Below are 288,358 nucleotides of genomic sequence, written 5' to 3'. Positions count from 1 at the left end.
TACAGGTTAGATTGGTACATGACTCAAACTTCTGCGAAGGAAGTGCTACCATACGAACTCGAGATAAAAAAATAATTGCGACAGGTGAAGAAGGAAAGAACTCTCACAGAGACAACAAAAATGTTTGGGCAATCATCAACCAAAGAACTCATGTCTAGGAACAGTGATAATAATGTGGATTTGGCTCCGAGAGAAGCAGCCCAACGACGAGAACAAGTTGCATGGGATGCTGAGGAAGCAACTTTTAGAGATGCATAAATTATCTACGAAGAAGAGAGGGGTCGTAGAATTTCTCAAAATCAACCTTTGGGTGCAGATCAGTTCGAAAAAATAGATCCCATGCCTGGTAGACCACTTGGTGATTATGCTAGACCGGTCTACAATCAAGGATTATCCAGTGTTCGACCACCTCTAATTGCAGCTAATAATTTCGAGGGTTGCTCTAAACCCTTCAAAACTGTTGTGTCTTCAAGGTGAAGATGAACGAAGATCCAAACAACCATCTAATGGACTTCGAGGAGATTATGAACATCTTTAAATACAATGGTGTGTCACAAGGTGTAGTTTACTTAAGGGCATTCCCCTTCATACTCAAAGATGATGCAAAGCAGTGGCTTCGAACCTTACCTAATGGATTGATTCGAACATGGTATGATATTACCAGAAAATTTCTTGATAAATATTTCTCATCAACTAAGACAGGCAAGTTTAGAAGAGAAATCCACAACTTCTGCTATAAAGATACTAAGACTGTATTTGAAGCATGGGAGAGGTTTAAAGAGATTGTTAGAAAGTGTCAACATAGTGAAATTGAACTATGGATGCAACTCCGGGACTTTTGGGATGCATTGACACCGGCCTCACGTAAAACATTGAGCAATGTAGTTGGAGGCCCTCTGATGAAGAAGACTCCAGAGGAGGTAATCACAAATCTTGATGAGTTGTCTGAAGATGCAATTCAATGGGCTTCTGAGAGTGCTGAAAGAAGAAGATCGACATGTGTTTACCAAGTAGATGCTAACACATATGTGCAAGTACAACTTGATGCTATGGCTAAAGAAATACGGAAGCTGACCTTAGCTACAACACAAAGTGAGCCTCATGCAGCTTGTGATATATGTGGAAGAGGGCATCCTACTCATGAGTGTCAAGCCTCAACTGAGCAAGTGAATACTGTGGGAAATTATAATGCAATGGGTAAGAGGCACCCTTATGTTTCATGGAGTTCACCTGTAGGTACTGCAAATGCGTTGCAACAGAATATTTCTAGACCTCAGGGACAAAGAGCTCCAGTCTTCCAAAATCAGTAGAGGCAGCAGTTTCAGCCTCAACAGTCCAATCAGCCTAGTCTACAAGATATAATGAAGGCCTTCATTATCAAGACATATGAGAGGTTGAGCGCTCACGGAGCAGCTATCATAGAATTTTTCCTTATGTCATTACACTATCTTAGACATTGATGTATAGGATTGTTCAAAAATGTTACTAGAGCTTGTGACTTATACTTTACCAGGTGTTGGGAGTTGTACATTTTGAGTTACAGATCCGATTTATGCAGTTGTTGAAGTTTTGAGATTTTTAGTTTTTATTTGAATTATTTTGTACGTTGTTAGGCTTATCTGGTCTTAGAGATTAGGTGCCATCACAATATCCTATGGAGGGAATTTGGGGCCGTGACAAGTTCAAGCAAAGCCCGGGGTCATAGGACCACTGCAAAGTATAAGTGCATCTCGTAAAGTGGGACAACCCAATAGGGTAATTATGTATTATCCCTTTTTTGGTTCTTTGGATACTTGAAAACAAATATCTTTACTATTTCTCTCATTTGAGAAGAAGAGGTTCAACCAATGAAGATAAGATTTGTTCTCGATCTTGAACACCAAATTCATCTCCGTTTTGCTACATCCTCCTTAACATTTGCTTCCCTCATGTAAAACAAGATAGATGAAGGCACATCACCTCTTTTCTGTTCATCCTGTTATTTACGTACTTGAAAATGTGAGAATATCACAAATTCATCAAAAGAAAAAAAATCATAAGGCAATATCTCAAACAAATAACAAGGAGAGAAATTAAATTGGAAATATAATTACTAAATATAATAATTACTTACAGCTGAAGTCCCAAGGTCATTACAGAGTCAGATTATAAGGGAGGAATAGTATATAAGTTCTTGTTCATTCTCGAGGAAACCTATAACTTGTGAGAAATCTTGAGCTAAGCCAAGAATTACATGAATAGAGAGCACATTGCCTCCTGATGATTTTCACTCGTTATCTAAATATTCCAAAAATGATGGTGTATAACCCTTTGAATCCCATTTGGCTTCCAGAAGTAGTGCTTTGCAAAACTCTGCCCAGTAATTATTTTTGGGTATGTTCTAGTCAAATTTGTGTCAAAGTGTTAGAGCCGAAATTATCAGGTGTCATGTGGAAGCTATCAAAGCAAACATTAAATGATGATAAATCAGACAACAAAAGAAAATATCAAAAGAGACACTGACATTTAACGTGATTCGGTCAATTGAACTACGTCCACAAGCGGAGATGAACAATCCACTATATAAAATAGAGTACAAAATATCGAGAGAATAACCTCACAAAGAGGCACCCACAAGTGGCAGGCTAACACTTGTTTCAAAAATTCTCCTCATAAACAAGACTCCCATACTCCTTATGGCTACATTGTGGATACTACTAAATGAAAAGGAAGAATTCTCAATTTGTAGAAGTCTAAAACGTTTTTCTCCAAAACAAATAGGACTATCCAAATATAAAAGAATTATATTTTTCTTTTCGTAAAAGGTAAAATTAATTATGGAAAATATATTATCATCCCTTCAAGGAATAAGAAAACCAAATATAATATAAAATCATGACAAACACTGATTAAACTAAACCGTAGACAATAATTGAACTACTAGTGGTTCTGGTTGTCTTTAGTTGTTTACATAGTTTTTCTCTAAGAAAATAATAGATCAAACAGGAAAACAACTTCTTCCTCACTCTATTTTTATATTTGTGCTCCTACTAGCTAGCATGTAAAGGGTTTCTTTATTATAATAAATCATGAACATTATCATATATATAGTGTTCATGCTCCACCATGACCACCACCCTCAAATGAAATATAGTAAATTCTAACAACATTATTTTTAAAAAGGCCAAATACATATTCAGCCCCTTAAACTTTTCCTATTTTTTAATTTAGACACTTGAACTAGCCCATGTTCCTATTGAATACATAATGTTTGGTGAAAATGTGCCTATTAAACACTTAATTGATAACCTCTTACAAGAACAAGGTGTGTGAATCTCAAACGCCTGATATATTTTTTTAATTCAAAAAATGGACCAATCAATATGTGACACGTGAATTTCTCTTTTAAAGAAAAAACTTCTTCTTCAATTACGTTTTTAAAATCTCTCGCCCTTCCTTTTATTGCCAGCGCCACCATCTACCCACGCCCGAGACCACCTTCCCTCACTTTAAGACAATCCGAGAATTCTACCCACTGGAAAAGCAAATCAAACTAAGGAACATCTCTATTAGTAGATACTGTCATTAACGATGAGTAATCCATTCAGGCCACGAATCATAACTTTGAAAATACTACTTTCTCAGTCAAAATCCGCAGTAAATTAAGCTTAGCGTTGCCAGAGAATTTTGTAATGGAAGTAAAAGGTTTGTGCCTTAAAACTCCAAAGGGAAAAATTCAATGTAGATAAAAATAAGTAAAAGAAGAATGTCAAACTACTGCTCCTTGTTGTATTGGCAGTAATATTGCCGGACTTACATTGGCATCAAGCAAATCTATCCGGAATTAAAAATGAGATAGGAAAAGGAAAAAATGATGCGAGATTTGTTTTTATGCTATTGAATCAGGAGAGTTGCTTAATGGTATGCTTTTCTTTTTGCATCTAGTGATGTGGTAGTGGCAGGCTGGTAGAGATTTGATGGTTATGGTAGTGGAAATGACTATCAAGGGAAGAGAGAAGATGAAGGAAAAGAGAAAAATATATTATTGTCTCAGATGCAGTGATCACAGGTATTGTCTTGGTATGCCACACGGATGCTTTTGTATTATTTGACTTTGGTTCCACTTATTCGTATGTATCGTCATATTTTGCTCGTTATCTGGACATGTCTCGTGAGTCCTTCGTCTCATTTGTTCATGTATCTATGCCAGTGGGAGATACTATTATTGTGGACCGTGTATATCGGTCATGTGTAGTGAATATTGGTGGATTAGAGACTAAAGCTGATCTCTTAATGCTTAGTATGGTTGATTTTGACATGATCTTAGGTATGGATTGGTTGTCTCCGTATCATGCTATGTTGGATTGTCATGCTAAGACCGTGATGTTGGCGATGCTGGGTTTGCCAAGGATCGAGTGGAGAGGTTTTTTAGATTATGTTCCCAATAGAGTAATTTCATATTTGAAGGCCCAACAGATGGTTGGGAAGGTTTTTTTATCCTATTTGGCCTTTGTGAGGGATGTTGCTGCTGATACTCCTACTATTGATTCAGTTCCGGTGGTGCGAGACTTTTCGGACGTGTTTCCTGCAAATCTGCTGAGCTTGCCACCCGACAGGGATATTGACTTTGGTATTGATTTGGTACCGGGCACTTAGCCCATTTCTATTACTCCGTATCATATGGCACCGTCTGAGGTTAAGGAGTTGAAAGAGCAGCTTCAGGAACTTCTTGATAAGGGGTTTATTAGGCCTAGTATGTCGCCTTAGGGTGCACCGGTTCTGTTTGTGAAGAAGAAGGATGGTACTATGCGGATGTGCATCGACTATAGGCAGTTGAACAAAGTTACAATTAAGAACAAGTTTCCTTTGCCGCATATTGATGATCTATTTGACCAGCTTTAGGGAGCGAGTGTGTTCTCTAAGATTGATTTGAGGTCTGGGTATCACCAGTTGATGATTCGGGACTAGGTTATTCTAAAGACAACATTCAGGACTTGTTATTGTAATTATGAGTTCTTTGTGATGTCTTTTGGGCTCACCAACTCCCCAGCAACATTCATGCATCAGATGAACAATGTATTTCACCCTTATATCAACTCGTTTGTCATAGTATTCATTGATGATATCCTAGTGTACTCTCGTAGCCAGAAGGAGCATGCCCAGCATTTGAGGATTGTGTTGCAGTGGTTGAGGGAGGATAAACTTTATGCCAAGTTCTTCAAGTGTGAGTTTTAGCTTATTTTGGTGGCGTTTTTGGGGTACGTGGTCTCCAGTGAAGGGATTCAGGTGGATCCAAAGATGATAGAGGGGGTTCAGAGTTGGCCCAAGTCGTCCTCAGCTACGGAGATTCGGAGCTTTCTTGTCTTGGCCGATTATTATCATCGCTTCGTGAAGCGTTTCTCGTCTATTGCATCGCCTTTGACCAAATTGACCCAGAAGGGTGCTACTTTCAGGTGGTCGGATGAGTGTGAAGAGAGCTTCCAAAAGCGCAACACTATCATGACCATAACTTCAGTTCTAGTTTTGCCTTCAGCTTTAGGCTCTTATACAGTGTATTGTGACACTTCTCGGATCGGTATTGGGTGTGTCTTGATGCATGAGGGTAGAGTGAGTGCTTATGCTTCGCGTAAGTTGAAGCCTCATGAGAAGAACTTCTCCGTCCACGATTTGGAGTTGGCTGCCATCGTTCATGCATTGAAAATTTGGAGGCATTATATCTACGGTGTATCTTGTGAGGTATTTACGGGTCATCGAAGTCTCCAGAACTTGTTCAAACAAAAGGATCTAAATTTGAGGCAGCAGAGATAGTTGGAGCTGCTAAAGGACTATGATATCACCATTATGTATTATCCCGGGAAGGCCAATGTGGTGGCCGATGCCTTGAGTAGAAAGGCGGTGAGTACGGATAGCCTTGCATTCATTCATGTTGGTGAGAGATCGCTTGCAGTAGATGTTCATGCCTTGGCCAACCAGTTCGTGAGATTAGATGTTTCGGAGCCCAGTCAGGTTCTAGCTTGTGTGGTTTCTTGGTCTTCCTTATATGATCGCATCAGAGAGTGCCAATATGATGATCCTTATTTGCTTTTCCTTAAGGACATGGTCCAGCACGGTGATGCCAAGGATGTTACTATCGAGGATGATGGGGTCTTGATGATGCAAGGTCGGATTTGTGTGCCCAATGTAGATGGGTTACGTGAGTTGATTCTTTAGTAGGCCCATAGTTTGTGGTATTCCATTCATCCGAGTGCCGCGAAGATGTACCAGGACTTAAGGCAACACTATTGGTAGAGGAGAATGAAGAAGGATATAGTGGGATTTGAAGCTCGGTGCCTTAACTATCAGCAGGTGAAGTATGAGCATCAAAGACCGGGTGGATTGCTTTAGAGGCTTGAGATTCCATAGTGGAAATGGGAGCGTATCACCATGGATTTTGTAGTTGGTCTCTCACGGACTTCGATGAAGTTTGATGCTATTTGGGTGATTGTGCTCGACTGACCATGTTTGCGCACTGCATTCCTGTTGGGACTACTAAATCTTCGGAGCGGTTGGCTGAGATTTACATCCGCGAGACTCTTTGCCTTCACTGTGTGCAAGTGTCCATCATTTCAGATCGGGACACGCAGTTTACATCGCAGCTTTGGAGAGCAGTACAACGAGAGTTGGGGACCCAGGTTGAGTTGAGCACAACATTTCATCCTCAGACGGACGGACAATCAGAGCGCACTATTCATATATTGGAGGACATGCTACGTACTTGTATCATTGATTTCAGGGGTTCTTGGGATCGGTTTCTACCGCTCACAGAGTTTGCCTACAACAATAGCTACCAGTCAAGCATTCATATGGCTTAGTATGAGGCTTTGTATGGGAGATGATGTCGATCTCCGGTGGGTTGGTTTGAGCAGGGTGAGGCTAGACTATTGGGTACTGGCTTGGTTCAGGATGCTTTCAACAAGGTTAAATTTATTTAGGATCGTCTCCGCACGACGCAATCTAGACAAAAGAGTTACGCCAATAGGAAGGTTCCTGGTGTTACTTTTATGGTTGGGGAGAAGGTACTCCTTAAGGTGTCACCCATGAAGGGTGTTAGGAGGTTTGGGAAGAAAGGCAAGTTGAGCCCTCGGTATATTGGGCTGTTTGAGGTACTTTAGAGGATTGGAGAGGTGGCTTACAAGCTTGCCTTACCACCTAGTTTGTCAAGTGTGCATCCAGTATTTCATGTTTCTATGCTCCGGAAGTATGTCGGCGATCCGTCTCATGTTTTGGATTTCAGCACGGTTCATTTGGATAGTGATTTGACTTACGATATGGAGCCGATGACCATTTTGGATTGGCAGGTTCTCAAGTTGAGGTCAAAGGACATAGCTTTAGTGAAGGTGCGGTGGAGAGGTCAGCCAGTCGAGGAGGCTACTTGGGAGACCGAACAGGAGATGCGAAGAAGATATCCATGCCTTGATGTTACCCAATTTTTCCCTCATATTCTCTTAAATAATATATATACTTTCAAAACATCATTTTTCCATCACTATTTAATTACAAATCCATACAAGCATTTTTCTATAATTTTCCATAATTTTCAGAACTTCAAAAATGATTTTTCTGCATTTAAATTACTTTAATATTTATTAATTACTCCTTCAATTATTTTTTGTGATGACTTAATTAAGTAAAATTATTATTTTGCATCTATAATATCTTACATTTTTATAATCTTCTACTATTGTTTTAAAGTATTAATTGGCATAAATAGCGTTTTTATAATTTATTTAACTATTTTCATAAAATTATTTTCCCTTAATTTCTTTTTTTAAAATCTGGCCCAAAATTAGGATTAATTTCGGACCATTAAGGTACAAATAGACCCCTGGCCCAATAACCTCAGCAACCCAAACGACCTAACCCAGTCCAAAAATCGACCCAGCTCTTCTCAAATCCCAGCCGTTGATCAAAAGTGATCAACGGCTCACAACACTCCTCACTACTCTCCTTATATCCCCTCACCCAAACCCTAATCCCTATTTCTCTTCACCAGCCGCCCTCAAACACTCCTTCCTCCCACCGAAACCCTAGTCGCCCTCTCAATCCTCTCTGAATCCGTCTCAATCATGGATTCCTTCTGTGATTTTCTTACCTTTTATGTCTTACCTCAGTATTAGTTACAAGATTGTGGTATTACTTAGTATTTGCCCCATTTTTTGGCAAATATCAATCTACAAATCAAGGGAGATTAGCTTCACCCTTCGGTATTTGGACGATTTTCCATCCATATACATTCATGGCAAGGCGATATGAAGCCGATTCACCAAAACCTTTGGTCGATTTCTTGGTTTCTGTCCAATTAGGGTTCGGAATTTAATACTTTTCCTTTTACCCGTTCCATTACTGATAGCATGGGTACTTTCTTTTCATATTTATGTTTGATTGATTGTTTTCCTTATTTATTTGTTCGATTTCTAATACTATATAAAAATCTCTCCTTTCCCCTTTGAGACAGACTTTGGTCATCGGATTCACCAAAAACAATTGAAGCTATTACTCTTGTGTTCTCTTATTCTCATGTTCTATACTTTGGTTCTTGATAGGCTGAAAGCCAAGGCCAACAAAATTCGATTTTTAACTTTTCTAGGTGCGAGCACTACCCGGGGTTCATTTGAAGCCCTTGTGAACTCTGACGCACTGAGAATCTGGGTTCTTGCTCTTTGTTGACATTCAGAGCATTGTGGAATTTGTTCTTTCTTGTTGTCTGTTTATTCAACTAGTAACTGGTAAGTCTCTTGGCTTTACGATTTCATGCTTCTATGTTTATGTCATACATATTTACGCCTCTGAATTGCATGACCTAGTGTGTTCTTAGACCCTCTCTGTGTGTAACTTTGCTAGCATTAAACTTGTCTTATGATCTGAACCTCTTTAGCATTTGATTTTTACCTAAAATTTCCTGTTTTGAGACATGTTATTTGAATATGCTCCCCTTGAATAATTTAGACCCTCTTAAGTTCATTTAGCCTAATGTACTGGTACCTGAATGTCTACATTACTGTTTGATATAAATTTGCTTTCCTACTCTACTTTGAATTCCTGTAATGTTTGCCTCACATCTGTAATGTGTTATTAACTATGACTTGCTTCCCTGCTATTGTGTCACTCAACATGTCTTTGTTTTGCTTGATTCTAATCCTTAGCAATTATATGGGACCTTTAGAATGGCTATCTTAGTATGTGTTTCCCTGTAATGTTTGAGACTGTTTGTCTTAGTGATAAATTGGCATGTCTGCTTTTTGGTGTTGTGATGGATATTCAGCATGATTTGGACCCCTAGTCTTTAAACCCCTATAAGTTAGTACTTTACTTAGACTCGTTTGGTATTATGCACCTTTGTATGTTACTCTTGTAATCTTAGAAAAATTTGATTCCCCTCTAAATCTCTCAATGTATTTTCTGCCAATATGTTACTTCTTTCTAAGTGTTAAACCTGTAATAGCAACCTGCCTCTAAGTCTGGTTGACCCTCTTAACTAGTATGTTCTGTGTTTTGGGCAACTTTTCTATGTTTGCTTTCTAAAAATACAAGTGCATCTCTCCAAAGTCTGTCCCTTAATCATTGTTCTCTCACTCTCATTTATTGCCTATACTACTCTGAATCTATTACTCTTGGTTGGCTGAAAGCCAAGGCCACTAAGATTTTCTCTATTGACCTCCCTAGTGTGAGCACTGCTAGGGGTTCCTTTGAGACCCTTGTGAACTCTGACATACTAGGACTTGGGTTCTTTCTCCACTCTCTTTACTACTGAGACTTGATCTATCGCTAACACTCAAATCTTTCCTCATTCTCCCTACTGAATATACAAACTGGATTGTTTAAGTTGTTCAATGTTTGGGTCATATGGTCAATCTATGGCTGTTTGGTTTGGTTTGAGTTTATTTATGGTTTCTGGGCTGTGATTGGATCCAACCCTACACCACTATTGAGTAGCGAGGATGGTCAATGACGTTTTACCCAACAAGGTCGGGATCGATTTCCAAAGGGAGTTAATTGATTTGGAATTAGGTTTATATATAAGTCTAGAAGCGTGGTTGAGTCAAAACCCTAGCTATGGGTCTAGCTACTCATAATAATAGCAGAAATCAAATAAAAAAAGAAGATATAATCCATAATACTAAATTAAAAGATAAAAATCTAATGTTATAAGGTAAATCTTGTACAAAATTGCCCAAAAAGGAAAACCTAGCCGTCTCACGTACTCAAAAAAAACATAACATAACCTAAAATTGACAAAAAGATCTATTTATAACATAACCAAATTTTGATCGCGGTCCGCGTTTTTACACATTTGGACCTGGGTTGAACCTTATTTCGCGGACCGCGTAATTTCTACCGCATCCGCGTGATAGACTTCCGCGGCCGCGTAACTTTGATGCGGACCGTCCTTCTCATTATTTCTTGAATTGAGCAATCTCTGAACTTTAGCAACCGCGGTCTGCGGAATTCCCATCGCGGCCGTGCTGGTACTTTCGTGGCCGCACTTATTTGTCGTGATTCGTGTTCCACACCTGTTAGCCCAGTGTTGGTTTTTGTTCAAGTTTTGACTCCTTTATGAGTTGATTATAGCTCCTTTGTCTCATTCTGAACAATCCATGCAAGCAAGCATATTAAGTTAGTTTTCGGGAATACCTTCACGCATTTTTGGCCCAAAACACTAGTAAAAGAGAGCAATTAATAGGCTAAAATCCCTACTTATTTCAAGCTTCAAGAATACTCAATGTCTCTTCTTCTGGAACACATCTCTGGATAACACCATCATTGCAAAGTTTGAAAAGATATGGCTCGTCCCAATAATAATCCAAGCAGTCCTGTTTGAGCTTCTTCCTTTGGTTTGAAGAGAGCTCATTCGGGACAATGCCGGTCACAAGAAGGATAGCCACATCGGCGAACCAAGGTATCCCAATCACAGACACGGAGATGAGTTATTCATCCGAAAATGAATCATTAATCTCGAGGCTATCATGGGGCCGTCCCTCCTCTTCCAAGCGGGATAAATAGCCCGCCACTTGATTTTCACTCCCTTTTCAGTCTATGATTTCAAGGTCAAACTCTTGTAGAAGAAGAACCCATCTCATCAACCTAGCCTTAAAATCCTTTTTACTCATCAAATAACGAAGTGCCGCGTGATCGGTGTGCACAATCACTTTGGTACCCATGAGGTATGGGCAGAACGTTTCCATGGTGAAGACAATGGATAATAGCTCTTTCTCGGTCACCGTATAGTTGACTTGGGCATCGTTCTTTGTTTTGCTTGCATAATAGACCGGATGAAATATCTTGTTGATGCTTTGCCCCTATACCGCTCCTACCACAACGTCGCTAGCATCGCATATGAGCTCAAATGGTAAGATCCATTTGGATGCGGTAATGATGGGAGTGGTAGTCAACCTTTACTTGAGTAGCTCAAAATCTTTCATACAATCATCATTGAACACAAACTTGGCATCTTTTTCCAACAACTTGCACAAGGGGTTCAGCACTTTTGAGAAATCCTTGATGAACCTATGGTAAAACCCTGCGTGACCAAGAAAGCTCCTCACTCCCTTGATGGAAGTTGGAGGAGGGAGTTTTGATATCACTTTAATTTTTTCTTTTTCCACTTCAATACCGTTCTTGGAGAACTTATGGCCGAGGACAATGTCCTCCTCGGCCATAAAGTTTCACTTTTCCCAATTAAGCACTAAGTTGGTCTCTTCACATCGGGCCAATAATTTGTCAAGATTATCCCAACATTCTTCAAAGGAATCCCCCACAACACTGAAATCATCCATGAACACCTCGAGGGAGTCCTCCACCATATCCGTAAATATTGCCATCATACATCGCTGAAAGGTAGCCGGTGCATTACACAAACCAAACGGCATCCGTGAGAATGCAAATATGCCATACGGAAAAGTGAAGGTGGTTTCTCTTGGTCTTCAGGTGCAATGAGAATCTGGTTGTACCCGGAGTACACATCCAAAAAGTAATAATAAGCACGCCCGGAAAGTCTATCCAATATTTGGTCAAGAAATGGCAATGGAAAATGGTCTTTGCGGGTCACTTTGTTCAGTTTTCTATAATCCATGCTTACCCTCCAACCGGTGACAGTTCTTGTGGGGATCAATTCATTTCTATCATTTGTGATCAGAGTCATGCCCCCCTTCTTTGGGACACATTGTACCGGCGAAGTCCATGAACTATCAGAAATGGGGCACACAACCCCTGCATCTAGCCACTTGATGATCTCTTTCTTGACTACCTCTTGCATGGCCTCGATCAACCTCCTTTGATGTTCCACAGAGGGTTTGGTATCTTCTTCCAATATGATTTTGTGCATGCAGAAGGCAGGGCTTATACCCCAAATATCCACCAATGTCTAACCTATTGCCTTCTTCCTTCTTTGAAGCACCACAAGGGTGGAATCTACCTGCACGTTAGTTAAGCACGAAGAAAGAATAACAGGTAATGTGGAAAAAGGGCCTAAGAACTCATACCTGAGGTGTGAAGGAAATGGCTTCAACTCCAATGTTGGTGGATCCTTGATTGAGGGCTTTGTTGATGGAGTCTTCTGGTTCTCAAGGTCCAAGGAAAGTTTACGGGGTCCATATGTGTAGGATCCCATTCCTTGTAAAGCATTTCCACATTCTATCAAGCCTGCCTTCTCATCATTGTCATGATTCAACAACACAGCTTCCAGAGGGTCTTCCACATTGATCATAGCACTCGTTCCATTAACAATCACCTCTGTCACAAGATCCACAAAAGAGCATACTTCATTGCTATTAGGCTGCCTCATTAACTTGCACACGTGGAATACAACATTTTCATCGCCCACCCGAAAGGTGAGATCCCCAGCTTCCACATCAACCAATGCCTTCACCGTTGGTAGGAAAGGTCTCCCCAATATTTTTGGCACCTCATAGTCAACCTCAAAGTCGAGTAGCACAAAATCTGCGGGAGTATGAACTAGTCGACCCGAACTAACACATCATCAATTATCCCCAAATGGCCTCTTCATTGTTTGGTCCGCCATTTTCAACCTCATGGAAGTAGTCCTTGGTCGACCAATCCCCAATGTTTTGAACACAGAATATGGCATCAAATTAATACTCGCTCCTAAATCGTACAAGGCTTTAGCGAAATTGGCACTACCGATAGTGCATAGAATTGTAAAGGCACCGAGATCTTCTAGATTTGGAGCCATGGATTGCACAATGTCACTCACTTGATCTGTTATTTTGATCGTCTCACAGTTCATTGACCTCTTCTTTATTACCAAGTCCTTCATGAACTTGGCATATCCCGGCATTTGTTCTAGAGCTTCAACCAAAGGTACATTTATGGACAAACATTTTATCATATCAATGAATTTCTTCAATTGATTGTCGTTGTTTTGCTTTGCGAGCCTTTGAGGATATGGTGGAGGAGGCCTTGGCAAAGGAGCCTTGGCTTTGGGAACTACCGGATCCGGTATGTCTATCACATGTTCCCTAGACGGGTTCCTATCATATTGTGTCTCCTCCACGTTTTCATCAATATCTATCCTCACTTCATCGTTCACATTCTCATAATTTCTTGGCTCATCCTCTTCTTGCACTAGCAACTCCACCTCTACCACTTCTTGTATTCACTGCCATAGCATGGCCAATATTGTTTCCACCCTTCGCGTTTACTACTGTATAACTTGGTAGTGCCCCCTTAGGGCGAGTATTCAAGGCTTGAGAAATTTGACCCATTTGGACTTCCAAGTTGCAGATAGAAGTATTATGGGAGGCTATTTGAGCGAGTCGGCGTTTCTTTCCATCATTTGCTTGAACATACTTTCTATCCATCCCATCTCATTGTTGGAAGAACTTTGCCTTGTGATGAATATGGAGGCAGGTTGTTAGGTTGTTGATACATCGGGGGACTTTGAGGGCCCGACCCCCGGTTTCCTTGATTATTGTTGTTCCAACCCCCTTGATTTCCATTGCCTCCCCAATTACTATTATTGTTGCCATCCTAATTGCCTTGGTTATTTCCTTGATTCCCCGAATTTTGATTATTGTTCGGATTGTTGTTTTTGCCACTATTCAAATTCCCTTGGCCTTGGTTGCCCCAATTTTGATTGTTTCCCTGTGATCTCCACTGTTGTTTATTTGGAGCATTGCTCCATTTACCTTGGTAATTATTCACATATTGAACCTCTTCACTTTGATCATCATAAGAGTCATCTTGGTTGTACCCACTAACACTTTGCTCAAATTGATCCTGATTGTATTGAACTTGTTAACCTCTTTGTCTCCTCTTGTTAATCATTACATTCACTCATTCCATGGAATTTACTTGCTTTGGCCCCTGAACCTGCTGAAGCTGTGCCTTGGCTAACTGATTCATGGCAGTTGTCAACTCTTCTATGGCTTGTCCGTGATCATGGAGTTCCTTGTGAAGGTGGATAACATTAGGGTCACCCTGAGGAATGTTGGCCCAACTTTGCCAAGATGAAGAGGTGTCCGCCATCTCATCTAATATTTCATATGCTTCTGAATATGGCGTGTTCATGAAGTTACCCCCTGTGAGCTGATTTACCACACACTGGTTAGTTGTTTTGATACCCCTATAAAAGGTTTGCTAGATCATTGCTTTAGTCATATCGTTATGGGGGCATTCTTTGACCATTGTCCGGTACCGTTCCCAAATCTTATGTAACGGTTCATTATGCTATTGTTTAAAAGCAAGGATTTCATCACTCAATATTGCCATATGTCCTGGAGAAAAGAACTTTGCTATCAACTTCTCGGCCAACTCATCCCAAGTGGAGATGGAATGGTTGGGTAGCCTCTCAAGCCAATCTAAAGCCTTCCCTCTAAGTGTGAAAGGGAAAAGCCTTAACCTCAAAGCGTCCTCAGATACATTCGTCTGCTTGCTCCCCCAGCATGTGCCTACAAAACCTTTGATATTCTTATATGCATTATGATGTGGAGCTCCGGTGAAGAAACACCTTTTTCCAATAGAGTAAGCATGACATTGGTTATTTAAAAATTGACCGACCAAATCTGGGGAGGGAAAATTGCACTTGCGTAGCCTTCATTGGGCAACACCCGTTTGCTTCCCTTGGAGGAGGTGGGGGAGGGTTTGGAACGTTTTCATGAGGCGGGCGACCTCTTCTTTGTACTTGAGGTTCAAGATGAACCTCATCCACTTCTTGTTCATCTACCTCCTCCCCCCTGAGGAATATGTCCGAGGACCTCGTTAAGAGGCATTTGGTACCTAAAAGAAATTGACACACAAAAATTAGAAAAATGGAAGGAAAGAAAAACAAAACACACAAATAGTTAGATATATAGCTAAGACCGTCTAACTCCCCAGCAACGACGCCAAAAATTGATCGTATCCAAACCTACACCACTATTGAGTAGCGAGGATGGTCGATGTCGTTTTACCCAACAAGGTCGGGATCGATTTCCACAGGGAGTTAATTGATTTAGACTTAGGCTTATATTTAAGTCTAGAAGCGTGGTTTGTTCCTAATTGCACTTCCAATCATGATGGTGATTATTCTACTTCTAATTCTACTCTATTGTATGCAATGATTAAAGATAAGTACAATATTTGTGATGTTGGTTTTCAAGTGTTTAAAAGGACTAGGGTAGCAACTTTCACCTAGGTGGACATCTAACGGGTAGTAAGAATCTAGGGCAAGCTTGATTAATTTGGGATCGTAATATAGCTATCACACCCAAGTACTCACTCTATATCTCTCGAAAGTTTGAGTGATTTTGCCAAAGTTGGCTTTCTCAAGCCCAACAAGGTATTCATGCAAGTCAAGTGATATTAGCTCAAGTCGGGTATTACTATCTCTAGGTTTAACCCTTTAATTAGGGCTATCAAATTCTTGAGTTCACCCCAATTCCTTGTTAGCCTAGTTTTTCCAAACTTAATATCTCTTTCTCAAGAAGAGACCAAATCATAAAGGCATGAATCAGTATTTACAACCACTAATTCTATAATTCTAGCAAGAACTAGGCTAAATATCACTAACCCATAAACATTCAAGCCCTAAGATTCAAGACCCATTAAATACCCATACTAGGGTTGAGTCAAAACCCTAGCTATGTGTCTAGCTACTCATAATAATGGCATAAATCAAAGATAAAGAGAAGATATAATTTATAATACCAAATTAAAGGATGAAAATCTAATGTTATAAGGTAAATCTTGTACAAAAGTTCCCAAAAAGGAAAACCTAGCCGTCTCACGTACTCAGCAAAAATGTAACATAACCTAAAATTGACAAAAAGATCTATTTATACTAAGCTGAAATTTTCGAACATAAATACCCTTGCGGAATTTTTGCGGCCGCGTAATTCTGACCGCGGCCGCGTATTTGCTTTTACACCGCGTAATTCTGGTCGTGGTCCGCGTTTTTCCACATTTGGACCTGGGTTAAACCTTGTTTTGCGGACCGCATAATTTCTACCGCATCCACGTGAGAGACTTCCGCGGCCGCGTAACTTTGATGCGGACCGCCTTCTCATTTTTTCTTGAATTAAGCACTCTCAGACCTTTAGCAACCACGGTTCGCGAAATTCCCATCGTGGTCGTGCTAGTACTTTCGCGCCGCATCTTCTTGTCACTGTCCGCATTCATGTTTGTGCCCAGAAAACCATCTCTCTAATTCTTCATATCGCGGACCGCGAAATAATGGCTGCATCCGCGTTGATACTTTCGCAGCCGCACTTATTTGTCGCGATCCGCGTTCCACACCTCTTGGCCCAGTTTTGGTTTTTGTTCAAGTTTTAACTCCTTTATGAGTTGATTATGGCTCCTTTGTCTCATTTTGAACAATACCTGCAAGCAAGCATATTAAGTTAGTTTCTGGGAATACCTTCACGCATTTTTGGCCCAAAACACAAGTAGTTCTTATGTAATATTTATACTTGTATCCCTCATCTCGTCTGTAATAATTTTGTAATAACAATCGGGGTGTTAGTAAAATGGGAAAAACGGGTATACTCTAATGTCTGCATGAAAGGGTAGAAAACATGCCTATAGAGTTTGTAAGATCTACTTGTTATTTTATCCAAACCTGCCATATATGCTATTCACTTTCCATGCACACTGGTAGAAATCATGCCATTAGGAGAAGCACACACTCACACAACTTGTCTACTATCAAAGCTTAAGTACTCTATTTATTCCCATGTCTACTACTATGTGTCGCTAGACAGCATGCCTATAGGAAATAAATGCCAATAACTGCCTTTCAATTTGCATAACTGTACCATGTTATTAGATATCATGCCTATAGGGTCATACTAGCTTCTGTTCTACTGGTCATCATCTAGATATCATGTCCATAGGTTCCTAATTGATTCACTAGCTACTGTTATATGCGTCGCTCGCCTAGAAAGTATGCCTATAGGGACGAAGTGTTATCAAAATCAGTTTTTAACTGCCAATTATTAGAACTTAGCTATAAAATATTGCCAGTCGCTTAAAAAGCATGCCAATAGGATCAAACACGAGTAATTCTGAGTATTTCCAATGGTTTTCACTCCCCCTTATTGCATATATCACTTTGAGATCATGTCAATAGGTTTTAATAACTTATAATTTGTAACCTCAGCAAACAACTTAGCAATATCAGATGTTTTTAAACTGTGCAGCTGTCTAGAAATCATGTCTATAGGTTTAAAGTGGCGCCTTGCATTTGAAATTGCATGTACACTTGAAATCAGATAATTTAGAAACCATATCTATAGGGCTTAATGACTTCAATTTGTCTCAATTTTGAACTGTCCGACGTAGAAATCTATTTTGTGTGCATTTGTTGCTTACCTGTGGAGGCTAACTTTAGCCATTTATTGTCTTTATGTGCAGTCCTACTTGTCTTGTATGTCACCTAGTTTTATCATTTTGAGCAGCCTAAGTAAAGTCTAGAACCATCCTAAAAAGAGGTCCAATGCCTCCTGGACCATAGGTGCGGGACGGGCAGTGCACGCATAGGGCATGACTTAGAATTGAATTGGAGTGCTTAAGTAAACAACTTTAACATAGTAATCTGGTAGCAGGAGGTGATAATATGTGCCCGCTGAATAATATGAGTAATTACCTACCTCAAGGGAGTTGCGAAGTATTATTTATGTTGCACGGGGTGATCCTTTAGGCTAAAAAACTTAGGACCCCCCTCCCTCTCTGCTTTATAATTTTAGTCGTCTAATATAGACCGTCATAGTTATATCCTTGTAATCCTTATTTCTCATTGTGTGATAATAAATTTCTTTGACCCCTACTCTTTTTGTTTATCTTGCCTAATTATAATCTACATAATCTTAAGTTCGGTTGGGACCCACAATTGTGAACCTCGAAGAGTGCCTAACACCTTCTCTTTGAGGTAATTTAAGCCCTTACCCGATCTTTGGTGGCGTCGACTAGTCAAACGGAGTTATCTGTATAATAGGTGCCCTAACGCACCTCAAAAGTCGTTAGGTGGCGACTCTTCTTCTTTTAGCACTCTATCTCCCATCCAAAAGAGTTGTCAACATGTCGAAGCCCACTTTAGTGAGAAAAACGGGGCATGACAGCATGGCGACTCTGCTGGGGAAATACTTACGCTCTTATCATAATGAACTTGGCTTATGTGGATTATTTTCTTTGTTATAAAATGCACATCCCTTCCCTGCTCCATCCTTATTTGTTTAAATTTGTTATAACATGTACATCCATTTCCCGTTCACCATTATTTGCTATGATCGCTCTTTGTTTTGTTTAAAAGACTGCTATATCATGCCTCTCCCACCCCCACTCCCTTACTTGCTTTATTACATTTTCGCATATATTCCACAAACTAACTTCTTTCTTTGTCTTTCTTTGTTAAGTTTTCATGTCTTACCTTAATACCGTATTTACTCCTTTTACATATTTATCATGCAAATACTAGGCAATATGTTATTATCTCTACATAAATCATGCTCCGCATCATACTCCACTTGTACCAATTATCAACACAGTAGTGCTTGATGAGTGTCCGCGCTCTTCCAGAATTACTCGTTTTAAATCGGAAAGGCTCATTTGTTGTAGACTAGTCGATCAGCGGTGCAGTTGACGGTCCCGTTCCTTTCCCTCTCAAGTTTTCCACTTCAGAGTACTTGTCTAGACCATTCTAGAAACCTTACTCTAACATCAAATGTACATGCATCATGTTAAACCTAGTATGGGTTATGACGTTGTTAACGTAATAGCCCGCTAAGATAAGCCTTGTCCAAAGTCCGACGGGATTTCCGACATAGAAATGACTCCTCTCTTAGAAGAAATAGGAGGCTTCGCTAAGCTGCCATGGGATAGTCCAGGGTTATTAGTGCCAGAAAATCGCACCCCTCGTTGTTTTCTAAAAATACTAGGTTTCAAGAAAAATGATGAGTTGCTTTGTTTGAAGAAGTCACACATCCCATTTGAATTCCTTTATGAGCGTTACGGGCACAGTAAGTCATATCGTCTTCATCATGAGGAACTTGCCACTACCTCCTTATGTTGGACGCACCGCCGAGTTTATGTATTCATCATTTGCTTCTTGAGTTTGCTGATATTTCCAATGAAAGGGGGAATGGATTCACACTCGTTTAGCTATGGTTGCAAGAACTTTAATGGAAGGCATCGAGGGGCAAACCTACACCATCATCCATATGATCCTAGCTGAACTGTACTGCGCTGTAGATCGGTGCAAGCAGGGGTTCAGACATTTTGAAGGTTGTAATCTGTTATTGCAAGTCTGGTTATTGGAACACTTTTAGAAGGGAGAATATCATCAAGAGATTCTATGAAGGCCATTGAATGACTACATAGCCTACCACCATCCAAATAAAATGACATTCATCCTAGATAGGTTCGCACAGCCCGGAAGTGCTGTAAGTTGAGTACGCTTCTTCAACAACCTGACATACGAGAAGGTGCATTGGATGTTTGAGTGGTTTCCTAGCAGTGAGTTCATCATCAGGTCGAGGGATACTACTCATTTGGTATTGATTGGGTTGCGAGGCATTTATCCTTATGCTCCTATAAGGGCAATGAGACAAGTAGGAAGAAAACATGTCATACCTTGGGTTTCCAACATGGTCCAGTACAAGGTAGATTTCAAAGGGGACATCATTCCTTTCAAGTTCGAGGCACAACATATGTGGAACCAGAAGGTCATTGTGGAAAGAGAGACTATCGATCCAGACAGGTACCATGTCGGTCATGTTATTTCTATTTATCATGGTTGTAAAATAGTATAATTGATGATGTTGCTGAGGCACAGGTCAAGTATAGGAGGTTACGCAAAAGGGTCTTCGAGTCTGAAGCTATGCACCTGGAACAACACAAAGCGAACATGGAGGCAATTAATGAATGAAAGGAAATCGCCACTAAGTCCGCCGAGATATTAGAATATTTGGAGCAAGGATTGATGGAGTTTGAGGGAAAGATGAGGAAGGGGCTTTCAGATTGTCAGAACAAGGATAGCAATGAAGGAGGGCATCTAGCAAAGGCTTTACGTTGGAAGCTCCGTTCGTAAATAAGGTCCAAACCACTGATGTCTATTCTGATGCCATCACTACCTCCTTAGTTGCCAAAGGCAATAATCGTGGACTGAAATCGACCATGAAGTCAGCCAAGACTTGCGACTTAATTGCAGTCCTTAGTTTATATTCTATGTCGAATTCACTCATTTTGACAGCCTATTTGGCCAATCTACCTGAGAGCTCGGGTTTATGGAGGATGTTCCGCAAAGGGAAAGTAGTTACCATGGCTATTGGGTAGCATTGGAAGTAGGGCCTTAACTTCTGAGTGGCGACTACGAGAGATAAGGCTAGTTTCTCCAAATGTGGGTAGCAATTTTCTGCTCCTGTTAAATTTTTACTTAACATAATAAATGGGATATTGCATACCTTCGTCCTCTCAGACTAAAATCGCAATTACTGCTACTACCGAGACCGCGAGATAAACCAGCAATGTTTCACCTTCTTTTGGTTTTGAAAGCAATGGAGGGCTTGACAAGTACTTCTTTAAATCCCCCAAAGCCTGCTGGCATTCCGGGATCCATTCGAAATTATTTTTATTTTTGAGCAGTGCGAAGAAATGATGACACTTTTCTGATTATCGGGAAATGAACCTGCACAAAGCTGCCAATCTCCCCGTAAGTCTTTGGACTTCCTTCACGTTTGATAGTTGGTCCGGGATATATTCTATGTCCTTGATCTTATCGGGGTTTACCTCAATTCCCCTTTGTGATAATAGAAATCCCAAAAGCTTACCAAAGATGACCCCGAACGCGCATTTCTCGTGATTAAGTTTCATATTATGCTTCCTTAGGATGAATAAAGTTTCTTGCAGATGTTTAAGATGATCACCTCCATTTAAAGACTTAAATATCATATCATCTATATAAACTTCCATAGTTTTTCCTACTTGATTTTCAAACATCTTATTCATGAGCCGTTGATAAGTAGCTCTGGTGTTTTTCAACCCGAAGGGCATTACATTGTAGCAATATATACCAAAATTCGTTATAAACGGAATTTTCTCCTGATCCTACGGGTTCATATTAATTTGGTTGTACCCAAAATAAGCATCGAGGAAACTCATTAACTTGTGTCCGGCCATGGCATCAATCATTTGATCGATGTTTGACAATGGGAAAGAGTCTTTCGGAGATGCCTTGTTAAGATTTTTATAATATACACACATGCAAAACTTATTGTTTTTCTTAGGAACTACTAATACATTGGCTAGCCAGTCTAGATATCTTACCTCTCAGATCGAACCGATATTAAGTAAGCGGGTTACCTCTTCTTTGATGAATTTATTCATGGCTTTGGCAATCAGGCGTTTCTTTTGTCTTACAGGAGGTATCTTGGAATCCTAGCTTAACTTGTGTACGACTACCTCTGTCGGGATGCCTGTCATATCTTCATGCGACCATGCAAAACAATCGGCATTAGATTTAAGGAATTTAATGAAATAGTACCTGAGTTCTAGTGCAGTCTTGTTCCCAAGTGGAATTTCCTTTCTAGGAATTCTTCAAACAATGATATTTTCTTAAGCTCTTCCGCTATGGACTTCGTTCCATCGCTCTCTTCTGGAACTTGGAAATATCGTGACACCTGATAATATTATGTCACCTTGCTAACTTCATCTAGTTTGGGAGTAGGTGCAGGTCCCTGTAACTGCTATGCCACGTGTTCCTTTCCTTTGCTACTGGAGACTGAAATTGAATTCATCTCCCTTGCCGCCAGTTGATCACACCTTATCTACTTAAATTCCTTCCGGTGTTGGAAACTTCAGCAACGGGTGATATGTTGATTGTACATCTTTCATCTAGTGCAACCATGGCCTTCCCAAAATGATGTTGTATCCCATATCAGCGTCTACTACTTCAAAAAGAGTTGTTTTCATTACTCCTTCAGGGTTCGTGAGTAATAAAATTTCTCCCCGGGTTGTCACACTTGCGAGGTTGAATTCGGCGAGGAGCTTTGTGGTCGGAATAATGCTTATAGTGAATTTAGCTTGCTCCAATATTCTCCATTCTATGATATTAGCTGAACTTCCTGGATCCTCTAGAACAAGTTTAAACTTAAAATCTAGCACATTTTAAGAAATTACTAGTGCATCGTTATGTGGTAGAAGCAATCCGTTTGCGTTTTCCTCCATAAAAGTGATATCGTCTTCCCGAAGCCTTTTGCTATGTGTTATTGATACTTTTGTCTTCTTTGCTGTTGAAACGGTGACCCGTTAATCTTGTTCCTTATGAATATCATGTTGATTGTTTGATGCGGGGGAACTTCTCCTACTTTCGAGGGTTCCGCGGTGTCCTGGTTACGATCAAAATTGTTCTTAGCTCAGTCACTCAAGAATTCTCTTAGGTGACAATTCTTCAATAATGTTGCCACATCTTCTCGGAGGTGTCGACAGTCCCCTGTCCGATGGCCATTCATCCCGTGGTATTCACACCACAAGTTGGGATCCCTCTGGCTAAGATCAGATCTCATTAGTTTTGGGAACCGTGCTTCTTTGATGTTTCTTATGGATGATACCAACTCCACTATACTAACACTGAAGTTGTATTCCGATAACTTGGGGTAAGAAGGATCCCGCGATCCTAATGTTTCTTTATCCTGTAGTGATCGATTGTTCCGACCGCGATCAGTCCTCCTGTCAATGGAGAACCTGTCCGCTGTCTGAAAACCTCTACTGAGGCCTTTAGTCCGTTCGTAGGGAAAAAATCGGCCCCTCGAAGTCCGTCTGTCCGCGACATAATCATCCTTTGATTTTTCTCTGTTCTTTTCTTATCCTTTAGTCGATGATGAAAAATAAACCTAATCATCTTCAATCCTTATTTTTTATTCGTATTGGTTGTGGACATCCACCCAGGTCATTGCTTGAAACTCGAGTAGGCTTTCCTTCTATTTTCGGGAAGCATCTAAACTCCTAGGATTCATTCCCTTGGTGATTGCTTTAGCTGCCCATTCATCTGGGACAACTGGGAGCAACATTCTTTCCTTCTAGAATTGGGTAACGAACTCCCGTAATAGCTCGGACTCTCTTTGCGCAATCCTGAATATGTCAGCCTTTCGGACCTGTACTTTTCTAGTCCCGGCATAAGCCTTAATGAAAGAATCCACGAGTATTTCAAAGGAGTCTATGCAATGCTTAGGTAACAATGATACCACGTCAAGGCTCTCCTCTTGAGGGTTTCTCCAAATTTCTTTAGCAACACAGATTCAATTTCGTGAGCCGCTAAATCATTTCCCTTTACCGTCGTTGTGTAGGTGGTAATATGCTTCTGGGGGTCTAAAGTTTCGTCATACTTTGGCACGTCATGCATTTTGAACCGCTTCGGGATTAACTTTTCACCCCTGGGAGTGTTGTTGTCAACCCTCTGCGTTGTTTGATTTGTGGAAACACCGGGAGGAATCGGATCTCGTCTGTTTGCATTATTTGAAGCTCCCGACAATGCCTGCTTCAACTCCGTCATAACCTTATCATGTCGCGCGTGACTGTTTCTCTTGCAAGACCCTTACCGCGTCAATAACATGTTCCTCGTCAGCATCATCGGGAGTGGTTTCCCGAACATATCGAGGATATTGTCTGTCATGCATCGGTGTAGCATCATTCCCTTCATTATGACTGTCATTGATTGAGTCCACGAAATGAGGCTGATCCCCTCGAATCTCGGAGTTGTGCATACCGTTAACAGTGTTATATGCCATTTCTTATAATGTTTTCTAAGACAAAATAATCAAAACGTGTTAGCAAAAAAAGGCATGGATCAATTTAATTACACAGTTGTCTAGGCCCCACGGTGGACGCCAAACTATTTACCCGTAAAATGGTACAGTAAAATTTATACGTGGTTTCTAGACAAGTGAATTGATTTGATCCTGAAATAATAAAATAATCGAAGAATTATGCAATACTTAGACTTAGGATATGGACGAAACACAGAAGCAACAATTCTGAGAACAAGGTTTTCGGGCACAACAACAACGAAATAAAAATGTAAGAAGATAAGATTGTATTGAGCTTTGTATAGAATATAGCATAAGTTTGCCAGAAAATTCATGTCCTTTACAATGACATCTGAGCTCACTATTTATAGCTATGAAGGAGGTCCTAGGATCGTGTTCTTCTTTAATGTCAATTATGAGAGACATTGATGAAAATGTAACGGTGAACATAAATGCCAAATTTTCTGTAACGGGTAATTGCTCTTAATGCCATGGAATATTTTCAATTAAATGCTACCGGACGAAGAGCATTTATCACATCTTTATGAGCATTATTCTTTCTGGTGATAAACGAAACAGGTACCTTCGGTCTATGGTCATTTCCCCGTCTTGGGTTTCACGTGTCTCTATTTTTGGATGGCCATGAGTCATAACATATTTTACCCTATACATCTATACAAAGCAAGAACTAAACGTCAGGTTGTCTACTATAAATGATTTATATATTATAAGATGTGTTCGCACCTAAAGATCTGACTTAGTGATTCATGAAATGGGTTGAGAATCATGAGGTCTCGTCTTCAAATCCTAACAAAGACACGGAATATGCGAAGAAGAAGGGGTTCTGGCCTTGAAATGGATCTCTCTGCCACTGCCTTAACTTTTAGGATTTCTAGGTAGTGTGGCTATAATGTGCCACAAGGTACACAAATATCTTAGATATAAATATGATAGTACGTAGTATATGGTATTAGTCGAATATAACTTTTAGCATTAACTTTTTTTTTTTTTTTTGAAAAAGGTTAGCTGATTAGGATTGATAAAAAAGAAACTGATTTCCATAAACATATACTTGTAACAGAAGTACTTCTTAGCTGTACGGATTAAATGGGTAATCAATTCGAGGTAGACGGATTACTGGATCAAAACCAATGGTGCACTAAGAATGGGTAATCAATTATTTGAAGCCTCTTTGTTTATCCTAAAAATCGGATAATTAAATTTATACGTGATTTTAAGGATACGCGATATAATTTAATACAGAGTGATAAATTGGATCAGCTACGAAAATAAAAAATAAAAAGGTAAATGCAAACCACGCAAGTTTGAGCAATCCTAGCCTTGTGAGATTAATCTTCCCCGAGCTAGAAATAATATAATTGATAATATTATTGATGTTGTAGTGCAATGAACTATGACAAAGATAGAAATAACAGTATATAGCCTTTTGATATGAGTTACAATGTCCCTTATGAATTATCAAGTCCATAGGGGAGATCTACCCATTGAGATATTATTTTATTGTTTTATAAAAGGCAAAAGTACTTGATTTGCTGACCGTTGGTTCCCTTTTTGAGCCGTTACGTGATTTCCGCCACAATAATTGGTTAATGGAGAGAATTACGGACCCCTGTCGGATGAGTTGACAAAGCTTTCTTCGAGACCGTTAGAAACATGACCGGTCACACCTTCGGCAAACTCAACGGCAAATTTGATGGTTTCGATGGCTAATTTTGATAGTGCTTCGGGTTCGATCATAATTACCATGTGCCGATCTTGGTTAGTGGTGTTAGTCGTCAGATCGATCTTTGAGCTTGACTTCACCCGCTCACAGATATTTCGATCTTGGCCTAATCAAGGAGTTCGGAAGCTCGATCAAATATCGAGATCGATTTTATGCGTATACAGATAATCCCCTCGTTTTTGGAGAGTAGATGACGAGAAACGATATGAGCCTCAGATTCTCACTTCGATGTATCATAACGCAAGTGAAAACAATATGAAATCAAAATTCCCTTATTTTTCGGAGAGCAAATGATGGGAAACGATTCGAGCTTTCGATTCTTACTTCGATAAAACATGTTGATGAATTCGTGACGTAAGTGATAAGAATAGTGTAAACATCTCGTCGGTCCAGTCTTCGAGGCATTAAATGTGTGTCAGCCAATGGTAGGCTATCTTGGGATATGAACCATCGTGATGTGAACCGCCGTTTGGGAATACTATAAATACCCTTCAACCCATTTATTAGAATCTTTTCCATTTCAATTTTTGCTCTTGCGTTTTAAAAGAACTTCATCATCCTCACCTTCTAGTTTCTAGTTTTAAACTTAAGAACTTCCTTCCTTGTGAGTCTTTTGAAATTTCTTCATATGTTACCTGCTAGTTACAACTCCTCCTTTACCAATATCTTCTTCTCTCCTCTATTTAGAAGAAATGGTAAAGACTACAAAATCTATTCCTAAAAAAGAAACCCCTTCTTCCTCAAAGCCATCAAAAAATGTTTCACCTCCTGCTACTGAGCAACCAACACCGGAACCCCCTCTAAAGTCGTTTGTCCCTTCGGGGTGCCCAACCGGGGCTGACTTTAAGATCAAAAACACCCCTTGGTACCGGGTCGGTGTGAGCCGGTCTCGAAGTACTTATGCACTATTACTGACAGCATCCTCGATAAAGTTAAAGAGGATGCCACTGGGAAGATAAACTCGTTGTGGTCCCTACCTCCGAGGAATCAATCACCACCTACGTGGAGGGTTTTCTAAGTGTTTACACTTATCCTTTCATGCTGGGTCCTTTAAACCCAGTCATCATAGCCTTTTGTAAAAGGTACGAGGTAACTCTCGGGTAGATTCACCCCTCGTTTTGGAGGATCGTAATTCTTATGCGTTTCTTCGTGAGCAAAATCGAGGGGTGTCCATTTACCATTGAATACCTCATGGCGCCTGTATAGTCCTCGACTTTACCGAGGGGGATTAATCAAGCTCGCACATCGAGCCACTAAGGCCATATTCTCGAGCATCCACGAGGATCGAGACCGGGGCTGGTTGGGCCGATTCGTTCGAGTGAGGACCTCGGACTTGATCCCGACTCCGGATATGCCATTTCCTGAGAACTAGAATATGAAACATAAGTATAACTTCGCTTTCAATATTCCTTTTTATTGCTTTTTGTTTCATTCCTTCTCATTGATGTTATGTGACGATGCAGTTGCTGCCCAGATGCCGGATGCCATTTCTCGACTCAAAGAGTGGGTTGAGGGCCTTCGAGTCCTGAAAAGAAGAGACCGAGGAAGCGGCTGGCACGCAAACCTAAGAATGCCAGTTAAGAGATGAGTCCGAAGAAGAAGAAGAAGATTTGAGTTGGTGGCCCACGTGAGAAGCGGTTCCAAAATGCCTCAAGCCATGGAGGTCGTAGAAGAAGCAGTGGCTGAAGCATTCAAGCCAGGGAGGGTCGAGACTGATTTGCCCTGAGCCAGCGAGATTGAAAGAGAAATTGTGGGCGGTACATCTCGGTCAGAAGATAATGTACCTAAGTAGGCGCTTGGGGTGATCTATCTCTCTCTAGGTCGCCTTCGTTTACCAATTCTATGATAAACGTGGCTCAAGCATTGAAAGGTAACCTTGGCGAAGGGGCTCAAGAAGGAACCGATTCTTTCCATAATTTATTCGACGGTCTGGATTCCGCAGTTTTGTAGGATGTCACCGAGTTGGGTGACTTATCGGTACCAAAGAAGATACCGACCCCGGGAGATGGCGGGTCTTCTTCAAGCCCAAAATTAGTGAATCAATTCCCTGCTCCGAGTGCTGATCCTACTCGGAGACGTGCAATTTTTATGTCCATTCCGAAGGACGCCCGAGTTCTCTCTACCCCGGTGAGGATTGCTAGTTACCTTCAGTTCTTGGTGACTGAAGAGGATCAAGCTAGAATTAACGAGGTGGAGGTGCCCTGCTTGTTCAAAGAAGCTCAACAGGCGTTGAATCGGGTAATTTCATACATCCTTTCGTTATGTACTTAGATTCAATCATGAATAATCCTAACATTTTCCTTCGTGCTTGCAGGCCTCGGTACTTTATCACGAGTCCTTCCTCCGATAACGGGAGGAGTTCAAACATCATGAGGTCGAGACTCGGGAGCTTGCTGAGAAGAAGGATGTTTACAAGCTTCTTAGTGAGAAGCTCCATGACGAGTTAGAAGCGGCTCGAAAGGAGCATGCCGATTTGGTCGAGTAGGTAATACGAATATTCGAACTTAGTGATGATGAATCAAACACATTGGCTAACGAACCGACCCCACAAATTCAAAAGAGACTTGACCAGATCAGCAGCTCCAGGTGGAGGTGGACATGGTGAAGGCTGAGGCCGAAGAATGGAAGAAAAATATGGAATGTCTAGCCTCGGAAAAAGAGACTGCCCGGGCGCAGTTGGCTTCAGCTGAGGTTCAGCTTCAGGCTATGAAGGAGAAATATTCGGTGCAGATCAATACGATCGATGAACTCCATTCTCAGTTAAACTCCGTTGTTTCTGGTCAAGTGGCCCTGGCCAAGGATGTTGAGGCGGCCAAGTTAGAGGTCGTTGTGGCCATGACTGAGGTTGATGAAAAAGTAGCCCAGTTCATGACCAACGTCGAGGCCATCCAGGAACAAGCGAGAAACATAGTGAAGCATGCGAGGTGGAAGCCCCGAAGGGAGACCCTCGAGGGAGTCCATGCTCAGAGTTTTGACGTATTGGCTGAAATCGAGAATGCCAAGCTATGCGAGGCCAAAGCCCGTAAGCTGGCATATCCCGAGGAGGATTCCAAGGGGTCTGATGGTGGCGAAGACCCTATAAGCGATGATGTAGCCCCCGATGAAGATTAGGCCGTTTAGGGTCTTTTTAGTTTTTGCACTATCTTTTGTTGAGGTCGTTCGGTCTTTTGTAGAGAATATGTATCGGGGTTATTTAGCCCTTGTAAAGCAATTTTTGATATATATATATATATATATAAGGCTTTTCCTTTTCATAGCTTTTGAATCTTTCCTTTGATTTATTTGTATTTGCAAATGTCGAAATGCCTTAGCATGAAATGATTAGGTTATGTTCGAAGGTTCGAACAAACCTTTCCTTTACTTTGTGTTAAGGCTTTGTAGGTATTCAGTGTTACTGAAAACTTTTTCCCAAAATAGTTTACGTTTATAGCTTGCCGAGGGTAGCCTTTAGAACCGATTATAAGAGTTTTTCGAAGGCCTTCTTTTGGTTACGAGTCTCGGACGTCTCTGAGCCGTGTTAATATGGTCGTAGCCGTTTTTAGTTTAGGCGTTTCCTTGTGGGCTTGGCATCCTGAGTTATCCGAGCACGCCGAAGATAACTGTTCCCGAGTAGGGGTGGTCGTGGCCTGTAAAATTCAGGTGTTGCCTAATAGGTCTTGCGCCCTCGTGATTTGATATCTCAAAATGTTCGAGATTTTTTAAGGTCGGCAGTCCCCGAGTGAATGTTCGAACTTGGATTAAGGTTGCTCTTAGGCTCGATGCGTAGTCCCCGAGTGAATGTTCAAACTCGGATTAAGATGGCCCTTAGGCTCGATGCCTAGTCTCCGAGTGAATGTTCGAACTCGGTTTAAGATTGTCATTAGGATCGGATTAAGTCTTCCCTTAGGCTCGAATTAATACTTCCCTTTGGCTCGATGCCTAATTCTTGAGTGAATGTTTGAACTCGATTTAAGATTGCCCTTAGGCTCGACATTTTTAGGTGTAGGAAATTCCTTGAGAAATGCAAGAAACGCTTTTGAGAACGAGATGTTTATATGCAAAGAAGAGTCTTTTTTTATTCTTATGCAAAATAGTTGTACATGTATATATGTTTTGTGCCAGGGGTCGAGTGATTTGAGCGGGCACGATTCATTTGACTATTTGGCCCTTACAATAAATCCTGTTGATCGAGTCCCTTTAATCACGAAGTCAAAATGCCTTGTTAAATCCGATATCCGAGGATATTGCCCCTAGTATACGAGGTTGACTAAAGAGAGGTCTCGACTGTTGTTGTGATCATTTTCATCGGTTCGTAGCCGGCCTTTGATTCTAAGAGCCCGTTTGGAGATAAGACATTTTTCTCCTTTTTCCAATTTTTTTTTACTTTTTCCTAAATCAACGTTTGTTCATAAAATTTCCAATTTTCACTTGAAGATGCATTATGGAAATTTTCAAAAATTTGAAATTCTCCAAAAAACTGTTTTTCAAAATTTTCATTCAAATCACTCACAAAACTTCAAAAATAATCCAAAATTATATTCATGTCCAAATGTCCACTAAGTTAGCATGATTACTTGTTGCCTCGTTAAAAACCTTGCCGGAAAACCCATTTGGGACAAAATCGGTTTAAGAAAAAATGAGTGCCATGCGTGCTTTCAGACCTAGGATCTCGTGTCATCCTTTATTGGTTGCCTTAGCAATAATATCGCTTTAAGTGAGTTATATTCCAGTTGTTCGGTAATTGCTCGCCGTTCATTGTTCCGAGCTTGTAGGACCCTTTTTCGGTGATCTCGATAATTTAGTATGGTCCTTCCCAGTTTGGGCCTAATTTTCCTTCGTTCGGGTTTCGGGTGCTCAGTGTGGCTTTTCTTAGTACCAAGTCTCCTGTATTGAAGTGTGGAAGGTTGGCCCTTCTATTGTAATACCTTTCGATCCGCTGTATTTGGGTGGCTAGTCGGACGAGGGCGGCTTCGCGCCTTTCATCTAATAGCTCCAGTCTCGTATTCATAGCTTCGTCGTTTGATTCCTTCATTGCAGATCGGAGTCTGATGCTTGGTTCTCCGACCTCAACTGGTAATAAAGCTTCGGTTCCATAAACCAAAGAGAATGGGGTGGCCCCGATACTAGATTTTGAGGTCGCACGATATGCCCGTATGACCTCAAGTAGCATTTCCTTCCATTTTCCTTTTACGTCGGTTAACCTTTTTTTAAGGATTTGGAGTATGGTTTTGTTGGTAGATTTAACTTGTCCATTCCCACTAGGGTGATAGGGAGTGGATAAGATCCTTTTGATTCTATGGTCTTCGAGAAAATTACTTACTTTGCTGCCAATAAATTATTTCCCATTGTCGCACACGATCTCGACCAGTATCCCGAATTGGCATATGATGTGGTCCCGGATGAAATCGATGACTTCTTTTTCCCTAACCTATTTGTATTTCTAGGCTTCCACCCATTTAGAAAAGTAGTCAGTCATAAATAATATAAATCGAGCCTTACCGGGTGCCAATGGAAGAGGGTCGACGATGTCCATTCCCTATTTCATGAACGGCCAAGGCGATAAACCGAATGCAGAAGCTCCCCAGGTTGATAAATCATCGGGGCGTGTCTTTGGCATTCATCACATTTCCGAACGAACTCCCTCGTATCCTTTTCCATGTTGATCCAATAGTAACCGGTTCTAATTATTTTTCGGACCATTGATTTGGTGCCCGAATGATTTCCACAGGTGCCTTCATGAATTTCCATCAGAACATACGCAGGGTCCTTGATTCCTTCGGGTCCGAGGGCATTTTTCCGGTCTTGAGATATTCCACGTACATGTTCCTCCACTCCCAAGTTAGACTCGTCAAGTTGATCTCGGTGTGGCCTTCTTTCACCACCGATCTAATAAGCTGCATGACTTCTCCTGAATTAAACTTCTTGTCTTCGACCGATGATCCCAAGTTAGCGAGGGCATCGGCTTCACTGTTTTGATCCCGAGCTACATGTTGCAAAGTCCATTATTTGAACCGATGTAATGTCACCTGTAACTTGTCCAAGTATATCTGCATTCATTCTTCTCTGACCTCGAATGTTCCATTAACTTGGTTTATCACAAAGAAGGAGTCGCACTTGGCTTCGATCATCTCTGCCCCCAAGATTTTGGCTAATTCAAGGCCTGCAATCATGGCCTCGAATTCAGCCTCGTTGTTTGTCAATTTCACAGTCTTAATAGATTGTCTAATTATAATACTTGTTGGTGGATTTAGTACGATACCAAGTCCGGACCCTTTGGCGTTCGAGGACCTGTCTGTAAAGAGGGTCCACATGCCCGAAGATGTCCCTGAGTTAACCAATAACTCTCTTTTGACTTCGGGTATTAGGGCCGGCGTGAAGTCGGCTACGAAGTCTGCCAATATTTGGGACTTAATGGCGGTCCGGGAGTTCGAATTTATGAATAACATTCCTTAATGGGTAAGTAGTTACGACACAAATGGGGTGACATTGGAAGTATGGTTTTAGCGTCCCAGAGGCACTTAGCAAAGCGAGTGCCAATTTTTCTAGGTGAAGTTACCTGGTTTCGGCCTCACCTAAGATCTTGCTAACATAATAAATTTGAAACTGCGTACCTTGATCTTCCCGAACCAAGACTCCACTTATCGCTACCTCCAAGACCGATAAGTACAAATACAGTTGTTCGTCTGTCTTTGGTATATGAAGCAGCGGTGGGCTCGATAAGTATCTTTTGAGCTCCTCCAGAGCTCGTTGGCATTCTGGAGTCCATGAGAAGTTACTCTTTTTTTAACAGTGTGAAGAATCGGTGGCTCTTATCGGACGACCTCGAAATGAACCGCCCCAGAGCAGTTATGCGCCCGATTTGCCTTTGCACAGCCTTTACATTGTCAACGATCGTGATATCCTCTATGGATTTGATCTTGTCGGGGTTAATCTCGATTCCTCGGTTGGATACCATGAACCCGAGGAATTTACCTAATCCAACTCTGAACGCACATTTTTTCGGGTTCAGCTTCATATTGTACTTCTTCAATATACTGAAGGTTTCTTGCAAATATTTTAAATGATCCTCTCCTCATGGGGATTTAACCAACATATCGTCAATGTAAACTTCCATCGATTTTCCAATTTCTTCTTCGAACATCCCATTTACTAGGCGTTGGTATGTGGCACCGACATTTTTAATCCAAATGGCATTACATTATAACAATATGTGCCATTTTTAGTGATGAAGAATGTTTTTTAATAATCACCTGGGTCTATCCGTATTTGGTTGTACCCAGAATAAGCATCGAGAAAACTGAGGGTCTCGTGGCCGACCGTGGCATCGATCATACGGTCGATGTTCGGCAAGGAAAAAGAGTCTTTGGGGCATGTTTTATTCAAATCTTTGTAATCTACACATATTCTTAGTTTATTCCCTTTCTTAGGGACTACCACTACGTTTGCTAACCAATCCGGGTATTAACCTCTTGAATGGACCCTATTTTAAGGAGTTTAGAAACCTCGTCATTGATTAAAGCATGTTTGACCTCAGACTGGGGCCTCCTCTTCTGCTTGAACGAATTGATTTTTGGGTCCATGCTTAGTTTGTGAGTGCTTATTTCTGGTGGTATCCCTGTCATATCAAGATGGGACCAAGCAAAACAATCTATGTTAACTATAAGAAATCGAATAAATTTTTCCCTAAGATTGGCAGCTAACCTCGTGCCCATGTATACCTTCCGATCGGGCAAATGCTCGATCAATATAACCTGTTCTAGCTCTTCGACCGTTGATTTGGTTACGTCGGAGTCATCGAGGATTATAAAAGATAGGGGAACCCCGTAATCATTGTCTTCATAAGTCCCATGTTTATCCGATTGGGTCGTGGCTGGTGTCGGTGACTGCTCTTTGACCTCTTGGTTTTCATCCAAATTTGGTTCCTTCGATGTTACGAGTATTGATATTGGAACTTCTTTGATCGCAAATATCTCTTTTGTGGCCGGTTGTTCCCCGTAGATTGTCTTAATCCCCTTCGGAGTTTGGAATTTTAATACTTGGTGAAGAGTGGATGGCACTGCCCTCATTACGTGGATCCATGGACTTCCGAGAAGGGAATTGTACCTCATGTCTCCTTCGATCACATAAACTTGGCCTCTCGTATGGTTCCGGTGATATTTGCCAGTAACGTTATCTCCCCCTTAGTAGTTTCACATGCCATGTTGAATTCTTTTAGAATTCGGACTGCAGGCACAATTTTGTCTCGTAGACCGAGCTGTTCATGACGCTCGACTGAATGATGTTGGCCGAGCTACCTGGATAAATTAACACACATTTAATTCGAGTTTTATTTACGAGAACAGATATTACCAGTGCATCATTGTGAGGCTGTATGATCCCTTCCGCATCCTTGTCGCTGAAACATAAAATTCCTTCTAGTACGTAGTCTTGAGTTCGTTTCTCCCTATTGATGGATAGTTTGGTGCGTTTCAACATCGGCCATTGTGGGATATCCACTCCACCGATGATCATATTTATGACGTGTTGAGGTACGGTATCTTCTTGTTCTGTCTGTTTGTTAGAATCCCTATTCCTGAAATTATTCTTGGCCCGGTCGCTCAAGAATTCTCGAAGATGCCAATTGTTGAATAATCTGGCTACTTCTTCTCTCAGTTGTCGACAATCTTCCATTCTATGACCGTGAGTCCTATGATATTTGTACATCTGGTTGGGATCCCTTTGAGATGGATCGGATTATAGAGGACTTTGCCATTTCGTCTCCTTGATGCGTCCGATAGGTTATACGATAGCGGCAACATCGATATTAAAGTTGTACTCTGTTAGCCTCGGCTCTTATTTAGGCCTGATGGACCTATCGAAGTTGTTTTTGGTCATGAGTCCCTGGTTGCTTCGACTTTGTTCATTTCTCCTTTCACTTCTTATGGGTTCCGCCCGGACCCACTACTCCTCCGATCTCCATTATATGGACGATACCGATCCCTGTTTGATCCTGGTTCACGATCGATGTCTCTCTTGACTCTGTCCAGGGTTTTGGCGGGATAAACAGACTTTGAAGGGGCCCCGAGTTGATCATCTTCGACCCTGATTTTCGATTGATACCGATTGTGTACATTGGCCTAGGTAATGGCAGGGTACTCGATCTGATTCTACTTCAATTGTTGCGAAGCCACCGAGATTCAAGTAATGAGTCCCTGAGTGAAAGCTTGAATGACCCAATCATCAGCGACCGGCAGCAGATCCATTCGTTCCATTTGAAAATGGGACACGAATTCCCTAAGTATCTCGTTGTCCATTTGTTTGACTTTGAAAAGGTTTGATTTCATGGTTTCGACCTTGATGGCACCAGCATGTGCTTTTACAACAGAGTCTGCAAGCATAGCAAACGAGTCAATAGAATTAGGAGGTAAGTTGTGATACCATATCATGGCTCCCTTTGATAGGGTCTCCCCAATTTATTTAGTAGAACAGACTCGATCTCGTCATCTTCCAAGTCATTACCCTTGATGGCATATGTATAAGAGGTTACATGCTCATTTGGATCGGTCGTCCCGTTATAGTTAGGTACTTCGCGCATACAAAATTTCTTGGGGGTTGGTTTTGGAGCTGCGCTTGGAGGAAAAGGTTTTTGCACGAACTTTTTGGAATCCAGTCCTTTCAATATCGGAGGTGCTTTTGGGATTTGATCTACCCTTGAATTGTAGGTTTCCACCTTTTTGTCGTTTGCTTCGATTTTCTTTTCCCCTGATTTTATCTGCTTTGTCAGCTCCTCGAGCATCTTTATAATCTCGGGGTTAGCTACCGATTCTTGTTCATTCGACCTTACTACAACCGGTTCAGTTCTGCGGGTGGCTTCTTGGGGCGAGATCAGGTTCAACCCTCCTTGGTGCCTGGTTTTGGCTCTGTAACTGAGCTATCGCCACCCGTTGAGCTTGTAGTATTTTGAAGATCATCCGTAGGCTAATTCCGTCTTCTTCAATATTTTGCGTGTTTCGAGTTGCAGATCGGGCTCCACTATGGACGTTATTTTCAGGGCCAGTAGGCTAGTTCGCGTTGATGGCCACATGTTAATTAATGTCAATCGGATTTGAGTCCGCATTCCAATGGGGTCAGCGGGTGGCCCTACATTACCGGGTGCCACATTGTTATTTTTACCTCGATGACCGGACCCGTTGTCAATATGTAGGGGTTCTAATTGCGATTTTGTCATTTTTTGCCTGATATCAAAGACAGTTCAAAGACCAAGTGTAAATTAGTGTGTGTTATAGAGATTTGTATCAAATAACCACTATTACCCTTCGCCCCACGGTGGGCGCCAAACTGTTCGCCCTAAAAATCGTATAACAATTGAATTGTACGTGAGTTTAAGGATACGTGATATAATTTGATACAAAGTGATAAATCAGATCAGTTACGAAAATAAAAGATAAAAAGGTAAATGCGAACACACGCAAGTTTGAGCAATCCTAGCCTTGTGAGAATAATCTTCCCCGAGCCAGAAATAATATAATTGATAATATTATTGATGTTAGAGTGCAATGAACTAGGACAAAGATAGAAATAACAGTATATAGCCTTTTGATATGAGTTGCAATGTCCTTTATGAATTATCAAGTCCCCCTTATATATTAGGGGACATCTACCCTTTGAGATATTATTTTATTATTTTATAAAAGGCTAAAGTCCTTGATTTGCTAACCGTTGGCTCCCTTTTTGAGTCGTTCAGTGATTTCCGCCACAATGATTGGTTAATGACGAGAATTACGGACCCCTGTCGGATGAGTTGGCAAAGCTTTCTTCGAGACAGTTAGAAATAGGACAGGTCACGCCTTCGACAAACTCGAGGGCAAATCTGATGGTTTCGATGGCTAATTTTGATAGTGCTTTGGGTTCGATCATAATTATCATGTGCCGATCTTGGTTAGTGGTGTTAGTCGTCAGATTGATCTTTGAGCTTGACTTCACCTACCCACAGATATTTTGGCCCTGGCCTATTCAAGGAGTTCCAAAAGCTCGATCGAATATCAAGCTCGGTTTTATCTTGTAGTTAGAGATAAGTGGTGAAGGAAACTTAGACTGATAGAAAATCTAAGCTTCAGCAGAGCCAAAGTTGTCGAAAGCCTTTTGTGGTAAGTGGGAGTTGCGTTTGAGCCTCAGCATTCAAATTTCAGGAATTGGCTCACCAAAGCCATCACTTTTGTCATGACCCAAAAATCACTAGTCGTGATGGCACCTAGAACTGATAGTACGAATCACGAGCTTCTAAGACTTGAAATTTCAAAACTGATAAAAATAATAACACGTTCTGTTTGAAAGTTACATACACAAATTAGCAAAACCTAAACTACCAATGACAAGTGGCAGCTATATCCGGAATGCACGAACATCTTTAGAGTCAGCACCCGACATCACCAACAGCTCTGCTCCAAATATTTGTACGCAATGTGCAGAAGTGTAGTATCAGTACAACCGTCCATGTACTGGTAAGTATCTTGTCTAACCTCGTCGAAGTAGTGATGAGGCTTTTTAGTTAAAAGATACTTACTGATAAAACCTGCATTGTGAATCAACAATGGAACTATACCACAATATAATCGAGAAGAATACATGAAACGGATATGGAAAACAATAACTGAGTGTTAATAGAGATCATAATTTAGTATCTTTAAATACCTCGATCAATCCTTTCATTAGAATGAAACCAATAAACCACAACAGTTAATTCTAAACTTTCATAGCATGAGGAATGTACTCAGATATCTAGTCAATTGCATGGCAATACCCTTCGTACTTTTATCTCATCCTCACCCAATATACGTATAACAAAACCAACCAGATGGCAGAAATAGCGATAACAGGAAATCACAAGGTAGGAAATACGCAAGTAGAAATAATGAACAAGGATAACTATATTGGCAACAGTAACAGACTAGGCGGAAAGCATGTGAGTGATGACAGTAATTGGAAACAAGGAATATCAACTTCAACTATATAGCATGATGAAGGCTTAAATACGGGTATAACAAATAAAAAGGAAACACATGATCTTTACAAGTTAACAAGTAGAGGCATGAATGACTAACATAGAAAAAAGGGGCTTGTACTAAGGTGTGACCGAATAGTTACGACATGGGTGTGATTATAGCAGCAGGAAGTAAACAAGGTATTTGCAAGTTAAACAAGTAGAATACATGGGCATCACAACAACAATTGAGATAGAGATCGAGGACAAGACAATAACAACAAGTCACACAAGATCTATAAGTACGACAATAACAACTCAAGGTAAAGGTACAAACGTATACACGGGAAACAGATATCACATCATAATGCATGTCCCCCGTCCTCACTGCACGGAAACACCCATCGTGCCATGATCTCACGATAATGAAAGCATAACAATATAAATGAAATAGCACGGCATCACCCTTCATGCTTTTACTCTCAACAATGTGGCACGGTATCACCCTTCGTGCTTTTGCTCTCAATAATATGGCACGACATCACCCTTCGTGCTTTTACTATCAATAATATGGCACGGCATCACCTTTCGTGCTTTTACTCTCAATAATATGGCACAGCATAACCTTTCGTGCTTTACACTGTCCCTCACATGATAATGTATATACAATAGCACGGCATCACCTTTCGTGCTTTACACTCTTCCTTACCAAACATATGTATATCGGTGACAAACAAGGCAGTAAGTATAAATAATATCAAGGAGAGTGTTTTAACGGATATTCCAAAGAAATCCCAATCACAACTTTCCAAGCCAACAATGATTCAATAAACCCTCAAGAACTGTATTATTCAAATACTTCCACAAATCTCATAAATGATCCACAACACAAGTATGGAGTCTAGTATCTCAAGAATATCGGTTGTAGTAATGTAGTAATGATTATGCATAATGATAACCGAAGTAGATATGTCAATGTATACTCAGAACTTCGTCAAATTGGATCAAGTTATAATAAGCTAAGTCTTGATTTCTAACATTTAATACTATGTTCTTAGTAGCTAAGAGTTAAGTAAGGCATGAAGCAGGAAGGTCACATAATTCTACAAATACAAATATAGCATAATCCACCCCCCGAGCATGATTAACCCTGTCACATACATATACACTCGTCACTTCATACATGTATCACCCCCACATGTAGCAAACAAATGTCAAATAGGAGGAAATATTCCCTCAACAAAGTTTGGCAAGACACTTACCTCAATTCGGCTAACTCAACACTCAATTTAGCCTTTTTCCTTTACATATTCGCCTCCGCTCGGCTCAATCTAGCCAACGACGACTTGAATTCATCACACAATGCAAGAGAAAACAATTACAATTAATAAAGCTGTGATTTTTATTAGATTTCTAAAAAATGTCAACAAAAGTCAAACCCCAGGCACGCCCGGTCAAAACCCAGGTCCAAGGGTAGGTCTTGACTACCCATAGCCTCACGAGTCCAAATATATATTTTGTTTTCAAATTTGAGTCCTATTCGGCTATCAAATCCCAAATTTTCATTTTTTTCAAAACTTTAACAAAATCCACAAATTTTTCCCTAGCTTTCTCATGAATTTGATGTTAAATCTTATATAAAATCATGAAATATAGTTGAGAATTGATTAGAGGTACTTACCCAATGATTTGGTATGAAAATCCCTTCACAAAATCGCCTCTCATTGAAGCTAGGGTTCAAAATATATCAAAACAAAGCTAAGTCTCGGAAATCTCAGCACTTAACAGGTTGCAGATATCGCATTTGCAACAGAGGTTCGCAAATGCGAACATCTTATCGCAAATGCGAACAAGAAGGTTTCCTTTCAATATCGCATTTGCGATCCAATTTTTCGCAAATGTGAAGACCAACATTTCACAAAAGAGAAAGGGTTCTTCGCAAATGCGAATTTCCCCCAGCAGCCCAGACTTCGCACATGCGATAGCTGCTTCACAATTGTGGATGTCGCATTTGCGACAAAACATCGCAAATGCGATGATACCAGCACCGGCAATCAAAGATTATAAAAAATCATTTCGAAACAAATCCCGAACTCACCCGAGCCCTCGGGGCTCCAAACCAATCATGCACCCAAGTCAAGAAACACAACATGAACTCGCTCGCGCTCTCAAATCATCAAAATAACCTCTAAAACCACGAATCGGACGCCAAAACGCATGAAGATCAAACTAAACTTCAAGAACTTCTAGAATCGCAATCGAGCATCCGAATCATATCAAATCAACTCCAAACGGCACCAAATTTTGCAGACAAATTCCATATGACGAAACTAACCTACTCGAAGCTTCAAATAACGCATAACAAACTTGAAACGATGAATCATACCTCAAGTCAAAATCAATGAACTTTGAAATTTCAATTTCTACAACAGATGTCGAAACCTATCAAATCACTTCCAATTGACCTCAAATTTTGCACACAAGTCACATTTTCCATTACAAGCCTATTCCAACTTCCGGAATCGGAATCCGACCCTGATATCAAAAAGGCCACTCCTGGTCAAACTTCCCAAAAATCCAACTTTCACCAATTCAAGACTAATTCGACTACCGACCTCCAAATTAAAATCCAGACGCGCTCTTAAGTCCAAAATCACCCAACGGAACCGATGAAACTCTATTCCGAGGTCAAATGTTAAAAAGTCAAACTTAGTCAATTTTTCCAACTTAGAGCTCAAATCTTGAAGTTCATTCTTCCAAATCGATTCTTGATAACTTAAAAAACCAATACCGACGATTTACACAAGTCATAATACATCGTGTGGAGATACTCGAGCCCTCAAAATACCGAGCGAAGTACAGATACTCAAAACGACCAGTCGGGTCGTTACATCCTCCAACACCTAAACATGCGTTCGTCCTCGAACGTGCCTGGAGTCATTTCGAAGCTATCAAATCACAGTGTAACCTTACTATGCATAAACCCGAGGGTGATCCCACGTCACCCTGATCCATATAAGCCCGTTAACATAACATAACTAGAGATCCTTATTTTGGCCTTGGTCCTTAAACCTTAGAACCTAATCTCTACCATCCAAAATTCATTACAAGACCTGAATCCCACATCTACACATTGCATAAGTCTGAACAAGCTGTATCAAGTCATACCCATAACCCAAGATGTAATCACATGATATACCCCATCACTTCGACACTCACAGTAGGAATTGCTGACCACCATTACTGCCAAAAAAAACAAATCTGGTGCCAGTAGCAAACCTCATATCGATTAGAACCTCGTTCAAAACCCTTATACCCTGTCAATGATGAAAGAAACACGCATAATCGCTTAACCACTCATCTGATCAAAAGCCAAGAAACTCATTCATCCGCCAGGGCCATAGTCCAAATCCTTAGCAAAATATAGTTTTATTCTTCCAAACCTTCCTCATCCCAATACAATAGTGCAAATCCTAGGTCTAGAAACCTCATCTCAGCCAATACAAGCAGCCCCACCGACAAGTATCAACGATAATCATATGGAGCCCCACACAACCCGGTTCCATACACTAACAAGTAATAATTCAGACATGACAGATAACAGTAAGAAAACTAAATAAGAAGACTAATAAGCAAGTTAAGAAGACAAAGAAATTTTAGTATTTTACTATGAACTATTTGCAACAAGGTGAAAGTAAAATACACAAAATAGGAATAAGGAGTCATATTTCATCACTGTACCGTTGCGGCGTGCAACCCGATCCCATCATATCAATCCACATAGGGTACCCATCGAGCCATAATACTCAGGCACACTGATCACATGTGCATCAACATCAAGCACACCAGAGTGCACAAAAATATAACTATAGGAAAATTATTAGGAACAAACAATACTGAGAAGGACAAGCACAACTATGGTGCAATAATCAAATCAACATCACGAAGGCCACCTCGCCCATAGTGCCATTGAGGCCTAAACTGAATCACAAAATGCATGTGAAGAATCATGTAACCCTCACAACCTGTCATAGTATAAGAGAGAAACATATAATATAAACCAAGGCGCGGATAACATCCATTCCGTCCGATGATATACATGTGGTAACAACTGCGCAAGAACAAACAAATCTGATCCGATACAGAATACACATTCTTATTAGGCTCAAAAGCAACCCCCAAACCAATTTTCGATCATCCCCAAACATGTAATTAATCTTCCAAAAGTCCATAGCAACCTTTACATAACACCTACCATCAATTGTCCAATCCTCAACATTTTTTTACGACTCACGGTCAAGGAAAAGTCTGCCATGAGAACATCCAGTCTCTAAACCTCGCGATTACCAGAAGATTCATATCCGATTTCAACACCGCTACTCAAATGGCTGATGCGTCACCCACACTCCATCATTCTACGGAAAAATACTCATAAGTTAACACACAATGCACCTGCCAACATGCGACCTCTCCTCCGGTGGGAACAGATAGTGCCAGCAAAACCTTACACACCCAAAACCGTCCATGTCATCAAGAACTAATATCCCTCCCTCCAAAACTAAATCACAACCTTGTACATGCAACTTTTCAACCCCACACGGCGCATCGCCCCTAACATGCTAGCTCGCGACACTACGAAAATGTCATAGTCAACTCTGAACCATAAGAAAAGTGAATACCTCATCAATCTAGAATCTTTCATTTAACTCAATCCAGGAGAACACCACCATATGCAATATAGCTTCTATAGCTGTGGTAAATACCAACTCCGGCCGTGGTCATAACCATGATAAATTCTTCGGAACTCAGTAACACATAATCGAGTAATCAGAACCAATCGCCTCTAACTCAACTGAGTCACGCAGACTGCCAACCCGAATGTAACTCAATCCGATATGACCGCCATGAGGGAACTTCCTGGGAACCCGAAGCTATTTCTTGCATCACTCCAACATTGACATGTAGACCTTTCTTGACAAGGAAATATCGCAGATTCGATTACCATTCGCTACCATTTTCAAGCCCACCCTTAGACAAATTCAAAAGTCCTTAAAGGCTACATAAGCCCTGAAACTCGCCAGAACCTTCTCAATAACCGCTCATCTTAATTTCATCTTCAATACATAGCTAATACGCGTAGAGCAACCCGTGCTTCACCAACATATGCCCATTCAAAGAAATAACCAAGCAATCTCTCGGTCCGAAAACTGATACGGCCCATGATCCTATAATCTGATCATTATTAGCAGACTCCACCACTTAGCTCGAAGCCATAGAACACCTCATCAGCAACCCAAAGTACCATATCTTAAGCCTCTTAAGCCTTATGTTGAAAACTAATGAAAATATGAATTTTTGCCTTAAAAGTTGATTTTAGTTGACTTCGGTCAATATGTTTTGGTAAACAGGCTCGGATCTGTTCTTTGATGGTCCCGGTAAGTCCGTATCAAATTATGGGACCTGGGCGTATACCCAGAATCGAATTCGGAGGTCCCTAGCTTGAGTTATGAATTTTTTGATGAAAATTAAAAGTTTGAAAATTATTTGTTTTTAAGAATTGATTGATATTTGGCATTGTTAGTATCGGGTCCGTATTTTGGTTCCGAAGCCCGGTATAGGTTCATTATGATATTTAAGACGTGTTTGTGAAATTTGGTGAGAAACAGAGTTGATTTAACGTGATTCGGACGTCCAGTTGAGAAAATAAATTTTTTAAAGTATTCTTAAGAATTTCATTTGATTTGGTGCTAAATTCGTAGTTCTAGGTGTTATTTTGGCGATTTGATCATGCGAGCAAGTTTGTATGATGTTTTTAGACTTGTGTGCATGTTTGGTTTGGAGCCCCGAGGGCTCGGGTGAGTTTCGGATAGGCCACGGGATGTTTTGGACTTGGAAATAATTTGGTTTTCTGCAGATTCTGGTGTCTGGCATATTCTTCTTCGCGTTCGCGAAGGTACTCTCGCGAACGCGAAGAGTAAACTGGGCAGCTAAAGTTTTCTTCTTCACGAACGCGAAGGCTTGGTTGCGAACGCGAAGTGATGGGGGCGTTACCCTTCGCGAACGCGCCAAGCACATCGCGAACGCGTAGTGTTAGGCACTAGGGAGGGGGGAGTCAGCCTTTTCTTCATCGCGAACGCGAGCACTGTCTCGCGAACGCGAGGACCAGGGAAGGGTAAACTACACGAACACGAGCACTGCCTCGTGAACGCGAAGGATTGGCAGCCTATACTCTTCGCGAACGCGACAGTTCTCTTGCGAACGCAATAAACACTGTCCCCCAACCCTTAACAGAACCCAAAAACGGGATTTTAGCCAAAATTCATTTTTCTCAAAAACAAAACGGTGAGAGGCAATTTTTCAAGAGCCATTTTTTCCCCAAATTATTGGTAAGTGATTATAATCCATTTTCTTTCAATTACCCAATACATTTCTTGAATTTTCAACCCAAAATCTAAAGTTTGCATGGTAGAATTAGGGGTTAGGTTGGAAACTAGGAATTTTGGGAATTTGGGAATTTAGGCCTCAATTTGAGGTTGGATTCCAACACTAATTACATATTCGGGCTCGGGGGTGAATGGGTAAAAGGATTTTGGTCCTAACCTCGGGTTTTGACCAAGCGGGTCCGGGGTCGATTTTTCGACTTTTTGGAGGAAAATTTGAAAAATTTAATTTATGCAATATAATTGATTCCTTTAGTAATATTTGATATTATTGAGTCATTTTTGAATAGATACGAGTGATTTGGAGGTGAATTCCAAAAGAAAAGCTGTGATTGAGAATTAAATGGCCTTCGGAGCGAGGTAAGTGTTGTGTCTTGACTTGAGGGAATTAGGAACCTTAGATTACTTGCTAAGTGAAATCTATGTGAGTGGCGTATATGTGAGGTGACGAGTACTTGTGCGTCGCCAATTTACCTGTTTTCCATGTTTCTCTGTTTTTTTTATATTGTCTTTTCCTATGTCAAATTGCTACGTGTTATGCTAGTGTTATTCAATTTATCGTTCTTATCATATTTACGGATTTTCTAGTGATAATTGAGTTTTTATTCAAAGTTGAGATTGATATTATGGAACTAACTATTGAAGTAAGGTTTGTACTTGTTATTCTATCTCCCTGTTGTTATTTATGCATTGCATTATGGTAAGGGAGAGTGTTAATGCACGAAGGGTAATGCCGTGCCATATTGTGAGTGTTAATACACGAATGGTGATGCCGTGCCATGATATGAGAGTAAAAGCACGAAGGGTGATGCCATGCCGTTTCTATTAATTTTATGGTGAGATTGAGAGTAAAAGCACGAAGGGTATATTGATGGTATATTGACTGCTCTAGTGATTATTCTGTTGTAGTTCTTCATCTTGTATTCCCCTCAGTATGTTCCCTCCCGATATTTCCTGTTTAGTTCTTCATTTCTGTTATTTGTATATACACTGTTAAATTGTACACGTTGATTTGTAGGTGCCTTGCCTTAGCCTCGTCACTACTTCGTCGAGGTTAGGCTCGACACTTACCAGTACATGGGGTAGATTGTACTGATACTGTACTCTGCACTTTTTGTGCAGATTTTGATACCGGCTCAGGTTGATCGAGATTTTGCTATTGGTCCGCTGTCCGAAGACTCAAGGTAGATCTGTCGGCGTTCACAGACCTTGAAGTCTCTGTCTATCTTTTATGTTCTACTGTTTCTTTTATTTAGATAGTTATATTTCTTTCAGACTATTACTTGTAGTAAATTCTAGAATGCTCGTGAATTATGACTCCAGATCTGGGTGGTAGTAATTAATACAGTTTTATAATATTTCGTACTTATTATATTTCATCTTAGTTAATTATTGTTAATTACTGAATGGAAATAAGAAATTAGTTTAACGATTTTCTAACGTTGGCTTGCCTAGCAAGTGAAATGTTAGGCGCCATCATGGTCCCGTCGGTGGGAAATTTCGGGTCGTGACATACCAGCACCAGCAATCAAAGATTATGAAAAATTATTCTGAAACCAATCTAAAACTCACCCGAGCCCTCGGGGCTCCAAACCAATCATACACCCAGGTCCAGAAACGCAACACGAACTCGTTCGCGCTCTCAAATCGTCAAAATAACCTCTAAAACCACGAATCGGACGCCAAAACGCATGAAGATCAAACTAAACTTCAAGAAGTTTTAGAATCGCAACCGAGCGTCCGAACCATATCAAATTAACTCCAAACGACGCCAAATTTTGCAGACAAGTTTCATATGACGAAACTAACCTACTCGAAGCTTCATATCATGCATAACAACCTTGAAATGATGAATCACGCCTCAAATCAAAATCAATGAACTTTGAAACTTCAACTTCTATAACCGATGCCGAAACCTATCAAATCACCTCCAATTGACCTCAAATTTTGCACACAAATCACATTTGCCATTACGGACCTATTTCAACTTTCAGAATCAAAATCCGACCCCGATATCAAAAAGTCCACTCCCGGTCAAACTTCCTAAAAATCTAATTTTCGCTAATTCAAGACTAATTCAATTACAGACCTCCAAATTAAAATCCGGACGAGCTCTTATGTCTAAAATTACCCAACAGAGCTAACGGAACCCACGAAACTCCATTCTGAGGTCAAATGCTAAAAAGTCAAACTTGGTCAATTCTTCCAACTTAGAGCTCAAATCTTGAAGTGCATTCTTCCAAATCGATTCCGAATAACTTGAAAAACCAAAACCGACGATTTACACAAGTCATAATATATCGTGCGGAGATACCCGAGCCCTCAAAATACCGAGCGAAGTGCAAATAATCAAAACGACCAGTCGGGTCGTTACAACTTTCATTATAGTAATTGACGATGTTTATGATATTTATGGCTCTTTGTATGACCTTGAAATCATGTATGAAAACCTGCTTTTGGAAACAATATTATACCACAAATGACGTAGCACTTGCAATTCAGCAACAAAAAGGTTGGAAAATACTAGTGTCAACATATCTACAAAAAGTGGTACTTACTTTTCTGAAATTAAATAGTAATTCAATTATTGTCTATGGTTTTATTTAGTCACTACTAGGGGCGTACAAACTGAATCGAAAACCACATCAAATCGAAAAGTCGAACTAAATTGATTAAAAAATTCGACTATATTTGATTTGATTTGGTTTGGTATTCAGTAAAAAATTCCGACTTTATGATAGTGTGGTTTAGAAGATGGTGATAATAACTAAATTTAGGAAGATTATGGCACGAGGATCAAAATAAAATCTCTATTCTTCTTTATGTTCAGTTAATGATATTAAGGATATTATAACTAATACATAAGACCTTGAATTGGATATGATTTTTGATAAATTGTCATTATTTTTTATTCAGCGACAAAGTTTTGCCGCTTAGTTACATATTTTATCTGTCGCGATTTTTCTTTTAATTGACATGTTTAGAATACACAGTACCTATACAATCATTTTCATATAAAGTTAAAATAAAAGAAGTGGATACGTGATTGATCATTAAACTTTTAAAATTATATGAGTTGTTTCCATGCTTAGTTAGGTCATCCGTTATTTTTTTTTAAAACTAAATAGGATCAATATTTGTTATTTTCAAGAGCTTATATTTTTTAAATTTTATTTTGTAATTCAAATATATTATTTAATATTATTTATTAAAATTTTAAAAGGATATACTCATACATATAAAGTACACGCGCATCGCGCGTATTCTAAAACTAGTAACTTTAATAATGCAAGATTGAAATAATATTTATATACAAAAAAACATGAAAAGCCCAAAAAATCCGACACAAACCGAAATAATCCAAACCGAGATTTAGTTTGATTTTGATAAAATGCGAATCAATCTGGTCCATGTACACCCTGGTCACTACATCAATGGCCTAAAGAATCTTTAAGTCTAGAAGGTGGACTGGACGTCACTTTTAAGTCTCACATTCCACACAATAGTTTTCTCATCTTGCGTCGTTTACAACGTTTTTTGTATTTTAAGTTGTGTTTTCGAATTAAGGACTCCAATTCCATTTTTGTTTCGTTCTTTTCTCTCTCTCTTTTACTTATACATCACGACATTAACAAAAGATTTTCTTGCTCAATATCAACAACAAACTCAATATTTTTCATATGTGGTGTCTAAGTTTATGACTTTCTACCGTAATCTCAAATTAATATACTAATAACTCGGTTCACAGTTAGATATTTATAAATATTAGGTGGATTTCTTAATAGAAATACAACATCTACGCAGAAGTTACTCGGTTTCCGGGAACCCGATAACAATACTCTAGATCCGCCACTGGTGTCTATGAAGAGTAGTGTGTACGCAAACCTAAGTACTCCTATGTAGTAAAGGTAGATAGGTTATTTCCAATAGATACTCGACTCAGAAAAGATGATGACTAAGAAGAATTAAGTAGAAAAAATACTCACGAAGAAGAATTAGATCTGAGAACATGATGAACAAATGGCAATAGAAAGACGTGACGTATTCAATCCAACTGTTACACGAAATGAATCAGTCATTTTACCTCTATAAGCTCTTAGAAGTTATGAAATATCTCCACAATTATTCTTGTATCTTCTCCACCTCTATTATTCCAATATGATACTTTCTGTGTCCCTTTTTTCCACTATGCAGACTAATAAACGTCAAAGTACTACTAAAAAGCAAAGTCTTCCTGAAAGGAAGATTTCTACCTATAAACCAAACATTTGGAAATATGATCATCTACTTACTCTTACAAGTGAATATTCTGTGAGTATTTAATTACTTTTATCTCTTAAGTAATGTTCATGTTCGAAATTTTTTGTAATTAATAATCGCTCCTGCAGGAAGGGAAGTATAAAGTTGAGGCTGAGAAGCTAAAAGAGAAAGTCAGTTGCACGTTTTCAAACACTATTTGTCCACTGGACCTGCTAGAGCTTATAGACAGCATTGACAAACTTGGACTCAGTTGTTACTTTGAGGTTGAAACCAAGGAAGCTTTGAAAAAGATAATAATGTCCGTGAAAACTAGTTCCAGCTCGAAGGAGGAGAATCTGTATTCTACTGCATTGTGCTTCAGGCTTCTCAGGGAACATGGCCACCATGCTTCGCAAGGTTACCAATAAGTTAATTAATAATGCTTCACAACTAGGATTTAGACTAAGTGGACAGGGGTGGCTCAATAAAATTAGAAGTCTAAACCCAATACAAATAAAAAGCCTTAAATTTATTTAGTAAAAATCACATATTGTATTAATTAGGTAAAGGATTTAATTTCTAATTAAGAAATAAATTAAACAGGCCAGATAAAAAAAATATCTGATTTAGGAAAACATAGTTGAAATTGGAAAGTAAAATTGTTGGAAAGGGAAAAATGAATCCATAATCTAAAGGAGGTAAATATGCTAATTAATGAGAGATAAATTAAAACAATAATTTAGTTATTCGATCATCTGAATAACCTCGACCAAATCGTAGAAAGTGATGTAAATTTAATCTTTAATACTGTAAATAAAAGATACAATATCAATTATAATACTCCCTCGGTTTTAATGTGAACACATTTGACTGGCCACGAAATTTAAGAAAAGAGAGAAAACTTTTGAACTTGTAGTGTAAAATGATACACATATATTTTGTGTGGCTATAAATCATTGTATAAAGATAAATTATTTTCAAATAAGGAAAAATGTCATTCTTTTTGGCACGGACTAAAAAGGAAATAAGTTCACATAAATTGAAACGAAGGTATACAAATAATTGTAAGTTTGACTTAATTTTTGAGGCCTAAAAAGCAATATAATGTCTTTCTTATTTAATTTCATGTTGTTTTTATTGTTGTACTACAGATATGTTAAAGGACTTCTTCGATGGAAAAGGAAAGCTGAAAGTCTCAGATGTGAAAACATTGTTGGAGGTTTTGGAAGGGTCGTATATGAGCATGGAAGATGAAAACTTACTAGACGACACACGATTGTTCACAACAAAAAACCTCAAGAGCCTTGTATCTAAATCAGATTACACATTTACTAATAAGGAATATAATTTGAGCAATAGCTTGAGTTTTCCATTGGCATGGAGAGTGAAATGGTATGATGTTAGAAAACATATCTGTGCTCAAGAACTTGAATGCAACAACACAAATCCAATGTTGCTCAAGTTGGCAAAACTTAACTTCAATATAGTTCAAGCCACGCACCAAAAAGATCTCAAACACGTATTAAGGTACTTAAAATTAACATGTCAAATGAGAATCACTTTCTTCTCGTTGTTTATTTGAAAATAATTTCTTGTGAATTTAACAGATGGTGGAGGAATGTTTCCATAGTTGAAGATTTGAACTTTACAAGGGATCGGATAGTAGAAAGCTTCTTTTACGCTGTAGGAGTTGCCTCTGAGCCTCAACAGGGAAGCATGAGAAAATGGCTCACCAAAGTGATTGAGTCGGTGCTAATAGTAGATGATGTTTATGATATTTATGGTTCATTAGCCCAAGTGCAGCAATTCACTCGTGCCATAGAGACGTAAGTTCTCCTAAACTCAACATTTGATACAAGTTAAAATTAATTAACCGTCCTGTTATTTAAATACTAGTACTACGTACATACGTAATAATCATGCATAAAAACGAGATTTTTCACATTTAATTAGGTGGGATCCAAATGCAGTAGAAGGGCTGCCAGAATGTATGCAGATCTGTTTCAGGTCTTTGAGTAAAATTTGTATGGTTGGACTCGTGGTTGAATGTGCGTTCATATTTTGTAACCTTCGCCGGATTCCGAGATGTAGTCCCCGCATGCGATTTTTGAGCTACATTTCAGATTTTTATGGAAAATTAGTATTTTCTCATGAAATTAATTCCAAAAATTTTTATTCACTGGACGAATTATGTGTGACTAGATTCAAGGTGTTCAGAGGCCGATTTGCGAGTCAAAGTTATAGTAAAGTAAAGAATTGCACATTTTGAGGTAAGTAACATTTATAAATCTTGTCCTGAGGGTATGAACTAGGTGACGGGCGTGTGGGCGTGCACCGAGGGGATTGTGACTTGGTCCGTCCCGTGAAACTGTAAAGTTGAATAATTTATTGTTAGCTATATTCTCTCTATGTGTTGAAGAAATTTGACTGTAAATCATGTTAGAAATCATACTTAGGCTATGTGATAGTACTGTTGGGACCCACCGAGGTCGCGTACTTGTTGAATTATTTGCTAATTGATGTATTGTACTCAGTCATAATTTTTCTTGCATATCATACCTCAGACTTTCTTGAAAATTGTTGAGACACTATGTTATCTTTGTTTGGGCTTATCTTTGTGATTCCCAAGAGCCCGAGAGACTAAAGAGGTTGAGGACTGAGTAAGGCCAAGGTCCTGTCAGTGAGGTAAGGATACTATGGCACGTGAGTTGTCCGTGGAGATTATGATGCTTGGGCTGTAGGAGCCCCTACGGAGTCTGTACACCCCCAGTAAGCACGAGTACCCCCTGAGAAGCTTTACTAACTTTTCATTTGTTGTTGTACTTAGTTGCTATCTGTCATTGTTGTGAAATTCTATGAAAGATTTTATATCCGGATTACATGAACTTGAACTGTATAAAATTGATTTGACTTAAACTGTTGGATTTGAAAACAGGTCTATTCTTTCCTGGAATTACTGAAAGTGAACTATAACTGTGTAGCTCGTCACTATCTTCAGTTCTTTATGTATTATTGTTACTTACTAAGTTGGTTGTACTCATACTACACCATGCACTTCGTGTGTAGATTCAGGTGTTCCCGGCCAAAGCGGGTATTAATTTCTTTTGCACAGTTGAGTTTTCGGAGATCCAGATGTTGCTGCCGTGTTTCGCAGACCTTGCATCTCCTTCCCTATCTCCTTATTTACTGCATTTGGTCTAAGACTATTATGGACCGTATTTTCCATACTTGTACTCATATTAGATACTCTGTTCTCAGTGACACCGGGTTTTGAGAATGTTTATATATGTATTTGTGAGTTTTTGTTCCGCTAAAATTTAGATATTATGTTTTCAAACTTAAAAGATATGGTGGTTTATTGAGATTGTCGACTTACCTAGTATTGAGATAGGCGCCATCACAACGGGTGAGATTTTGGGTCATGACAAAAAAGTTCAGAGAGACCCTGTCAAAAGGAGCTATGATATGGTATCACAACTTACCTCCTAGTTATATTGACTCAATTGCTATGCTTGTAGATTCTTTCGTGAAAACATACGCCGGGGCTATCAAGGTCGAGACCACAAAGTTAGACCTTTTCAAAGTAAAATAGAAGGATAATGAGATGGAATTGCCACCGGTAGTGTCCCGGTTTCAAATGGAACTAATGGACCTGCCACCGGTGGCTGATGATTGGACCGTTTAGGCTTTCACCCAAGGACTCAACATTCAGAGCTCGTTGTCTTCATCGTAGTTGAAGCAAAACATGGTAGAATATCCGGTTGTTACTTGGGCCGATGTACATAACTGGTATCAATCGAAAATCAGGGCCGAAGATAATCATCTTGGGGCTCTTTCCGGGTCCCTGTATCCCATCAGAACCATCGACAGAGTCAAGAGAGACATCGATCTTGAACCGAGATCAAACAAGGATCGGTATCAGCCGTACAATAGAGACCGAAGAAATAGTGGGTCCGGGCGGAACTCTATGAGAAATGAAAGGAGAAGTGATCGAGGTCAGAGCAACCGGGGACTCAGGAGAAAAAACAGATTCTACAGGCCCGTCGGGCCTAAAGAAGTACCGAGATTATCGGAGAACAACTTCAACGTCAATGTCGCCAATATTGTATCTGCCATCGGACATATCAAAGATACCAAATAGCCTAGACCTTTATAGCCCGATCCATCCCAAAGGGATCCTAACCTAATGTGAAAATATCATGGCACTCATGGCCATAGAACGAAACACTGCCGACAATTAAGAGAAGAGGTGGCCAGGTTGTTCAACAACAGGCATCTCCGAGAGTTCCTGAGTGATCGGGCCAAGAACCACTTCAGGAACAAGGATTCTAATAAGCAGACTGAGCAAGAAGAGCCCCAACACGTCATTAACATGATCATCAGTGGAGTCGATGACGGAAGGAACCTTATCTTTCAATGATGAAGACACTGAGAGGATCGTGCAGACCCACAACGACGCACTGGTAATATAGGTACTCCTAAATAAATCTTGAATTAAGCGTGTGTTAATTGATCCACATAGCTCAGCCAACATTATTAGATCAAGGGTCGTGGAACAACTTGTCTTACAAGATCAGATCATACCTGCGGTCCGAGTCTTGAACGGGTTCAACATGGTATGCGAGACCACTAAAAGGGAAATACCATTACCGGTGAACGTTGCCGAAACTGTGCAGGAAGCCAAGTTCTATGTAATAGAAGAGGATATGAGATATAACTTTTTGTTCGGGAGGCCATGGATTCACAACATGAGAGCAGTACCCTCAACACTGCACCAGATGATGAAATTCCCAACACCCGGAGGAGTCCAAACAGTTTATGGGGAACAACCGGCTGCCAAGGAGATGTTCGCGGTCGATGAGGTGATCCCGGCATCCACACTCTTGATATAGGAGGATCCAAATCGAATGGTCAAAGACGGGGCCAAATAGCAATCACTAATACTAGCATCGATGGAATCGGAGGAACGAAGAGTAGACGAGGACGACGACTACAGAATCCAAAGATCATTCATAGCCCCCAATGATTCCGATGCTACAAAATCAACAATCGAGGAACTGGAACAAGTCATACTAACCGAACATTTCCCCGATCAAAAGTTATACCTAGGCACGGGGTTAAGCCCTGAGCTCAGGAAAAAACTCATTCAATTTCTTATAGCTAACGGAGATTATTTCGCTTGGTCCTACCTTGATATGTCTGGGATCCTGCCGGAGATAACCAATCACAAGCTAAGCCTCGACCCGGAGTTCCACCCGGTCAAGCAGAAGAGGAGGCCCCACTCCGAGGTTAAACATGCTTTCATCAAGGACGAGGTATCTAAAATCCTTAAAATAGGGTCCATTCAAGAGGTTAAATACCCGGATTGGTTAGCAAACATAGTGGCAATCCCTAAAAAGGAATAAATTGAGAATGTGTGTAGACAATAAGGATGTGAATAAGGCATGTCCCAAGGACTCTTTCCTTTTGCCCAACATCGATTGCATGATCGATGCCACGGCCGGCCATGAGATCCTCTATTTTCTCAATGCCTACTCTGGGTACAACCAAATACGGATAAACAAGGGTGATCAGGAAAAAACTTCCTTCATCACTAAATACGTCACATACTGCCATGACGTGATGCCATTCGGATTAAAAAAATGCCGGTGCCACTTATCAACGCCTAGTAAACCGAATGTTCGAAGAACAAATTGGAAAATCAATAGAAGTTTACATTGACAATATGTTTGTTTAGTCCCTACGAGCAGAGGACCATTTAAAACATTTACAAGAAACCTTCAGCATAGTGAAAAAATACTATATGAAGCTGAACTCAGAGAAATATGCGTTTGGAGTTGGATCAGGTAAATTCCTCGGATTCATGGTATCCAACCGGGGAATCAATATCAACCCCGAAAAGATCAAAGCCATCGAAGATATCACGGTTTTGGACAATGTGAAGGTCGTGCAAAGATTAACCGGACACACAGCCGCCCTTGGGTGATTCATCTCAAGGTCCTCCGATAAGAGCCACCGATTCTTCTCACTATTGAAGAAGAAGAATAACTTCTCATGAACCCCGGAGTGCCAACGGGCCTTGGAGGAACTCAAACGGTATCTATCTAGCCCACCGCTGCTTCACACACCGAAGAGAGACGAATAATTATACCTGTACTTGGCAGTATCGGAGATTGCGGTAAGTGGAGTCCTGGTCCGGGAAGAGAAAGGTATGCAATTTCCAATTTACTATGTTAGCAGGACTCTAGGTGAGGTCGAAACTAGGTACCCTCACCTTGGAAAATTAGCGCTCGCTTTGCTAAGTGCCTCTAGGAAGTTGAAACCATTTTTTCAATGTCATCCTATATGTGTTGTGACTACTTACCCATTGCGAAATATAATGCATAAACCCGAGCTCTCGGGATGATTGGCCAAATGGGTCGTGGAGATCAGTGGGTACGATATTGAATATCGACCCCGGACCGCCATTAAATCTCAAATATTGGCGGACTTCGTGGCCGACTTTATGCCGACCTTAAAACCCGAGGTCAAAAAAGAGTTATTGGTGAACTTGGGGACGTCTTCGGGGAGCTGGACCCTCTTTACGGATGGTGCCTCGAATGCAAAAGTGTCCGAACTTGGCATCATATTGAAGCCACCAACATGCAATGTAGTTAGACAATCTATTAGAATTATGAAATTGACTAACAACAAGGGCGAATATGAGGCCATGATTGCAGGTCTCAAACTAGCCAAATGCTTGGGGGCGGAGGTGATCGAAGCTAAGTGTGACTCCCTCCTCATGGTGAACCAAGTTAATGGGACATTCGAGGTCAGAGAAGAAAAAATGCAAAGGTACCTGGATAAGTTACATGTAACATTACATCAGTTCAATTAGTGGACTTTGCAACATGTACCTCAGGATCAAAGCAGTGAGGATGATGCCCTTGCTAACTTAGGATCATCGGTCGAGGATGGCAAGTTCAACTCAGGGGCAGCCGTACAACTCATGAGATCGGTAGTGAAAGAAGGACAATCTGAGATTAACTCAATGAGCCTTACTTGGGATTAGAGAAAAAAATATATACAATATTTGAAGGTCAAAAAACTGCCTTCAGTTCCAAAAGAATTGAGGGCCTTGCGTACGAAGGCAGCCCAGTTTAGTTCGTCCGAAGATGGAACCTTGTTCAGAAGAACATTCGATGGCCCACTCACAATATGTCTAGGACCAAGTGATACCGAGTACGTTCTGAGAGAAATATAGGAAGACACCTGTGGAAATCATTCGGGCACCGAATCATTGGTTCGAAAAGTAATCAGAGCCGACTATTACTAGATCGATATGGAAAAGGATGCGAAGGAGTTCGTACAAAAATGTGATGAATGTCAAACACATGCTCTGATGATTCACCAACCTGAGGAGTTGCTGCATTCGGTTTTGTCACCATGACCGTTCATGAAGTGGGGAATGGACATCGTCGACCACTTCAATGGGCACCCGGTAAGGTTCAGTTTATATTATTTATGACTGACTATATTTCTAAGTGGGTAGCCCAGGCATATGAGAAGGTCAGAGAAAAAGAAGTCATCAATTTCATTTGGGATCACATTATATTTCGTTTCAGAATGCCAGCCGAGATACAACGGGAAATAGTTTATCGGTAGCAAAGTGAGAAAGTTTCTCGAAGACCATAAGATTAAAAGGATCCTATTTACACCCTACCACCCTAGTAGGAACAGACAAGTTGAATCAACTAACAAAACCATACTGCAAAACCTCAAAAAGATGTTAACTGATGCAAAAGGGAAATGGATGAAAATCCTGCCCGAAGTCCTATGGGCATACTGTACGATCTCGAAGTCCAGTACCTCCACCCCGTTCTCGCTGGTTTATGGTGTCGAAGCTTTAATACCGGTTGAAGTAGGAGAACCAAGTCTATGGTTCTGGTATGCAACCAATGAATCGAACGACGAGGAGATGAATACAAGCCTGAAGCTATTAGATGAAAGGCGCGAAGCTTCCCTTGTTCGGTTGGCCGTCCAAAAGAAGCGAATCGAGAGGTATTACAATCAATGATCTAACCTTCGACATTTCAATGTAGGGGACTTGGTGTTAAGGAATGTCATGCTAAGTACCCAGAATTCGAACGAAGGGAAGTTGGGACCGAACTGGGAGGGTCCTTATCAAATTATTGAGATCACCGGTAAGGGATCGTACAAACTCGGAATAATGAACGGTGAGCAACTACCGAACGCCTGGAATATAACTCACTTGAAGCGGTATTACTGCTAAGGTATGACCCCATTCATCTCTTTTACTTATTTGCATTTTTAACTTACACTTGGAGGCAACAGTTAAAGAACGACACAATTTGTAGGCCTGAAAGTACGCGTTGCACTCTTTTTCCCTTGAATCGGTTTTGTCCCAAATGGGTTTTCCCGCAAGGTTTTTAATGAGGCAACATTAAATCGTGCTAACTTAGAATTGAAGGACGGTTGCAAATTGGTATCGGAGATCATGAAAATAGTATACGAGGCCTCTCTATGATCGGCCCCGAAAACTGGGGGCATCACCCTCGGATAACGACTTTAGCAAGGAAAGAAACTTTTTGATTAAATGGTCTCGGCTCGGTCGATAGGATTTACTGTAAGGGCCAAACAATCGAATTAATCGTGTCCACATAGACTTTTCAAACCCTGACATGAAGCTTGTATGCATGTGTAATCATATATATTACGCACAGAAATAACAGGAAGTCTCTACCTTGCGGATAAACATCTTATCCCTTAGAATTTTTTTTTCTTTCTGAATTTTCTACATTTGATCCCCTAAAGGTATCGAGCCCAAAGGCCGCTTTTATCCGGGTTCAAATGATCAATACCACTCGGGGACAGTTGTCCGGAAACAAACTCGGACGACCCGGGCAATCAGAGCCCGGGTGCACAAGACCTATTAGGCAGTGCCTGAACCTTAAAGTCTACGGCCATCCCCATTCGGAGACTGTTATCTTAGGCAAGTCCGGATAACTCGAGGTGACAATCCCCCAAGGAAAACCTGAACTAAAAGGCTACGGCCATATTAAAATGGCTCGGAGACGTCCGAGACCCATAACAAAAAACAAGGCCTTCAAAAAATTTCTTAACCAGTTCTAAAGGCCACCCTCGGCAAATTACAATCTAGAAAATTATAAGTACTTTAGGGAAACGTTCTGGTCATACCGAACCCCCACGATGCCTTAAACAAAATAATGTCGAAGGCAAGGCCTGTTCGAACCTCCGAACATGACCTAACTATTTCATGATAAGGCATATCGATCTTTGCAAACATAAAGAATAAAGCAAAGGAAAACAAAACTCAAAAATCTTCAAAGGGAAAAGGAAGCCCTGTATTATATATATATATATAGTCTTTACAAAGGCCAAACGGCCTTGACAAAAATGGACAAAAGTACAAAAATACAAAAAACAAAGAATAATGTACAAGTCACTTAAATGGCCTGGTCTTCATGCCACGTCGCCAGGGTCTTCAGAGTCTCCTCCATCCTCGGATCAGCTCGAACCCACGAAGCCTTATTCATCCTCGGGTTAAGCCAACTTCTTGGCCTCGGCTTCAAGCCCATTAGCACTCTCGATTTCAGCCGACAATACGAAACCACGAGCATGAATCTCCTCGAGGGCCTCCCTTCGGGATTTCCTCTTTGCATGCTCAACGATATCCTTCGTTCGATCCTGGGCCGCCTGAGCATCGACCTTATATCGGGCCACCATCTCATCAGCATCGACTTTAACCACCAAGACCACCGACTTGGCTGTTTCAAGCTCTTTGGCAAGATTTTCTCGATCAGAGACAACCGCACTTAGCTGAGACTGGATCTCTTCAAACTTTTTGGCCTGCACCTCGGCATTTTCCTTTGCCGCTCGAAGCTGGGTCTCAGCCGAAGTGAGATACACCCGAGCAGTCTCTTTTTGCGAGGCCAGACGATCCATCCTGCCTCTCCATTCATGGGTCTCAGCTTTGACACCATCCATCTTAGCTTGAAGTTGGGCGATCCGGTCGATTTTCTGTTGGACCTGCGGATTCTGACCATTAGTCACCGAGTCTAGCTCGTCGTCACTAACCTCAAATATTTTTACCTGCTCAATCAAGTCGGCATGCTGCTTCAGAGCCACCTCCAACTCATCTCGGAGGTTCATAGCCTTCCCTTCACACTGCTCGCTGAGAAGTTTGTAAGTATCTCTTTTCTTAGTGAGCCCTCGGCCTCAAGCTGGTTCAGCTTGTCCCGATATAGGAGGAAAGTCTCATGATGAAGCACCGAGGCCTACAGACAAAAATAAAAATGTTAGGATTATCTATAAATTATTCTAAGTACAAATTAAAAGTCATCAAAAGGTATGTGAAGTTACCCAATTTAGCGCCCGTTGTGCTTCGTTGAACAGGAAGGTACATCGTTAATCTTGGCTTGATCTTCCTCGGTCACTAGACACCGAAGGTAACTGGCTACCCCTACAGCGGCAGAGAGGACCCGGGTATCCTCCAGAATGGAGATAACGATCGATCACTTTCGCTCAGGATCCACACTCAGAGCTGGGAACCGGTTTATTAGTTTCGGGCTTGAGGAAGGTCCGCTTGTTCCCGAAGATGGACTTTTCTTCGGCACCTCCAAGTCACCCAATCCGGTGACGTCCTCCGTGACCGGGAGTGGACTTTTTCATATCAGGGTCGGATTCCGATTCCTAAAGTTGGAGTAGGTCCGTAGTGTCAATTAGGACTTGTATGCAAAATTTGAGGCCAATCGGACTTGATTTGATAGGCTTCAACATTGGATGTAGAAGTATGAAGTTTCAAAGTTCACTAGGCTTGAATCGATGCGCGATGCATGGTTTTTGCATTATTTGATGTGATTTAAAGGCTCGACTAAGTTTGTATGATGTTTTAGGACTAGTTGGTATATTTGGTCGAGGTCCCGCGGGCCTCGGGCGGATTCCAGATGGTTAACGGATTGAATTTGGCCTTATGAAAATGCTGGTGGCAGCATATATGGTGTAACCGCACCTGCAAGGGTTTGGCTGCATGTGCGGAGCCGCAGAAGCGGCACTATGGCCGTAGAAGTGACCTTTCAACTAAGTTGGGTGGCCAGAGATATGAGTGTATTTCTGTATCTGCGAGCCAGCAGATGCGAAGAGAACTTAGCATAAGCGGAAAATGAAAGAGACAGCTGGGTCATAAAAGCGGAGGGGTATCCGCAGATGCGTGACCGCAGAAGCACGTGGTGGACCGCAGAAGCGGTCGCGCAGAAGCGTAAAATGGTCTGCAGAAGCGGATTTTTCCTGGCTTGGAGGGAACCGCACCTACGATGGATTTTTCCTGGCTTGGAGGGAACCGTACCTACGATGGATTTACCTCAGGTACGGTTGGTGTTCCGCTGTAATGACCCGCCAGTTTGAGTATTATAGCCCCGTTTCCACATCTACTACTCAATTTTTGCTATACAATATTTATGAGACTCGCCGGGGTGATTGGTTCGGGTCCGGTAAGGTTTTGGAATGAATTGGAACATTTGTTCCAATGTTTAAAGCTTAGGTTAAAATAGTGACAGGATATCGACTTATGTGTAAATGACCCCGGAATAGAGTTTTGATGATTAAAATAGCTCTGTATGGTGATTTTGGACTTAGGAGGATGTCCGGAAAATTATTTGGAAGCCCGTAGCTAAATTAGGCTTGAAATGGCTAAAATAGAAATTTAAGTTTGGAAGTTTGACCGGGGAGTTGACTTTTTGATATCGGGGTTGGAATCTAATTATGTAAATTTGAATAGGTCTGTTATGTCATTTATAACTTGTGTGTAAAATTTGAGGTCAATCGGAATTGATTTGATAGGTTTCGGCATCGAATGTAGAATTTGGAATTTGTTAGTTTTGAATAGGCTTGAATTGGGGTGCGATTCTTGTTTTAGTGTTGTTCAATATAATTTGAGGCATCGACTAAGTTCGTGTAATATTATGGGACTTGTTAGTATACTTGGTTGGGGTTCCATGGGCTCGGATGAAGTTTGGAAAAGTTTTTGGAAGAGTTTGGTGTTTTGAGCATAAGCATGTAATGATCCAAAGGTCCATTTTTAGTTCTAGAGATCGAAATTGGATTTCGAGACTTCATGGATTTTAATAATGAATTATAGGAGTGATCTAGAAAGTTTGGTCTAATTTCATCAAGTCACGATTGGGTTTCTAGCGCAAAACATGAGTTAATTATTTAACGAGTGAAATTTGTACCGCATTGAGCAAATGAGCTCCAAATGGAGTTTAGATTGACCAACTGGGTTTGTATTATTATTTGTGACTCATAGGAACAAGAATCGTCGAATTCCGAGTTCGTATGATGGAGTTAGAGCATTTTTAGTTAAAATAATAACTAATGGTGTAAGCAAGTTCTGGTATGGACTTTTAGTGACGGTAAATGGACTTTTAGTGTCGGATGGGCAGAAACTTAAGTACCAAAAAATGGTCATTTCCTTCATTTCGTTTTGGATTTTTGGAGCACGGTTCTTGGGCGATTTTGAGGATTTCTTCACGACTTCGACTTGGGTAAATGTCCTATATCCAAAAGTGATTATATTTCATAAATGCATGGTTATATTCATCATTTATTTTATATTTAAATGGAAGAAATCAAGATTTTTGCAAAAACTTTCAAGAACAAACATTTTAGATTTGGAGGTCGAGTTGTTATAGGAATTTGATAACATTGGTACGGTTGGACTCGTAATTGAATGTGTTATCGGATTTTGTGAGTTTCGTAGGATTCTGAGATATGGGCCCCACAGGTGATTTTTGAGTTAAATTTTGGATTTTGTTGGAAATTAGTATTTTCATATGAAATTAATTCCTATAATTAGTATTGCGTGAATTGAATTAACTGTGGCAAGATTTGAGGCATTCAGAGGCCGATTCGTGAGGCAAAGGCATAGCAGAATAAAGAATTACATAGTTCGAGGTAAGTAATAGTTCTAAATTTGGTCCTGAGGGTATGAATCCCCATATTATGTGTTATATGATTGGTTTTGAGGTGACGCATATGCTAGGTGACGGGAATGTGGGCGTGCACCGTAGGAATTGTGACTTAGTCAAATTCCATGGCATTGTGTAGTTGAATAATCTGTTGTTATCTGTACATTCTCCATGTAGTAGAGTAATTGAACAACAAATCATGTTTAGTTTATGTGTTGGCACTGTAGGAACCCACAAAGGTCGTGCGCATGTTGAATTATCTGCTAAATTATTGTTTTGTACTCAATCATAGTTTACTTGTTTATTTTATCTCAGTCTCTATTGTTCATTATTGATGCATCATATTATTGTTGTTTGGGCTGATTTGTATGATCATTGAGAGCCAGAGAGATGGGAGTGATTTATGACTGAGTGAGGCCGAGGGCCTCATTGTGAGATATTATATTATAGCACGTGAGTTGTCTGTGCGGATTCATATATTATACTATAGCATGTGAGTTTTTCGTGCAGCACGTGAGTTGTTCGTGCGGATCAATATATTATACTATAGCACGTGAGTTGTCCGTGCAACACACGAGTTATCCGTCCGGATACATATATTATACTATAGCACGTGAGTTGTCCGTGCAGCACGTGAGTTGTCCGTGCGGATCCAGATATTATACTATAGCACGTGAGTTGTCCGTGCAGCACGTGAGTTGTCCGTGCGGATCCAAATATTGATACTATAGCACATGAGTTGACCGTGCAACACGTGAGTTATCCGTGCGGATAATAGAGCTTGGGCTGTAGGAGCCCCTCTAGAGTCTGTACACACCCCTAGTTAGCACAGGTACCTACTGAGTGCGAGTGATGAGTGCTGAGTGAATGAAATGGCTGAGTGACTATGGTCTTGAGAGGATGCATATGATTTCATTCTTATTTCACTACGATTGTCATATATTACTGTGTTAGAAATTTCTGAAAGATATTATCTTCTTTTTCAGTCAAACTTGATATGAAATTATTGTTGAGTGTTAAATGTTGAACATGAAAGCATGCCCTAAATCTTATGTTGGAAATTATTGTAATTGGACCCAGCTTTGAAGATTGTCACTATCTTGAGTGCTTTATTTTGTATTGTTACTTGCTGAGTTAGTTGTATTCATACTACACCCTGCACCTCGTGTGCTGATCCAGGTACCTCCGGACACGGTGGTTGCTAGTTTTTCGAAGCTTTATTTGTGGAGACTATCGAGGTAGCTGCTTGGCATCTGTAGACTTTGACTCTCTTCTTTTCAGTTGTTATACTGTTTTATATTTTTCAGACAGTGTTTTTATCAATCGGACTTTGTTATCATTTAGATGTTCATGTACTCAGTGACACCGGGTTTTGGGAATGTATTTTATATCAATGATTTGTGTGGTTTTCTATGAAATTCAAATATTATGTTTTCAAACTTAAGAGAAATTGTGGCTTATTGAGGTTGTCAGCTTGCCTAGTATTGAGATAGGAGCCACCACGACAGGTTAGGATTTTGGGTCATGACAAGTTGGTATTAGAGCCCAGGCTTACATAGGTCTTACAAGTCATGAGCAGGTTTAGTAGAGTCTTGCGGATCGGTACAAAGACTTTTGTACTTATCTTCGAGAGGATGTCGAACCCTTAGGAAAATTTCACTTTCTTGTATTCTATCATGCGGAATTGATTCAGCTTGAAACATAACTCTTTGAATTCCTTCCACTCATTTGTGTGCGTATGTGAGCGCTCAGTATTAGCTGTGCATCGTTGGCTTGTGATTCCATGAACAAGGTTCGAGATGTGTATTCTGTGTTTTGGTGATGGACCAGTCTAGAGGACTTGAGTCCAGGTTTAGACCACAGCTTAGACTCAACAGTTTCGGTTGTGAGAACTTGTATATTTGGACTCATATGTCCGGTAATGTCCTTACGAGAAGAATTCGTGGCTCGATGAGCGGTTAAATGGCTATATGATAAGGATGGTATGATTGTGGGATGTGTTAAGATGGTTTGAATGTGACGAGAAGTGTTTTCCTTTTGATGAAAAAAAGGGTGCTTGGTTTCTATCTTGATTTGACGTATAATCTCGAGTATGAATGTGTTGAAGGATTTTTCATGTTGTTAAATTGCGAGACAAATTAAATTCTCATGTCGTGTTGATGATTTCAAACTCATAAATCTTAAGTGATTCCGTAATAATTGTGGTTGCGAAAGGGTATAGCAAGATGCCAATTTGAGTCTAAGCAGGTGGGTTTTCTCCTACGGAGTAATCTACATATATGTGTTCCTTATAATATTGAGTGGAGGGTTTCGTTTCTCCCAACGGGGTATATATGTTGAGATTTGAGTTTGGATTAGTTGAGAAAGTTGACTTGACCGTCACGGGGATGAAGGCGAGCTTAGTAGATGATTTGAGGTATTTTATGGTTTGTGTTACCTGAGCTTGTGAAGAAGTTTTATGGAATTGATTGCGGGATTATGACAATAGTAGAGTATGGGTATGATGAGTTATCAGATGTTTTGTTATATGGATTTGAGCCAAGTAGGGGAGTCTGATATCTACGATTTGATTGCACAATTATGTGCGATATTGGATTTGGTCCAAGGCATACTTGTTGATTAGTTATGACTTGCAGAGGTTTATATCGAGGATGACTCGAGTAAGAAAATTTCTTGAATGCGGGTCATATAGCACTTTATGAAAATATGAAAAATCATGAAATGATTAAATTGTTATTTTGAAGGATGTAGTGCGCAAGAAGTATGAATTTGATTGGTGGTATTAAGGCAGGGTTACTTCTTTGGGGTTGTTGTGCTAGTGGAGCTTGTGTCTTTCGGCCCGTTTGGGCGGTGCAATTTAGATTTGAGCATAATGGGTGACTTTCGAAAGGGTTCTAATGGATTCAAAATGTATATATATCAATTGAATTTTTTTTGAAATTTGTATATTGCCAGAATCGATTATTTACACTGGATGGTGCCGGGACTTGCGGTAATTCAGTATGACTATGGATTCTACATTTCAGTGCAAGAAAGGTAAAAAGGAACAACTTTAAGTCCACATAAGGTCTTTTCAATGTGAGGGTCTCGGTTGTGGCACATTAGTGGCTTATGGGCCTTCGGGTAGTATTTTTTTGTGTTAGGATGTCTTGTAGTGAGATGTGGGTACGGATAATAGTGTTCTGACAAGAAAAAATATCAACTTGAGGGTAATTCAGAAGAAAATCAGAGAAAATAGGACAAATGGGTAACATACTGGATCAGTATGGTAATGGTATGCTGGGTTCTGTTAGTTCTAATGATGAGGTGGTGCTTTACGGGTGTTTTTTTGGCAATGCTCTCTGATTTGGCAACCTGTGTGGCTTGGTCGAGTTAGAGGCATTTAGTTTTGATAGCTTGATTATGTGAAAATGGATTTCAAAGTGTTCTTGATGGGTTCTACCATGGTTTGAGCCGAATATTTTCTACCGGTGTGGGGAACATGTTGTGTATTGTGATTTCCTTCTCGAAAGAAGTAAGAGAAAGGTTTCTAACTAACAAGGTATGTAATTTGTTGGTGACTTAGAGTTTATAATGAGATTATCTATATTTTCACATGATAGATGTGGTGTGTTTTGCGGGATTTAGATTTACATGTACAAGGTGGCAATTCATTCTTGAAAGGAGGATCACAAATTTTGGACAGAATGGTCAGTTTCAGATATTTAGATGAATGCTATAATTGCTTGGCAATCCCTGAGAAAGGTGCACATTTCAGAAGGCGCAATGTGTTTTGACTTACGGATGTTCATTGGTATTACGGTACTCACCTGGTTGATAGAATGTTGATATTCAAATTATTGCTATGTGGAACGAAAGAATTATGAAAGTATTCCTCATGGGAAGATCGTGAATGGAAGATGTGTTAGTCATTCTAGTGCTGGAGTTGGGATAGTTACGGTGATTCATGTGTTTGATGAATTTGGAGACTGGGAGTTCTCAGAAGTATATTGTTTCGGGTTACGGCCTGTTTGAGGTGAGTATTTTATTTTAACTCAGTGGAGGCACTAGTTGCGTTAATTATTTGTGATAGCTACTCACTATAAGTGTGTATATATGTGAGGTTTGAGCCAATGTGTGGGCATCATGGCAAGTATTCATACTCGAAAGAATGCTTAGGTTATGATATGCCTAGAGTTGATTGTTAAGCGTAAAGTTTTAACGTTTCTCATATTCGTACCTTTGTTGAGAACTATCTGGGCTATACTTGAGGTTACAAAGAGGTTGATTCCTTTAATAAATTGGATAGTTACTAATTCTGCATTAACTTACCGATTTGAGTTGTGATAGCATACTTTGCACATGCCTACCGTATGACGTGTTATTTATACCATTCCAGGAGCATGTGAATCTTATTTCATTTATCATATACATGTGTACTTATTTGATTGCTCCTGTATGATATACTTGGACTAAAGGCCTGTGACCATGGCAGGTGGATGATATTATAGCACGTGAGTTGTCCGTGCGAGTGATGTTAATGTGAGATCTAGAAGAGCTGGTTACTGTTATTAAATTTGTGTGTGTTGGTTGTACTATATATAATGAGATTATAGCATTGCAGTTGTGGTGGTGCTTTTAGAACTCGCAATACGGTCCCCTACTTTGAGACATCTTCCATTTTGGGTACAAGGTTGCGCCATTGTTGCTTGAGTTACATTGGTGTGGCATGTCAGTGGGATAGTTGTGTTTAATAATATATGGTCATTGGACCTATAATGGGTACTATCAGATTTTATTACGGTATATTAGGAGGATAATATTGAAAGTCATCTTAGAAAGTGATTATGATTCTTGTTGGGGCAAGAGAGCTCCATAACTTGTTGACCTGATGAATGGTTATGAGATTCCGCATGTTTCTTTCATTATCAGCAGTGTACGAAGGTTTTGGAACAAAGTTTTGTTTGGTATGGGGCTTACTATTAGTACCGGGTTAGTTTTGAGTAGTTACTATGATCCTAAATGGTGCTGCGAGTATGCGAGTTGTGTAGTATGTTATGTGACTATACTTGGGGTTATGGTTATGGCTTGATATTTCTTGTTCAGACTTATACAGTGTGTAGATGTGAGATTCGTGTCTTGAAAAGAATTCTGGAAGTTGGAAATTTTCTAAGTTTTACGGAGTAAAGTTAAAGTAAGGATCTTCAATTATGTTGAATTGACAGGCCTATATGGAATAGGGTGGCGTGGGATCACCCCCAGGTATGTGCGTGGTAAGATAGAATAGTGATGTGATGGCTTGGAAACAAATCTTGGCAGGTTCGAGGATGAACGTAGGTTTAAGTGGGGGAGAATGTAATGACCCGATCGGTCGTTGTGAGTATTACAATTCCTTTTCAACATCTACAGATCAATTTGTGCTTTACAATTCTTATGTGACTCGCTGGGGTGATTGGTTCGGGTCCGGTGAGGTTTTTGAATGAATTGGAACACTTAGTTCCAAGGTTTAAAGCTTAGGTTAAAATAGTCTCGGGATGTCGACTTATGTGTAAATGACCCCGGCATAGAGTTTTGATGATTCCAATAGCTTTGTATGGTGATTTTAGACTTAGGTGCGTGCCCGGAAAATTATTTGGAAGCCCGTAGCTAAATTAGGCTTGAAATGGCTAAAATAGAAATTTATGTTTTAAAGTTTGATCGGGGAGTTAACTTTTTGATATCGGGGTTGGAATCCGATTCTAGAAATTTGAATAGGTCCGTTATGTCATTTATAACTTGTGTGCCAAATTTGAGGTCAATCGGAATTGATTTAATAGGTTTCAGCATCGAATGTAGAATTTGGAATTTGTTAGTTTTTAATAGGCTTGAATTGGGGTGCGATTCGTGTTTTAGTGTTGTTCAATATAATTTGAGGCATCCACTAAGTTCGTGTCATATTATGGGACTTGTTAGTATACTTGGTTGGGGTCCCATGGGCTCCGATGAGTTTTAGAAGAGTTTTTGGAAGAGTTTGGTGTTTTGAGCATAAGCATGTAATGATCCAAAGGTCCATTTTTAGTTCTAGAGATCAAAATTCAATTTCGAGACTTCCAGCATTTTGATAATGAATTATAGGAGTGATCTGGAAAGTTTGGTCTAATTTCATCAAGTTGCGATTGAATTTCTAGCGCAAAACATGAGTTAATTTTTTAACGAGCGAAATTGGTATCACATTGAGCAAATGAGCTCCAAATTGAGTTTCGATTGAACGACTAGGTTCGTATTATTATTTGTGACTCATAGGAACAAAAATTGTCAAATTTCGAGTTCGTATGATGGGGTTAGAGCCTTTTTAGTGAAAAACATTATTGCTGGTGCAAGCAAGTTCTGGTGTGGACTTTTAGTGACGGAAAATTGACTTTTAGTGACGGATGGGCTGAAACTTAAGGACCAAAAATGGTCATTTCCTTAATTTCGTTTTGGATTTTTGGAGCATGGTTCTTGGGCGAGTTTGAGGATTTCTTCACGACATCGACTTGGGTAAGTGTCTTATATCCAAAAGTGATTATATTTCATAAATTCATAGTTATATTCATCATTTATTTTGTATTTAAATGGAAGAAATCAAGATTTTTGCAAAACTTTTCAAGAAAGAAAATTTTAGATTTGGAGGTCTTGTTATTATCGGAATTTGATAAAATTGGTATGGTTGGACTCGTAATTGAATGGGTTGTCGGATTTTGTGAGTTTCGTAGGATTCCGAGACGTGGGCCCCACGAGTATTTTTGAGTTAAATTTCAGATTTTGTTGGAAAATTTATATTTTCATATGGAATTAATTCCTATAATTAGTATTGACTGAATTGAATTAAATGTGGCTAGATTTGAGGCACTCAGAGGCGGATTCGCGAGGCAAAGGCATAGCAGAATAAAGAATTACACAGTTCGATGTAAGTAACAGTTCTAAATTTGGTCGTGAGGATATGAAACCCTGGGTTATGTGTTATACGATTGGTTTTGAGGTGACGCACATGCTAAGAGACGGGCGTGTGGGCGTGCACCATAGGAATTGTGACTTTGTCAAATTCCATAAAATGGTGTAGTTGAATAATCTGTTGTTATCTGTACATTCTCCATGTATTAGTGAAATTGAACCACAAATCATGTTTAGATTATGTGTTGGCACTGTAGGGACCCACAAAGGTTGTGCACATGTTGAATTATTTCCTAAATTATTATTTTGTACTCAGTCACAGTTTACTTATTTATTTTATCTCAGTCTCTATTGTTCATTATTGATGCATCATATTATTATTATTGTGTGGGCCGATTTGCATGATCATTGAGAGCCCGAGAGACTGGAGAGAATTATGACTGAGTGAGGCCGAAGGCCTGATTGTGAGATATTAAACTATAGAACATGAGTTGTCCGTACAACACATGAGTTGTCCGTGCAACACGTGAGTTGTCCGTGCGGATCCAGATATTATACTATAGCACGTGAGGTGTCCGTGCAGCATGCGAGTTGTCCGTTTGGATCCAGATATTGATACGATAGCACGTGAGTTGTCCGTGCATCACGTGAGTTATTCGTGCGAATTATAGCGCTTGGGCTGTAGGATCCCCTCTGGAGTCTGTACACACCCCTAGTGAGCGCAAGTACCTACTGAGTGCGAGTGATGAGTGTTGAGTGAATGAAATAGCTGAGTGACTCTAGTCCTGAGAGGATGAATATGATTTCATTTTTATTGCACTACAATTTTCATATATTACTGTGTTGGAAATTACTGAAAGATATTATCTTCTTTTCAGTCAAACTTTATATGAAATTATTGTTGAGTGTTAAATGTTGAAAATTAAAGCATGCCCTAAATCGTATGTTGGAAATTACTATAATTGGACTCAGCTATAAAGCTCGTCACTATCTTGAGCTCTTTATTTAGTATTGTTACTTGCTGAGTTGGTTGTACTCATGCTAAACCCTGCACCTCGTGTGCAGATCCAAGTACCTCCGACACGGCGGTTGCTAGTTTTTCGGAGCTTTATTTGTGGAGACTATCGAGGTATCCTCTAGGTTGCTAGTTTTCTGGGTTTTGGGGGTTCTTCTAGGTTATTTAATATTGATGTTCGTGTAATTGTTTTTATTTACTCTGTAAATTTTACTTTATACTGTATAATTAAGAAAAATTATGATTTCAAAATATTAAAATGAGTAATTAAAGTGGTAAATCACCGTTGGCTTGCGTAACAGAGGCGTTAGGCGCCATCACAACCTATGGTGGATTTTGGGTCATGACAGCTTGGTATCAAAGCTTTAGGTTCATTTATATCTCACGAGTCATGAGAATGTCTAGTAGAGTCTGGGGGATTGGTACGAAGACGTCTGTACTTATCTTTGAAAGGCTATAGTGCTATTAGGAGCATTTCCCTTCTTGATTCCTCATCGTGCTTTTTGATTCCTTTAAGGCTTATGCATTTATTTCCTTCCTACTCAATATTATGCAACGTGATGCGCTTGTTATCAAATGGTCGTCGAGTAGTTGTGGTGGTACTGCAAACATTATGCAGGATGTTTTTCCCTGCGTGTTCTGGTACGCTATTGTCGTCGCCTTGCGGAAGGATGTTCTGTCGTTTCATCTCAACAGCTGTATTTCCGATGGTTTTGAGGTTATGCACAGATTGCTATGATGTTCACACATTGTTATCGCATGATGTTCACCGTGATGGCGCCCAACGTTGCCGCTAGGCAAGCCAACTTTAAACTAACTCCGTGACCTTTCTTTTTACGGTTTAAAAATAGTTGATTTTTATTTTATGCACTATTAAGAAATGAAGGTTTTATATATATATAAAAAAATGAGAGATCAAAATTTTAAAACAGGTGAGATGAGATACATAAGCCAACAACCATTAAGTGCATACCAATATAATTATTTTCCAAGACCCGGTGTCACAAGTGTATGAGATACTAGTAGAATATACAAAAGAGTACTACACATTTGTCTGAAACAAAATTGACAGAAAAATTAGGAAAAAGGAAGACTTCAGCTGCTGCAGAACGGGCTCGGAAGATAGCTCACCGCAAGTCTCGCAGTTGTAATCAAGTGTGCGAGCCGAACTGATATCCAGAAGCACCTACCTCAGATCCTACAGATCAAGTACAGAAGTGTAGCGTGAGTACATAAACAACATGTACCCAGTAAGTATCTAGTCTAACCTCGAAGAAGTAGTGACGAGGGATCGATTTTGACACTTACTATTGGCCAACAATAAAAATATATACAAATGACAATAGAACTCAAAAGGAAGAATTTAAATAGTTGATCCTTTCACCGAAAAGCAATTACGCACCCAAGGATGTACGACCCAATAGAAATTACATCAAACATATTGGAGTTTCCAGTATCATTTCGCACGAGTTATGCCGAGGATGTATGACTCGATCGAAAATACATATAAATATACTGTGTGCACTTTCGAGGGTCGAACGACGCGAACCATAGATGCATCTATTAACCTGCTGAGGCGAACGACCCGCTCCCATGAGAGTAGTAGAAATTTACCCCAATCACAGAATATAGTTGCGACGCAGTTGAACATAGATTTCTCAAGTTATTATAATATTCCTCAATTCTTTTCAAAATAGGAAAATCAAATGAAAATTTTCAAATTTCGAAATCCTCAATTTAACTCTTTTCAAGGCAGATAATAAACATACTCAAATCTCAAATCTTTTCCAGGCAAATAATAAACATAATCAAATAGCGGTATCAACAAGCCATGATGTAAACCTAAACTACCCGGTCATAAGAATGAATAGTAGCTACGTACGGACTCTCGTCATCTCGTGCGTCCGTAGCTCCACATATAGAAGCACATTTCAATTTAAGTTCACCTATGGGTTTAATTCCCTCTTACAAGGTTAGAAAAGAGACTTACCTCGTCTCAAAGCCCACTTTCCGATCCAAGATTGTGATCAAACCCCCAATTCGGTGCCAAACAATGCAAAACTAGTCAAATGGTTTAATCATAAATTAATACATGTTCAAAATTTCATATTCCAACTATTAAAGGGATTACAGAACCCCAAATATAGGATTCCTAAAATTCACCACGGGCCCACTTTCCCGGATTCCGGAAATTTTTGAAGAAAGTTGTTACCCATGACCTCATGAAGTCAAATATATGTTTTTCATCAATTCCATAACCATTTTCGTGGTCAAATCCCATTTTTACCCAAAACCTAGGTTTTCATCTAAATTCTTGATTTCACCAATTTTTACATGTTAATCTACCAATAATCTATGTATTTAACTCATGTTGTGTAGAAATTACTTACCTCAAAGTGCTAGGTGAAAACCCTCTTCCAAAGGCTCCAAAAATCGCCCAAGAGATGGAAGAAAATGAGCTAAATGTTCTAAGTCCCGCATTTAATAAGCTGTGTACAGGTCGCAGATGTCGCATTTGCGACACCTAGCTCATAAATGCGTAGGTCAAAAATGTGACAAACTCATCGCAAATGCGAACTTGATCTCCCACTGCAAAGGTCGCAAATGCGACAGAGAGGTCATAAATGCTAACACTGCCCAGCTCAGGCTTCTTCGCAATTGCGAAGCCAAAGTGTCGCAATTGCGAAGTTCGCAAATGCGAACAAATTCTAGCATTTATGAGACCTGCAACAACTACCAAGAAACAAAAGAAAAACTGAAGTGTTTTTCATCCTCCCGAACGTCCGAAACTCACCCGAGCTCTCATGTCTCTACACCAATCACCCACACAAGTCCAATAACATCATATAAACTCGCTCGAGCGATCGAAATACTGAAATAACATCAACAACCATGAATAGGATGCCAAAACACATGGATTAACTCATGAACTTTAAAACTTCTAAATAAACTTCCACACGTCCGATTCCTATCAAATCAATTTGGAATGACGCCAAATTTTGTGTGCAAGTCTTAAATCACCAAATAGAACTATTCCTGTTTTTTGAATACCATTTGAACCTCAATATCACCAAAACATACGCCAAACCAAATTTAAAGAACTTTAGGACCTTCAAAGAACCAACTTGCACTATTAGGCGTCGAAATGCTCCCGGGTCATCCAAAACCGGATCCGAACATACCTCCAAGTTTGAAATAATCATACGAACCTATTGGAACCGTCAAATCCCGATTATGAGGTCGTTTACTCAAAATGTTGATCGAAGTCTAACTTAGCCTTTTTATCCAACCTAAAAGAACCAAGTGTTCCGATTTCAATCTGAACCCTTCCAAATCCAGAACTAACCATCCCCGCAAGTCATAAAGTAGTAAAAGCACGTACGGGGAGTCTTATTTAGGGGAATGGGGTTCTAAAAAGCAAAACAACCGGTCGAGTCGTTACATTCTCCACCTCTTAACCAAATGTTCGTCCTCGAACGGGTACAGAATCATACCTGAAAAGCTGAATAAGTGTGGATATCTGCTCTGCATGTCCTCCTCGGACTCCCAAGTCGTCTCCTCGATTGGTTGGCCCCTCCACTAGACCTTTACCGCGTAAATCCTATTGGATCTCAACTGGCGCACGTGCCTATCAACAATGGCCACTGGCTCCTCCTCATAATCCAGGATCTCATCTAACTGAATAGTGCTGAAGTCTATCACATGTTACAAGTCGGCATGATACCTCTGGAGCATAGACACATGGAAAATCGGATGAACTCCCAATAGAGTGGGAGGCAAAGCAAGCTCATAAATGACCTCTCCAACTCGTCTCAACACCTCAAATGAGCCTATAAACCTTGGAATCAACTTGCCCTTCTGCCCAAACCTCACGATTCCCTTCATCGGTGAAACCTTCTAGAGAACTTTCTCACCCACCATAAATAATAGATCACGTGCCTTCTGATCCGCGTAACTCTTCTGTCTGGATTGTGTTGTGAGAAGTCACTTCTAAATCAACTTTACCTTTTCCAAGGCATACCTCACCAAATCAATACCATATAACTTAGCCTCGCCGAGATCCAACCACCCGATGGGAGAACGACATAGCCGACCATATAAGGCCTGAAATGGAGCCATCTCGATGCTGGACTGATAACTGTTGTTGTAAGCAAATGCGGCCAAGGGCAAGAATCAATCCCATTGCCGTCTAAAGTCAATCACACATGTTCTGAGAATTTCCTCCAAGATTTGAACTGTCCGCTCTGACTGCCCATCGGTCTGTGGATGAAATGCGGTGCTGAGCTCTACACGGGTCCCCAACTCACTCTGTATTGCTCTCGAAAAATGTGAAGTAAACTGGGGGCCTATGTCTGATATGATGGAAATAAGAACACCATGCATCCGAACTATCTCCTGAATATAAACCTAAGCCAACCTCTCTGAAGTATACGTAGTCACAACTAGGATGAAGTGTGCCGACTTGGTAAATCTGTCAACAATGAGCCAAACTGTATCGAACTTCCGCAAGGTCCGCGGCAACCCAACTACGAACTCCATAGTAATGCGTTCCCATTTCCACTCAGGTATAGTCATCTGCTGGAATAGGCCACCTGGACTCTGGTGCTCATACTTAACTTGCTGGCAATTTAGACATCTAGCCACATACTCAACTATGTCTTTCTTCATCCGCCTCCACCAATAATGTTGCCTCAGGTCGTGATACATCTTCATAGCACCTAGATGATTGGAATATCGAGAACTGTGCACCTCTTCTACAATCCTTTCCCTCAAGCCATCGACATTAGGAACACATAGATGACCCTGGAGTCGCAGAACACCATCCTCGCCGATAGAATCCCCCTTGGCACTACGCTGTAGTACCGTCTCTCTAAGAACCATCAAGTGCAGATAATCAAACTGTCGAGCCTTTGATCTGCTCCAATAGTGAAGACTAGGCAACGCCGCATGCAAGAACTCGTTTAGGCTCTGAAATATCTAACCTCACAAGTCTGTTAGCCTAAGACTGAATGTCCAAGGCTAGTGTTCTTTCCTCCGCTGAAATGAATGCCAAGCTACCCAAACTCTTTGCCTTTCTACTCAAGGCATCCGCGACCACATTCACCCTGTCCGAATGATAAAGGATAGTGATGTCATAATCCTTCAGTAACTCAAGCCATCTGCGCTACCTCAAATTGAGATCTCTTTGCTTGAACAAATGCTGCAAGCTGTGATGATTAGTGTAAAATTCACAGGACACCCCATAAAGATAGTGCCTCCAGATCTTAAGAGTACGAACAATCACGACCAACTTCAAATAGTGTACAGGATAGTTTTTTTCATAGGGCTTTAGCTGACGTAAAGCATATGCAATAACTCGCCCCTCCTGCAGTGATGCACTGCCCAAACCAATGCGTGAAGCATTGCAATACACCGTATACATCCCTGAGCTGGAAGGTAACACTAGAACTGGTGCTGTAGCCAAATCTGCCTTGAGCTTCTGGAAGCTCACCTTACAATCATCGGACCAATGGAACGGAGCGCCCTTTTGGGTCAATCTAGTCAAAGATGCTGCAAAAGATAAGAAACCCTCCACAAACTGGCGATAATAACCTGCTAACCCTCAAAAGCTCCTGATGTCAATCGCCATAGTAGGACGAGGCTAACTCTAAACTGCCTCAATCTTCTTGGGATCCACCTTAATACCCTTGCCTGATACAATATGCCCCAAGAATGCTACAGAATCTAGCCAAAACTCACACATGGAGAACATAGCATATTACTTCTGTTCCCGCAAGGTCTGAAGCACCACTCTCAAATGCTGCTCGTGCTCCTCCATACTACGTGAGTAGATCAAAATGTCATCAATGAATACAATGACACACGAGTTAATGTATGGCCTGAACACCCTGTTAATCAAATCCATAAATACCGCTGGGGCGTTAGTCAAGCCGAAGGACATCACTAGAAAATCATAATGGCCATATCTAGTACAGAAAGCAGCCTTCGGAACATCCGAGTCCCGAATCTTCAACTGATGGTACCCCGATCTCAAGTCAAGCTTAGAGAACACCCTAGCACCCTGTAACTGGTCAAACAAATCATCGATATGCGACAACGAGTACTTATTCTTGATGGTAACCTTGTTCAACTGGCAGTAATCAATGCACATCCGCATAGTCCCATCTTTCTTCTTCACAAATAACACTGGTGCACCCCAAGGTGATACACTTGGTCTCACAAACCCCTTTGCTAACAACTCCTCAAGCTTCTCCTTCAACACTTTCGTATCCATATGGTACGGTGCGGTACGATGGTATAGATATAAGCTGGGCGTCTGGGGCCAAATCAATGCAGAAATCCATATCACGATCTGGTGGCATGCCTAGAAGATCACAAGGAAACACATCAGAGAACTCTTAGACTGCTGGTACAGAATCAATCGCCGGAGACTCTATGGTAGTATCCAAAACATAGGCTAGATAAGCAAAATAACCCTTCTCGACCATGTGTCGAGCCTTCAAAAAAGAAATGATCCGACTAGGTGTGCTGATAGACGAACCCTTACACTCCAATCTAGGCAACTCAATCGCCAAGGTAACACTCTTGGCATGGAAATCAATGATGGCGTGATACGGAGATAACCAATCTATGCCACAACAACATATTCGCCCACATGAGTGGACACACAAACAAGAGTGCCCAAGGGCTCACGAGGAATATCCAGAAAATGAGCAAACAAGGATGACACATATGAATAGGTGGACCCTGGATCAAATAATACCAAAGCATCCCTAGCGCAGACAGAAATAGTATATATGATCACGGCATCTGAGGCCACTACATATGGTCTGGCCGAAAAAGCATAGAATATGGCTGGAGCGCCACCTGGCTGACCTCCACCTGCCTGGCCTCCACCTCTAGGACGACCCCTACCCACCTTCCCTTTACCTCTGGGAGGCTGGACAGCGGGTGCGGCTGGTGATGTTATAATCATAGGCTGCTGACCCTGTTGCACTACCTTGCCCCGAAGTCTGGGACAAAACCTCTTCATGTGGCCAGGATCTCCGCACTCGTAATAACCTCTCGGTACAATAGACTGCTCCCCTGAAGTCTGACCCCAGTGGCCTGAATACCCACTGGAAGAACCCTGAATAGCTGGTGGGCGGTAGGAAATCTCTGGCATGACACTGAAATAGGGACGCACTGGAGCACCACGAGTAGGCGGCGATGCTGGATATGTAGGCCTGCTCAGCTGGACTCTCCCAAATTGACCTCTGCCCCCAGATGGAGAACCACTGAATCCTCCCAAATAATGGAACTACTTGTCCCGCGGCATCTGCTCTCGATCCCATTGACGATAACCCTCAATCCTCCGAGCTATCTCCACAACCAGCTAGTGAGAGATCCCCATCTCGACCTCTCGGGCCATAGTGGACCGAACGCTGGAGTGTAACCCCGCAACAAACCTACGTACTTTCTTTGTCTTGGTAGGTAATATCATAAATGCATGGTGAGACAACTCATATAATCTCGCCTCATAATCAATCACCGATATCTCGTCCTGCCGGAGCCACTCAAACTGATATCGCAACTCTTACCTCTGAGAGGGTGGCATATACCTATCCAAGAAAAGGTGTGTAAACTAATCCCAAGTCATGGGAGGAGAACCTGTTGGTATGCCGAGAAGATGTGGCTGCCACCATTTATGGGCCCTGCCCTCCAACTGGAAAGTAGTGAGATCTACCCCATGGGACTCAGATATACTCATGTTGTGCAGTCTGTCTCTGCACCTATCAATGAAGTCTTGGGGGTCCTCATGTCACTCACCTCCGAAGATAGGAAGGGTGAAGCCTGGTCCATTTATCCAATAGCTTCTGCGGCTCATCGACCGCAGTTGGTCTAGGCTCAGGTACAGCTGCTGCAACTAGCTGGGCTCCGCCCACGGGTAGTGCACCCGGGGTCTGATTTACGGCCGCTGCACATCCCGGAACCTGGGCAGTAGGGGTGTGTGCTCCACCTCCTGCCTGAGATGTGGCTGGTTCTGCTGGAAATAAACCAGCCTAGGTCATAGTATCCATGAATAGCAACATACGACCCATAACCTCCTGAAAGCCCAGTGCTGACATGAAATCTACCAGGACTGGCTCCGCTGCAGGCACCTCACCCTACTCCTCAATAATGGGATCCACTACTAGATCTGCTAGTGGTATAGCTGGGGCAACTTAGGACGTCCTCGTCCCCGACCTCGGGATGGTTCTATCCCTCGTCCTCTGCCTCAGCCTCTAACAATAGGGGGCAGGTCTTCCTGGGTCTGGAACATCCACAGTGCGTGTTCGCACCATTTGTGAGAGAATAAGAGAAAAAAGCTTAGTATAATATCAACTGCACGATAGGAGATAAAGAAATAGTAGTTTGCTAACACCCTATAGCCTCTCAAAGATAAGTACAGACGTCTCCGCACCGATCCACAAGACTCTATTAGGCCTGTTCATAACTGGTGAGACCTACGTGAACCTAGTGCCCTAATACCATGTTTTCACGACCCAAATTCCCTTATAGGCTATGATGGCACCAAACGTTGCCGCTAGGCAATCCAACTTTAAACTAACTCTGTGATCCTTCTTTTAACGATTTAAAAATAGTTGATTTTTAATTTATGCACAATTAAGAAATAAAGGCTTTATATATAAAACAAATGAGAGATAAAAATTTTAAAACAGGTGAGATGAGATACATAACCCAAAAACCAGTAAGTGCATACCAACATAATTGTTTTCCAAGACCCAGTGTCACAAATTTATGAGGTACTAGTAGAATGTACAAAAGAGTAATACACAGCTGTCTAAAACAAAATAGACAAAACAATATGGCAAAAGGAAGACTTCAGCTGCTGCAGAACGGGCTCGGAAGATAGCACACCGCAAGTCTCGCAGTAGTAATCAAGTGTGCGTGCCAGACTGATATCCAGAAGCACATACCTCAGATCTTGCACATCAAGTGCAGAAGTGTAGTATGAGTACATAGACAACATGTACCCAGTAAATATCTAGTCAAACCTCGAAGAAGTAGTGACGAGGGGTCGGCTTTGACACTTATTATGGGCCAACAATAAAAATATATACAACTGCTAATTAAACATGGGATATATACAAATGACAATTGAACTCCAAAGCAAGAATTTAAATAGCCGATCCTTTCATCGAATAGAAATTACCCACCCAACTTCTCTCCTTTAATCCTTTAACCTATCAAACCAATGAAGAAATATCAAACATATTGGAGTTTCCAGTATCATTTCGCACGAGTTATGCCGAGGACGTACGGACCGATCCAAAATACATATAAATATACTGTGTGCATTGCCGAGGGTCGAACAACGCAAACCATAGATGCATCTGTTAACCTGCCTTGGTGAACGACCCGCTCCCATGAGAGTAGTGGAAATTTATCCCGCTCGCGGAATATAGGTGCGACACGGTTGAACATAGATTACGCAAGTTATTATAATATTGCTCAATTCTTTTCAAAATACAAAAATCAAATGAAAACTTTCAAATTTCGAAATCCTCAATTTCAACTCTTTTCAAGGAAGATAATAAACATACTCAAATCTCAAATCTTTTCAAGGCAAATAATAAACATAATCAAATAGCGGTATCGACAAGGCATGGTGTAAAACAATTATGTTGGTATGCTACGTACGGACTCCCGTCACCTCGTGCATCCGTAGCCCCTACAAATAGAAGCACATTTCAATTTAAGTTCACCTATGGGGTTAATTCCCTATTACAAGGTTAGAAAAGAGACTTACCCGTCTCAAAGCCCACTTTCAGATCCAAGATTGTGCTCAAACCCCCAATTTGGTGCCGAACAATCCAAAACTAGTCAAATGGTTTAATAATAAATCAATACATGTTCAAAAGTTCATATTCCAACTATTAAAGGGATTACCCAACCAATAATACAGGACTCCTAAAATTTACCCTGGGCCCACATGCCCGGATTCCCAAAATATTTGAAGAAATTTGTTACCCATAATCTCATGAAGTCAAATATATGTTTTCATCAAATTCCATAACCATTTTTGTGGTCAATTCCCATTTTTACCCAAAACCTTGGTTTTCATTTAAATCCTTAATTTCACTAATTCTTACATGTTAATATACCCATAATCTATGTATTTAACTCATGTTCTGTAGAAATTACTTACCTCAAAGTGCTAGGTGAAAACCCTCTTCCAAAAGCTCCAATAATCGCCCAAGAGATGGAAGAAAATGAACTAAATATTCTAAGTCCCGCATTTAATAAGCTGTGTACAGGTCGCAGATGTCGCATTTGCGACACCTGGCTCGTAAATCCGAAGGTTGCAAATGCGACAAACTCATCGCAAATGCGAACCTGATCTCCCACTGCCAAGGTCAAATATGCGACAGAGGGGTCGCAAATGCGGACACTGTTGAGGTCGCAAATGCGATCAAAGTGTCGCAAATTCGAACACTGCCCAGCTCAGGGTTCTTCATAATTGCGAAGCCTTCCTCACAACTGCGAACAAATTGTTGCATTTTTGATACCTCCAATATCTCCCAAGAAACACCAGAAAAACTGAAGTGTTTCTCATCCCCGCGAACGTCTGAAACTCATCCGAGCCCTCATGATTCGACACCAATCACCCACACAAGTCCAATAACATCATAAACACTCGCTCGAGCGATCGAAACACTGAAATAAAATCAACAACCACGCATCGGACGCAAAAACACATGGATTAACTCATGAACTCAAAAACTTCTAAAAAGACTACCACATGTCTGATTTCTATCAAATCAACTACGAATGACGCCAAATTTTGCGTGCAAGTATTAAATCACAATACTGAATTATTTTCGGTCTCAGAATCCCATTTGGACCTCGATAACACCAAAACCTACTCCAAACCAAATTTAAAGAATGTTAGAACCTTCAAAGAACCAACTTTCACTACTAGGCACCGAAAGGCTCCTAGGTCATCTAAAACCCGATGCGAACATACGCCCAAGTCAGAAATTATAATACAAACCTATTGGAATTGTCAAATCTCGATTTTGAGGTCGTTTACTCAAAACATTGACCAAAGTCAAACTTAGCCTTTTTAGCCAACATTAAGGAACCAAGTGCTCCAATTTCAATACGAACCCTTCCAAATCCCGAACTAACCATCCCAAAAGTCATAAAGTAGTAAAGGTACATACGGGGAGTCTTATGTAACGGAACGGGGTTCTAAAAAGCAAAACAATTGGTCGGGTTGTTACACCATGTTTGGTTGTTAAAGTAACGAGACTTGATATTTTCGAGAATCGTGAAATTTTCATTGTGAGGCGGTGTCGCCGTCCTTGTCTAAATGCATTATGGTTCGCCGGTGTTACGGTCTTCTTGGATATTAACCCTCGGGGCAAGGTGTTGTGAAATGGTGCTTGAGGGGCGGTTGCCAGGGATAGTTGTGTGCAGCGGCTCAGAATCGAATTGGTAATTCTAATGTTGATGGCTCAAGAAAGATGATCTTCTGAGAGTCTTAGAGTCGGTAACATTTTATTGGTTCAGGTTCTACAGAAATGGATTTCGATTTGATGTAACATTTGAGCAGCGAAGTATGAGGAAAGACGTGGCAGGAAGTATTCCACAGTGGTTAAATTGCTAGCAGGTCAAGTATGAAAAGTAGAGGTTGAGAAGTTGCTTAAAGGATATGGTTTAACCAAAATAGGAGTGGAGGATTAGCGTATGGATTCTGTGGTAGGATAGTCGCGTGCCTTGAGAGAGTGTAGAATGGTTTGGGAATCGCGATGGAAGGTTATTTGACCTATGAATTTTACTTGGAGTGATGTCTGTACGGAGAAGGATTTGATATGGCAGGAAGGAGTTTTCTTGAAATGAAGAGGGGTGTGAAGATTTGATTAGCATTTTGGATGCAACATGACTTTGGGTTGGAAGGTATTGTTGGATTGACGGTTGATGTCAATGGGGAAGGAACAGTCTTGTACAACTGGTGGACGAGCATGGGCTCAGGAGGGATTACTGAACTCGTGGTAATTGTACCCAGTGCAGCTTCGTTGGAAGATACCGGTAAGGAATTCCACAGGTGGGTTACCTCCTGTGATCAGGTTAGCGGTTGCGTGATGTTGATCAAGCTTCTGCGAAGAATACTACTTACTACCAGTATGAGGTCGAATATTTAATTGTAACTGGTGATTTAGAATGTTCATGAAAATCTTAACAAAAGACTTCGAGAAGTCTGGCGGGTTAACGATGAAAAATCATGGTAATTGAGAAAGAAGAATTGTTGTGGGCTCTGCATTATGTAATGGTAGCTTGAAGCTAAGTGGGCGAGCTCCACCGTTTATGATTGGATCGTGTGGTTGTTTTCTTGTGCGATTTATGGTGATCGGTGTATTGATGGGTTATTATGACTAAGGACAAAAAACATCAGGGGTAATTTTAGCAAAGAAATTGATAAATGTTCACTATATTCCGCCTTATCGATTCATGTACATGTTTTGGGAAGACTCCGAGTTATGCTTCTTGAGGATATAATGTACAAGGAAAAGAATTCAACTGGTTGCTTCTTTGATAGTGTGTTCATATGCTAGCAGAGCGTTGAAGTTTGGTGATATTCGGTATCAGGTCAGAGTGGGTGACTCTCAACAACGATCCTAGTGTGTTCAAGAATTAAGTACAATGCCTAAGGATTTCAGGTCCGTTGTGTGGTTAAGGATTAAGTTTTCACAGTGGATTACAAACGAGACTTGGAATGTTCTATGTTATCATCAGGTTTGAGGTGCCGTATCGCAGGAAAGGAAGAAATATCTTCGTATTCGCAGAAGGTCTTGGAGAAAGGGTGTACCAGTTAGAGATGCTATTGTGCGCGAAAAGAGGTATGAGATGAGCCATGGATATTGAGACGATGTGGTCTCGTGATTTGGGTCACTTGGGAAGAGTGCAGATCAGGTTCTTTATGTTGTGAACGGAGCTATCATATTTCTAAGTCAGGTTAAGGGTAAATTGAAAGAAGTTAGGTCGGTTAGTAATAGCTGAATCAACAGGATTGTGGCAAGGATCAGTTCCTTCATTGTGTGAAGTTATACATGTGATTTTTGATTGTATGTGTCCTGATTGATTTGGGAGGTTTTTGATTCAAATGGCTTTGTTGTGTAAATGGATTCCGGAAAATTTATGCCGGTTTAGATCACGGTTTGAGGTTGTGTTTTCTGCGGTTTGGGAATTCAGTTGCGTATCGCATGGGCTCATCGTAAATGAGCTAAGTGAAAGGTTTCTAGCCGTTGAAGTGTTATTTTACTGGTAGTTCAGGGGTTATGATGAATTCGTGTATTCTCGCGTACCGGTATGATAGGTGACGTGAGCGGCATGGGAATTTGTCAGTTGAGGACCAAGGTTGTAGTTCGGTATTGACAACAATGTCACGAGCTAGGATGACCAGGAAAGAATTTAGATGTTCAGAGTAAGCTGGCATTTTCTTTAGTGTCACCTGAGAATGATGTCCTGTATAAGAGGCTTTGTGTATTGATTTGTGGATTCTTGATTTACTTTACAGAATTAGTGGTGGATGGTGTGGAGGTGCAGACTTTGCTACCTGGTGCAGAAGGTCGTGGGAGCGTGTCCTACGGTGAATTTGTATAAGTGTGACATGTTAGGCACTTGATTGTTAAGGATTGAAACCGAGAATGGAGATTCTGGTACTATCGCCAATGTGAGAGTTTATTCCTGAAAGGCGCTCTATTCCTTTGGTTGTGGACTATGGGAGTTTGTTCTGGATTTGGCGGCTGCTCGTGTGTGTCATGAATATGTCCATTCTGGATCCTTGAAAGGTTGTTGGACCAGTATTTTCAAGACCCAAAAATCCTAACCTGTCGTGATGGCGCCTATCTCAATACTAGGCAAGCCGACAACATCAATAACCCACGATTTCCTTTAAGTTTGAAAACAAGATGTTTAAATATAATACCAAAAATCTTGCAAATCCCAATACAAACACTCCCAAAACCAGGTGTCACTGAGTACATGAGCATCTATACATTATAAGTCTGGGAAACACGGTCTATAATAATCTGAGACCAAATACAATAAATAAAAGGATAGGAAAGGAGAGACAAGGTCTGCGAAACATGGCAGCTACCTCTGAATCTCTAGAAAATCAACTGTGTGAAAGCATTAACACCCATTGTGTCCGGGATCACCCAAGAATAATAAATAAGGAACTGAAAGTAGTGACGAGCTTCTCAGCTACGTCCAAATACAGCACTTTCGAACATAAAAGGGTAGGCATGCTTTCATGTTCAACATTTAAAACTCCATAGTAATTTCATATCAAATTTTACTGAAACACAAAATAATGTTTTTCTGAAATTTCCAAAATAGTGATATATGACAGCTGAAGTGCAGCAATAATGAAATCAATGCATTATCTCAGAGTAACAGTCACTCAGTCCTCCCATTCACTCCAACCTCACAGTCACTCTTTCCTCACAGTCACTCATTCCTCTCAATCACTCAGCACTCGACACTCGGCACTCGCACTCAGTAGGTAGCTGCTCTCACTGGGGGTGTGTACAGACTCCGGAGGGGCTCCTTCAGCCCAAGCGCTATATCAAGCCAATCATGGCATATAACAATGAAACATGCTGCGGCGCGCATCTCGATCCCATAAATATCATCACAATTAGGCCCTCGGCCTCACTCAAGCATCAACCTCTCCAGTCTCTCGGGCTCTAGATGTCATGCAAAATCAGCCCAAAAATGATAATATGATGCATCAATAAATATCAACAGAGACTGAAATATGATATGAAATGAATGAACATGACTGAGTGTGAAATTACAATTTGAACATATAATGCAACCACAGAATTAACCCCAGTGGGTACCAATAATAAGAACATATGTCTAAGCATGATTATTTTAATACGAGTCTCAGCTCAATTTTCTCTAATGCGTAGTACTGCTATAAACAAATTATTCAACTACACAGTTCCATGGTATTTAACCAAGTCACAATTCCTACGGTACACGCCCATACGCCCGTCACATAGCATGTGCGTCACCTCAAAACCAATCACATAACACATAATCCAGGGTTTCACACCCTCGGGATAAAATTTAAAACTATTACTTACCTCAAACCATTTAATTCTTTATTCCTCTATGCCTTTGCCTCGTGAATTGGCCTCCAAATGCCTCAAATCTAGCCTCAAATAATTCGATTCAGTCAATAAAATGTATTGGAATTAATTCCATAAGAAAATTCAAAATTTTCAACAAAATCCAAAATTTAGGTAAACAATTGCTTGTGGGACCCACATCTTGGAACCCTACAAAAGTTACAAAATCCGAAAGCTCGTTCAACCACGAGTATAACCATACAAATTTTACCTAATTCCGATGTAAACCCGACCCTCAAATCTTCAAATTAAACCAAGAGGCTTTTCTAAACTTTCCCACTTAATTCAACCATTAAATGTTAAAAATAACCATGGATTCGGGTAATTTGACCAATAATCAGTTAAGAACACTTACTCTGTCCATACCTCTCTTCTTCGCGAACACGACAGGTCCCTCGCGTTCGCGAAGCACAAAATTGTGCTGCCCAACATTTCCCTTCGCGAACGTGAGACACTGCTCGCGAACGCAATGCTTTACCGGGCTCCTCTTTATGAACGCGAGCTCCCCTACGCGGAGGCAAAAACCCAACCCAACTATTTTTCCCTTCGTGAACGTGATACCCAATCGCGAACTTGATGAACAACCACGCCTGACCCCGTCTCCTCTTTGCGAATGCGAGACCCCCTCATGAACGCGAAAAGCAAATCTTGCCTACCTCAAATTCCGGATCTTGCCTACTTCAACTTTCAACGCCGAAACCTATCAAATCAAGTCGGATTGACCTCTTGCACACAAGTCTTAATTGACATAACAGACCAATTCCAATTTCTAGAATTGGATTCCGACCCCGATATCAAAAAGTCAACTCCCCGGTCAAACTTTCAAACTTAAATTTTTGTTGTAGCCATTTCAATCCTAATTTAGCTACAGGCTTCCAAATAATTTTCCAGACACGCACGTAAGTCCAAAATCACCATACGGAGCTATTGGAATCATCAAAACTCTATTCCGGGGTCGTTTACACATAAGCCGACACCCTGTCACTATTTTAAGCTAAGCTTTAAACATTGGAACTAAGTTTTCCATTTCATTCCAAAACATCACCGGAGCCGAACCAATAACCTCGACTAATCACATAACAATTGTAAAGCACAAATTGAGCAGTAAATGGGAAAACGAGGTTATCAACTCAAAACGACCAGCCGGGTCATTACATTCTCCCCCTCTTAGACAAATATTCGTCTTCGAACATGTTTAGAATTATACCTGGAGTCTCAAATAGGTGTGGATATTTTCTCCGCATCTCCTGCTCAGTCTCCCAAGTAGCTTCTCCGATTGGCTGGCCTCTCAATTGCACTTTTACTGAAGCTATATTCTTTGATCTCAGCTTTCGAACTTGCCTGTCTAAACTGGCCACCGGTTCCACATCATAAGTCAAATTACCATCTAACTGCACTGTGCTGAAATCCAAAACATATGAAGGATCCCCGACATACTTCTGGAGCATAGATACATGAAATATTAGATGAACACTCGATAGACTAGGCGGCAATGCAAGTTCATAAGCCACCTCTCCAATCTTCTTAAGCACCTCAAACGGCCCAATATACCGAGGGCTCAACTTGCCCTTCTTCCCGAACCTCAACACACCCTTCATGGGCAAAATCTTGAGCAGCACCTTCTCCCCAACCATATATGCAACATCACGGACCTTCCTGTCGGCATAACTCTTCCGTCTAGACTGCGCCGTGTGAAGTCACTCCTTAATCAATTTAACCTTATCCAAAGCATCCTGAACCAAATCAGTACCCAATAGCCTAGCCTCACCCGGCTCAAACCAAACCACCGGAGATCAACACCCTCTCCCATATAAAGCCTCATACAGAGCCATTTGAATGCTCGATTCGTAGCTGTTATTGTAAGCAAACTCTGCTAGTGGCAGTAATTGATCCCAAGAACCCCCAAAATCAATGACACAAGAGCGTAGCATATCCTCCAATATCTAAATAATGCGCTCGGACTGTCTGTCCGTCTAAGGGTGAAATGTTGTACTCAACTCAACCCGTGTGCCCAATTCTTGCTGCACTGCTCTCCAATACTATGATGTAAACTGCATGCTCCGATCCTAAATGATGGACACGAGCACCCCGTGTAGGCAAACAATCTCGCGGACATAGATCTCAACCAACCACTCCAAAGAATAAGTCGTACCAACTGGAATGAATTGCGCGGACTTGGTCAACCGATCTACAATCACCCAAACAACATCAAACTTTCTCAAAGCCCGTAGGAGCCCAACTACGAAGTCCATGGTAATACGCTCCCACTTCCACTCTCAAATTTCAAGTTTCTGAAGCAATCTGCCTGGCCTCTAATGCTCGTATTTCACCTGTTGACAATTTAAACACCAAGCTATAAACCCAACTATATATTTCTTCATTCGCCTCCACCAATAGTGCTACTTTAAATCCTGATACATCTTCGCGACACTTGGATGAATGGAGTACCACGAACTGTGAGCTTCCTGGAGAATCAACTCACGCAAACCATCTACATTAGGCACACACAGCCTGCCTTATATCTATAATACACAGTCATCTCCAATAAGCCAAAACTCGACTCGGCTCGAAAATATACAATCTGACAAACTGGTTGGCCAAGGCCTGAACATCCAAGGCTAAAGGCCTATCTACTACCGGTAAGTATGCTAAGCTGCTCAAACTCTCCGCCTTACGACTGAAGGCATCGACCACTACATTGGACTTTCCGGGATGATAAAGAATGGTGATATCATAATCCATAAGCAACTCCAACCACCTCCACTGCCGCAAATTAATATCATTCATTTTAAACAGATGATGTAGACTTCGGTGATCAGTATAAACCTCACAATGGACACTGTACAAATAATGCCGCCAAATCTTCAAGGCATGAATAATAGCTACTAACTCAAGGTCGTGGACTGGATAATTCTTCTCATGTGCCTTTAATTGCCTGGAAGCATAGGCAATCACCTTACCATCTTGCATCAGCACTGCGCCAAGACCAATACATGATGTATCACAATACACAGTATAAGACTCTAAACCTATATGCAATACCAATAATGGGGCTGTAGTCAAAGCTGTCTTGAGCTTTTGAAAGTTCTCTTCACTCTCATCCTACTACCTAAACGGAGCACCTTTCTGGGTCAATTTAGTCAAAGGCGATGCAATAGACGAGAAACCCTCCACAAAGCAACGATAATAACTGGCCAAGCAGAGAAAACTCCAAATATGAGTAGCTGAAGATAGCATGGGCCAACGTTGAACTGCCTTGTTTTTCTTCGGTTCCACCTTAATTCCTTCAATAGACACTATGTGCCCCAAAAATGCCACCAAACTAAGCGAGAACTCACACTTAGAGAATTTTGCATAAAGCCTCTCATCTCTCAGCCTTTGTAATACAATGCCCAAGTGTTGTGCATGCTCTTCCTGGCTACGTGAGTACACCAGGATATCATCAATAAATACTATGACAATAAATCAAGATATGGCTGGAATACACTATTCATGAAGTGCATAAATTCCGATGGGGTGTTGATCAGCCCAAAAGACATCACAAGAAATTCATAGTGACCATAACGAGTCCTGAATACCATCTTTAGAATATCCGAATCTCGAATTTTTAACTGGTGATATCCAGACCTCAAATCAATTTTTGAGAATACCCTCGCTCCCTGAAGTTGATCAAATAAATCGTCAATACGCGGCTACTTGTAATAGATGCACATCCGCATGGTACCAACTTTCTTTTTCACAAATAGAACTGGTGCACCCCAAGGTGACACACTAGGCCTAATAAATCACTTATCCAGGAGTTCGTGAAGTTTCTCTTTAAATTCTTTCAATTCAGCTAGTGCCATACGATACAGCGGAATAGAAATTGACCGAGTGACCAACACCAAGTCAATACCGAAATCAATATCCCTGTCGGGTGGCATACCTGGCAGGTCTGCAGGAAATACATCCGGAATATCCCGCATTACCGGTACCATATTAATAGTAGGAGTATCTGCATCAACATCTCTCACAAAGGCTAAATATGATGAACACCCCTTCCCAACCATACGTTGGGCTTTCAAATAAGAAATTACCCTGCTGGGAACCTTATCTAGAGAACCTCTCCATTTGACCTTCGGCAACCCTGGCATCGCCAACGTCATGGATTCTGCGTGACAGTCCAGAATAGTATGGCATGGAGATAACCAATCCATATCCAGGATTACATCAAAATCAACCATACGGAGCAGTAAGAGATCAACTATAGTCTCCAGTCCCCTAATATTACCACACAAGACCGATACACACGGTCCATAATAATAGTATCGCCCACCGGTGTAGATACACGTACAGGTGAAACTGGGAACTCACGTGGCATATCCAGATAATGAGTAAAGTACGATGATGCATAAAAATAAGTAGAACTAGGTTCAAATAATATAGAAGCTTCCCTGTGGCATACTGAGACAATACATGTGATCACTGCATCTGGCCTGGCAGGAAAAGCATAGAATCTTTCACGACCCAAAATCCCACCACACGCGTCGTGATGGCACTTAGTCTCTAAGACTAGGTAAGACAATTTTAATTACATTTCGAGCCATTTTTTATATTCAATACAAGTGTCAACACCAACAACGGAAATAATTATAAAAACCTCCCAAGACTGGTAGTAATGAATCATGAACTCTAACTGATTACATGCAATGATCTCAAAGATCAAGTATACAATAGTGTTTGAATAAGAGTGACAGTACAATAAATATGGAAAGACTCCAAGGGACTGCGACGACCGAGAAGCTCTACCTGGAATCCTTGCGATCACACTCTAACTCTGTCCGAGTCCGATAGCTCCAATACCTGGCTCTGCACAAAAATGTGCAGAAGTGTAGTATGAGTACACCACAGTTGGTACCCAGTAAGTATCGAGACTAACCTCGGTGGAGTAGTGACGAGGTACATTCAAGACACTCACTAGTCAAATAACCGGTGCAATACGGCATACAAAGATAATAGAAAACAGATAGCAGTGATAACAACAATAATCAATTGGTGATATAAATAACAAAGAAGCAAGAACACTATAAATATTGCTCACACGAATAATAAAGACAAGTACCACCATATAAGCAAGCCCTTCAAAATATACATCTTATCTATAAGTTTTCTAAATAAAAATCTTTAGAATGTAATCCTTTCCAATTAAATATATCTCGAATATACTTCCTCCAAATAAATACCTTATGAATACAAATCTTTCAAACAAATATCTCCCAATATAATCCTTCCAAACAAATATTTTCAAATATAATTCTTTCAAATAAAACCCTTTGAATATAATTCTTTTAAATAGAAAGCTTTCAAATGTAATTCTTTTAAATACAACATTTTGGATATAATGCTTTGAAATAAAAAACTTTCGAATATAATTATTTTAAATAAAATCATTCGAATATAATTCTTTCAAATAAAAACCTTTCCAATAAAATTCTTTTAAATCAAATCCTTCAAATGTAATTCTTTCAAATAAAGACCTTTCGAATATAGTTTCTTTCAAGTAAAACCACCGGTTAACACCTCATTTCATAATCCAAAAATTCTCGGGTCTCTGCCCACTTTCATATCTCACGGCACCTCGTGCCCATATTTCTATCACAATCGTACAATCAATTCACAATGCAGAAGACATAATAATTTAATGAAATGACTTAGAAGTGAACGACGAGAATTTACAGATAAGTAACAGCACAACAAATAGAGATAAATAATAGGGGTGCTCCCGAGGTAACGCCTCGTAAACCCAAATGCTCAACAGGAGGATCTCCCGAGGTACCACCTCGTAGTCCCAAAATAAATATGCAAGACAGGGGGATCTCATGAGGTACCTCCTCGTAGTCCCAAAGTAAATATGCAAGGTAGGGGGATCTCCCGAGGTACCGCCTTGTAGTCCCAAAGTAAATAGGCAAGACATAGAGATCTTCCGAGGTACCGCCTCGTAGCCCCAAAGTAAATATACAGTATAGAGAGATCTCCCAAGTAAACACCTCGTAGTCCCAAAGTAAATATGCAACCGCAACGATGGAAAAATAACTCAGCAAGAACAACTGCTTCTTAAATCCAAGTTTCCGATAAATATATTAATGTCTCAATTTAAAATTATTTAATAAATCAGTTGCAGATGGAAAAACCCATAATGTAATTATTTTTAGGAGATGTCAACTCAAGAAGCACACGGAATTCACATAAAAATTCAAAGTAGCGATCACACTAAATTATCATATAAAACAAATTCGACAACTAGAGACGAGGCATGAAAAATAAAGATTTAATAAGTTCCATCAATTTGTAATTTAATACTTAAAAATGCCTATGACATTAAACCAATAAAATCTGTACATATAAGCCGGAGTACGTACTCGTCACCTCGCGTTCACGGCTTTCACATTACACAAATGACACATACAACTCAATGACTAAGGGGTAATTCCCCCACTCAAGTTTAGGCAAGATCCTTACCTTTTTGAAGTTAGGCCGATATTCCAAAATTTCCTTCTTTCTTGAATTGACCTCCAGACAGCTCAAATCTAACCAAATAAATTGTATAACTTCATTAAAATTGAGCGGAAACAATTCCGGATAATAAAATGTCAACTTCAAATTTTACATTAAAAAGTCAACCAAATATCAATGGGGGCCCCGCATCTCGTAACCCTGTAGAATTTTCACGAAATCCGAACACTCATTCCCATACGAGTCCAACCATACCAATTTTATCAAATTCCGATAACAAATCATCCTCAAAATCTATATTTTTCGTTTTTGAAAGGTTTTTACAATCTTCCCCCATTTCCTACTAAATTCACTGATTAAATGATGAAAATAGCAATGGATTCGTTTAATATAGCCAAAACCGAGATAGAATCACTTACCCCGAAAAATTCTTTGAAAATCCCATAAAAACTCGCCACAAACTGAGATCCCAAAGTCCAAATGTGAAATAATACCCTAACACTCGTATATATAATACATAATCTGACCTCTCATTGTGCTGACCTCACATTTTCTTGTGCGGTCGCACATCCCAGGTTCTGCGGCCGCGATCCAAATTGTGCGGCCGCACTTCAGCAGTGACTACACTACCAGGCTTTAGTATATTGGCCATAATTTTCTCTACAAATGTCAAAATGATTATTGGTTTAGCCTTCTGGAAACTAGATTTAAAGGGCTACAACTTTAATTTTACATCATCTCTAAATTCCTTGTAGATTAAAAGATATAAGCCTCTGAAATCGGACCAGCGCAAATCACCTTTCTGCGGCCGCGAGAAGAATTATGCGGACCGTACAATTTCAACTGCGTTCCGCACATCTTCAAGTGCGGCCCACACAATTCCTACTGCTCAGCACTTTGGGAGTTTGCGGCCGCATTTCTGCACTCTAAAATGTGCCCTCCGCACTTCAACTCTCCCATAACATCGTTAGAGTGCTGAAATGCCCAGACTCGCTCAAAACTCACCCCGAAGCTCATTTGAGCCACTCGGGACCCCGTCCGAATGTACCTGTCACGCCCCGAACCTAGGAGCGAGACAAGCACCCCGTGCCTCACCTAACCTGGCGTACCAAATTGCGACTAAGGGACTCTGAACACATAATGTCATACTTTGGCCATGGGGCCACCTTGCAAGATAATTTGCGAAGAAAAATATAAAACTGAATGGAAACTAGCACTAACTAAATATCAATATAAAGCTAGGCCGACAAGGCCGTCATAGCTACTACAGCTGACAAACCACCAATTTATACAAACCCAACATACTGCACTAACCAACAGGATATGCCTACAAGCCTCTACTGATAGATGTACTGTGATCGGAACAGGGCCCCGACCTACCCATAACATATATACAGATATACATAAGATGTACACAAAACTCTAGTCCTGGCAACTCCGAAAGACGTGGAGCTTACCGATCAGGCGGAACTCGGAAAACACCTACTGAGGAGGTCTACTCGTCTGTCTGTCTGAACCTGCACGCATGAAATGCAGCGCCCCCAAAAAAGGGACGTCAGTACGAAATAATGTACCGAGTATGTAAGGCAATAAAATAACTGAAATCTGAAACTGAACTGATAATATGATAACTGAAATTAACTGGGAGTCAAAGATGATCTGGAGATATACTTACCTGCTGATACTGACTCAACTCCTTCAATATAGTAAGTAAAATAATTGTACGGCCTTATAAGGCTCGGTATATATAACTGCTCTGCCATAGTAGGCTCGCTTATAGGCGCTCGGCCATACTAGGCTATGTATCTCGACCATGCTGGGCTCGCTCATAGGCGCTCGGCCACAGTAGGCTCGGTATATAACTTTCCATCTGATCAGAGGTTGCCCAATAGGGGCCTGCCCATCGATTATATCTCGATGGTAATGAAAATACTGTAATACTGTATATATAGGCTTGCTGCTCTCTTGACTGAAAGAAGACAATACTAAAATTGAATATAGAGTCTCGATAAGGAATAATATTGTAACTTATGAGACTAGAATAGTGTGAATAAATTCATGAATATGAACTTCTCTTTTTGTCTCATTACTAACACATGTAGCTACGAGATCATGCCAAAATGAAGGAAGGCTTAGCCTTAACATACCTTATCACAATCTTTTCAATCACCAAGTTGAACTCACCTCTTCGCACCTTAATCTACAAGAATGATAATAATACTATCGTTAAGTTACGAAAGGTACAACTATCGCACAACGAACGACAAACCTATTTTGTATTAAAACGGGCAGCATCTCCCCTATAATATGCCCTTCCTCCAACTTCAAGATAACACCAACAATACAAGGACAGAACAATAACAACATATATACATCATTTTCCAGCCCTATATACACCATCAAATACTACAAAACAGCCCAACACACCCCAATCTCTTCGTACACAAAACGACCACCGTAGTAGTGTCAAACGACCCGAAAATGTTATGACGAACGACCAGCCAACCACCCTACATTTATATGGTGTTTATAAACCCCCTCCCTCCTCCAAAACTCCACAAAATAGTAATAAAACACGCAGCCCAACAGCAACACAAAACAGTCCACAAAACAGTCCGCTACAAGTGAATAACTCGAACTCACGGCTTCCGATCACCATCCCGTGAGTTCTTACAAGTATAGAACGACTTACCATGAATTTACAGAAGAAAAAATGGATGAAAGAGAGCAGTAAACTCACCTTATTTGTTGGATAACTCAGCTCCTATCTTGGTTCTTCAAACTCTAAGTTTTACCTCCAATTGGAACTTGAAAGGGAGAGAAAATCAATTAGGGTTTGTGGGAAAGTTTTGGGAGGATTCTTTGCAGAGCTTATGTCTGGTTATTATGCTCTATTTTAAGTCTAATATATGAAGAAAATAGGCCCTTAAAAGGCCTCTTTGGACGACCCGAAATGGCCCATTTTTGGGCTTTCATTTAAGCAAGTAGGTGACACACCTACTTGTCACCTAGCAGCTTGCGCAGTATCGCAAAAATGCACATATCTCTCTACTCCGATGTCGTATTGACAAATGGTTTAATGCGTTGGAAAATAGACTCATAGATCTTTAATTTGATGTGTGGAACACACCATAACTCTAATTATATTGGGAGAAAATTGCAGTTACATTTGACCCAAAGTTTCAGTAAAACTTATGAATGTAACTTGTGATGACTTTCATCGACTTTTGTTCCACAACTCGCTTGACTTAAAAACATAACACACGGATGTAATACGACTAATATAAATCATAACATAATCTCTTTATCATGTTAATCACCCTAGTCTCACCCCAAAGGTACATGTTATAACATTCCCAACTTGTCGACTTTCGATGAAACATTGTTTTATTTAATTGCTTTAGCTTCTGAACTGTCCAACCCTCTTTGTACTTGTTGTTCATGATCTTCAATATTTGTAACTTCAGAGGTAACATGATTAACTTACTTTATATACTTTTAAATATTATCTCATTTTTTTGTCCTACATTAGTTTGCTTACGACGCATTTTTACATACGAAAATATAGGGTGTAACATCACTCCCCCTTGGGAACATTCGTCCTCGAATGTTTACTCTTGGAGACTTTGGAAACTTTTTCCAGAGTATCCTTCGTACACTAGGTTAAAACCAACCTACACGTAGCCAGAAACATACTATGCATGCCACACATGGCCAATCTTTATAAATAGCAGCAATTTGCCTCACCGACCGTAAATCATAAATATTGAAAGTGAAAAATAAAAGCTTACCTGATGACCTGCTAGCCTACATAGAGCTATGTTGTAGCGTCCCATCTCGAACCATATCTTCATTTTGAAATAGGTGGGGGTATTTAGACTTTATTTCTTCCTCCGATTCCCACGTCATCTCTTCTACATTCTTGCTCCTCCATAAAACCTTTACGGAAGCTACCTCCTTATTTCGTAAATTGCGGATTTGTCGGTCTAGGATGGCAACTGGAATTTCCTCGTATGACAAGTCCTCTGTAATCTGTACATCATCCGTGGGCACCACTCGGGTAGGATCGCCAATGCACTTCCGTAGCATAGATACGTGAAAAACCGGATGGACAGACTCCAATTCTGAGGGCAACTCTAACTCATAAGCTAGTTGGTCCACTCTCCGAATGATCCTATAAGGCCCAATATACCGTGGGCTAAGCTTTCCTTTCTTGCCAAACCTCATCACGCCCTTCATAGGTGATACCTTTAAGAATACCCAGTCATTAATCCTGAACTCTAAGTCTCGTCGCCGCACGTCAAAATATGACTTCTGACAACTCTGAGCTGTCAACAGTCGCTCCCGGATAACCTTTACTTTCTCTATGGCCTGCTGAACTAGGTCTGGCCCATGTAACCCAGATTCTCCAACATCAAACCACCCTATAGGAGATCTGCACTTACGCCCATACAAAGCCTCGTACGGAGCCATCTGGATACTGGAGTGGTAACTGTTATTATATGCAAACTCGATAAGAGGTAGATGTTCATCCCAACTTCTTTTAAAATCCAACACACATACTCGTAACATATCCTCGAGCGTCTGAATTGTGCGCTCGGCTTGTCCATCAGTCTGTGGATGAAAAGCTGTGCTGAGATTCACCTGAGTCCCTAGACCTCTCTGAAATGACCTCCAAAAATGTGCTGTAAACTGAGCCCCACGGTCAGATATAATAGAAACTGGTACTCCGTGTAGCCGCACTATCTCCTTAATATATAACTTTGCATAATCTTCTGCTGTATATGTAGATCTGACCGGTAGGAAGTGAGCTGATTTCGTGAGCCTATCGACTATCACCCATATGGAATCGAACTTACGATTAGAACGAGGTAAACCCATGATAAAGTCCATGTTTATCGCCTCCCATTTCCATGTCGGGATCTCTATAGTCTGCATTAGCCCTCCGGGCTTCTGGTGTTCTACCTTCACTTGCTGGCAACTAGTACATTGGGCGACAAACTCAGCAATGTTCTTCTTCATATCATTCCACCAGTACATATCCTTAATGTCATGATACATCTTCGTCGATCCAGGGTGGATGGAATACCATGAATAATGTGCCTCTGACATAATCCTGTCTCGTAGCCCTGCTACATCTGGAACACACAAACGACCCTTGTATCTGAGAACCCCATCTCCCTTGAGCTCTAACAATGGCTTCTTCTGCTGCGGAACTCGCTCTCTCAACTCGACCAACTCTGGGTCCTCGTACTGCCTTTCCTTGACTTCAGCTATGAGGGATGATTTTGCAGTGTTTTGGATTACAACTCCACCATCCTCAGAATCTACTAACCGAACCCCCAATGAAGCCAATTGATGAATATCTCTAGCTAATTGTCTTTTCTCGGGCTCTACATGTGCTAAGCTACCCATAGATCGGCGACTTAAGGCATCTGCTACAACATTAGCTTTCCCTGGATGGTAGAGAATGTTAACATCGTAATCTTTCAATAACTCAAGCCATCGCCTCTGTCGCAAATTCAACTCTTTCTGCTTGAAAATATATTGTAGGCTTTTATGATCAGTAAATATATCAACATGAACACCATATAAATAATGCCGCCATATCTTAAGTGCATGGACAACCGCAGCTAACTCGAGGTCGTGGGTCGGATAATTCCTCTCGTGCTTCCTCAACTGCCTTGAAGCATACGCAATTACCTTCCTATGTTGCATCAGGACACATCCTAACCCGACACCTGATGCATCACAATACACGGCATAACCCTCTAGACCCTCTGGAAGTGTTAGAACTGGAGCTGAGGTCAACTTGTTCTTAAGCTCTTGGAAACTCCGCTCACAAGCCTCTGTCCATTGAAACTTAGTTTCTTTCTGTGTCAACTTCGTCAATGGTGCCGAAAGGGAAGAAAAACCCTCTACGAACCTCCGATAGTATCCTGCTAAGCCTAGAAAGCTACGAACCTCTGTCGGAGTGGTAGGTCTAGGCCAAGATTTCACGGCCTCAATCTTCTGAGTGTCCACCTTTATCCCTTCATCTGATACAATATGCCCCAAGAATGCTACAGACTTCAACCAGAACTCACATTTAGAAAACTTAGCATACAACTTACGATCACGGAGGGTTTGGAGTACCGCTCGCAGGTGGTCCGCATGCTCATCCTCTGAACGGGAATAAACCAGGATATCATCAATAAATACTATCACGAACAGATCTAAAAATGGCCGGAATAGGCTATTCATCAAGTCCATAAATACAGCGGGTGCATTAGTCAACCCGAAGGACATGACAAGGAACTCGAAGTGGCCATATCGGGTCCTGAAGGCTGTCTTTGGAATATCTTTTTCCCGAACTCTGACCTGGTGGTACCCCGACCTCAAATCAATCTTGGAAAAGCATCTAGCTCCCTGCAACTGATCAAACAAGTCATCGATCCTTGGAAGTGGATACTTATTCTTAATAGTTACCTTGTTCAACTGCCTATAATCGATACACATCCTCAGCGAGCCGTCTTTCTTCCGCACAAATAGTACCGGTGCACCCCAAGGTGAGGTACTGGGCCTAATGTAACCTTTCTCCAGCAAATCTTTTAACTGCTCCTTCAACTCCTTCAATTCGGCAGGTGCCATTCTATACGGAGGGATGGATATTGGTTGAGTTCCTGGAAGCAAATCGATGCTAAAATCAATCTCTCGCTCTGGAGGAATACCTGGAAGCTCATCTGGAAACACATCTGCATACTCTTTGACTATGGGAATAGACTGAAGTGTAGGTATCTCAGCATCTGCATCTCTAACTCGCACAATATGATAAATGCACCCTTTTGCGATCATTTTCCTCGCCTTCAGATAGGAAATAAACCTACCTCTGGGTGTTGGTGTATTACCTACCCATTCAAGGACTGGCTCACCTGGAAAATGAAATTTGGCTACCTTTGCTCGGCAATCAACTGTGGCATAGCAAGCTGCCAACCAGTCCATGCCCATGATAGCATCAAAGTCCATCATCTCTAGCTCAACTAGGTCAGCTGAGGTCTGACGACTACAAATTGTCACCGTACAACCTCGGTAAACCCGTCTAGCAATAATCGATTCTCCGACCGGTGTAGATACCGCAAAAGGATCACTTAGTATTTCAGGCACTATACCAAACTTCCTCGCGACAAATGGGGTAATATACGATAAAGTAGATCCTGGGTCTATCAAAGCATCAGCATCGTGAGAGCAAATGGTTAATATACCTGTCACAACGTCTGGTGAAGACTCCTGGTCCTGTCGACCCGCTAAAGCATAGATACGGTTCTGATTACCACTTGAACTGGAACCTCTACCTCTGCCTCGACCTCTACCAGCCGAAGACTGAGACTCACGCCTTGAAGGATGCACGGACATAGACGATCCTGTTGCTGAACTCGCTGGTTGTGCCATTCCCCCAGAATCTCTATTTGGGCAATCTCGCATCATATGCCCCGGACACCCACATGTATAAGAAGCATCAGAACCTGCTCGGCATTGACCCAAGTGTCCTCTACCACAGATGTCACACCGCGGAGGAAATGACCATGTCTGCGCAGAACCTCGTTGTCGCTGCAAACCCGACGCCCGTGAGCTCTCACCTGGTCCTGACTGAGTATAGCGGTCATACCCGTAACCCTGTAACTGAGGTGGCGGAGGCCTAGGTGGCCGTCCGAAGTACTGGGTCCTATAACTACCCTGAGATTGCTCCTGAGACCTGGGAAATCTCATCCTCTTACGTTGCCCTTGCTCAGCCCTCTCTGTACCCTACTGCCGACGCCTACCCCTTTCTATATTCTGGGCGAATGCCTGAATCCGGGAGATATCCATACTATCCTGCAATGCAGCGGTGGCACATGCCTCGGTTAACTCTGGGGCTAACCCTACTATAAACCTGTGAATCCTGTCCCGCATAGTAGAAACTATGGATGGTGCATATCTGGCCAATGAGTCAAAACGGAGACTATACTCTCGAACACTCATATTACCCTGCTTGAGGGCTAGAAACTGATCGACTCGAGCCTGTCGGATCTCCCGCGGTAAGTACTGGTCAAGGAAAGCATCTGAAAAATTCTCCCAAATAGCTGGAGGTGTATCACGTCCCCTGGACCTCTCCCATCCCTCATACCAAAGGATGGCTATATCTCGGAGTCGAAAAGCTGCTAGCTCAACTGCCTCTTTCTCCGTGGCATGCATAACACGAAAGATCCTGTGAAGCTGATCTATGAAATCCTGCGGGTCCTCCCTCTGATCTGTCCCCGTGAACTCTGGGGGACTCAAAGCAATAAACTCTCGGACCCTTGAACTCCCAGACCCCTCAGAAGTTCCTGCACTAGCTGATGCCCTAGCATGTTGCTGGGTAGCTACCAACTATGTCAACAAATGCACCGCACTCCTTAAGTCCTGATCTGATGGAAGTGGAGGGGGAACTGGATGTGCGGTTTCCCCTAGGAATCTCCGTAGTTGGTGGAGGAGCCGGTAATGGCTGAGTAGGGGTCTCCCCTTGAGCCTCAGACTGGGCCCCATCTACTGGGGGTACCCTGTTGGTCCCCTCACCTACTACTGTATCTCTCCTCTGGCTAGCCGTAGTCTTCCTAGTCACCGTCATCTGTGCATGCAAACACCAACACATAAGTTTAATTCAAATTTCCTATAACTCAGTTCTATAGCACGATTTAGATTTCAAAGAAGTGTAACCAACTCCTAAATGCCTTGTAGTTCCTTGCTTATATAATGTGGTGCACAACACATCTATAAACAAGACCCTACTAGACACGGCTTGTAGACTCCCTAGGACAGAACTGCTCTGATACCAAGTTTGTCACGCCCCGAACCTAGGAGCGAGACAAGCACCCCGTGCCTCACCTAACCTGGCGTACCAAATTGCGACTAAGGGACTCTGAACACATAATGTCATACATTGGCCATGGGGCCACCTTGCAAGACAATTTGCGAAGCAAAATATAAAACTGAATGGAAACTAGCACTAACTAAATATCAATATAAAGCTAGGCCGACAAGGCCGTCATAGCTACTACAGCTGACAAACCACCAATTTATACAAACCCAACATACTGCACTAACCAACAGGATATGCCTACAAGCCTCTACTGATAGATGTACTGTGATCGGAACAGGGCCCCGACCTACCCATAACATATATACAGATATACATAAGATGTACACAAAACTCTAGTCCTGGCAACTCCGAAAGACGTGGAGCTTACCGATCAGGCGGAACTTGGAAAACACCTACTGAGGAGGTCTACCCGTCTGTCTGTCTGAACCTGCACGCATGAAATGCAGCGCCCCCAAAAAAGGGACGTCAGTACGAAATAATGTACCGAGTATGTAAGGCAATAAAATAACTGAAATCTGAAACTGAACTGATAATATGATAACTGAAATTAACTGGGAGTCAAAGATGATCTGGAGATATACTTACCTGCTGATACTGACTCAACTCCTTCAATATAGTAAGTAAAATAATTGTACGGCCTTATAAGGCTCGGTATATATAACTGCTCTGCCATAGTAGGCTCGCTTATAGGCGCTCGGCCATACTAGGCTATGTATCTCGACCATGCTGGGCTCGCTCATAGGCGCTCGGCCACAGTAGGCTCGGTATATAACTTTCCATCTGATCAGAGGTTGCCCAATAGGGGCCTGCCCATCGATTATATCTCGATGGTAATGAAAATACTGTAATACTGTATATATAGGCTTGCTGCTCTCTTGACTGAAAGAAGACAATACTAAAATTGAATATAGAGTCTCGATAAGGAATAATATTGTAACTTATGAGACTAGAATAGTGTGAATAAATTCATGAATATGAACTTCTCTTTTTGTCTCATTACTAACACATGTAGCTACGAGATCATGCCAAAATGAAGGAAGGCTTAGCCTTAACATACCTTATCACAATCTTTTCAATCACCAAGTTGAACTCACCTCTTCGCACCTTAATCTACAAGAATGATAATAATACTATCGTTAAGTTACGAAAGGTACAACTATCGCACAACGAACGACAAACCTATTTTGTATTAAAACGGGCAGCATCTCCCCTATAATATGCCCTTCCTCCAACTTCAAGATAACACCAACAATACAAGGACAGAACAATAACAACATATATACATCATTTTCCAGCCCTATATACACCATCAAATACTACAAAACAGCCCAACACACCCCAATCTCTTCGTACACAAAACGACCACCGTAGTAGTGTCAAACGACCCGAAAATGTTATGACGAACGACCAGCCAACCACCCTACATTTATATGGTGTTTATAAACCCCCTCCCTCCTCCAAAACTCCACAAAATAGTAATAAAACACGCAGCCCAACAGCAACACAAAACAGTCCACAAAACAGTCCGCTACAAGTGAATAACTCGAACTCACGGCTTCCGATCACCATCCCGTGAGTTCTTACAAGTATAGAACGACTTACCATGAATTTACAGAAGAAAAATGGATGAAAGAGAGCAGTAAACTCACCTTATTTGTTGGATAACTCAGCTCCTATCTTGGTTCTTCAAACTCTAAGTTTTACCTCCAATTGGAACTTGAAAGGGAGAGAAAATCAATTAGGGTTTGTGGGAAAGTTTTGGGAGGATTCTTTGCAGAGCTTATGTCTGGTTATTATGCTCTATTTTAAGTCTAATATATGAAGAAAATAGGCCCTTAAAAGGCCTCTTTGGACGACCCGAAATGGCCCATTTTTGGGCTTTCATTTAAGCAAGTAGGTGACACACCTACTTGTCACCTAGCAGCTTGCGCAGTATCGCAAAAATGCACATATCTCTCTACTCCGATGTCGTATTGACAAATGGTTTAATGCGTTGGAAAATAGACTCATAGATATTTAATTTGATGTGTGGAACACACCATAACTCTAAGTATATTGGGAGAAAATTGCAGTTACATTTGACCCAAAGTTTCAGTAAAACTTATGAATGTAACTTGTGATGACTTTCATCGACTTTTGTTCCACAACTCGCTTGACTTAAAAACATAACACACGGATGTAATACGACTAATATAAATCATAACATAATCTCTTTATCATGTTAATCACCCTAGTCTCACCCCAAAGGTACATGTTATAACATTCCCAACTTGTCGACTTTCGATGAAACATTGTTTTATTTAATTGCTTTAGCTTCTGAACTGTCCAACCCTCTTTGTACTTGTTGTTCATGATCTTCAATATTTGTAACTTCAGAGGTAACATGATTAACTTACTTTATATACTTTTAAATATTATCTCATTTTTTTGTCCTACATTAGTTTGCTTACGACGCATTTTTACATACGAAAATATAGGGTGTAACAGTACCAACAAGTCCTAAAACATGATATGAACCTATTCGAGCCCTCATATCACAATAAACAACATCAGAAACACCAATCGAACTCCCATTCAAGCCTAATGAAAAACTAACAATTTTCAACTTCTACCTTCAATGCCGAAACCTATCAAATCAAGTCCGATCGACCTCAAATTTTTCACACGAGTCATAAATGACATAATGGAGGTATTCCAATATTCAAAATCATATTCCGGCCCCGATATCAAAAAGTCAACTCCCCTGTCAAAATTCCAAACTTAGATTTTTATTTTAGCCATTTCAAGCCTAATTTAACTACGGGCTTCCAAATACTTCTCCGGACACGCTCCCAAGTCCAAAATGACCATACGGAGCTATTGGAATCATCAAAACTCTATTCTGGTGTCGTTGTCTCAAAAGTTAACTCTCCGGTCAACTCTTTTCTTTTAAGCTTCTTAAATAAGAATTGTTCTTCCAATTTGATCCCGAATCATCCCAAAATCAAACTCGACCACACACACAAGTCATAATACACATCACAAAGCTTCTTGGGACCTTAAGTCACTGAACGAGATGCTAATTCACAAAAAGAGAAGTCGGGTCATTATAGAATCGGGTCTGACCGCTACCTGATCGGCTTCCCCCTCTTGGGCGACCCCTAGCTGACTGACCCCCACCCCAAGCTGGATGGGAAGGTGGTGAAGTAACTGGTGCTGAAGTCATAGTCTAATTTCTCTACTGCACTCGATCTCCCGTGCAACAAGGACACTGCCTCGACATATGCCCAAATTCCCCTATACTCAAAGGAACAACCTGGTACTGGTGGTGGTGAGGACTGAATCGGGCCCCGAGAACTAGAATAACCGCTAGAAGCACCCGGTGTGAACGAACCCTGAACTGAAGGATGATGGGATAAACTCTAGGCTGGAAGGGCACTGAGAGATGACTGACCCTGATGTGAACTATATGAACCATGACTGGATGATGCACCACGGTGAATTGGATGACCCGTCCGAGCGTGTCTGTAAGGACAACACTTGTCGTGGTAATACTGACTCCCTAAAGGAACACCGTTGAAACCACTCAATCCACGAGGCCTCTTGGCCTCCCTCTCTCTTCAATCCTAGCTACGGACCACCTCTATCTGCCGAGCAATGTCAACCACCTCGTAAAATGTAGCACCAGATACCCATTACCGATTCATAAGTAACCGCAACTGGTATATGAGGCCATCAATGAACCTCCTAATCCTCTCCCTATCCGTGGGAACCAACCAAACTGTGTGATGATCCAACTCAGAAAACCTCATCTTGTACTGGGTCACAAATATGCCATCCTGCCGAAGCTGCTCAAACCATATGCGCAGCTCCTCCCCACGAGACTGCGACACGAACTTCTCCAAAAAGAGAACAGAGAACTCCTGCCATGTACGTGGCACTGCAGTGACCATCATGCGCCTCTGATAAGCCTCCCACTATCTGAAGGCATCCCTAGAAAAATGAAAAGTAGTGAACGAGACCCCACTGGTCTCCAGAATACACGTTGTCCGCAGCATCCACTGGCACTTATCCAAAATTCCCTGAGCATACTCTGACTCAACACCGCTAAATGATGGAGGTAGAAGCCTCCCATATCTCTCAAGTCTCCTCTGCTCATCATCTTCCATAACGGGGACTACCGGGGCCTGAACAGCTACAGCCGGTTGGGCTGGTAGTGGCCCCGGTATCTAAACTCCCTGCAATACCTGCTCTAGAGTACACGCAACAGGGGTATGAGTACCTCCTTTAGCCTGAGAAGTGGCTGGTACGGCCTGAGCTGAAACCAACTGATCCAGGCCAGTGCAAATAGTCAATATCTGGGCCAAAGCCTCTTGAAGGCTTGGAATCATAATGGATACAGCTGGTGCCTGAGCTGGTCCCGCCGGCTCAACTATATCTGGAATTTGTTCCTCAACTGGAGCAACTGGTGGTGCTACAGGTGCTGCTCCTACTCCTGTACGAGCTACACCTCGAACTCTACCTCATCCCCGACCTCTACCACGGCCACGACCTCTCACGTCCCTAACTGGTGGCTGATCGTCCGATCAGGCCACCATCTGTGAGAGAATAGAATAATAGAAATTTAGTTTCCAGAATCAACAAATTCGCATGACAGAGTACAAGAAAGTCAATTTTTCCTAAGGTTCGACTGCCTCTCGAAGATAAGTACAGACGTCTCTGTACCGATCCGCAAGACTCAACTAAACCAGCTCATGACTCGTGAGACCTATGTAGCCTAGGCTCTGATACCAACTTGTCTTGACCCAAAAATCCTAACCTGTCGTGATGGATCCTATCTCAATAATTGGCAAGTCGAAAACATCAATAACCTATGATTTCCTTTAATTTTGAAAACATGATGTTTAAATATAATACCAAATTTCTCGCAAATCCCAATACAAACACTCCCAAAACCTAGTGTCATTGAGTACATGAACATCTATACACTACAAGTAGAGAATGTACTGCTATCAAAAGATTATTCAACTACACAGTTCCATGAAATTTGACTAAGTCACAATTCCTACAGTGCCCGCCCACATGCCCGTCACCTAGCATGTGCGTCACCTCAAAAAAAATCATATAACACATAATCCGGGGTTTCATACCCTGAGGACCAAATTTAGAACTGTTACTTACCTCAAACCATGTAATTCTTTATTCCTCTATGCCTTTACCTCGTGAATTGGCCTCCAATCGCCTATCTAGCCACAAATAATTCAATTCAGTCAATTAAATTTATTGGACTTAATTCCATAAGAAAATGCAAATTTTCCAATAAAATCCGAAATTTAGCTTAAAAATTGCTCATGGGGCCTACGTCTCGGAACCCAAAAAAATTTACAAAATCTGAAAGCTTGTTCAACCATGAATTTAACCATACCAAATTTACCTAATTCCGACATCAACTCAACCCTCGAATCTTCAAATTAAACCAAGAGGGTTTTCTAAACTTTCCCACTTAATTCACCCATTAAATGTTAAAAGTAACCATGGATTTGGGTAATTTGACCAATAATGAGTTAACAACACTTACCCCGTTGTTTTCCTTGAAAATCTCCCAAAATTTGCCTCTTCACGATCTTCAATCCGTAAAAAATGGAGTCCCATTTTCAGAACATAAACTTTCTGTCCACACCTCAGTTCTTCACGAACGAGACAGGTCCTTCCCATTCACGAAGCACAAAATTGTGCTGCCCAACATTGCCCTTCGCGAACGTGGGACACTGCTCGCGAACGCGATGCATTACCAGGCTCCTCTTTGTGAACGCGATCTCCTCTATGTGAATGCGAAGGCAAAAAGCCACCCTAACTATTTTTCCCTTCGCGAACGCGATGCACAACCTCGCCTGACCCCGGCTCCTCTTCGCGAACACGAGACCCCCTCAAGAACACGAAAATCAAATCTTTCCTGCCTCAAATTCCCCATCGCGAACGCGAGGACCCACTCACGAACGCGAAGAAGGAAAACAGAAAAATACACTAGTAGTCTTCAGCAATCAAGCCAAGTCCAAAAATGATCTGTCACCCATTCGAAAGACACCCGAGGCCCCCGGTACTTCAACCAGTATCATACAAACTTATTCTAACCCTCAAATCACCTAAAACAATGTTAAAACCATGAATCATACCCCAATTCAAGCCTAATGTGACTAAGAACTTTCAACTTCTACTTTTATTGTCGAAACCTATCAAATCAAGTCCGATTGACTTCAACTTTTGCACCCAACTCATAATTGACATAACGGACCTATTCTAATTTCCAGAATCAGATTCCAACCCCGATATAAAAAAGTCAACTCCCCGGTCAAACTTCCAAACTTAAATTTCTATTTTAGCCATTTCAAGCCTAATTTAGCTACGGACTTTCAAATAAATTTTCGGACACGCTCCTAAGTCCCAAATCACCATACGGAGCTATTAGAATCATTAAAACTCTATTCCGGGGTCGTTTACACATAAGTCAATATATGGTCACTATTTTAACCTAAGCTTTAAACTTTGGAACTAAGTGTTCCAATTCATTCCAAAACCACATTGGACCCGAACCAATTTACCCAACGATCACATAACAATTGTAAAGCATAAATTGAGCACTAAATGGGGAAACAGGGTTATAATACTCAAAATAACCGGTCAGGTCGTTACAAGTATGGTATGATAAGAATCGGCTTGGGGTTCGTAGGTGGGTCTAATGTGAATATGTGCTCTATGCCAGGTCGTATATGTTCATTCAACATAGCATTGCTTATGTAAGAGTCTTCAGGTGTTGGATGTTATTCCCGTCGATAGCTATTTCATGTAATACTTTATTGTGCCATGTGGGTCGTGAGATGAATTGATTATTCGCACATGTGTTGTGGTCCCGTGTATCTTATGGTATTATATGAATAGGATGGCTCTCGAGATGTAGGTCAATCATTGCACCTTAGTCGTTCTTGGGTTTTGTAGTGTATGGCGCTATCCGTCTCCCTATGGTTGTATTTTCGCACTCAGCGTGCTTGTGGTCAGTATTCGGGTATTTCGTAGGTATAAGAATTATGTCTTGATGGATATTTCCTTAATTATAATTATGTGTCGATCGAATGGTACGTCGCCATGAGTATGTTATTCGGATCCAGTTGTATGCCACAACGGTATCATGTTTAGATCGGGTTGCACGCCGCATTAGTGTTATGTTGAGTACGGTTCCCTATATCTATCTCTATGTATCTTGCTTCTCATTCTCAGAGAAGGGTTCATAGCATCTGTTCAAACGTTTTATTCGTTACGCAGGCCGAGTAATTCTTTTCCAGAGGTTGTTCTTCCTATGTATCACATTCGAGTTGTATCTTGTTAGCGCGTTGTGGGTGTCATATAAGGTTTTTGGCAGTGTTTGATATGGTTTATTTCCTGAGCAGCTTGTACTAGGTGAGGCGATATTATTCGACCTGCAATTTGTGCAATCGGATTTATATAAGGTACCTTAAAGAGTAAATATCGTTATTCAGTTCAGAATGAGGTAATGGTTCTTATCAGGAGGAGAGACTCCATGAATTATTGATTCGGTATGTGGTTACACATTTCTACATGTCTCTATCATCGTGGCAGTATTGCAAGAGTCGGAACAGGATTTATATGTGTCATGAGATGTATTGCGGGTATCGAATTCGTGAAATTTCAACTTTAGTGGTCAGAGGATGTTACTATGGGCAACCGACTTAGGTGGTGCATGGTGTGATCTCAGCATAGGTGCATGATCATGTTTTGGTACAGTGCGTGGTGATTGGTACGATGTTCGTATGTTATAATCAGGTCTTGTAAAGAGATTCAGAAGTTGGAACTTGGTTTTAAAGTTTGTTAGCTAAGGTTATAGGGAGGATTTTCAGTCTCGCTCGAGCTAGTGTGTTCAACTGGAATGTGGTGGCCCGGATAGGTGCACGAGGTGTTAAACAGTGCTTTTATAAAACTCTGAAATAGTTCTTAGCACCTTCGAGGACGAACATATGTTTAAGTGGGGGAGAATGTAACGACCCAACCGGTCGTTTTGAGCTCTAGTGTGTCATTTGGATGTTTGAGGCCTTGAGTAGCTTCACTTCAGGTATTATGACTTATACGTGAGATCATAATATAATTTTGGCAAATTCGGGATTTATTTGGACAGAAAATCCTAATTTCGGAAGCTTTAAGTTAGAAGAATTGACTAAGGTTTGACATGTGAGTAAACGACCTCGGAATCGGGATTTGAAGGTTCCAACGGGTTCATATGATGATTTTGGTTTTAGGAGCGTGTCCGAATGTTGATTTGGAGGTCCGAAGGTTATTTCGGCACCAATTGGCGGAAGTTTGAAATTGGATGATTTGTGGGAACTATGACAGGGAGTGAACGTTATGATATCGGGGTCGGATTCTAATTCCGGAAAATGGAGTACGCCCTTAGTGTCAATTAGGAATTTTGTGCAAAATTTGAGGCCAATCAAACTTGATTTGATAGGGTTTGGTGTCAGATGTATAAGTATGATGTTTTAAATTTCATAAGGCTTGAATCAATGCGTGATTCATGGTTTTAGCGTTATTTTCTGTGATTTAAAGACTCGACTAAGTTCGTATGATGTTACTAGCATTGGTCGAGGTCCCGAGGGACTCGAGAGGATTCTGGATGGTTAATGGATTTAAATTGGCCTTATGAAAATGCTGGTTGCAGCATATTTGGTGTAACCGCAGCTGCGAGATTTTGACCGCAGATGCGGCACTGTGGCTGCATAAGCGACCTTTGGCCTAAGCTGGGTGGCCACATATATGAGTGTATTTCCGCATCTGCAAACCCGCAGATGCGAAGGGAACTCCGCATAAGAGGAAAAAAAGAGGGGCAGTTGGGTAGCAGAAGCGGAGGGGTATCCACACATGCGTGAGTGAAAAAGCGTATGGCGGACCCCAGAAGCGGTCCACCACGAAGTTCGTATGACATTTTAGGACTGGCTGGTACATTTGGTTGAGGTTCTGGGGGCCTCGGGAAGATTCCGGAAGGTTAACAGATTGAAATTGGCCTTATGAAAATGCTAGTGGCAGCATATCTGGTGTAACCGCACATGTGAGGTTTTGACCGCAATTGTGGAGCCGCATATGTGGCATTGTGGACGCAGGAGCGACCTTTGGACTAAGCTGGGTAGTTGCAGATGCGAGTGTATTTCCGCATCTGCGAGCCCGCATATACGAAGGGAACTCCGCAGCAGTGGAAAATGAGAGGGGCAGCTGGGTCGCAGAAGCGGAGGGGTACCCGTACATGCATGAGCGCAGAAGCACGTGGTGCACCCCAAAAATGGTCCACCGCGAAGTTCGTATGATGTTTTAGGACTGGTTGGTACATTTAGTTGAGGTACCGGGGGCATCGGGAGGATTTTGGATGGTTAACGGATTGAAATTGGCCTTATGAAAATGCTGGTGGCAGCATATATGGTGTAACCGCACCTGCGAGGTTTTGATCGCAGGTGTGGAGCCGCAGATGCGGCACTGTGGCCTCAGAAGCGACCTTTGGACTAAGCTGGGTGGTCACAGATGCGAGTGTATTTCCGCATCTACGAGCCCGTAGATGTGAAGGGAACTCAGTAGAAGCGGAAAACGAGAGGGGCAGCTAGGTCACAGAAGCGGAGGGGTATCCGCACATGCGTGAGTCCAGAAGCATGTGGTGGACCCCAGAAGCGATCGCGCACAAGTGTAAAATGGTCTGTAGAAGCGAATTTTGCCTGGCTTGGAGGGAACCGCACCTGCGATAGATTTTCCGCATGTGCGGCTGGTGTTACGCATGTGAGGAAAGTCGGCTGGGTAGATTGTTTTAAAATCGGGGTTTTGCTCATTTCCCTCATTTTCTCACTTGGTTGGGGCGATTTTGGAGAGCTTCAAGGGGAGATTTTCACCTAGCAACATAAGGTAAGTGATTCCCACCAATAACAAGTTTTAAACATGGAATTAGTAGAATTTGTGGGGGTTTTGGTAAAAACCCTAGAATTTGTAATTTTGGATTTTGGATTTTGATCACGAAATTGGACATGGAATTAGGAATAAATTATATATTTGAGTTCGTAATATTATGGGTAAAGTTTATCTCCACAAACAAAATCAAAATTCGGGCACGTGGGCCCGATGGTTGATTTTATCCACTTTTCGAGCGGAATTGGAAATTATTTAAATTGATTAATTACGGGTATTAGAGTACATTTTGATTGGTTTGCAGGTTATTTGAATAGTTTTGGATCGACGGGCATTGGTTTGATGTGTTAGAGAGGCCTTGGTGCTGGTTAAAGAACTTCGGAACGATGTAAGTCTCTTGTCTAATCTTGTGAGGGGGAAACTATCCCTAGGTGATATTTATCGTTATGTGCAAATAGTTATGGGTATTGTACGCACGAGGTGACGAGAGTACGTACGTAGCTATATCATGATTATGTCCGGGTAGACCTAGGATCTTATCCTGTAATATTTGAATTATTTGAGCTCATGTTTCTAACATTAATTAATCGAAGTTATAAATGAAATTTATTTAAAAATAATTATATGTATACTAGGATAAGCCTTAACACTTTAAATTTGGGCGAGTTATTTGAGAATTTGGTAAAGATTATGTTCATATCATAATCATGCGCTGTATTGTAAACACGTGTCTCGTGATTCGGTAATTTCCTTCCCTTTTCTTGTGGAGCGGGCCGAACGCCTCGGCAGTATATAGATGCATCTATGGTTCGTGCCGCTCGACCCTGGGCAGTGTGCACATTATTCTGGACCGGGCCGAACAACCTCGGCGGAATCATGCGTTATATTTCTAGTAATCTGAATGTTCATGAGTTAACCTTTCTACTGATGCCCGATATATTACACGGTGTTCCTTATTTATTCGATATTGGAACTTGATAATTTCTGAGCTGGTAAGTAAGGATACGAGATCGAGAAATTTATACTTTAAAAGAAATAATTTGAAGATTAGGTAACTTACAAATTTTCCCCATCATTTTCGTATACCTCATATCTATTATGTTTTATTACATTACTTTATTGGACCTTTAGTAAGTATCTATATCGACCCCTCATCACTACTTCTCCGGGGTTAGGCTAGATACTTAGTGGGTATGCGTTGATTTACGTACTCATGCTGCACTTCTGCATTAAATGTGCAGGATCTGACAAAGTTCATTGATGACCACCTTTGCGCGTAGGTGCACCTGCTGGAGAGACTTCATGTGAGCTGCATTCCAGGCTACGCATCACAGTCCATCGAGTCTCCATTGTACTATTCATTTTATTCTATCTTATTACATTCAGGACAGATTTTGTGTTGTTATTGTACTCTTTAGAAAATGCCCATAACTTGTGACACCGAGTTTCGGGGGTTCTTCCAGGTTATTTACTATTGAGGTTCGTGTAAATATTTTCATTTACTATGTAAATTTTACTTTATACTGCATAATTAAGGAAAATTATGATTTCAAAATATTAAAATGAGTAATTAAAGTGGTAAATCACTATTGGCCTTCCTGACGGCGGCGTTAGGCACTATCATGACCTGTGATCGATTTTGGGTTGTGACAACTTGGAATCAGAGACATAGGTTCACTTAGGTCTCACGAGTCATGATCAAGTCTAGTAGAGTCTCGCGGATCGGTATGGAGACGTCTGTACTTATCTTCGAGAGGCTATAGGGTTGTTAGGAGCACTCCCCTTCTTGATTCTTCATCGTGCAGTTTGATTCCTTTGAGGCTTATGCCTTTATTTCCTTCCTACTCAATCTACAAATTGAGGATCCTTTCTTCTCATTTAGTAGTATCCACAATGTAGCCATAAGAGTTTGAGAGTCTTGTTTTTGGGGAGAAATTTTGGAATAAGTGTTAGCTTGTGTAGTTTGTGTGCCTATTTGTGAGGTTGTTCTCTCGATATTTTATACTTTATTTTATATAGTGGATTGCTCATCTCTACCCGTGGACAAAGGTCAATTGACCGAACCACGGTAAATGTCAGTATCTCTTTTCGTATTTTATTTTTTGTTGTCTGATTAATCGTCATTTAAGGTTTGCGTTGTTAGCTTCCACATGACACCTAATTATTTCGGCCACACGACTATCTCCAACCCTTGCCTCCATTTTCTCCTTCAATATGGAGTAAAGTTACTCCAACCATTACTCATTTTTTACTCCAAAAAAAAATATTCAGTGGAAGAAAATATTACATTATTATCTTTTATGTAAAAATTTTACTTCAATATTACATTATTATCTTTTATGTAAATTTTATCTTCTTATTTCTATTAAAGAAATTCTATCTTTTTTTCTTTTTTACATATGCATCACATATAAAATTTATTTTATACCATAAATTTTTAAATAATATAATTTGTAAGAAAATATTATAGATTATATATATTAATGGATAATTCAAATAAAAGTGAAATCATCGAGATCCAAGATAGTTAAATATATATTACATTATGGTAAATTTCTGATTAAACATTACATAAATATTCAACTTTCACATCTAGTATACTCCCATAAATGATCTATTAATGCATTACGAAGTGCAAAATGAGCATCTTTATCCTTAATTCTTTGTGCCGAGCTAAAAATTGTTCAAATCAGTAATTTTCATCTACTACCATTTATACCGTTGGAGGTGGACATTCCAAATCATCTTGAATTGGTTAATTAAGATCACGCTCATCCTCGACCATTAATGTATTTTCATTTATTGTATTTTCAATTTTTACTTTCCAATTTTAGCAACATCTAATATTTTATATTCGCACCTTTCTAAATTAGCAACATCTAATATTTTATATTTGCACCATTCATTTTTTGAGATGATTATATATATATTTTGTACAATTATAAATTATAATAAAATTAACTTACAATTTTACATAAAAATAATAAATGCACGAAAATTAATAAATCAAAATTATACGCCAAAGTTAAGATATAAAATTATTATTATAAATATATAACATAAATATAATTAGGTATATATAAAGAGATAAATTTAAAGAGTTAAATAATAAAAATAATAATAAAGTAAGGATGGATAGTTATTGTAACGACCTGACCGGTCGTTTTGAGCTCTAGCGCATCATTCGGCGGTTTCAGACCATGAGTAGCTTCACTTTGGGTATTATGACTTGTATGTGTGGTCGTAATTGAAATTCGGGAAGTTCAGAGTTGATTTGGAAAGAAAATTTTAATTTTAGAAGCTTTAAGTTAGAGAAGTTGGCTAAGGGTTGATTTTTGAGTAAACGATCTCTGAATCGGGATTTGAATGTTCTAACATGTTCGTATGATACTTTTGGACTTGGGCATATTCCGGATCGAGTTTTGGCTAAGTGTATTTCAATGTTATCGATGTCTGTTTGGTATTCCGACTATGGGAATAGATCCGCATGATGATTCTGGCCTTAAGAGCGCGTCCGGAAGTGGATTTGGAGGTCCATAGATCATTTTGAGGTCATTTGGCGAAAGTTGGGAATTTGAAGGTTTTTGGGAAAGTTTGGCAGGTAGTGGACTTTTTGATATTGGGGTCAGATTTCGATTCTGGAAGTTGGAGTAGGTTCGTAATGTCAAATGTGACTTTTGTGCCAAATTTGAGGACAATCGGACATGAGTTGGTAGGTTTTGGCATTGAATGTAGAAGTTTGAAGTTCTAAAGTTCATTAAGCTTGAATTGCGATGCGATTCATGGTTTGGGCATTGTTTGATGTGATTTGAGGCCTCGAGCAAGTTCGTATTATGTTTTGGGACGTGTTGGTATATTTGGTTGAGGTCCCGAGGGCCTCTGGTGGATTTCAGATGGTTAAAGGATCAACTTTTGGACTAAAGGAACGATGAGTCAGCTGTATCTGGTGTAACCCCACATGTGAGGTTTTGGCTGGAGGTGCGGAGCCCCAGAAGCGTCCAAGAGGGACAAAAAAGCAGAATTAGCTGGGGAAGGCTGGGACCACAAATGCGGTCAAGTTCTGCAGAAGAGGGACCGCACCTGCGCACGAAGAGCCGTAGAAGCGTGGGCGCAGATGGGCATGAGGGCCGCAAAAGCGGCCAACGACCTTAGCTTGGTTTCTCGCAGGTGTGATACTTGGAGCCGCAGAAGCGGAATTCGTGTTGGGCAGTGAGGTTTATTTAAAATGGGAATTTGGCCCATTTTCTTCCATTCTCTTTTGGTTGGGCGATTTTTGGAGAGCTTCAGGTGGGGGGGAGGGGTTCATCATCTATGTCAAGGTAAGTTATTCCCACCTATTGTAAGTTAAATACATGGTTTTATATGGATTCAAGCATGAAAATTTGTAGAAATTTGGGATTTTGAAGAAAAATCTAGAAATTGGTATGTTTGGATTTTCACCACGAATTTGGGAATGAAATTGAGAATAAATTATATAATTGAGTTTGTAATGTTATGGGTAGAGACTATCTCCGAATATTTTCTTAATTCGGGCACGTGGGCCTGAGGATGAGTTTTATCGACTTTTCGAACGGAGTTGGAAATTATTGTAAATTAGATTATAATGAGTATTAGAGTATATATTTATGGATTTGCACATTTATTGACTAGTTTTGGGAGCGTTGGGCATCGGTTTGAGTTGTTGGAAAGGCTCGAGAATTGGCTATGGAACTTCGGAGCGAGGTAAGTCTCCTTTCTAACCTTGTAAGAGGGAAATTTACCCTATAAGTGAATTGAATTCATGTGTGCTCTTATTTGCGGGGGCTACGTACACACAAGGTGACGAAAGTCCGTGCGTAGCTACTAATTATGCCTATGTCTGGGTAGTTTTAGGTTTACACCATGCCTTTTTGATACCGTTATTTGATTATGTTTATTATTTGCCTTGAAAAGAGTTGAGATTTCAATATGCTTATTAATTGCCTTGAAAAGAGTTGAAATTGAGGATTTCAAAATTTGAAAGTTTTCATTTGATTTTCGTACTTTGAAAAATATTGAGGAATATTACAATAACTTGAGAAATCTATGTTCAACCGCGTCGCAACTATATTCCACGAGCGGGGTAAATTTTCACTACTCTAATGGGAGCGGGTTGTTCGCCTCGGCAGGTTAATAGATGCATCTATGGTTCGAGTCGTTCGACCCTCGACAGTGCACAGTTTAAATATTTATGTTGGATCGGTCCGTACGACCTCGGCATGACTTGCGCATGATAACTCTTTGGAATTAATAATACCTGACATTGCTTCATTGGCTTGAGATATAAATTGTTAAATGATGAAAATCAAATTCGGGAATTTCTACTAGTTAAAGGATTGTTTATTATTTCCGGTTATTGAGTTTTCAGCTATATTATGAAAATCCATGCTTAATTATAACATTGATATTTTATTGTTAGCCCAAGTAACTGTCGGAGTCGACCTCTCGTCACTACTTCTTCGGGGTTAGACTGGATACTTACTGAATACGCGTTGATTTACGTAGTCATACTACACTTGTTGCACATTTTTGTGCAGGTACATATATGTCTAGTGTCCTTGTGAGCGCATAGGCGCGGTTATTGCGGGGACTTAGGTGAGCTGCATCCCATGTTATGATCCGCAACCAGTAGAGTCTCCTTCATAGTTATTTATATTTTTCCTATCTAATTTGTATTCCGGACGGATGCTGTATTTTATTTTACTTCATAGTTGATGCTCATGCACTTGTGACAACGAGTTTTGGGGGTACTTATGGGTTGTTCAGTGTTGTAGTTGTGAAAACATTTCCATTTACTCTGTAAATTTTATCTCTTATTATTTAATTGAAGGAAATTATGATTTCAACAATTAAGATAATCAATTATTGTTGGCTTGCCTAACAGCGGTGTTAGGCGCCATCGCGACCTTTAATGGATTTTGGGTCGTGACAACATGGTATCAGAGCACTAGGTTCACTTAGGTCACACAAGTCAATAGCGAGTCTAGTAGAGTCTTGCGAATCGGTACAGAGACGTATGTACTTATCTTCGGGAGGCTACAAGACTGTTAGGAGCACTTCCCTTCCTGATTCCTCATCATGCGATTTGATTCCCTTGAGGCTTATACATTCATTCCCTTCCTATTCAATCTTATGCAACGTGAAGCTCTTGTTATAAATTGGGAATCGAGGAATTTTAATGGCACTACAGATGTAGTGCTGGATGTTTCTCCCTGCATATTTGATTAGGCTAATGTCGTCGCCTTGCGGAAGGACGTACTATCATTTAAGCTCAGTAGTTGTATTTCTGATGGTTTTGGGGCTATGCACCAATTTCTATGATGTTCACGAGTTGTTATCGCACAGGATTGATGTAATAGTAGGATACTTGTCTATGTGTCGGGGCAGTGAATGATTTGAAAGGAGGTTTTTCTCAATACATGATTCAGAGGTTCAATGTTTTTTTTTCATCAGAGGAAAGGCAATCGTACTAAGAATGTTCAGGTTTGGGCTGATGGAGTAACGAGACTTGGTATTTTCAAGCGTGGTGAAATCTTCATACATGATATGGTGTCGTAGTCCTTGATTGAATGTGTTAAGTTCGCCGATGTTATGTCCTTCTTCAAATCGCCTTTTGGGCAGAGTATTGTGAATGGTGCCGGGGAAGAGGCTGTCAGAGGTCGCAGTGTGCTGTGGTTCAGAATCGAATCGGTGATCTTAATATTGATGGCTCAGAGAAGATGATCTTCGGGGAGGTTTAGAGTTGGCGGCAATCTATTGGTTCAGGTTCTACAGAGATGAATTTTGATTTAAGGCAACAATTGGGCAGTGAATGATGAGGAAGGATATGTGGGAGGTGTCTTGCGGTGGTTAAACTTCTAGAAGGCCAAGTGTAAGAAAACAGAAGTCGAGTAGTTGCTTAAAGGAGAGGGTTTGACCAAAGTGGGAGAGTGGCCGCGTAGCATATGGGTTTGGTGGTAGGATTGCTACACGCGTTGAGGAAAGTTTAGAGAGATTTGGTACTCATGGTGGACAGTGACTAAATATACGAACTTAATTTGGAATATTGGCTGCTATACGGAGAAAGGTTGGATACAACTGAAAGGATTTCCTTGATATGAAAAAGGATACAATATGACTTTGGATTGGAATGTATTGTCGCACCTTTAGTTAATGTCCATGAGAAGTGAACGATATTGTACAACTGGTGAATGAGCATGGGCTCAGGATGGTTTATTGGTTTCGTGGTAATTGTACTCGGTGTAGTGTTGTTGGAAGATATCGGTATGGAATTTTCACATGTGGGTTATGTCCAGTAAGAATTTCTAGTTATCGGCATATTGGTGGGTTATTACAACTAAGGAAAGAGAACATCAGTGGTGATCTGAGGAAAGGATCATATGAATGTGTGCTATAATTGGCCTTATCGATTCATGTTCAGGCTTTGGGAGGACTCAGGATTATGCTTCGTGTAGATATGATGTACAAGAAAGGTGATTTAGTCGGGTGCTTCTTTGAGAGGGTGTTCATGTGCTAGCAGAGCCTTGGAGTTGATTATATTCGGGACAAAGTCAGAGTGGGTGGCTCTCAACAATGGTCCTAGTGGATTCAAAAGTTAAAGTGCGGTGCCTACGGATTTTGAGTCCGTAGTATGGTTAAGTATCGAGCTGTTGTAGTGGAGTATGAAAGAAACTTGGAATGTTCTATGTTATCATTGGATATGAGGTGCAGTATTGTAGGAAGGGAAGAAGTAGCTACAAATTTGTGGAAGGTCTTGCAGAACGGGTATACCAGTTGGTGATGCTATTGTGCTCTTAAGGAGAACATGAAATGGTTCATGGGTATTGAGACGACATGGTCTCGTGAAATAAGGTCACCAAGATTAGTGTGAATTGAGTTCGTTATAAGTTGAATGGAGCTATTGTTATTTCTAAGTCAAGTCTAGAGTAAATAATAAGAAGTCGGATCGGTTATCAATGGTTGAATTGGCATGATAGTGGCAATGATAAGTTCCTGCAGCGTGTTAAGTTATACATGTGCCTTATGGTGGTACGTGCGAGGCATGACGACCACCGTAATTGTTTTTTATTTGGAGGCATTCGAGTATTATGGCCTGTTATGCGTAGATGGATCCCAGAAGAGTTATAGTGGTTTATACCACTACTTGAGGTTTGTATTTTCTGCGGGTATGGGAATTTAGTCACGTGTTGCAATGGTTCTCTTGAAACGAGTAAAGTGAAAGGTTTATATATGATGAACTGTGTATCCTACTAGTGGTTCAGGAGTTATGATGAAATTTTTGGGCTCTCGCGTGTTGGTAATATAGGTGCGGTGAGCATCATGAAATTTGAAAGTAGAGGATCAAGGTTGCAGTTCAGTGTTGATAGGGATGTCACGAGCTCGGATGAGCAGGGAAGGATTCAGATGTTTAGAGTAAGCTGGTATCGTTTTTAGCGTCATCTGAGATTAGTGCCTTGCGTGAGAGGCTTTGTGTACTAATTTTCAGATTTTTGATTTGCTCTACAACATTAGTATGATCTGTGGTATGGATGTGCAGACTTGTTACCTGGTGCGGAAGGTCGGGGTAGCGTATTCTGCGGGAGGATTGTATAAGTGTGACATGTAGTCACTTGATTGATTAAAGATTGAAATCAAGTATGGAGATTGTGGTACTATCGCTAATGTGGAAATTTGTGCCTGAAGGGTGCTCGATTCATTTGGTTATGAACTGTGGAAGGTTGTTCCGCATTTGACGACTGTTCTTATGTGTCATGGGAAAAAGGGTCATTGTGGATCCTTAAAAGTTTATTATCCCAGTACGTATGATCAGAATCAGCTTGAGGTCCATGGATGGATCTAAATATGATCGTGGGCTCTATATCAGGCCAAATGTGTTCATCTCAGCTATTTCATGTAATCTCTATTGTGTCGTGTGGGTTGTGAGGCGGTTTGATTATTCGCACTCGTATTAAGATTTTCTTGTAGTTTGTGGTGTTATATGAGCGGAATGGCTCTCGAGATACAAATCATATATCGTACCTTAGTCGTGCTTGAGTTTTGTAGCATATGGAGCTATCAGTCGCCCTAGGGATGGTATTATGCATTTGGCGTGCTTATGGTCGATATTCGGGTATTTCGTAGTTATGAGCATTTTTTCTCGGTAAGTATTTCCTTATAGATTGTTATGTGTGGATCGGGTGGCACGCGTCCACGAGTATCATAGTTAGATCGGGTTGCACGCCGCAACGACATCATGTGTGGATCGGGTTGCACACCGTAATAGTGTGATGTTGAGTACAACTCCCCATATCAATTCTTGTGTGTTTTGTTTCCTATTTCTGAAGAAGGTTCATAGCATCCTTTCGGTTATTAATTAGTTATGTGGGCTGAGTAGTTCTTTCCAGATTTCATTTTTCTTATGTATCACATTCGAGTTGGTAGCTTATGGGCACATTGTGTCATCATATGAGATTTTTGGCAGTATCAGAGGTGGCTTATTGCCTGAGCAGCTTATACTGGATGAGACGATATTATTGGACCTGGGATCAGTAGGATCAGATTTATATGAAGCATATTAAAGAGAAAATATCGTTACTTAGTTCATAGTGAGGTAATAGTTCTTCTCAAGAGGAGAATCTCAATGATTTGTTGACTCAGCAGTAGGTTATGAATTTCTACACATCTCTTCCGTCGTGTTAGCATTGCAAGAGTTGGAACAAGACTTATATGTGTCATGCGGTGTGTTGTGGGCATCGGATTCATGGAATTTCGGCTATTGTTATCGGAGGATGTTATTATGGTCATGTGAATTATGCGGTGTGTTGTGTGAATTCAGAAAAGGTATGCAATCATGTATTGGTATATCGTGTAGTGATTGATACGGTATTCGTATGTTGGAAACAAGCATGGTGGAAAATTCTAGATGTTGGAATTTGGCTCTAAGGCTTATTTGACTAAATAAAAGGGAGGATCTTCAGACTGGATCAAGCTAATGTGCTCAATTGGGTTGTGGTAGCATGAGTAGGTGCACGAGGTGTTAAACAGTGATTTCGGACAACTCCAGAGCAGTTCTTAGCAGGCTCGAGGACGAACGTATGTTTAAGTGGGAGAGAATGTAACGACCCGACTAGTCGTTTTGAGCTCTATCTTGTCATTCGGCAGTTTGAGGCCATGAGTAGCTTCACTTCGGGTATTATGACTTGTTCATGTGGTCGGAATTGAAATTTGGGAAGTTCAAAGTTGATTTGGAGAGAAAATTCTAATTTCAGAAGGTTTAAGTTGGAGGAGTTGGATAAGGGTTGATATTTTACTAAACGGCCTAGGAATCGGGATTTGAAGGTTCCAACAGGTTCGTATGATGATTTTGGAGTTCAGCGTATGTCCGGATCGGGTTTAGGTTGATTCGGGAGCGTTTCAGCGCCTATTGTGGAAAGTTGGCATTTGGAAGAATTTCATAAATTTGGGTTGAAGTGCATTTCAATATTATCGATGTCCGTTTGGGATTCCGAGTCATAACACGTTCAACCATTTCAATATTATTATGTTGGCATTTGCAAGCTTAACACGTTCAACACGGACGACGATACCACATCACAGATGAAAATTTCACCCTTCTCGAAAATACCAAGTCTCGCCACTCCACCAACCTAAACTTGAACATTCTCAGTCCGATTGTCTTTCCTCCACTGGAAATAAAATACTGAATCTTTGAATCATGCACTGAGTAAAACCTCCTTTCAAGTTATTCGTTGCCTCGATGCATAGTCAAGCGTCCCACCATTAGACAAATACTGTTCGATATCAACACACGAATTATCATTACAATTAATGCCAAATCTCAAAACCATAGAAAATACTGATGCTAAGCTGAAACGACAGGACGGCCTTCCGCAAGGCGACAGTAATAGCCCAATCAAACACGCAGGTAGAGACATCCTGCACTACCTCAGTAGTACCATGACAATTCCTCGATTCCCATTCTATAACAAGCGCTTCACGTCGCGTAAGATTGAATAGGAAAGAAATAAAGGTACAAGACTCAAAAGAATCAATTCGCACGATGAGGAATCAACAAGGGAAGTGCTCCTAATAGTCTTGTATCCTCTCGAAGATAAGTACAGACGTCTATGTACCGATCCGCAAGACTCTACTAGACTCGCTCATGACTCGTGAGATCTAAGTGAACCTAGTGCTCTGATACCATGTTGTCACGACCCAAAATTCATAAGGGTCGTGATGGCGCCGGATACCACTGTCAGGCAAGCCAACAATAATTACTTAATTGGGTTCTTATTTTATTATTTTTGATATCATATTTTTCCTTCAATTTAAATAGTAAAGAATAGGGATTTAACAAATTCAATACAGAACAACCCATAATCATCCCAAAACCCGGTGTCACAAGTGCATGAGCATCAACTAGGAATGTAAAATAAAATACAGCATCTGTCCGGAAGACAAATTTGGGCAGGAGAAATATAAATACTCTGAAGGAGACTCTGCCAGCTGCGGTCGTAATGTGGAATGTATCTCACGTAAGTCCCCATATGCATACATGCCTCTGCTCTCTCAAGTCCACTAGTCACATATGTACCTGCACAAAAATGTACAGCAAATGTAGCATGAGTACGTAAACAACGTGTACCCAGTAAGTATCTAGCCTAACCCCAGAGAAGTAGTGACGAGGGATCGACATCGACGCTTACTAGTGGTCTAATAAGGCCAATACAGTAAGAAGTAAAACAGATATGGGGCAGAATAAATACGTGAATTAAACAAATATAAATATGTGGTACAATCTTCCTCTCAACAATAAACTCAACTCTCGATTAGCAGTCACCTCCTCCCCCGATGTACATATATATATAATGGACCTACCAGATGGGTCGCCATAATATAACGGACCTCACCAGATGGGTCGCCATATTTCAAATCAGGAAAACTCCCAAATACACTGGCCCTATGTACAATTAATATGCACGATTCCGTAGAAGGAGTTTTTATAGAAATGCCGAGGCGTACATCCCGATCCCATCATAATCTGGTATATAACCATAGATACATCTATTATATATATTGTCGAGGAGAACGGCCCGCTCCTATGAGAGTGTGGTACATAATCATGCCGAGGCGACTGGCCCGATCCCTTAAAGTGTGCACACTGCCGAGGGTCGAACAACACGAACCATAGATGTATCTATCCTACCGAGGCGAACGACCCGCTCCCATTAGAATAATAAAGCTTTGATGGGGCCTTGACCCCACTCATGAAGGGACACGTGAGTTTTAGGAAAGCTTTGGGGAAAGCCCTTCGATGAGAATGCGTAATGCGGGGGAAATTCCTAAGAGGAGTACAATTATTTCGTGGCAAGTCATAAAGTTCATGCGATCTCTACAATAACGAGTCTACCGCTCTACACAAGTCTAGTCTTTTAACATGTAATAAGGAACCTAATAGACAAGAGACAACTCGAATAGTACAGTTATAGCATGGCATGAACCTGAATCTACCCGGACAATAACATGAATATAGCTACGTACGGACTCTCAGCATCTCGTGCGTACGTAGCCCCCGCAACAAGTAGAAAATATCAATTACAACAACTAGGGGTAGTTTCCCCCTCACATAGTTAGACAGGAGACTTACCTCGCTCCGAAGTTCCATAACCGGCTCCAACGCCGCTCTAACACCTCAAACCGATGATCGTCGATCCAAAACTAGTCAAATAAGATGCAACCCAATCAAAATATACTCTAGTACTCATAATTAATCAATTTATAACAAATTTCCAACTCCGCTCGAAATATGGATAAGGCAACCCTCGAATTCAAAAAATATTCGAAGATAAACACTACCCATAGAATTACGAACTCCAATATATAATTTATTCTCAATTTCATGTCCAAATTCGTGATCAAATTCCAAAACTATCAATTTCTAGGTTTCTTTCTTCAAAATCCCAAATTTCTACAATTTTCATGCGTGAATCAATGTAAAACCCATGTATTTAACTCACAATGTGAAGAAATCAGTTACCCCATTATAGTTGATGAAGTTGGCACTAGAAAAGTGCTCCAAAATCGGCTCCCATGGACAAAATGAAGTGCAAAATGAACCAAAACCTCATTTTATAAAACCTCACTGCCCAGCGATCCTCGCACCTGCGGTGTAATAGCCGCCTCTGTGGCTCCGCACCTGCAGAAATTCAACCACATGTTCGGTTCAAACTCAGTCCAACGCTCCCGCATATGCGCGTCTGCTTCTGCGGTTCATGCGCCGCACATGTGTCCATCGCCTGCTCCTGCGTTGCCCACTTCGCACCCGTGCCTTCGTAGGTGCGCCCAAATATTCCGCACCTACGGTTGCTGACCAGCCTCCTCTCCTTCGCACCTGCGACCCGTGGTTCGCACCTGTGGTTCTCGAGAGGTCTTTCTATATTGTTAATGATTCTTGATAGGTAGTCTAATTATGTGATTAACCTTGCCCTATGCATCTGTTTCCTTATTTGTGTGTCTTACTAGTTTTCAACTATGTATACTATTTTATTGTGTTCTTCTTGTATGCAATCCAAATACTCTGGGCAGAGGATAAACCATAATAATAAGAATTAAAAGAGTACAAAGTTTCTACAAGTACATCTGTTTCTGTCAAAGATTACTTCCCTTACCTAATGCACTTCTAATCAACTATTGGCTTTTAACAGTTCTTGTGTTACTGAATTGTGTTTCATCTGCCTTAATGCATCAGAGAATGAGAATGAGACAAAGGTATATTCTTTTTATACAAGTGCAAAAAATAGCCATACCCTGCCACCAATTTTATCGTGAAGCACAGTTTGAATTGTTTCCATTTTGATCATCATCTTCCCCATCTTTCTTGAATTGACCAAGCAAGCATAAACAATTTGAATTAGTCAAACTGTTTGAATTAGTCATTCAAAGATTTTGTATCCCATATTTAGAGCCTCTTAACAGATCTTGATTAAAATTCCTTTATATTTCTTTTTTGATTCTCTTCTGATACTTGAAGCTTTATGTCTATGTCTCATTTTTGAAAGTTCTCTATATGTTTGTCCTTATTGGATTTACAATAAAATTAGTTTGTGATACTTGTAGCTTTATGTCTACATCTTATTTTGAAAAGTTCTCTGTATTTTTGTCCTAATTAGACTGAATGAAATTAATTTGTAATGTTTGAAGCTTTAATTTCATAATAGGATCAATGGTGAAGTAAAATTAGTGAATTAATATTTTCTCTAGTCTGATAAATCATTTTTGTTTTATGTGATGTTGCAGGAGATGAAAGGAACTGGACGAGGAAAAAGTGACGAGTTGTGGTCGTGAAAATATTCAAAGATGTGGCAATTTTTGAGCGACATCTTAGCCACACATACAAACCGGACGAGTATCTGATGCATCTGTAGAGATAGGACAACATTTAACCCAAGTCAAGGACCTTTACAGACCGGACGAGTATCTACTAACTCTCTCCAAATACCTTCTTTAGAAACACAATCGTCACGAAATGTAGCAGAAACTGTGCATCGCTCTCCAGAGACTGAAAATGGTGCAAGTTAGTTTTTCTATTTTTTGTTGTTTTGTGAAAATTATTTTGATTGATTGAGTGGAGCTACTAATGAACAATAGTATCATTTTACATTGCAGTTTCTTCCAGCAATAGAAAAAGAGGAAGAGGAAAATACATATCTAAAAGTTTAGATGTAAAAATTAAGTATTGTGGCAAAATCAAAATAATGATTCCAGATGACATTGATAGAGCAGTAAGTTCTGGGGCAAGAGATATCATTAATTACTGTTGTTTGATCATAAGGAGCACTATCTCCAAGATGGAAATTGAAAAAAATAGTTCTGAAACACGGAGAAGCAATGTGATTAAAGGTCAAGGTAATAAATTACTTTTAATATTGTATTCACTTTAAGTTGCAAGGTTTATTTATGTGGTTAGGATATTGAATATAATGTTACATTTATTGTCAGGATAAATTTGAAGTTCGCAACGGGCTACGAGAGCATAGGTTTCGGGCCTTTGTAATTAGCACTATGCAAAGGCTTTTTAGAGCATGGAAAGCGCAACTTAGCATTATGTACTCTAAGTACAGTACTACTGAAGAAAGATTATCTCATCGACCTGAAGATGTTGAGCTTGAGGACTGAAAATATCTAATTAATTTAATACCTAAAGTGTCACGACCTTAAACTCAAACCTGTCATGATGGCGCCTATCGATGGTACTAGGCCAGCCAACTCCCACAATACTACAACAATTCATTCACAAATATGCCAAAAGGCGTCTTGTATGGTAGAATTTCATAAAAGAAAAAAGGGTTGAACTCAAAAATAGAAATGCAGAATGAAAAGCCCCAAACATCGGGGTGTCACTGAGTCATGCGCAACTACTAAAAACTGGTCCGACAATAACAAGACTAACATAGTCGGGGAAAAATCCAAAATATAACTAATGGGAAGACAAAGAAGAAGAAAACAAGGCTGCGGTCACTGGGCAGCAACCTTGCTAACTCCAATGATCAGCTACAGGAATATCAACAGCTGCTACCATGACCAAAAATATCCGGATCTGCACACAAAGTGCAGAGAGTAACGTGAGTACACCAACTCAATAAGTAACAGAAATAAATAAAGGCTAAGAAGTAGTGACGGGCTAAATGCAAGTACCGTTCATATCACAAGAATTTAGTAAAGTGTGGCATGCTTTGTAACCAAAGTTTAAGTCAAATCATCTTGTTTAAATCAAGTTCAAGTAAATCAATTGGAAATATCTTTCAACGGTTCTCAAACAAGGACTCAAAGCAACTATGCTGAAATCATATACTGCCCCTCGGGCCAACATCACTCAGTCCTCCCAATCATTCATGCCTCACCATCACTCATGCCTCATAATCGCTCAGCACTCAGCACTCGCACTCTGTAGGTACATGCGCTCACTGGGGGTGTTCAGACTCCGGAGGGGCTCTTATAGCCCATACGCTATAATCTGCACGGATAACTCACGTGCTATAATATCATATCAGAATCCACACGGACAACTCACGTTCTAAGGTACAATACCTCACAAACAGGCCCTCGGCCTCACTCAGTCAAAAATCTCTCCAGTCTCTCGGGCTCTCAGAAATCAAAGAAATCAGCCCAAATAACATTAACATGATGCAACAAATAGAATAACAGAGACTTAGCTATGATGTAAGAATGCATGAACATGGCTATGTACGGGATATCAACTAAAGCAGTAAAAGGACAGCAAGAAACGACCTCTAAGGGTCCAAACAATATTGGCATAAGGCCTAGACATAATATCTAGCATGATTTACAGTAAATCTTTCTAAAGAACATAAAGAGCATATAGATACAACACGTTATTCAACTTTACAGTTGCTACAGGACGTTCCAAGTCACAAATTGCCAATGGTGCACGCCCACCACGCCCGTCACCTAGGATGTGCGTCACCTCCAAATAGTCATATGACACAAAAATCCGGAGGTTTCATACCCTCAAGACTAGATTTACAACCGTTACTTACCTCAATCCAAGTAAATCTCTACTCCGCAATGTCCTTGTCTCTCGAATCGGCCTTTGAGCATCCTAAATCTAGCCACAAGCAGTACAATACCATTAATATATTCTAAAGGAATCAATTCCACAAGAAACCTACCAAATTAGACACAAAATCCGACCCCCAAGCCCACGTCTCGAAATACGACAAAAGTCACAAAAATCAAAAGCCCATTCACTCACGAGTCTAGCCATACAAAATTCATCAAAATTCGACATTATTTGGTCCCTCAAATCCTCAAATTATACTCTCCAAAATCCCAAGCCCTAACCCCCAATTTTCACTTCAAAACCCCACTAATTAGCTTAGAAATCAACGGGAAAGCACTATAGCTAGGAGTATTAGAGCTCAAGCAACTTACCTCTGTGAACACCCTTGAATCTCCTTCAAATATCACCCCAAAAGCTCAAAAGTCCGAGTTATAAATGGTGAAAATGAGCAAAAATCACGAAGTCCTCAATTTATACATTCTGCCCAGTGAAACCGCACCTGTGGTCCCTTTTTCCGCTTATGCGATGCCTCACCTACGGAATTTCCATCACAGTTGCGAAACTCACTTAAGATCCCAGGTTCCGCATCTGCGGCCAAATCTCGCACCTGCGAAAGCACAACTGCGCATCTCCCTCCGCTTCTGCGATGCCAGCCAAATTCCTCCTCTCCGCATCTGCGCCCTAGATATCGCACCCGTAGGCGTGCAAATGCGACAACCTTCTCGCACCTGCGGTTCAACAACGCACATGCGCCCCATAATCCGCTTCTGCGACCATCGCGGGTACAGGAACTTTATCGCACCTGCGCCTTCTGCCCAGTTCCTCCAATATCGCATCTGCGATCTCCCGCTCGCTTCTGTTGTCTCGCACCTGCGATGAGACATTCGCAGGTGCGATTTTGACAGTTGAGTTCAACTTCAGCAATCCTCCAATTTCTAAACTAGTTCTGTTAATCACCCGGAATCACCCTGAGACCCTAGGGACCTCAACCAAACATACCAACATATCCCACAACATCATACAAACTTAGACAAATCATCAAATCACTCAAAACACCAAATTACACTCGAATAAACTAAGGACTTCTAAATTTCACCAACGATGCCGAAACCTGCTAAACCACGTCCGAATGACCTTAATTTTTACACACAAGTCAAAAATAATACCGCGAACCTATTCTAACTTCCAGAATTCTATTCCTACCCCGATATCAAAATTTTTACTACCGATCAAAATTGCCAAAATGCTAACTTTCGCCAATGAAAGCCTAATTCTACCGCGGGCCTCCAAATCACATTTTGAAAGCGCTCCCAAGTATAAAATTACCTAACGGAACTAAAGGGACCATACAAATTCAAATCCGAGGTCGTTTACACATAAGTCAACGTCTGGTTGACTTTTCCAACTTAAACTTCTACTATATAGACTAAATATCTCAATTCATTCCGAAACTATTCCGGGCCTGAACCAACTAGCCCGATATATCATAATGTAGTTGAAAAGTACAAAGGAAAGCAGAAATAAGGAAAACAGTGCTATAACTCTCAGAACGATCGACCGGGTCATTACATGAAGATTCTGCCAACCAAAGGGCACCATTCAGATCTTTGAATGGTGATTTATTAATTTGTTGACTTACAGGTTGTAAGTGAGAGGAACAAAAGAAATAGAGAAGAACAAATAACTAAGCATACTTGTGGTACAAAGTCTTTTGCAGAAGTAAAGGAATCTACAGTAAAAATATACATTTGCTTATATATTTTTTCTATCACACATGCTTCTTTGTTATTTACATATTTATATATTTGCTTATATATTTTTTCTCTGGAACTATATTGCAGAGAAATCCTATTACTGGAGAAATAGATACACCGGATAAAGTTTGGGAGATCCAACATACACGCAAGGATGATAGAGGAGAATTGGTGTGGTTGAATTAACAATCACAACAAATTCATGTAATTATCTAAAAAGACTTATTATATTTCTGTTTCTGTAAGTTACATTTAAAATATTTTATTATGTTTTTATGTAAATGATTATGCATAAACGCAGGGTCAACTCCAGGAAGTTGTCGCTCGGCAACAATCTGAAGAGATCGAGCATCCCATGACTAGAGATGAGATTTTATCCTTCGTTCTTGGTGAGATAACATACTATGTTCGTGGAAAGGGATACGGAAAAAGCCTCCTAAAAAGAAAACATTCATAGAGGCCAGCGTGTCTTCTGCTATGGATATTGTGCGTCAAGAGTTACAAGCCGAGATAGATCGGAAGTTGCAAGAAGAACATGGACAAATGGCTTCTGAGTTGCGAAGAAATATGAAAATTGAGTTTGAAAGGAAGTTGGCAGAGGAGCGTGAACACGCAAATGTAGAAGTAGGCAAGAGGATCCATCTAGAAGTGGACAAGAGGATTCATGAACCGTTTTCTAGTTTCATGACCAGAATGCAACGGTACTTGCTCCGCTCCTTCTTAACAATTCTTCTTCCTTCTCGGCATTTCTTTTTCCTTCCTTCTGTACAATTCTTCTTTCTCCATAATTCTTCTGTCAATATTTGCTCTTCTTTCACGATTACTTGTCATGATTGCAATTTTCTTGGAAGATTTGAGTGTGATTGTTGTTCCTTCAGTTTATTTGATTTTTTTTAATTTATAAAATTTGTATGAGTAATTCTGCCAAGAAACTACCATCAGTATTTATTTTCACCACTCCATGAGGTGGTTTATCCTAGCAGATAAGTTTCCACCTAGGAATAGGCTTAAGACTATCTACTAAAACACACCATTCAAGCTATGAAATAGGATCTTCACATGAGGGGAAGTCTATAGCAGCCTTCATATTCCAAAATATCTAGTGCTTCATGTTGGTACTCGATTTTTTCCTCATATAAATAAATAAATAAATATATATATATATATATATATATATATATATAAATAAATATATATATATATATATATAAAAAATAGTACGTATGCATCATCATTTAGTTTATAAGCATATACAAGCATTTTTCATAATTGTTTTTTTCATAATTTTTAAAAGCTTTAAATCAATTTATTTCTGTATTTTATTATATAAATATCTAATAATTACCATATAAATTATTTTATGATGATTTAATCATCTAAACTTATCATTTATACTAATATGAGGTTTTAAATATTTTCAGTGCATTTATCATAATTACATTTGCATTATTTAGGGCCAAATTGCACATTTTACAATAATAGCCCATATGCATGTATAATTACCTTATTTATGCAGAAAATGACTTTTTATTTTTTTAAAATATTAAGAAATTATTTTTAATCATCTTAGTGCATAAATGATATTTTTTATATTTATTAATTACTTTTATAAATTATTTATTTATTAAATATTGGATATTTAAAATCTGGCCCCAAATTTACCTTAATTTCGGACCTAAACTATCCAATCCCAGCCCAATAACCTCTGATCCCAAACCAAATAACTCCCAACCCAACCAATTAACCAAACCGACCCAGAACCCCCAACCAATTAGTCGCTACAGAAAAATATTGTGTCTTTCATGGTTTAATATTTTGTGGTGACACATGTCGCTACTAAAAGCAATTTGTAGTGACGACAGAATCTTGCCACTGAATATAAATATTTTTGTGGTGATGCTAGTCGCTGCTAAAGGTGAATATACAGTGGCAACCCATCTAATATTTGTTCTTATGGAATAATTTTTTGTAGCGTGTTTTTCAACCTTTTGTGGCAACTATGTCGCCGCAAAATATGTTCATTTAGCGGCAACTTCAATTGTCGCCACAAATAACCTTCAGTTATGATTGTGCTTGTGGCAATACAAATATCGCCACTGATACCTTTTAGCAGCGACCAATGGAGATATTGTAGCAACTTTGATTGCCACAATAAGGCTGATTTCTTGTAGTGGGTGATGTGCCTTCATCTATCTTGTGTAACATGAGGGAAGCAAATTTTGAGGATGTAGCAAAACGGAGATGGATTTGGTGTTCAAGATCGAGAACAAATCTTATCTTCCTTGGTTGAACCTCTTCTTCTCAAATGAGAGAAATAGTAAAGAAATTAGTTTTCAAGCATCCAAAAAAAAAAGGTATAATACATAATTACCTCATTGGGTTGTCCCACTTTACCAGATGCACTTATACTTTGTGGAGGTCCTATGACCCCCTGACTTTGTTTGAACTTGTCATGACTCCAAATTTCATCTGTAGGATGTCGTGACGACACCTAGTCTCTAAGACTAGGTATACGTAAAAACGTGCAAAATAATAGAAATAAAAACTAAAAATTTCAAAATTTCAACAACTGCATAAATAGAATATGTAGCTCAAAATGTACAACTCACAAAACCTAGAGACGTATAAGTCACAAGCTCTACTAAAGTTTCTAAACAATCTTATACATCATTGTCTAAAATAGTGTAGTGACATAAGGGAAAAAATGATAGAGGGGGACTCTGAGGCCTGCGAACGCGGACATGTGTACCTTGAAATCTACAAGGCAACCTCAGCTCACTAATGCCGAGACTGAGAGGAAGTACCTGTATCTGCACAAAGCGACTTGCAGAAGCATAGTATTAGTATACTACAACGATACCCAATAAGTGTCAAGCCTAACCTCGGTAGAGTAGTGACGAGGTAATCTCAATGCCCTGCTGGAGATAATATGAAACAAGACAAAATATATAATAATATAATGACAATGACAATAGAAATAAAACAATAAGAAGTTTTTGGAAATTTAACAACACATAATCAAGGCAGTTAATAGAACATGGAAGGAAACAAGGATTTACAAGTTAGGGAAACAAACAACCAAGGCAAATATAGCAAATAGATAAAGATCAACAAGGGCCACTACCGAAGTACCTCCTCGTAGTCCCAAATCATAAAAGTAAATCATAATCTTTCCTTATATCACAGCGGGAGCCTTTACATTTAGTTTTGAAAATTATTTTTTTTCCGAAATAGCATCCCTTGGTTTAGCCCATCTTGTCACACCGTATGACTTTTAGTAGTTCCCCTACTAGCCATGCGTATCAATCACACCTTATCTTACTGCATTAGTTTCAACACCCAGACCTTATACCACTGCATGCGTATCAATATCACAACGTATCACAATTCACACCTCAAGTGCCCAATATCACAACTTGCCAGAAAAGCCAAACAATAACATAATTTCACAATAAGGAGTTCACGGCTCAACCACAATATACACAGAGTCTCAACAATAACAACCGTATAGTGACACATTAAAATGATATTTCACAACTTACACTCTTCCTCAATAGGACTCACGGCCTTTGCAACTCAATACCAAACTCAACGGTAAGATATTCCAAGAATAGCAATTTCAAATAAGGATTCACAGTTGAATAATGAATTCGGAATAAAAGAAAGCAAGTAATTCAACTAAAAATGTAGGTCAATTTGAAAATAAGAGATAAACAAGTAGACATGTGAAACTAGACTAAATATGATGACTACAACATGTTAAAGCAACTCAATTAAAGAATGAAAGGGAACTACATAACTAAAATCGAAACTTTTACATTTAGCCCGTGTACACACTCGTCACCTTGCGTACATGACTTTCACTTATCATAATTATCACAACAATACCAAATCCTAAGGGGAATTTTTCCCACATAAGGTTAGACAAGTCACATACCTCAAACCAAGCTAAATCAATCAACTAGAAGGCTTTTTCCTTGATTTTCCAACTCCGAATGACTCGAATCTAGCCAAAATAATTTCATACTATAAATAAAACTATAGGAAACTAATTTAAATAATTAAATTACGATCTTTGCAAAGAATTGAAAAATCACCCCAAAACGTCACCCTGGGCTCGCGCCACGCAACCTGACCAAAATTACAAAAAATGAACACCCAATCGATATTGAGTCCAACCATACAAGAATTATTCAAATCTGACCTCATTTCGCCTTTCAAAACTCAAGCATTTAGCCTAAGGAGTTTCTACCATTTTTTCCCAATTTCAAACTCCAACATACTAATTAAATAATGAAATTATCAATAGATTCATGGGAATTAATCAAAAACAAGTTAGAATTCCTTATTCCAAAGTCCTCTCTGAAGCTCCCTCAAATTTTGCCTCAAACCGAGCTTTCAAAGTCCCAAAATGAATTATGAAATCAAACCCTCGAATTTCCCCTTTCTACCCAGCGATCCCCACATCTACGACCCTTGTGATGCTTTTACGACGCCGCACCTTCAGAAAAATAATTGCATGTGCGGATTCCACATAAGTCCAGAGGTATATCTTGCGCAGTCCATGATTCGGACATGCGAGACCGCTTCTGCGGAGACGGATATCTCACGTGTGGTCCTATGCCAAGCCCCCTCCTCAACTTCTCTTTCGCGGAGAAACGTGTCGCGCCTGCAGAAGCGCATATTCCCTTAGGCGTCCACACCTGCGAACCCAGGCCTGGGCTGGCTCCTCTACTTCAGCGATGACCAAGGTGCACTTGCATGACCGCACCTGCGGCCAGCCCCTCCGCAGGTGCGATGACACCAGAAGAACAACACTTCACTAAAACACTAAGTCAAAAAATGATCTCATTTCCATTAGATTCATACTCGGGGCCCTCGGGACCCCGTCCGAATATACAAACAAGTTCCAAAACACATAACGGACCTATGCTTGGCCACAAATCATATTAAACAACACAAATTATATGAATCGCATCCCAAACTCAAGCCTATGAACTATGAATTTCTGAATTCCGAAACCAACGTCGATTCTTACCAAAACCACTCTTATTGACACAAATTTTTGCGCATAAGTCATAAATGATATTATGGACCTATTCCAACTTCTGAAATCGAGATCTAATCCCGATATCAATAATGTCAACTCCCGATCAAACTTTCTAGAAATCTTTCATTTTTCAACTTTCACCAAATCGTGCTGAAACGACCTAGGGATCTCTAAATCAATATTTGGACACGATCCCAAGACCAGAATAACCATACGAAGCTATTGGAACCGTCAAAACTCCATTTCTGAGTCATCTTCACACAAGTCAAACTACGGTCAACTCCTACGACTCAACCTTCCGACTTAGGGACTATGTGTCCCATTTCACTCTGAATCTCAATCGAAACCAAAACCAAACACCACGGTAAGTCACGTAACTACAATATAACACATATGAGACAATAATTAGAAGATCAGGGCTAGTACACTCAAAATAACTAACCAAGTCGTTACATCCTCCCCTCTTAAAACAAACGTTCATCCTCGAATGAGTATAGAGACATACCTAAAGTGGTGAAAAGAGCAAGACCCACTCCCCAACCATGAATGCAATGTCGTGAAATTTCTTATCCACATAACATTTCTGTCTAGAATGGGTTGTGCAAAGTCTATCTTGAATCAATTTATCCTTTTTCCAAAGCATCCTGAACCAAGTTTGTACCCAATAGCCTAGCCTCACCCGGATCGAACCAACCCATCGGAGACCGGCACCGCCTACCATTCAAGGCCTCATACGAGGCCATCTGATTGCTCGATTGGTAATTGTTGTTGTAGGAAAACTTTTCAAGAGGCAAGAACTGATCCCAAGAACCCCCAAACTCCATCACACAAAGCATATATTCCAATATCTGAATAGTGCGCTCGGACTATCCGTCCTTTTGAGGGTGAAAAGATGTACTCAACTCCACCTGAGTTCCTAACTCATGCTGAACAGCTCTCTAGAACCGCGATGAAAACTGCATGCCCCAGTCAGAGATGATAGATATCGGCACGCCATGAAGCCTTACAATCTCGCAAATATAAACCTGAGCCGGCTACTCTGCAGAATAAGTAGTCACAATGGAATGAAATGAGATGACTCAATCAATCTATCTACAACTACCCATACTACATCAAACTTCCTCCGAGCCTGTGGGAGCCCAACAACAAATTTCATAGGGATCCGCTCCCATTTCCACTCTAGAAACTCTAACCTCTGAAGTAATCCACCAGGTTGTTGATGGTCATACTTGACCTATTGACAGCTTAGGCACCGAGCTACATATTCCACCATGTCCTTATTCATCTGCCTCCACTAATAGTGCTGCCTCAAGTCCTGATATGTCTCGGCAGTACCCGGATGAATGGATTACCGCAAACTATGAGCCTCTTAGAGAATCAACTCATGCAAGCCATCTACGTTTGGAAAACATATCTTGCCCTACATCTGTAATACACAGTCATCCCCAATAGTGACCTCATTTGCATCACCGTGTTGAACTGTGTCCTCGAGGACAAGCAGATAGGAGGGTCGTCATACTGATGTTCTTTGATATGATCATAAAGAGAAGACCTAGAAACCACACAAGCCAAAACTCGGCACGGCTCAGAAACATCCAATCAAACAAATTTCCAAAACTCTCCGCCTTGTGACTCAAGGCATCGGCCACCACATTGGCCTTCCCGGGATGATATAGAATGGTGATATAATAGTCCTTAAGCAACTCTAACCACCATCGTTTTCGCAAGTTAAGATTATTCTGTTTGAAAAGATATTGTAGATTCCGGTAGTCAGTGTAGATCTCACAAGGGACACCATAGAAATAGTGCCGCCGGACCTTCAAGGTGTGAACAATAGCTGCTAACTCAAGGTCATGGACATGATAGTTCTTCTCATGCACCTTCATCTATCTACACGTGTAGTGATGGTAGGCTATAATTGCGTATTTAAGCCTCTTATTGCATTGTAATTTACTGTACTTAATTCATGATTGAGCTTTAATTGATAGTATTTAGCACTTATTGTGTGTGTTATGCCTTGTAGGAGTGATTCCGAGCTATGTAAATGTTACAGAATGAACTCTAGTGTTTTAGAGTTTTGAAGTCCAAGTAAAAGACCAAGGGATTGAGCCGGTATTCTGTTAGGGGGTCGAGGACCAAGTCTGGACGTCAAAAAGCACGAAAAATATGTACTCTGAGAAATCTTCACTACCGCGGCGCGTGGGCTGCCACAGATGTGAAAATCTCTGCTGTCTATCATAAATAGCTCTATGGAATTCCTCACTAATGCCATGCATGGCGCGTCCCCCCATGAAACGCGCTTGTACAAATTTTACAAAGTGAAAATACTATTTCGGCTGAGAAAAGATGATTTCGTCTCAGCCCGAAACTACTTGATATAAATGCATGGAAAAATGTTATTTTCAGGACTTTTGAAAAATATCAGACCTAAGGATAATTTGGAAAAACACGAGCACATGGATTTCATCATTCATTCCTCAGTCATGACCCGAGTTTAGATCGAATTTATGTTTTCCTATACTTTAATGATATTTATGATGAGTTGCTCCATATCTATGGAGTAATTCTCTTTAGGGTTTGATGGATTTAGTGTATTGATGATTGTTTGTGGATTAAAACTCTAGTGTTATGTATTGAAGTATTTTTGGATGATTTAACTTCATCTATATTCATTTGTTCATGTAATCGAGAGAGGCATAACTTGTGATATCTTTGCATTATATTGTTGGTTGTGTTCATTTATTTTGCTTAGTAATTGAAAGAGGCTAGTTGAATCATTTACTAAACCTAGTTTGGATAATAATTGAAAGAGGATTTCCTAAAGACCAAAGACCAATCCACTATGCATTCTTGCATACTTCACGTGCGTAAATTGGTTCATCTTGTAAGCTTAAGACTTAATCTAGAGAGGAGTTTTTACTGAATGTTTTAACTAATAATTGAGTGAATTCAAGAGACTCACTTTAAAATTAGAAGTGAATTGTCTAGAGTTAGATCCCAAATAATTTCTTGCACCTATCCTAACAATCCTTATCTTCTCCCACTGATAATCTTATTTGCTCATTCCCTGTCTCGAGAGACATTGGTCAGTAGATTAAGATTCTTAGTTAATTTTATATATTAATCATAGACATCTTAATTATTGATCATCTTGGATATAAATCAAGCTAGAAACTACGAGAATAATGTTTAACTCCAATCCATGTAAATACGATATTATACTATACTATATTTGATTAGCGAGCATAATTTAAGTGTGTGTTTTTTGCTTGTTTAATTTTGGCGTCGTTGCTGGGGATTGGTAATTAATAGTGTTTGAAATAGTTTGTAGTGATAATTCAGGAATTTTGTTTCTTTTTATTTTATTTTTCTCTTTTTACGTTTGGTGTTCTTTGGTTGTGTGTAGGTTATAGGTTAAGATTGGTGCATGACTCGAGCTTCTACAAAAGTAGTGCTACCATACAAGCCAGAGTAAGAAACAAAACTGCGACAACTAAGGAAGGAAAAAGATCTCACCGAAAGGCTAGAAAAGGTTAGGCAATCCTCAACCCAATAAACTATGCCCGGAAATAGTGATGATAATGTAGAATTAGCTGCAAGAGAAGAATCCCAACAACAAGAAAAAGCAGCAAGGGATGCTGAGGAAACAGCTATTAGAGATGCACAAAACATCTATGAAGACGAGAGGGGTCACATACTTAATCAACATCAACCCTTAGTTGTTGACCAATTAGGAATTATAGCTCCCAGGCATGGGAGAGCACTTGGTGATTATGCTAGACCGGTCTACAATCAAGGATTATCCAGTGTTAGACCACCTCCAATTGCAGCAAACAATTTTGAGTTGAAGCAAGGGTTGCTTCAAACCCTTCAGAATTATTGTGTCTTTAAAGGGAAGCCAAACGAAAATCGAAACACACATCTAATGGACTTAGAGGAGATTATGAATACCTTTCAATACAATGGGGTGTCACAAGATGCATCATAATTAAGGTATTCCCCATTTCACTTAAATATGATGCCAATGAGTGGCTTCGAAGTTGCCCAATGGATCGATCAAAACTTGGGAGGAGATGACTAGAAAACTCCTAGATAAATATTTATCCTCGGCTAAGACGGGCAAGATTAGAAGAGAAATACATAACTTCTTTTCAGAAAGAGACTGGAACTATTTTTAAAGCATGTGAGAGGTTTAAGGAGATAGTTAGAATGTGTCAACATAGCGGAATTGAACTCTGGATGCAACTCCAGGATATTTGGGAAGGATTGACATGGGCCTCCTGTAGAATATTGAGCAATGCAAATGGAGGTCCTTTGATGAAGAAGACTCTATAGGAGATAGTAACAATTCTTGATGAGTTATCTGAAGATACTAATCAGTGGCCCTCTGGGAGTGCTGAATGATGAAGATCAACTGATGTTCACCAGCTGATGCTAATACATTTGTACAGGTACAACTTGATGCTATGGCAAAGGAAATATGAATGTTGTCCTTAGCCTTGATACAAAACGAGCCTCACATCGCTTATGATATATGTGGAAGAGGACCCCCTAATCATGAGTGTCAAGCCTCAACTAAGGAAGTGAATGTTGTGGGAAAATACAATTTTAATGCAATGGGTCAGAGGCACCCCGGTTATTCATGGAGTTCACCTGGGGGTACCACGAATGCATGGTTACAAAATAACTCTATGCCCCAGGAACAAAGAGCTCCAGCATTCCAAAGTCAGCAGAGGCAGCAATTATAGCCTCAACAACCCTTTCAGTCTGGAATTCAAAAGTTAAGGTTTGATGGATATAGTGTATTGATGATTGATTGTGGATTATAAATCTAGTTTTAAGAATTGAAGCGTTTTTAGATGATTTAACTGTTGCATCTATATTCACTTGTTCATATAATCGAGAGAGGCATAACTTGTGATATCTTTGCATTATATTGTTGGTTGAGTTCATTAATATATCGTAGTAATTGAAAGAGGCTAGTTGAATCTTTGACTAAACCTAGATTGAAGAATAATAGAAAGAGGTTTTCCTAAAGACAAAATACCAATCCACTATGCATTCTTGCATATCTTCACGTGCTTAAATTTGTTCATCTCATAAGGTTAAGAATTAATCGATAGAGGAGTTTTTACTGAATGTTTTAACTAATAATTGAGTGAATTCGAGAGAATCACTTGAAAATTAGAAGTGAATTGTCTAGAGTTAGATTCAAAACAATTTCTTGCACCTATCCTATCAATTCTAATCTTCTCCCGCTGATAATCTTATTTGTTCATTCCCTATCTCGAGAGTCATTAGTCAATAGTTTTATATTCTTAATTAATTTTAGATATTAATCAAGCTAAAAACTACGGGAATAATGTTTAACTCCAATCCCTATAGATACGATATTATACTATACTATATTTGATTAGCGAGCATAATTTAAGTGTGTGTTTTGCGCTCGTCAAATTTTGGCATCGTTGCTGGGGATTATTAATCAATAGTGTTTGAAATAGTTTGTAGTTCTAATTCAGGATTTTTTTTTTATTTCTCTTTTTCTCTTTTTATGTTTGGTGTTCTTTGGTTGTGCACAGGTTATAGGTTAAGATTGGTGCATGACTCGAGCTTCTGCAAAAGTAGTGCTACCATACAAGCCATAGTTAGAAACAAAACTGCGACAACTGAGGAAGGAAAAAGATCTCACCGAGAAGCTAGAAAATGTTAGGCAATCCTCAACCCAAGAAACTATGGCCGGAAATGGTGATGATAATGTAGATTTAGCTGCAAGAGAGGCAACCCAACAACAAGAAAAAGCATTACGGGATGCTGAGGAAGCAACTATTAGAGATGCGCAGAATATCTATGAAGAAGAGAGGGGTCACAGACTTAATCAACATCAACCCTTGGTTGTTGACTAGTTCAGAAATATAGCTTCCAAGAACGGGAGACCACTTGGTGATTATGCTATACCGGTATAAAATCAAGGATTATCCAGTGTTAGACCGCCTCCAATTATAGCAAATAATTTTGAGTTGAAGCAATGGTTGCTTCAAACCCTTCAGAATTATTGTTTCTTTAGAGGGAAGCCAAACAAAAATCTAAACACACATCTAATGGACTTCGAGGAGATTATGAACACCATTCAATATAATGGGGTGTCACAAGATACATTGTACTTAAGGGCATTCCCCTTTTCACTTAAAGATGACGCTAAGGAGTGGCTTCAGAGTTTGCCTAGTGGATCGGTCAGAACTTGGGAGGAGATGACTAGAAAATTCCTTGATAAATATTTCTCCTCGATTAAGACGAGCAAGATTAGAAGAGAAATACATAACTTCTGTCAGAAAGAGATTGAAACTGTTTTTGAAGCATGGGACATATTTAAGGAGATAGATAGAACGTGTCAACATAACGGAATTGAACTCTGGATGCAATTCCATGATATTTGTGAAATTGGCATCAGCCTCGCGTAGAAGATTGAGCAATGCAAATGGAGGCCCTTTGATGAAGAAGACTCTAGAGGAGATAGTAACAATTCTTGATAAGTTATCTGAAGATGCTAATCAATGGCCCTCTGAGAGTGATGAAAGAAGAATATCAACTGGTGTTCACCAAGTTGATGCTAATACATATGTACAGGTACAACTTGATGCTATGGCTAACGAATTATGAATGCTGACCTTAGCCTTGATACAAAATGAGCCTCACACCACTTATGATATATGTGAAAGAGGACACCCTACTCATGAGTGTCAAGACTTAACTGAGGAAGTGAATGTTGTGGGAAACTACAATTTTAATGCAATGGGTCAGAGGCTCCTCGGTTATTCATGGAGTTCACATGGGTTACTGCTAATGCATGGCAACAAAATAACTCTAGGCCCTAGGGACAAGGAGCTCCAGCATTCCAAAATCAGTAGAGGCAGGAATTTCAACCTCAACAGCCCATTCGGTCTGGCATAGAAGATCTCATGAAGGCATTCATTCTGAAAACAGATGAGAGGCGTGAAACTCATAACACATCTATACAGGAACATGGAGTAGCTATCCAAGAACTAGGCACTGGTCTTCGTAACCTGGAAAGACAAGTTGGGTAACTAGCCACTCTATTATCTAAGAGGATTCCAGGAACTCTCCCTACTGATACTAAAAGAAATCCTAAAGAAATAGTGTATGTTGTAACTCTGAGAAGTGGGCAAGTGTTGAAAGGTCTCACCCCAATCCAAAATGATGCGAGACTTGAAACAGAAAGAGGGGAGCAGCTGGAAAGTGAAGTTTATAAGAACAAGAAAGACCAGATGAAAGCCGAGAAGAAAATGAAGGATGAAAACTCAATAAGGGAGGAACCTAAGGAGAGCAAGTATATGCCTGCTCTACCTTTTGCTCAAAAGCAAAGTAGAGAAAAGCAAGACAAGCAGCTTGGGAGATTTCTAGATGTGCTAAAACAGGTTCATGTAAACTTACCATTCACATAAGTGCTCTTACAGATGCCTGCTTAAGCCAAATTCTTGAAAGAGATCCTTACAAAGAAGAATAAACCTTAGTGGTCAAGCTCACAGGGCATTGCAGCGCGATATTGCAAAACAAACTCCCACAAAAGTATGGAGATCTAGGGAGTTTTACTATACCTTGCTCTATCGGAACTATTCATTTTAATAAATCATTATGTGATTCTGGTGCCTCAATTAATTTAATGCCATAATCTATTTAAAGGAAACTAGAGAAGGAGATCGGAGAGATAAGGTATGCACCAAAATCTTTGCAACTGGCAGACCAGATGACTCTAATACCCGGGAGGATAGTGGAAGATGTGTTAGTTCGGGTGGATAAGTTTGTATTTTATGTGGATTTTATAGTGGTGCATACGGAGGAAAACAAGCAGGTCCCTTTTATCCTAGGAAGTCCATTCTTAGCAACGGGCAGAGCGATACTAGATATACACGAGAGAAAACTCATGCTTAGAGTGGGTGAGGAAACTGTGTCGTTTTAGATGGATGGAGAAAACGGGGTGCAAAAAGGAAAACAAGCTGCAAGTGTTGAATGGAAAGTGAAGGGCTCGAAAGAGAAGGCTGCGGTGAGCAAGAAAGATAAGTGTGGGGTGTACCCCAAGAAGGCTGATAAGAGGTTGTCTACATGGATGTGTGTATTAGTTCGGGAGCGGAGGAGCCTGACTTCGACTCAGACCCCGACTAAATATTCAGAAAAGTTTCCTTTACCTTATTCTTTTTAATTGTGTGTCATGGGGACATGCCACAACTTAAAGTGTGGGGTGGGGGATGTTTTGCATGTATGTATATTAAATTTTTGTTTGGTAATTCTAGTAATTAGAGATAGAAAATAATTGAAAAAACCATAAAAAATTTATATTTTTTGATTTTTTGCGACGATGGATATTATCGACAGGTTTCTTGACGGATTAAAGTAGAAGAAAAAAGACAAAAACAAATTCTTTTCTTAAGTAGTGTAACAAGTCCTTTCTTATTTTTCTTTGTACCGTGATTCTTTTCCAAGGGTTTTGTTTGATCCGAGTGTAGTTAGTTTTTATTTTGTAGAGTAGTAGGAAACCTTATGCTATGGTTTGAATTGGAGGAAATATCTCTTGACTTTATGATACCTTGAGAATGGTGAGTATTTTGGTTGTGACACTTAGGCTCAAATTTTGACACTTGTATATGTACCTTAAATTGTATGATCTTAACCTTGCTGAACTATTTTGACTAGAGTGTCTTGATAGTCCAATGTTGAGTGAGTTATGTTCCATGTGTGTGAGAGAGGTTTTGTATTATTTTGTGCATTGCATTTGATGTCTAGAACTTGCCCCGTGTATTTGCAAAGAGAAATAGTAGTTTTATTCAGTCGTGGAAGGGATATAGGCATTACTTTTTTGATCCAGTTATATGCTTTTACCCACCTAATTGTTATGTATCGTAGTTAACCCCTTTGAGCCTGTAATCTTGTTTATTTAGCAACCACATTATAATCCCTACCCATTTGTTTGAATTGACTATCTATTTGAACCGTTTACTTCTCGTCAGCACTTGAATTGGTTATGAACTTTGTAAAAGTTGAAGTGTAGGGTGGTTGGTTTGGCTTTTGAGTGGAACTATTGAAATAAGGAGAAAGGTGCAATGTTTTGAAAAAGAAAGATCCACTTGAATTGAAAAAGAAAAAAATAATTAAGTGTATGATTGTGAAAAATATTCCTTGATGGTGACTCTTGATTAATTGTGCTTAAAGAACTAGTGAGTTAATGTATATTGATGTGAAGGTGGAATTATGGGTTGACATAAGTGTGGGGTTTTGAATGAAATGTATGTATTAAAGTGCTTAGGGAAGTGTAATCACTCTTATATCCAAATGTATCCTACCTATCCCGCAACCTACATTACAACCAGTTAAAGTCCTACTTGATCCTTGACTGAATGAGCTCAATTAGTAGAGTAGTACACTATAGGCAAGCCTATGGTACGCCATTTGTGGCATATGAATGTTACTTCTGAGAGTGAGTGAATTATTTCTATCTTGAGTTCCTGATTGTTCTTAAATTTCATTGTGTGTGCAACTACTCTCTATTGTTGTGTGAGGGCACTTGATTCATGAAGGAAAGGTAATGTCGTTGACCTTTGTGTTAGAGTAAGTGAGCGGGTTATAAATAATATGTGGTGCTTTTGAGTCAAATCTTGAGGCTAGGATGTTACCGTATTGTAATTAATCTGTTTTAAATATTCTCGGTGTGCTGAGTTATGAGAGTTGTTTAAAACGGTCATGTCTATATGAAGTGTAGTTTTATAGCTCGACGACGAGCGATGATTTAAGTGTGGGTATTGATGGTAGGCTATAATTGCGTGTTTTAGTCGATTTTTGAACTTTAATCCAATGCACTTTATTCATGTTTGAGCTTTAATCAATAGTGTTTTGCACTTATTGTGTGTTTTTTGCCTTGTAGGAGTGATTCCGAGCTATGCACGAGTAATGGAATGAATTCGAGTGTTTTGGAGCTTCGAATTCTGAGTAAAAGCCCAAGGGATTAAGCCAGGATCATGTTCGGGGGTCGAGGACCAAGTCTGGACATCAAAATGCCTGAAAAATCCGTACTCTGAGAAATTCTCTCTGCCGCGGCACGTGGGGCGCCGCGGCTCTGCAAATATTTGATGTCTGTCAGAACTAACTCTCTGAATGTCCCCACTAATGCCCCACATGGCGCGTCGCCCCATGCGGCGCGCTTGTGCAATATTTACAGAGTGAAAATCCTATTTTTACTGAGAAAAGGTGATTTCGTCTGGGCCCGACCGTACTTGGTATAAATACATGAAAACGTTATTTTCTAGACTTTTGACACATATTCGACCTAAGGAGAAGTTGGAAGAATACGAGCACAAGGATTTCATCATCCATTCCTTACTCAAGATCCGAGTTTAGATCGTATTTATGTTTTCCTATACTTTAATGATATTTGTGATGAATTGCTACATATCTATGTAGTAGTTCTCTTTAGGGTTTGATGGATTTGGTGTATTGATGATTGTTTGTGGATTATAACTCTAATTTTATGTATTAAAGCATTTTTGGATGATTTATTGCATCTATATTCACTTGTTCATGTAATCGAGAGAGGCATAACTTGTGATATCTTTGCATTATATTATTGGTTGAGTTCATTAATTCTTCTTAGTAATCGAAAGAGGCTAGTTGAATCATTGATTAAACCTAGTTAGGAGAATAATCGAAAGAGGTTTTTCAAAAGACCAATCCATTACGCATTCTTGCATATCGTCATGTGCTTAAATTGGTTCATCTCGTAAGGTTAAGACTTAATCGAGAGAGGAGTTTTTACTGAACGTTTGAACTAATAATTGAGTGAATTCGAGAGACTCACTTGAACATTAGAAGTGAATTGTCTAGATTTAGATCCAAAACAATTATCTTGCACCTATCCTATCAACCCATATTTTCTCCCACTGATAACCTTATTTGCTCATTCCTTGTCTCGATAGTCATTAGTCAATAGCTTTAGATTTTTAGTTAATTTTAGATATTAATCATAGACATCTCAATTGTTGATCATCTTGGATAGCAATCAAGCTAGAAACTACGACAATACTATTTAACTCTAATCCATGAGGTTACGATATTATACTATACTATATTTATTGAACAAGCATAATTTAAGTGTGTGTTTTGCGCTCGTCACGTAGGCAATCACCATACCATTCTGCCTTAACACCGCGCCGAGACCGATACGCAACACATCACAGTATACAGTATAGGACCCCGAACCCGAAGGCAACACTAACACTGGGGTTGTAGTCAAAGCTTTCTTGTGCTTTTGAAAGCTCTCCTCACACTCCTCTGTCCACCTGAACGGAGCACCCTGCTGGGTCAATCTAGTCATAGGTGTTGCAATAGATGAGAAACCCTTTACAAATCAACGGTAATACCCCGCCAAACCAAGAAAACTCTGGATCTCCGTAGCTGAAAAGGGTTTGGGCCAACTCTGCAATGCTTCAATCATATTCGGATCCACCTTGATCCATTCACTCGACACTCCATGACCCAAAAATACCACTGAATCAAGCTAGACTTCACACTTTGAAAATTTTGCATATAACTTCTTTTCTCTCAAAGTCTGAAGCATGGTCCTTGGGTGCAGCTCTTGATCCTCCCGGCTACGAGAGTCCCCCAGAATGTTGTCAATAAACATAATGACTAAAGAGTCGAGATAATGCTGGAATTCACTGTTCAACAAGTGCATGAATGTTGTTGGGGCGTTGGTCAGCCCAAAAGACATCACAAGGAACTCGTAATGACCGTGCAGAGTCCTGAAGGCAGCCTCTGGGATATCTCGCTCCCGAATCATCAACTGATGATAGCCTGAATGCATGTCAATCTTGGAGAACACGGTGGCACCCTGTAGCTAATCAAATAGGTCATTATTACGTGGTAATGGATGCATGTTCTTCACTGTAACCATGTTCAACTGGCGGTAATCAATGCACATGCACATAGAACCATCATTCTTCTTTACAAACAAGACCGGAGCACCCTAAGGTAATACATTGGGCCAAATGAAACCCTTATCTAGCAAATCCTGCAACTGCTCATTTAACTGCTTCAACTCTGGTGGGGCCATACGATATGGAGGAATAGAAATAGGCTAAGTGACCGATAACAAATTAATACCAAAGTCGATATTCCTATCGGTCAGTATGCTCGGAAGATCTGCCAGGAATACATCTGGATAATCCCTCACTACCGGCACTGACTCAACGGTATAAGTATCAACATTGATATCTCTCACATATACTAAATACGCATCACATCCCTTCTCAACCATCTGCTGAGCCTTTAGAAATGAGATAACCCTGTAGGACAATAATCTGAAGTACCTTTCACTCTAACCGTGGTAACCCTGGCAAAGCCAGTATCACGATCTTGGCGTGAAAATCAAGAATAGCATGATAGGGTGACAACCTGTCTATTACCAAAGTAATATAAAAATATACCATACTGAGCACCAATATATCGGCTCTGGTCTCAAAACCACTAATAACAACCAAACATGACCGATACACACGGTCAACAACAAAGGAATCTCCCACAAGTGTGGACACATAGAAAGGAGAACTCAAGGAATCACGAAATATACCCAAATATGGAGTAAAGTAAGATGACACATAGGAATAAGTGGATCCTGGATCAAATAAGACCGATGCATCTCTATGACAGACCGGAACAATACCTGTGATGACTCAGTCGGATCCAACTACCTCCGTCCTAGGAGGAAGAGAATAATATCTTGCCTAGCTTCCCCTTCTAGGGTGACCTCTACCTGCCCGACCTCCACTTCCCTGGTTGTGCAGATGGAGTGGAAATCGGTACGACAACCATGGACTAAGAAGCCTAAGGACCCCGTGGAATACGCGGATACTAAGTAGTCAGTGAAGGTGCACCCCTCCTGAGTCTGGGGTAATCCCTCACCTTATGACGAGTGTCACCACACTCAAAACAAGCTCTCGAAGGACGTGATTATTGTGGCTAGCTCGATCCTGATTGGCTGGATTAACCATTGAAAGCACCCCGTGTAGGGGGGTCACTAGATAATGGTGGTGCATAATAGGGACCGTGGGGCGTAGGAAAGGCCGGAATACCGCTGGAAGATGGAAATGCTGAATAAATAGGGCATCTCACATAACCCCTACCATGACGAGCTGCAACTAGGGCACGGGCACCACTATATGTGCTAGAGTCTCGAGGCCTCTTGGCCTCCCTATCCTCTCTCTCCCAGGCCCACACACCCTCTAATCTCCTAGCGATCTCTACTACCTGCTGGTATGCGATATCCATTTCCAATCTCGAGCCATGCTAAATCTGATACCAAGGTTGAGCCCCTCGATAAATTGATGGACGTTCTCTCTAACAGTAGCAACCAAGGCTAATGCATGCTTGGTCCAATCACTGAACCGGACCGCATACTCTGATACGGTCATAGAACCCTGGCGCAACTGCTCAAACTTTGCGCGCCATGCATCTTTGAGACTTTGGGGGACGAACTCCCTTAAGAACATATCTGAGAACTGAGCCCAAGTGAGTGAAGCTGCCTCAGACGGACTACCCAACTCATATGCTCGCCACAAATAATAAGTCGCTCCCTTAAGTTGGAACGTAGTGAAAGCAACCCCACTAGAGTCCACAATACCCATAATACCCTATATACTGTGTCTCTCCTCAAGAAAACCCTGCGCATCCTCTGAAGCCAAGCCATTGAATGTAGGAGGGTGAGACTTCTTATACATCTCGAGCCTGAGTTGTTCCCTTTCAAAAGCCGATGCCCTAGCCTCGGGCTGAATTGGGGCGGCCAGCTGCACTGGTATGACCTCCAGGACCTGGTAAACCTGGACCCGCTAATCTAGGTTACGGGCGGTGGGAGTCTATGCTCCTCCCCCTAACTTAGATCTGGCAGGAGTAAGTGGGATCAACCTTGTCCATGCTAAAGTGCTGAACATGCCCAAAAACTAGGTGAGTCTCCTAAAGTGTTGGGACAGTAAGAGGCAACTCAGGGGCCTGCTCTCCAATTGGAGCTACAAGTGGCTTGTCTGTAGCAGCTTGTGCAGGCATTCTGGCTGTACCATGTGGAAATCCTCGGCCCTTACTCCGTCCCCAGCCCCGGCGCCGGCCACGACCTCTCGTGGCTCTAGTAGGGGGCACGGGTGTCCGGTCATCCGATTGAGTTGTACGTGTCCTCACCAAGCTGGAAGACATTTATTTAGAATCCCGAAGTCAACAAATTCGCACGATAAGGAATCAAATAAGTGAAGCTTTTCCTAACAGTTCCATAGCCTCCTGAAGATAATTATAGATGTCTCTGTACCGATCCGCGAGACTCTACTAAAACTGCTAGTGACTCATAACACCTATGAACCTAGAGCTCTGATACCAACTTGTCACGACCCAAATTCCCTCTGTAGGATGTCGTGATGGCACCTAGTCTCTAAGTCTAGGTAAGCCTAACAATGTGCGGAGTAATTGAAATAAATAGAATCTGTAACTCAAAATGTACAACTCCTAACTTTGCAATTTACAGTGGTGGAACGGGAAGATTTTCCAAGGGAGGAAGGATTGCATCAAGCAATTGTTGTGAAGCTATCTCCTAATGCTTCAGATTTGCAAGACTTGCGTACAATTCTACCAAAACAGTTTGGTGGCAAAGGACACTGTTTGATTGGGCTTCTTGTGGGAAAAATACTTGTTTCTTTGTGATACTCTTATCTATCCGTTGTTATTGATTATGTGATTTGTGAGGAGGAGTGTAAAGCACGAAGGGTGATGCCGTGCATGCATTATTTATATTGTGAGGAAGAGTGTAAAGCACGAAGGGTGATGCCTTGTATATTATGAGAGGTTTAATGCACGAAGGGTGATGCCATGTCATTCTATTTATTTATTTGGTGAGGTTGAGAGTAAAAGCATGAAAGGTGATGCCGTGCAGCTCTATTTATTTATTTGGGTGAGGTTGAGAGTAAAAGCACGAAGGGTGATGCCGTGCAATTTTCCATGCTGTTTTAATGGCTCAACTAGTTCAAGGATATTCGGTGTACTTCAGTCTTTTCATTATTCTCACTCTTTATGTTGTATTCCCCCACTATATGTCCCCTTCCTATTATTTCTGCGTTATTTTTTTATTTACTCTTGTTGCCACTAGCATGATTATATTGTTTAGGTTATATGTGGGTGTCTTGTCCTAGACTCGTCACTACTTTGCCGAGGTTAGGCTCGACACTTACCAGTACATGGGGTCAGTTGTATTGATGCTGCACTCTGCATTTTCTGTGCATATTTTGATATCGGCTCAGGTTGATCGAGATTTGCTATTGGTCCGATGTCCGGAGACTCAAGGTAGATCTGTCGGCGTTCACAGACCTTGAAGTCTCCGTCTATCTTTTATGTCATACTATTTTCTTTCATTCAGACAATTGTATTTTTTCACACTACTACTTGTAGTAAATTCTAGAATGCTCGTGAATTGTGACTCCATATCCGGGTGATAGTAATTAATAGAGTTTTACAATATTCCGTACTTATTATATTTCATCTCAGTAAATTATTGTTATTTAATGAATGGAAATAAGGAATTGGTTTAACGATTTTCTAACATTGCCTTATTTCCCAAATTTTCTTCCAAAAAGTCAAAAAATCGACCCCGGGCCCGCTTTATTAAAACCCGAGGTTCGGACCAAAATCCTTTTACCCATTTACTCCCGAGCCCGAATATGTAATTAGTTTTGGAATAAGACCTCAAATCGAGGTCTAAATCCCCAAATTACCGAAATCCCTAGTTTCTACCCTAACCCCTAATTCTACCATGAAAACTCTAGATTTTAGGTTGTATTCTTGTAAAATGAAGTAAAAGATTGAAAGAAACGAGTTAAGGAAAACTTACCTATGATTTGGGGAAGAAAATATCCTTGAAAAATAACCCTAGGCCTCCTATCCTTTTGAAAACGAGAAGAAAAATGGCTGGAGTCCGAATTAAATATACTCATTGCCCAGCGACCTTCGCACCTGCGATTCTGCGGAAAAGGACTAGGCCAACTGGGGCCGCACCTGCGAACAAGGTTCCGCTTCTGCGGTTCCGCTCCTGCGGAGAGATGTCCGCATCTGTGGAAAAATGAAGTCCAGGCCTGGGTCGCACCTGCGTGGCTATCGCTCGCACCTGCGACCAAAGGCTCGCAGGTGCGGGCACACCAGATTTGGTGCACCAGCAGCCTTGTTGAGGTTTGAACTCAACTCGCACATTGCCCGAATGGCACCCGAACCCTCGGGGCTCCAAATTAAACATGCACGCAAGTCTAAAAATATCATACGGACTTGATTGCGCGATCAAATCGCCAAAATAACACCTAGAACTATGAATTTAGCACCAAATCAAGTGAAATTCTCAAGAACACTTTAAAATTTCTATCTTCTCAACTGGACGTCCGAATCACGTCAAATCAACTCCGTTTCTCACCAAATTTTACAGACAGGTCTTAAATATCATAATAAATATGTATCGGGCTCCGAAACCAAAATACGAACCCGATACTAACAATTCCAAATATCAATCAATTCTTAAAAACAAATAATTTTCAAACTTTTAATTTTCATCAAAAATTCATAACTCAAGCTAGGGACCTCCGAATTCGATTCCGGGCATCAGGTCCCATAATTTGATACGGACCTACCGGGACCGTCAAAGCATAGATCCGGGCCCGTTTACCAAAACTATTGACCGAAGTCAACTAAAATCAACTTTTAAGGTAAAAATTCTTATTTTCATTAGTTTTCAACATAAAAGCTTTCCGGAAACCTGCCCGGATTGCGCATGCAAATCGAGGAGGATAAAAATGAGATTTTTAAGGCTTAAGAGTGCAGATTCGAGTTCTTAAATAAAAGATGACCTTTTGGGTCATCACATCAATATGACGACTTTGTAATTTGTCTCGCTATGTCAGTTAATTATTTTACGAGCAAAGGAAAAGAACATCAGGTTAGAGTATTTCCATGGACGATTGGATACAATCCAAAAGAAAAGACATCTATGGTAGCGTGCCTTAATGTCCATTGCATTAGCTTTTGGAAGGCCTATTGCTATTCATAAGGCTACTCAACTTAGGTCTAGGCCTAGTACAACTAGGGTCAAGGTAATCCTGGATATCTTGGACAAACATCCGGAACAAGTAAGACTCAAATATTTTGACGGAGTAACTGGAAAGATTATTGATCAACTTCAACAAGTTATTTATGACAACTTACCTTTGTATTGTAATCACTGCAAGTATGAAGGACATGACGAAAGTACACGTCGCATCATTTTAGGATAAAAATGAGAAGTCTATGACGGACAGGTAGAGGATGTAGTTGATGCAACATGTGTCGTAGAGAAACTTCAAGTTGATGCAAGGGATTTTTTAAATGCAAAAAGAGCTAGCCAACAACTGACAAAAGGATCTAAACGAGATACAACTATTGGACAACTGGAGCTCTAATGGATCAGCAGATGTCTCATAATCAAACTAGAAAATTATTTGCGAAGGCAATAGGGAATAGACCAACTATGATGCGGGGTAACAAGGTTGCAACTGATCTTGAATGAGTTTTTGGCGAGAAGAAGCAAGAGCAAATGTTCCGACTAGAAAAATCCAACCATATTGAGTAGGCTATCAACTATGGGATTTCAAAGAATGTTGCTACTGTTCCTGTTGATCGTGCCTTAGTTAGAATGTCTCAAACTATGGATGTAGAAGCAGGGGATAGGGTGTTGAAAGGTAGGAGTAATGGCAGTGTTATATTGGCAGTAGCAGGAGTTGATCGAGATCCTAAAGCAACAGGTGTTGAGGCTTTGGAGTGTGTAGATGCTAAAGATTCTAAGGTTAAAGGTACTGGGCAGCTGGAGGTAGTTGCAGCACAAAAATCAGAAGCTCAAGTTATGCTATATACTAAAGTTGGAAACTGGGCAGTGGTGCATCGATCACATCTATCTCCAAACAACAAGAATGACACTGCTTTTACAAAAATGGTAAGTGAACAAAAGGATATTATTACCTCTAACTCTTTTGCTGTGTTGGTGATTGAATGTGATATGGATAGCAATTATATGGTAGCAGCAGCTACTACAGATAATGAACAGGAGGATGCTGTGGCGATTTTGCAGCATAAGCACATAACTGAAGGTCCAAGAGTTATGCAGGAGATGTCTCCAAGCAGTAAAAAAACAAGGCCATTAGTTTCAGTTATGGATGGCAAGGCAGTTGCAGCTACTGAAGCAATATCAACATTACATACAGCAGATCCAGGCTTGGCTAAAATAATTAAGGAGTTCCAGGCAGTAATGTTGATGCATACTACAGCTAAGGCAACTGTGAAGGCTGGAGAATTGCTTCAACAGGAAATGACTAGATTGAATGAATATAAGTTGGGAAATATAATAATGAGAAGCAAAATATGGAGGAAAGCTGGACCACAGTAGCTTGCAAAAAGACTGCTGCAACGCAAAACAATACTGGTAGCGACAACGAGCAGCAAGGATATCAATCTACTGGTGCAAATGTGTTGTGTACTCTAAACTCTTCTGAGATTATTTCAGACCATGACCGGGCACTTTTGGATGCATTGGACAGTCCAAAACGTCATAAAGCTGCTTTTTCTGCTGGCGCAAAAATAACTGCACAGGTGCTGAAATTTAGACATGAACCAGGTAGTGTACAATCAGGTAAGAACCTCACCAAAAAAGTTGAATTTAGAGCTTCGGCAACAAAGCATAATGCAAAGAAGAGTCATGAACCATTATGGATGGTTGCATAAGAATTAGCCAATCAACAACTAGATGCCAACTTATGTGTAGCCATTTATGTCGAAGGTGAGAAAGATGAATTACTTGCATATTGTCGGGAAAAGGCGGTTAGAAGTGGAGAGTTATCTCCTATGCATAGAGGAAAAAAGAAGGTGAATGAAGGAGTAGCATTGAGGCAACTCCCAATAAGAGTTGTAAAGCAAAAAGGGGCTGCCCCGACCACATCTACAAGGTCCAATCGATCGGAGAATAAATGAATAATTTTGAAGATTTATTGAAGATAGTTGAAGAGGAATTTAAAGAACTTCAAATTGAAGAACTTACAATTATGATGAATGAGGGGCAAGACTCTAATTTCTACATTGTTTTATTTTATCATTTTCAAATCATCATCACATGTAATATCATCACAGAGTATGTTATAAACTCTGTGATGATCATAAAGTATTTAGTTTTTTCTAGTTCCTATTTTCTTCATGCGTGCTAGTTGACGAGGTTTTTTATGCCTCAATAGGATTTGTAAGGTAAGGTTCAGCACAATGTGTGCTATATTTCTATGCCTTTGGGAAGTTCCAAGCGGCTATGAGATTATATACCCTCTTGAGACTTTTTGCCGGCAGCTACACCATGATCCTCTACATGAGGCTGCCATCTTAAGGTAATGGAGGCGCAAAGGAATGATTATATAGACAAGGCATAGAGGCAACACTATCGTAGCTAGTCCCCTTACTTGTACTTTTCCTTTATTGTTCCTTTTTTCTTTTATTATTAACAAAATAGCTACTGGGCATACCTAGTAGTATAATTTCCCAAAACAAAATTGTAAATAAGAGATAAATAAGTAGACATGTGAAAGTAGACTAAATATGATGACAACAACATGTTAACGCAACTCAATTATAGCTTGAAAAGGAACTACATAGCTAAAATAAGAAATTTTATATTTAGCCCGTGTACGCACTCGTCACCTTGCATATACGGCTTTCACATATCATAATTATCACAACAATACCAAATCCTAAAGGGAATTTCCCTCACACAAGGTTAGACAAGTCACTTACCTGAAACCACACTAAATCAAACAACTAGAAGGCATTTCCCCCGATTTTTCAACTCTAAAAGACTCGAATCTAGCCAAATAACTTCATACATACATATATATATAAAATTTAAACCATGAAATTACGATCTTTACAAAGAATTGAAAACCGCCCCTAAAAGTCACCCGGATCCGTGCCTTGAAACCCGACCAAAATTACAAAAATCAACCATTCGATATCGAGTCCAACCATAGAGGAATTAATGAATCCGACCTCATTTCGCCTTTCAAAACTCAAGAATTTAGCCTAAGGAGTTTCTACCAATTTCCCCCAATTTCAAACTCCAGAATGCTAATTAAATGATGAAATTATCAATAGATTCATGGGAATTAATCAAAAACGAGTTAGAATTCCTTACCCAAAAGTCCTCTCAAAAAATTCCTCGAAATTTTGTCTCAAATCGAGCTCTCAAAGTCCCAAAATGAATATTGAAATCAAACCCTCGAATTTCCTCTTTCTGCCCAGTGATCCCCACCTTTGCGGCCATTGTGTCACTTCTGCGATGCCGCACTTGCGGAAAAACCATCAGAGGTGCAGATTCCACATAAGTCCTGGAGCCGCTTCTGCGGAGAAGGAGACCGCACCTACGGTCCTGTCCCGGTCTCCTCCTCAAATTCCTGTTCTGCGGAAAAAAGGCTCATGCCTGAGGAAGCGCATATGCGCTCAGGCGTCTGCACCTGCGAACCCAGGCCTAGGATGGCTCCTTATCTTTTGCGGTCAGACCCTCAGCATTTACGATGACACCAGAATAGCAACACTTCAGCAAAATACTAAGTATAAAAATGATTTGATCTCCATCCGATTCACACCCGGGGCCCCCTACGAATATACCAAAAAGTTTCAAAACACATAACATACTTGTTCTAGGCCACAAATCACATCAAACAACACAAATTCTACGAATCGCAACCCCAATTCAAGCCTATGAACTATGGATTTTCGAATTCCGAAACCAATGCCGATTCATACAAAAAACATTCTGATTGACACCAAATTTTGCACACACGTCATAAATGACATTACAGACCTATTGCAACTTCCAAAATGGGGATCCGACCTCAATATCAATAAAGTCAACTCCCGATCAAACTTCCCAAAAATCTTCCATTTTCCAACTTTCGCCAAATCGTACTGATACAACCTACGGACTTCCAAATCAACATTCGGACACACTCCTAAGTCTAAAATCACCATACATAGCTATTAGAACCGTCAAAACTCCATTCCGGAGTCATCTTCACACAAGTCAAACTACAGTCAACTCCTACGACTTAACCTTCCAACGTAGGGACTATGTGTCCATTTCACTCTGAAACTCATCCAAAACCAAAACCAAACACCGCGTTAAGTCAGGTAACTATAATATAACACAGAGGAGGCAATAATAGGGGATCAGGGTTAATACACTCAAAACTACCGGTCGGGTCATAATAACACCTTTTGAGATAACCACCAGTTTCAAAGAAATCAGTGGATGACTCGCACCAACCAGTTTGTGCCACATCATTTCTTTTTTATTATTTTTATGTTCACTCATTATTTTAATTTAATTGTTTTTGTATCTTTGCTTCTTTTTTTTGGCACCTTTTTCTCCGACGAGCTAAACTTTGCCGGAGATTTTCACCGGCATAAATCCATTTTTTCTAACTCAAGATTTCTTGTAATAAAAATAGAAATCAATCAAAGCCCACAAAAGTATTCCAAAACATCACAAAAATACAGAAAAACTCAAGAATTGAAATCAAACTTGAGACCAAGTTAGAATCACATTTTTCTGGTTGAACAAGAGAGTTTTTTTCGTCGCCGAACCTCCATTGTGAATCTTTTTCCAGTTTTCTCTATTATTCTTGCTAGAATTATAGACTTTTCGAAGGACAGGCCCTAGTTTTACTAAAATCCGAGGATTAGTCAAGGATATTCCATCCATCCAACTAGGGGTGTTCATAAAAACCCGAAAAACAGAACCAAACCGAAAATCAAACCAAACCGACCAAAAACACTGATACTTTTTAGGATTGGTTTGTGTCACGTCCCAATTTTCCCTCCCTATGACGTTTTGACGGCACCTAGTCTCTACGACTAGGTAAGCCTAACATTTGCTGAATAATGAAATGAAAATATAGATTTAACAACTAACAGTAGAAATAACAACATAACTGGGTACCATGCCTCTTGGCATGTACAATAACCAACTATTCAAAAATACACAGAAATCCCAAAACCTGGAACATCGTGGATCACAAACTACAGAAGAAAAATCTAATGTCTCTATACATCAGAGTCTAACAAAAGAAAAATACATAAGATAATGGATATATGAAAGAGTAGAAGGGGACTCCGAGATCTGCGGATGAGGCAGATATACCTTGAAGTCTCCAAAGCTATCTCGGCTCACTGACAGAGCGGCTGATAAGGAGCACCTGGATCTGCACACGAAAAACATGTGTAGAGAGTAGCAAGAGTACACCACAATCGGTACCTAGTAAGTGCCAAGCCTAACCTCGGTCGAGTAGTGACGAGGTTAGGTCAGGACCCTACTGGTATATATAATAATAACGCAATGTGGGAATGAAATATCACAGTAAAATAAAGACTGAAATTTAATAAGAAAGAATTCATAGAATGTAACATCTCGGTACACAGAAATATAACAGGGGATCACCTGAGATACCGTCTCGTAGTTTCAAACGTAAATGTCCAGGGGGATCTCCCGAAATACCGTTTTGTTGTCCCAAAGTAAATATCCAAGATAAGGGAATCTCTCGGAATACCGTTCCGTAGTACCAAAATAAATATGCAGTACTTGGGGATATCCCGGAATACCATGCCGTAGTCCCAAAATAAATATGTAGTACAGGGGGATCTCCACGAATACCGTTATGTAGTCCCAAAGTAAATATGCAGCCAAACAATAGAATTCAATAGTTACGACACAAACTTCTACAGTTCAACCTAAGTACCAGTTAAGGAAAGACAAGTAAATTCACTAAACATGCTGCACGTAGTTCAAGTAAACAATTAAGGCAAGTAGGCATGCTATTCTAGTCTAGCCAGATAGTGCACATACTGATGGAACTCAAATAAGAAGGAGATCAGGTTATTACTTAGTAGAAAAATCGAGTTTTTAAAAAATTTGCCCGTGTACGTACTCGTCACCTCACATACACGACGCTCATATATCAAACAGTATAAATCCTATGGGGAGTTCCCCCACACAAGGTTAGGCAAGTCACTTACCTCAAACCAAGCACAATCAATCGGTCAAAATGCCTTTCCCACGAATATCCGGATCCGAATGGCCCAAATCTAGCCAAATGCAATTACATATCATAAATATAACCATAATAGACTCATCTAACTAATGAAATCAATACTTTAACAAAACTTTCGAAATTTGCCCTAAAACGTCGACTCGGCCCCACATCTCGGAATCGGGTAAAAGTCACAAAATATGAACACTCATTTACTCACGAGTCTAACCATATCAAATTTACTAAAATCTTACACCAAATGGTCCTTCAAATCTACAAATCAAGATTTCCAAATCCCTAGTCTCAAACTCTCAAATCCACCTTAAATACATACTTACTAGGTGGAAAAATAAATGGGGAAGCAATATTATTTATCAAAAATAAGAACAAGGGACTTACCTCAAAAAGCCCTCAAAAATGCTCTCAAGAAATCGCCAAAACCGAGCTCAAAATGTTGAAAATGAGCAAAAATCGTGAACCCTTGCATTTAAGTGTTCTGTCCAGAAATCTCGCACCTGCGGACTCTCTGTCGCATCTGCGATGCTGCACCTGTGGAAATACCATCGCAGGTGCGGATTCCACTTAGAATCCCAGGCTTTACTTTTGCGGCTATGCGACCGCATCTGCGACTATCGCAGGTGCGGAAATGCATCGCACCTGCGCCCAGCTGCCCGCATCTACGACTCTCGTAGGTGCGGGAAAATCTTCACACCTTCAATTCCTTCCCAACTCCTTCTTCGCCGCATCTGCGGCTCCTCCTTTGCTTTTGCAGGCTCACACCTACGGTTCCCACTCTGCAGGTGCGGTTACACCAGTAGCAGCAGCACTTCAGCTCCAAATTCCTAACTCCAATCAAGCCGCTAACCACCCGAAATCACCCCGAAGCCATCGGGACCCCAACCAAACATACCAACAATTCCTATAAACCGATAAGAACTTAGTCGAATCCTCAAACCACATCAAACAAAACTAAAATCACAAATCATCCTCCGATTCAAACTTAAAGAACTTGAAACTTCCAAACTAGACAACCGATGCCGAAACCAACCAAACTACGTCCGATTGACCCCAAATTTTTCACACACGTCATATTCAACATGACATACCTACTCCAACTTCCGGAATCGACATCCGACCCAGATATCAAAATTTCCACTACCGGTCCAAATTTCCAAAAATTCGACTTTCGCCATTTCAAGCCTAAATAAGCTACGGACCTCCAAAATACAATCTGAATACGCCCCAAGCCCAAAATCACCTAACGGAGCCTACGGATCCGACATAACTCAATTCCGGAGTGGTCTTCACACAATTCTAACTATGGTATCTTAAGTCTTAAACCTCCATTTAGGGACTAAGTGTCCCAAAATACTCCGAAAACCAAAACGAAACCTCCCGGCAAGTCACAATAGCAGGAATAGATATGGGAGAAGTAGTAAATAGGGGATCAGGGCTATTACACTCAAAATGACCGGCCTGGTCGTTACATCCTCCCTCTCTTAAAATAATCATTCATCATCAAACGAGCATGGAGACATACCTGAAGTGGTGAAAAGATGAGGATAACGGCTGCGCATATCCTGCTCGGTCTCCCAAGTCGCCTCCTCGACCGGATGACCCCTCCACTGAACCTTCACATAAGCAATGTCCTTTGACCTCAGCTTTCGAACCTACCTGTCAAAAATAGCCACTGGTTCCTCAACATAAGATAGACCCTTTTCCAACTAAACTGAACTGAAGTCTAACACATGAGATGGATCGCCGTGATACTTCTGAAGCATGGAAACATGGAACACTGGATGAACTACAGAAAGAATAGGTGGTAGTGCAAGTCTGTAAGCCACCTCCCCAACTCTATCGAAAGGCCCAATATACCTAGGGCTCAACTTGCCCTTCTTCTCGAACCTCATAACATCCTTCATAGACGAAACTTGGAGCAAGACCCGCTCATCAACCATGAATGCAACAACGCGAACCTTCCGGTTAGCATAACTCTTTTGTCTGGATTGGGCTGTGCGAAGTCGATCCTGAATCACCTTAACCTTCTCCAAGGCATCCTGAACCAAGTATGTACCTAGTAATCTAGCCTCGCCTAGCTCAAACCATCCCACTGGATACGGACACCGCCTACTATACAGAGCCTCATTCGGTGCCATCTGAATGCTGTACTGATAACTATTGTTGTAAGCAAACTCCGCAAGTGGAAAGAACTGGTCCCAAGCACCCCCAAAATCTATCACACACGCATAGAGCATATCCTCTAATATCTTAATTGTGCGCTCGGACTGCCCGTCCGTCTTAGGGTGAAATGATGTGCTCAACTCAACCCGATTACCCAACTCATGTTGTACAGCTCTCCAGAACCGTGATGTAAACTGCATACCCCGGTCAGAGATAATAGATACTAGTACGCCATAAAGCCTGACGATCTCACAGATGTAGATTCGAGCTAGCTTCTTGGAAGAATAGATAGTCATCACAGGAATGAAATGAGCCGACTTGGTCAGCCTATCCACAATCACCCAAACTGCATCAAACCTCCGCTGAGTCCGTGGGAGTCCAACAATGGAATCCATAGTGATTCGCTCCTATTTCCACTCTGGAATCTCCAACGTCTGAAACAACCCACCCGGCTGCTAATGCTTATACTTCACCTGCTGTCAATTTAGGCACCGAGCAACATACTTCACTATGTCTTTCTTCATTCTCCTCCACCAGTAATGCTGTCTCAAGTCCTGATACATCTTTGTGGCACCTGGATGAATGGAGTACCGCGAGTTGTGAGCCTCTTGGAGAATCAACTCACGCAAACCATCTATATTGGGTACACATATCCGGTGGTGCATCCGCAACATGCCGTCATCACCAATAGTCACATCTCTAGCATCACCTTGCCGAACCCTGTCCTGAAGGACGAGCACATGGGGGTCATCATACTGACACTCCCTGATACGATCATAAAGAGAAGACCGAGAGACCACACAAGCCAATACTCAACTCAGCTCAGAAAAATTCTATCTCACAAACTGGCTGGCTAAGGCTTGAACATCCAACGCCAATGGCCTCTCTGCTGCTGGTAGATATGCTAAACTCCCCAAACTCTCTGTCCAGCGACTCAAAGCATCAGCCACCATATTGGCCTTCCTAGGGTCGTAGAAAATGGCGATATCATAATCCTTAAGTAGCTCCAACCACCTCCGCTGATGCAAGTTAAGATCTTTTTTCTTAAATAGATGTTGCAAACTCTGATGATCGGTGTAAATCTCACAAGGAACACCATACAAATAATGCCACCAAATCTTCAAGGCATGAACAATAGCTGCTAACTCAAGGTCATGGACATAATAGTTCTTTTTATGCACCTTCGCCTGTCTGGAGGCATAGGCAATCACCCTACCATCCTGCATCAACACCGCGTCGAGGCCAATCCGCGATACATCACAATATACATTATAAGACCTCGAACTTGTAGGCAATACCAATACTGGGGTTGTAGTCAAAGCTGTCTTGAGCTTCTGAAAGCTCTCCTCACATTCCTCTATCCACCTGAACGGAGCACCCTTATAGGTCAATTTGATCATAGGTGCAGCAATAGAAGAGAAACCCTCTACGAATTGACGGTAATACCCCGCCAAACCAAGAAAATTCCGGATCTCTGTAGCTGAGGACGGTCTGGGCCAACTCTGCACTGCTTCAATCTTCTTCGGATCCACCTGGATCCCATCACTCGATACTATATGACCCAAGAATGCCACTGAGTCTAGCCAAAACTCACACTTTGAAAATGTTGTGAATAATTTCTTTTCTCTTAACATCTAATGTGCAGTCCTCAGGTGCTCCACATGATCTTCCCGAGTCCGGGAGTACACCAGAATGTTGTCAATAAACACAATGATAAATTAGTCAATATAAGGCCGGAACACACTGTGCATCAAGTGCATAAAAGTTGTTGGGGCATTGGTCAGTCCATAAAACATAACAAAAAACTCATAGTGACCATATTTGGTCCTAAAAGCAGTCTTTGGGATATCTGGCTCCCAAAGCTTCAACTGATGATATCATGAAGGTAAGTCAATCTTGGAAAACACTCTCGCACCCTATAACAGATCAAATAAGTCATCAATACAAGGCAATGGATACATGTTCTTCACTGTGACTTTGTTCAACTGGTGGTAATTAATACACATCCGCATAGAACCATCCTTCTTCTTCACAAATAAGACAAGAGCACCCCAAGGTGACACACTGGGCCGATTGAAGCCCTTATCAAGCAACTCCTATAACTTCTCCTTCAACTCCTTCAAATCCGAAAGAGCCATACGATATGGAGGAATAGATATGGGCTGAGTGCCCGGCAACAAATCAATGCCAAAATTAATATCTCTATCGGGCGGCATACCCCGAAGATCAGCTGGAAAAAAATCTGGAAAGTCTCTCACTACTGGAACTGACTCAAATATAGGGGTATCAAATTGACATCTCTCACATAAGCTAGATACACGTCATACCACTTCTCAACCATTCGTTGAGCTTTAAGAAATGAAATAACTCTACTGGGAGTATACTCTAAGGTACCTCTCCACTATAATCGCGGAAATCCTAGCATAGCTAGTGTCACGGTCTTAGCGTGACAATCAAGAATAGCATAATGGGGCGACAACCAGTCCATGCCCAAAATAATATCAAAGTCCACCATGCTTAGCAATAATAAATCATCTCTGGTCTCAAAACAAGTAAGAGCAATCAAACACGACTGATACACGCGATCAAGAATAAGAGATCCTGCCACAGGAGTATAAACATAAACATGGGAACTTAAAGAATCCTAAGATATGCCCAAATACGGGGCAAAATAAGAGGACACATAGGAATATGTAGAGCATGGGTCGAATAATACTGACGCATCTCTATGACAGACTGGAACAATAACTGTACTGAGAGAATCAGAAGCAACTGCCTCTATACGAGAAGAAAGGGCATAGTATCTGGCCTGGCCTCCCCATCTAGGGTGACCTCTACCTCACTGACCTCCACCTCGAGCTGGCTGAGAAGGTGGGGTTGCAGTTGGTGCTGTAATCATAGCCTAAGGACCCGGTGGAGCACGCTGTGGCTGAGAAGTCTGTAGAGGTGCACCCCTTCTAATCCTGGGGCAATCCTTCACCACATGGCGAGTGTCACAACACTCAAAACAAGCTTTGGGAGGGCATGACTTCTATGACTGGCTCGGGCCAGGTCTGCTAGACTGGCCACTAGGAACACCCCGTGCAGGAGGCACACTAGATATTAGCGGTGCATTATAAGTGTCGTGGGCCTATAATGAGCTGGATAACCACTGGCGGCTGGAAGAGCTGAATGAACGGGATGACTCATATAACCCCTACCATGGTGAGCTATTGGGGCACGAGCACCAGAATAATAACCATTCTCTCGAGACCTCTTGCCCTCTCTCTCCTCTCTGTCCCAGGCAAGCAGTCCTCCAATCTCTTGGAAATACTCACAACCTACTGATAAGAAATATCCATCTCCAACTCCCTGGCCATACTAATATGGTCGGGCCAAATCACTGAAATGGACTGCATACTCTGACACAGTCATAGCACCTTGGCGCAGCTTCTCAAACTCCGCGTGCCATGAATCCTTGACACTCTGAGGGACATACTCTCTCAAAAACATATCCGAGAACTGAATCCATGTAAGTGAAACTGCCTCATCTGGACTACTCAGCTCATAAGCACGCCACCACTAATAGGCTGATCCTCTAAGCTGGAAGGTGGTAAAACAAACACTGCTCGTCTTCGCTATGCCCATTGTACGGAGAATACGATGCCACTCCTCTAGAAAACCTTGAGCATCATCTTTAGCTAATCCGCTGAAGTTAGGTGGGTTGTACTTCATGTACCTCTCAAGTCTGAGTTGCTCCACCTTAGAAGCTGCTGCCCTAACCCCGGGCTAAGATGGAGCTACCGGCTGCATTGGTACAATCTCTAGAACATGGTCGACCTAAACCCGCTACTCTAGAGTATCAACGACGGGAGTTTGTGCTTCTCCCCCGGCCTAAGATGTGGCAGGATCAAGTGGAATCAATCCAGCCTAAGCTAAGGTGCTGAACATACTCAAAAATTAGGCTAGAGTCCCTTGGAGGGCTGGTGCAGAAACAGGTGCCTCAGGTGTCTACCCTCCAGCTAGAGCTACTGGGGGCTCCTCTATAGCAGCTCGTGCGGGCGCTCTGGCTGCACCACATGGACGTCTTCGGCCTCTACCCCGACCCCGGCCTCTCGCGGCTCTAGCAGGGGGCACGAATGCCTGGTCATCAGATCCGCACCATACGTGTCCTGACCATCTATGAGAGAATAGAATACAGAAGTTTAGAATTTTTAAAGTCAATAATTTTCGCACGACAAGGAATCAAAGTGGTGAAATGTTTCCTACAAATTCCATAGCCTCCCAAAGATAAGTACAGGCGTCTCTGTATCGATCCGCGAGACTCTAATAAAGTGGCTTGTGACTCAGTACACCTACGAACCTAGAGCTCTGATACCAACTTGTCACGTCCTAATTTTTCCTCCTTATGACGTCGTGACGACACTTAGTCTCTACGACTAGGTAAGCCTAATATTTGCAGAATAATGAAATAAAAACATAGATTTAACAACTAACTGTAGCAATAACAACATAAATGGGTACCATTCCACTTGGCATGTAGAATAACCAACTATTTAAAAATACACAGTAATACCAAAACTCGGAACATGGTGAATCACAAACTACAGAAGGAAAATCTAGTGTCTCTATACATCAGAGTCTAACAAAAGAAAAATACAGAAGATAATGGACATGTGAAAGAGTAGAAGGGGACTCCGAGGTCTGCGGACGAGGCAGATATACCTTGAAGTTGCCAAAGTTGTCTCGGCTCACTAACAGTGCGGTTGATAAGGAGCACCTGGATCTGCACAAAAATATTATGTACAGAGAGTAGCATGAGTACACCACAATTGGTACCCAGTAAGTACCAAGCCTAACCTCGGTCGAGTAGTGACAAGGTCAGGTTAGGACCCTACTGGTATATATAATAATAAAGCAAGTCATGACTGCAATATAACAGTAAAATAAAGAATGAAATTTACCTAGAAAGAATTCATAGAAGGTAATAACTTAATACACAGAAATACAACAGGGGATTTCCCGAGATACCGTCTCCTAGATTCAAACGTAAATGTGCAGGGGGATCTCCCGGAAAACCGTTCCGTAGTCCCAAAATAAATATGCAAGACAGGGGGATCTCTTGGAATACCGTTCCGTAGTCCCAAAATAAATATGCAGTACAGGGGGATCTCCCGGAATACCATTCCGTAGTCGCAAAATAAATATGCAGTACAGGGGGGTCTCCCGGAATACTGTTTCGTAGTTCCAAAGTAAATATGTAGCTAAGCAATAGAATTCAATAGTTACGGCACGAAATTCTATAGTTCAACCTAAGTACCAGTTAAGGAAAGACATGTAAATTCACTAAACATGATGTACGTAGTTCAAGTAAACAGTTAAGGCAAGTAGGCAAGCTATTCTAGTCTAGCCAGCTACTACATATGCTGATAGAACTCAAATAAGAAGGAGATCAGGTTATTACTTAGTAGAAAAATTGGGTTTTTACACAATTTGCTCGTGTACGTACTCGTCACCTCACGTACACGGTGCTCAAATATCAAAATAGTATAAATCCTACGGGGAGTTCCCCCACACAAGGTTAGGCAAGCTACTTACCTTGAACGAAGCTCAATCAATCGGTCAAAATTACTTTCCCACAAATATCCGGCTCCGAATGGCCCAAATCTAGCCAAAAGCAATTACAGTTTAAATCAATACTTTAAAAAAATATCCGGCTCCGAATGGCCCAAATCAATATTTTAAAAACAATAGAGAAATTTGCCCTAAAAAGTCGATACAGGCCCACATCTCGAAATCGGTAAAGGTCACAAAATATGAACACTCATTCACTCACGAGTCTAACCATATCAAGTTTACTAAAATCCGACACCAAATGTTCCTTCAAAACCACAAATCAATATTTCCAAATCCCTAGTCTCAAATTCCCAAATTCTACCTTAAATACACACTAACTAGGTGGAAAAATAAATTGGGAAGCAAGATTATTGATTTAAAAAAAAAAGCACAAGGGACTTACCTCAAGAAACCCCTCAAAAATGCTCTCAAGAAATAGCCAAACCCGAGTTGAAAATGTTGAAAATGAGCAAAAATCGCGAACCCTTGCATTTAAGTGTTCTGTCCAGAAATATCGCACTTGCGGACTCTCTGTCGCATCTGTGATGCCGCACCTGCGGAAATACCATCGCAGGAGCGTATTCCACTTAGAATCCCAGGCTCCTCTCCTGCATCTATGTGACCGCATCTGCGACTATTGCAGGTGCGGAAATGCATCGCACCTGCGGCTCACTTTCGCACTTGCGCCCAGCTGCCCGCATCTGCGACTCTCGCAGGTGCGGGAAACTCTTCGCACCTGCGGTTCTTGCCCAGTTCCTTCTTGGCCGCCTCTGTGGCTCCTCTGAACCTCCAAAACACAATCTGTATACCCCCCCAAGCCCAAAATTACCTAACGGAGCTAACAAAACCGACAGAACTCCATTCTAGAGTCGTCTTCACACAGTTTTGACTATGGTCCAAATCTTAAGGCTTAAACCTCCATTTCGGGACTAATTGTCTCAAAACACTCCAAAAACCAAAACGCAACTCCCGGCAAGTCACAATAGCAGGAATAGATATGAGATAAGCAGTAAATAAGGGATCGGTAAGATTTAGCCTTTTATACCTCAATAGGATTAGTAAGGTAAGGTTTAGCCCAGTTTGTGTTGCTTTAGTACTATGCCATTGGAAAAATATCCAAAGGACTATGAGATTATATGCCCTCGTGAGACTTTGCCAGCAACTACACCATGGACCTCTACATGAGGCTACCATTATAAGGCAATGTGAGGCGCAGAAGAGTGATTATATAGCCAAGGCATATAGGTAACACTACTGGTGCTATTGCCCCCATTATTTGTACTTTTCCTATGTGTTGTAGTTTTCCTTTTATTATTAATAAAATAACTACTAGGCAAAAAAAAAATAAGGGATCGGGGGTCGGGGCTATTACTCTCAAAACGACCGGCCAGGTTGTTACAGTTTGGTTTTGGTTTTGAATTTTAAAAAGCGATCAAATTTGGTTTGGTTTTGGTTTTAATCAAACAATAACTAAAAAAAACCAAACCAAACCGACTATAAAAGTAGCTATTTAAATTTATTATTACACCTATATATATGTATAATTTTGTATAAAGTTTCTAAAATTTTATGGTACATATTAGTCATTTGTATTTTTACTGTAGTTCTTTGCTATTATAATAATCTAATTCTTTGCCTTTATATTTTAGTTTGATTGGTAGTTTTCTTTTTCTAAGTACAAGAATTTATTTCACGTTAAAAATAATTAATTTTTAATTGAGTCCTTAAATTATTCATTACTCTTTGATTTAATTATCATCAATATATCTTGGTAAATAATAACTTTCTCAAAAAGCAACTGAGTTGATAGTGTTACGTTGAAAATGTAGTCGCCGGAATATGCGTTTGGTAGTGTATGTCTCATATTTAAGAAAACAACCGATAAATAACTGAAAAAATCGAAAAGCAGACAAAACCCGAATCGATAAAAAACCAACTTAATTGGTTTGGTTTGGTTCCAATATTTGAAAAATCAACTTACTTGGTTTGGTTTCCTTTTAGGGAAAAACTAACACAAACCGAACCACGAACACCCCTACATCCAACGATAAATTCCCGTCAATCCTACCTCCATATCAGATCTGCTCAAAGGGAAAGAAACATTTTAACCCAAAAAAGCTAACTTGAGTCATGGCAAACCTATTATATATATTGAATCATTAAGTCTGTTACGAAAAAAGAAAAAGAAAAAGAAAGAAAGTAAAGAAAGAGAAAAAAGAAGAAAAAAAGGGAGAGTGAGCTATTGTAAAAGTTTGGAGATGAATGTGGTTAAAGTGAGGTGAAATGCCTTATGGAAGAACAAGCAACAAGAAAGAGAAAAAGAAAGAAAATGGAGAAAGAGACAGAGAAAAAGAAAATAAAAATTAATAATAAAAAATGATACTTTTGGCGCACGTCAGCCAAAAAGGAGTATTTATTACAGTTCAAATGAAGCCGAGGGGGCCATAGAACCCCCACAAAATATAAGAATATATCTGGTAAATAGGATAACCTCAATGGGGTAATTATGTTTTATCCCACCACAAAGAGGTAATGTTAGAGTTAACTTTCTACTCTTGCAAGAGAGAAGGTGGCATTTGTATGCTAGTTCCTACAAGCTTTGTGGTTTGGGATGCTTGTGAACACTCAGCACCCCTTTCCTTTAAAAAAATAAAAGAGAGAACTATAGTCATACAGAGTTAATCATGAAATATTGAGAAAGTTGGGCTAATATATTATTTTCATTTTGTTGGTAGAACTATATGTAACAACCCAACTAGTCGTTTTGACTTTTAGAACCTCATTCCTCTAAATAAGACACCCTGTATGTGCTTTTACTAATTTATGTCTTGCGGGGATGCATAGCCGCATAAGCGAAAATGCTGTTGGACAGAATGTTTTTAAGGAGAACGAAGCTCAACCATTTTAGCCCATATTTCCTCCATTTTTGGGCGATTTTGGGGCTTTTTGAGTGGGGATTTTAACTAGCAACTTGAAGGTAAGTTAATTCACACTTTGAGTTAAATACATAGATTATGGGTAGATTATAACCTGTAAATCATGGAAATCAAGGGTTTAGATGAAAAATCTAGGTTTTGATAAAAATGAGATTTTAACCACGAAAATGGTTATGAAATTGGATGGAAATTGTATATTTGAGTTCTTGAGATTATGGGTAACGATTTCCTCTGAAAACTTCCGGAATCTGGACACGTGGGTCTAGATGAATTTTAGGAATTTTACCATTTTGGGTCGAGTAATTAATTTAATAGTCTAATATCAAATTATTGAGCATGTATTAATTATTTTGTATAATATTTGAATAGTTTAGGATTTTTCGGCATCGAATTGAAACTTTAACGCGACGTTGTGATCTGGAAGTGAACTTTGAGACAAGGTAAGTCTCTTGTCTAACCTTGTAAGAGGGAATTTACCCATAGGTGATTTTAATTAATAATTATTGTTAATTGTGAAGCTTGTGAATCGGATCTATCGGTCTTGCATTGTTACATTCTGTGGTTATGAAACTAGAGTAGATCTCAGCTACTTGATATGACCGACTTTGACATCATCCTGGCCATGGATTGTCTATCCCCATATCATGCCATCCTAGATTTCCATGCTAAGACAGTTACTTTGGCAATGACGGAATTACCTAGGTTGGAGTGGAAGGGTTCGTCTGTCAGTGGATCTAATCAGGTTATTTCCTTTCTGAAGGCTCGACACATGGTCGAGAAAGGTTGTTTGGCTTATCTAGACTATGTTTGGGACACTACTGCAGAGACTCTGGCGATTGATTTAGTTCCTGTAGTCCGAGAGTTCTCCGATATATTTCCTTTAGATCTTCCAGGCATGCCACCAGATCGTGATATTGATTTATGTATTGACTTGGCTCCGGATACCCATCCTATATCTATACCACCGTATCGCATGGCTCCGAAAGAATTGAAGGATTTGAAAGAACAGCTTGAAACATTACTAGCAAAAGGGTTCGTCAGACTGAGTGTATCGCCTTGGGGTGCACCGGTATTATTTGTTAAGAAAAAAGATGGAACTATGCGTATGTGTATTGACTATCACCAATTGAACAAAGTCACCATTAAGATTAAGTACTCGTTGCCACGTATTGATGATCTATTTGACCAGTTGTAGGGTGCTAGGGTGTCCTCTAAGATCGACTTGAGGTCGGGGTACTACCAATTGAAGATTCGGGATTCAGATGTTCTGAAGACTACTTTTCGGATTAGATATGATCATTATGATTTTCTTGTGATGTTTTTCTGTTTAACTAATACCCTAGCGGTGTTTATGGATTTGATGAACAGGATATTCAGGTCATATATTGATTCATGTGTCATTGTCTTCATTGATGACATTTTGATTTACTCGCACAGTAAGGAAGAGCATGAGCAACATATGAGAGTGATGCTTCAGACATTGAGGGAACAAAAGCTATATTCTAAGTTCTCCAAATGTGAGTTTTTGCTAGATTCTGTAGCATTTTTGGGGCATATTGTATCGGGCGAGGGTATTAAAGTAGATCCCAAAAAGATCGAGGCAGTTCAAGATTGGTATCGCCCCACTTTGGCGACTGAGATCATGTGTTTCCTAGGTTTAGCAGGTTATTATCGTCAGCTCGTTGAGGGTTTTTCATCTATTACAACACCTTTGACCAAATTAACCCAGAAGGGTGCTCCGTTCCGATGGTCTGATGATTCTGAGGTGAGCTTTCAGAATCTCAAGACACCATTGACTACAACACCAGTGTTTATGTTGCCTTCCGGTTCAGGGATGTATACAGTGTATTGTGATGCTCCACGCATTGGTTTAGGTTGTGTATTAATGCAGGAGGGGCGAGTTATTACATATGTCTCATGTCAATTAAAACCCACGAGAAGAATTACCCGGTACATGATTTGGAGTTAGTTGTGATTATTCACGCTCTAAAGATTTGGAGGCATTATCTTTATGTGGTGTCTTTTGAAGTTTACACTGATCATCATAATTTACAGCATTTTTTCAAGTAGAGGGACCTAAATTTGAGGCAGCGCAGATGGCTTTAGTTACTAAAAGATTATGATATTACTATCTTGTATCATCCGGGCAAAGCAAACGTAGTTGTAGACGCCTTGAGTAGAAAGGCGGAGAGTATGGGTAGTTTGGCTTTCATTTCAGCAGAGGAGAGGCCATTAGCTTTGGATATTCCGTCCTTGGCTAACAGACTTGTGAGTCTCGATATTTCAGAGCCCAGTCGAGTTTTTGCATATGTTGTGGCCCTATCTTTACTATTTGAGCAGATCAAGGCTCGCCAGTTTGATGATCCACACTTATTGGTTCTCCAAGAAATTGTACTATGGGGTAGTTCCAAGGAAGTTAATACTGGCAAGGATGGTGTTCTGCGACTCCAAGATCGTCTATGTGTTCCTAATGTGGATGGACTGAGGAAAATGATCCTAGAAGAGGCACACAATTCTCAGTATTCTATTCATCCAGGTGCTACGAAGATGTATCGTGACTTGAGGCAGCATTATTGGTGGCGGCGAATGAAAAAGGACATAGTTCATATGTAGCTAGGTGCCTAAATTGTCAGCAAGTTAAATGAGCTCAGAGGCCAGGTGGCCTACTTCAGCAGATGACTATACCGGAGTGGAAATGGGAACGCATTACTATGGACTTTGTAGTTGGGTTGCCGCGGACCTTGCAAAAGTTTGATGCAGTTTGGGTCATTGTCGACAAGTTGACCAAGTCAGCACATTTCATTCCGGTTGTGACTACGTATACTTTAGAGAGGTTGGCCCAGATTTATATTCATGAGATAGTTCGGTTGCACGGTGTGCTAATTTCTATCATATCAGATAGAGGCCCCCCGTTAACTTCACATTTCTCGAGAGTAGTACAGAGTGAGTTGGGGACATGTGTAGAGCTCAACACAACCTTTCATCCGCAGACCGACGGGCAGTCTGAGCGGACAGTTCAGATCTTGGAGGATATGCTCAGGGCATGTGTGATTGCCTTCGGAGGTCAGTGGGATCGTTTCTTACCTTTGTCCGAGTTTGCTTATAACAACAGTTACCAATCCATCATCGAGATGGCTCCATTTGAGGCTTTATATGATCGGCGATGTCGTTCACCCATCAGATGGTTTGAGCCCGGTGAGGCTAAGTTATATGGTACTGATTTGGTGAAGGATGCCTTGGAAAAGGTAAAGTTAATTTAGGAGCACTTCGTAAAGCACAGTCCGTACAGAAGAGTTACACAGATTGGAAAGCGCGTGATTTATCATTTATGGTGGGTGAAAAAGTTCTCTTGAAGGTTTCGCCGATGAAGGGGATCACGAGATTTGGGAATAAGGGCAAGTTGAGCCCAAGGTTTATAGGCCCATTTGAGGTGTTGAGACAAGTTGGGGAGGTTGCTTAAGAGCTTGCTTTGCCTCCCAGTTTATCGAGAGTTCATCCAGTTTTCCATGTATTTATGCTTCAGAAGTATCATGCCGACCTGTCACATATGTTAGACTTGAACACAGTTCAGCTAGATAAGAGCTTGGGTTATGAAGAGGAGCCAGTTGTCATTGTTGATAGATAGGTTTGCCAGTTGAGGTCCAAGAAGATTTATGCGTTAAAGGTCTAGTGGAGGGGCCAACCAGTCGAGGAAGCGACTTGGGAGGCCGAGGAGCATATGCGAAGCAAATATCGATGATGTTTGTTTAAGAGGTGGAGAAAGTAACAAATCAACCAATCATTTTGACTTTTAGAACCTCGTTCCCCTAAATAAGACTCCCCGTATATGCTTTTACTAATTTATGACTTGTGGGGATGGTTGGTTTGGGATTTGGAAATGTTCGGGTTGAAATCGGAACACTTGGTTTCTTAGTTTGGTTTTAAAAGGCCAAGTTTGACTTTGGTCAACATTTTTAGAAAATAACCCCAGCATCGGGACTTGACAGTTCCAATAGGTTCTTTAAATTTGGTTTGGAGTAGGTTTTGGAGTAATCGGGGTCAGTTTGGAATTCTGAGCCTGAGAATAGCTCCGTATGGTAATTTAAGACTTGCACACAAAATTTTGTGTCATTCCAAGTAGTGTAAGTATATTTCGGCGCGTTCAGAGTAAGTTTGAAGAAGTTGAAAATTCTAAGTTGAATCAATTTGGTTTGAGGTAGGATTCTTAGTTTTGATCTTTTTTTACACGTTTCGAGGGTTTGAGCGAGTCTGTTTTATGATTTCGAACTTGTTGTTATGTTCGAACGGGGCCTCGGGGGCCTCGGGTGTTAACCGGACGAGGCTCGGACTGAGTTTGGACTTGGGAGGAACAGCTGATGCTTCTAGCTTCTAGTGTAACTGCACATGCGCATGGGCAGTCGTGAGTGCGAGCTCGCAGAAGCGAGCCCCGAGATGCAGAAGCGGCCAAGAGAGGGCTGCCAAGAATCACAGAAGCGGGAATTGGACCGCACCTACGAAGGTGCAGGTACGAGGAAGGCAACGCAAAAGCGGACGATGTCGCAAGTGCGGCGTACGGACAGCAGAAGTTGTCTCGCAGAAGTGAGCCACTGATTGCAGAAGAGGATGAGCCGGCTAAGGGGAAAGCCGCATATTCGAGGGCATTTCCGCAAATGCGGAGCCGCAGAATCGAAAATGCTTCTGGACAGAATGTTTTTAACGAGAACGAGGCTCAACCATTTTAGCCCATATTTCCTCCATTGTTTGGCGATTTTTGGAGCTTTGTGAGTGGGGATTTCAACTAGCAACTTGAAGGTAAGTTAATTCTGCACACTTTGAGTTAAATACATAGATTATGGGTAGATTATAACCTGTAAATAGTGGAAATCAAGGGTTTAGATAAAACACCTAGGTTTTGATAAAAATGGGATTTTAACCATGAAAATGGTTATGGAATTGGATGGAAATTGTATATTTGAGATCTTGAGATTATGGGTAATGATTTCCTCCGAAACGTTTCGGAATCCGGGCACATGGGCCTGTGGTGAAATTTAGGAATTTTACCATTTTGGGTCGAGTAATTAATTTAATAGTCTAATTTCGAATTATTGAGCATGTATTAATTATTTTGAATAAAATTTGGATAGTTTCGGATTTTTCGGCATCGAATTGAGACTTTAACGCGACGTTGTGATCGAGAAATGGACTTTGAGACAAGGTAAGTCTCTTGTCTAACCTTGTAAGAGAGAATTTACCCCATAGGCGATTTTAATTAATAATTATTGTTAATTGTGGGGGCTATGTATGCACGAGGTGACGAGAGTCCATGCGTAGCTACTAATTATGCTATGTCCGGGTAGTTTATGACTCAAATCATAAATTACTTGTGATACTTGCATCCTTTATTTAATTAAAATACTAGAATTATATTGTAAATTGTTAGAGGAAATAGTGAAAGACCGAAGTTTCACATACTTGAATTTTTGTGCAAATTATTTTACTATTAATAGAAATTGTACATCGTTATGTGTTAGCCTTATAATAACATCTCATTCCAGAGGTTCATAAGAAAATGTCCTCCTTTGTTGTGGAGCGGGCCGAACATCTCGGCAATATAGATGCATCTATGGATCATGCCACACGTCCCTCGGCAGTGTACAAGACACTCTGGACCGAGCCGAACAACCTCAGCAGAAATCGTGCCTAATAATAATAATTACACGATACCTTGACATTTTATTGCAACTTGTAAAGCTAATTGATAAATTGGAAATTATGGAATTTGAAAGAATTATTTATTTCCGCTTGTTAGGAAAATTATTATTATTCACATGAATTGAAGGAGCAGTTGTAGGATTTGCTTGATAAGGTTTTCATTAGACCTAGTGTCTCGCCCTGTGGTGCGCCTCTGTGGTTCGTGAAGAACAAGGATGGATCGATGAGGATGTGCATAGATTATCGGTAGTTGAACAAGGTCACCGTCAAGAACAAGTATCCATTATCGAGGATTAATGACTTATTTGATCACATTTAGGGCGCCAAGGTGTTTTCGAAGATTAATTTGAGGTCTGGCTACCATCAGTTTAGGAATAGGGCATCTGATGTCCCTAAGACAACTTTTCGGACTCGGTATGGGCATTATGAGTTTCTAGTGATGTCATTTAGGCTGACAAATGCCCCAACAACATTTATGGATTTGATTAACCAGGTGTTCAAGCCTTATCTAGATTCTTTTATGGTTGTGTTTAATGATGATATCTTAATCTACTCCAGAAATCGAGAGGAGCATGAGCAGCATTTTCGGATTGTGCTTCAGACTTTGAAAAATAATCAATTATATGCAACATTTTCAAAATGTTAATTTTGGTTGGATTCAATCACTTTCTTGGGGCACGTTGTATAAACAGAGGGCATTCAGGTAGATCTTAAGAATATTGTGGTTGTTCAGAACTGGCCTAGACCCACTTCAGCCAAGGAGATCCGGTATTGATGTAGAATGGAAAGGCAATTGCATATGCTTCGCGGTAGTTGAAGGTTCATGAAAAGAATTACTCTGTTCATGACTTAGAGCTGGCAGCCATTGTTCATGCGCTAAAGATATGGAGGCACTATCTTTACGGCATATCATGTGAGGTATTCACGGATCATCGGAGCTTGCAATACTTGTTCAAACAGAAGGAGCTCAATTTGCGGCAAAGGAGGTGGTTGGAGCTATTGATAGACTATGATATCACCATCTTGTATCATCCCGGTAAGGCCAATGTGGTGGTCGATGCCTTGAGTAGAAAGTCGGTGAGTATAGGCAACCTTACGTACATTCCAGTCGGTGAGAGACCGCTTGCATTAGATGTCCAGGCTTTGGCCAATCAGTTCGTGAGGTTGGATGTTTTTGAGCCCAGTCGTGTTCTAGCTTTTACATTTGCTCGGTCTTCATTATTTGAGTGCATCAGGAAGCAACAGATTGATGACCCTCATTTGCTTGTCCTTAGGGACACAGTGCGGCACGGTGGTGCCAAGCAGGTTATTGTTGGAGATGATGGAGTTTTGGGGATGTAGGGTCGTGTTTGTGTGCCTAATATGGATGGACTTTGTGAGTTGATTCATGAGGAGGCTCATAGTTCTCGGTATTCAATTCATCCGGGTTCCGCCAAGATGTATCAAGACTTGCGGAAGCATTATTGGTGAAGGAGGATGAAGAAAGATATAGTTGCATATGTAGCTCGGTGTCTAAATTGTCAGCAGGTAAAGTATGAGCATCAAAGACTTGGTGGTTTGTTTCAGAAGTTAGAAACTCCTGGGTGGAAGTGGGAGTGTATCACTATGGATTTTGATGTTGGAGTCCCATGGACTCATAAGAAGTTCGATGCAGTTTGGGTCATTACGGACAGGCTGACCAAGTTAGCGCATTTCATTCCTGTGGCAGTTACTTATTCTTCAGATCGGTTGGCTGAGATTTACATCCGCGAGATTGTTTGTCTTCACGGTGTGCCCATGTCTATCATTTTTTATCGAGGTACTCAATTCACCTCGCATTTCTGGAGGGCAGTACAGTGTGAGTTGGGCACGCAGGTTGAGTTGAGCACAACATTTCATCCCAGAAAGATCAACAGTCCGAGCGCATTATTCAGATGTTGAAGGATATGCTCTGCGCTTGTGTTATAAACTTCGGAGGTTCTTGGGATTAGTTCTTGCAACTTGCGGAGTTTGCCTACAACAACAGCTACCAGTCGAGCATTCAGATGGCTCCCTATGAGGCATTATACGGTAGGCGGTGTCGTTTGCCAATTGGATGGTTCGAGCCTGGGGAGACTCGGTTTTTTGGTACATGATGTCTTGGATAAGGTCAAGATTATTCTGGAACGACTTCACATAGCTCACTCCAGGTAGAAGATTTATGAAAAACCGTAGAGTTCGTGATGTTGCATTCGTGGTCAAAGAGAGGGTATTGATCTGGGTTTCACCCATGAAGGGTGTGATGAGGTTCGGAAAGAAAGGAAAGTTGAGCCCTAGGTATATCGGGCCTTTTGAGATTCTTCTAAGAGTGGGTAAGGTGGCCTACAAGCTTTCACCGCTACCCAGTTTATCAGCAGTTCATCCGGTGTTTCATGTGTCCATGCTCCGGAAGTATCACGGCGACACATCCCGCGTGTTAAATTTCAGCTCTATCCAGTTGGACAAGGATTTGACTTACAAAGAGGAGCCGCTCCTAGCCCGACAGGTCCATCAGTCGAGGTCGAAGAGTTATCCTTCAGTCCGAGTGCAGTGGAGAGGTCAACCCGTCGAGGCAGCTACATGGGAGTCCAATTCAGACATGCGGAGTAGATATCCCACCTTTTCACCATCCCAAGTACTTTTCTATGTCCGTTCGAGGACGAACGGTTGTTAATATAGCAATTCTAAAGTTACATGAAAATTTCATTTGATTTTGGTGTCTGATTCATAGTTCTAGGTGTTATTTTGGCGATTTGATCGTACGGGCAATTTTGTATGATGTTTTTAGACTAGTGTGCATGTTTGGTTTGGAGCCCCGAGGGATCGGGTGAGTTTCGGATAGGCTATGGAGTGGTTTGGACTTAGAAAACTCATCTGGTTCAACAAATTCTGGTAACTGGTGTCTGATCTTGCAATTGCGAGATCAGTGTTCGCATTTGCAAAATCCTGACAGGCACGCATTTGCGAAGAGTACCTAGGTTAGCATGAGTTCGCATTTGCGATTAAGAGGTCGCAATTGCGGGGAGGCTAGAGGTCGCATTCGCGAACAATACTTCGCATTTTCAAAGAGTAGTTGGGGCACCTCAAGTTAGCATTTGCAAAATGGGACAGGGGGTACTGTGATCGCAATTGCGATCAAATGATCGCATTTGTGGAAGGTCAAAGTTCGCACTTGCGAACAAATCATCGCAAATGCGATGATAGCAGGAATGGAAGGGACTTCGCAATAGCGACTGTTTCTTTGCATTTGCGAACCCCAGGTCACAAATGCGACATCTGCAACTGACCAAATAGCTGAGAAAATGGAATTTTTGTTCATTCTCTCAAATTTTCAAACTTAGAAACCCTAGAGGCAATTTTTCAAAGAACTCTTCTTCCCCAAATCATTGGTAAGTGATTGTAAACTAGCTTTTTTCAATCTTTCATTTTATTTCCTAAGATTTCAACGTAAAATCTTGTGTTTTCATGGTGAAAATTGGGGGGTTGGGTAAAATTAGGGATTTTTGTAAAATGGGGATTTAGACCTCGAATTGAGGTTGGAATCCAAAATAAATTACATAACCGGGCTCGAGAGTGAATGAGTAATCAGGTTTTGGTCCGAAATTCTGGGTTTGGACAGAGCGGACCCGGGAGTTGACTTTTTTTGACTTTTTCAATAATGACCTAAATTGAATCCTTTGCAATCGTGGGTAGTTGCTAAGACTTTATTTGAATCGTTTGGTTGGTAATTTTCTAGATTCCATTGGTTTGTAGGCTTGTTTGAAAGGCAAAGATGTGATTGAGCTTTAAGTGGACCTTTGGAGCTAGGTAAGTGTCATGGTTAACCTTGACTTAAGGAATTAGGACTTGTTTGTCTATTTGCTACATGTTTAGATGTTGGGTACAACATATATGTGAGGTGACAAGTACTTATGCGTTGTTGTCGGGTTAAGTCATGCGGGTGGGGACTTGTTCCTTGTAGTTTATTGCTTACTTTGATCTTGTTATCCATGCTTAGACTAGTTACTTACTAAATTGATCGTTCTTATCGTGTTTACGGGCTTTTGTGGTAATTGAGTATTGATTCCAATGTTGAGATTGGTATTGTGGAACCATTGTTGAAGTAAGGCTTGTTCTTGTTGATTCTATCTCCCTGCTATTACTTGTTCATTGTTATATGGTAAGGGAGAGTGTTAATGTACGAATGGTGATGTCGTTCCATATTGTGAGTGTTAATGCATGAAGGGTGATGTTGTGCCATATTGTGAGTGTTAATGCATGAAGGGTGATGTCGTGCCATATTGTGAGTGTTAATGCATGAAGGGTGATGTCGTGCCATGTTATGAGAGTTAATGCATGAAGGGTGATGTCGTGCCATATCTATTGATTTATATTGTGAGGTTGAGAGTAAAAGCACGAAGGGTGATGCAGTGCAGTATTATTGTTTCATTGTGAGGTTGAGAGTAAAAGCATGAATGGTGATGCCGTGCAATTTTCTTCATTGTGTTTAGTTTTCTTCACTGGTTAAAAACAGGTTGACTGTTCTGGTTATCATTTCCGTTGTATCTCTTATATCTTATGCCCCTTTAGCATGTCCCCCTCCCAATAGTACATGTTTAGCTGTTATTGTTGTTTTCTTGTACATATACTGTTATCTGCATAGGTATATTATGTGGGTGTCTTGTCATAGCCTCGTCACTACTATGTCGAGGTTAGGCTCGACACTTACGAGTACATGGAGTCGGTTGTACTCATACTACACTCTGCACATCTTGTGCAGACTTTGGTACCGGTCCTAGCTATTTGTGAGATGTACCTGCTTGGATTTGATCATTGGATACTTGAGGTAGATCTGATGGCGTCCACAGACCTTAGAGTCCCATTCTATTTTCCCTATTTCACTGTTTCTTTTCGTTCAAAACTGTTGTATTTCTTTCAGACTCTGTTTGTAGAAAATTTTAGAAGATCGTGAGTTATGACTCCAGATCCGGATTGTAGTAGATATTATGGGCATGTATGTCATTCCGCACTCAGTTTTGTTTCATTTTGGCTTAATTGATTTTAATTGTTGAAACTGAAAAATAATTGACTTTACGGTTCTCTAACGTTGGCTTGCCTAGCAAGTGAAATGTTAGGTGCCATCACGGTCCCGAAGTGGGAATTTCGGGTCGTGACAATGGGTATTGTGGAGATGAGTAAAGTTGCTTTTACTACGTTCTAGCTTAAGGGAGCGGCATATCGGTGGTGGCAGGCGTATGAGCTAGGTAGCCCAGCCGATGCAGCTTCACTTTCATGGGCTCATTTTTCGAAGATGTTCCTCAAAGAGTTTGTTACTCAGTCCCTTCGGGGCGCATGGCACGCGGACTTTGAGCAGCTGCGCCAGGGAACTATGTCAGTGTCAGAGTATGCTGTTAGATTCTGTGATTTGGCCAGACATGCACCTGCTTTGGTCGCTACAGTTAGAGAGCGAGTCCGTAGATTCGTTGAGGGGCTATGATGTGATATCTAGTTTAGCGTGGCTCGAGAGTTGGAGTCAGATGTTCCATTTCAGCAGGTGGTGGGGATCGCCCGCCGATTAAAGGGCATGTGGGACCAAGAGAGAGATGATAGGTAGAGATAGGAGAGTGAGGATAGGCGGGGTCAAGAGAGAGAGGATAGGGAGGCTAGGAGGTCTCGTAGACCAGATATCTACTGATCCATGTTTTGGAGGCAGGGTACGGCATGGTATGGGTTTTGTGGGTCAGCCAGTTCAGTTTGCACTTTAGGCTTCGCACGGTGCCTCAGGTGCCCATGAGTCTCAGAGTACCCGTACTGCACAGTTTCCATAGCCACGCTTGCAGAGAGGTTGCTTCGAGTGTGGAGATACCAGCCACATGGTGAGAGATTGTCCCAGACTCCAGAAATATGTGTCACCGTAGGGTATTCAGGCGAGTAGAGGGAGCTAAAGAGGGGGAGGCCCGGACCGTTGATATAATTTCTATGAATTGGCTGAGGCAGCTACAACAAATGGTGTCGTTAAAGGTACGATCTTTTTCCCCCTTTTTCTTATCGGTCCAATATTTGTTCTCGAAGGTCTTCGTTTCCGCCAATTTGTTATAAAAGGATAATTCTCCTTAATTTGATTTGGTTCTGGATATCGAGGTGAATCCTTCTATTGTGCTCCACTTATGGGTGAGCTTCGTAATTTTGTGACCCACGTATATATTTATCCCTGGGGAAAGATTTGATGATGTTAGCCTGTGTCTATCATTTTTATTTTATACACCATTGAAGGCTATAAGTCCAAAGGTGACTTTCTATTACTCATTACAGTTGGTTTTGATGTGATTTCGGAATAATTGATTTCAATGTTTTTGAATTATATGCCCTATGGGAATAAGGTTCATTATGTGTTGTGAAAATGTTTACGAAATTTATTGAAAATAAGAAAGAAAGGAAATTGGAAAATTTCAGTTGGCACAATGTGCAAAATACTTGTGATTCGAAGTTTTATTTTTTAGCAAATAGACTACTAGGGTATTCACCTAGTAGCTTTTATCACGCCTCTCCTTCCTCTCTCTCCTATTTCTTATTTCCCTCTTCCCCACTCCCATACTTACTAGAGCAACAACATTGCCGGTGACTGTTGTTTTGCCGGGCAGCAACATCAACCCTTTCCCCTCTTGCTTTTCTTCTCCATTTTTAATTCTTAGTTGCGGGTAATCTCTCGCCCCTTTCTATGCTCCTTTCTTCTTCGTTACCTTTTCTTTGCACTTTTTTGTTACGGTTGGGACTTCACCCGTGGTAGCGGTGGCAGCCCATCCCCCTTTGTTTGGCTTCGTGGTGTTTTGTGTGTATTTCAGGTTAGGCTTAGTATCTTTGGCGGCGAGCGGGACGTGCGTGTGCAAACAGTAAAGAACAGTCTGGGCGACTGTCAACAAGGGGCGACGCGGAAGTTGGACGTGAACGTGCAAGGTGGCCGCAATACCGCCGTGTATACCAAGACAATTCCCATGTTCTAATTTTGGGAGTTGGTACCTCCCGTTTTGCTGTTTCCCTTCGTTGTGTTAGTTAAATTGCTGCCATCTTAGTTCGTACTACCTCCGTTCCAGTTTATGTGAACCTATTTTCTTTTTGGTCCGTTCCAAAAAGAATGACCCCTTTCTAAATTTGGAAATAATTTTGCTTAAACTTACAATTTTACCCTTAATGAAAAGCTTTTATAACCACACAAATACTCTGGGTCCCTTTTTGAATTGTTTAGGACCACAAATTCCAAAAGTCTTCATTTTTTCTTAAACTTCGTTCCCAGACAAACAGGTTCACATAAATTGGAACGGAGGAGTATTAGTTTAATCACCATATTAGCGTGCCTGTAGTTATATTATATCCTCATTTACTCGGGTCTGTCTCCTAGTGTGTGTTAGTGATTTCCTTTAGTCTGTCATATGTATAGTGGTTGTGGTCTGGGATGGCCCTGTGAGGTCATGTCCTTGTGGCAAGCGGGGGTGGGGCGGGAGGTGGAGCAGGGGTTAGGGAGTGGGAAGGCAGGCAAGGGAGGTATGGGGAACAAAGGTGCCTATAGGTTGAGAATTGGATCATGGAACATAGGTACACTGACGGGTAAGTCTATAGAGTTAGCAAAGATCCTCCGGAAGAGGAGGGTCAATGTAGCGTGTGTCCAGAAAACTAGGTGGGTAGGGTCTAGAGCGGGGGATGCGAACGGGTATAAGCTTTGGTACTCCAGAGTCCGAAAGGGTAAGTATGGAGTGGGTATCTTGGTGGATGGGGAACTTAGAGAGTCGGTGTTTGAGGTTAGACGGGTGAATGATAGATTGATAACTATTAAGTTGGTGGTTGGAGAGTGCACCCTAAACATCGTTAGCGCCTACGCCCCATATGCAGGACTAGATGAGGAGGTTAAACGACGATTATGGGAGGGGTTAGATGAGATTGTGCGTCAAGTACTGCCTACTGAGAAGCTATTTATAGGAGGGGATTTCAATGGTCATATTGGTTCGACCGCAAGCGGCTATGGCGAGGTGCATGGAGGCTGCAGTTTTGGGGAGCGGAACGGAGGAGGTACTTTGCTGTTGGACTTCGCTAAGGCTTTTGGGTTGGTGATTGCGAGCTCTAGCTTTCCGAAGAGGGATGAGCATTTGGTTACTTTTAAAAACACTGTGTCGATGACTCAGATTGACTATATCCTCCTTAGGAGGTGTGATAGAGGGTTGTGTAAGAATTGTAAGGTTATTCTGGGTGAGATACTCACGATTCAGCATAGGCTCTTGGTGATAGATGTTGGTATTATGTTAAAGAGAAGGAAGAGGTTTGACCTCAGACGACCGAGAATCAGGTGGGATGCCTTGACTAAGGATAAAGCCCAGGAGTTGGAGGGGCAGTTGTCGGCTTTGGGAGCCTAGAGGAAGAGTGGTGACACAGGAATTATGTGGTCAACGACAGCAAACTGTTTAAGGGAGGATGCAAGAGAAGTGTTAGGGACCTTGACGGGCGTCTCTGGCAGGCACAAAGGAGACTGGTGGTGAAAATAAAGTGGTCCAAGGTAAAGTGGAAGCAAAGAAGACAGCATACCTAAAATTAGTAGGGAGCACAAGTGAGGAGGAGAGGAGGGCATGGATGGAGTGGTATAAGGTAGCTAGGAAGGAAGCAAAGCTGGCGGTCACGGAGGCTAAAAATGCAGCCTATGGCCGTATATACGAGGAACTGGGGGAAAAGGTGGAGAGAAGAATTTATTCCGGCTGGCGAAGATGAGAGAGAGGAAGGCCCGAGATTTGGACCAAGTGAGATCCATTAAGGACAACGATGGTAGAGTATTGATGGAAGATGCTCAGATTAAGAGGAGATGACAGACTTACTTTCATGAACTTCTGAATGAAAAAGGGGATTGAGATATTGTGCTAAGTGAACTGGGTCATTCCGAGAGTCACCGTGACTTTGGGGACTGCAGGCGCATCGAGGTTGAGGAGGTCTTGGGAGTTATGCGTAAGATGAGTATGGGTAGAGCGATCAGGCCAGATGAAATTCCAATTGAATTTTGGAAGTGTGTGGGTAGAGCAAGCTTGGAGTGGCTGACTAGACTATTTAATGTTATTTTTAAGATGAAAAGGATGTCGGAAGAGTGTAGGTGGACTATGTTGGTATCGTTGTATAAGAACAAAGGTGATATCTAGAGTTGTAACAATTATAGGGATATCAAACTACTGAGTCATACCATGAAAGTTTGGGAGAGGGTGGTTGAAGCGAGGGTGAGGAGGACAATGTCTATATCCAACAACCGGTTCAGGTTCATGCCAGGTCGTTCTACTACAGAAGCTATACACCTTATTAGGAGGTTGGTGGAATGGTACAGGGAGAGGAAGAATGATCTGCACATGGTGTTTATTGATTTACAGAAAACGTACGACAAGGTTCCTAGAGAAGTTCTCAGGAGATGCTTAGAGGAAAAAGGCGTGTCGGCTGCCTACATTTGGGCAATTAAGGACATGTATGATGGGGCTAAGACTTGGGTTAGGACTATAGGAGGAAACTCTGAGCAGTTTCTAGTTTTTATGGGGTTACACCAAGGTTCTGTACTCAGCCCGTTCTTATTTTCCCTGGTGATGGACGTATTAACACACCATATTAAATGGGAGGTGTCGTGGTGTATGTTATTCGCTGATGACATAGTTCTGATTGATGAGTCGCGAACCAGTGTTAATGAGAGGTTGGAGGTATGGAGACAGGCCCTTGAGTCTAAGGGTTTCGAGCTGAGCAGGACGAAGACGGAATACCTGGAGTGTAAGTTCAGCACTAAGCCAAGGGAAGTGGGCGTGGAAGTGAGGCTTGAATCACAGGTCATACCAAGTAGTGAAAAATTTAATTACCTTGGGTCTGTTATCCATAGGGAAGGGGAGATTGACGAGGATGTCACACACCGTATTGGGGTAGGGTGGATGAAGTGGAGGTTAGCATCTGGAGTCTTGTGTGATAAGAGAGTGCCACCGATACTCAAAGTTAGGTTTTACAAAGTGGTAGTGAGACCGTCCATGATGTATGGAGTTGAGTGTTGGCCTGTTAAGAACTCACATATCCGGAAGATGAAAGTAGCAGAAATGAGGATGTTGAGGTGGATGTGCGGACACACTAGGATGGATAAGATTAGGAATGAAGATATTCGGGAAAAGGTGGGCGTGGCTCCCATTGATGACAAAATACGGGAAGCGTGACTCAGATGGTTCGGACACGTACAAAGGAGAAGCCCAGATGCCCCGGTAAGGAGGTGTGAGCGTTTGGATTTGGAGGGCACGAGAAGAGATAGAGGACGACCTAAGAAGTATTGGGGTGAGGTGATCAGGCAGGACATGGCGAGGCTTCAAATTTCTGAGGACATGGCTCTTGATAGGAAGTTGTGTAGGTCGGGTATTAGAGTTGTAGGTTAGGAGGTACATAGTGGAGTCTCCCTTACTTCATACCTTAGTGAGGCTAGTCTGGTAGGGTTTTTGTCGATATCAACTAGTGGCAAGGTTGTGTCTTACTACTCTTTTGTTTTCCAGAGTGTCGGGTCTATGTATTGTCTATCGCGTTTCCTTTGCATCTACTTTCTCATTTCCATGATGTTATTTTTCCTATGGTTTCTATTGGTGATACTGATATTGTCTCTTTTTGTCTTCATGAGCCGGGGGTCTTTCGGAAGTAGCCTCTTTACTCCCTCGGGGTAGGGGTAAGGTCTGCGTACACATTACCCTCCCGAGACCCCACTAGTGTGATTTCACTGGGTCGTTGTTGTTGTAATATGTCCCAAACCGGGTCAAAGTTACACAATGTTCAAGTGCAACAAAAACAAAATACAAATAGAAAGTCAATGTCTATTGCTACCAAATATAATGTAGCAGTAGCTTGTAAAAAAAATAGAAAATGTACAAAGCTAGTAATTTGAAACATCCAATTGTTGGTGATGATAATGAATTTACACACCAATTGCAACCAATGTGTTGTAGCACCTACAAAGCTCTTACCAGGCGCCATCTGTTGCAATCCAAGAGGAATAGATATGTATAATTCACAAGTTGTCGAGTAATTCAATTTGGACATTTTGATTTTTGGTCTAAAGAGTTCTAGCAGTAGAATCTTCAAAAGTTGATTTGCCAACATAGTGCATCGCGTAAACCTATTTTAAAACAAGTGTTTTGTTGGAAGATCCCAGTTGAGCATCAGAAGAATAGATCTCTGAAGTGACTTGTAGTTTTGTTTTGATCCCAGTCGAGAAGCATTAATAGAAGACATCCGCAGTTGCATCAGATAGTTACAGCAAGACAGCATTTATCGGCATCAGGAATAATAGTAGCAGTCCTAGCATCATCAACAGTAGCATTTGAATCATTCCATTTGGTGTTGAAGCAACCACAGGTTGAGCATTAATTAACGCTAATACCACTATGTGTTTTAACAACTCCAAACAGAAAGAGTACAACCAAAATCTTTTTGTTTTAGTAGCAGCTTTCAAGATTCATGACAAGTGCAGTTTAGCAGTAGCATTATGCATCAGTCAGATAGTTGCTAGTCGAGCATCTGACTTTTATCACAGCAGTAGCAGTAGAAGAACTTAGTTGAGCATAAGATAGCATCATCAGTAGCACTTGAAAAGATGTGTTGGTAGTTGGTCATCGAGCATGTAGACATTGTCACAGCAACAGCATCCTAAGAAACTCAGTTGAGAAAATAACAATTTGAAAAGCCTCACAATCAAACAATAGCTCCATTTTAGCTTGATATCTCTGTTGAAATGTGCAAACTTATCTCCATAACCTACACAGTGTAGCAAACATGTTAGGAGGAAAGAGTTTTACTTCCAGCTCATTGTGTGTTTTAGAATCATTGAAGAATATTGGGTTTGGATAGTTGTAGTTTCCAGTTGTAGTATAATGGTTCACAGCAGCATCAGCACAACCAATGGAAATGGCATGATAGTTGCAACATCAGTATTTGCAGCATAATAGAAGCAGAAGCAAAAACATAATAGCTCATTGTGTGATTCGGAGTTGAGGACATGATCCTCGCATTTTTTTTATATATGATGTGAAATATTTAAACTGGGCTACAAGCCGCGGTGGAAGTTATATAAGGATGAGGTCCTTGTGGTGAAATAAATATGAGTTTAAATTCCCCCCTTTGTGAAATTTAATTTGTATTATGGTACTTACGGAGTCATTCCTGATAGGCTTATGTGATGATTCTTTTATGTGTTTATGTGCCATAATTGTGCTGTAATTATTGAGTTTTAACCTACGAGGTGAGTGCTCAGGTGGCATTAAATGTGACTCGTTAATCCGAGTAAATAACTATGAGGTTTTCATGCCTCGCGTGTTGCCGTCAGTGTTATGAAAATTAGATATGAGATTTTGGTTATGATGAGATTAATTGAGGATGCTGAAATTAATTATAAACAACTATTATGACCAGAGATGTGGTTATGGACATACGTATGATATGTGCGTAGGCACGAATTGCTACAGCCGGTTGAGACTAATATCGTGTGTTGATGTAAGGAATTTGAAATTGATTGGAGTGTAAGGAATTGACTTTAAAGCTTATAAGTGTGAATAAAGGAAATAATATCCACTGAGATGATGGTGTCGGAACCCTGTTAAATTTACGGTGACGTAGAATCACCCGTGAGTATGTATGAAATAATGCACTCAGTAATTTAATGTCATCAGAATAATTCTTGGCACGTTCGAGGACGAACATATGTTTCAGAGGGGAAGAATGTAACACGACTTGTCATTTTAAGAATTTATGCCCCGTTCAGCAACTAAAGCTCTCGAACAGCTTCGTAATATATATTATGACCCGCGGGTGTAGTCGAGTATGGTTTTCGGAAGATTCAGAATTAAATTCAAAGAACAGTTCTTTTTTTTAAGCTTAAATGAAAAGAGTTGGCCGGAGTTTGACTTTTGAGAAACGACTCCAAAATGGAATTTTAACGATGTCAATAGCTTCGTATGGTGATTTCAGACTTAGGAGTATGTCCGTATTTGGATTTGGAAGTTCGTAGGTCAATTCAACGCATTTTGGTGAAAGTTGGAAATTGAAGATTTTTGGAAAGTTTGAGCGAAGGGTGAATTTTTTATAACGAGTTCGAATTTTAATTCCGGAAATTGGAACAGTTCCATTACATCATTTATGAGTCGCGTGAAAAATGTGAATTCATTCTGCGTTGATTTGAAACATTTAGGCACAAAATATAAAAGTTGGACTCATAATTCGATTAGATGCATGATTCGTAATTTCGGCATTGTTTGACGTGGTTTGAAGTCTCGACTAAGTTCGTATTGTATTTTGGGACATGTTTCTATATTTAGTTAAGGTCCCAAGGGCCTCGGGTAGGTTTCGGATGGTTAACGGATCAAATTTGTTAGTGCCTGTTGATGCAATCGCACCTTCAAAAATTGGCTCGCAGGTGCGAGCTTGCAGAAGCGAACTTGGCATCGCAGATGCGAGAGGCCCGCAAAAGCGGTACACGCATCGCAGAAGCAAAAATGGTGAGGAAGTCGGGCATCGCAGGTGCGGAATTTTATCCGTATATGTAGAGTCACATCTGCTCTTGGATCATTGCAAAACAGAAGGTAGTCTCATGGGCAACCACAGAGGCGGAGTTTTGGGCCGCACCTGCGAGACCGCAGATGCGGTTAAGTGAATCACAGGTGCGAAAAAGACCTGGACAGAATAAATTCGCACGATCCGAGATTCTCTCATTTTGGACATTTTCAATACGGTTTTGGGTGATTTTTCAGAGAGAATTCACGGGAAAACTTGAGGTAAGTCACTTGTTATCATTGTTGGTCAATAATATTGGATTATCATTGAGTATTTCGACTACATTACATGTTTTTGAGGTGAAATTATAGGATTTGGGCCTAGGGATTTTTAAAAAAGAATTTGATATTTGGAGGTCGAGTTGATGTTGGAATTAAGTAATTTTGGTATGGTTTGACTCGTGGTTGAATGGGCGTTCATATTTTGTAACGTTTGTCTGGTTCCAAGACATGGGCCTCATGGCTAATTTTTGAGTTAAATTTCGGATTTTGTTGGAAAATTAGTATTTTCATATGGAATTAATTCCAATAATTTGTATTGAGTAAATCGAATTAGTGGTGACTAGATACGAGGATTTCGGAGGCCAATTTGTATTGCAAAGGCACAACGGAGTAAATAATTTCCCGATTCGAGGTAAGTATCTTGCCTAACCTTGAGTGGGGGAAATACCCCTTAGGCATTGAGTCTTATGGGAAAATTGTGTAATTGAAAATCAGGTACGCGGGGTGATGAGTACGTACTTGGTTTATATGTGCAAATTACATTGGTTAAATTTCTTAGATGCTCTTATGCATTAAATTGGAAATTATTGGCACTTATTAAGTCCTCTATTTGTCATGCCTAGATCCTTGTTTGTTGAAATTATTTTTATATGATAATTTGGTGTGATTCCCACCTTGATTTTATGTGAAATATTATTTTGTTGAGTTGTTCACTCCCGGATATTTTTGTTAAAATTTTGTGCACATTATGGTCGAGGCATGAGCTCCTTATTGTGGAAAATAATATATTGTTGATTTCTATAAAAAGTTGTGATATTTGAGCACTTGATGTGCAATCTGTGATATGTTGTAATATTTAAGTAATTGAGGTGCAATTTATGAGATGTTGTGATATTGGCACGTGATATTTTGTTGGGAGGTTTGTTCGGGTGTTTGCACGAGGTTTCAGCCGTGCTATTGTTACTATTGATTTATGCACATGCGGCGTGATATATATATATATATATATATATATATATATATATATATATATATGGGGGGGGTTGTGCATGTGGCGAGACAAGGTAGAAATATTATTATGCACGTGCGGTGAGACAAGGCGAGCATTTACATTATTATTGCGCAAGTGGCGAAACAAGGTGGGCTATGTCGGGAATTGAATTGTGATGACTTGTGAGGGACTGGGGGAATTGTTGTTGTTGATATTTATGATTTGGGACTATGAGGCGGTACCTCAGGAGATCCCCTGTTGAGAATTTACTTTTGGGACTACGAGACGGTATCTCGGGAGTGCCCTTTGTTGACATCTCTCTATGGTTGCACTTGTCTTTGGTTATTTGTATTTTCGTGATAGGTAAATCCTTGTAATCTTCCATGATGTATTATTTAATTTTACTATGCGTTTGTATTCCTTGTTGTATTGTGTTGTCTTGGGTTTTTTAGTACGAGACTCTGAAGATTTATATTCCCAAATTTTTTACCGATTTTCGATGACTGAGTTGTTTTAAATAAAAGAAGTTACTATTAGTTTTTAAATTAATAAGTTTTACATCCAAATAAGTAGATTATCTGATGTTTGAGTTAAATTGAAATGTCATTTTTATTCACTCAAACTATTTCTAAAATAAACTCATTTCTTTGTTGAATTCTTCTTTGGTTTTTTTTAAGCAACTATACCACTCGGCAGCACTTGCCTAGTGGCTAATATATAAATAAAATCCCAAAATGGGTCCAAAGCTTACAAGATGTCCAAACCAAAATAGAAGTTACATGAAGCTACTATCTATTAAAAAGATAGAAAAGCTAAAATCTAATGAACTAGCTATTACAGCATGATAAGTTGAATGCTTCCTTCTCCTATTAGTGTATGTGAATGCAATTGTCATTGGAAAATACCAAGTTGCACCTATCAAGCTCTCACCAGGCGCCAGGGTATATTGTCCATAGGCTAAAATGAATTCCCAACATCTCCACCATAGAGTTGAAGCCAGTATAGTCTTCCAAGTGTAGCTACTATATGATATCCATATGTAGTGGACTGATTTTGTCCAAGTATTAATCATGTGCTCACTCATCAAAATTAATGTGTAGAAGAGGAGCCTGGCTTTAGGCAGGCTTTGTAAGGCAAAAGCCAGGCTTGAGCTGGCTTTAGGCAGGCTTTGCAGGGCAAAAGCCAGGCTTGAGCTGGCTTTAGGCAGGCTTTGCAGGGCAAAAGCCAGGATTGAGTTGGCTTTAGCCAGGCTTTGCAAGGCAAAAGCCAGGCATGAGCTGGCTTTAGGCCGGCTTTGCAAGGCAAAAGCTAGGAATGAGCTGGCTTTAAGAAGGCTTTGCAAGGCAAAGGCCAGGCTTTGAAATTGTGCCTTTTTGTGATCTTGTAAGCTCGGATCCTTCCCTACTAGAACCTTTAATGTAGACATCATTCTAAACATTGCTAAACCATCCTCAGATTTATCATGAAAGCATGGTAATACCACTGAGAAATGATTCATCAATCTCCAAAAATACTATATGATGGGTTCAGCATTTTCCTTAGCATTTGGACATATCAGAAGTAGGATAAATTGTACCATCCCACACTTGCTTATCGCATATTTTCTGTACACTATCAAAGCACCACCAGAATGAGCATGGGACCATGCTAATACCATTGGAAAGTACCTTAATAGCATACTGAATGAGACAAAGAAACATGCAGGTTTGTGCAGAGTCCAATCATGTGAAGCCATCAGTCTGGGGTTCTTCTCTTTGCTATCCTAACCCTAAGGTTAGGTGATTGAGATTTGTCTAGATTGATCAACCTCCTCCCTGCACTAGGCAGTTCAAAGAATGAATGAAACTCAGATGTACCTACAAAAGAGAACACAATGTTAGCTATAAAATCCGCCACTGAGTTGCCTTCTCTGAACACATGTTGAAAGATCACATTGAAGTTGTCCTTCATTTCTATAATTGTCTTCACATCCTTTGTAATTACCCAAGGAGGATCTTATTCCCCTTCTATCACCTTCTTCATCACCAATGAATCAGTCTCCAATATGAGAGGGTGAAGATCATACTCCACACAGTATTCCAACCCTTGAAGAATAGCCTTAGTTTCAGCTACCACATTAGTTGTCACTCCCAGGTCTACTTCCCTAGCATACTCCACATCACCTTAATCATCCCTCACACAAAAGCCTAGGGAGCTAAGTCCAGGATTGCCCTTTGAAGGTCCATCAATATTACATTTGTACCAACGATGAAAAGGAAGCTGCCATGTTACTCTTGTAGTGATCAATATAGGTTTATATCCTTCAAAGTATTGAATCATGTCTGGCCATAACAATAGAATATTAGGGATCCAAGCATACCTCACCCTTGCCAGTTGATGCAATGTCCTATTTATCTCATGAATCACCCTATTTGTGGACACTGAACCACCATGTTTACCTACATTTCTTCTCTTCCAAATCTCCCAAGTGATGATAGCTGGTACTGCTTGAAATAATGGCTTTAATTTTGGACAACACTGATCATACCACCAATGCCTTAAAATCTGCTTCAATTGAATCAATTGCACAGAAATTCCAGCAGCCCCCATGAACAAGTTCCATACCTTAGAGGCAGTAGGACTTGTGACAAATATATGCCCAATGGATTCCTCTTGGGGCTGCTGACAACACCAACACCTAGACATCACCATTTTCCCTTGCCTCCTCCACATGTCATCGGTGGCTATTTTCTGCCTTCACAATCTCCACAAGAAGAAGGATATCTTGAATGACAAACCTTTAATCCATATTAACTTGAATTCCTGATTAGGATCAGCCTTATGCCTTAATATTTTCCAAGCACTGCTAACACTGAACTTGCCTGAAGGAGTTGGCATCCAGTATGGCCTATCCCAATATCCCTCACTGCTTTCATAATGCACATTTAGCCTTGTATGTTCTGCAATTTCCTCATTGAAAGTTTGATCTAGCAGTTGATCATCCCATGCTTCCCATTGCCGCAGTTCTGCCACCTCCTGAAGATATACATTGATTAGAAAGTCTTCAGGTAATACGTGATAAAGTGCACCCAATCCAGTCCAATTTTCATGCCAAATATTAGTTGTTCCAGTCTTCAATTCCCATACGATCTCATGTTCTACTTCTTCCCTACCATTCAGCATTTGTCTCCAAATATGAGGCCCTCCCCTAAAATGCACCAATGTTGGTAGCTCCTTCTTGCAATACTTATTCCACATGAAATTAGACCACAAAGATTTTGTGGTCCTAAACCTCCACCATAGTTTAGCAAATAGTGCCCGTGAGACATCATGTAAGGACCTAAAACCTAGGGCCCCTTCCTCTTTAGGAAGGCAGAGATTTTGCCATGAAACCCAGTGTCTTCTTCTCCCTTCTTCCTTTGTTCTCCAAAAGAACCTAGCAAAAGTCTTATGTAGATGCCCCAGGATGCTGTTTGGTGGATCAAGGACTGATAACATGTGAACTGGCATACTTTGCAACACACTAGAGATGAGTGTTGTCTTTCCTCCACATGACAACAGCTTTCCTTTCCATGAATGCAATTTAGCCTTCACCTTCTTGATAAGATCCTCATAATAGTCCTTCCTCCTTCTACTGTAAAAAATAGGACACCCTAGATATGTGAAGGGGAATCTACCTCTTGCAAATCCTGTAATAGCTCCAACTGCCTGAAACAATCCATTAGCAACATTTGAATGCATTTATTATGAACTCTTATCTTTGTTGATTATCTAACCTAATATCTTCTCATAGTTCCACAACACTACCATAATCTTTCTCAAAGAGGGAGGATGAGCAGATGCAAAGATTATCATATCATCAGCATATGCCAAGTGGTTTAAAGGATCAGACCACTTAGGCATTCCAAATCCCACAAATGACTTGTCTTCAAAGAGCTTATTTAAAGTCCTGAAAAGTACCCCAGCTGACAGAATGAACAATGCTGGAGATAGGGGATCCCCTTGTTTCACACCCCTTGTCGACTTAAAGAACCCTGAGGACTGCCCATTCACCAATATTGAATACCAGTTATTTGACATCAAGTTGCACACCATGTTGATGAAGAGTTCAGAAAATTTCATCTTCCTTAGCACATGCAATAAGTACCTCCATAAAACCCTATCATTGGCCTTAGCCATATCAAGCTTGATCACCACATTAGCTGGCTTTCCTCTTAACCTTATGTCAGTGACAATTTCTTGAGTCAATAAGATGTTCTCAAATATACTCCTACCCTTTACAAATCCGGATTGATTAGGAGTTATTAGAGATGGCAAAAAATCTCCAATCTGTCATGTAACACCCTAGACAAGACCTTGTTAATGAAGTTGCTCAAACTAATTGGTCTTAAGTCAGAGAAGGTCTCAACTCTAGGTTTCTTGGGTAGCAACACTAGATTGGTGTGAGTGATGGATTTAGGCAATGCAGATCCTCCATAGAAGTGTAGCACCATGTTGTGTATATCAGCACCAATAACATCCCAGCATTTTTGATAAAACAGGCCAGCGAATCCATCAGGATCACTAGCACTCTCCCCACTAAGCTCAAAAACTACTGCCCTTACTTCTTCAATTGTTGGCAATCTGCTAAGTTCCAAATTCTGATCCATAGTGACCATTGAAGGTACATTATTGAGCAAGCAAAATTCAGAAGTATCACCTTCATTTGTGAACTGTTTTTGATAGAAGTCCACTGCAGCTGTAGCCAATTGCTCCCGATCTTCAATCCATACCCCACTGCCACTCTTGATCCTCTTCAGTTGCAATTTCTTTCTTTTGCCATTGACATGATTGTCAAAGAAACTTGTATTCCTATCTCCTTCAGTAAACCAAGCCATCCCAGCTTTTCGCTTCCAATACTCCTCAATACTCAAGTATTTCTTCAATTCAGATTGAGCCTTTTGAAGCACAATCCTATTCTCAGTTGTAGGCTCTTCTTCAAACAACATCTCCTTCACCCTAACAATGTACTCCAAAATAGCCAATTTCTTGAAGATATCACCAAATGTTTTCCTACTCCATTTTGAGAGTGCTGCCTTCACCCTCTTGATATTCTTCTTGAACATAAAAAACGGATCCCCTATGAAATCAGCTTCCCAATTCTGCCTCACCACATCCATAAATGTAGCATGCTTTGTCCAAAAGTTCAAGAATATAAAAGGCTTGACAAAATTGGTTGTCTGCACCCCACATCCCAAAGGGATCCCAACCTAATGTGAAAATATCATGGCACTCATGGCCACAGAACGAAAGACTGCCGACAATTAAGAGAAGAGTTAGCCCAGCTGTTCAACAACGGGCATCTCCGAGAGTTCCTGAGTGATTGGGCCAAGAACCACTTCAGGAACAGGGATTCTAATAAGCAGATTGAGCAGGAAGAGCCTCAGCACGTCATTAACATAATTATCGATGGAGTCGATATTCTCTAGGGTACGATGCTGAAATGCACCAAAGTATCCATCACAAGGAAAAATGGACTCGGGATTACGTACTGGAAGGAACCTTGTCTTTCAACGACGAAGACGCTGAGTGGATCGTGCAGCTACATAACGACGCACTAGTAATATTGGTACTCGTAAATAATCTCGAATTAAGCGTGTGTTAATTGATCCATGTAGCTCAGCCAACATCATCAGATCAAGTGTCGTAGAACAACTCATCCTATCAGATCATATCGTACCTCCGGTCCAAGTCCTGAACGGGTTCAATATGGTATACGAGACCACTAAAGGGGAAATAACATTACCGGTGAACGTCGCCGGAACCGTGTAGAAAGCCAAGTTTTATGTAATAGAAGGGGATATGAGATACAACGCTTTGCTCGGGAGGCCATGGATTCACAACATGAGAGCAATACCCTCGACACTGCACCAGGTGCTGAAATTCCTAACACCCGGAGGAGTCCAAACAGTTTATGGGGAACAATCGGCCGCCAAGGAGATGTTTGCAATCAATGAGGTGATCTCGAAATCCACACTCTTGACATAGGAGGATCTGAAACGAATGGTCAAAGACGGGGACAAATAGCAATCACCGATACCAGCCTCGACGGAATCGAAGGAACGAAGAATAGACGAGGACGAGGACTACAGAGTCCCCAGATCATTCTGATGCTACAAAATCAACGGTTGAAGAACTGGAACAAGTCATACTAACCAAACATTTGCTCGATCGAAAGTTATACCTGGGCACGGGGTTTAGCCCAGAGCTCAGGAAAAAACTCATTCAATTTCTTATAGCTAACGAAGATTTTTTCGCTTGGTCCCACCTTGATATGTCATGGATCCTGCCGGAGATAACCAATCACAAGCTAAGACTAGACCTGGAGTTCCACTCGGTCAAGCAGAAGAGGAGGCCCCAGTCCGAGGTCAAACATGTTTTCATCAAGGACGAGGTATCAAAAATCCTTAAAATAGGATTCATTCGGGAGGTTAAATACCCGAATTGGTTAGCAAACGTAGTGGTAGTCCCTAAAAAGGGGATAAATTAAGTATGTGTGTAGACTATAAGGATGTGAATTAGGCATGTCCCAAGGACTCCTTCCTTTTCCCCAACATCGATCGCATGATCGATGCCACAACCAAATATGTTTTCATCGATCGCATGATCACATCCTCAGGTTTCTCGATGCCTACTCCGGGTACAACCAAATACGGATGAACTAGGGTGATCAGGAAAAAACCTCATTCATCACTAAATATGGCACATACTGCTATAACGTGATGCCATTCGGATTAAAAAATGCTGGTGCCACTTACCAACACTTAGTAAATCGGATGTTCGAGAAACAAATAGGAAAATCAATTGAGGTTTACATTGACGATATGTTGGCTAAGTCCCTGCAAGCAGAGGACCATTTAAAACATATGCACGAAACCTTCAGCATATTAAAGAAATATAATATGAAGCTGAACTCAGATAAATGTGCGTTTGGAGTTGGATCAGGTAAATTTCTCGGATTTATGGTATCAAACCGGGGAATCAATATCAACCCCGACAAGATCAAAACCATCGAAGATATCACGGTTGTGCACAACGTGAATGCCGTGCAAAGATTAACCGGACGCATAGCCGCCCTGGGGAGATTCATTTCGAGCTCCTCCAATAAGAGCCACCGATTATTCTCACTATTGAAGAAGAAGAATAACTTCTCATGCACCCCAAAGTGCCAACGGGCCTTGGAGGAACTCAAGCAGTATCTATCGATCCCACCGTTGCTTCACACGCTGAAGACAGGCAAATAATTATACCTGTACTTGGCAGTATCGGAGATTGTGGTAAGTGGAGTTCTGGTTCGGGAATAGCAAGGTATGGAATTTCCAATTTACTATGTTAGCAGGACTCAAGGTGAGGCCGAAACTAGGTATCCTCACCTAGGAAAATTGGCGCTCGCTTTGCTAAGCGCCTCTAGGAAGTGAAACCATATTTTCAATGTCATCCTATATGTGTTGTGACTACTTACCCATTGCAAAATATAGTACATAAACCCGAGCACTCGGGACAATTGGCCAAATGGGCCGTGGAGATTAGCGGGTACGATATTGAATATAGACCCCGGACCACCATTAAATCTCAAATATTAGCGGACTTGGTTCATCCTATTACATAATTTCTGTAATAATCTTGGCCTATTCATATTCATGATGATCAGACATACTTATAATTTGTCAAGAGAAGAATTACAAATAAAAATCAATTAACATTTCTTTAAGAAATACGTGAACAGTTATTGACTTGAGTTGAAGAACTTTATGGGATGTCCGCGAAAGGACCTTTAGTTGAAGAAAGAGGAAAAAATTGAGAAGGGTAAAAATTAAGAAGAATTCATGTAATAGCCGCCCACGCAATCGTTCAAATTAAAAATAGTCGGGTATGTATATTACGTATATGTATAATGCATATATAATATATGCATAATTATGTATAATTAGTGTATAATATATATATATATATATATATATATATATAAAAGAAAAATAAACAATGAGTCCGATCGACTATTTATGTAAAGGTTAGCCCAACAAAACCTTTAATTTTGTATTGGCCAATATAAAAAATAATTAAGATGGTGAATGGGCTGAGGCTACAATTAAATATAGAGGCGGATTTGGCTTGGAATCTACTGTTTCAAAAGTGACCCAAAAGCCTTTTTGCGTTCAAGATCCTATATATTTATTTAAAAATTCATAAATATATTTATAGATATTTAATTATAAAACTGAGGACATGACCCTTGATAAGAAGGTGTGGAAGTCCAGCATTAGGGTTGAAAGTTAGAAGGTAGTTAACTATTTTTCTACTACATACTTGGTGTATGAGGCTAGTCTGATAGTGTCTTGTTTTAGACTGCTAGCAGTTCATACTCTGTTCATAATATTTTTCCGCTCTGTTTTCCTAGTACCTTGCCATTGTTACTGGTTAATTATTGTTATTACTTTTTTCATCTATTTTTCTGGTTCTTAAGTTGCGGGTAATATCTTTCTGGCCGATATAATATCTCTTTTCGTCCTCTTGAACCGAGAATCTATCGGAAACAGGCTCTCTACCCCTCCAGGGTAGGGGTAAGGTCTGCGTACACACAACCCTACCCTCTTCACTTGTGAAATTATATTAGGTTGTTGTTGTTAAAATTGTGTTTGAACATGCATTTTATTTTAAAAAGGTTAAAATTTTGTGAGTAGAAGAAAAAATTTCAACCGACAACTGCTCTAAACTAGATTTTGGAAACTTGAGAAAAAAATTCATTTTTTTCATATTAATCATATTCCATGAACAAACAAACAATATTTTCAAAAAAAAAATTAAAAAACAAATTGCCAAAATTTATAGACAAACGGGAGGTATGGATTTCAAACCTCAATTCATATTGACGTGACTACTTCAGGAGAAAAGTCGAGGATACTTAGAAATATATCTTGGTGTGGCTCAAATTTCTTTTGATTTAATGTCTATATAAATCGTCACTGTAATCGACATGGTCCATTACATTTCTGTTCTTCTCTTGTACAGTAGTACTATATTACAGCTATCTAGGACCCGTTGCACATTTTTTTAAAATAACAGGTGAGCAGCAAGTTGTCTTTTGTAACCAAATAAAGACTGAATCATCCTTCAACGACGAAATGCTATCTACAAACCAAATATTTGGAAGTACGACATCCTGCATGCTCTTAATAGTATGTAATGATCCGACCGGTTGTTTTGAGTATTATAACTCTAGTCCACTATTTACTGCTCAATTTATGCTTTACAGTCGTTTTATGACTTACCGAATTAGTTGGTTCGGGTCCGGAAGGATTTCGGAGTGAAATGAGACACTTAGTCTCTTAGTTAAAAACTTAAGTTGGAAAAGTGGATTGGATATTGACTTATGTGTAAACGACCTCAGAATTGAATTATGATGATTCCAATAGCTACGTATGGTGATTTTGGACTTAGAAGCGTGTTCGGAAATTATTGGGAGGTCTGTAGAGGAATTAGGTTTGAAATGGAGAAAGTCGAATTTTTGAAAAGTTTGAATGGGGGTTGACTTTATGATATCGGGGTCGAAATCCGATTCTGAAAATTTTAATAGGTCAGTTTTGTCATTTACGACTTGTGTGCAAAATTTGAGGTCAATCGGACTTGATTTGATAGGTTTCGGCGTCGTTTGTAGAAATTGAAAGTTTCAAAGTTCATTAGGCTTGAATTGGGGTATGATTCACGGTTTTAGCGTTGTTTGGGGTGATTTGAGGGTTCGACTAAGTTCGTATAATGTTTTGGGACTTGATGGTATGTCTGGTTGAGGTCCCGGGGGGAGGGTGAGTTTCGGGAGGTTAACGGATAATTTTTGGACTTGGTAAACTGCTAAAGAATGCGGGTTTTCTGTCACTGGTTTCCTTCTATGCGATCGCGTGAGAAGGTACGCGATCGCATAGGCTTGTTTAAGCCGAGGTGAGATTTGTTCAGTGTGATCGCGTGAAGGCCCCCGCGATCGCGTGAAGGCCCCGCGATCGCGTAGGCTTGTTGAGGCAGTGTTGATTTTGGTCTTCGCGATCGCATGAGGTCAACCACGATCACGTAGGTTGGCCAGTCTGTGCTACGTGAACGCGTGGGAGAGGCCGCGTTCGCATAGGGGAACTTGAGAGGAAGCTGGGCCACGCGTTTTCTCTATGCGATCGCATGAAGAGGGATGCAATTGCATAGAGATGGGATCTTGTGCATCACGATCGCGTGAAGGCAACCGCAATCGCGAGAGGTCTTTTCTAGGAAGTGGAAAAATTGTGCTTCGCAATCGATTAGAGCAAATGATTGGGCAGAGAGTTTAAGTTCTGAAAATGGGACTTCCATTTTTACCGATTTGGAGCTCGGATTAAGGCGATATTTGGGAGATTTTCAGAGAAAACAACGGGGTAAGTGTTCTTAACTCAATATTGGTTAAATTACCCGAATCCATGGTTGTTTTTATCATTTAATGGGTGAATTAAGTTAGAAAATTTAGAAAACCCTCTTGGGGTAAATTGAAGATTTGAGGGTCGAGTTGAGGTCAGATTTTGGTAAAAAAAAACAAGCCTTAAGGCTTACAACCTATTAAGAGAACACCTAGGTGAAAGTTATAGCCCTCGGCCTTTTATATCATTTGAAAAACAACCAAAAACAATTTCCTAGTTTAAATTCTTAGTTTGTAATCTTAGTTTAAAGTTAGACCTAGAACCAACCAAGATAATTCAAGCTCATACATTATAATATATATCCCTAAGACCCATTCATAATTCCCTGTGGAAAATCGACCCCGGCTCCTTGTTGGGTATTACTATGGCATCGACGGTTTTCATATCCTCAAATAGAGGAGTGAAATTGGACAAGATCAATTTTTGGCGCTATTGCCGGGGAGCTAAAAAGCGGTGTTAGCTATATATTTAGGTGTGTTTTTGAAATATATTCTTTTCCTTCCTTATTACTAACGCGTGATTATTGTAGGTGCAATGATGGCAAACAACGAGTTCGGAAACATAGCCGTGGGGGATGTGGACGTTGATGATGATGCAATGGATAAGGTCCCTCTTAAACCTCAAGCCAATAGACGAGGCCAACCGCCTCAAGACAATGTGCTCGTTCCACCCCCACCTCCACCACGAGCGGCTCAACATCGGGTGTTGCCGAATGAAGGGTATGTAAGTGCTATAGTCCCATCCCATATTAGGGCGAGCAACTTTTAAATAACCAATGTGATGCTCACTTTGCTCGAGCAACGAGGGTTCTTCACCGGTGCACCGGGTTAAAATGCATATAGACATTTGAAGGGTTTCGTTGATTTGTGTTGGGGGAGCAAACAAACAAATGTCTCTGATGACGCTTTGAGGCTAAGGCTTTTTCCCTTATCTCTACGGGGTAAAGCTTTAGATTGGTTGGAACGTTTGCCAAATCATTCCATTCGTACGTGGGATGAACTTGCGGAGAAATATATTTCAAAGTACTTCTCTCCCGGGCACATGGCTATTCTTCGGAATGAAATTCTAGCATTCAAGCAAGAGCCTTATAAACCACTACACAAGATATGGGAAAGATATTGGACAATGGTGAAAGAGTTTCCCAACAATGATATGATGGAGAATATGATTCAACAAACTTTATATCAGGGGATCAATACCACCAACCAATGTGTAGTGAATCAACTTGCCGGTGGGAACTTCACGACTACGCCTTACGCGGAGGCATGTGATAGTATGGATGAAATGGAGGATACTTTATCATAAAGAGTTACATGACCATGGGCAAGCAATAGATGAATTGACAATCACCATAAACCAATTGGCAATGTCTCAACTTCAACAAGTGCAAAACCCGAGGCAAGTCAATGCTATGGAGGGAGTCAATATGATGGTAAATAAAAGAAGACCAAGAAGTCCACAAGTGCAACAAAGAATGGATACTTTTGTGCAATATGATAGTGGGTTTGATCAAGGAGATTCTTACAATAATCAAGATGAAGAGGTCCAATATGTGAACAACTTTCAAGGGCAAAGAATATCAAGTCCCTAGTCAACAACAATGGAGACCTTCGAATAATCAAGGCAATTGGAATTCTAGCAATCAAGGCAATTAAAGTGGAAACAATAACTAAGGGAATTGACAAAACAATAATAATCAGGGAAATTGGGGAGGCATCAACCAAGGCGGGTGGAACTACAACCAAGGAAATCGGGGGTCGGGTTTTCAAAAGCCTCCGATGTACCAACAACCGAGAAACCTACCTCCTTATCCTTCTCATGTTCTTAGTTCTCCAACAATGAAATGGGCCGTATTGAGAACATGTTCAAGCAAATGATGGAGAAGAATGCCGATTATGATGCCCAACTTGCTTCACACAACACATAAATCTGTAACTTAGAAGTGCAAATGGGTCAAATCTCTTAAACTTTAAATTCTCGTCCTAAAGGGGCACTACCAATTGAAATGGTAGTGAACCCGAAGGGTGGGAACACTACGGGGAATGCCATGTCCATTACTACAAGAAGTGAAAAAGGTGGTAATGCACCTACCTCAAGCCAAAGGCAACTTGTGGATGATGAGCAAGTGGTAGGAGAAGAGGAGATCCCAAACAATAAGGTGCAAGAAAATGATGAAGTGCGAATTGATATTGATGACACGGTGGAAGAGACTCAAGAGGATGTGAACCCGTATAGGGATCATGTGATTGACATACCAAAAATGGTAGTGCAAAGAGCTAAGGCACCATTGCCTAAGCGACCTCCTCCATATCTTCAAAGGCTTCCCAAGAAAAATGGCAAGAATCAATTCAAGACGTTTATTAATATGATGAAGAGTCTCTCTATAAATGTGCCACTAGTTGAAGATTTGGAGCAAATGCCCGGATATGCTAAGTTTATGAAAGACTTTGTGACAAAGAAGAGATCGATGGATTTTGAAACTATCAAAGTCACTCACCAAGTGAGTGCAGTTGTGCATTCGATGGCTCCAACGTTGGAAGATCCCGGTGCTTTCACAATTCCTTGTACCATTGGAAGTGCCGAATTTGCAAAAGCTCTATGTGACTTTGGGGCGAGTATCAACTTGATGCTCTATTCGGTTTTCAAAACATTGGGAATTGTGCAACCAAGACCCATATCTATGAGATTACACATGGCCGACTGTACAATGAAGAGACCGTTGGGGGTGATTGAGGATGTATTGGTTCGGGTTGACAAGTTCATTCTCCCGAAGAATTTTGTGATTCTTGATTATGAAGTGGACTATGAGTTGCTGATTATTATTGTAGACCTTTTCATGCTACGTGAAAGGCTCTTGTTGATGTAGAAGCCAGTGAACTCACTTTCTAGGTAGGTGATGAAAAGGAGGTGTTCCACGTGTGCAAATCTATGAGGCAACCAAATAGCAATGAAGTATGTTCATTCGTGGACTTGGTGACCGATGTGATTATTGATGATACAAGTGAAACGATTAATGTGGGTGACATGTTGGAGGCCGGTTTGCTAAATTTAGATGATGAGGAAATAGATGACTTCATGGAATGTATAGATTCTTTGCAAGGGATGGGGTCATACTATTATGCACTTCGGAAATGTTCCTTGGATCTCTAAAATAGGAAAACTCCTCCTACAAAGCCTTCAATTGAAGAGACTCATATCTTGGAGTTGAAGTCATTGCCTCCACATCTCAGGTATGAATTCCTTGGCCCTTGTTCTGCTTTATTGGTTATTCTTTCCTCTTATTTGAATAACGTGCAGGTTGACTCTACATTGGTGGTGCTCCACAAGAGGAAGAAAGCTATTGGGTGGACTTTGGCGGATATTCGGGGAATAAGCACCATATTTTTCATGCACAAGATTAATCTGGATGAAGATGCCAAACCCTCCATTGAATATCAAAGGATACTCAATGACGCAATGCAAGAGCTGGGTCAAAAGGGAGATCATAAAGTGGTTGGATGCCGGGGTTGTCTACCCCATTTCTGATAGTTCGTGGGCTTCTCCGATGCAGTGTGTTCCAAAGAAGGGGGGCATAACTGTGGTCACCAATGATAAGAATGAGTTGATTCCAACAAGAACGGTGATCGGATGGTGAGTGTGCATGGACTATCAAAAGCTAAACAAAGTCATAAGGAAAGACCATTTCCCACTACCATTTCTTGCCCAAATGCTTGATCGATTGGCCGGCCGGGCATTATATTTCTTTCTAGATGAATATTTGGGCTACAATCAAATCCTTATTACCCGGAAGATCAAGATAAAACAACCTTCACTTGTCCCTATGGCACTTTCGCTTTCAAGCGGATGCCATTTGGCTTATGCAATACATCGACAACTTTTCAACGGTGTATGATGGTGATGCTTACAGATATGGTATAGGAATACCTTGAAGTCTTCATGGATGACTTTTCGGTAGTCGGGGATTCCTTTGATGATTTCTTGGCAAATTTAGATAAGGTTTTTGCAAGGTGTGAAGAAACGAACTTGGTGATGAATTAGGAGAAATTCCATTTCCTGGTCGAGGAGGGTCTTTTCTTTGGCCACAAAATTTCAAAGAATGGAATAGAGGTCGACACGGCGAAAATAGAGGTGCTTTCTAAACTTCCACCTCCAACATCCGTGAAGGGTGTGAGAAGTTTCTTAGGTCACGCAGGGTTCTACCAGCATTTGATAAAGGATATTTCCAAGGCGGTGAACCCCTTGTGCAAGATTTTAGAGAAAGATGCTAAATTTCACTTCAACGATGATTGCATAAGAGAATTTGAATTGCTCAAGTTCAAGTTGACAACTACACCGCCCCGAATTGGAGCATTCCTTTTGAGCTCATGTATGATGCTAGTGATGTGGTGGTTAAAGCGGTTTTGGGGCAACATATTAACAAGATCTTTCATTCAGTCTACTATGCTAGTAAGACAATGAATGATGCCCAAGTCAATTACATTGTGACCGAAAAATAGCTCCATGCCATTGTGTTTGCTATTAAGAAGTTCCGCCCATACTTGATGGGTGCAAAAGTGATTGCCTTACCTTATGATCAAGAAAGATTCCAAAGCCCGGTTGATGAGATGGGTGCTTTTGTTGCAAGAGTTTGACATAGACATCCAAGACCGAAAAGGAAGTGAAAACCAAGTGGCGGATCACTTGTCTCATTTGGAGGACGAGGGGAGGCCACATGGTGGCCTTGAAATCAATGACTCCTTCCCCGATGAGCAACTCTTAGCCATTTCAATGAAAAAGGTGCCATGGTTCGCGGATCTAGCAAATTTTCTTGTAAGTGGTATCATCTCGGATTAGTTCTCTTCAAACCAAAGGAAGAAGCTCAAATGGGATTGTCAAGACTATTATTGGGAGGAACCGTACCTTTTTCAGATTTGTACGGATGGAGTGATTAGAATATGTGTACCGGAGAAGGAACAATGTGAAATTATTGGGGCTTGTCATTCTTCGCCATATGGTGGTCACCATGGTGGAGCATGAACGACGGCCAAAGTGTTAAGTTGCGGTTTCTATTGGCCCACTCTTTACAAGGATGCAATTGATCTCGCCAATCGTTGTGATGAATGTCAAAGGGCCGATGGAATCTCAAAGAAAAATGAAATGCCCCTCACCACCATTTTGGAGATTGACATTTTCGATGTGTGGGGTATTGACTTTATGGGTCCCTTTGTTAGTTCTTGTAGAAACACATACATCTTGGTAGCTGTTGATTATGTGTCAAAATGGGTTGAGTCCGTTGCTCTACCCAATAATGAAGCAAGAAGTATGGTGGCATTTTTGAAGAAGAACATTTTTACAAGGTTTGGTACTCCGCAGGCTATCATAAGCGATTGGGGGTCGCAATTTTGTAACAAAGCTTTTGACACCTTGCTTAGCAAGTATGGTGTCCAAGCGGGAGATAAAGAGTATTTTGTCCAAAACAGTAAATGCTAATCGGGCGGATTGGTCAAAGAAGCTTGATGATGCACTATGGGCTCATCAGACTGCTTTCAAAACTCCTATCGGGATGTCTCCATACCTGTTGGTGTTTGGCAAAGCTTGTCATCTTCCAGTGGAACTTGAGCACAAGGCAATGTGGGCTTTAAAGAAGTTAAATCTTTATTGGGATGCAACTGCCACCTTGCATGTTGCACATTTGATTGAATTAGATGATTTCCGGTACCATGCATATGCAAGTTCGTCCTTGTATAAAGAAAGAATAAAGTACCTTCATGACAAATACATTCGAAATAGGGAATTCAATGGGGGTAATCTTGTTTTGTTGTTCAACTCAAGATTGAAGATATTTCCCGGAAAGTTGAAATCCAAATAGAGTGGTCCCTTTGAAATTGTGGGTGTGACACCTTTTGGTGCATTGGACTTGAAAAAAAAATGATGAGGTATTCCGAGTCAATAGTCACCGGGTGAAGCATTATTTGGGACAAACTGATGATGGCCACGTGGAGGCAGTGATTCATTTGAAGTGATGGTAATCTGCATCGTGCCGCGACGTTAAATCATGCGCTTCTTGGGAGGCAACACATGTTACTTTTTCTTGTTCTTTTTCTTCTTCTTTAGATAGGTCTTATTTTGTGCTAACTGGTTTAGAAGTGTGTTGCAGGAATAATTTTGCTTTACAGGGACTGTGCTCAAGAAAATTGGCTAAGTATGGAAAAAGTGTGGACCGCACACGTATTGTGCGGACCACAAAATTTTGAACGCCATAAAAAATAGGGATCTGCGGCCGCACAACTTGAGATGAAATATTGCACACTCTCAGAAGTTTGTTTGTCAGAGAAATGTTCATTGTGCAGCCGCAGAAGGAAATATGCGGTCCGCACCAGAATCTGTAGTCGCACAAGCAATTATGTGGACTGCAGATCAATAAAAGGTAAATGCACATTAGGTAAAAGAGTGCGAACAACAGAAGGAATTCTGCGGCCGCACTCGTCTCTTTAACTTTTGGCCAACCCTGTAAGTATAAATAGTAGGCTTCATTCTACTGTTGAAACTTTACAAACTCTGAGAAATTAAAACAAAGGCAAAAATAGTGCACTCGACGGATTCGCTCATCTGACACTTAATTCAACACCTTTGATCCTTCCTTAACACCACTTCATCACTGGTATGTTAAAATCATCTCTAGATGTTTTCAATTTTCTTAATTTAGTTCATAATTTGTTAGTTACTTTTAGACCATCTGTCAAATTCACATCCATATGGGCTGTAGATTGTGTTGGGTAAACTCTTAGTTGCTATTTGGGGAATGTGTAATTGGTTTATCATGTTTAATTGCTTCTACCATGTCCAATTTGTGCATAAAAATTGAAACCCTAAAGCATTGTGCCCGATTTGATTTTGAAATGTGCGGCCGCACAAGGAATTGGGCGGTCCGCATAATTGCATGCTTAGGGAATTTGGTTAGGCAAAAGTGCGGATCGCACATGAAATTGTGCGTTCCGCAGAAATTCAATCGCGGCCGCAGAAAAGTGTGTGTGGCCGCAGATCGGGGCATTCTCTGTCATCAAAGATTTGCCTGTTTTAAGGACTTAAATGTGCGGTTGCACTCAAAAATATGCGGTCCGCATTTCAAATGAGAGACCGCACTCAAATTGTGCGGACAACGGTTTCATTTCTACGGCTGCACTTCCCCACCCTGCAACATGTTTTGTTCTGCAAATTTTCTGCTTACCTGCACTTGAACTAGAACTGACTCTTATTGTTGTTTTGTGCAAAATATGGTTAGATCACATGGTCGTAGTGATACATCAAAGGGAAGGGGTGAACCTTCCAAAGGCAAAGGCAAAAGCACTTTACCCCTCGCCCTCCAAAAAGTAATCAGTAAGAAAACCACAGCATGCCGAGGTAGACAGTCGGAACCCTCCGAATCAAGTTCATATTCCCCTTCTAGGGAAGCATCAGGGAAATTCAGTGCAAGAGCATATTGTTGTGCAATCACAGCCACAACAGCCTTAGGACAGATACCAACTGAGAAATGAGCCTACCTCTTCTGAGAGTACTTTTGAGGGGTCGGAAGGGAACATTCATGCTTCAGAGCCTTCATCTACACATACCCCCAACACTCCATCTACTATAGTGGATGTGGATGATATCCCGGATGATGGCCAAGGGGCGATACTAGTGTTGCCGGCCTTGAGAGGTCGAAGAAGAAAGAAATCTGGGAAGATAGGTTCGTCAGTCTAACTGCATTCAATAGAAGGGGTGGACATGGTTCACTCAAGATGTGGAAGATGCCAAAGAGTACTTGGTCGGGGAATTTTATGCCAATGTTGTGCACATAAAGAATGGGACCAAAGTGACGAAAGTGAGAAATCTGAAAGTGAGGTTTGACCAGACCACCCTGTACACATACTTAGGGCTGCAGGATGTGGAGTCGGTGCAATACTTGGAAAAGCTGGCTATGGGCGATGTAGCTCGCCATGCCTAGCTAAGCTTCTGCAGCTCCGGGACCACCACCATCATGGATCATAGCAGGTATTCTAATTCAGCGGAACACCCTAAATTTTGAGGCAAAGGGATGGCAGATGTTTGTGTGTAGTAGAATAGACCCATGCCGGAATGAAACAAATCTACCAATCCCGCGAGCAGTGTTAGTCACCTTGATCATGGTCGGGTACCCAATAAATATGGTCGCCGTGATGTCGGTCAACATGTCCTTGATTCCCAAACAAGGTGACACCTTCTAGCCGTATCCCAAACACTCTCACTGAGTACCTTACAGATGCAGGGGTGGAACCAAGGGATTTTGACACCAAGGTGAGGGCGAATAAGCTTTTCTTATGGTATTCTTTGATTGATGGTGGAAACCCAAAGAAGAAGGGTCAGCCCTCTACTACTGCAGGCCAGTCTGATGAGCCTGTCGGGGTAGCTGATAGGACAGTTGACATGCCATCTACTTCAGCAGATCCTTCTAATAGTGCAGCACATATGCCTCTACCTCTTTCTTCAGGTCCTTCAGCATCAATGCCTTCCACATCGGTTTTGAAGCCGGTGCCCATGCCCACTCAACCACTATCTACGTTGAAGGTCTCCCAAATACTGGTGAGCCTCAACAACTGGATGCAGATAGCCACAACAAAGTTGACTGACATATCCAGTGTTGTTGCAGCACAATCATCCATCCCGGCACCCCAGATTCCTTCGATAGTGGAGAACACATTGAAGAATATCTTAGAGAACTAGACCACCATCATGAACACCTTGGTAGCAGATGGATCAGTGATTTAGGAGCTTGGGAAGCAGGTAAAGAATATGAGGAAATCCCAGGCGTCCAAGAAATCAGTTGACAGGTTGAGGATAGAGGTGACCAAGATAGCAGCAGCTGGGGAGCTTCCATTCGATTTGCTCATAGGCTCAGACCCACCAGCATCAGTAGCTCTGGCAGCACCACCTGGCCAGTCTGAGGAGCCAGACATGGCTACCGACACTGTTGAGGCGGTGCGCCAGATGTTCACCAACCCAATTACTCCCAGAACCGGGGATGATGAGATCCAGTTAGAGGAGACTAAGGATGGTGACGCTGCTTTGGACACATAGATGTCCAAGGCCCCATAGGGAGTCCTCTTTACTCGTACCTTCCCTTATTCTTATTTTGTTAAACACTGAGGACAATGCTTATTTTTATTCCGGGGGTGGAGTCTATTTGATATTTGGATAATTTGACATTTGGTTTGTAATAACTGATAACATTTTTTTATTTTTTTTGCATTATGTATATATTCTTCTCTCTCTCTCTATTGATGTATTTATTTTCTCTTTTCCTATCTCATTATGTATATTCATTTATGGTTTGTAGCTTCTTTGTTTTGTTATCTTATTAGTCAATGTTTAATTCAGTAGCTTCTTGTTTAGTCTAATAACTTATTTTTAATTTTGTAGCTTCTTTTTATGTTTTTAGTGGTCAATAAGCTTTTGGTTTTCTTAATGCCACGGTTCTTTTCAAAGGTGGTTTTTGTGTGAACCAGATGATTCTTCCCAACGATGGATGGCGTGATAACCTTCTTAAGGGATTGAGTCCATTTTTGGTGTTTAGGTAAGAATATTAGTAATAATGAATAAAAAGACCTAATTGAGCTAAGCTCGAAGAGTCAAACATGCTTCACTTGGTACCAACACACTTAATTATGTGCTTATGGTTAAAAATAAGGTTTTTTACAAAGAAATAGCTCTACTTAGTGACCTTGTGACTCTTGTGTTGACTTAGGCAATCATCAAGTGGTTTAGTCGAGCCATAGTGATTTTCAATCTTGAATATGGTCATTGTGGGCCCTCGACTCTATTTTTCGTTAACAATCTAGCTGCGTGAAAGGTGAGATATTTTTGTTGCAAGTCCAAGTACCCGTGCAAATGGTCTAGAACTTTCCCCGAATATGTTTCTAGACAAAATTTTAAGTTGTGCTTGGCTTGAGAAGTGATTGTAGGCTCTCCTTGACCCCTTTGAAATTTTTCATGACCCACCAATGTTGTTCTCCCTAGTCAACCCATTTGAGCCTAAAACCTTTCTCATTTGATAACCATGTTACAAGCCTTTACCCGTTTTTGTAGTGACCCTCGCTTGGCACCCGAGCTTCCTTTAACACTCTTGAGAAATAATTAGCTAAAACGTAAGTTTGGAGGAGAGACGAGGAGTTTGAAAAAGGTATCAAAGCACAAAAAGAGAAAAGAAATGAAAAAAAGAAAAGGCAAGAAAAAAGAAAGAAAGAACAAAAATTCAAAAAGAAAGTGAATTAGTTGAAGAGTCGAAGGGATTCAAAGAAATAGTAATGATGTAAAGCATGGAAAAAGTAAAGAAGTAGAAAATGAATATCATGACCAAAAAAGATTGATGCTAAGTCTCTCTAGTTTCCCTAAGGAAAAAGAAAATGCCTCAAAGAGTAGGAAAAGCATGAGCCGAAAAGAGAAAATGAAGTGCTTAAGGAAAGATGAATCCATTATATTCCAACATATCCAACCTTAGTCCAAAAGCCTTCATTATATTTCGAAAAATCCCTACATGATTTCTGGCCGAGTGAACTTACATTAGTGGTGATCTACATGAGGGGCAACCATATGGTGCTTAGAGTCGTACTTATGACATTCTTTTGAGAGAGATGAGCGAACTTTTTACAAATCTTTGAATTGACTGCTACATTCTAAGTGAGATATGCTAACGAAAAGTAGAGGAGGGGGAGTTTGGGATCCACAATGACCTACATAAAAGAGCGATCTTCCTTGATGAATAAAGTCAACTCTTGATGCTCAAGTGTCACATTAGAACTATTTGTGCTTAAATATTCAAATCAGTCTTGTTGATAATTCATAAGTCTTGTGGATAAGTCTTAACTTGTGGAGGTGGGAATTACCTTATTTGCTTGAGTACAAGCAAAAGCTTAAGTTTGGGGGAGTTGATAAATGGAGATTTTGACTACTTATTAGCGCCTTTTAGCTTTCGTTTTAGCCCAGAAGTATTTAATTGTGTTCCTGAAAACTGATACAATATGCTTTATTACAGGAGTATTGGAAAATGAGCCACTGAGATGAAATCCAACTCATAAAGGAGTGATATGAACTCAAGAATTAAAACAGGCACAGAAGCTCAAAGTGCGAACCACAGAATATCATATGCGGTCATAGATTGTAAAGGCAACCTTATCAGAGACAAGTTCAAAGTGCGGTTTGCATGTGAAATTAGAGGCCGCAGAAGCTAAGCAAGATCAGAAGTTCAGAGAGTTCTCATTTCAAGATAAAAGGAAGTGCGAACCGCACAATTATTGTGCGACCGCAAAAGATCAGTTGTGTGGCCGCAACTGCATTTGTGAGGTCCGCAGAAGAGCCTTGTGCGGCCGCACTCAGAAATGTGCGGAACGCAGAAAGAGAGAGATGCGGTCGCGGTTCAGAATTGTGCAGCCGCAAAAGTTCAATGCTGCCAAGCTGAAGAAAAGTGCGGACCGCACATGGAATTGTGCGGCCGCAGAACCTCCGAAAGGGCAATTTTGTCCGAAAATTTCAGCACTGTATAAATAGATAGGGAAACGTTTGTAACTTTTGACATCAACAGCCGTTTACTTTGCTTCTTTTAGTAGTTTTAGCTATTTTGAGCTTTTTGAATATTAGTTTTATCATTTTAGTCATTAATATGGTTTTAATTATCACTTCTTGTTCTTTATCTTCTAATTTAAGCATGAGTAGCTAGATTTTCACTAGGGTTGTGACCCAACCTTAGTGTGTGAAGTTAATGGGTGTTTGATTTATTGCTTGTTTATTGTTGGGTTTTTATTATCTAGCCTTGTTCTTGCTTTTAATTGAAGATTTAATGGTTGCAAATATTATTTCATGACTAATTGATTAGGTCTCTACTTGTAAAAGAGAGACTTAGTCTCGGAAAACTTGGCTAGCAAGGAATTGGGTCACTCGATAGATTGACAAACCCAATTAAAGGGTTGAATCTAGAGATAGTAAAATCCGACTTGAGCTTATTATCAACTGCTTTGTTCAAAACCCATTTGGACTTGAGATAGCCAAATTGGGCAAAATCACTCTCTGACTGAGAGGTATTGAGTGGGTATTTGAGTGTTGATGGCTATAATATACCCAGACCAATAAAACAAACTTTAAGGCTTACAACCCATTAAGCAAACACCTAGGTGAAGTTCATAGTCCTAGGCCTTTTATATCATTTGAAAAACAACCAAAAATAATTCCCTAGTTTAAATTCTTAGTTTAAAATTAGACCTAGAAACAACCAAAGTTTGTGGAAGTGCAATTTGAGATAATTCAAGCTCATACACTATAATATATATCCCTGAGACCAATTCATAGCCCCCTGTGGAAAATCAATCCCAACTCCTTGTTGGGTATTACTATTGCATCCACTATTTTCATATCCTCAAATAGAGGAGTGAAATTGGACGAGATCAAATATAAACATAGATAAATCAGGTATAGACATTGGGTTTGATGAGTTGCGTACAAGTAGTAAGAAAAACATCTATGAAGGTCTAATTGGGACTAATGAGCCGTACTTTGGTTCTTCAGATGCTGAAAGCTTTGCTTCGGATGTGGAAGGTGAAGATGGTGGAGAACATAATAGGAAAATAGAGGAAAAAAAGAAAAAGAAGAGATTGATCTTTAATCCTACTGCCAAGAAAATAACTTGGGAGTTAGGATTGATATTTGAAAATGTTGATGAGTTTAGGGAAGCAATCACCAAATATGCAATTCAAAAAAGGGTGCAGATTGAGAAGTACATAAATGAGCCACATAGGGTGAGGGTTAAATGTATGGTATCTAAATGTGGATGGCTTCTAACACCTAGCAAAGATGGCAGATCCAATAATTTTAAGGTGAAAAAATACAATCCAGTGCACAAGTGTTATACAACCAACAAGAACAAGTTTTGTAATTCAAGATATCTTGCAAAAATATACAAGAGCAGAATTATATCACAACTAGGTATGAAAGTTTGGGAATTGAGAAAATTGATAAAGCAAGAACTGGACCTCTATGTAGGGAGATCAACTGCCCATAGGGCTAGAGCTATGATATTGAAAGAAATCATTGGTGATGTGCATCGAGAGTTCAAAATACTCTATGACTGTAGAGATATGATTTCGCAGACCAATCCTGGGAATACATGTGTGATGAAAGCAGAAGATCAAGGTGATGGAAAACTGGTATTTTCTAAACTCTATGTTGTTTACATGCCATGAAAATGGGCTGGCTGGAAGGATGCAGATGCATTATTAGCCTTGATGGATGTTTCTTGAAAGGAGTTTGCAAGGGACAACTTCTTGTAGTTGTCTCCAAAGATGGAAACAATCAGATATTTCCAATTGCATGGACAGTTGTAGAGGTGGAGAACACATTCAATTGGACTTGGTTTCTAAAGTATTTAAGTGAAGATTTGGGCTTAGAAGATGGTAAAGACCTTACAATTATGTCTGATATACATAAGGTAATATTTTCCTTCATTAACTATTTTTCTTCAGTAACTATTTTCAGACAGTAACTATTTTCAGAAGCACTGATATGCAGAAGCACTGTTTTGCTTCAGTCACTAGGCTAATTCAGTGTTTAACAGTAACTGTTCTGCTTCAATAATTATTATTTTTTTGAATACTTCAGGGTTTATTTAATGTTGTAATGAATTTGTTGCATGGGTGTGAACACAGGATATGTGCTAGGCACATCTTTGCAAATTGATCAAAAGAGTGGAGAGGATTGGAGAGGAGAAATAGTTTCTGGAGATGTGCAAGAGCTTCTAGTATTGCAGAATTGAATGACCAACTTGATATGCTAGACAAGCTTGGGAATAGCATATGTGAAAACTTACTCCACTACAGAAAAAAAACCTGGTGCAGAGCTTATTTCAATTGTGATTGGAAGTGTGATATTATTGACAACAATATGTGTGAGACTTTCAATTCCTGGATTCTGGCTGAGAGACACAAGACAATCATCCCAATGTTAGAGGAAATCAGAATTAAGCTGATGATTAGGATAGGTAAGATGAGGGAGTTCTGTGAGACATGAATATGTGATATCTCGCCAATTGTAATGAAGGTTTACCAGGATAATTTACTAAAGTCTATGAAGTGTACTCTAAGATGGAATGGTGAAACATGCTATGAGATTGAAGATCCTAAGTATAAGCATGTGGTATCCTTAGTGAATATGACATGTAGTTGCAGAGCTTGGCAGTTAAAATGTATCCCTTGTTGTCATGCAATTGCTAGCATGCATTTCAGGGACATGGAACCTATTCACCACATTGCACATTGGTATCATAAGTTCACTTACTTGAAGGCTTATTGAACATTTATCCAGCATGTGCCGTGTATGAAATAGTGGCCATCTTCAGGCCACCTATATTGAACCTCCCATGTTGGAAAGATGCCTGGCAGACCAAAAACAATAGGAAAAGAGAAGAAACTGAACATCCAAAATCTGGGAAGCTTTCAAGGAGAGGTATAGAGATGACTTGTTCCCTCTGTGGTATGTGTGGACACAACAAGAGGGGATGCCCTAGTAAGAAACTACTGCTGGAAATGATGTACCAACTGGTACACCTTCATTTGCTGCTGGAAGGGGTAGAAGAAGAGAAACTAATACTACTACAACATCTAGTTCACAATCAGCAAGAGGTAGAGGAGTTTCTGCAACAGGTAGAGGGGTTGGAAGAGGTAGAGGCAGTGGAATTGGGTTGTTTAAAGCAAGGAATGAGTTCACTTCTTTTACTGTAAGTGAACTATATAAAGCTATAATTAATGTATCTTCCTTCTATTGAATGTAATGTTATAACTAAATATACTGTACTTAGGCAGAGTGGAGGACAAAATTCAAGGGTCATTAGCACCGGAACTAAGACTGAGAGGTCTACAGCTTCAGGGGAGGAATGTGCTTACCAACCAAGAAGTGTCAGCTTGAGGTGTATGGGCAAAATATCCATAAGCACAAGACAACTTCAAAGAGCTGCATCATCACAACACAATCTTAGTCAAGCTAGTTCATCATCTCAACCAACGAAGAACCAGAAAAAGAAATGAAGACTTTGGTTGTAGTTTAAGCTTTATGTTTTGTTAAGTGTTGCTATGGACACCAATGTATTATGTTTTGTAAAGGCAAGTGTTGCTATGGACAACCAAGTGCTACGCTTTATAAAGTGTTTCTATGGACAACCAAGTGTTATATTTTATAAAGTATTGCTAATCCGTTTTGGTGTCTACTAATGAACACCTATTTTGTGGAATGAAGTATATTTAGGTCTTCTTTTTATTCTGGTATACTTTGGTTATACAAAAGCTGCATTAGCCGTGTTTGGTTACCAAAGCTAAATAGGAACATAACACAAGAAAAGACCAACAACTTCAATGATCTAAATAGGAATATAACACAAGAGCTTGAATACATCTCTAATAAAATCGGGGATAACCCTCATAGACAACAACTTCAATCAGCCATATACATGAACAACCAATATAGGGGAATATCATTACACTATATAGTAGTGCTCGGAACTACCAAATACAAAGGCCTTAATGATGATTAATCCTAAAATTATAAAAAGAGTCTCCTCCAATTCCTCGATTTTCTGTATTCCAGCAAATGCCCTTCAAACTGCTTCTTCTTCTTAAGCACACCCAAAATCACTCGCTTCAGGTATTTATGAGTCGGGGGATCAAACCATGCGAAATACTTACACTCAGTTTTCTTATATTTTTGCAAATCCATAAACAATTTGAAATGAAACTTATAAAATCTTGAAATAACAATTATAACAATCTAAGCTTACCTCGTAATTTTTACAGTCGTAGAATTAATGACCAGGGTTGTCTGTTCTCCATGAAATTACTAGTTCAGCTACATCTCCACATCAACAAAATGGACTAGAATTCTCCATTCAATATGAACCCTAATTCGAGAATTGTCAGAATAATAATTATCTTACCTTATGAATTGCACTTTAATTGAACAAATATAACGAGCTTGAAAATATTAGATGTCGAAGTTGAAGATGGGGGATGGGTTTTTTTGAAATTAGCTTCTTTTAATATGAAGAAGATGAAAATGGTTGATTTTAATAATAAGAATATGAAGAAGTGGGCGTTAGGGTTAGGAAAATGAGCCCAATTCCAGTAATTAGCGTTGTAATTTGTCAGGTGAGGCAGAAAGTAACTTTTCACGCGCCGCATTGGTCGTGTTTCACACGTCCGAGAGGCTGATCAAAAGTAGTGTGTAATTGACACACATTTAAAAGGTTTGGTGTGTAAAGTTAAACATGTGGTCAACATATGTGTAACAAGGATTTGAGTGCAAGGTGGATGGGTAAACTATGTATTTTGCCATAATTAAAATGGGATACTGTATAACAAAGTTGATATCTTATCCAGTTGTTCGAGATGGGTTGTGGAGGAAACTTCGACTGATAGAATATCTAAGCTTGCAGAGACAGAGTTGTCAAAAGCTTTTTGTGGTCAATGGGAATTGCTTTTGAGCCTCAGCATTCGCATTTCAAGAATTGGCTCACCAAAGCCATTATTTGTTTTTTAAAATTTTCCTCCCTTTTAATTCTCTTTTGATCCCTTTTGTTGAATTAATTCTCCTTTGATGACTCGAACTCACAGCCATGAGGTTGTAGGTAGAGAGTATTGACTATCAGAGCAATCCCTCTTGTCAAGCCATCACTTTCATTATGGTAATTGACAGTTATGATATTTATGGATCTTTCCATGACCTAGAATCCTTCCTGAACGTTGTTGATAGGTATACAGTGGCGGATCTAGAGGGTAACGTGCGGGATTCCAGGGAACCCAGTAGCTTTTGCACAGTCCTTGTATATGTATTAATTCTTTTTTATTAAATATTTAAAAATATTTGATTGTAAGTCCAATTAATAACTTGAGATCGTTATAGGAACTCATAAACTTCAAAGTTGGGTTTCGCCCCTGTAGGTATATATGCTTATGATTAATTACAAGCATTCACCATTTTAATTCTTATTCTTGCCTTTTCTTATAACGTAAATTGTTTAATTTGGTGGAAAATACTTTTAATTTCTTGAAAAACATTTTACAAAAAAGGAGAACATTTTCAATCACTGTTTTTTAGAAGGCCAAATACATATGCAAAGTTGCAAACCCCTTAAACTTGCCCAAAAAGAGAGTGAATGGCCAAAGTCTTTAATTTTAATACTCCCTCAATTTCAAATTAGATAAGGTACTTTCCTTTTTAGTCTGTTACAAAATAAATGACACATTTCTAAATTTAAAAATAATTCAACTTTAAACTCTTCATTTTACCTATTTTACCCTTAATGAGAAGTGATGTCTAGCTATAATTATATATTTTTAGTGCATTAATTACCTTATATTTTAGTATTCTAATGCTAAATTATACTATGTTTGTGCTTAATTGAGTTTATTTTATATGTAGGTACTTTGGAGGTGAAATTGGGAGCAAAGTAGAGATTTTATTTATATTTTATACATTACAATAATGAATTCATGATTATTTAATTATTGGATATATAATGATTAAAGTTTAATATTACAAAATAAGACAAAAGAAACAATTGCAAAGAAATGAAAAGTTTAGTAGAAGAATGAGAAACGAAGCAGATTGAAAAGTTAGGCAATTAAAAGATTTGAATTGATTAAAGTTTGCTTGTAAGGAGTTCAAAATTACATACACGTTTTGGAGAAAATGGAGGCATGGACACTTGGAGAACATGGAAGGCCTAAGATATGCAACTGAAAAGAATAGTTAGGCAAGCATCAAATTGACTTAACCAGCAAATTGGAAAATCTAGCGACGCAATGGAATTCCTTCGCGTTACACGGTGCGACGCTTCATCCATCGCGGGATTCTGCCTCGCGTTATAAGCTGCGACCCACCTTTCCGAGTTCGAGGCAATTTTGAATCCTTTTTGGTCTTGGACTTCGTTATTTGGCCTAAGCTTATTCCTACACCTATAAATAGTTATTAAACAAAATGTTTATAGAATTTTTTGACCAAAGGAGAGCACGGAGCCGCCGTGGAGGCCGGGTTTCATCTTTTCTTCCACCAAACTTAGTAATTTTTATGTTTCTTTGTATGATTTATTGTTTGGCTACCATGTCTATGTGGAGCTAAACTTCACATTTTAGGGTTGTGGTTCTTTCATGACTATTGTTATTCGGATATTGATTTTGCCTTCTTGATTTATCATATTGATTTATTTATTCAATCTTGCGCTTAATTATTTAATTGCTTGATCACCAATTGAATACTATCTACGAATCTAGAATTGAACTCGAAAGTGGAAATTCTAGATTGCATATAGGATTGAGTAGAGCAAGTTCTTGAACTCGGGCATCGGGGAACGGATTCGTGGTTAGGATAGACATATACCTAATTGCCTTGCTTGGTTGATTTACAGGAATTATAAATGCGTTCTTGTTGATTCTAACTCCATAGACATATAGGCGTTAGGTTAGCTTGAATAGGCGAGTAAGAACTCGACAGATTCTTATGAGCAATATTAACCCTGTCAACCAATAAGCTAGATAAATTAATCGGTCAATTCAATTGAAGAATACAATAGGATTGTTAGATAGCCCATAACCCTAGATCGTTTTCATTACATTGATATCATAAAAAATCTGCTCTTTCTCTGTTCAAAGTTTATTATTTATATTTTTTTATTTAATTAGTTTAGAATAAAATATTTTTAGGTTTAATTATTGTTTAGATAATTAGGATAGTCTAATTTAGTTAATAGTTAATCATAAGTCCTCGTGGGTTCGACATCCGACTTTTAGTCACTTTATTACTTGATGACCGCGTATACTTGCGTGAGTGTGTTTGGTCGCAACAAGTTTTTAGCGCCGTTGTTGGGGACTTAGAAATTAGCTATTTTTCTAGATTAGACATTTGTTTTTCTATTCTTTCTTTAGTTTAGTTAGTATTTTTTATTTTATTTTATTTTAGCATGGCATCTTGGAATGAGAATTATTCGAATGATGGTTATTCTTATTTTGATGATCCTTGTCTATATTTTGGAGGACCCCACCGGTGAAAAAATTGTCAGAATGTTCCCGGGAGCGAGTTGTGTGCACAATCTCAATCCTTCAAGTGGAATATTTGTAATATGTGTGGTGGTCAAGATAGCCATTGGGATGGTTGTCCTAATTCTTTTAATCCTTCTCAGAGCCCTTATTATGATCTTTCTAACAATGTTTGTGAGTTTGATAGGGGCAATGAAGTGCAGGATATGGATCATGATGCATATATTAGGTATATTATGAGGCAAGTAGCAGAGCAACATGATGAACTCAAAAAAGATATGAAAAGAACGACGGCAACAATCACAAGAATGAAGGCTAATATGAAAGAATTGAATGAAGAGAGCGAGTTTCAAGAAAAGGAAAATTTTGAAAAAGTGGAGATTTTGAGCCAAACATGGCTAGTGGAACAAGCTGAAAAGTTAGAAATATATGAGGCTCAACGTGAGGAAATTACTGATAGGACGAGACACATTATAGAAGGAAGAGCTGAACTGGGACAGGAGATTGAAAATTTTGGCACTGATATTCACGACTTGGGAGCTAAATTAATTGCAAATGTTGATACGTCTAACGCCCAACAAAATAGTTCTAAGTTGTGTGAAGCTGAAAAGGAGCTTATACGCCAAATTGAGGAGCTAAACGGGGAGAGTAAATCATTCGTCCATACTTGTATTGATGATGTCCATGTCGAGGAAAGCACTCTAGAGTCATGTGAGGAAGTAGATAATATTATATGTGAAGACTCTAGTGTGTGTACATATGAGGATGTAAAGAGTAATACAATTCTAAAGTTAGGGTGTATTGGTCCTCATTCCATACATTTTTCAAAATTGTGTTTGGATGATGACATGGAAATCGAGTCATCTGAGCCTTTGGAGGAGCCAATGGATGAGGAATGGGGTGCTTACATTCTTGAATTCGTCGTGCCAGAGAGACAAAATTACATACCTCATCTGAATGCCAAGAAGTGTAAAACGCGATATTGGTTGCTTGGCCCAATTAAATTTGTCTTACCGCCTCGGGAGCATAATAGAAATCTTGAAGCCAAATTAGGGGTGCAATTCATAAGTTCGAGGTGGAGGCAAAAAGTAGTTCACGTCATGCTGCGACATTAAATTAGGCGCTTGTTGGGAGGCAACCCAGCTTTACTACCTTCTTTTATTTTTGTTTTTATTATATTATTTTTGTAGTGTCTGTTTTTATTTTGTAGGATTATAAGTATAGGAAGCAAAGCTATTGGAAGAGTGCAAAAATAAGCTAGATGGTGAGAACTAAGTGTGTGGTGCCCACACAAAGGACCATGCCTGGGGAAAGTCTGAGTACCTGTTAGCCTCCATTGCTTCGGCCTTTGGCCTTTCAGGGAGTTTCTTGTCCACCCTTGTTGTTATTTTTACTTTATTTGTGCATTGAGGACACTGCACTCTTTTAAGTGTGGGGTGGAAGACTCTCTATTCTTTCTATAGTATTATATTAGTATATTGTTAATTTCTTATCTTTTTATTGTTAGCTAGCTATTTATTTTTAATAGCATAGTTAGTAGAATTAATGGTGTAGTATAGTAGTAATAGTTTTAGTAGCGTAATTTAAAAAAAGATAAAAATAAAAATAAAACAGAAAACAATTGAGAAAAAAAATTGAAAATTTGTTTTTGGACTTTTCCCGACGATGGATCTCCTAGACAATTTTCTTGAGGGATTAAAGTCTAAACAAAAAAAAAATAGAAAAATCCAAAAATATGTTTTTTTTTGTAGCAATAATCCCCTGTGGTTTTTCTTTGTGCCTCGGTTCTTTTCCATGGGATGTAGTTTGAACCGGGTAAATTTCTTTTCTTTGAGAATAGATTAGAGTTTAAAAAATAAATGGAGGAAGAAATATGAGATTCATAGGGGCTCTTGACTTGTTTGATAGTAGCGTATTCAGGCTTTGGCATGTGTAGTGCCTTTCCTATGTTTTAAAATTGATCATGAAGCCTTTATAAATTGGATAGCATGTTTTGTGGCACAATTTCTCGTTTTCTTGACTTGTGTTCACTTTGCGCTTAATGCTCAATATCTCGTGGCTCCGTGAATACTTGCATTGTTTGAGAGTCGGAATGAGGCCGTCCTTAGTGATTCATGTGCCATGTGTGGTGAGACTTTTATGTAGTCCATGTATTGTACTTGTGTCTAGAACTTGCCCGGTATGTGACTTGAAGCGAAATTTTAGGTGATGCTTGGTTTGAAAAATAATTTTAGGCTTTCTTTGATCTTTTTGAACTTAATTGCTTATTACAAATAAAAATTGATCCTTAGTTAACCCTTTTGAGCCTATAGATTTTTATTTGGCACCCACATTACAACTCTATACCCTTTTTGTTCTTAATTAATATTTTTTTATCCTTTTACCTCTTAAAGCACTTTAATTGTTAGATGAGCGCTAAAAGAAGTAAGAAGGAACTAAGTATGGGGTGACTTTTGAGTGGAACCAATGAAAGGAAGAAAGGTACACTTGTTTTGTAAAATAATACACCACTAGCGGAAATTGAAAAAAATAGTTGGAAAAAAAAAATTGGAATAAATATAGATGAATAAATTATTGTCTTGTTCTTGCTAGTGGGTATGACATAAAGTAGTGCTTAAAGAAAGAGGAAATATTGTTGGGGGTGATATTATTGGTGAAATTGAAGTGGTGTTGAAGAATTTACGCTTAAGTTATTTGGTGATGTGTTAAAGTGCTTAGGAGGTTGAGTCAGTATTCCTAAAATATATCCTACCCGTCCCTTAGCCCACATTACAACCATAAAAAATTCCTAATTGATTTTAGATCGAGCGAGCTTACATTAGTAGAGATTTACATTAAGGGCAAGCTTATGGTACCAATTACATGCATGTGACTTCTTTTGTGAGAGTGAGCGATTTTCGTTGATATATGTGAGCATGAGATTCGAATGTGTGGATTGATTTTACTCTCTTTTCTTTTGTTGTGAGGGCACATGGTTTCAAGAGGGATATGTAACATTATTAGACTTCTCTATGATATTGGGTGTTCAAGCCATGAGTGCATTATGATATTGAGTTGGTTTTTGAGGCTTGGATTGTTGTGAGCATGTTGTCTTTGTTTGAAAATTTTTGAAGAATGACATAAGTAAAGGGAAGTGTATGTGATTGCATATGCTAGTGTTTAATTGTTGCTATCAACCATGGTCATTTGTGTAGACTGCTCAAAGATAGAGTAATTTGTTTGTTGACTCGAGGACGAGCAATGTTTAAGTGTGGGGTAGTGATGTCTAGCTATAATTATATATTTTTAGTGCACTAATTACCTTACATTTTAGTATTCTAATGCTAAATTGTACTATGTTTGTGCTTAATTGAGTTTATTTTATATGTAGGTACTTTGGAGGTGAAATTGGGAGCAAAGTAGAGATTTTATTTATATTTTATACATTACAAGAATGAATTCATGATTATTTAATTATTGGATATATAATGATTAAAGTTTAATATTACAAAAGAAGACAAAAGAAACAATTGCAAAGAAATGAAAAGTTTAGTAGAAGAATGAGAAACGAAGCAGATTGAAAAGTTAGGCAATTAAAAGATTTGAATTGATTAAAGTTTGCTGGTAAGGAGTTCAAAATTACATACACGTTTTGGAGAAAATGGAGGCATGGACACTTGGAGAACATGGAAGACGTGAGATATGCAACTGAAAAGAATAGTTAGGCAAGCATCAAATTGACTTAACCAGCAAATTGGAAAATCTAGCGACGCAATGGAATTCCTTCGCATTACACGGTGCGACGCTTCATCCATCGCGGGATTCTGCCTCGCGTTATAAGCTGCAACCCACCTTTCCGAGTTCGAGGCAATTTTGAATCCTTTTTGGTCTTGGACTTCGTTATTTGGCCTAAGCTTATTCCTACACCTATAAATAGTTATTAAACAAAATGTTTATAGAATTGTTTGAGCAAAGGAGAGCACGGAGCCGCCGTGGAGGCCGAGTTTCATCTTTTCCTCCACCAAACTTAGTAATTTTTATGTTTCTTTGTATGATTTATTGTTTGGCTACCATGTCTATGTGGAGCTAAACTTCACATTTTAGGGTTGTGATTCTTTCATGACTATTGTTATTCGGATATTGATTTTGCCTTCTTGATTTATCATATTGGTTTATTTATTCAATCTTGCGCTTAATTATTTAATTACTTGATCACCAATTGAATATTATCTACGAATCTAGAATTAAACTCGAAAGTGGGAATTCTAGATTGCATATAGGATTGAGTAGAGCAAGTTCTTGAACTCGGGCATCGGGGAACAGATTCGTGGTTAGGATAGACATATACCTAATTGCCTTGCTTGGTTGATTTAAAGGAATTATAAATGCGTTCTTGTTGATTCTAACTCCATAGACATATAGGCGTTAGGTTAGCTTGAATAGGCGAGTAAGAACTCGACAGATTCTTATGAGCAATATTAACCCTGTCAACCAATAAGCTAGATAAATTAGTCGGTCAATTCAATTGAAGAATACAATAGGATTGTTAGATAGCCCATAACCCTAGATCGTTTTCATTACATTGATATCATAAAAAATCTGCTCTTTCTCTGTTCAAAGTTCATTATTTATATTTTTTATTTAATTAGTTTAGAATAAAATATTTTTAGGTTTAATTATTGTTTAGATAATTAGGATAGTCTAATTTAGTTAATAGTTAATCATAAGTCCTCGTGGGTTCGATATCCGACTTTTAGTCACTTTATTACTTGACGACCGCGTATACTTGCGTGAGTGTGTTTGGTCGCAACAAGTTTTTGGCGTCGTTGCCGGGGACTTAGAAATTAACTATTTTTCTACATTAGGCTTTTACTTTTATCTTTACAAGTTTTTTTTTTTCTTAAACTCCGTATCAAGTCAAACTACCTCATCTAATTTGAAATGGAGAGAGTAGTATATTTTTCTATTTTCCTTCATCTTCTCTCTTCCCTTGACAGTCATTTCCACCACCATAACTACCAAATCTCCACCAGCCTACCGCTACCATATCACCGGATACAAAAAAGATAAGCATACCATTAAGCAACTCTTTTGATTCAATAGCATAAAAATGAATCTCTGCATCATTTTTTCCTCTTCCAATCTCATTGTTAATTCCGGATAGATTTGCTTGCTGCCAATGTAAGTCCGGCAACGTTACTGCCACTACAAAATGGAGCAGTAGTTTGACGTTCTTCTTTTGCTTATTTTTATCTACATTGATTTTTTTCCCTTTGGAATTTTAAGGCACAAACCTTTTACTTCCATTACAAAAATCTCTAGCAATGCTAAGCTTAATTTACTGCGAATTTTGACTGAGAAAGTAGTGTTTTCGAAGTTATGATTCGTGGCCTGAATGGATTACTCATCGTTAATGACAGTAGCTACTAATAGATAGGTTCCTTAGTTTGACTAGCTTTTCCAGTAGGGAGAATTCACGAATTGTCTTAAAGTGAGGGAAGGTGGTCGGAGGTGGTCTCGGACGTGGGTAGATGGTGGCACCGGCAATAAAGGGGAGGGTGAGAGATTTTGAAAACGTAACTGAAGAAGTTTTTTCTTTAAAAGAGAAATCCTTGTGTCACATCTTGATTGGTCCATTTTTGAATTAAAAATGTATATCAGGCGTTTGAGATTCACACACCTTATTCTTGCAAGAGGTTATTAATTAAGTGTTTAATAGGAATATTTTCACCAAACATTAGGTATTCAATAGGAACATGGCCTAGTTCAAGGGTCTAAATGAAACAATATGACAATTTTAAGAGGCCACATATGTATTTGGCCTTTTTAAAAATAATGTTGTTAGAATTTACTATATCACATTTGAGAGTGGTGGTAATGATAGAGCATGAAGACTATATATATATGATAATGTTCATGATTTGTTGTAATAAGGAAATCTTTTACATGCTAGCTAGTAGGAGCACAAATATAAAAATAGAGTGAGGAAGAAGTTGTTTTCCTGTTTGATCTAAATGTTTCTTAGAAAAAACTATGTAAACAACTAAAGACAACTAAAACAACTAGTAGTTAAATTATTGTCTACGGTTTAGTGTAATCACTACATGTTATTAGGTGTTTGCCATGTTTTTTTATCATATTAAGTTTTCTTATTCCTTCAAGGGAGGATAACATATTTACCATAATTAATTTTACCTTTTACGAAAAGAAAAATATAATTCTTTCATATTTGGCTAGTCCTTATTTTGGATAAAAAAGTTTTAGACTTCTACTAATTGAGGATCCTTCCTTCTCATTTAGTAGTATCCATAATGTAGCCATAAGGAGTTTGAGAGTCTTGTTTATGGGGAGAATATTTGGAACAAGTGTTAGCCTGCCACTTGTGTGTGCCTCTTTGTGAGGTTGTTCTCTTGATATTTTGTACTATATTTTATATTGTCACGACCCAAAATACCACCACAGGCGTCATGATAACACTTAGTCTCTAACACTAAGTAAGCCGATTATAATTACAATTCAAGCTAATTTCTTTTTAAATAGAAACTAACAGCAGAAATAGTTACAAACAACCTCCCAAGACTGGTAATACTGAGTCACGAACTCTAACTGAATACATAAAATGATCTCAAGAATCGAATACTCAATAATGTTTGATTAATAATTAATAGTACAATAAAATAAAAAGACTTCAAGGGACTGCGACGACCAAGTAGCTCTACCTTGAATCTTTGCGATCACACTCTAACTCTGTCCGAGTCTGATAGCTCCAATACCTGGCTCTGCACAAAAATGTATAGACGTGTAGTATGAGTACACCACAGTCGGTACCCAATAAGTATCAAGACTAACCTCGGTGGAGTAGTGACGAGGTACAGTCAAAACACTCACTAGTCAAATAACCTGTGCAATATAGTAGTATACAATAGTACTGGAAAACAACTAGCAATGATAACAACAAAATCAACCAGTGATATAACAACAAGGCAACAAAAATATCATAATTATTGCTCAGACGAATAAGGAACACAAGTACAATCAATTAATCAAATCATTCAAATATATATCCTTCACATATTATTCTTTAAGATAAATATCTTTCGAATATACTTCTTTTGAATAAATATCTTTCGAATATACTTCTTTCAAATAAATATATTTTCAAGTAAAAGTCATCATGTGACACCTCATTTCACAATCATAAAATTATGGGTCTCAGCCCACTTTCATATTTTTCATCGCACCTCGTGCCCATATTTCTATCACAACCACACGGACAACTCACGTATCAATAATATCAATAATCCCCGGCATCTCATGCTCATATTTGTTTATAACCGCACGGACAACTCACGTACCAAAATATCAATGTAAGGTTAAAATCTTTAAATCAAGTAAGAAATCAATAAAGAAATAAGTTTATTTTAGAAATCATTTGAGTGAAGCAAAATGACATTTCAATTAAAATAAAGTATCAGATAAGCTACTGATTTGGATATAAAATTTATTAAATTAAAACATACTAGAAAGTTTTTTTATTTAAAACAACTCAATCATAAAAAACAAGTACAACCCAGAAATACAAATCCTCAAAGTCTCGTACGAAAAAGTTAAGATTAACACAATACAGCAAGAAATACAAAACACTTAATATTAAGTCAAATAATACATCACGGGAAACAAAAGAATTTACAAATTACGGAAAAAAAAACAAAATAACCAAAGGAAAGTGAAACCATAGTGAAATATCAACAAAGGGCACTCTTGAGGTACCGCCTCGTAGTCCCAAATTATAAATAAATTCAAAATCTTTCCTTATATCACTGCGGGAGCCTTCACGTTTAGTTTTTAAAAATTATTTTTCCCGAAATAGCATCTCGCGTTTTAGTCACCCTATCACACCGCATGGCTTCTAGTAGTTCCCCTACTAGCCACGCGTATCAAGCCCCCCTTATCTCACCGCTTGCATTTCAACACCCAGACCTTATAACCACCGCATGCGTATCAATATCACAATATATCACAATTTACACCTCAAGTGCTCAAATATCACAACATATTATAAATTGCACATCAAGTGCTCACATATCAAAACATATCACAACTTGCACCTCAAGTGCTCAAATATTACAACATATCACAAATTGCACATCAAGTGCTCAAATATTACACCATATTACAAGTTGCACATCAAGTACTCAAATATTACAACTTGTCATAGAAATCAACAATACATTATTTTTCACAATAAGGAGCTCATGGTTTGACCATAATGTGCACACAAAATCTTAACAAAATATTCGGGAGTGAACAACTCAACTAAATAATATTTCACAATTTAACACTTGGCCTCAGTATGATTTACGACCTTTATAATTCAATACCAATTTTAACAACATGAACTGAAAAATAATTCATCAAGGAACAATACCTTCTTTAATCCAAAATTTTGGCAAATAGATTAATGCCTCATTTTAAAATTATTTAATAAATTATTTGCAATGAATAATCCATAATGAAATTATCTCTAGAAAATATCAACTCAACAAAAATACGGAATTCACATAAAAAGATCAAGGTGACAATCACACCAAATCATCATATAAAAATAAATTCAACAAACAAGAATTTAGGCATGACAAATAGAGGATTTAATAAGTACCAATAATCTCCAATTTAGTACATAAGGGCATCTAAGAATTTTAGCCGATATAATTTGCACATATAAATCAAGTACGTACTCGTCACCTCGCGTACATGGTTTTCAATTACATAGTTTTTCACATAAGACTCAATGCCTAAGGGGTAATTCCCCCACTCAAGGTTAGGCAAGATACTTACCTTTTTGAAGTTATGTCGATATTCCAAAATTGTCTTCTTGCTTGAATTGACCCCCGGATACCTCAAATCTATCCAAATTAATTGTCTAACTTCATTAAAATTCATCGAAACTAATTTCGGATAATAAAATACCAACTTAAAATTTTATTCTAAAAAGACAGCGCGGGGTCCGCCCCTTGGAACCCGACAAATTTCTTACGAAATCCGAACACCCATTCCGATACAAGTTCAACCATACCAAAATTATCAAATTCCGATAACGGATCGCCCTTCAAATCTTAAATTAAAGTCTAGAGAATTTTTACCATTTTCAACCCAATTCACTAATTTAGTGATAAAAATAACAATAGATTCATGTAATTTAACCAAAATCAAGTTAGGAATTCTTACCCCCAATATTTTCCTTGAAACAATCTCGAAACATCGCCTCACCCGAGCTTCCTTGGTTCAAAAATGGAAGAATGAGACGAATTTAGACTTTATTCTGCTACCTAGAGGTTTGTTTTTCGCGTTCGCGACACTCTCCTCGCGTTCGCGATGAACAAATTCTTCAACAGACATTTTCAAACTCTTCTCAGATAGCCTCTAGTATAATGGTCATAACCTTTTGTACAAAACTCCAAATGATAAATGGTTTGACTTTCTGAATACTAAACCCCAAGGGCTAAAACTTTCATTTGTTGCTCATCTCCCAATTCCTTATATATTGCAAAATATAAGCTTCCAAAGTCAGCTATATGCAACAGAGATTTCTAAACTCTTTCCAGACAATCTATAGTGTATCTACCATAACTTTTTGTACACAACTCTAAATGCCAAATGGTTTACCTTTATGAAACCTAGACACAAAGGGCTACAACTTTTAATTTTGGATCATTTCCAAATTCTATATAGATTGCGAGATATGAATCTCCAAATTCAGACGACGGACAATAAAATTTTCTTCTTCGCGAACGAGAGAACCTTTTCGCGAACGCAAAGAACAAAGTCCCAATAGCAAAATCCTTCTTCGTGAATGTGAGAGGCTCGTCGCGAACGCAAAGAACAACACCAAAACAAGCAACCAATAACATCAAAACACCCAAATTTGGTCCGAAACCACCCCGAATCAAACCCGAGGCCCCCTGCTCCCCGTCCAATCGTACCAACCAGTACCAATACATAACACGAACCTGGTCGAGACCTCAAATCACATCTAACAACATCAAAACTATGAATCGCACCCCAATGCAATCTTTATGAACTTTAGAACTTCAAACTTCTACATTTAACGCCGCAACCTATCAAATCACATCCGATTAACCTAGAATTTTGCACACAAGTCATAATTGACATTACATACCTACTCCCACTTCCAGAATCGGAATCCGACCCCAATATCAAAAAGTTTGCTCCCGGTCAAACTTTCCAAAAACCTTCAAATTTCTAAATTTCGTCAAATGACCCCGAAATGACCTACAGGCTTCCAAATCCACATCCGGATGCTCCCCTAAGACCAGAATCACCATGCTGAGCTATTCCGAGGCTCGAAATCCCAACCGGACACCGATAGCATCAGAATTCACTTCAACCCAAACTTAGAAAATTCTTAAACTTTAAAAATACCAACCTTCAGTAATAGGCGTCGAAATACTCCCGGGCCACTTGATACTCGACCAGAACATACGCTCAAGTCCTAAATCATCATACGGATCTATTGAAATTATCAAAATTCCATTCCGGAGTCGTTTTCTCAAAAGTCAAACTCCGGTCAATGCTTTTCATTTAAGCTTAAAAATGAGAATTTTTCTTTTAATTAAATTCCGAATCTTCCGAAAATCAAACTCGACCATACCCGCGTGTCATAATACATATTACGAAGCTTCTCGAGACCTGAAGTCACTGAACGAGGCATTAATTCTTAAAATAACAAGTCGGGTCGTTAATATATAGTGGATTGTTCATCTCCGCCTGTGGATATAGGTCAATTGACCGAACAATGTTAAATGTCAGTGTCTCTTTTGATATTTTATTTTTTGTTGTATGAGTTATCGTCATTTAAGGTTTTCTTTGTTATCTTTCACATGACACTTGATTATTTCGGCCCTAACACTTGACACAAATTTGACTAGAACGTACCCAAAAATAATCAGTTGGCAGAGTTTTTGCAAAGAACTACTTCTGGAAGCCAAATGGGATTCAAAGGGTTATACACCATCATTTTTGGAATATTTAGATAACAAGTGGAAATCATCAGGAGGCAATGTGCTCTCTATTCATGTAATTCTTGGTTTATCTCAAGATTTCTCACAAGTTATAGATTTCCTGGAGAATGAACAAGACCTTATATACTATTCCTCCTTTATAATCCGACTATGTAATGACCTTGGGACTTCAGCTGTAAGTAATTATTATATTTAGTAATTATATTTCCAATTTAATTTCTCTCTTTCTTATTTGTTTGAGATCTTGCCTTATGATTTTTTTTCATTTGATGAATTTGTGATATTCTCACATTTCCAAGTACTTAATTAACAGGCTGAACAGGAAAGAGGTGATGTGCCTTCATCTATCTTGTGTTACATGAGGGAAGCAAATGTTAAGGAGGATGTAGCAAAACGGAGATGGATTTGGTGTTCAAGATCGAGAAAAAATCTTATCTTCCTTAGCTGAACCTCTTCTTCTCAAATGAGAGAAATAGTAAAGAAATTAGTTTTCAAGTATCCAAAGAAAAAAAAAGGGATAATACTTAATTACCCTATTGGGTTGTCCCACTTTACCAGATGCACTTTTACTTTGCGGTGGTCATATGACCCCTGGCTTTGTTTGAACTTGTCACGACCCCAAATTCCTTTCATAGGATGTCGTGACGGCACCTAGTCTCTAAGACTATGTAAGCCTAACAACGTGCAGAATAATTGAAATAAAAACTAAAAATCTCAAAACTTCAACAACTGCATAAATTGAATCTGTAACTCAAAATGTACATCTCCCAAAACCTGGTGAAGTATAAGGCACACGCTCTAGTAACATTTCTGAATAATCTTATACATCATTGTCTAAGATAGTGTAATCACATAAGGAAAAATTAGATAGAAGGGGAATTTGAGGCCTGCGGACGCGGGCAAGTGTATCTTGAAATCTCCAAAGTAACCTTAGCTCACTAATGCTGGGACTGATAGAAAATACCTGGATCTGCATAAAAAGATGTGCAGAAGCGTAGTATAAGTACACCACAACGGTACCCAGTAAGTGCCCAGCCTAACCTGGTAGAGTATTGACGAGGTCAGGTCAAGGCCCAACTGGAGATAATATGAAACAAGACGAAAGATATAATAATATAATGACAATGACAATATAAATGAAACAATAAGAAATTTACGGAAAGTTAACAACACAGAATCAAGGCAGTTAATACAACACGGAAGGAAAGAAGGATTTACATGTTAAGGAAACAAACAACCAAGGCAAATACAGCAAATAGAGAAAGATTAACAAGGGCCACTACCGAGGTACCGCCTCGTAGTCCCAAATCATAAAAGAAAATCACAGTCTTTTATTACATCACCGTTTGAGCCTTTACATTTAGTTTTAAAAATTATTTTTTCCGAAATAGCATTCCGCGTTTTAACCCACCTTATCGCACTGTATGGCTTCTAGTAGTTCCCTTACTAGCCACGCGTATTAAGCCCACCTTATCTCACCACATGCGTTTCAATACCCAGACCTTATACCACCGCATGTGCATCAATATCACAACGTATCACAATTCGCACCTCAAGTGCTCAATATCACATCTTGCCAGAAAAGCCAAACAATAAAAAATTTCACAATAAGGAGCCCAGGACACAACCACAATGTACACAAAGTATCAACAATAACAACCGGAGAGTAACTCAATAAAATGATATTTCACAAATCCGACCACATCCATTCGATATCGAGTCCAACCACACAAGAATCAAATTCGACCTCATTTCGCCTTTCAAAACTCAAGAATTTAGCCTAAGGAGTTTCTACGATTGTTTCCCACTTTCAAACTTCAAAACACTAATTAAATGATGAAATTATCAATAGATTCATGAGAATTAATCAAAAACGAGTTAGAACTCCTTGCCCCAAAGTCCTCTCTGAAAATCCCACGAAATGTTGCCTCAAACCGAGCTCTCAAAGTCCCAAAATGAATTATGAAATCAAACCCTCGAATTTTCCCTTTCTGCTCAGCGATCCCCGCATCTGCGGCCTTTGTGTCGCTTCTGCAAAGCCGAACCTGCGAAAAAATTATTGCATGTGCAGATTCCACTTAAGTCTAGGGGTCCCACTTCTGCGGTCCATGGCTAGCAACTGCGAGCCCGCTTCTGCGGAGAAGTAGACCGCACATGCGGTCCTATCCCAGTACCCTTCCTTAAATTTCGCTTCTGCGGAGAAAAGGGTCGCGCCTGCGGAAGCGCATCTGCGCTTTTGCGTCCGCACCTGCAAACCCAAGCCTGGGATGGATCCTCCGCTTATGCGATGACCAAGGCGCTTCTACGTGACCGCACCTGCGGCCAGCCCCTCCGCAGGTGCGATGACACCAGAACAACACCACTTTAGCAAAACACTTAGTCAAAAAATGATCCGATTTCCATCTGATTCACACCCGGGGGCCCCGGGACCCCGTCCGAATATACTAACAAGTTCCAAAATACATAACGAACCTACTCGAGGCCACAAATCACATCAAACAACACAAATTCTACGAATCACAATCCAAATTCAAGCCTATGAACTATGCAATTCTGAATTCCGAAACCAACGCCGATTCATACCAAAACAACTCTAATTGACACCAAATTTTGTACACAAGTTATAAATGACATTACAGACCTATTTCAACTTTCGGAATCATGATCCGACTCCGATATCAATAAAGTCAACTCCTGATCAAACTTCCCAAAAATCTTCTATTTTCCAACTTTCGCCAAATCATGCTAAAACGACCTACGGACCTCCAAATAAACATCCGGACACGCTCCTAAGACCAAAATTATCATACGGAGATATTGGAACCGTCAAAACTTCATTATGGAGTCATCTTCACACAAGTCAAACTACGGTCAACTCCTACGACTTAACCTTCCAACTTAGGGACTATGTATCCCATTTCACTCCGAAACTCATCCGAAACCAAAACTAAACACCCCGATAAGTCACGTAACTGAAATATAACACAGAGGATTCCATAAATAGGGGATTGAGACTAATACACTCAAAACAACCGGCCGGGTCGTAATAACATCTTTTGAGATAACCACCAGTTTCTAAGAAATCAGTGGATGACACACACCAACCAATTTGTGTCACATCATTTCTTTTATATTATTTTTATGTTTACTCATTATTTTAATTTTAATTTTTTTTATATCTTTACTTCTTTTTTTTGGCACCTTCTTCTCCGGCGAGCTTAACTTTGCCGGAGATTTTCACCGGCATAATTCCATTTTTTCTAACCTAAGATTTCTTGTAATAAAAATAAAAATCAATCAAAGCCCACAAAAGTATTCCATAACATCACAAAAATACATAAAAAAACTCAAGAATTGAAATCAAACTTGACACCAAGTTAGAATCACATTTTTCTAGTAGAACAAGAGAGATTATTTGGCCGGCGAACCTCCATTGTTAATCTTTTTCTAGTTTTCTCTATTGTTCTTGCCAGAATATTTGAGTTTTTGAAGAACCGGCCATAAGAAGTTTTCTCTTATGGATGACCTGGGATCGAATCCCCCCTCAATACCTTATGGGTTGAGTCTATCGCACAGGGCTTGCCTAGTGCGGTTTAAATCCCCTGTGTGATTTGCAGGCTATTACAGAGGGGAGGTTTACCCAGTGCGCACAAAGCGCTCACCCAGAAGGCAGAGATTGTGGCAGAGGGTGTAGCGGCTGCGCGTTTCCCCTCTTACCAAAACAAAATGAGGTGAAATGCACGATGGAAGAATAAGAAACAAGAAAGAGAAAGAAAGAAAAGGGAGAAAGGGGAAAAGAAATTAATAAAAATGATACTTTTGGGACACGTCAGCCAAAAAGGGGTATTTATTACAGTTCAAATAAAGTCGAGGGGGTTATAGAACCACCCGCAAAATATAAGAGTACATATGTAAAGGGGATAACCCTAAGGGGTAATTATGTATTATCCCAAAAAAATAAAGTTATGTTTGAGTTAACTTTCTGCTGCTACAAGAGAAAGGGTGGCATTTGTATGCCAGTTCCTACAAGTGACGGCTTTTGGAGTTTGAGCTGCTTTTCGTTTTACTATTAATTGACTTGTGAACACTCAACACCCCTTTCCTTTAAAAAAGAATAAAAGAGAGAATTGTAATGATACTGAGTTAATCATGAAATATTGAGAAAGTTTGGCTAATATATTCTTTTCTTTTTGTTGGTAGAATTTTACTTTGCCTAAACACTATGTGTTATCACCAATGGCTTATTCGACTTGTTCCGTTGTGTGATATAATTATTTTCACGTATAAATAGTGCTGTAACAAATGTGCAGTTAGGGCAATCAACATAAATTAAAATAAGATAAAGATCGGTCGTCAATATTCAAAAAGTCATGACTAATATGATTACTAACATTATTTGCCGCTCGATCCATATGAAATATGACTGGATCAGATATTTTATATATTTTTGTCTAACCTGTTTCAACCTACAATTGGGTCGGACCTTTAATTGCCAGTACTAGATTGATGCAAGATTTAACAAAAGTGGCAATATTGTGTATATTCCAAGGCAAAATAGATAGAAAATTCCACCATGATTCTTTTTTTATGAAAAGAGCAATTATTAAGTGGACCTGGCAAAAGAGTAATCCTCAATCATATTTCAATGTAGTTTACCTTTTAACTGCTATAATCAAATTCTAGTAGGTTTGCCGCATGTATTAAATTACATGTAATTATAGTCAGTTCCGCAACTAACTGACTTCTTTCTTGACAAGGATACTGAATAAATGGCACATGCTCCAAGGACTTCACAGAATTAGGAGGCACACATATGGGTATACCAAGAGAAATGCAGGTAAGCGACGAGAAAAATTGCCTCAACAAAATAAGTTTTTATTTCCAGAAAGATCCCCACGCCGAGGGATGAACCTCGCCAAATGATCTTATGGATCACCCATCCCATCTTTTAGGTTATTTTGTCTCCGAGCCACTTAAACTTGTATTCATTTGTCAACTCGGTACATAAACTTTGGGTTTTCCCATTTGAACACTCTAACACAACTATTTGCGCATTAATAGACACATTTGACTGTTGACTATGCTTATGTGGCAATATCATGTGTGATATGGCAATGTTGTATGTAATTCACACAAAATAGGTGCGTGAATTCAATTTGTTTGTGTAAATATTTTTTACTAAAATATAAAATTAAATTAAAATTGAAAGAAAAGGAAAAATCATGTAAGTTCCAATGTCCCCTTCTCCCTTCGCTGTTTATCCCATCCCTCGCCTCCCATTCCCACTTTCTGTTCTTCTTTTCTAGAATTCCCTTCCCCCTTCTCCCCCAGTTTCCTTTAATCTTCTTCTCCCTAATTAATTCCCTTCCAACTTTTGTGTTCTTTCCCCCTTCATCTCCCCCCTCTTTTCTCCGCAATAAGTCAAGATTTAGATTATTCTTCACAAAATACGAAAGAAATAACTAATTAACTTACTCCTAAATCACCTTATAATTTCAAGAAAGAATAAATGTGTCAATAATCAGAGTATAGATATGAGCATTACAATTCTTTCCGGCCAAAAATATTTTCCGGTGAATTGACCCAGTCAAATCGACTCATTGTTTCTGATTTTACAGAGGACTAGAAAATACTTTGAAGATGGGAAAACTTGAAGCACACGTGATTATTAAGTTTTTTTCTTTCTTCTTCATGTTTTTCATTTTTGGACTTTAGTTTTGCTATTTAGAAAAGGGATTGTAGGTTTCAAATGGGAAATATGGTAACAGTGTTAGCGGCGGTATTGCGGCTGAAATGTCGGATCCAAGTTCTGAAAACAAAGAAGAGAAGCGGACGGCGCTGTCAGGCAAGCCAAAAATAAATACTTAATTTGGTTCTCATTTTAATATTTTTGAAGTCATATTTTCTTTCAATTAAATAGTAAAAGATGGAATTCACAGTGTAAATAATAATATTCTTAACAATTTTAATACAGAACAACCCATAATCACCCCAAAATCCGGTGTCACAAGTGCATGAGCATCAACTAGGAATGTAAAATAAAATACAATATCTGTCCGGAATATAAATTTGGACAGGAGAAATATAAATACTATGAAGGAGACTTTGCCGGTTGGGGGTCGTAATATGGAATGCAGCTCATGTAAGTCCCCGCATGCATACACGCCTCCGCTCTCACAAGGCCACTAGCCACATATATACCTGCACAAAAATGTGCAGCAAGTGTAGTATGAGTACGTAATCAACGTGTACCCAGTAAATATCTAGCCTAACCCCGGAGGAGTAGTGACGAGGGGACGACATTGACACTCACTAGTGGTCCAATAATATCAGGTACAGTAAAGAGGTAAGTAAATATGAGGCAGAGTAAATAAAAAAAATAAACAAGTATAAATCACGTGGTACAAATCCCCCTCTTTACAAGCAACTCAAGCTCTCCATTAGAAATTTCCTCCTTAACCGGAGTATATATATAGATATAGTGGATCTCATCAGATAGATTTTCATAACTCAAATTGGGAAAACTTACAGATACACTGGCTTATTGTCAAATATTACGCACGATTCCATGAGGATATGATATAGGAAATGCCGAGACGTACGACCCGATCCAACATAAATATTTAAATTGTGCAATGCAGAGGGTCAAACAGCATGAACCATAGATGCATCTATTAAACTACCGAGACGAACGACCCGCTCATATAAGAGTGTGGTACATAAATCCTGCCGAGGCGATCGACCCGATCCCATAAGAGTGAAATACTTAACCCTGCAGAGGCAAACAACCTAATCCCATAAGAGTGAAATACATAATCCTGTCGAGGCGAATGGCCCGATCCCATAATAATAAGAAGCTTTGACAGGTCCTTGACCCCACTCACAAATAAACGTGTGAGTTGTAATTTCTTTAACAAAAATCTTTCAATGAAGTATATATATCACAGAAACATGCCGTAAGAGGAGTAAGGTTATTCGGTGACTAATCATGAACTCGTGAAATCTCTACAATAGCAAGTCTAGTCTCAAGTAGAATGTAAAACCAAGGAATTTAATAGGCAAGCGAATGCTCAAATAGTGCAGCTACATCATGATGTGAACCTAAGCATACCTGTACAATAACATGAATGTAGCTACGTACGGGTTCTCGTCACCTCGTGCGTACATAATCCCCACAATAAGTAGCACACATCAACTTACAATACTTGGGGGTATTTTCCTCCTCACAGAGTTAGACAAGAGACTTACTTCGTCTCAAAGCTTACTTTCTGGTCCAAAATTGTGCTTTAAATCCTTAACTCGGTGCCAAATGATCGAAGCTAGTCAAATGTTATATAAAATAGTCAATACATGCTCAAGAGTTCACATCTTAGCTATTAAAGTGATTTTTCCAATTCAAATTGAAGAATTCCTAAAATTCACCACCGGGCCCACGTGTCCGGAATCCAGAAATTTTCGAAGATAACCACTACCCATAACATCATGAACTCAAATATATGATTTGTTCTCAATTCCATGCCCAAATTCGTGGTCGAAATCCAAAAATATAATTTTTGAGGTTTCTTTCAAAATTCAACAATTTCTATCAAATTTCATTCTTGAATCGATGTAAAAACTACGTATTTAACTCACAATGTGAAGAAATCACTTACCCCATTATAGTTGATGAAGATGGCACTCCAAAAGTGCTCCAAAATTGGCTCCCATGCACGAAATAAAGTGAAAATGAGCCAAACCCCCGATTTAAAGAGAATACACTGCCCAACGTCCATCGCACCTGCGGTGATCTGACCGTTTCTACGGCTCCGCATGTGCAGTACAAATTCCTCTCCTGCAGTCCTCACTTCCCAGCCAAGAACTCGCATTTGTGCAAGTCGTTTCGCTTATGCGGGCATCGCAGGTGCGACCTGCTCTTGTGCATCTGCGCATTTTTGCGCACCAGCGACAACTGCCTCTCTCATGTGCACCCGTAGGTGCGCTGCTCCTGTTCATTTCTGCGGCTGCCCCATCTCGAGTCCATTCTCACTTCAGCGAGCAATTTTCCGCACCCGCGATCTCGCACCTTCGGCCAAAGTTACGCAGGTGCGATTACACTAGAAGCATTAAGCTTCAGAAATTATTAAGTCTCAAAATCGATCCGTTAACCTTCCGGAATCCATCCGAGGCCCTCGGGACCCCAACCAATTATACCAACAAGTCCTAAAACACAATACGGACTTAGTTGAACCTTCAAATCATGCCAAACAACATAGAAATCATAAATCGCACCCCAATTTAAAATTAATGAACTTTAGAACTTTAAACTTCTATATTCGATGCCAAAACCTTTCAAATCACGTCCGATTGACCTTAAATTTCGCACACAAGTTGCATTTGACATTACGGGCCTACTCCAACTTCCGGAATCGAAATCCGACCCCGATATTACAAAGTCCACTCCCGGTAAAACTTTCAAAAAATCTTCAAATTTCTATCTTTTGCCAAATGATCCCGAAATGACCTACGAACCTCCAAATCGACTTCCGGACGCACTCCCAATACCAGAATCACCATACAAAGCTATTCCCAGACTCGAAATCCCAAACGGACATCGATAACATTTAAATACACCTCAACCCAATTTTTATAAAATTCTTCCAAAATGCCAACTGCCACAATTGGCGCCGAAACGCTTCCGGGTTAATTAAAACCTGATCCGGACATACACCCAAGTTCAAAATCATCATACAAACCTGTTGGAACCTTCAAATCCCGATTCCGAGTTCGTTTACTCAAAAATCACACTTTAGTCAATTCCTCCAACTTAAGGCTTCCGAAATTAGAATTTGCTTTCCAAATCAACTCCGAACTTCGTGAAATTAAATTCCGACTACGCGTACAAAGTCATAATACCTGAAGTGAAGCTACTCAAGGCCTCAAACTGCCGAACGACGTGCTAAATCTCAAAACGAATTCTCTCCCACTTAAACATGCGTTCGTTCTTGAACGTGCTAAGAACTGCACTGGAGTTGTCTGCAATCACTGTTCAACAACTCATGCACCTATCCGTGCCACCACAACCCAGTTAGGCACATTAGCTCGAGTCAATATGAAGATTCTCCCTTTTATTTAGTCAAATAAGCCTTAGTGCAAAATTTCAGCATCCGGAATTCTCCACCTGGCCTGTTTCTAACATACGAACACCGCATCAATCACTACACACTGCACCCAACACGATTGTATACCCTTACTGAATTCTTACCATGCACCGTGTAACTCATTTGCCCAAGGCAATCTTTCCAAAGCACAACAGCTAAAATAACTACTAACCGAAGCTCGTAGTGTACTTCACGACCAATCAAGCCTTGCTTTAACTCTCTCAATGCTGCCATGGCAGAGAAGACATGAAGAACTCATAACCACCTACCGAATCACAATTTATGGAGTCTCTCCTCTCGACTTTAACCATTACCTCATCCTGGACTGAATAATAATATTTACTCTTTAATATGTTTCATAAAAATCTGATCGCATTGATCCTAGGTCCAATAATCTCGTCTCACCCAGTATAAGCTGCTCAGGCAATAGGCCACCTCAACACTGCCAAAAGTCTCATATGATGCCACAATGTGCCAACAAGCTACAAACTCGAATGTGATACATAAGGAAACGAACTCTGGAAAGATCTACTCAACCCACGTAACTAATTTAAACAACCGAAAAGATGTTATGAACCTTCCTCAGGAAACGAGAAGCAAAACACACAATAATATGTGTGGGAAACTGTACTCAATATCACACTGTTGCGGCGTGCAAACTGATCCACACATGATACCGTTGTAGTGTGCAACCCAATCCAACCATGATATATTTGACAACGTGCCACCCGATCCAAACAACATATCCATGGCGGCATGCCACCCAATCCAACCAACATATCCATAACGGTGTCCCACCCGATCCACACATAATAATCTAAAGAAAATACACATCGATCCGTTACGCTTATACTCACGAAATGCCCAAATATCAACCATAAGCATGCCAAGTGCATAATACAAATCCTGGGGAGACGGGTAGTGTCACGCGCTATAAAACTCAAGCACAACTAAGGTGCGATACATGATCTGTATCTCGAGATCCATCCTGCTCATATAACACAACAAACTATCCGGGATCTCAATACATTTCGACTTCTTTGCTATGATCTTCCCAGTAGTTTATATAGGAGCTATAGTCGTTTCATTCCTATTCGTTGTTATGATGTTCCATATTCAAATAACGGAGATTCACGGGAGAAATATCATAGTAGTAAAGAAAGTAAACCGCCAAATAGCCCACATGGCATAATAGAGACTACACGGAAGGGCCGACAACAGAAATATTATCCAAGGCCCAAAGACCCCTCCGAAAACAATGCTATGCTGAAATGAACACATTCGGCCTGATATAGAGCCCGCATTCACATTTAGATCCATCCACGGACATCAAGCCGAATATGATCGTACCGCACTAGGCTAATAACCCTTCAAGGACCCACAATGACCTATTCACGACTCATAAGAATAGCCGTCAAATCTGAAACAAACTCACATGGTCCACAACCCAAGGAATAGAATGCCTCTTATGCATAAACTCTCACACTCGCGATATTACCATGACCTCCACATTCGGTCTCAATCCTTAACAATCAAGTGACTGACATGTCACACTTATACAAATCTCCCCGTGGGGCATGCTCCCATGACCATTCCGCTCAGGTAGAAAGGTCTGCACATCCATACCACCAGTCATTCTAATTATGTAGAGTGAGTCAAAAATCTGCAAGTCAATTCACAAAGCCTCTTCCATATGACACTGATCTCAGGTGATGCTAAAGACAATACCAGCTTACTCTAAACATCTGAACTCTTCCCTACTCATCCGAGCTCTTGACATTCTTGTCGACATCAACTGCAACCTTGATCCTTAACTTCCAATTTATTCTCAACTTGCCTTAGAAACAATAATAGTTCCATTCATTAACGTAACGAAACCCATCAACACTCCCGAGTAACCCAATCCACGAGACCACATCGTCTCAATACCCATGAACCGTCTCATATTCTCCTTAAGAACTCAATAGCATAGCCAACTGGTACACCCATTCTGTAAGACCCTACGTGAATCTGGAGCTACTTATTCCCTTCCTCCAGTACTGCACCGCTTACCCAATGATAACATAGAACATTCCAAGTCCTTAGGCACTGTACTCAAATTCTTGAACCCACTAGGACCACTGTTGAGAGTCACCCACTCTGTCTTGGTCCCGAGTATAAGCCAAACTCTAGCGCTCTGCGAGAACGTGAACATCCTATCAAAGAAGCACCCAACTGAATTCTTTTCCCTTGTACATTACTTCCACCAGAAGCAGAAACTCTTAAGTCTTCTCAAAACTGAACATGAAACGATAAGGCCCAAGTATAACACACATTCCTCCAATCCTTTGCTCAAATTACCACTGATGTTTTCTTTCCTTAGTCGTAATAACCCACCAATATGCCGATAACCAGAAACCTCACAAGTAGGCAACCATGCAATCCAATCGTAGATGATGGGGCTCTCCCACTTAGCTTGAAGCTACAATTATATAACCCCGGAACCCACTAATATTCCTCCTTCCCCATAGACATGAGCCTGCACAATCGACCTGCCAAATTTCTCGAAATCCTCATGTTAAACATTTTGTGAACATTTTGAATCACTAGCCACATTCACATATTTGACCTCTTACTAGATAGCTAGTAGAATTCTTCGTAGAAGCTCCGTCAACACCACGAAATCAGTAAACCATCCCGATCTCCTACTCATTCACCAGCTGTACAAGTCAGTTCACTCCCCATTGACATCAACTAAAGGTGAGATAATACATTTCAAATCCGAAGTCATATTGCATCCCTCTTCATATCAAGCAACTCCTTTCTGTCTTATCCAACCTTCCACAGTATAGCAGCCAATATTCCAAATTAGTCCGTAAACCTAATCACTGTCCACCATAAATCCCAAATCACTATAAACTTTCCCCAAGGTGTGTAGATATCCTACCACATAACCCATATGATACTCTGCCATTCTCCCACTTTGGTCAAACCCTCTCCTTTAAGCAACTACTCGACTTCCGCTTCTCACACTTGGCCTTCTAGAAATTTAACCACCACAAGACACCTTCCACATGTCCTTCCTCATCCTCCGCTACCCAGTTGTTGCCCAAATCAAAATCCGTCTCTATAACACTTGAACCAATAGATCGCTACCAACTTTAAGTCCTCTCTGAAGATCACCCTTCTCGAACCATCAACACTAAGAACACCAATTCAATCCTGCACCACTTCACACCGCGATCTCTAACAGCCGCTTCCCCGGCACTATTCCACAATACCCTACCCCAAAGGAGAATTGAAGAAGACCATAACACCGGTGAACCTTAACGCGTTTAACAAGGGTGCTGACACCACATCATAATTGAGAACTCTACCACGCTCGAAAATATCAAGCCTCATCCCTCCATTAACCCCAAACCTGAACAATCATACTACGATTACCTTTCCTTTGCTGGGATTAAACGCTGAACCTCTACATTATACGCTGAGAAATCCTCCTTTCAAGTCATTCACTGCCCCGACACATAGACAAGCATCCCACCATTACGACAATATTGTGAGATAATAACTCATGAACATCATAGCAACATGTGCATAGCCTCGAAACTATCCGAAATATAGCTACTAAGTCGTAATGACAGAACACTCTTCCGCAAGAAGACAATATTAATTGCTCGAATACACAAGAGGGAAACACCCTACCCCACGTCTGCAGTACCATTAAAATTCTTCGATTCCCAATTGATAACAAGCACTTTACGTCGCATAAGATTGAGTAGGAAGGGAATGAAGGTATAATCTTCAAAGGAATCAAATCGCACGATGAGGAATCAAGAAGGGAAGTACTCCTAACAGCCCTATAGCCTCTCGAAGATAAATACGAATGTGTCCATACCGATCCGCAAGACTCTACTAGACTTGCTCAGGACTCGTGAGGCCTAAGTGAACCTAGTACTCTGATACCATGTTGTCACGACCCAAAATTCATTAAAGGTCGTGAAGCCCAAAATAGATACTTCATTTAATTCTCATTTTAATATTCTTGAAGTTATATTTTCCTTCAATTAAATAGTAAAAGATAGAATTCACATAGTAAATAATAATAATCTTACCAACTTTAATACAAAACAACCCACAATCACCCTAAAACCCTATGTCACAAGTGCATGAGCATCAACTAGGAATGTAAAATAAAATACAACATCTGTACGGAATACAAATTTGGACAGGAGAAATATAAATATTCTGAAGGAAGCTATGCCGGTTGCGGGTCGTAATATGGAATGCAGCTCACGTAAGTCCTTGCATGCATACACGCCTCTGCTCTCACAAGGCCACTAGTCACATATGTACCTGCACAAAAATATACAGCAAGTCTAGTATGAGTACGTAATCAATGTGTACCCAGTAAGTATCTAGCCTAACCCTGGTCCAATAACATCAGGTACAGTAAAAAAGTGAATAAATATGAGGTAGAGTAAATAAAATGAGATAAAAAAGTATAAATCACTTGATACAAATCCCCCTCTTTACGAGGAACTCAAGCTCTCCATTAGAAATTCCCTCCTTAACCAGAGCATATATATATATATATATATATATATATATATATATATATATATATATATATATATATATATATATATATATATATATATATATATATATATATTGTCATAACTGAAATCAGGAAAACTCACAGATACACTGGCTTCTTGCCAAATATTACGCACGATTCCATGAGGTTATGATGTAGGAAATGTCGAGGTGTACGACACAATCCAACATAAATATTTAAACTGTGCACTGTCGAGGGTCAAACGGCACAAATCATAGATGCATCTATTAAACTGCCGAGGTGAACGACCCGCTTTCATAAGAGTGTGGTACATAAATCCTACCGAGGCGACTGGCCCGATCCCATAAGATCAAAATACATAATCCTGCCAAGGCAAACGACACGATCCCATAAGAGTGAAATACATAATCCTGCCGAGGCGAATGGCCCGATCCCATAAGAATAAGAAGCTTTGACGGGTCCTTGACCCCACTCACGAATAAACGTGTGAGTTATAATTTCTTTAACAAAAACCTTTCAATGAAGTATATATATCACGGAAACATGCTGTAAGAGGAGTAAAGTTATTCGGTGACTAATCATGAACTCGTGAAGTCTCTACAATAGCAAGTCTAGTCTTAAGTAGAATGTAAAATAGAGGAATTTAATAGGCGAGAGAATGCTCAAATAATGTAGCTACATCATGATGTGAACCTAAGCATACCTGGACAATAACATGAATGTAGCTACGTACGGGCTCTCGTCACTTTGTGCATACATAGCCCCCACAACAAGTAGCACACATAAACATACAACACCTAGGGGTATTTTCCCCCTCACAGAGTTAGACAAGAGACTTACCTCGTTTCAAATTTTACTTTTCGGTCCAAAATTGTGCTTTAAATCCTCAACTCGGTGCCAAACGATCAAAGCTAGTCAAATGTTATATAAAATAGTCAATACATGCTCAAGAGTTCACATCTTACCTATTAAAGTGATTTTTTCAATCCAAATTGAAGAATTCCTAAAATTCACCTCCAGGCCCACGTGCCCGAATTCCGAAAAAATTCGAAGATAACCACTACCCATAACATCATAAACTCAAATATATGATTTGTTCTCAATCCCATGCCCTAATTCGTGGTCGAAATCCAAAAATATAAATTTTGAGGTTTCTTTTAAAAATCTCACAATTTCTATCAATTCTCATACTTGAATCCATGTAAAAACTACGTATTTAACTCACAATGTGAAGAAATCACTTACCCCATTATAGTTGATGAAGATGGCACTCCAAAAGTGATCCAAATTCGGCTCCCATGGACTAAATAAAGTGAAAATGAGCCAGACCTCCGATTTAAAGAGAACGCACTGACCAGCGTTTATCGCACCTGCGGTGATTTGACCGCTTCTTCGGCTCTGCAGGTGCAGTCCAAATTCCGCTCCTGCGGTCCTCACTGCCCAGCCAAGAACTCGCACCTGCGAAAGTCTTTTCGCTTCTATGGGCATTATAGGTGCGACCTGCTCTCGCGCATTTGCGCATTTTTACGCACTAGCGGTAGCTGCCTCGCTCCTGCGCACCCGCAGGTGCGCTGCTCCAGTCCGTTTCTGCAGCTGCCCCAACTCCAGTCCATTCTCGCTTCTGCGAGCAATTCGCCGCACCCGCGATCTCGCACTTGCGTCCAAAGTTACGCAGGTGCGATTACACCAAAAGCATTAAGCTTCAGAAATTCTTAAGTCTAAAAATTGATCCATTAACCTTCCGGAATCCACCCGAGGCCCTCGGGATCCCAACCAATTATACCAGAAAGTCCTAAAATACAATACGGACTTAGTCGAGCCTTCAAATCACACCTACATCGAAATCATGAATCGCACCCCAATTCAAGCTTAATGAACTTTAGAACTTCAAACTTTTACATTCGATACCAAAACCTTTCAAATCACGTCTGATTGACCTCATATTTCGCACACATGTCACATTTGACATTACGGATTTACTTCAACTTTCAGAATCAGAATCCGACCCCGATATCACAAAGTCCATGCCCGGTCAAACTTTCCAAAAACCTTCAAATTTATAACTTTTGCCAAATGACCCCGAAATGACCTACGGACCTTCAAATCCACTTACGGACACGCCCAATACCAGAATCACCATACGAAGCTATTTCCATACTCGGAATCCCAAACGGATATCGATAACATTGAACTATGCCTCAACCCAATATTTATGAAATTTTTCTAAAATGCCAACTGCCACAATAGGCGCCGAAAAGCTCCCGGGTCATCCAAAACCCGATCCGGACATACGCCAAAGTCCAAAATCATCATATGAACCTGTTGGAACCTTCAAATCCCGATTCCGAGGCCGTTTACTCAAAAATCACACTTTAGTCAATTCCTCCAACTTAAGACTTCCGAAATTAGAATTTTCTTTCCAAATCAATTCCGAACTTTTCGAAATTAAATTCCGACCACGCGTACAAGTCATAATACCTGAAGTGAAGCTACTCAAGGCCTCAAACCGTCGAACGACGCGCTATAACTCAAAACGGCCGGTCGGGTCGTTACATAATATGTATGTGGCAGCTCTAACAAAAATACAAAAACAAATTGTTTCCCAACCTAACATCAATGCCTTTAGTTCATCATATGGCACATCATGGATCTTTTGTTTTCTTACGTGGGTCAAAAAATGTGGTGTGATATAAATATTATGTAAGGTGATCATTTGTTTAAATGGTTTGTTTTTGGAATCGTATTGGCATTTTCTAGTTTTTTGTTTTTTTTTTGTTTTTGTAATATATAGACATAATTTGAATTATTTTTTAATTACAAAGTGAAAAATTAATATTAAAGCTTTGTGCAATAACCTGAAAGTTGGATCAATATCCGCAAGATTTTATTTATTTAAACGAGTGTCTAGAAAACTTTAAGAGAAAATAACAGGCGTCGCATGAAATGAATGAACACAGTTTTGTCCGAAAGAGTCGAGAGAAACGTGTAAAACTTGACCTAAGGAATCATTAAGTCTAGAAGGTGAACTGACTGTCACTTCCAAGTCCACATTCCACACAATAGTTATCTCATCTTGCGTCGTTTACAACGTTTTTTGTATTTTAAGTTTTTTATTTTTAGAATTAAGGACTCCAATTCTATTTTTGTTCTTTTCTCTCTCTTTTACTTATAAATGACGGCATTACAAAACAATTTCCCTGCTCAATATCGAGCAAGGAGGCATAAATAAATACATCACGACAAAGGGTTTCTTCCACTTTGTACGAAAGTTTAGATTGAACAAATGGTAATAGAAAGACGTGAATCCAACTGTTAAAGTAAATTAATCAGTCATTTTTACCTATATAAGCTCTTAGAAGTTATGAAATTATCTCCACAATTATTCTTGTATTCTCCACTTCTATTATTCCAATATGATTGTAATGATCCAACCGGTCATTTTAATTTTCAGAACCCATTTTTCTAAAATAAAACTTTCCGAATGTGTTTTTAATAATTTATGACTTGCAGGAATGATTGATTCGGGATTTGGAAGTGTTTGAGTTGAAATCGGAACACTTGTTTCCGTAAGTTGGCTTTAAAAGGCCAAGTTTGACTTTGGTCAACATTTTGAGAAAACGACCCTGGAATTGAGATTTTACGGTTCCTATAGGTTCGTATGATTATTTCAGACTTGGGCGTATGTTCGAATCAGGTTTTGGATAACTCGGGAGCGTTTTGGCGCTTAATAGTAAAAATCAACTATTTGAAGGTTTAAAGTTCTTTAAATTTGGTTTGGAATAGGTTTTGGAGTAATCGAGGTCCGTTTTGAATTTCGAGTCTGGGAATAGCTCTGTATAGTGATTTAAGACTTGCACGCAAAATTTGGTGTCATTCCGAGTAGTATAAGTATATTTCGGCACATTCAGAGTAAGTTTGAAGAATTTAAAATTTCTAAGTTTGATTCAATTTGGTTTAGGGTATGATTCTTAGATTTGATGTTGTTTTACACGTTCCGTGAGTTCGAGCGAGTCCGTTTTATGATTTCAAACCTGTTGTTATGTTCGGGCGGGGCACCGGGGGGCCCCGAGTGTTAGCCGGATGAGGCTCAAACCAATTTTGGAAATTTGAGCCAAAGCCGAAGCTCCCAACTATTGTCAGAATGCACATGCGCTTGGCTAGCCGCAGGTGCGACCCTCGCAGATCCGAGTTGTATGCGCAGAGGTGGAAAAGGGAAGGGGCAGTCGACCGCAGATGCTGATGTCTTTGTGCACCTACGAAAGCGCAGGTGCGAAGCATTTCGCACAGATGCGAGAGGGGCCGACTAATTGAAACTTGTACTTGTGAGGCTTTTCCGTAGGTGCGAAAGCCACAGGTACAGTACACCTTTCGCAGGTGCGAAAAATCTGTCTGGGTAGAACCTTAAAACGGACGAAGCTTGGTCCATTTTTGTTCCTTTGTCTTCCATGTTTGGGCGATTTCAGAGCTTTTGAGAGGGAAATTTAACTACCAACTTTGAGGTAAGTTAATTCTACACACCTTGAGTTAAATACATTGATTATGAGTACATTATAACTAGTAAATCTAAAAAATTAAAAGTTTAGATGAAAAACCTAAATTCTTATAAAAATAAGATTTTAACCACGAAAATGGTTATGGAATTGAATAGAAATTATATATTTGAGTTCTTGAGATTATAGGTAACGTTTTCATCCGAGAATTTTCGGGATCCGGGCACATGGGCCCGGGATGAATTTTAGGAATTTTACTATTTTGGGTTGGGTAATATATTTAATAGCCTAAATTCGAATTATTGAACATGTATTAATTATTTTGCATAACATTGGATAGTTTCGGATTTTTCGGCATCAAATTGAGAATTTAACGCGACGTGGTAATCTAAACTTTGAGACAAGGTAAATCTCTTATCTAATCTTGTGAGCGGAAAATTACCCCATAGGTAATTAAAGTAATAATTGTTACTAATTGTGGGAGCTACGTACGCACGAGGTGACGAGAGTCCGTGCGTAGCTACTATTAATGCTAAAGTCCGGGTAGTTTAAGACTTAAAGCATGAATTACTTGTATATATATATATATATATATATTGCGAATTGTTAGATAAAAATATTAAAGAATGGAAATCTCATATACTTGATTTTCTGTTTAAATTAATTAATTATTAAGAGAAATTGTTCTTCCTCCCGAATTTATCTTATAATAAATATACTCTTCTTTCGGAGGTACATAAAAAATTGTCATCCTTTCTTGTGGAGCGGACCGAAAACCTTGACATGATAGATGCATCTATGGATCGTGCCGTACGACCTCGGCAGAAATCGTGCCTAATAATAATAATTACACGATACTTTGATAGTTTATTGTAGCTTGTGAAGCTAATTAACAAATTAGAAATCCTTGGAACTTAAAGAATTATTATCCATGCTTGCTAAGGAATTATTGTTATTCATGTAAATGAGATTAATTGATAAATATATTGGAATTGAAGGAATTTAATTACTTATGCTGGTTAAATAAATTATTGTTATATTCTATGAATCATGATGATTTAGATATTCCAGTTTTATTTCAATTATTATTATTGACCCATAGTGAGAGTTAAAGTCGACCATCTCGTCTTTACCACTTCGAGATTAGGCTTGATACTTACTGGGTACACGTTGTTTATGTACTCATACTACACGTGCTGCACTGTTTTTGTGCAGGACCTGAGGCAAGTACTAGTGGGGGACCTATCGTCTTACACCCACGTTATCCAGGGGCATAGTGGTAAGCTGCCTTTCTGAGCCGTTCTGCAAGTACTAGTGTCTCTCCTTGCATTTTCATTTTGTCTATTTTTATTTCAGACAGTATTTGAGATTTTGTATAATCTACTAGATGCTCATACACTTGTGACACCAGGTCTTGGCACACACATTGGTAGAATTCAGAGTTGATTATTTATCTTGAATTTAAATTAATCGGTATCTTTTATATATTTTTTAATATTACTAGTAAAATAATAAAAATTACTTAGAAAATTATTCTGAAAATAATTGATGTATGTTTGAATTACTAAGTTGACTTGCCTAGCTATAGTGTTGGGCGCCATCACGACCTATAGGTAAAATTGGGTCGTGACAATGATACTATCCCAAACCACGTCTTCCAGAAATATTGTGTCCCTTTTTCCACTATGCAGACTAATAAACTTCATAGTACTATTAAAAAAAAAAACAAAGTCCTGAAAGGAAGATTTCTACCTATAAACCAAACATTTGGAAATATGATCATCTACTTACTCTTACAAGTGAATATTAATTTCGGTACACTTTTGTCCAGAAATATTAAACTGGAAAACTGAAATTCAGGACACATTGATTTATTGCTAAATAGCAGTCCTTTAGAGTGGTTATATGGTGTCATTTCTACACGTTTTTTCTCAACAAAAGAAAAAAGCAACACCCAAACGCATCATTTAAGCCCAACAGAACCCCAACATTTTAGCCCAACTCTCTCTCTCTCTCCAAACTATGCTTTCTTGCTTTTCTTTTTTCTCTTAGTTATTTTTACCATAAAAAATCAAATGGGAAGTAATTAATGGCAAAATTCTCATTCTCGCTACTCTTTCAAATCTTCCCACCATTCTTGTTGTCTATACACTATAACAGTCAAGCAATCTAATGGGAAAGTTTCATATTGAGTTCTAGAGTGTTATTAACTGCATAATTGATTTTCCATGGTAATAGAAAGTCAAATTTGGATTTAGCATTCTCTCTATTTCGAAAGGTTATTGAATATAAATTTAAAAGTATTTTGGATAATGTATAATTTGAAAAAAGTTAATCCATTAATAATGACTTACATTAATTTTTTTGTAACTGAGTAATTTTCGAGTACGGATGGTTCGAAGCATAAAGACAACACGTTCTTTTGATATAGAGTATTGACACGCCCAACTATACCTTATAAAAAGGACTAAGCGGTTGCTGCAAAAATTGTTAGGTTTAAGAGTCCGGAGTCGAATCCCACAGAGAACTAAGGTTTAACTACAACTATTTATTATCACTAAGAAGATAAACTCGGACAATTCCTAAGTTATAAATATTAAGATTCTTATGTCTAACTAATTAACTCACAATTTAAAGTAATAGATTAATAACTAGAGATACTAAGGGTTGGAGAAGAGATTAAGGAGGCCTAGAGTTATGATTTCCCCAATTGTAGGAATTCTTCCCGCTACGTCTTCTATAATTTCGTCGAATTATTCTCTACCGATCGTGAGTACTTCGGGTGACGTAGTTCTCTCTCGAGAAACTACCACAATTTACTAGACATATTCTCTCGTACTACGCTAGCTGACACTAATTCACCGCTCACATACGTTAGGAGTTATGTTATTCGACAACTACCTAAATACGTACCCTCTCTCAAGCAATACACACTAAATAGGCACAGTCAATTGATAGCCATTCAATCAACAGCAACAAACACGTAGTTGAATAAGTAGGGAAATCTAACACCTCAATTCTATAAAAACATAACAAGAGTTTATCGTGCAAAAGGTTCCATCAAAACCCTAATTTACAAATTAGTTATTCATAGTCATGCTAACAATCATGATAATAATTGAAAGCATTAAAATACAGATTAAGGAAGAACGAAAGAAAAAAAACTCTTGTGATTCGTTGCTTCCAAGTGTTCCCGTAACCTTTTGCCTCTCCAATAATGTATCTCCCTTAAGAAATAGTTTAGAATCCCTTTTATACATGTTGGGGGCGTGTAGGGTCGAAACTACCAAGTCCTAACCAAATTGGGATGAAATCCGTCCTTGGGCGTCTCGCTTGGCGCCTGGCGCCAACCTGAACATCAAACATTTTCTACTTTTGTGCTCTGTTACCCTTGCCATTTTGGTTGGTGCCTGGCGCCAACTTGGGCATTAAAGTCATACTTCCTCCAAATTCTTCCATTTTTACTTCAATTTACATGCAAGATTGTCAAATCACTTCCAATTGACTCCTACACATATAAATACCATTATTAAGCTCGAGTCACAAATATTTACACCAAAGTTAACTAGATCGAGGCATAATGCAAGGCAAATTACATACAAAAAGTATGAATTTTTAGCCTAATATCAAGTATATAAATTCATAACCTTATGTTCAATATGATATTCAATTGAATTGGAATCTTTTTGCTTTTCTATTTGTTTAAAATGACTTTTTGGTTTGACATTTTTCTTTTTTCGTAAGACATGTTAGTATTAATGACCGGCCGTAAATGAATTTCGATTTTAAAAAGGAAAATTTATTGTTGGTGCACCCATTAGAGTTTTTTCTTATTCGGTGCACTCATTCATTGGAAAAAGATTATTTACTTTTTCAAATTGAACACCCTGGACGAAGTTTATGGCCACGTACGAAACAAAAAGAAATTAGTGGGCAGATTTTTACAAAGCATTGCTTGTGGAAGCTAAATTGGATTCAAAGGGTTATATCATTTTGGGAATATTTAGATAAAAAAGGATGGAAATCATAAGGAGATAATGTGCTCTCTATTCATGTAATTCTTGGTTTAGCTCTAGATTTCTCAGGAGTTAAGATTTTCTGGAGAGTGAACAAGACCTTATACACTACTCCTCCCTTATAATCCGACTTTGCAACGACCTTGGCCATTCAGCTGTAAGTAATTACTTAGAAATTTTTCCAACACATATAACATCATTCCTTATTATTAATTTAATTTGTTTGAGAGCTTGCCTTATGATTTTCTTTTCTTTTGAATTTATGATTTTCTCACATTTCCAATACTTAACAGGCTGAACAGGAAAGAGGTGATGTGCCTTCATCTATCTTGTGTTAGATGAGGGAAGCAAATGTTAAGGAGGATGTAGCAAATCGGAGATGGATTTGGTGTTCAAGATCGAGAAACTCGACAACAAATCTTATCTTCTTTGGTTGAACCTCTTCCTCTCAAATGAGCCAGAAATTAAATAGTAAAGAAATAAGTCGTGGATATATATTTACTAAGTCTTGAAAATTTGCAAAAAATACGACCCATAACATTTGCCATAATTTGTTGGCATCCCGTAGCATGTACTTACATTTTACAGCATTCAGCTCCCATACATTTCTCTCAACCGCAACTAGAATTGTAACCAATTAATTAGTTCTCAAGTATATCCAAAGAAAAGAAAAAGTTATGTAAGAGTTGACTTTCTACTGCTACAAGCCAATTCCTACGACTACAAGTGACTGCTTTGCGCTGCTTTTTGTTTTACTAATTTACTTGCTAACCAGGGGAGGATTTAGGCGGCTCAAGGGTGTTCATCCGAACCTCGCCTAAAAATTATAGTGTATATAAGAAAAAGTTTGATTTTTATCTCTATATATTATATTTTGAACCTCTTCACATAGTTCAAAATCATGACTTAGTGGTCAAGGAGGTTCAAAATCATTAAGAGGTCATTGGTTCATTTCCCACTAGTTACAATCTTTTTAAATATTTTAACTTATTCCTTTTTTGAACCATCTAGCAAAAGTCATGCCTCCGCCACTATTCCTAACACTCAGCCCCCCTTTCCTTTAAAATACTATAAAAGAGACAACTATAGTAATACAGAGTTTATCTGCATGAAATATTGAGAAAGTTTATTCTTACTTTGCCTAAATCTTTTGTGTAACCACCAATAGCTTATTCGACTTGTTTCGCTGTGTCAATAACTTGTTTTCGTATAAATAGTACTGTGACAAATGTGTAATTTAGGACAATCAATATAAATTAAAATAAGATAAAGACTGATGTTCAAGAAGTCATGGTTGATATGGTTCAAGAAGCCATGATTGATATGGTTGATATGAATACTTACGTGTCCGTCATTCCATCGTATTAAGTATGATTGGATCGGATATTTCATCTGTTTTATCTAGCTTGTTTCAATCCCAATCGGATTTGACCCGTTACTAGATTGATGCAAGATTTAATAAAAGTGGAGATATTGTCTATATTATATGGCAAAATGGATCAAAAATTTGACCATGATTTTTTTTTTGGGGATAAAACGAGGAATTATTAAGTGGACCTGTCAAAAGAGGAATCGTCAATTATATTTAAGTGATAAGTAGGTTTTCAGTTTACCTTTTATCTGCAAAGATTAAATTATGCAAGTAGGGTTATCACATGTATTACATTACATGTAACTATTCACTTCAACAACTTACTTTATAAATAGAAACGTGGCACCGCTTTAAAAAAAGTAAACTTTTTTTTTACCCAACCTAACATCCAATGCCTTTAATTTCATCATATGACACATCATGGATCTTTTATTTTATAAGTGGGTCAAAAAATATGGTGCCACATAAATATTACACAGTGAGTTGTTAAAATGACAGTCTATTTTTGTTTCTAAAATCGTATTAGCATTTTCCAGCGTTTTGTTTTTATTTTCTGTAGTATATAAACATAATTGAATTATTTTTTAAATACAAACTGAAAATTTAATATTAAAACAATATGCAACAAACTGAAGGTTGGATTACCATTCGCAATATTTTATTTATTATTTAAGGGAGTGTCTAGAAAGCTTTAAGAGAAAAACACACGCCTGCATGAGATTACTGAACACAGTTTTCTCCAAAAAATCAGAAAAGAATTTGCATTTATATACAGGAACATTTAAAAGTTACAACGTTTTACATTCGAATTGCTTTAATTCTCTGATTTAAGGACCACTACATTTTTACTAAAAAAAAAGGGTCAATTTTTTTACTTAAGAGAAAAAGTCTATTTTTTTACTTCTACACTAGCACTTAAACGTACTCCTAATAAGTAATTAGTTGACTTTTACAATAATATAAAAAATATTTACATATTGTTATAGTATGCAGCTTAAACATTTCTAAAAAAGTAATAACATGTTTTCTTTTCTTTTCTTTTCTTTTCTTTTTCCCAGATAAATAGGATCTTCAGTGCTGACTCTAAATATCTCGGGTCGAGACAAACTTGTCAAAGGAGGAAAGGAATGTGCCACCGCATAATTTTATTTAAATTAAAAAAAAAACGTGTAAAACTTGACCAAAGGAATCTTTAAGTCTAGATGGTGGACTGAACGTCACTTTTAAGTCCACATTCCACACAATATTTTTCTCATCTTGCGTCGTTTACAACGTTTTATTTTTATTTTTTATTTGTATTTAAGTTGTGTTTTTTAAGGACTCCAATTCTATTTTTGTTTCGTTCTCTTCTCTATTATACATCACAACATTAACAAAAGATTTTCTTGTTCAATATCAACAACAAACTCAGTATATTTTCATATGTGGTGTCTAAGTTTATGGCTTCCTATCGTAATCTTAAATTAATATATAATAATAACTATATTTACCCGAAAAACGGTATAGTTAAATTTGTTCATGGTTTCTAGACAAATGAATTAATTTGATCCAAAAAGCAATGAAATAGCTGATGAAATATGAAATACTTAGCCTTAGAATGTAGATGAAACAACAGAGCTAATGAATCCGGGAACAAAGTTTTCGGGCACAACAATGACAAGATCAAAAGTGAGAGAATAAAATTGTATTAAAATGATGTATAGAATGTAGCGTAAATTAGCCAGAAAATTTCCCCTTTATAATGATAATTGAGCTCTCTATTTATAGTTATGTCTAGGGAAGGAGGTTTAGGATCATGCCCTTCTTTAATGTCAATTATAAGGGCCATTAATGAAGATGTAATATTAGACATAAATGCCAAATTTCTTGTAACGGGTCATCATCCTTAATGCTGCAAAATATTCCATATTAAATGTTACCGGGAGTAAAGTATTTAATACTACTTTTATGATCATTATTCCTTGCGGTAACAAGCGGAATAGCCATGTTCGGTGGCCATCTCCATCTTGTATTCCACGTGTCCTTCCTTTAAGCGGACACGTGTTATGTCGTATTTTTTCCTATATAGATAGTTTCCCTACTTTTCGGTGATATAACTTTGTGTTATTAGGAAGTTGGTGGAAATACGTTTTTGGCGGGAATTACTATAATTCCTTTTGAAGGCCACTGACGGTTGATTAAACGCCTGTATCTCCGCATTTAATGCCCCGAACATGTGTCTTCCCATGATTTAGCATGCCTTTTGCCGATTATCGAGGTAATTATGGCCATGAATTTGGCCGCCAAAATTTTAGTTATGCGCATCATCCTTCTCTTATGTACTTCATAATCTCTCAAACTTCTAATTTGCATCTTTATTTCCCAACTTTTATCTCATCTTCTTCGAACCAGAAATTTCCCTTCCTTCTATTCCAATGGCCTCCTCTTCAAAATGTGCTAGTTCTTCAAAGGGCAAGAACAAAACCGAGAATTCCGTTCCTCCAATGGTGGGTTCCATCATTCCAAGAAGGCTTAGTACTTCGAAGGATTTTGAAGTGAAACTTCTTACTGCTAACCCTCGCACATGGGTTGTTAGTAGGTACCCTTCTTCTATTCGCCCTTACAGTATTCCTGCTGTGAAGGAGGATTGCCTCTATCATGAGTTGGACATCATTGCTCCTGACCTATCAGAGGGAGTGACCCTTCCCAGAGAAGGGTTTAAATTGTTTTTCATGTATCCATTTACTTTGGTTGCATTGTTTTTAGCGGAGAGCTTGATTCCGTGATTGCGGAGTTTTGCCTTTGCTACCAAGTATGTTTGGCACAGGTAAGTCCTTCAGTGTGGAGGATGGTTGCCTGCCTTCGACTTTGTTCCTAGAAACCGGAGATAAGCTAACCCTAGCTCATATGATGAATCTCTATTCCCCCAAAATCTTTTACAGGGGAATGATAAACCTTTGCAAGCGTGATCACCATGCTTTGCTATCTAGCATGGACGACGACAATGACCGTGGGTGGATGGAACGGTTCATTTCAGTTGCCACTAGTGACATTATTCCAACAATGACATCATCCTTTCCAGTTTCTGGGAACCGCTCTCGTAAGTTCTCTTTAATACATCTTTTCTTACTAAATATTCTTTCACGCTTGTATTGATCCTTCAAACTTTGTTTGTTACAACGACTCGATGGATCCAACCGGTGATAGAAGGTTTGGACTGGTGGGTTCAGAAGATCTTGGACATCACAACACCCGAAACCCGTTTGTGGAAATAATTGTCTATTAAGTACGGGTGAAAGGCCAAAAATCACGGTAACTTAAATTTACCTCGTTTCCACTTTTTGTATATGAAAAACTTGGTTGAACCCTTCTGACTTGCTCATGAAATTAGGTCTACCTGCGGGTTCAGTTGATGTCCCCGAGGAGGATGTTTTGGCAGGCCCTGTTAATGCGGAGAGGCTACTTCAGGAGGTGCTTACTTGAACAGGCGTCTCCGGGCCTGCTTCGGGCACAAGCATTTCTTTACGGAGTCCCAGTACAGAGAACAAGCAACCAAAAATGAGACGCTCCTCTGCGACTGGGAAAAGAATAAGAGGGCAAAGGTTGATGCCCTTGAATTATCTCCGGTGGCGATAGTAACTGGTCCTCCTTTCGGGCCGGTCATAGACACTGTGATGATCAACTAGTGATGAAAGAGCTTCTTTACATAGAAGGATACTATCCTCATCATCTCAACAGGATGCTCGACCTGTTGAGACAATTGCAGCAGTTGAAGATGACGTCTCAACACTTTGGGGAGAATTTGATTTGGTAGATAATGCCAATTCCCGCTCTCCGGTCCCAATTGTTGTAATCGGTACTGCAAGGCTGAGTACCGGGTTCGTGTCGTCTTTGGTTGGCGAGCATCAAAGAACCAGCACTGAATTTGATGCAGTTGCTTCACACTCTTCAACTCCATTAGCTTCATCTCTACCTTCACCATCACCAGCAACTGCCACATCATTTCCATCTTCGTCCACTTTTCAAACAGTGGTTGCTACATCATCTCCATTGGACACACCTGACCATGAAGAAGATATCCCTCCTCCCCAGCCCCCAGACCATGGAGGATTGTTACCCTTTCGGTCTCTACCGGGTGCAGGAATAACTTACTTTTGAATGGAATCTGCTTTTGGCGGAATGGGACCAGACTGTTCTACGCCTCTCCGAACTCTAAACCAAGGCTACCAAGGTCGTTGTTTTGGAGGCCCGTTTTTAGCAGAGCGAGCAAGAAGTGGTGACCCTTAGCCAAGAAATTAGGCCGCTGAGGGTTAGATTTCATGAAGCCAAGGCTAAATGGGCAAAAGTCCAGAACGTCGTTCTTGTTGCAAATGATCGTGAGGATGCCTCTGCTGAAAGAGTGATTAACTTAGAGGCAACCTTAGACTACAAAAGTGAAGAGCTTGCTGTTGTGGTAGCGAAGCATGCCCAGTTGGAGGAGAAGTACAAGAAAAACTATCGAGCATAATAGGCTCTATAGTTCAACTGTTTGTGAGCTCGATGTCAGTCTCAAATCTGCTAGGTATGCCCGGGAAAACCTTTCCGCCGAAATTACTCAACTCAAAGAAGAACTCAAGCGCCAAGAGGATCCCCTCATTGTTGAAAAAACTTATTCTATGTATAGCGCGAGGAAAAAAAACATTGGAAGAGGCCAAGACTGGTATCATTGACATTGATGCCAAATTTGCTAAGGCCCGAGAGCTTGAGTTGGCTGCAAAAAATGGACTCCCATCTCAGTTTGACGCTCCAGGTTCTTCTAATTCCGGTTCTGAGTTTTCAAAAACTGAAGAGGCATCGGAAGGTGATGATGCTGAAGACCAAGCTGGGGAAAATGTTGAGCCATCGTTGGAACCAACTCCCGGGGATGCATATGCTTTTCTTCCTCCTAATTCCGGAGATGCTGCATCTTAGCTTTTTCTTTCTTTTTCTATTTTGTACCTTTATCACTCTGACGCGCCTTTGTAAATAAAAACATATTTTTGCTCAAGTATCGTTTGATTGTTATTTTCATTTTGAATATTCATGCAAGTTTTTAACTTTCGTACTTGCTTAAGTATTCTGCATATGTTGTTATGTTAGTGCATTATTATGTGTAATCTCAGATGCTTTTTCTTCGAAGAATTTTGGTTCCGAGAATTATCGCTTTTACATGAGGGTTTCAATAAGTTTTTGCGCAAGTTTTCTTTTTGCGTCTTTTTTGTATGCAGCTTTGGATGTATTTTTTCTCCAATGGAATTTTGGATTTCGGGCATTGATTCTTCCGGAACCAACCCTTTAACGTGAGGATTTTTATAAGAGAGGTCCCTCTTATATTTACGGTACTCTTGAAGAGGACGTCTCCTGTTCATTACGGCACAAATATTTGAAGTACTTGTTTAACTTTCAAATAATAAAATTAATCATCTGTCGGACAAGAGACAAGATAAAAACAAAAGGATTTCATTTCATTTAATTCCTTCTATTTACAAAAGTACATAAGCATTTTGCTATGCGGAAAAGAAATTTCCATGACTTGTGGCTATAAATAAATTTCCATGACTTGTGGCTTTAAAGAAATTGTCATGACTTGTGGCTATCTTGTATAACTTATTTCTATGGGGCTGGCTGCGCAGTCCCCGGTCCGGATGATGTATTCTGTTCCGGACTTTAGTTCCCTAGTTGACGTGGCATTTAGTGTTGCCATATCCTCATATCATTTCCCCTCCAATGTTTGAATGCGAAGAATGCAAATTGGAACACTCGAAGTTTTGTATATTCGAAGATCCCACCAATGAATTGCTAGGCAACCCTTCATTCGGAAATATATCTTGTTTCCTTTTAGTAACCCATGCTATCGAGTGAAAGAATACCTAACAATCCTCTAGTGGTTTGTGCTCATGAACGATCAGGTAACCTTTTTTCGGTAGCAAATGTAACTTCCCGGTGGGAATTTTCTATTAAAGCAAAGCTTACCTAATCGTCCCCGAGTAGAAACTTGCTTGTTTGCCTTGTTATCAAAGGTCTTATCACTACTTCATAGTATGCTTTCCGTCGCTACCTCGTTAAAAGGCTTGAAAGAAAAACCCAATTGGGACAAAAACTAAACGAAGGAAAAAAGAGTGCAGCACATACTTTCCGTTTGACTGTTGTTTGTCAGCAGTAATATCTTTTGAGGTGAGCCACGTTCAAATTGTTGGGCAACTTGTCTCCATTTTGGTTCTCCAACTCATATGATCCGTTCCCAGTGATAGCTGAAACCCGGTAAAGGCCTTCCCATGTTCGACCTAACTTGCCCGCGTTGAGTTCCCGGGTGTTTTGAGTTACCTTCCTCAAATCCAAGTCTCCTAGTTTGAAATATCGGAGGTTGGCTCTTCGATTATAATGTCGTTCCATTATTTTCTTTTGAGCCGCCATTATGACATGCGCCAAGTCCCTCCGTTCTTCGAGCAGCTCCAAGTTGACTAACATTGCTTTATTGTTCGATCCTTTGTTCTCCTCGAAATACCTTAAGGTTGGTTCCCCCACTTCCACCGGTATCAAATCTTCTGCACCATATACAAGGGAAAATAGGTCTCTCCCATGCTTGACTTGGCCGTTGTTCGGTAGGCCCATAGAACCCCAGGTAATTCTTCGGACCAGTTGCCTTTTGCTGCTTCCAACATTTTCTTGAGGTTTTGAATAATCACTTTGTTTGTTGACTCCGCTTGACTATTTGCGCTCGGATGATAAGGTGAAGAGGTAATCCTTTTTATCTTCAAGTCTTGAAGGAACTTTGTAACTTTTGCACCGATAAACTGCGGCCCATTGTCGCATGCAATCTGTTTTGGTATTCCAAACCTGCAAATTATATTTTTCCATGGGAAGTCGACCACTTTGCATTCTCCGATCTTCTGATAATGACCTGCTTCCACCCATTTAGAAAAATAGTCAGTTAAAATTAAAAAAAATCTTACCTTTCCGAGAGCCGGTGGTAGCGGTCCGACGATGTCCATCCCTCATTTCATGAATGGCCACGGGGGCAGAATCGAATGTAGGGGTTCTTCCGGTTGATATACTAGTGGTGTGTAGCGTTGGCACTTATCACATTTTCGTACGAAATCTTTAGCATCTTGTTCCATACGGGGCCAGTAATACCCTGCCAGAACTAATTTTAGCACCAAAGAATCTGCACCTAAGTGGTTTCCACATATCCCTTCGTGGACTTCTCTCATGGCATAGTTAGCTTCTGATGCTCATAAGCACCGGGCCAACGGGCCTTGAAAGAATTTTCTGTACAATTGGCCTTTCTTGAAGTTATAACGTGCAGCTTTGGCGCGTAATGCTCTTGATGCTTTGGGGTCTTAGGGCAACTTTCCATGCTTGAGGTAATCGATTATTTCGTTTCTCCAGTCCCAGACCAAACTAATCGAATTCACCTCATAATAACCATTTATGTCCAAGGCTGAGTTCATCAGTTGTACTACCGTCCCTGATTCCGATCCTTGGATATCTGTTGATGAGCCCAAATTTGCCAATGCATCTATTTCTGCGTTATCTTCCCTCGGGATATGAGTTATTGACCACTCCCGGAATCGTGCCAATAGATCCTGAACCTTTACCAAGTATTGTTGCATACGTTCCTCTTTGGTGTCAAAAATTCCATAGACCTGATTTACCACCAACTGCGAATCACATTTGATTTCAATGACTTCGGAGTCAAGTCCCTGGGCCAATTCGAGCCCTGCAATCAAAGCTTCGTACTCTGATTCATTATTAGTTAAAGGAATCATTCTGAGGTCTTGCCATAAGGTTTCCCCCAAAGGCGTGATTAATACTATTCTGAGCCCGGACCCTTTTACGTTTGAAGATCTATCCGTAAATAAGGTCCAAACTCTCGATATCGATTCTGACACCATTATTTCCTCCTTAGCTGCAATAGGCAATAGTCCCGGACTGAAGTCGGCCACAAAGTTAGCCAAGACTTGTGACTTAATTGTAGTCCTTGATTTATATTCCTACTCGAGAGATCGGGTTTATAGAGGATATTCGTCAAAGGGAAATTAGTTACCACGGCTATCGGGTGGCATTGGAAGTAAGGACTCAGCTTCCGAGCGACGACTACGAGAGCTAAGGCCAGCTTTTCCAGATGTGGGTAGCCATTTTCTTATCCCGTTAAAATTTTGCTAACGTAATAATTGGGAGATTGAGTTCCTTTGTCCTCTCTGACTAAGACTGCACTTACCGCAACTTTCGAAACCGCGAGGTAGACTAGCAACGCTTTCACCTTTTGTGGTTTTGAGAGCAACGAAGCGCATGAAAAATATTTCTTCAACTCCTTCAAGGCTTGCTGACACTCTAGTGTCCATTCGAAATTGTTTTTCTTTTTGAGTAGTGCGAATAAGCGATGACATTTTTCTGATGAACGGGAAATGAAATTGCTCAAAGTTGTCAATCTCCCTGTGAGCCTCTGGACTTCTTTTACGTTAGACAATTGATACGGGATGTCCTATATGACCTTGATTTTGTCGGGATTTACCTCAATTCCTCTCTGTGAGATCAAGAATCCTAGAAACTTACCCGAACTGACCCCAAACGCACATTTCTCGGGGTTAAGTTTCATATTGTCCTCCCTCAGGATGTCGAATGTTTCTTGCAAATATTTTAAGTGGTCACCTGCATTCAAAGACTTAACATGTATGTCGTCTATATATTCTTCCATAGTCTTTCCTATTTTTTTTGAACATCTTATTCACAGGCCGTTGATAAGTGGCTCCGACGTTTTTTCGCCCGGAGGGCATCACATTGTAACAATATATACCAAAATTTGTTATAAACGAAGTCTTTTCCTGATCTTCTAGGTTTATCTTGATTTGATTGTACTCATAATAAGCATCGAGGAAATTCATTAACTCGTGCCCGGCCGTGGCATCAATCATTTGATCGATATTTGGCAATGGGAATGCGTCTTTTGGGCATGCCTTATTAAGATCCTTATAATCTAGACACATGCGGAATTTATTATTTTTCTTAGGTACTACTACTACTACATTGGCTAGCCAGTTCGAATATCTTACCTCTTGGATTGAACCAAACTTAAGTAAACGAGTTACCTCTTCTTTGACGAATTTATTCCTTGCTTCAACAATAGGGCGCTTCATTTTCCTTACCGGAGGTATGTTGGGATCCAAGCTTAACTTGTGTACGGATAACTCCGTTGGGGTTACTGTCATATCCTCGTGCGACCTTGTAAAACAGTCAGCGTTAGTTTAAAGAAATTCAATAAAAGCAAACCTGAGTTCCGGGTGCAGTCATGTTCCCAAATTAAACTTCCTTTCTAGAAATTCTTCGAACAACGCAACCTGCTCCAGTTCTTCTGTCGTGGACTTGGTCGCATCTGTCTCTTCTGGTACTTGAAAATGCCTTGGTACCTGATATTGTACCGACTCTTCTGTCCTCGGGTTACCTTCCTCTAGTTCGGGGGTAGGTGTCGGTTATAGTAATCGCTATGCCGCATGTTTCTTTACTTTGATACCTGAAACCGAAATTGCATTTATCTCCCTTGCCGCCGGTTGATCACCCCTTATCTGTTTGATCCCCTCGAGTGTCGAAAATTTTAACAATTGGTGATATGTTGAAGGCACAACTTTCATCTCATGGAACTATGGTCTTCCCAAGATGATGTTATACCCCATGTATCCATTTACTACTTCAAAGAGTGTTGTCTTCATTACTCCCTTAGCGTTCGTGAGCAGCAAAATTTCTCCCTAGGTTGTCACGCTTGCGAGCTTGTATCCGGCGAGGAGTTTTGTTGTTGGAATAACGCTTCCGGTGAGTTTAGCTTGCTCTAGTAATCTCCATTGTATGATGTTAGCTAAACTTCCTGGTTCCACTCACGCCATTAATTGGGATCTCTTTGGCTAGGATCAGATTTCATAGGTTTTGGGAATTGTGCCTCTTTAATATTCCTCATGGCCGACACCAACTCTACGACACTGACATTGAAGTTATATTCTGATAACCTTGGGTACGAAGAATCTCGCGACCCTGAGATTTTTCTATCCTGTAGCGATCTGTTGTTCCGACCACGATTGGTCCTTATTTCAATGATGAACTTGTCTGTTGTCCGAAAGTTCCTGTCGCGACCTTCTGTCCGCTCGTAGGGCAAAAACCGGCCTCTCAAAGTCCGTCTATCCGTGTCAATATCATCTTTCATTTTTTCTCTATTCTTCTCCCTTTCTTTAGTCAACGATGGAAAGCCAACCTGATCGTCTTTGATCGTTATTTTTGACTCGTACCGGTTGTGGACATCTACCCAAGTCATCGCTTGGAACTCGAGAAGATTTTCCTTCAACTTTCGAGAAGCGTCTGAACTTCTCTGATTTAAACCTTTGGTAAATGATTCAGCTGCCCATTCATCCGGGACCACCGGTAGTAACATCTTTTCCTTCTAAAACTGGGTGACATACTCTCGTAATAACTCGGACTCTTCCTGCGCGATCTTGAATATGTCGACTTTTCGGGCCTGTACCTTTCTGGTACCGGCATGAGCCTTGATTATAGAATCTGTGAGCATCTCAAAGGAATCTATGGAATATTCGGGAAATAGTGAATACCATGTTAAAGCTCCCCTCGTGAGAGTCTCACCAAATTACTTCAGCAACAGGGACTCAATTTCATGATGAGCCAAATCATTTAATTTCACTGCTGTTGTGTAAGTGGTAATGTTCTCCTGTGGATCTGAAGTTTCGTCATACTTCAGCAGCTAGTGCATTTTGAACCGCTTCAGGATTAATTCTGGGGTCGCACTCGGCTTGTATGATAATTGAATATACTTCTTCGGAATTCGGGCCTTTCAATACTGGTGGCGCGCCCGGGATTTTATCCATGCGGGCGTTTAATTCCTTCATGAACCGTAAAAGTTTCTCCTTGAACGGGTCGTTATCCTTGTTGAGGCCGGGTCTACTCCCCCCGACCCTGTCAGAGCCAAATTCTCCCCTAAGAGTGTTGTTGTTGACTCTCTGCGTCGTTTGGTTTGCGGGAACTTCGGGAGGAATTGGATCTCGCCTGTTTGCATTATTCGAAGCACCTGATAACACCTGCTTTAGTTCCGTCATAACCTGATCATGTCGCGTGAGTTGACCTAGAATGATTGCATGTTGCTCTTGCAGGACCCTCACTGCACCCGCTACATGCTCCTCATCAGCATTATCAGGAGTCCTCTCCTGAACCTGTGGAGGGTATCGCTCGCCATGCGTCAGTGTGGCGTCGTTCTCCTCATTGCGAGTGTCACTAATTGTATCCTCGAAATAAGGCTGCTCCCCTTTAATTTCAGGGTTGCATGTGTTATTAATAGAGTTATCTTCCATTTCTTTTGTGATTTTTGCTAAGACAAAAATGATCAAACTTGTTAGTAAAAAAAGGCAAGGATCAATTTAATTGCACGGTTGTCTAGGCCCCACGGTGGGTGCCAAACGGTTTATCCAAAAAATAATACAGTTGAATTTGTTCGTGATTTCTAGACAAATGAATTAATTTGATCCAAAGAGTAATGAAATAACTTATGAGTCTAAATATCGCGGGTCGAGACAAACTTGTCAAAGGAAGGAAAGGAATGTGCCATCGCGTAATTTTATTTAAAAAAAATTAAACTTGTAAAACTTGACCTAAGGAATCTTTAAGTCTAGATGGTGGACTGAACGTCACTTTTAAGTCCACGTTCCACACAATAGTTTTCTCATCTTGCGTTGTTTACAACGTTTTTTTTTGTATTTAATTTGTGTTTTCGAATTAAGGACTCCAATTCTATTTTTGTTTCGTTCTGTTCTCTCTCTTACTTATACATCACAACATTAACAAAAGATTTCCTTGCTCAATATCAACAACAAACTCAATATATTTTCATATGTGGTGTCTAAGTTTGTGGTTTTCTATAGTAATCTCAAATTAATATACAATAATAACTCTGTTTACTCGAAAAACGGTATAGTTGAATTTGTTCGTAGTTTCTAGATAAATGAATTAATTTAATCCAAAAAGTAATGAAATAACTGATGAAATATAAAATACTTAGTCTTAGAATGTAGATGAAACAGTAGAGCTAATGAATCCGGGAATAAGGTTTTCGGGCACAACAATGACAAAATCAAAAGCGAGAGAATAAAGTTGTATTAAAATGTCGTATAGAATGTAGCGTAAGTTAGCCAGAAAATTTCCCCCTTACAATGATAATTGAGCTCTCTATTTATAGTTATGTCTAGGGAAGGAGGTCCTAGGATCATGCCCTTCTTTAATGTCAATTATGAGGGTCATTGGTGAAGATGTTACGTTAGACATAAATATCAAATTCTTTGTAACATGCCATCATCCTTAATACTGCAAAATATTTCGTATTAAATATTACCGAGCGCAAAGCATCTAATACTCCTTTTATGATTATTATTCCTTCCGGTTATAAGCGGAATAGCTATGTTCGGTGATCATCTCCATCTTGTGTTCCACGTGTCCTTCCTTTAATCGGCCACGTGTCATGTCGTATTTGTCCCTATACAAGCTCGGTTCACAGTTAGATATTTAGTGGATTTCTTAATAGAAATACAGCACCTACGCATAAGTTACTAGGTTCTCGGGAACCCAATAACAATACTCTAGATCCGCCACTGGTGTCTGGGAGAGTAGTGTGTACGCACACCTAAGTACCCTGTAATATGGCCATTATTTTGGCTATTGGAGTCCATATCACATAAGCATAAGCATCTTTGCAAAGTGTAGACTTTGTTGGCAATATTCTTTCGGACTCAAAAATATTGCATTGTATGTTGGACATCATTTGCACAAGTTGTATCTCTTCTTTTACACCTAAGAGGCCAAGGCTTTTTTGCCTATAAAAGGAAAGGCCATTAGTTCATTTTAGACACACCAACAAGACTTTAATCTTCATTTCTTGTTTCTTCATTTCTTCCTTTATTAAGAGTGTTTTGTATGAGAGTTAAGTGTTGGGAAGCACTTGTGTGAACCCTTTCTTTGGAGTGATCTTGTGAGGTTATTCCCTTAGGGTATTTGAGATTAATTAGAATATTTACTCAAATTTTGCACTCTCTTTTGTACTCTTATTATTATAGTAAATTGCCCCTCTGCGCTTGTGGACGTAGGTCATTTTGAGCGAACCACGTTAAATTGGTGTCTTCTTTATATGCTTTAATTGTCGTTGTTATCAACTTCCATTGTCTTTGTTATTGTCATTATACCGTTGTTTGGTTAAATTTCGCACTACCCGGGTTCCCGATTCTAATATACCCCTATGTAATAAAGGTAGAGAGGTTATTTCCAATATACCCTCAGCGAGAAGAAGAAAGAAGATGATGATGAAGAAGAATTAAGTAGAAAAAATACTCACGACGAAGGGTTTCTTTCACTTTGTACGAAAGTTTAGATCTGAGAGCATGATGAACAAATGGTAATAGAAAGATGTGACGTATTCAATCAAACTGTTACATGAAATTTATCAGTTATTTTACCTATATAAGCTCTTAGAAGTTATGAAAGGTCTCCACACTTATTCTTGTATCTTCTCCACCTCTATTATTCCAATATGATACTATCCCAAACCACGTCTTACAGAAACATTGTGTCCCTTTTTTCCACTATGCAGACTAATAAACTTCATAGTACTATTAAAAAGCAAAGTCTTCCTGAAAGGAAGATTTCTACCTATAAACCAAACATTTGGAAATATGATCATCTACTTACTCTTACAAGTGAATATTCAGTGAGTATTTAATTACTTTTATCTCTTAAGTAATGTTCATGTTCGAAATTTTTTGTAATTAATAATCGCTCCTGCAGGAAGAGAAGTACAAAGTTCAGGCTGAGAAGCTAAAAGAGGAAGTTAGTTGCAAGTTTTCAAACAGTACTATTAGTCCACTGGACCTGCTGGAGCTTATAGACAGCATTGACAAACTTGGCCTAAGCTGTTACTTCGAGGTTGAAACCAAGGAAGCTTTGGAAAAGATAATAATGTCCGTGAAAACTAGTTCCACCTCGAAGGAGGAGAATCTGTATGCTACTGCATTGTGCTTCAGGCTTCTCAGGGAACATGGCCACCATGCTTCACAAGGTTATCAATAAGTCAATTAATAATGTGTCTATCCATCATCTAATTAATTATAACAGTGGCACAGCTAGGATTTAGACTACGTAGACAGGGGCGACTCAATAGCATTAGAGGTCTAAACCAAATTATTTTAATAAAGGGCCTTAACTTTATTTAGTAAAAATCATATATTGTATTCGTTAGGCAGAGGATTTAATTTCTAGTTAAGAAATAAATTAAACAGGTCGGATAAAGAGAAATATCTGATTTAGGAAAACATAGTTGAAATTGGAAAGTAAAATTGTTGGAAGAGGAAAATGAATCCAAATCTAAAGGAGGTAAATATGCTAATTAATGATATATGCTAATTAAGGAGGTAAATTTAATCTTTAATACTGTAAATAAAATATATATGAATTATATATAATATATAAATAATTGTAAGTTTGACCTAATTTTTGAGGCCTAAAAAGCAATATAATGTCTTTCTTATTTAATTTCATGTTGTTTTTATTGTTGTACTACAGACATGTTAAAGGACTTCTTCGATGGAAAAGGAAAGCTGAAAGTCTCAGATGTGAAAACATTGTTGGAGGTTTTGGAAGGGTCGTATATGAGCATGGAAGGTGAAAACTTACTAGACGACACACGATTGTTCACAACAAAAAACCTCAAGAGCCTTGTATCTAAATCAGATTACACATTTACTAACAAGGAATATAATTTGAGCAATAGCTTGAGTTTTCCATTGGCATGGAGAGTGAAATGGTATGATGTTAGAAAACATATCTGTGCTCAAGAACTTGAATGCAACAACACAAATCCAATGTTGCTCAAGTTGGCAAAACTTAACTTCAATATAGTTCAAGCCACGCACCAAAAGGATCTCAAACACGTATTAAGGTACTTAAAATTAACATGTCAAATGAGAATCACTTTCTTCTCGTTGTTTATTTGAAAATAATTTCTTGTGAATTTAACAGATGGTGGAGGAATGTTTCCATAGTTGAAGATTTGAACTTTACAAGGGATCGGATAGTAGAAAGCTTCTTTTACGCTGTAGGAGTTGCCTCTGAGCCTCAACAGGGAAGCATGAGAAAATGGCTCACCAAAGTGATTGAGTCGGTGCTAATAGTAGATGATGTTTATGATATTTATGGTTCATTAGCCCAAGTGCAGCAATTCACTCGTGCCATAGAGACGTAAGTTCTCCTAAACTCAACATTTGATACAAGTTAAAATTAATTAACCGTCCTGTTATTTAAATACTAGTACTACGTACATACGTAATAATCATGCATAAAAACGAGATTTTTCACATTTAATTAGGTGGGATCCAAATGCAGTAGAAGGGCTGCCAGAATGTATGCAGATCTGTTTCAGGTCTTTGCATGATACAATAGAAGATATATCTTTTGAAATTCAACAACAAAAGGGTGGCCTTTCAGCATTACCTTATCTGAAACAAGTGGTAAGTACAAAGTAGTCTTCAAATAATATATATATATATATATATATATATATATATATATATATATATATATATATATATATATATATATATATAGAGAGAGAGAGAGAGAGTGACTACCCTTCGTCGGAAAATTATACTCCGTATAAGGTAAAATATTACTTATTATTGATTAAAAATAGACTTTGAACACCCTTACATAGCCCACTGAAAAATAGGCTTTGAACACCTTTACATAGCCCACTGGCAAAGGTTTGAACACCCTTGTTGAATTTCCTGACTTCGCCACTATATATATATATGCAGTATGTATATGTTCGGAATAGTGCTTATATGCCAAGACTGAAGTGCCCGAAAACCGAACTCCTTTTCTCCTATGCTAAATACTAATGGTATCAGTTGTTTTAGGAGATAAATGATACTCTATTTAAATAAAATCCATCATCCAAATTTTCCCATAACGTAGCCGAAGCTAAAGCAACTTGGTTCGAATATATATATAGAGCTAAGGGTTCTAGGCTGCACGCCTTAATACTATATATATTATCATGTCACTTAATAACATATATATACTCCCTTCATCCCAAATTAGTTGTCATGTTTCGCTAAAACCAAAATATATGAACTTTGATTAACATTTTAAAATAAAATTCTTTATTATATTAAAATGAGAAAACTTGTAACTTGTAGTACTTCCGTATAATTTTTGAATTACAAAATTTTAACTTTAAAATATTAAGTTGGTCTATTCTAATCTAGTTTCGAATATTAGTCAAATTAATTTTTGAAAAGAGAAACATGACAACTATTTAAAACAAAGGGAGTATTAATTATTAATTAATCATCTATTCATTTCTATGACAGGAAAAGAATTTAAGATCAAATCCGAATAAGCCAATTTGTCGCATCACCTCAATAATGTTGTTGTAATTGAAAGCGAAACGTACCATGTAGTCACGTCTTTTTCTTTCATTTTTATCTAACCTGTGTTCATGTTAGTATGTTGCATCTTTTACATGCCTCTTTTCATGTATGTTTTACGAAAGTCTTCTGATATTGTTTCAATAATTCAGTGGGTCAACTTTTGCAAAGCCTTGCTGTTGGAAGCAACGTGGTATCACAAAGGTCATATACCAACACTTGAAGAGTACCTTGATAATGGGTGGATCTCATCGTCAGGCCCTTTGCTTTCTTTACATGTGATTTTTGGTCTATCAAATAAAATAACAAAAGAAACCCTTGATTTATACGAAGATTGCCATGAAATTATTTACCACACTTCGGTTGTAATTCGACTTTGCAATGACCAGGGTACCTCAGCGGTAAAACCTCAAGCTTTTACTTCTCTTTTTTTTATGCTTTCCTTTGTAATAATTTCCCCCAATTTCCCCATTTGGCAAGTTCTTAATTTTCATAATATTTCTTTCACGTATAGGCGGAGCTAGAGAGAGGTGATGTTGCTTCATCAATTTTATGTTACATGCAACAAGAAAATGTATCAGAGGATGTAGCCCGAGAGCATATCGAAAGCATAATTTTGGATTCGTGGAAAAAGATCAATTACCATTTTAATACTCTTTCTACATCACATCGAAAACTTGTCAAGCATGTAGTAAATGAAGCACGAATGGCACATGTCATGTACCAATTTGGAGATGGATTTGGGGTTCAAGATGGTGAAACTCGAGATCAAGTCCTCTTCAACTTGGTTCATCCTATTACATAATTTCTGTAATAATCTTGGCCTATTCATATTCATGATGATAAGACATACTTGTAATTTATCAAGAGAAGAATTACAAATAAAAATCAATTAACATTTCTTTAAGAAATACGTGAAAACAGTTATTGACTTGAGTTGAAGAACTTTATGGGATGTCCGCGAAAGGACATTTAGTTGAAGAAAGAGGAAAAAATTGAGAAGGGTAAAAATTAAGAAGAATTCATGTAAATAGCCACCCACGCAACCGTTTAAATTAAAAATAGCCGGGAGATGTATAGTACGTATATGTATAATGCATATTTAATATATACATAATCATGTATAATTAGTATATAATTTTTATATATTGGCTAAGAAAAATAATCAGTAAACCCGACCGACTATTTATGTAAAAGTTAGTCCAACAAAACCTTTAATTTTTTATTGGCCAATATAACTAATAATTAAGATGGTGAATGGGTTGAGGGTACAATTAAATTTAGAGGCGGATCTAGCTTGTAGTCTACGGTTTCAAGAGTGACCCAATAGCCTTTTGCGCTCAAGATCCTATTAATTTATTAAAAAATCCCTAAATATATTTATAGATATTTAATTGTAAAACTAAGGACATGGTCCTTGATAGGAAGATGTGAAAGTCGAGCATTAGGGTTGAATGTTAGAAGGCAGTTAACTATTTTTCTACTACATACTGGGTGTATGAGGCTAGTCTGATAATGTCTTGTCTTGGGCAGCTAGTAGTTCATATTGTGTTCATATTATTTTTCCGCTCCGTTTTCCTAGTATCTTACCATTGTTACTGGTTAATTATTGTTATTACTTTTTACATCTATTTTTTTGGTTCTTAGGTTGCGAGAAATATCTTTTTGGCCGATATATTGTCTCTTTTTGTTTTCTTGAGCCAAAGATCTATCGTAAACAACTTATCTACCTCTCCAGGGTAGGGGTAAGGTCTGTGTACACACTATCTTACCCTCCCCACTTATGGGATTATATTGGGTTGTTGTTGTTGAATTGTATTTGAACATGAATTTTATTTGAAATAGTTAAAGTTTTGTGAGTAGAAGAAAATTTTCACTTGACAACTGCTCTAAACGATATTTTGGGAACTTGAAAAAAAATCAAAATTTTCAAATTAATCATATTCCATGAACAAACAAATAATGTTTTAAAAATTTATTTTTTAAAAAATAGTGCCAAAATTTATGGACAAATGGGAGCTATAGATTTCAAACCACAATTCATATTGACATGACTACTTCAGGAAAAAAGACGAGGATACTTAGAAATATATCTTTGTGTGGCTCAAATTTCATTTGATTTAGACTTGTATGCTGAATCATCTATATAAATCGTTACTGTAATTGACATGGTCCATTACATTTATGTTCTCTAGTATAGTAGTACTATATTATAGCCATCTAGGACCTGTTGCACATTTTTTTTAAAATAACAAGTGAGTAATGTATACGCTCGAAATCGAGCTCGCCTACGACATGGTAGGTCAGGTTCAGAATATGGCAATAAAGGACTGAAGATCAACCCCAAGTCCCACCTGGCTAGAACCTGGGGTTGGAACGACTGCCTTCGAGAATATCGAGGTTGTGATTCCGGAATCGATGTTAGCCCCGAATGAGTTCGAAGAAACATTGTTAGCATAACGGAAGACCGAATATCCATAACCGGTCGGATATTACTGCGAAAATCTCGGCACGTATCTATAAGAAACCGGCAATCGGCAAATCAAGAGATGTTTTACCTTTTATAGAATTGTACCTAGAGTATGATTTCTCTACTATATAAAGGAGGTCTGATAATTCATTTAGCATATTGTAACACACATTCCAAAGTAATACATTATTATTATTCTCTTTAAGCTCTTATTCTTCTGTATCTTGATACCGATCGAAGTGCATTCGGCTCGAGGGTGACTAACCTTCCAAGGCTGAAATTGTCCAATTCATGTGGTTTGCATTTACTTTATCATTATTTATTTCAACCGCAATCTAATTTATCATTTTGTGTCAAGTTAATCCATGTATCCTTAAAACCACTTACAAATTCAATTGTTATCCGATTTTGAGGGTAAACAGTTTGGCGCCCACTGTCGGGCTAAGGATAATAGTGGTTATTTGATACAAATCTCCATAACACATACTACTTTATACTTATTCTTTGAAGTGTCTCTAATTTCAGGTTAAAGCTCAAAATGTCAAACTCTCAGTCAGCACCCCTACATGTTGACAATGAGCCCGACCATCACGGCGAATATAACAACTTAGTGCCCAGTAACGATGTACCACCCGTTGATCCCATCGGAATTTCGGTCGCGGACCCGATTGACGCTAACTCGCATGTAGCTATCAACACAAATCTGCCTACCGATCCCGAGAATAGCATCTGTGGTGGAGCCTGATTGGCAGCTCAAAATACACAAAATATTGGAGGAGACAGGATCAATTTACGGATGATCTTAGAAATATTACAGGATCAACAGGTGGCGATAGCTCAGTTACAGAACAAAAGTCGCGCACCCAACAGAATTGAATCTGATCCATCCCGCAAAGTCCAGCGGGGGACTAACCCCGAGTTAATAAAGATTCTTGAGGAACTAACAATACGGGTAAAATCAGGGGAGAAGAAAATCGAAGTTAATGATAAAAAGGTAGAAACCTACAATTCTAGAGTCGACCAAATCCTAGGCGCACCGCCGATATTGAAAGGCTTGTAATGCAAGAAGTTCATGCAAAAACCTTTTCCTCTGAGTTCATCTACAAAGCCGATCCCTAAGAAGTTTCGCATGCCCGAGATCCCTAAGTACAACGAAACAACCGACCCAAACGAACATGTCACCTCCTACACGTGTTCCATCGAAGGGAACGACTTGGATGATAATGAGATCGAGTCTGTCTTGTTGAAACATATAATAACCTGGTCGGTCATTTTGAGTATTATAACCCTGTTTCCTAAGTTACTACTCAATTTATGCCTTACAATTGATTTATAACCTATAGGGTTTGTTGGTTTGGGTCCAGAATGATTTCAGAGCGAAATGAGACACTTAGTCTTATAATTGAAAACTTAAGTTGGAAAAGTTGATTGGATATTGACTTATATGTAAACGACCTTGGAATTTAGTTCTGATGATTCCAATAACTCCGTATGGTGATTTTGGACTTAGGAGCGTGTCCGAAAAAGTATTTGGAGGTTTGTAGTGGAATTAGGCTTGAAATGCCGAAAGTTGAATTTTTGAGAAGTTTGACCGGGGGTTGACCTTATGATATCGGGGTCGAAATCTGATTCTAAAAATTTTAATAGGTCTGCTATGTCATTTATGACTTGTGCAAAATTTGAGGTCAATCGGACGTGATTTGATAGGTTTCAGCATTGTAAAAATGGAAAGTTTCAAAGTTCATTAGGCTTGAATCTATGTGTGATTCATGTTTTTATTGTTGTTGCATGTGATCTGAAGACTCGACTAAGTTCGTATGATATTTTAGGACTTGTTTGTATATTTTCTACCGGTGTGGGGAACATGTTGTGTATTGTGATTTCCTTCTTGAAAGAAGTAAGAGAAAGGTTTCTAACTAACAAGGTATGTAATTTGTTGGTGACTTAGAGTTTATAATGAGATTCTCTATCTTTTCACAGGATAGATGTGGTGTGTTTTGCGGGATTTAGATTTACATGTACAAGGTGGCAATTCATTCTTGAAAGGAGGATCACAAATTTTGGACAGAATGGTCAGTTTCAGATATTTAGATGAATGCTATAATTGCTTGGCAATCCTTGATAAAGGTGCACATTTCAGAAGGCGCAATGTGTTTTGACTTATGGATGTTCATTGGTATTACGGTACTCACTTGGTTGATAGAATGTTGATATTCAAATTATTGCTATGTGGAACGAAAGAATTATGAAAGTATTCCTCATGGGAAGATCGTGAATGGAAGATGTGTTATTCATTCTAGTGCTGGAGTTGGGACAGTTACGGTGATTCATGTGTTTGATGAATTTGGAGACTGGGAGTTCTCAGAAGTATATTGTTTCGGGTTACGGCCTGTTTGAGGTGAGTATTTTATTTTAACTCAGTGGAGGCACTAGTTGCGTTAATTATTTGTGATAGCTACGCACTATAAGTGTGTATATATGTGAGGTTTGAGCCAATGTGCGGGCATCATGGCAAGTATTCATACTCGAAAGAATGCTTAGGTTATGATATGCCTGGAGTTGATTGTTAAGCGTAAATTTTTAACGTTTCTCATATTCGTACCTTTGTTGAGAACTATTTGGGCTATACTTGAGGTTACAAAGATGTTGATTCCTTTAATAAATCGGGTAGTTACTAATTCTTCGTTAACTTACCGATTTGAGTTGTGATAGCACACTTTGCACATGCCTACCGTATGGCGTGTTATTTATACCATTCCAGGAGCATGTGAATCTTATTTCATTTATCATATACATGTGTACTTATTTGATTGCTCTTGTATGATATACTTGGACTGAAGGCCTGTGACCATGGCAGGTGGATGATATTATAGCACGTGAGTTGTCCGTGCGAGTGATGTTAATGTGAGCTCTAGAAGAGCTGGTTACTGTTATTAAATTTGTGTGTCTTGGTTGTACTATATATAATGAGATTATAGCATTGCAGTTGTGGTGGTGCTTGTAGAACTCGCAATATGGTCCCCTACTTTGAGACATCTTCCATTTTGGGTACAAGGTTGCGCCGTTGTGGCTTGAGTTACATTAGTGTGGCATGTCAGTGGGATAGTTGTGTTTAATAATATATGGTCATTGGACCTATAATGGGTACTATCAGATTTTATTACAGTATATTAGGAGGATAATATTGAAAGTCGTCTTAGAAAGTGATTATGATTCTGGTTGGGGCAAAAGAGCTCTATAACTTGTTGACCTGATGAATGGTTATGAGATTCCGCATGTTTCTTTCATTATCAGCAGTGTACGAAGGTTTTGGAACGAAGTTTTGATTGGTATGGGGCTTACTATTAGTACCAGGTTAGTTTTGAGTAGTTACTATGATCCTAAATGGTGCTGCGAGTATGCGAGTTGTGTAGTATGTTATGTGACTATACTTGGGGTTATGGTTATGGCTTGATATTTCTTGTTCAGACTTATACAATGTGTAGATGTGAGATCCGTGTCTTGAAAAAAATTCTGGAAGTTGGATATTTTCTAAGTTTTACGGAGTAAAGTTAAAGTAAGGATCTTCAATTATGTTGTATTGACAGGCCTATATGGAATAGGGTGGCGTGGGATCAACCCCAGGTATGTGATGGCTTGGAAACAAATCTTGGCAGGTTCGAGGACGAACGTAGGTTTAAGTAGGGGAGAATGTAATGACCCGACCGGTCGTTGTGAGTATTACAATTCCTTTTCAACATCTACTGATCAATTTGTGCTTTACAGTTGTTATGTGACTCGCTGGGGTGATTGGTTCGGGTCCGGTGAGGTTTTTGAATGAATTGGAATATTTAGTTCCAAGGTTTAAAGCTTAGGTTAAAATAGTCCCGGGATGTCGACTTATGTGTAAATGACCTCGGCATAGAGTTTTGATGATTCCAATAGCTTTGTACGGTGATTTTAGACTTAGGTGCGTGTCCGAAAAATTATTTGGAAGCCCGTAGCTAAATTAGGCTTGAAATTGCTAAAATAGAAATTTATGTTTTGAAGTTTGATCGGGGAGTTAACTTTTGATATCAGGGTTGGAATCCGATTCTAGAAATTTGAATAGGTCCGTTATGTCATTTATAACTTGTGTGCAGAATTTGAGGTCAATCGAAATTGATTTAATAGGTTTCAGCATCGAATGTAGAATTTGAAATTTGTTAGTTTTGAATAGGCTTGAATTGGGGTGCGATTCGTGTTTTAGTGTTGTTCAATATAATTTGAGGCATCGACTAAGTTCGTATCATATTATGGGACTTGTTAGTATACTTGGTTGGGGTACCATGGGCTCGGATGAGTTTAGAAGAGTTTTTGGAAGAGTTTGGTGTTTTGAGCATAAGCATGTAATGATCCAAAGGTCCATTTTTAGTTCTAGAGATCAATATTCGATTTCAAGACTGATCATAATGAATTATAGGAGTGATCTGGAAAGTTTGGTCTAATTTCATCAAGTAGCGATTGGATTTCTAGCGCAAAACATGAGTTAATTATTTAACGAGAGAAATTGGTATCGCATTGAGCAAATGAGCTCCAAATTGAGTTTCGATTGAACGACTAGGTTCGTATTATTATTTGTGACTCATAGGAACAAGAATCGTCAAATTTCGAGTTCGTATGATGAGGAGCCTTTTTAGTGAAAAACATTATTGCTGGTGCAAGCAAGTTCTGGCGTGGACTTTTAGTGACGGAAAATGGACTTTTAGTGACGGATGGGCTGAAACTTAAGGACCAAAAAATGGTCATTTCCTTAATTTCGTTTTGGATTTTTGGAGCACGGTTCTTGGGCGAGTTTGAGAATTTCTTCACGACATCGACTTGGGTAAGTGTCCTATATCCAAAAGTGATTATATTTCATAAATTCATAGTTATATTCATCATTTATTTTGTATTTAAATGGAAGAAATCAAGATTTTTACAAAACCTTTCAAGAAAGAAAATTTTATATTTGGAGGTCTTGTTATTATCAGAATTTGATAACATTGGTATGGTTGGACTCGTAATTGAATGGATTGTCGGATTTTGTAAGTTTCGTAGGATTCCAAGACGTGGGCCCCACAGGTGATTTTTGAGTTAAATTTCAGATTTTGTTGGAAAATTTATATTTTCATATGGAATTAATTCCTATAATTAATATTGACTGAATTGAATTAAATGTGGCTAGATTTGAGGCACTCAGAGGCAGATTCGCGAGGCAAAGGCATAGCAGAATAAAGAATTACATAGTTCGATGTAAGTAACAGTTCTAAATTTGGTCGTGAGGATATAAAACCCTGGGTTATGTGTTATACGATTGGTTTTGAGGTGACGCACATGCTAGGTGACGGGCGTGTGGGCGTGCACCATAGGAATTGTGACTTGGTCAAATTCCATGGAACGGTGTAGTTGAATAATCTGTTGTTATTTGTACATTCTCCATGTATTAGTGAAATTGAACCACAAATCATGTTTAGATTATGTGTTGGCACTGTAGGGACCCACAAAGGTTGTGCACATGTTGAATTATTTCCTAAATTATTATTTTGTACTCAGTCACAGTTTACTTGTTTATTTTATCTCAGTCTCTATTGTTCATTATTGATGCCTCATATTATTATTATTATTATTATTGTGTGGGCTGATTTGCATGATCATTGAGAGCCTGAGAGACTGGAGAGAATTATGACTGAGTGAGGCCGAAGGCCTGATTGTGAGATATTAAACTATAGAACATGAGTTGTCCGTACAGCACATGAGTTGTCCATGCAACACGTGAGTTGTCTGTGCGGATCCAGATATTATACTATAGCACGTGAGGTGTCCGTGCAGCACACGAGTTGTCCGTGTGGATCCAGATATTGATACTATAACACGTGAGTTGTCCGTGCATCACGTGAGTTGTTCGTGCGAATTATAGCGCTTGGGCTGTAGGATCCCCTCCGGAGTCTGTACACACCCCTAGTGAGCGCAAGTACCCACTGAGTGCGAGTGATGAGTGTTGAGTGAATGAAATAGCTGAGTGACTCTAGTCCTGAGAGGATGAATATGATTTCATTTTTATTGCACTACAATTTTCATATATTACTGTGTTGGAAATTACTGAAAGATATTATCTTCTTTTCAGTCAAACTTTATATGAAATTATTGTTGAATGTTAAATGTTGAAAATGAAAGCATGCCCTAAATCGTACGTTGGAAATTACTATAATTGGACTCAGCTATAAAGATCGTCACTATCTTGAGCTCTTTATTTAGTATTGTTACTTGCTGAGTTGGTTGTACTCATGCTAAACCCTGCACCTCGTGTGCAGATCCAAGTACCTCCGACACGGCGGTTGCTAGTTTTTCGGAGCTTTATTTGTGGAGACTATCGAGGTATCCTCTAGGTTGCTAGTTTTCTGGGATTTGGGGGTTCTTCTAGGTTATTTAATATTGATGTTCGTGTAATTATTTTAATTTAATCTGTAAATTTTACTTTATACTGTATAATTAAGAAACATTATGATTTCAAAATATTAAAATGAGTAATTAAAGTGGTAAATCGCCGTTGGCTTGCGTGACGGCGGCGTTAGGCGCCATCACAACCTATGATGGATTTTGGGTCATGACAACTTGGTATCAAAGCTTTAGGTTCATTTAGATCTCACGAGTCATGAGAATGTCTAGTAGAGTCTGGGGGATCGGTACGAAGACGTCTGTACTTATCTTTGAAAGGCTATAGTGTTGTTAGGAGCATTCCCCTTCTTGATTCCTCATCGTGCTTTTTGATTCCTTTAAGGCTTATGCATTTATTTCCTTCCTACTCAATATTATGCAACGTGATGCGCTTGTTATCAAATGGGCGTCGAGTAGTTGTGGTGGTACTGCAAACATTATGCAGGATGTTTTTCCCTGCGTGTTCTGGTACGCTATTGTCGTCGCCTTGCGGAAGGATGTTCTGTCGTTTAATCTCAACAACTGTATTTCCGATGGTTTTGAGGTTATGCACAGATTGCTATGATGTTCACAGATTGTTATCGCATGATGTTCACCGTGATGGCACCCAACGTTGCCGTTAGGCAAGCCAACTTTAAACTAACTCAGTGACCTTTCTTTTTACGGTTTAAAAATAGTTGATTTTTATTTTATGCACTATTAAGAAATGAAGGTTTTATATATATATAAAAAAATGAGAGATTAAAATTTTAAAACAGGTGAGACATGCAACAATGCTGAAACAAGATGATCAGCTTGGGGCTCTTTCCGGGTCCCTGTATCCCATCAGAACCATCGACAGAGTCAAGAGAGACATCGATCTTGAACCGAGATCAAACAGGGATCGGTATCAACCGTACAATAGAGACCGAAGAAATAGTGGGTCCGGGCGGAACTCTATGAGAAATGAAAGGAGAAGTGATCGAGGTCAGAGCAACCGGAGACTCATGAGCAAAAACAGCTTCTACAGGCCCGTCGGGCCTAAAGAAGTACCGAGATTATGGGAGAACAACTTCAATGTCAATGTCGCCAATATTGTATCTGCCATCGGACACATCAAAGATACCAAATGGCCTAGACCTTTACAGCCCGATCCATCCCAAAGGGATCCCAACCTAATGTGAAAATATCATGGCATTCATGGCCATAGAACGAAACACTGCCGACAATTAAGAGAAGAGGTGGCCAGGTTGTTCAACAACAGGCATCTCCGAGAGTTCCTGAGTGATCGGGCCAAGAACCACTTCAGGAACAAGGATTCTAATAAGCAGACTGAGCAAGAAGAGCCCCAACACGTCATTAACATGATCATCAGTGGAGTCGACGACGGAAGGAACCTTATCTTTCAACGATGAAGATGCTGAGAGGATCGTGGAGACCCACAACGACGCACCGGTAATATAGGTACTCCTAAATAAATCTTGAATTAAGCGTGTGTTAATTGATCCGTATAGCTCAGCCAACATCGTTAGATCAAGGGTCGTGGAACAACTTGTCCTACAAGATCAGATCATACCTGCGGTCCGAGTCTTGAACGGGTTCAACATGGTATGCGAGACCACTAAAAGGGAAATACCATTACCGGTGAACGTCGCCGAAACTGTGCAGGAAGCCAAGTTCTATGTAATAGAAGAGGATATGAGATACAACTTTTTGTTCGGGAGGCCATGGATTCACAACATAAGAGCAGTACCCTCAACACTGCACCAGATGATGAAATTCCCAACACCCGGAGGAGTCCAAATAGTTTATGGGGAACAACCGGCTGCCAAGGAGATGTTCGCGGTCGATGAGGTGATCCCGACATCCACACTCTTGACATAGGAGGATCCGAATCGAATGGTTAAAGACGGGGCCAAATAGCAATCACTAATACCAGCATCGATGGAATCAGAGGAACGAAGAGTAGACGAGGACGACGACTACGAAATCCAAAGATCATTCATAGCCCCCAATGATTCCGACGCTACAAAATCAACGGTCGAGGAACTGGAACAAGTCATACTAACCGAAAATTTGCCCAATCGAAAGTTATACCTAGGCACGGGGTTAAGCCCCGAGCTCAGGAAAAAACTCATTCAATTTCTTATAGCTAACGGAGATTATTTCGCTTGGTCCTACCTTGATATGTCTGGGATCCTGCCGGAGATAACCAATCACAAGCTAAGCCTCGACCCAGAGTTCCACCCGGTCAAGCAGAAGAGGAGGCCCCACTCCGAGGTTAAACATGCTTTCATCAAGGACGAGGTATCTAAAATCCTTAAAATAGGGTCCATTCAAGAGGTTAAATACCCGGACTGGTTAGCAAATGTAGTGGCAATCCCTAAATAGGAATAAATTGAGAATGTGTGTAGACAATAAGGATGTGAATAAGGCATGTCCTAAGGACTCTTTCCTTTTGCCCAACATCGATCGCATGATCGATGCCACGGCCGGCCACGAGATCCTCTATTTTCTCAATGCCTACTCCGGGTACAACCAAATACGGATAAACAAGGGTGATCAGGAAAAAACTTCCTTCATCACTAAATACGCCACATACTGCCATGACGTGATGCCATTCGGATTAAAAAAATGCCGGTGCCACTTATCAATGCCTAGTAAACCGAATGTTCGAAGAACAAATTGGAAAATCAATAGAAGTTTACATTGACAATATGTTTGTTAAGTCCCTGCGAGCAGAGGACCATTTAAAACATTTACAAGAAACCTTCAGCATATTGAAAAAAATACTATATGAAGCTGAACTCAGAGAAATGTGCGTTTGGAGTTGGATCAGGTAAATTCCTCGGATTCATGGTATCCAACCGGGGAATCAATATCAACCCCGAAAATATCAAAGCCATCGAAGATATCACGGTTGTGGACAACGTGAAGGTCGTGTAAAGATTAACCGGACGCACAGCCGCCCTTGGGCGATTCATCTCGAGGTCCTCCGATAAGAGCCACCGATTATTCTCACTATTGAAGAATAAGAATAACTTCTCATGAACCCCGGAGTGGCAACGGGCCTTGGAGGAACTCAAGCGGTATCTATCTATCCCACCGTTGCTTCACACGCCGAAGAGAGACGAACAATTATACCTGTACTTGGCAGTATCGGAGATTGCTGTAAGTGGAGTCCTGGTCCGGTAAGAGCAAGGTATGCAATTTCCAATTTACTATGTTAGCAGGACTCTAGGTGAGGTCGAAACTAGGTACCCTCACCTTGGAAAATTGGCGCTCGCTTTGCTAAGCGCCTCTAGGAAGCTGAAACCGTTTTTTCAATGTCATCCTATATGTGTTGTGACTACTTACCCATTGCGAAATATAATTCATAAACCCGACCTCTCGGGATGATTGTCCAAATGGGTCGTGGAGATCAGCGGGTACGATATTGAATATCGACCCCGGACCGCCATTAAATCTCAAATATTGGCGGACTTCGTGGCCGACTTTATGCCGACCTTAAAACCCGAGGTCAAAAAAGAGTTAATGGTGAACTCGGGGACGTCTTCGGGGAGCTGGACTCTCTTTACGGATGGTGCCTCGAACGTAAAAGGGTCTGAACTTGGCATCATATTGAAGCCACCAACATGCAATGTAGTTAGACAATCTATTAGAATTGTGAAATTGACTAACAACAAGGCCGAATATGAGGCCATGATTGTAGGTCTCAAACTAGCCAAATGCTTGGGGGCAGAGGTGATCGAAGCTAAGTGTGACTCCCTCCTCATGGTGAACCAAGTTAATGGGACGTTCGAGGTCAGAGAAGAACAAATGGAAAGGTACCTGGATAAGTTACAGGTAACATTACATCAGTTCAAGGAGTGGACTTTGCAACATGTACCTCAGGATAAAAGTAGTAAGGACGATGCCCTTGCTAACTTAGGATCATCGGTCGAGGATGCCGAGTTCAACTCAGGGGCAGCCGTACAACTCATGAGATCGGTAGTGGAAGAAGGACAATCCGAGATTAACTCAATGAGCCTTACTTGGGATTAGAGAAAAAAATATATACAATATTTGAAGGTCGGAAAACTGCCTTCGGATCCAAAAGACTTGAGGGCCCTGCGTACGAAAGCAGCCCAATTTAGTTTGTCCGAAGATGGAACCTTGTTCAGAAGAATATTCGATGGCCCACTCGCAATATGTCTAGGACCAGGTGATACCAAGTACGTTCTGAGGGAAATATAGGAAGACACCTGTGGAAATCATTCGGGCACCGAATCATTGGTTCGAAAAGTAATCAAAGCCGACTATTACTAGATCGATATGGAAAAGGATGCGAAGGAGTTCGTACAAAAATGTGATGAAAGTCAAACACATGCTCTGATGATTCACCAACCTGAGGAGTTGCTGCATTCGGTTTTGTCACCATGACCGTTCATGAAGTGGGGAATGGACATCGTCGACCACTTCAATGGGCACCCGGTAAGGCTCAGTTTATATTATTTATGATTGACTATATTTTTAAGTGGGTGGTAGCCCAGGCATATGAGAAGGTCAGAGAAAAAGAAGTCATCAATTTCATTTGGGATCACATTATATGTCGTTTCAGAATGCCGGCCGAGATACAACGGGAAACAGTTTATCGGTAGCAAAGTGAGCAAGTTTCTCGAAGACCATAAGATTAAAAGGATCCTATTTACACCCTACCACCCTAGTAGGAACGGACAAGTTGAATCAACTAGCAAAACCATACTGCAAAACCTCAAAAAGATGTTAACTGATGCAAAAGGGAAATGGATGAAAATCCTGCCCGAAGTCCTATGGGCATACTGTACGATCTCGAAGTCCAGTACCTCCACCCCGTTCTCGCTGGTTTATGGTGCAGAAGCTTTAATACCGGTTAAAGTAGGAGAACCAAGTCTCTGGTTCTGGTATGCAACCAATGAATCGAACGACGAGGAGATGAATACAAGCCTGAAGCTATTAGATGAAAGGCGCGAAGCTTCCCTTGTTCGGTTGGCCGTCCAAAAGCAGCGAATCGAGAGGTATTACAATCAAAGATCTAACCTTCGACATTTCTTTGTAGGGGACTTGGTGTTAAGGAATGTCATGCTAAGTACCCAGAATTCGAACGAAGGAAAGTTGGGACCGAACCGGGAGGGTCCTTATCAAATTATTGAGATCACCGGTAAGGGAACGTACAAACTCGGAATAATGAACAGTGAGCAACTACCGAACGCCTGGAATATAACTCACTTGAAGCGGTATTACTGCTAAGGTACGACCCCATTCATCTCTTTTACTTATTTGCATTTTAACTAACACTTGGAGGCAACAGTCAAAGAACGACACAATTTGTAGGCCTGAAAGAACGCGTTGCACTCTTTTTCCCTTGAACCGGTTTTGTCCCAAATGGGTTTTCCCGCAAGGTTTTTAATGAGGCAACATTAAATCGTGCTAACTTAGAATTGAAGGACGGTTGCAAATTGGTATCAGAGATCATGACAACAGTATTCGAGGCCTCTCTATGATCGGCCCCGAAAACTGGGGGGCATCACCCTCGGATAACGACTTTAGCAAGGAAAGAATGGTCTCGGCTCGTTCGATAGGATTTACTGTAAGGGCCAAACAGTTGAATTAACCGTGCCCACATAGACTGTTCGAACCCTGACATGAAGCTTGTATGCATGTGTATTCATATATATTACGCACAAAAATAAAAGGAAGTCTCTACCTTGCGGATAAACATCTTATCCCTTAGAATACATGTTCAAAAGTTCATATTCCAACTATTAAAGGGATTACAGAACCCCAAATATAGGATTCCTAAAGTTCACCACGAGCCCACTTTCCCGGATTCCGGAAAATTTTGAAGAAAGTTGTTACCCATAACCTCATGAAGTCAAATATATGTTTTTCATCAATTCCATAACCATTTTTGTGGTCAAATCCCATTTTTACCCAAAACCTAGATTTTCATCTAAACTCTTGATTTCACCAATTTTTACATGTTAATCTATCCATAATCTATGTATTTAACTCATGTTGTGTAGAAATTACTTACCTCAAAGTGCTAGGTGAAAACCCTCTTCCAAAAGCTCTAAAAATCGCCCAAGAGATGGAAGAAAATGAGCTAAATATTCTAAGTCCCGCATTTAATAAGCTGTGTACAGGTCGCAGATATCGCGTTTGCGACACCTGGCTCATAAATGCGAAGGTCGAAAATGTGACAAACTCATCGCAAATGCGAACTTGATCTCCCACTGTGAAGGTCGCAAATGCGACAGGGGGGTTGCAAATGCGGACACTGTTGAGGTCGCAAATACGATCAAAATGTCATAAATGCTAACACTGCCCAGCTCAGGCTTCTTCGCAATTGCGAATCCAAAGTGTCGCAATTGCGAAGTTCGCAAATGCGAACAAATTCTAGCATTTATGAGACCTGCAACAACTACCAAGAAACACAAGAAAAACTAAAGTGTTTTTCATCCTCCCGAACGTCCGAAACTCACCCGAGCTCTCATGGCTCTACACCAATCTCCCACACAAGTCCAATCACATCATATAAACTCGCTCGAGTGATCGAAACACTGAAATAACATCAACAACCATGAATAGGATGCCAAAACACATGGATTAACTCATGAACTTTAAAACTTCTAAATAAACTTCCACACGTCCGATTCCTATCAAATCAATTTGGAATGACGCCAAATTTTGTGTGCAAGTCTTAAATCACCAAACAGAACTATTCCCATTTTTTGAATCCCATTTGAACCTCAATATCACCAAAACCTACTCCAAACAAAATTTAAAGAACTTTAGGACCTTCAAAGAACCAACTTTCACTATTAGGCGTCGAAATGCTCCTGGGTCATCCAAAACTGGATCCGAACATACCTCCAAGTTTGAAATAATCATACGAACCTATTAGAACCGTCAAATCCCCATTATGAGGCCGTTTACTCAAAACGTTGATCGAAGTCTAACTTAGCCTTTTTATCCAACCTAAAAGAACCAAGTGTTCCGATTTCAATCTGAACCCTTCCAAATCCTGAACTAACCATCCCTGCAAGTCATAAAGTAGTAAAAGCACGTATGAGGAGTCTTATTTAGGGGAATGGGGTTCTAAAAAGCAAAACGACCGGTCGATTCGTTACATTCTCCACCTCTTAAACAAATGTTCGTCCTTGAACGGGTACGAAATCATACCTGAAAAGCTGAATAAGTGTGGATATCTGCTCTGCATGTCCTCCTCGGACTCCTAAGTCATCTCCTCGACTGGTTGGCCCCTCCACTAGACCTTTACCACGTAAATCTTATTGGATCTCAACTGGCTCCTCCTCATAATCCAGGATCTCATCTAACTGAATCGTGCTGAAGTCTATCACATGTGACAAGTCGGCATGATACCTCTGGAGCATAGACACGTGGAAAATCGGATGAACTCCCAATAGAGTGAGAGGCAAAGCAAGCTCATAAATGACCTCTCCAACTCGTCTCAACACCTCAAATGAGCCTATAAACCTTGGAATCAACTTGCCCTTCTTCCCAAACCTCATGATTCCCTTCATCGGTGAAACCTTCTAGAGAACTTTCTCACCCACCATAAATAATAGATCACGCGCCTTCTGATCCGCGTAACTCTTCTATATGGATTGTGTTGTGCGAAGTCACTCCTAAATCAACTTTACCTTTTCCAAGGCATCCCTCACCAAATCAGTACCATATAACTTAGCCTCGCCGAGATCCAACCACCCAATGGGAGAACGACATCGCCGACCATATAAGGCCTCAAATGGATCCATCTCGATGCTGGACTGATAATTGTTGTTGTAAGCAAATGCGGCCAAGGGTAAGAATCAATCCCACTGCCCTCTAAAGTCAATCACACATGTTCTGAGCATTTCCTCCAAGATTTGAACTTTCCGCTCCGACTGCCCATCGGTCTGTGGATGAAATGCGGTGCTGAGCTCTACACGGGCTCTGTATTGCTCTCGAAAAATGTGAAGTAAACTGAGGGCCTATGTCTGATATGATGGAAACAAGAACACCATGCATCCGAACTATCTCCTGAATATAAACCTTGGCCAACCTCTCTGAAGTATACGTAGTCACAACTGGGATGAAGTGTGCCGACTTGGTAAATCTGTCAACAATGAGCCAAACTGTATCGAACTTCTGCAAGGTCCGCGGCAACCCAACTACGAACTCCATAGTAATGCGCTCCCATTTCCACTCAGGTATAGTCATCTGCTGGAGTAGGCCACCTGGACTCTGGTGCTCATACTTAACTTGCTGGCAATTTAGACATCTAGCCACATACTCAACTATGTCTTTCTTCATCCGCCTCCACTAATAATGGTGCCTGAGGTCGTGATACATCTTCATAGCACCTAGATGAATGGAATATCGGGAACTGTGCACCTCTTCTAGAATCCTTTCCCTCAAGCCATCGACATTAGGAACACATAGATGACCCTGGAGTTGCAGAAAACCATCCTCGCCGATAGAATCCCCTTTTGGCACTAAGCTGTAGTACCGTCTCTCTGAGAACCATCAAGTGCGAATAATCAAATTGTCAAGCCTTTGATCTGCTCCAATAGTGAAGACTAGGCAACGCCACATGCAAGAACTCGTCTGGGCTCTGAAATATCTAACCTCACAAGTCTGTTAGCCAAAGACTGAATGTCCAAGGCTAGTGTTCTTTCCTTCGCTGAAATGAATGCCAAGCTACCCATACTCTTTGCCTTTCTGCTCAAGGCATCCGCGACCACATTCGCCCTGCCCGAATGATAAAGGATGGTGATGTCATAATCCTTCAGTAACTCAAGCCATCTGTGCTACCTCAAATTGAGATCTCTTTGCTTGAACAAATGCTGCAAGCTGCGATGATTAGTGTAAAATTCACAGGACACCCCATAAAGATAGTGCCTCCAGATCATAAGAGTACGAACAATCACGGCCAACTTCAAATAGTGTACAAAATAGTTTTTTTCATAGGGCTTTAGCTGACGTAAAGCATATGCAATAACTCGCCCCTCCTGCAGTGATTCACAGCCCAAACCAATGCGTGAAGCATTGCAATACACCGTATACATCCCTGAGCTGGAAGGTAACACTAGAACTGGTGCTGTAGCCAAATCTACCTTGAGCTTCTGGAAGCTCACCTTACAATCATCGGACCAACGGAACGGAGCGCCCTTCTGGGTTAATCTAGTCAAAGATGCTGCAAAAGATAAGAAACCCTCCACAAACCGACGATAATAACCTGCTAACCCTCAGAAGCTCCTGATGTCAATCGCCATAGTAGGATGAGGCTAACTCTAAACTGCCTCAATCTTCTTGGGATCCACATTAATACCCTCGCCTGATACAATAGCCAAAACTCACACTTGGAGAACTTAGCATATAGCTTCTGTTCCCGCAAGGTCTGAAGCACCACTCTCAAATGCTGCTCGTGCTCCTCCATACTACGTGAGTAGATCAAAATGTCATCAATGAAGACAATGACACACGAGTTAATGTATGGCCTGAACACCCTGTTAATCAAATCTATAAATGCCGCTGGGGCGTTAGCCAAGCCGAAGGACATCACTAGAAAATCATAATGGCCATATCTAGTACAGAAAGCAGCCTTCGAAACATCCAAGTCCCGAATCTTCAACTGATGGTACCCCGATCTCAAGTCAAGCTTAGAGAACACCCTAGCACCCTGTAACTGGTCAAACGGATCATCAATACGTGGCAACGGGTACTTGTTCTTAACGGTGACTTTGTTCAACTAACGGTAATCAATGCACATCCGCATAGTCCTATCTTTCTTCTTAACAAATAACACTGGTGCACCCCAAGGTGATACACTCAGACTGACAAAACCCTTGCTAGCATCTACTCAAGTTGTTCCTTCAACTCTTTCAACTCTTTTGGATCCATACGGTACGATGGTATAGATATAGGCTGGGCGTCTGGGCCAAATCAATGCAGAAATCGATATCACGATATGGTGGCATGCCTAGAAGATCACAAGGAAACACATCAGAGAAATTTCAGACTGCTGGAACAGAATCAATCGCCGGAGACTCTATGGTAGTATCCAAAACATAGGCTAGATAAGCCAAATAACCCTTCTCGACCATGTGTTGAGCCATCAAAAAATAAATGATCCGACTAGGTGTGCTGATAGACGAACCCTTACACTCCAATCTAGGCAACTCGAGCATCCCCAAGGTAACACTCTTGGAATGGGAATCAGTGATGGCGTGATACGGAGATAACTAATCTATGCCTACGATAACCTCTAAGTCGTCCATATTGAGTAACAGGAGATCCGATCTAGTCTCATAACCACATAATGTGACCATACAAGACCGATAGATCTGATCCACAACAACATATTCGCCCACATGAGTGGACACACAAACAGGAGTGCCCAAGGGCTCACGAGGAATATCTAGAAAATGAGCAAACAAGGATGACACATATGAATAGGTGGACCCTGGATCAAATAATACCAAAGCATCCCTAGCGCAGACAGAAATAGTATATGTGATCACGGCATCTGAGGCCACTACATATGGTCTGGTCGGAAAAGCATAGAATATGGCTGGAGCGCCACCTGGCTGACCTCCACCTGGCTGGCCTCCACCTCTAGGACGACCCCTACCCACCTTCCCTCTGCCTCTTGGAGGCTGGACAGCGGGTGCGGCTGGTGATGTTATAATCATAGGTTGCTGACCCTGTTGCACTACCTTGCCCCGAAGTCTGGGACAAAACCTCTTTATGTGGCCAGGATCTCTACACTCGTGATAACCTTTCGGCACAATAGACTGCTCCCCTGAAGTCTGACCCCAGTGGCCTGAATACCCACTGGAAGAACCCTGAATAGCTGGTGGGCGGTAGGAAATCTCTGGCATGACACTGAAATAGGGTCGCACTGGAGCACCACGAGTAGGCGGCGATGCTGGATATGTAGGCCTGCTCAGCTGGACTCTCCCAAATTGACCTCTGCCCCCAGATGGATAACCACTGAATCCTCCCAAATTATGGAACTACTTTTCCCGCGGCATCTGCTCTCGATCCCGTTGACGATAACCCTCAATCCTCTGAGCTATCTCCACAACCAGCTAGTAAGAGATCCCCATCTCGACCTCTCGGGCCATAGTGGACCGAACGCCGGAGTGCAACCCCGCAACAAACCTATGTACTCTCTCTGGCTTGGTAGGTAAT

At 40.0% G+C, this 288,358-nt stretch overlaps 2 protein-coding genes and 1 non-coding gene across 3 annotated transcripts; all 3 read left to right on the top strand.

The window, feature by feature from the left end:
* The first annotated feature begins 14,632 nt into the window (after positions 1–14,632).
* On the top strand, positions 14,633–14,739 carry LOC142178865 (small nucleolar RNA R71). The gene has a single exon (XR_012707074.1). It is a non-coding gene; the product is annotated as a small nucleolar RNA R71 (small nucleolar RNA).
* A 33,716-nt stretch (positions 14,740–48,455) lies between these two features.
* LOC107765628 (alpha-farnesene synthase-like) lies at positions 48,456–250,881 on the top strand. Its single transcript, XM_075248633.1, has 12 exons — positions 48,456–48,681; positions 48,759–49,026; positions 49,761–50,136; positions 50,217–50,435; positions 50,563–50,616; positions 112,033–112,073; positions 166,523–166,538; positions 184,040–184,069; positions 228,150–228,396; positions 228,535–228,629; positions 250,719–250,734; positions 250,795–250,881. Exons 1-12 carry the CDS (start codon positions 48,529–48,531, stop codon positions 250,879–250,881), a joined length of 1,602 nt encoding a protein of 533 aa, XP_075104734.1. The 5' UTR covers positions 48,456–48,528.
* A 14,370-nt stretch (positions 250,882–265,251) lies between these two features.
* LOC142178859 (alpha-farnesene synthase-like) lies at positions 265,252–269,165 on the top strand. Its single transcript, XM_075248635.1, has 7 exons — positions 265,252–265,538; positions 265,616–265,886; positions 266,390–266,765; positions 266,846–267,064; positions 267,192–267,333; positions 268,407–268,655; positions 268,769–269,165. Exons 1-7 carry the CDS (start codon positions 265,362–265,364, stop codon positions 269,057–269,059), a joined length of 1,725 nt encoding a protein of 574 aa, XP_075104736.1. The 5' UTR covers positions 265,252–265,361; the 3' UTR covers positions 269,060–269,165.
* Positions 269,166–288,358: the final 19,193 nt, after the last annotated feature.

This window comes from Nicotiana tabacum, unplaced genomic scaffold, assembly GCF_000715075.1.
Source record: "Nicotiana tabacum cultivar K326 unplaced genomic scaffold, ASM71507v2 Un00006, whole genome shotgun sequence".
Taxonomy (NCBI): domain Eukaryota; kingdom Viridiplantae; phylum Streptophyta; class Magnoliopsida; order Solanales; family Solanaceae; genus Nicotiana; species Nicotiana tabacum.
This window is presented reverse-complemented; position numbering and strand designations above follow the sequence as displayed.

Bases quoted from the DNA above. Each gene is read 5' to 3' on its own strand.
- LOC107765628 (XM_075248633.1), top strand. From the start codon at position 48,529: ATGATACTTTCTGTGTCCCTTTTTTCCACTATGCAGACTAATAAACGT. The intron at 184,070-228,149 runs GTTTTGTTGGAA...AAAAATAATCAG, and splicing joins AAACCTATTTTAAAACAAGT to TTGGCAGAGTTTTTGCAAAG. The intron at 228,397-228,534 runs GTAAGTAATTAT...CTTAATTAACAG, and splicing joins ATGACCTTGGGACTTCAGCT to GCTGAACAGGAAAGAGGTGA.
- LOC142178859 (XM_075248635.1), top strand. From the start codon at position 265,362: ATGATACTATCCCAAACCACGTCTTACAGAAACATTGTGTCCCTTTTT. The intron at 266,766-266,845 runs GTACTTAAAATT...TGAATTTAACAG, and splicing joins GATCTCAAACACGTATTAAG to ATGGTGGAGGAATGTTTCCA. The intron at 267,065-267,191 runs GTAAGTTCTCCT...ACATTTAATTAG, and splicing joins TTCACTCGTGCCATAGAGAC to GTGGGATCCAAATGCAGTAG.